This window comes from Xenia sp. Carnegie-2017, unplaced genomic scaffold (assembly GCF_021976095.1).
Source record: "Xenia sp. Carnegie-2017 unplaced genomic scaffold, XeniaSp_v1 HiC_scaffold_23, whole genome shotgun sequence".
Lineage (NCBI taxonomy): Eukaryota > Metazoa > Cnidaria > Anthozoa > Malacalcyonacea > Xeniidae > Xenia > Xenia sp. Carnegie-2017.
This window is the reverse complement of record NW_025813486.1, coordinates 9,576,559-9,844,495: the sequence shown is the minus strand read 5'-3', so window position 1 is coordinate 9,844,495 and position 267,937 is coordinate 9,576,559. Positions and strand designations below refer to the sequence as shown.

General features: G+C 35.0%; 22 protein-coding genes, 6 long non-coding RNA genes and 2 pseudogenes across 36 annotated transcripts; 10 read left to right on the top strand and 20 right to left on the bottom strand.

The window, feature by feature from the left end:
- Nucleotides 1-6,134: 6,134 nt before the first annotated feature.
- On the bottom strand, nt 6,135-30,446 carry LOC124447969 (protein DD3-3-like). 2 transcript variants are annotated; one of them, XM_046998967.1, is made up of 10 exons: nt 30,300-30,446; nt 29,766-29,840; nt 29,094-29,283; nt 10,472-10,624; nt 9,668-9,880; nt 8,814-9,231; nt 8,281-8,343; nt 7,880-8,178; nt 7,390-7,434; nt 6,135-7,280 (listed from the first exon to the last, which is right to left on the bottom strand). In XM_046998967.1, exons 1-10 carry the CDS (start codon nt 30,444-30,446, stop codon nt 6,916-6,918), a joined length of 1,968 nt encoding a protein of 655 aa, XP_046854923.1. In that variant the 3' UTR covers nt 6,135-6,915. The 2 variants fall into 2 exon arrangements, with proteins under 2 accessions (XP_046854923.1, XP_046854922.1); XM_046998966.1 differs by lacking the exons at nt 29,094-29,283; nt 29,766-29,840; nt 30,300-30,446 and adding exons at nt 11,254-11,443; nt 11,926-12,000; nt 12,452-12,677.
- Nucleotides 30,447-41,454: 11,008 nt separating this feature from the next.
- Nucleotides 41,455-42,076, top strand: LOC124447977. The gene is made up of 2 exons (XR_006948899.1): nt 41,455-41,601; nt 41,884-42,076. It is a non-coding gene; the product is annotated as an uncharacterized LOC124447977 (long non-coding RNA).
- LOC124447970 (anoctamin-4-like) lies at nt 41,689-47,606 on the bottom strand. The gene is made up of 5 exons (XM_046998968.1): nt 47,396-47,606; nt 45,139-46,237; nt 44,485-44,612; nt 43,572-43,968; nt 41,689-42,752 (listed from the first exon to the last, which is right to left on the bottom strand). The coding sequence occupies exons 2-5, from the start codon at nt 45,963-45,965 to the stop codon at nt 42,482-42,484; spliced, it is 1,623 nt and encodes a 540-aa protein (XP_046854924.1). The 5' UTR covers nt 45,966-46,237; nt 47,396-47,606; the 3' UTR covers nt 41,689-42,481.
- Nucleotides 46,001-47,764, bottom strand: LOC124449068 (anoctamin-7-like). The gene is made up of 2 exons (XM_047000010.1): nt 47,396-47,764; nt 46,001-46,237 (listed from the first exon to the last, which is right to left on the bottom strand). The coding sequence occupies exons 1-2, from the start codon at nt 47,762-47,764 to the stop codon at nt 46,001-46,003; spliced, it is 606 nt and encodes a 201-aa protein (XP_046855966.1).
- A 5,813-nt stretch (nt 47,765-53,577) lies between these two features.
- On the bottom strand, nt 53,578-58,819 carry LOC124449067 (protein DD3-3-like). Its single transcript, XM_047000009.1, has 7 exons — nt 58,592-58,819; nt 56,412-56,505; nt 55,590-55,802; nt 54,742-55,159; nt 54,203-54,265; nt 53,802-54,100; nt 53,578-53,681 (listed from the first exon to the last, which is right to left on the bottom strand). Exons 1-7 carry the CDS (start codon nt 58,817-58,819, stop codon nt 53,578-53,580), a joined length of 1,419 nt encoding a protein of 472 aa, XP_046855965.1.
- A 1,304-nt stretch (nt 58,820-60,123) lies between these two features.
- Nucleotides 60,124-78,885, bottom strand: LOC124449066 (anoctamin-4-like). Its single transcript, XM_047000008.1, has 4 exons — nt 78,875-78,885; nt 63,649-64,013; nt 62,255-62,707; nt 60,124-61,104 (listed from the first exon to the last, which is right to left on the bottom strand). The coding sequence occupies exons 2-4, from the start codon at nt 63,847-63,849 to the stop codon at nt 60,124-60,126; spliced, it is 1,635 nt and encodes a 544-aa protein (XP_046855964.1). The 5' UTR covers nt 63,850-64,013; nt 78,875-78,885.
- Nucleotides 67,501-68,637, top strand: LOC124447974. The gene is made up of 3 exons (XM_046998980.1): nt 67,501-67,919; nt 68,018-68,134; nt 68,258-68,637. The coding sequence occupies exons 1-3, from the start codon at nt 67,566-67,568 to the stop codon at nt 68,471-68,473; spliced, it is 687 nt and encodes a 228-aa protein (XP_046854936.1). The 5' UTR covers nt 67,501-67,565; the 3' UTR covers nt 68,474-68,637.
- On the bottom strand, nt 68,993-70,398 carry LOC124449064. Its single transcript, XM_047000007.1, has 2 exons — nt 70,183-70,398; nt 68,993-69,961 (listed from the first exon to the last, which is right to left on the bottom strand). Exons 1-2 carry the CDS (start codon nt 70,396-70,398, stop codon nt 68,993-68,995), a joined length of 1,185 nt encoding a protein of 394 aa, XP_046855963.1.
- On the bottom strand, nt 72,630-78,864 carry LOC124449063 (protein DD3-3-like). Its single transcript, XM_047000006.1, has 10 exons — nt 78,718-78,864; nt 78,183-78,257; nt 77,511-77,700; nt 76,552-76,704; nt 75,743-75,955; nt 74,889-75,306; nt 74,349-74,411; nt 73,948-74,246; nt 73,408-73,452; nt 72,630-73,298 (listed from the first exon to the last, which is right to left on the bottom strand). Exons 1-10 carry the CDS (start codon nt 78,862-78,864, stop codon nt 72,934-72,936), a joined length of 1,968 nt encoding a protein of 655 aa, XP_046855962.1. The 3' UTR covers nt 72,630-72,933.
- Nucleotides 78,886-92,911: 14,026 nt separating the features above from the next.
- LOC124447978 lies at nt 92,912-94,152 on the bottom strand. Its single transcript, XR_006948900.1, has 2 exons — nt 93,389-94,152; nt 92,912-93,283 (listed from the first exon to the last, which is right to left on the bottom strand). It is a non-coding gene; the product is annotated as an uncharacterized LOC124447978 (long non-coding RNA).
- Nucleotides 94,153-95,248: 1,096 nt separating this feature from the next.
- Nucleotides 95,249-106,624, bottom strand: LOC124447972 (vacuolar fusion protein CCZ1 homolog). The gene is made up of 17 exons (XM_046998976.1): nt 106,526-106,624; nt 106,217-106,314; nt 104,556-104,649; nt 103,265-103,342; nt 103,006-103,053; nt 101,691-101,774; nt 101,292-101,343; nt 101,107-101,185; nt 100,978-101,022; nt 100,368-100,446; nt 99,967-100,034; nt 99,734-99,851; nt 99,449-99,482; nt 98,969-99,086; nt 96,851-96,994; nt 96,343-96,470; nt 95,249-95,418 (listed from the first exon to the last, which is right to left on the bottom strand). The coding sequence occupies exons 1-17, from the start codon at nt 106,604-106,606 to the stop codon at nt 95,363-95,365; spliced, it is 1,404 nt and encodes a 467-aa protein (XP_046854932.1). The 5' UTR covers nt 106,607-106,624; the 3' UTR covers nt 95,249-95,362.
- An 801-nt stretch (nt 106,625-107,425) lies between these two features.
- Nucleotides 107,426-122,319, bottom strand: LOC124447966 (anoctamin-4-like). 5 transcript variants are annotated; one of them, XM_046998957.1, is made up of 7 exons: nt 122,102-122,319; nt 115,202-115,494; nt 113,863-114,312; nt 111,651-112,750; nt 111,195-111,322; nt 110,288-110,684; nt 107,426-108,252 (listed from the first exon to the last, which is right to left on the bottom strand). In XM_046998957.1, exons 1-7 carry the CDS (start codon nt 122,184-122,186, stop codon nt 107,991-107,993), a joined length of 2,715 nt encoding a protein of 904 aa, XP_046854913.1. In that variant the 5' UTR covers nt 122,187-122,319; the 3' UTR covers nt 107,426-107,990. The 5 variants fall into 5 exon arrangements, with proteins under 5 accessions (XP_046854913.1, XP_046854914.1, XP_046854916.1 ...); XM_046998958.1 differs by lacking the exon at nt 122,102-122,319 and adding an exon at nt 121,179-121,382; XM_046998960.1 differs by lacking the exon at nt 122,102-122,319 and adding an exon at nt 120,668-120,870.
- Nucleotides 122,320-123,604: 1,285 nt separating this feature from the next.
- On the bottom strand, nt 123,605-126,369 carry LOC124447975. Of its 2 annotated transcripts, none has more exons than XM_046998983.1 (2): nt 126,007-126,369; nt 123,605-124,127 (listed from the first exon to the last, which is right to left on the bottom strand). In XM_046998983.1, the coding sequence occupies exons 1-2, from the start codon at nt 126,053-126,055 to the stop codon at nt 123,778-123,780; spliced, it is 399 nt and encodes a 132-aa protein (XP_046854939.1). In that variant the 5' UTR covers nt 126,056-126,369; the 3' UTR covers nt 123,605-123,777. The 2 variants fall into 2 exon arrangements, with proteins under 2 accessions (XP_046854939.1, XP_046854937.1); XM_046998981.1 differs by having other exon boundaries at nt 123,605-124,130; nt 126,007-126,364.
- A 139-nt stretch (nt 126,370-126,508) lies between these two features.
- On the bottom strand, nt 126,509-139,489 carry LOC124447968 (src kinase-associated phosphoprotein 2-A-like). 2 transcript variants are annotated; one of them, XM_046998965.1, is made up of 11 exons: nt 134,824-134,969; nt 133,723-133,904; nt 133,447-133,501; nt 132,798-132,848; nt 132,570-132,608; nt 131,293-131,364; nt 130,677-130,769; nt 129,809-130,041; nt 129,259-129,475; nt 128,350-128,844; nt 126,509-128,027 (listed from the first exon to the last, which is right to left on the bottom strand). In XM_046998965.1, exons 1-10 carry the CDS (start codon nt 134,849-134,851, stop codon nt 128,657-128,659), a joined length of 1,158 nt encoding a protein of 385 aa, XP_046854921.1. In that variant the 5' UTR covers nt 134,852-134,969; the 3' UTR covers nt 126,509-128,027; nt 128,350-128,656. The 2 variants fall into 2 exon arrangements, with proteins under 2 accessions (XP_046854921.1, XP_046854919.1); XM_046998963.1 differs by lacking the exons at nt 126,509-128,027; nt 128,350-128,844; nt 129,259-129,475; ... (4 more) ...; nt 132,798-132,848; nt 134,824-134,969 and adding exons at nt 135,506-135,895; nt 135,971-136,656; nt 137,148-137,681; nt 138,541-139,489.
- Nucleotides 139,490-140,610: 1,121 nt separating this feature from the next.
- On the bottom strand, nt 140,611-145,235 carry LOC124448441. The gene is made up of 3 exons (XR_006949062.1): nt 145,141-145,235; nt 144,396-144,517; nt 140,611-140,863 (listed from the first exon to the last, which is right to left on the bottom strand). It is a non-coding gene; the product is annotated as an uncharacterized LOC124448441 (long non-coding RNA).
- A 7,444-nt stretch (nt 145,236-152,679) lies between these two features.
- LOC124448775 lies at nt 152,680-153,072 on the bottom strand. Its single transcript, XR_006949245.1, has 3 exons — nt 153,000-153,072; nt 152,878-152,933; nt 152,680-152,726 (listed from the first exon to the last, which is right to left on the bottom strand). It is a non-coding gene; the product is annotated as an uncharacterized LOC124448775 (long non-coding RNA).
- A 2,345-nt stretch (nt 153,073-155,417) lies between these two features.
- LOC124448469 lies at nt 155,418-156,825 on the top strand (annotated as a pseudogene).
- A 137-nt stretch (nt 156,826-156,962) lies between these two features.
- LOC124448776 (profilin-like) lies at nt 156,963-157,840 on the bottom strand. The gene is made up of 2 exons (XM_046999745.1): nt 157,652-157,840; nt 156,963-157,585 (listed from the first exon to the last, which is right to left on the bottom strand). Exons 1-2 carry the CDS (start codon nt 157,790-157,792, stop codon nt 157,304-157,306), a joined length of 423 nt encoding a protein of 140 aa, XP_046855701.1. The 5' UTR covers nt 157,793-157,840; the 3' UTR covers nt 156,963-157,303.
- Nucleotides 157,841-172,124: 14,284 nt separating this feature from the next.
- Nucleotides 172,125-176,038, top strand: LOC124448174 (serine hydroxymethyltransferase, cytosolic-like). Its single transcript, XM_046999185.1, has 5 exons — nt 172,125-172,269; nt 172,952-173,232; nt 173,842-174,099; nt 174,588-175,162; nt 175,477-176,038. The coding sequence occupies exons 2-5, from the start codon at nt 172,967-172,969 to the stop codon at nt 175,773-175,775; spliced, it is 1,398 nt and encodes a 465-aa protein (XP_046855141.1). The 5' UTR covers nt 172,125-172,269; nt 172,952-172,966; the 3' UTR covers nt 175,776-176,038.
- Nucleotides 176,039-176,344: 306 nt separating this feature from the next.
- On the bottom strand, nt 176,345-184,056 carry LOC124448173 (rab11 family-interacting protein 4-like). Its single transcript, XM_046999184.1, is given in 13 exon segments — nt 176,345-176,764; nt 176,915-176,992; nt 177,335-177,469; nt 177,551-177,688; nt 177,770-177,851; nt 177,922-177,971; nt 179,171-179,261; nt 181,018-181,121; nt 181,548-181,662; nt 181,757-182,007; nt 182,182-182,252; nt 182,548-182,638; nt 183,808-184,056. Coding segments are annotated over 13 exon segments (1,491 nt in total). The 5' UTR covers nt 183,937-184,056; the 3' UTR covers nt 176,345-176,608.
- A 1,797-nt stretch (nt 184,057-185,853) lies between these two features.
- On the bottom strand, nt 185,854-191,012 carry LOC124449387 (dynein regulatory complex protein 10-like). The gene is made up of 4 exons (XM_047000309.1): nt 190,142-191,012; nt 189,050-189,283; nt 188,173-188,244; nt 185,854-187,018 (listed from the first exon to the last, which is right to left on the bottom strand). The coding sequence occupies exons 1-4, from the start codon at nt 190,973-190,975 to the stop codon at nt 186,734-186,736; spliced, it is 1,425 nt and encodes a 474-aa protein (XP_046856265.1). The 5' UTR covers nt 190,976-191,012; the 3' UTR covers nt 185,854-186,733.
- On the top strand, nt 187,631-188,462 carry LOC124449388. Its single transcript, XR_006949376.1, has 2 exons — nt 187,631-187,759; nt 187,828-188,462. It is a non-coding gene; the product is annotated as an uncharacterized LOC124449388 (long non-coding RNA).
- A 744-nt stretch (nt 191,013-191,756) lies between the features above and the next one.
- On the bottom strand, nt 191,757-197,059 carry LOC124448439 (GPN-loop GTPase 1-like). The gene is made up of 5 exons (XM_046999454.1): nt 196,885-197,059; nt 194,874-195,112; nt 193,973-194,192; nt 192,765-193,008; nt 191,757-192,280 (listed from the first exon to the last, which is right to left on the bottom strand). Exons 1-5 carry the CDS (start codon nt 196,984-196,986, stop codon nt 191,991-191,993), a joined length of 1,095 nt encoding a protein of 364 aa, XP_046855410.1. The 5' UTR covers nt 196,987-197,059; the 3' UTR covers nt 191,757-191,990.
- A 393-nt stretch (nt 197,060-197,452) lies between these two features.
- LOC124448438 lies at nt 197,453-200,356 on the top strand. Its single transcript, XM_046999453.1, has one exon. It carries the CDS (start codon nt 197,982-197,984, stop codon nt 199,779-199,781), a length of 1,800 nt encoding a protein of 599 aa, XP_046855409.1. The 5' UTR covers nt 197,453-197,981; the 3' UTR covers nt 199,782-200,356.
- Nucleotides 200,357-200,664: 308 nt separating this feature from the next.
- On the bottom strand, nt 200,665-206,168 carry LOC124448440 (GPN-loop GTPase 1-like). The gene is made up of 5 exons (XM_046999455.1): nt 206,018-206,168; nt 204,010-204,248; nt 203,076-203,295; nt 202,012-202,255; nt 200,665-201,696 (listed from the first exon to the last, which is right to left on the bottom strand). The coding sequence occupies exons 1-5, from the start codon at nt 206,117-206,119 to the stop codon at nt 201,407-201,409; spliced, it is 1,095 nt and encodes a 364-aa protein (XP_046855411.1). The 5' UTR covers nt 206,120-206,168; the 3' UTR covers nt 200,665-201,406.
- A 907-nt stretch (nt 206,169-207,075) lies between these two features.
- Nucleotides 207,076-209,022, top strand: LOC124448345. Its single transcript, XM_046999356.1, has one exon. It carries the CDS (start codon nt 207,145-207,147, stop codon nt 208,921-208,923), a length of 1,779 nt encoding a protein of 592 aa, XP_046855312.1. The 5' UTR covers nt 207,076-207,144; the 3' UTR covers nt 208,924-209,022.
- Nucleotides 209,023-212,426: 3,404 nt separating this feature from the next.
- On the bottom strand, nt 212,427-218,803 carry LOC124448472 (NADPH:adrenodoxin oxidoreductase, mitochondrial-like). Of its 2 annotated transcripts, XM_046999486.1 has the most exons (15): nt 218,530-218,803; nt 217,996-218,091; nt 217,429-217,551; nt 217,143-217,187; nt 217,000-217,068; nt 216,377-216,478; nt 215,869-215,958; nt 215,316-215,418; nt 215,174-215,225; nt 214,930-215,065; nt 214,577-214,639; nt 214,162-214,276; nt 213,858-213,965; nt 213,201-213,269; nt 212,427-213,114 (listed from the first exon to the last, which is right to left on the bottom strand). In XM_046999486.1, the coding sequence occupies exons 1-15, from the start codon at nt 218,719-218,721 to the stop codon at nt 212,960-212,962; spliced, it is 1,518 nt and encodes a 505-aa protein (XP_046855442.1). In that variant the 5' UTR covers nt 218,722-218,803; the 3' UTR covers nt 212,427-212,959. The 2 variants fall into 2 exon arrangements, with proteins under 2 accessions (XP_046855442.1, XP_046855443.1); XM_046999487.1 differs by lacking the exon at nt 214,577-214,639.
- Nucleotides 218,804-219,456: 653 nt separating this feature from the next.
- On the top strand, nt 219,457-226,835 carry LOC124448473 (NAD-dependent protein deacetylase sirtuin-7-like). Its single transcript, XM_046999488.1, has 10 exons — nt 219,457-219,711; nt 219,779-219,883; nt 220,199-220,221; nt 220,344-220,391; nt 221,124-221,199; nt 221,735-221,833; nt 222,363-222,599; nt 223,340-223,420; nt 223,546-223,652; nt 226,356-226,835. Exons 1-10 carry the CDS (start codon nt 219,481-219,483, stop codon nt 226,624-226,626), a joined length of 1,278 nt encoding a protein of 425 aa, XP_046855444.1. The 5' UTR covers nt 219,457-219,480; the 3' UTR covers nt 226,627-226,835.
- Nucleotides 226,836-227,419: 584 nt separating this feature from the next.
- On the top strand, nt 227,420-253,783 carry LOC124449062 (annotated as a pseudogene).
- Nucleotides 253,784-255,993: 2,210 nt separating this feature from the next.
- On the top strand, nt 255,994-256,299 carry LOC124449575. Its single transcript, XR_006949451.1, has 2 exons — nt 255,994-256,031; nt 256,106-256,299. It is a non-coding gene; the product is annotated as an uncharacterized LOC124449575 (long non-coding RNA).
- The last annotated feature ends 11,638 nt before the right edge of the window (nt 256,300-267,937 follow it).

Genomic DNA, 267,937 nt, shown 5'->3' with positions numbered 1-267,937 from the left:
AGCTCTTGGTTGATAGACGGGTAGAAGTCTACAATGTCGAAAGATATGAAGTTGAGATTTTGTTTGTGATTGATGGAGTAGAACCACTTGATCACAGATGACGAGTTTTTCCATTGGTTCAGCGAAGTGTCTTTTATGATATTGTTGTTTATTCTGCCAAGTATTTTTTTGCTAATTTTTCCAATTTCAGATTTAGTCGGGTTGATTAGTCGGCAGGTGGGTTTATTTGGGAAGTTCGGTTTGTGATCTTTGAGTGTTATGAATGCGTCTTTGTTAGCGGTGGAGTCTACTCTGTCAGATATACCCAGTTGTGATGTGATATTTTTGTCTTGGCTGTGGATGGCTTGTATTGCGTCGACGTTTATTTTCTTGTATGATTTCGTGATATTTTGTTCTAGGAGGTTGTATTGCGTCGACGTTTATTTTCTTGTATGATTTCGTGATACCTAACTTCCTCTTGTATATATAATCAAGCACATACTTTTGTATTCATTTAAGATTATCCCCTGATGAGTGAGAAATAACGAAACAGGCTTATCGGGATGAAATTGTAGTTTTTGTGTATTTTCTTCTTATTATCAATATTTTAAATTATATGTAGTGACTACATATATTTACGCTCTGCTCTCTGGCATCGAGCATTGTTTAATACGGAGAATCATCACACATAAACTTCCTATATTTTAAACTATATATTATAAGGTGCTTCGAGCCTTCATCAGAATGACAAACAATATATAAAAAATAATTACCCTAGAAACTTTATAAACAAAACTATAAACAGATTACAAAACAAAACAAAAGTAACAAGAAACCGGACGAAACAGTAAAAATCATCACATTAACGTACTTAAACGGAACATCAAAAATAACTGCCAGACTTCTTCGACCATTTAATATTAACGTCGCCCACAAACCTACACAAAAACTCAAATCATGTTTTAGCAAACATAAAGACAAAAACAACAATTCAATGATACAACCGACGCGATCTACATGATACCATGTAAAGACTGCTCGAAACAATACATAGGACAAGCATCAAAGAATATCGAAACAAGACTCACAAAACACAAAAACGCCATAAAACGACGAGATCCGAACTCATTACCGGCAGAACATACCCACGGAAATAACCATACATTCGACCGGACAGAAACTCAAGTAATCGGACGCGCACAGACTAAACACGCACGCGAATTTGAAGAAGTTTGGTACAGTAAAGACAACGACGCAATAAACAGATATATTGACATACGAATTATATATTACTTATATACAAGTTAAGAGAAAGGAAAAAACAACAAACAACACCAAAACTACAAAGTTAGACTGTAATAATACTAGGAGTTACTATCGCAAGGTAATTGCTGCCTCTCGCACCGAGTAGGCAAAAAGTGCAAATTGCTTTTGGGTGTTTTCCATCTTTTATCATCTGTTTTAAGCGACACAATACAAAATGGACAAAACCACAGTAATTTTAAAACATACAATTGATATGATGAGCAAAAAACTGCAATATCTTGTATATTTTGTCACTTAATATAGACAAAGTAATTTTATCGCATTTTATTTTCAAATTCTCATATAACTAAGTCAATTTATAGAAGAACATGCAAGAAGTAACACTGTATGTATGTATAATATGCTAATATTAAATTGGGCATAATTGACAAGCAGTATTCCAAAGTTCATTTTACAAAACGTGCATGCTAAAGGCAAGCGGCAGCAAAGCAATTGCTTCATTTAAGTTATTGATCTTTACATTTATATGTTGCAGTTGACATGAAAGTTAGAACTCAGCCAATAACCAATTAAATCATGTTAACTGGAGCTTAAAGGATGTTTTCTGTATTTTTTTCAATTTGTTGCCAGCCAGCACAAGATCAACACATCCATTAACACTAACAATTAGATGGTGTCATATATGTGTCTCTCAGTCTCCCAGTGTTTGTGTGTAAGTATATTATTTGATTTTATCTGGATTCATGTTACTCAGCTGTTTTCAGCAAGGAATCACTTTTATACACATACAAACTTGAATGGTACATTCCATGTTGCGGTCATTATTCATGGCACATTAGCATTCTATTTACAGACATTATACATACAGTGATCATGAGCATGGAATTTACTTTTTGTATAGGATTGACTATATAAGTGTAACGCGCTCGGAAAGCCGACGGCAAGCTCGAGTGAACATAAATGTATCCGCTTCTGGTGCTTTACTTTCGACGATTATAGAGACGTCCTCGCAAATTTAACATAAAATTCATTGCCATTTTGAATGAAAACCGTTGTTATTAGATAAATACTATATCATCACTTGTCATCCAAACGCTTTGTGAAGAGTAAAATCATCGTTCACAGATAAATCGAACGAAATTTTCTTCTGTAAATGAACAGAGTCAACAGAGTAATGATCAAATGAGTTTAACATGTTAAAGCAAAACTTTCCTGTTAGTTTATTAGTTGAGTTGTCCTGGTAAAATTTATAATTCTTCTAAAACTCTTGTGGACGTTATTGTCCGGTATTTATGAAGCTGAAATATTTATAGTTGTATAATTATGAAATGTGCGTGTCAGTCTATTCCAAGGTCATGTTGTGTTTATCAAATTGATAGATACTTTACCATAATAAGCTCTACTACAACTCTCAGTTCGGTATTTTTCTTGGCCATCACATTACACATACGTACATATTTTAAAACGAACATCATTTGAGATGCTCAAACAGTTATACTTCATGAAACCATTCTTAGCTCTGGAACTGTAAAGTCACTATTGAGAGCTTTTACTTATTTATTGTCTACTTGTAATAACATATTATTGTCGATTTCAGTTAACTTTTCAAATGGCGGTTGCCAAGTTACTTTCTAATGTTGCCAACTACATTTCCAAATATGGAATATTCGTTATGAACTTGTCAACTTGAGTTGACAAGTTGTGTACTTGAGTACTGAAGTTGGGAACTTGAGTACTGAAGTTGGGAACTTTAGTACTGAAGTTGTGAACTAAAGTTGCGAAGTACTAGCAAACGCGAAAGGTCTTTGTACCCTGTAGACATTTGGCAATGAATCCGTTCAGTAAGCAAGGAAAAGCTTTACCAATAGAAGTAAGAAATGAAATACTTGAAAGGTGGTTAAATAACCAGCGTTTGACAAACATTTTGATACAACTAAATCTACCGTATAAGACTATATCAAATGCAATAGATCTATGGGTAGACACTGGTTCTATTGCACCTCGCCAGGGCGAACGTGATGTTCGAACCACGCGTACAGATGACGTTATTGCATACGCTGAATATCTAAAAATTAATAAACCATCTATTTACGCAAAAAAAATTCAGCAACACCTAAAAAATATCAAAGTTTGCCTTCCAGCAAACATACCTAGCAGGTCATCCATCAGTAGAATTTTGAATAAAGATCTTGGTTACTCTTACAAGACAATAAGTCAAATTCCTCGAGAGACAGAGCGGCCGGACGTTATGGAGAAGTTAGAAGCTTACGTAGCAAATATTTCATTGATTGATTGCAACCGTATGCATTTCTTTGATGAGTCGCCTGTAGTTGTTACGAGTGGCAACAGACGTCGAAGGCACAGTATGCAGGGTACTCTGCATTTAAAATCAAACGATACTCTTCTAGTGCCACATTTACTGTAAATTTTTTACATAATGTGAACGTCGTATCGCATTATAACACTCTAAGAGGGCCGTCAAACGGATTAGAATTGCTAAAGCTTTTCCTTGCTTACTGAACGGATTCATTGCCAAATGTCTACAGGGTACAAAGACCTTTCGTGTTTGCTAGTACTTCGCAACTTTAGTTCACAACTTCAGTACTAAAGTTCCCAACTTCAGTATTCAAGTTCCCAACTTCAGTATTCAAGTTCCCAACTTCAGTACTCAAGTACACAACTTGTCAACTCAAGTTGACAAGTTCATAACGAATATTCCATATTTGGAAATGTAGTTGGCAACATTAGAAAGTAACCCTGCAACCGCCATTTGAAAAGTTAACTGAAATCGACAATAAATGTACTCTTGTCCACAATGCGGTCAATAAAATATTCGTGCCGTTAAAAGTTCCGATGATAACATGAAAGCACATTGCTTTTCTAAACAAGTCATTCGCCTTGATGCAAATCAGTAACCTTTGATAAAGCCATATTATTCCTATTATTATAAAATGAACTTTTGTCCACCATGTGTGATGATGCAGTCAATGAAATATTCGTGCCATTAAAACAGCCGATAATAACATGAAAGCACATTGCTTTTCGAACCGAGTGAATCGCCTTATCGCAAATCAGCAGCCGTAAATAAAACATACTAATGCTAGTATTAGGTATTCTTCGCAAATTGTCTTTCTGTTGGTTACAAATGTTTATCAACAAAAAAACATGCGTGCACAACTTAACATTTTTTTATCAACTCCCCACATTAAAAAAATCTTCTAAATTGTGACGTCATGCACTGGAAAATTCTCAGACACACGCCAAATCGAGATTTCACCAATACATAGGTCGCGGAAAAGGACTGGGTCGAGTGAATTAACTGTCAAGAATAGTGAGCTGTTAACACCAATCATATTCAAATTACACCAAAACACATGACAACGCATTCCGAGCCATACAATCATATTAATCCACTCACTAATCCAATTAGACGCTCTAAACATCTACAAATTAAAAATAGTTGCAAATAACTTCTTATATCATTCTGATGAAGGCTCGAAGCACAGAGTCCAAAGCCCAATAAAAATACTTTTATGCAATACTTCCATATATTTTCAACAATAATGCCAGGAAAAAATACGTGATCCGATATCAGGATTATACATAATGCACTCAAACATTCACTGCTATAAAATACTTTTTTATTGAAGAAGCTGTTGGCTGTCTGTCGAGAGGATACCTAAATACCGAGCTAGGGACTCGAGCTTGGACTCGAGCTATGATTCGATCTTAGACTCAGGTATGGACTTGATTTAGACTCTAACTCGGACTTGAACTAAATTAACGTAGTGCGTTGCGATAAAAAGTTAACAGCAAAAAGAATGCTCTGCGTAATAAGATCACAATGAGAACTAACAAATCAGAATTTATGCAATAAAGACAACGAAACACTTGCATGATTTCCGTTTGAGAGACAATTGTTTAAGGTAATTGCCATCGGCACATAATCGTTGAAACACAACCCTACACAAAAATATGAACTGCAAAACATCACGGCCCAAACGTACTCTTGTATGATAATGATATTGCCAATGCCTGGTGTCATATAATATACGAAAAATGAAACAGTAATGAAACTGGTCTTTTCGCACCAAAGTGTCCATTCTCGCAAATTCCTGTGCGAAATTTGCTAAATTGACATCATAACGAATATAAATGTCAAATGGAACCAGTAAATGGTGAATGCTACTCATTCTAAACATGGCAACAGAAATTACTATCAGCTTAGCGACTCCGTATTACTTATGACGTCACACACAAAGACGAATTTTGGAACTCTTCAACAAAAAATGGACATAAATAAATATGTCAATATGCTTGCAAACATTTAAATATTTCTTTCAGCCAATGAAAATGTACACGAAAATCTCACTTCAAAAACACATTAACATTTTACCACTTGACAGACAACTATACAATTTACAACCATTAGCAAATAGTTTTCCAGGCTGTAGTCTCTAGTTATCCACATCATAACTTCATAAATACTTTTTGATTTATGTTTGAAGTACTTGAGAATTTCACTTTTAAGTTGATGATTAATGCGTTTGTTTATATAGAGATTGTGTGGCAGGATATTACACAATTTTTTGACCTGTTGCCTGACATATTTTAAGGATTTTTGAAGAGTTGATGTTTTACAAAATGTTCTTTTTTATTTGTCACGGAATGGATTTAAGGATCTGGTGAGTTTATTATGAAACTTCGAGTTCTGCAAGTTCATTCAAGTTAGAAACTGACTTGAAATTGCCAGGAGCAAAACACATATTTGACGGCAATTCATTGGAAGTCACACTTAAGCAATATTTTTTCTTAATACTTCTGTCGTATTTATCAAAACTAATGAATGAATTCATTTTAAAAGCAAGAAAAAGAACAATCGAATCGGATTCTCTTCTATAAAATTTTATTGCATGAAGCAGACGTGTTCTTATAATGTTAGCAAATTGTAACTAAGTTTTGAGGCAAATATTAAACTCATACTTACATTTTACTTCTTTTATGGTCATCTAACGCTGTTTTGTTAAATTTATCTGTGCTGTACCTTTTTACTCTAATTTGAATTTCTAGATTTATTTGATTACTTCGAGCGATTCAGCACCGAAACAAATATAAAATAGTTACTTGGAAAAACAGCATATTAAAGTGTTAACAACAAAATTTTCGTTTCCTGTTTTTGTACCATGTATAGCTGGAAGTCTTCCTATAAATAAACATGTCTTTTTCTTCCACAATTTTTACATGTATTGTAGCAAAAGGTCTGTCGTAATGACTCTCTTTGACCCGTTCTTGAAAAAAATTGAGGCTCAGCCACACAGGTTGAATTCGACTTAACATTTTGGTGGGAGATAGACATCCAGTTACAAACTTACAATCAGGTCAACGGTAGTATTATTTGCGCTATCATTGTGGAAAAAATAGCTATTTACAATGCCACCGGCCACCTAGTGTGATTATTTATAATACGAAAAAAGACGTGAGTTTTTTTGAAACATTACGAAACTATTCAGTTTGTGCTTGACTCAATATGTGAGAAACATTAAAAAATATACCGTCACTCAGTGGCACCAGCAGGGATGGCAACAGCAACCCCCAATGGCAACCCTAAACAGCCCCAATTTAAGTCCTGCCTACGACACTACCCTCCTATCCTAACTGCACAATCACAGTTTATATCACAGTTAGTCTTCCCTTTTGATTGCGGTTGCTGAAATTATTATTTCTAGTGCACATGTAGTAATATTTTCCTGGTGCAAATCTGAGTAACATGCCACGATATGATGCCGGAGCATTATTAAGTAATACATTAAGCTGAGCACGATTATTACGATCGGTTGTTGATGGATAACAAAGTGCCATACTGTTGTAGTAACCAGACGACGCCATACTTATAATGAGATCCTCTTTTGATTTGGTCTCTATATCGCTGGACCAGACGATTTCAGCATTCTCGAACATCGTTAATGTTTTTTCAGAAGTGAGGGGGTAATTCACCGAAGGATCTTGCATTTCAACCATATTGTTTCGATCAGTACCTTAAAAACCAATATTAAATTTGCAAAGACTTACGAGTATACTTATTTAGGGTTGTATATTCCTTTCACACCTCATTAGCAGCAGCATCAACTTTAACATAAATCTTACCTGCAGTACCCTGTCCGTCATTGTTTGATGGATTTCTATTCGAACCTGTAGAAGATTGCCAGTTGTTAGATAGCAAATAACCTTCTCTTTACATAAGGAGTGTTTTGCAAAGTACATTTGGAGAGTAGTTTAGTAATGCAGCTAAACGAAAAGCATTTTTTTATTCACATGCGCGCGCACCGTTTTTATGTTTAATTTGTTTGTCGAAGGTGAAAGGTCACGTGTGTATTGTTTTTATTTTTCAACCGCTCGACAGATATCATACAAGGAAAAGTTTTCCTGTAGAAATCGATGAGCATTTTCAATTAGCGCGTAAATAATTTTAAATTCCCCCATATACACAAATAGAGTCGAAAATTCGAAATTTCCTTAAAGATTTACAAAGCATTTATATACAACTAACCGGCAAAGGCAGATATTTTTATCTAAAATAACTGGTCAAAAGATAAAAAGGATAAATTGCAGTAGTTTGTACGATAGATTACTTTACCTGTCCACTGGATGTGAACGAGACTGGTGTTTGTGATTTTAAGTCGTTTGGGAATGAAGTCATACTCCACAGCTGGATAGACTTGTACTATATTACCACGTTTACCACGGACGTTCAGATTATAAATGACGTCATTATTTGTAATGCCCGTACGTCTTGGCATGAGTTTGAATAAATGGGATCGGTCTTGAAAAGTGCGTCCAAATTGCGCCGTGTTAATTGCAAGTCTTAATTGTAATTGTGTTCGGCCAATGTCAACCGTTGGATTGTTTTGCACAGGAGAGTACACACCTTCATTCCTTAATGTGGAAATTGTTACATTCAGTAAAACAAATATATTTTCTTATTCCAATTGTTGAGCGTAAAATGAATTGTAAAAATAAGATAGCTGCGATACTTACTGGGCATGGTTTTGGTCACTGAAAGTGTTGAATGGAGGATAATCACCGGTGGAAATGTTATACCTAGTGGTAAAATGTTATGGAATTTAATGATCAGAAGATATTTCAATGAAAAACTGTGGCTCGTTAGCACGATCCGATTTGTCGTATCCGATTTTGTGATATCCAAAAAAACGGGTCGTGTGAACACATATAAAGCGAGCCTACGACAGTCAGATCTGTCTGTCTAAAAAGTTGGATGGAAATAGAAATTGCTATCAGACAAGATTAAAGGAAGCCGACTAGCCCCAGACTTCGCACTTTCAATACTTCTCAAAGTTGATTCGGCGCAAGAAAAAATTGGAAACGAGAACAAAAATACACACATAATATATCGATAAATGTACTAGATAATACGAAAAGAAATATCTAAAAAAATATCAACATCAACATATTATCGGACAGTCTGAACAAGCAATGAAAAGTCGGAGCCGAAACAATGGGATTGACAAATCGGATAGTGTGAACGGACCATTAGGCAAACATAAATTTACCTTATCCTGAAAACACATCTCTGAGCACGACGCGAAGGAAAATATGGAAGAACCCAAGTGTAGTTGAGAGGAACAACATTGTGCGCATTTCCCAAATGATTACTTCTCGTGTAAGGAGCTTTATAACATTCTGGAGGATCTAAAGCCACCAAACACCGTCTTAAAGATTCAATGCTGTGTCCGCTCATTCTCAAGTCATCAATATCTTCAGAACGATAGGGAATGGCCCAGATAAGACGTACATCATTTGTGCTTGCCGCCAAACAATCTGTTTTTCTGTCAAACTCTTCCTTTTTTTCAAGATAGTTGATGAATTGAACCCAAAAACCACCCTTCTTTTCACAGTCAAGTTTATTGTTATACATGGAATCGTGGCGAAAGCCGTCAGAAATTGTATTGTAGTACTGAAGACATTCTCCTGTTGAAGACAAAATAAATGAATGTACGAGAGAAGAATAAATCACAGTAATCCTGATTATGTTATACCGTCAAAATATCGAGAGGATAACGTGCAAACATATTATAAATGTATCACCAGTTTTGAGTATTACAAGTATACAACCAGCGTATCATTCAGGAGTGAACAGAATGGCTTTCAGTCGGGATATCGAGCAAGATGAAAAGTCCTACCACTTTTTAATAAACTCTATCCTCAGTGAATAACTGAAATTTTATTTTTAATTCATGATTTAAAAAAGGTGACAAATATAGCTAGTAATGTTGTAATCTTTGGTGTGTAGCCACGACAGGTGTGAAAAGAAGCGACTAAGGCGGAGTGGAGTAGAGGGCAACAAAAGGTGCAAAAATAAATAAGAAAAGAGGATGAAAGAACTGAGCCTTATAAATAAGCAAACCTTTTTCTTTAACGTTGAAGCTCTCATTTCGATAATATTCACACATAGATTGATTATGGGCAAGAACAGCAATATCAATCCAGTCTGTAGGATGCCAATATGGGTAATAATCACGTTCTTCGGGACATTCGTAACCATAACGATTGCCGTTTGGATTTTGACGGGTGTAGATGCTTTGATCACCATTGAGATGTTGATCAGCTGTGAATAGACCTGTCAAACATAGTTTTTCAAAATGTAGCAGGAGTTGAGTGTGTGCAATAAAAATGCTCAGAAATCGTCAAAAAGTTGTATTTTTTTAAATTATCTGTTCATTTTATTGCAATTTTATACATTTGTAAGGTTGTATGAAAAAGTTTGTGAAAGTTTGCAAAAACCTTTACTAGAAGTATTTGAATTACACTATTATTTGTTTCTTTAGGAATCTATTGAATTCAGTAAACACAGAAATATTTACATATCAAATACTTCACTGCATGGTAGTAGGACGTTCAATGGTTCATCTGACAGTAATTTTTTATTAACTATTTATTTAAACACTACATTAGTTATTTTTAATGCGAAGACTTTTTTACCCTGAATTGCCACAAATAAACGCAATTTGAACACACATCGTTAAAAATATGAGAAAGTATGCCATTCAAGCATATCAATAATTATTAATTTGGTCAATGTCTACTCGGACGCTCAGCTTACATATCGCGGAGTCTATTTGCGTTGTTCGATTTCAATGGTCGTTTTTAAAACCCATACACTATCCATGCATATACATATTTTGCTCATACGATCTAAAACCTTTAATACCTTTATTTCGATATCTTTTCTTGCATTTATCGTACCATTCCCAAGGTTCGTGGAGACCATAGGTAGTCTGTGAATCAGATTGCTTTCTATTATTCTTAGATGATCGAGAGGTATGTTGTTGGTGGTGGTACTGAGAAGTACTTGTTGTGCCCCCTAAAATAAAATAATTGATCCTTATGTAAGTGTGAGGAAACATAGAACGCAATAGCATCCAAAATTTTATTGAAAACAAAGAGCAGAATTGCCAAAAGGACTTTCAACCTTCTTAAACAAAATAAAAGGATGCAAAGTCTTAACAAAAAAATTGTACGCAGTACCCATCTCACAGTCACAGAAGCCAAAATTAGATAACAATATCCCCAAACAGTGGCATAAACATCACACAAGTTTGATCGTGATTTATAATTATTTGGTGTTCCCTCACTGCAAGAAAAATGGCAACAATACTAATTATTTACAAACATGTAATACTAATTATCTTAAATTTACATAACATGACCAATCTTGCCCATTGGCTATGCCACTGTTCTCACAACAAACCAAAAATAGTTTAATTATTAGGCTTATGATTAGGGTTAGGTGGGATAGACTGTTCTGTAAATTTATAAATACCTAGCAATATTTTTTTGATTTTAAATCCGCAGATTAATCTCTATTTTTGCTTGAAGCAGTTTTAGATCGTGGTAGGTCACTATTCAATCGGCTAAACACACAAACCTACTTCGAGTCGATGTGTTATTTCATTGTTTATTGGATTTAATATTTAAGTTGTATTATTGTACCATTTCTCAGAGAATCATAATTTAGTGTTCTGTGTGCGAAATCATCTTGACATTTGTATTGAAGAACGATGTTGCAGTTCAAATCTCTGTCACCACAGCCATGTTGATTGGTCCATTCAATTGTGAGAAGTGATTTGCCATCAAGACCAGGCGACGAACTTTTATGGGATTCACTACTTTGAAAATAGTGCTGGATCGAAAAAAAAAATTCGTATCTTTTAACATGTTTCTTGGTTATGCAAATTCTACTTCAATGTCGCAAGCGCGCATGTATGTGATTCGGTTTCATGGCTTATTAACAATCGTAAATATTTTTATTGTGATTCACAGCAAAGAATCTTTTTAAGGCTGCCAACTGCGGGAATTCTTTGCCGCAATTCTCGGCTATAGCCAGTGGCGAATCTACGTAGGGTACGTCAAATAAATTAGCTACTACAGCTTATTTTTCATTTCCAAATACCTTAGAGGCATTGGATTGGTACATTCTATTCTTTAGAGATTCATGACCAATATATTTGTTCTAAAGTTATTTTGTGAATTTGAAATCAAGCATCTATCATTTATTTTGACGAACGCTGGATCCGATGATCTGCTACTGGCAATGGCAATGGCTGTCATCATTTTGGAAGATTAGAACATAAAATATTGAACGCATATCACAGAATAAATTACCATATTAAATTGATCGTTTTCGGAGTGCGATGCTTGATCTTTATCACCGACGTTGTAGCCCCCATTGTTGTTGTTCTGAAGAAATAAAATTTCTATATTTGATGGTAAATGCTAACTTTACTTGCGATGTATAGCTATGTTGTCTTCACTTTTTTTGCTAAAAAACTGAAGTATTTCGCTATGAAGTGAAACAGAGAAAACGAAATGTAAAATTTCCGTGAACCTTCAAGGGTTGATGTTTCTTGGACCTTCCCTTTGGACAGACTTAACTAACTGATTCAAGTTTTTATCTGATTAGTTAAGTAAGTTAGTGTTTCTTTTGATGCAAAAATATATTTGCCATTAAACGCTAAAAAACCAATCACTTTGAGTCATAAGCTAAATTTTAAGCATATATTAAAAAATCAAAGGAAAAATCATTTCCTCTTTCACATTGTAACCAGTACATTTTATGAGCCCGGTCTCAAACAAAACATTTCATATTTAGAGAATATTACTTTTCTCTATGGGAGAAAATATATTTCACCTGAGAGTCAAACATTCTGTTAGCATTCGCTCGCGCGGTACTTGCTTCATTTAGGCGGTTATTTGAACCCCTAGGATTGTGAAGGTACACATCAGCATTGCTCCAACACAATAGAAGACCAACCAATGTAAAAATACACAACTTCATGATGTATCACAACTCTGCTTTCTTCGCGCACACAAAGGTTTCTGTTCTCAAATCAGCCGAATGTCGTTCTTATAATTAATTAATAAGGTGTGGCTAACGTATGTTGCCGACCCTCACCGAAGTTATTGTCAGTAAGTTTCTTGGGAATTCAGAATATTAATTCACAAAACAAATTGCTTATCGAAAGACAACAGATGTTGAAAAAATGTGAATTGCGACAAATGAAACCTAAGCTTAAATCTTTCTGTCATACATACAACAGCATTAGAGTGCATTCAATGCATTTCATTTACTGTGAATATTAATCACATACGAAGAACGTGTTGGAAAATACCCTCCAGCTTGAAAAGTCCATGCTAATGTGTGGGCGCAAATAAATTACTAAATTACAAAATTACCTTTAAGTAAATACGATAAAAAACATTTAAGGAGTAAATAGTTATAAAAAGCTCTTGTACCAATCGTCTATCTTAACAGCACTAAACAACAATTTTGCAATAAGCATGCATCGTTTTGCATTAAAAACCAATGGTCAAAAACTTTTCCTTTGCTGAATATGGAATTGTAGACAAAAGCCATTAATAATGTCATCCTAAAATGTCATGGTTTTTCTTGAAAAATGCTTGTATTTTAGATAAAGTTTTAACAATTCTGTAAACTAATTAAAAAATGACTTCAAAGTAAATCACACTTCAAAGTAAAATAACTAAAAGGTCCTGACAATAAATGATTTTTCGCAATTGCACTTTAAAATGTCAAATATGTTTATAAAAATAAATTCTTTGTCCTGTAATTGCCTGCTTTCGTCAAAATAGGCTAAATGCTGTGTTGATCAAATAGAGATAAGCCAAATTACATTTTTACTAGCGCCGTAGCGTTCAAAATGGATCACGTATTTTGATGAAAACAAAGAACTTTTTATTTATTGATCTTTTGAAAATAATGCATGCAGGAACGCAAACGTTTCTTACACGAAGGAAATCGGAAAGCTGACTTAAAAAATGTAAAGCTTGTTTGTTATATACGATTGTTACTCATCAGATAAGATTAATAATGAATTCTTCAAACATCGACTTTACAAGCGTTTATACTTTTTAAAATCAGTAATTGGACCAGCTAGATACCGTCCATTTTTCAGAAATCTTCGGGAAAAAGAGAACGTCAGACTTAGAGTTTCGCTATATTTCTTTAATCACAGATTGCTCATGATTTGCCTTCCCTCCCATATCTACGTCAATCCACTTACATTTTGTGGATGCCACGATTGGCAAGTTTGTAGCTACTAGCGCCTCATTTTAATCAATTAATTGTTCTGCTGACCTAAATATCACTCGTATATATAGTTTGGCTGTTTTTCACAACACAATTCATTTATTTTCGAAATTTTAGCCACTTACTTAAAAAAATTCTTTACAAAAATGAATAACAATTTCTTACAACTTTTTAGACAGCAATTCATAATTTCTTAAAGAAAAATTGTGCGTGTATGTGATGAAAATTAAAATTATTTCCGTATGCTAGCTATATAATGCATTTAAATGGTCTTCTTTTGAAATAGCAATAATGCATAATACAAAGAGCCTTAATACTTCAAGTATTATAATGATAAGCAAAATTCCGACGAAGATTGGAAAACAATGCAGAGAAATAAAGGATCTCTTTTTTTCTTCAAAATACGTGATGTACTTCTAGCCGCTGAATGCGGCAATAGCTTATTTCATGTTTATCAATACAGCAAAGAACAAAGAAATTGATTTTTTATAACCATATTTGGCATCTCGATTGTCTTCAGGCAATCTACGAGTCGATAAGCATCAACCTTTATAGATAAGCATTATTCAGCAATATTCGATTCTCACCCAAATTAAAGGATTTTCATGCTCGTCATTTGCAATTTGTTGTCACCATCATTCGTACGTTGTGTAAACGGTTTGGCACTTCTTTATAACTTTGCGTTTGCGCGTACTTAGCACAAGAAATTTTCTTTCAGTTGAGCTATTCTTAATGGAAGTGGTTATTACTACGTAATGGAATGAGCACTGCTTTCAGGAAGGCGGGAAATTGATAATTGAGTAGCTCTATATTTATATATTTATACCGTGGCGATCTAGGGTAAGTATAAAGATAAATTATAGAGGCTCATTTTAAATCCAAACTAATTTTTGACGATATTCTTGGCTGGATAACTTTGTAACTTTCAAGGTAAAAATACCCCCGATAAGATTAGGTCTAAAGATTTTAAAATGAAAATATATTTTTATTATATGTATAAGTGGTGTGCAACCATTCCACTGCATGTGAGAATGATGTTTCACAACTCTGCTTTATTCGCGCACACAAAGGTTTCTGTTTTCAAATCAGCTGAATGTCGTTCTTATAACTAATTAATAAGGTGTGGCTAACGTATGTTGCCGACCCTCACCGAAGTTATTGTCAGTAAGTTGCTTGGGAATTCAGAATATTAATTCACAAAACAAATTGCTTATCGAAAGACAACAGATGTTGAAAAAATGTGAATTGCGACAAATGAAACCTAAGCTTAAATCTTTCTGTCATACATGCAACAGCATTAGAGTGCATTCAATGCATTTCATTTACTGTGAACATTAATTATATAAGAACGTGTTGGAAAATACCCTCCAGCTTAAAACGTCCATGCTAATGTGGGGGCGCAAATAAATTACTAAATTACAAAATTATCTTTAAGTAAATACGATAAAAATATTTAAGGAGTAAATAGTTATAAAAAGCTCTTGTACCAATCGTCTATCTTAACAGCATTAAACAACAATTTTGCAATAAGCATGCCTCGTTTTGCTTTAAAAACCAATGTCAAAAACTTTTCCTTTGCTGAATATGGAATTGCAGACAAAAGCCATTATTAATGTCATCCTAAAATTTCATGGTTTTTTCTTGAAAAATGCTTGTATTTTAGATAAAGTTTTAACAATTCTGTCAATTGTTTCAAAAATGACTTCAAAGTAAATCACACTTCAAAGTAAAACAACTAAAAAGGTCCTGACACTTCATGATATTTCGCAATTGCACCTTAAAATGTCAAATATTTTTATACAAATAAATTCTTTGTCCGGTAAGTTCCTGCTTTCGTCAAGATAGGCTAAATGCTGTGTTGATCAAATAGAGATAAGCCAAATTACTAGCGCTGTAGCGTTCAAAATAGATCAAGTATTTTGAAGAAAACAAAGACCTTTTATTTATTGATCTTTTGAAAATAATGATGCAGGAACGCAAACATTTCTTACACGGAGGAAATCGGAAAGCTGACTTAAAAAATGTAAAGCTTGCTTGTTATATACGATTGCTACTCATCAGATAAGGTTAATAATGAATTCTTATAACATCGACTTTACAAGCGGTTATGCTTTTTAAAAGCAGTAATTGGACCAGCTAGATACCGTCCATTTTGCAGAAGTCTTCGGGAAAAAGAGAACGTCAGACTTAGAGTTTCGCTATATTTTTTTAATCACAGATTGCTCATGATTTGCTCCCCAATATCTACGTCAATCCACTTATATCTTGTGGAGGCCACGATTGGCAAGTTTGTAGCTACTAGCGCCTCATTTTAATCAATTAATTGTTCTGCTGACCTAAACATCACTCGTATATATAGTTTGGCTGTTTTTCACAACACAATTCATTTATTTTCGAAACTTTAGCGACTTACCTAAAAAAAATTCTTTACAAAAAAGAATAACAATTTGTCACAACTTTTAAGACAGCAATTCACAATTTCTTAACGAAAAATTGTGCGTGAATGTGATGAAAATTAAAAATATTTCCGTATGCTAGCTATATAATGCATTTAAATGGTCTTCTTTTGAAATAGCAATAATGCATAATACAAAGAGCCTTAATACTTCAAGTATTATAATGATAAGCAAAATGCCGACGAAGATTGGAAAACAATGCAGAGAAATAAAGGATCTCTTTCTTTCTTCAAAATACGTGATGTACTTCTAGCCGCTGAATGCGGCAATAGCTTATTTCATGTTTGTCAATACAGCAAAGAACAAAGAAATTGATTTTTTATAACCATATTTGGCATTTCAATTGTCGTCAGGCAATCTACGAGTCGGAGCCTTTAACTATGTCGGGTGTAAGAAAAAGCCCCATTAGTTTGAAATTACCCAAGATTTATAGATATGCATTAATCAGCAATATTCGATTCCCACGCAAATTAAACGAATTTCATGCTCGTCATTTGCAATTTGTTGTCGCCATCATTAGTACGTTGTGTAAACGGTTTGGCACTGTTTTAGAGCTTTGCGTTTGCGCGTAATTAGGACAAGAAATTTTCTTTCAGTTGAACTATTCTTAATGGAAGTGGTTATTACTACGTAATGGAATGAGCACTGCTTCCAGGAAAGGCGGGAAATTGATAATTGAGTAGCTCTATATTTGTACATTTATACCGTGGCGATCTAGGGTAAGTATAAAGATAAATTATAGAGGCTCATTTTAAAATCCAAACTAATTTTTGACGATATTCTTGGCTAGATAATTTTGTAACTTTCAAGGTAAAAATAACCCCGATAGGATTAGATCTAAAGATTTTAAAATGAAAATATATTTTTATTATATGTATCAAGTGGTGTGCAACCATTCCACTGCAAGTGAGAGACCAATGGAATGTTCGCCATGATGGATGACATTGCATTGTAATTAAGGAAGATCCTTTGTTAAAATCATCCAACATGGCGGCTATGACGTAGCTTGTACACCAAGATATCTTACCTACCCTGTTCCGCTCCCGCATTTAAATGTTATAATCCTAAATGAAAATGAAACAACATGTATAAAATAAACAAAATAAAACGCATGCGCTGATTGGCAAATAGCTGTGGTTGCATCAGCCTGTGCAAAACGCATCTGAGCTCAAGCCATCAAATCATTAAATCAATTAAAGAGAATTTGCGAATCAATCATGAATACATTTTAGAGGAAAAATTAACACGTTGATTTAAACTTGCTTCTTTCGCATAGATGTTATTTTATAAAAGAAATAAAGATGTTTTTCGTGTTAGCACAGGCTTATGCAAACCTCGGAGACGTTTGTGAAAACCCTCGAGCAGGTGCAACCCTCGACCTTCGGACTCAGGCTTGCATTTATCAGCTATCGAGTTCTCCCAAAATTCTCCTCGGTTTGCATAAGCCTGAGCAAACATAGTAAGCATCTTTTATTTCTTAAATATTAGCCACTTCCCCAATTATCAGTCTGCCACCATGCCTGGCATTTTATCTAATTTGCTAACCATACGAATAAGTATGCACTATGAAGTGGCCAGTCTGCTTATTTAGGGGCTTTTTATATTATCCCTGCTAACTGGGATTTAGTGAGGCGTGAGAGGATTTCAAAGCATCAAAACTTCCAGCTGAAAACTCACAACTGTTGTTAAGCACCACAAGTCATTTCGGTTGTAATTCTCAAATTATAGGCCACGTCAATTGTTTTCATTTTAAATGTTTTGTGTATTTATAAAGTCAGAATATTGCGAAATTGCTCAAGAAGATTTATCTTATGATAAGTATTATATCGTTTCCATTTGCCCAAGTCCTTTAATGATTTGCTGAATCCCGGCTACCCGGGCTCATGTAATCAGCTCCTTAGTTCTGCTATGTTATTTTTTTGCGATCCTTCACTGCAAAAACACAAAAATCTCAGGAATAAAGAAACTGTAGGTTTTTAGTTTTTTCTACATCCTGTATGACTGTGGGAAGCGAAGGCATCATCGTGAAGAGTTGGAGACACAGTTCTGCGAGGATATTGCAATATTCCATAATCCTACGTTACATGCAATATTGAAGAAAAGCTTGCCCCGCATACGTCAACATAAACTTTTAAATAATTTAACTGCAATAAACAAAATTTATTCATTTTTCTAATTTCATAATGGTCAACATAAGGAGTTTGTGACGATTATTAAATTATACATAGCAAGGCCCGCTTGCTAATTTCTGCATATTGAAAGGGTTTGCGCCTTTTTATCCCTCTGAAAAAGTAAGTCAAGACAATTGTTTGTACAGGTTATACAATAGTGAATACACACACTTACGCCCGTTTTCTAAACACTTACTCACTGTCACTGAGTAGGGGTTTAATATCACTTTATAATTGTTCTAAGACCGCAATTTTACTCCACTGATTGCTTGATTTAAAATATCAAGAAGTAAATATTGACATATATGGAGAAATGACTTTGCAAATGATTAGATAAAGTGTGATTTTTGTGGCGTACTCACTGAGTGTGTGAGTGTGCATGAGTAAGCTTTAAGAATATGGGCATCAGTTCTCAATGCTTTGGAATTTTTGAGATCAGCAGCGAGATAACCAGTATATACAGTTTCCTAAACACTTTTTTGGAGAAACGAAAAATCGTAAAACTTCTAACTTGCAGGAATTAGCAAGCTTTCATAATTTCTTCTTTATCTCTCATTTCACTCAACATCACACTCTAATGTTAGCCATTTTGAAATTACTAAACGAATTGAAATTTTGTATTACACAGTGACTTTATGCAGAAGCTAACACAGATGATGTGACGTATGCGAGGGCTGACGTGTCTTCACTATTGCATGTATTTTACTATTGCTTTTATTATAGTATTACATAAAAAATGAAACAAATGCATTCCTTACAATGATTAAATTAGTAAATTCATGGCAATAGAGCATCGAAAGACATTTGTGCTAAGATAATTCAGAGAATTAACATAGATAGCACGTTGCAAGTTCATTGGTTACACGAACGTTAACTTATAAAGAACTACCAAAGATAGCAGAGCTTCGCCATATTATCCCTTTTGCAACGCATACACAATATACCTTATACTATTCACAAAAACTTCATGTTCACTTTCACGAGGCAATAACTTCACGATGAAAAGATTCGAAGAACGTGAAACCTCATCTATAAATAGGTTTCTGGAAACGTTTGGTGGGCGTTAATAAAACTTCTGACATTAAAACTCAAATACAAGTGTATGCAAAATAAACAATATTGTTTAATTAATAGAATTATTTATTCCTATTCACAACAAAAAGTCCCGATGTACAAACGCATGGGAAAAGGGCTATTGAATGAAAAAACCTAAGTCGAAGCATAAAGCTCAGTTTTTTCTGGAAAAATGCATGTACTTGCAGGAAGATAAATACCTTTATCAAACGTCACCTTCTAATAGAAACGTTTTTCATCAATTTCTATCTAAACAACACTGGCGAAATGAACTTGCATCTTTTTACTTTACCCACAAGATCACGCGACAGCGAGTAGACGGCGCTCCCTTCCACACCATTTAATGGATCGCGGAGCATCAGCAAATAATGAAGCAGGTGATTTAGATGGAATAGTTTTCTATAAAAAAATTAATAAGAGACATTTTCTTGAGGAAATGGCACTTGATGCTGTATCAGTGTGATCATACGTGAAACTTTTTTACTGATGAGCTTAGACTCTTCCACCTGATTTGTATAGTTGTAAAGTTCAGAACAGGGGGGTGTTTAAGCTTTTCCGACCGTATCTGGTAAAAAATTTGCATATATCGTCACACTGTGGTGTGTATATGGCACATGAAAGTGGCATTCGAGCTTACCACAGCACAAGTAATAAACAATCAAAACAATGAGGATAGATGATTTTGTAGTGACGTACATAACGTACGTATAATATTTAGTCGAGAATAATTTACTGACATCAAAGGAAATAGCCTATCCTAGTTTCACTTAAACACATAATTTAAACTCACGACTGTTGTAAATAACTTCTTCGCTAGTGAATAAAATAATCACAAAAATTTAATAGCGTTCTAGTACATTGAACTCACGCTCGGAGCTCATACGAAAGACTTATATAACGCTAAAATTCCATCATGCAACTCCATAGAAAACGCAGTTTCGAAAACAAATAGGTTCAGCGCATAATACAAAATCAATCCTGATACTACACAAAATGTAGAAATAATGTTGCAGGCTTCAACATTAATCGCGATGAAAACACAAGACTGGAGTATATAAGAACTCATGTTTCAAAATCCGATCATTCCTGACGAAGACTCTAGACTGGAGTATATAAGAGCTCTATTTTCAACATTAGATCACTCCCAACGAAGACTCTAGACTGGAGTATTGAATCAAGTTTTAACAACAGATCACTCTTGATCAAGACAGTAGACTGGAGTATGTAAGGACTTAAGTCTTAACATCAGATCACTTCTGATGAAGACACCAGACAATAGGGGAAAAAGACTCGAGTTTTAACATCAGAATGAAGACACTAGACTAGAGGAAAGATTTCTTGTGATGAATGCATCACACTAAAGTAAATAAAAATGAGAATTTCAACGTTATAATACTCAGGATGAAGACAATGTGACGTACACAAAACACTGGAGTTTCAACTGAATTAAGCTCTATAACATTGCTGATGTCCTAACCAAAAAAGTTCAAAGGTCGTCAAAAAAGTCGATAAAAGAAAAGTTGAGAATAAAAGAGAAACTATTACAATATTTCTCCCGAATCTCAGGCATAATATAATGGAGTTGGCATACGAGGGGGAATTCACAGAAAAATGATTTAGATAGTGGTTTTTCGAATCCAACACACTCCTCTTTCGGCCCCAATTATGATTTAAATCATTTGTGTACACACAATACAATGACGTAAGAGCCAGATAACAAATACGGCTAACCTGACGTTTACTCCTCATTTGACTCTGAAGATGACTACCGCTAAGGTTGTCGAAACGTCAGTCAAAAACAACAAAAACAGTCCTTCTCAGGACTATACTAACCTGGACGATTTACATTTGCAAACATGTAACGATACTCCCGGGTTCAAACCATTTACTTTATAATTATTTATGAAACTCTGTATCCGATAGCGGAATTTTACTAACAGAAGTAAACACAAGCGCGCAAAGCATTACCGTGAGACTCATTCTTTAAGTCAAAGTTGAAGTATTTTATCAATTACAAACTGGTTGATTAGTTCTCCCAAAGGTCTCATCGGTTTGCATAAGCCTGTGCCAAAACAGTAAACATCTTTTACTTAAATGAAGCCAAAAACATCTATTTTGGGGTTGAGGTACATTCTCACGGCCCTTTAAGACAGGCCTATGACAGAACAGTAAGTCGACTTAAGCCATCAAAATTCAGGTAGAATGGAACATTATTTTATTTTAAAGACACGAATAAAAATCTATGTCTAATATACAATATATTTATAAGTACTGTAGGTCTAATCCCACCTTTGGAGATAAAGAAATTTTGTTCAATCCAGAAAGAATATTTGATTGAAGTGCATCGCAGTCATTCTCTTCACTTCCTCTACATTAAAAGAGAATATGATGTTTTAAGAAGAAGTAAAAATTTGGCATTTGAAATTCACTCTGAACACCCCTGATCCATTTCTGAAAGGAGAGTGAAGTTTTTAACATTCCAGCCCATTTAATTTCATATATTTTATTCTTGAAAACATTGTTTATTCAAATTGTATTAAGCATGTATGAACAAGTGCAGCTCAAAAACATTAGAATAATGCCGAAAACGCAGGAATTGTACAGCTATATATGTTAAGGATTCGTATTTTTCAAAAAAATGCCTTTTGAATTGAAATTTGAATCAAGCATGAACACATTCTATACATTTCTCCATAAACTCTGATTCAGTTTAAACCATTGAACTAAAATACATGGAACGCTATCAGTAATACAAAACCCTAATAAACTTTTTTGAAGCTGTGATTTTACCCCAGACACGCGTGTGTGCTCAATCAATTATTACTCCGCAAGAGAATCTCGAAACACTACACACGCGTGTCTGATGTAAACTCTCGCGTGTCTGATGTAAGATTCGGCTTCAATTATTTGCTTCAGGTAGCGTTCAATGTATTTTAGTTCAATGATTTAGACTCATGAGGAGAGCATTTGTTAACTTCAAATAAAGTAATAACACCATCATCGGTAACTAGTTCAATAGCTTCTAAATAACCATTTGTCTAAATATGGGTGGTCGTTTTGTTGACCACGGTTTAAGTGTCCATTTGACAAAAGAAAAAGTGCCCAATAATCGTTATCACTGCAGAAAATAATCCTAATCTTATAAGTTGAATCTTTTAATGTGTATACTAAACATCCCAAGTAACTTTACATGTATATTCCTCTCGTTTTCTAATGGCGTAATACACGATTTTCTTTACAAAACGGAGGCTAATCGTGTAATAAGTATCGAAAACGGCCAATATTTACCATTAACATCAATCAAGTTGGCATTTTTTTGATTAATTATGACGTAGAGTTCTCGTTGATCCGACTTTCGACCAACAACCCAACAATCCGTGAGAGTTTTCATATACACTTCACCATCATCGTTTGCCCTTGTGAAAACAAGCAGGTTTTTTAAATCATTGTTTCTACGAATTACAGTAAATTGTACAAAGGCGCATGCGATATAACGTAAATAGAATAATCGTACGTGATAATTAATATTCGTACAAAAAATGGAAAAGAGAAAAAAAAACAGTAGCTAAAATGAAATGTAAAAAAAGACTATAGATCCAAGGATAGAGCAATGTTTCAGAAAAATCACTGCCAATAGACTTGTATTTTCAGTCAGCGAAAATAAATATGTTTCATACATTTATTTTCTCTCATATATTAAGAGCAAAACATATAGACACAAAGATTGCCGCACTTTTCACACTAAAGCTCCTCCCTTAAAGTGGTTATATCACGAATTTTAGCCCCCCCTTTTTTATGAGCTTAATTGAAAATTTGGATTATTTGATGAACTATGACATGTCGCTGGACTTAAACAGATAAATATAAGTTGCTTAATTTTGCCTCCAAAGTCGGGTACTATTTGCGAATTTTTACGACGCCATTTGATACTTGTGACGTAGATAGTTGAACACGTCTGTTTCCGTCAATATAATATTATATTATAGAAGGTGATTTTGTTGTCGTTTTCTTGTCTTAAAACAAATAATGACAGTATTTTCAATAAAATATTAAAAAACAAGTTGTCCGGAAAGTATGGCCTCAAATCAGTGCTCAGATAATTCGAATTCGATGTCTGAATGCGTATCTGATTCGAGCTCGGAATCCGTGGGTTATGTCGAGCATTTAAATGACTTCGCATATGACGATGAACCGCTAGCAGGAGAGATGAAGTGCATACTCAGATGATCCCGATGGAATTCTCCTGCGACATTAGAACAACGAAGTGATGGCGTAATTCCACTCGGTGAATGGTAAGTTGTTGTTTTCTCCTGTTTGTAATATACATAAAGTTACTTTATAAACCACAATGCTCCCACGTTTCAGGTGTAATTGTCAATGCTGTCATACCGATTTGTTAGAAGGCACATTAGAGTACAGATACTGTAAGGAAATTGGACCAGCTTTGCAGAAAATGACATTCGATGGCAGCATTGAGAAAATATCATGCATAACACAGCGTGCCAAATTTGGGCCTTAAGTTCATGAGGCTGTCCTTGAAAACGTCGGGCCACTATTGAGAGATAGGAATGGACGTGCTTATCGCCATCAAGCATCACAATCATTAAATATGTAAGATTGTAAATTGTATGAGAAACAATGTTATCATCAACATTGTTTCATCAACAATAATTAGTCCAACCTTTTTATTTACTTCCGGTACTTGAGAGCTGTGGCATACAGATGGTTGATGCGATGGTTTTGTGGGTCTATGGGATGGGAGAATACTCGGCCTTTACCTGCTTGTGTTTACCACTTTATTCGGAAAGCATATTCAAGTGGTCAACACAAAGGTTACATACCATCAGAGGGGCGATGATGGAAGGTCTTTAACTTGTGCACTGTAGTACTGTTGGCCTTCTTTGCTGAGTTTAGAATGGTCAGGAAATATGCCTAGATGAAAACCAAATAGGAGATACATGGATGCACTATATGGTGAAAATCTTTTCTTCAATGTCAGTCTGGGAAAAAGACAAAAGAAAATTATATGGAATTAATAGCATAAATGCAAAATGGAAAATGGCAACCCACATGAACTTATCTTATAAGGTCTTCACACTTGTGCACTGCACCGCAAAGGGCATATGACATTAAACTTCAATAAAAATTATTCATGAAAATTAATTAGTTGCACATCGAGTAAGATTTTCATCTTCAAATCACAGTATACATACCATTGATGTTATATTAATAAGTAATCATTCAGGAAAGGTGTGTATATCAGTGCCCAGATAGGGAGGCTAGAGGGTACTATCACTTGCCTAAGGTGAACCCTCAGGCTGGTGGTGGGAAGGAGGTGCCTTACTTCTCCATTCTCAGACAGGCTCCAAGCAATGTCTGACCACTGAGGGGTAATTCACCGAAGGATCTTGCATTTCAACCATATTGTTTCGATCAGTACCTTAAAACCATTAAATTTGCAAAGACTTACGAGTATACTTATTTAGGGTTGTATATTCCTTTCACACCTCATTAGCAGCAGCATCAACTTTAACATAAATCTTACCTGCAGTACCCTGTCCGTCATTGTTTGATGGATTTCTATTCGAACCTGTAGAAGATTGCCAGTTGTTAGATAGCAAATAACCTTCTCTTTACATAAGGAGTGTTTTGCAAAGTACATACATTTTGAGAGTAGTTTAGTAATGCAGCAAAACGAAAAGTATTTTTTATTCACATGCGCGCGCACCGTTTTTATGTTTAATTTGTTTGTCAAAGGTGGAGTTCACATGCACATCGTTTAAATTTTTAATTTGTTTGTCGAAGGTGAAAGGTCACGTGTGCATTGTTTTTATTTTTCAACCGCTCGGCAGATATCATACAAGGAAAAGTTTTCCTGTAGAAATCAATGAGCATTTTCAATTAGCGTGTAAATAATTTTAAATTCCCCATATACACAAATAGGTTGAAAATTCGAAATTTCCTCAAAGATTTACAAAGCATTTATATACAACTAACTGGCAAAGGCAGATATTTTGATCTAAAATAACTGGTCAAAGATAAAAAGGATAAATTGTAGTAGTTTGAACGATTGATTACTTTACCTGTCCACTGGATGTGAACGAGACTAGTGTTTGTGATTTTAAGTCGTTTGGGAATGAAGTCATACTCCACAGCTGGATAGACTTGAACTATATTACCACGTTTACCACGGACGTTCAGATTATAAATGACGTCATTATTTGTAATGCCCTTAAGTCTTGGCATGAGTTTGAATAAATGGGATCGGTCTTGAAAAGTGCGTCCAAATTGAGCCGTGTTAATTGCAAGTCGCAATGGTAATTGTGTTTGGCCAATGCGAACCGTTGGATTGTTTTGCACAGGAGAGTACACACCTTCATTCCTTAATGTGGAAATTGTTACATTCAGTAAAACAAGTATATTTTCTTATTTTAATTGTTGAGTGTAAAATGAATTGCAAAAATAAGATAGCTGCGATACTTACTGGGCATGGTTTTGGTCACTGAAAGTGTTGAATGGAGGATAATCACCGGTGGAAATGTTATACCTAGTAGTAAAATGTTATGGAATTTAATGGTCAGAAGATATTTCAATGAAAAATTGAGGCTCGTAAACACGATCCGATTTGTCGGATCTGATTTTATGATATCCTAAAAAACGGGTCGTATGAACACATATCAAGCGTGCCTACGACTGTCAGATCCGTCCGTCTAAAAAGTTGGATGGAAATAGAAATTGCTATATTCTACCAGACAAGATTAAAGAAAGCCGACTAGCCCAGACTTCGCATTCTCAATAATTCCCAAAGTTGATTCGGCGCAAGAAAAAATTGGAAACAAGAACAAAAATATATACATAACATATCGATAAATGTACTAGATAATACGAAAAGAAATATCTAAAAAAACATCAACATCAACATATTATCGGACAGTCTGAACAAGCAATGAAATGTCAGAGCCGAAACAATGGGATTGACAAATCGGATCGTGTGAACGGACCATTAGGCAAACATAAATTTACCTTATCCTAAAAACACATCTCTGAGCACGACGCGAAGGAAAATATGGAAGAACCCAAGTGTAGTTGAGAGGAACAACATTATGCGCATTTCCCAAATGATTACTTCTCGTGTAAGGAGCTTTATAACATTCTGGAGGATCTAAAGCCACCAAACACCGTCTTAAAGATTCAATGCTGTGTCCGCTCATTCTCAAGTCATCAATATCTTCAGAACGATAGGAATGGCCCAGATAAGACGTACATCATTTGTGCTTGCCGCCAAACAATCTGTTTTTCTGTCAAGGTCTTTCCTTTCTTCAAGTAGTTGATGAATGGAACCCAAAAACCATGATTATTTTCACAGTCAAGTTTATTGTTATACATGGAATCGTGGCGAAAGCCGTCAGAAATTGTATTGTAGTACTGAAGACATTCTCCTGTTGAAGACAATATAAATGAATGTATGAGAGAAGAATAAATCACAGTAATCCTGATTATGTTATACCGTCAAAATATCGATAGGATGACGTGCAAACATATTATAAATGTATCACCAGTTTTGAGTATTACAAGTATACAACCAGCGTATCATTCAGGAGTGAACAGAATGGCTTTCAGTCGGGATATCGAGCAAGATGAAAAGTCATACCACTTTTTAATAAACTCTATGCTCAGTGAATAACTGAAATTTTATTTTTAATTCGTGATTTGAAAAAGGTGACAAATATAGCTAGTAATGTTGTAATCTTTGGTGTGTAGCCACGACAGGTGTGAAAAGAAGCGACTAAGGCGGAGTGGAGTAGAGGGCAACAAAAGGTGCAGTAATAAATAAGAAAACAGGATGAAAGAACTGAGCCTTATAAATAAGCAAACCTTTTTCTTTAACGTTGAAGCTCTCATTTCGATAATATTCACACATTGATTGATTATGGGCAAGAACAGCAATATCAATCCAGTCTGTAGGATGCCAATATGGGTAATAATCACGTTCTTCGGGACATTCGTAACCATGACGATTGCCGTTTGGATTTTGACGGGTGTAGATGCTTTGATCACCATTGAGATGTTGATCAGCTGTGAACAGACCTGTCAAACATAGTTTTTCAAAATGTAGCAGGAGTTGAGTGTGTGCAATAAAATGCTCAGAAATCGTCAAAAGTTGTATTTTTGAAATTATCGGTTCATTTTATTGTAATTTTATACATTTGTAAGGTTGTATGAAAAAGTTTGTGAAAGTTGATATGCGGAGAAGGTTTGCAAAAACCTTTACTAGAAGTAGTTGAATTACACCATTATTTGTTTCTTTAGGAATCTATCGAATTCAGTAAACACAGAAATATTTACATATCAAATACTTCACTGCATGGTAGTCGGACGTTCAATGGTTCTTCTGACAGTAATTTTTTATTAACTATTTATTTAAACACTACATTAGTTATTTTTAATGTGAGGACTTTGTTACCTTGAATTGCCACAAATAACGCACATAGTTAAAAATATGATAAAGTATGCCATTCAAGCACATCAATAATTGTTAATTTGGTCAATGTCTACTTGGACGCTCAGCTTACATATCGCGGAGTCTATTTTGCGTTGCTCGATTTCAATGGTCGTTTTTAAAACTGATACACTATCCGTGCATATACATATTTCGCTCATACGATCTACAACCTTTAATACCTTTATTTCGATATCTTTTCCTGCATTTATCGTACCATTCCCAAGGTTCGTGGAGACCATAGGTAGTCTGTGAATCATATCGCTTTCTATAATTCTTAGATGATCGAGAGGTATGTTGTTGTTGGTGGTAGAGAGAAGTACTTGTTGTGCCCCCTAAAATAAAATAATTGATCATTATTTAAGTGTGAGGAAACATAGAACGCAATAGCATCCAAAATTTTATTGAAAACAAAGAGCAGAATTGCCAAAGGACTTTCAACAGTGCTAAACAAAATAAAAGGATGCAAAGTCTTAACAAAAATTGTACGCAGTACCCATCTCACAGTCACAGAAGCCAAAATTAGATAACAATATCCCCAAACAGTGGCATAGACATCATACAAGTTTGATCGTGATTTATAATTATTTGGTGTTCCCCACTGCAAGAAAATCAATACCTTAAATTTACATAACATGCATGAATCAAACAAGTACTGTAAATTACTTTACAGAATGAGGATGACTTTGAAATAAAGTCGAAAATTTACTAATTATGAAGATTCTTCATAATATGACCAATCTTGCCCATTGGCTATGCCACTGTTCCCACAACAAACCAAAAATAGTTTAATTATTAGGCTTATGATTAGGGTTAGGTGGGATAGACTGTTCAGTAAATCTATAAATACCTAGCAATATTTTTTTGATTTTGAATCCGCAGATTATAATCTCTATTTTTGCTTGAAGCAGTTTTAGATCGTGGTAGGTCACTATTCAATCGGCTAAACACACAAACCTACTTCGAGTCGATGTGTTATTTCATTGTTTATTGGATTTAATATTTAAGTTGTATTATTGTACCATTCCTCAGAGAATCATAATTTAGTGTTCCGTGTGCGGAATCATCTTGACATTTGTATTGAAGAACGATGTTGCAGTTCAAATCTCTGTCACCACAGCCATGTTGATTGGTCCATTCAATTGTGAGAAGTGATTTGCCATCAAGACCAGGCGACGAACTTTTATGGGATTCACTACTTTGAAAATAGTGCTGGATCGAAAAAAAAAATTCATATCCTTTTAACATGTTTCTTGGTTATGCAAATTCTACTTCAATGTCGCAAGCGCGCATGTTGTGATTTGGTTTCATAGCTTATTAACAATCGTAAATATTTTTATTGTGATTCACAGCAAAGAATCTTTTTAAGGCTGCCAACTGTGGGAATTCTTTGCCGCAATTCTCGGCTATAGCCAGTGGCGAATCTACGTAAGGTACGTCAAATAAATTAGCTACTACGGCTTATTTTTCATTTCCAAATACCTTAGAGGCATTGGATTGGTACATTCTATTCTTTAGAGATTCATGACCAATATATTTGTTCTAAAGTTATTTTGTGAATTTGAAATCAAGCATCTATCATTTATTTTGACGAACGCTGGATCCGATGATCTGCTACTGGCAATGGCAATGGCTGTCATCATTTTGGAAGATTAGAACATAAAATATTGAACGCATATCACAGAATAAATTACCATATTAAATTGATCGTTTTCGGAGTGCGATGCTTGATCTTTATCGCCGACGTTGTAGCCCCCATTGTTGTTGTTCTGAAGAAATAACATTTATATATTTGATGGTAAATGCTAACTTTACTTATATATATTGCGATGTATAGCTATGTTGTCTTCACTTTTTTTGCTAAAAAACTGAAGTATTTCGCTATGAAGTGAAACAGAGAAAACGAAATGTAGAATTTCCGTGAACCTTCAAGGGTCGATGTTTCTTGGACCTTCCCTTTGGACAGACTTAACTAACTGATTCAAGTTTTAATCTAATTAGTTAAGTAAGTTAGTGTTTCTTTTGATGCAAAAAATATTTGCCATTAAACGCTAAAAATCCAATCACTTTGAGTCATAAGCTAATTTTTAAGCACATATTAAAATATCAGAGGAAAAATCATTTCCTCTTTCACATTGTAACCAGTACATTTTATGAGCCCGGTCTCAAACAAAACATTTGATATTTAGAGAACATAACTTTTCTCTATGGGAGAAAATATATTTCACCTGAGAGTCAAACATTCTGTTAGCACTCGCTCGCGCGGTACTTGCTTCATTTAGGCGGTTATTTGAACCCCTAGGATTGTGAAGGTACACATCAGCACTGCTCCAACACAATAGAAGACCAACCAATGTAAAAATACACAACTTCATGATGTATCACTACTCTGCTTTCTTCGCGCACACAAAGGTTTCTGTTCTCAAATCAGCCGAATGTCGTTTTTATAATTAATTAATAAGGTGTGGCTAACGTATGTTGCCGACCCTCACCGAAGTTATTGTCAGTAAATTGCTTAGGAATTCAGAATATTAATTCACAAAACAAGTTGCTTATCGAAAGACAACATATGTTGAAAAAATGTAAATTGCGACAAATGAAACCTAAGCTTAAATCTTTCTGTCATACATACAACAGCATTAGAGTGCATTCAATGCATTTCATTTACTGTGAATATTAATTATATACGAAGAACGTGTTGGAAAATACCCTCCAGCTTGAAAAGTCCATGCTAATGTGGGGGCGCAAATAAATTACTAAATTATCTTTAAGTGAATATGATAAAAATACTTAAGGAGTAAATAGTTATAAAAAGCTCTTGTACCAATCGTCTATCTTAACAGCATTAAACAACAATTTTGCGATAAATATGCCTCGTTTTGATTTATAAACCAATGGTCAAAAACTTTTCCTTTGCTGAATATTGAATTGTAGACAAAAGCAGTTATTAATGTCATCCTAAAATGTCATGATTTTTTCTTGAAAAATATTTGTATTTTAGATAAAGTTTTAACAATTCTGTAAATTGTTTCAAAAATGACTTCAAAGTAAATCGCACTTCAAAGTAAAACAACTAAAAAGGTCCTCACACTTAATGATTTTTCGAAATTGCACCTAAAAATGTCAAATATGGTTATTAAAATAAATTCTTTGTCCGGTAAGTTCCTGCTTTCGTCAGGATAGGCTAAATGCTGTGTTGATCAAATAGAGATAAGCCAAATTACATTTTTACTAGCGCTGTAGCGTTCAAAATAGATCAAGTATTTTGAAGAAAACAAAGACTTTTATTTATTGATCTTTTGAAAATAATGATGCAGGAACGCAAACATTTCTTACACGAAGGAAATCGGAAAGCTGACTTAAAAAATGTAAAGCTTGCTTGTTATATACGATTACTACTCATCAGATAAGATTAATAATGAATTCTTCTAACATCGACTTTACAATCGTTTATGCTTTTTAAAAGCAGTAATTGGACCAGCTAGATACCGTCCATTTTGCAGAAATCTTCGAGAAAAAGAGAACGTCAGACTTAGAGTTTCGCTATATTTCTTTAATCACAGATTGCTCATGATTTGCCCCCAATATCTACGTCAATCCACTTACATCTTGTGGAGGCCACGATTGGCAAGTTTTTAGCTACTAGCGCCTCATTTTAATCAATTAATTGTTCTGCTGACCTTAATATCACTCGTATATATAGTTTGGCTGTTTTTCACAACACAATTCATTTATTTTCGAAACTTTAGCGACTAACCTAAAAAAATTCTTTACAAAGAAGAATAACAATTTCTCACAACTTTTTAGACAGCAATTCACAATTTATTAACGAAAAATTGTGCGTGTATGTGATGAAAATTAAAAATATTTCCATATGCTAGCTATATAATGCATTTAAATGATCTTCTTTTGAAATAGCAAAAATGCATTATACAAAGAGCCTTAATACTTCAAGTATTATAATGATAAGCAAAATTCCGACGAAGATTGGAAAACAATGCAGAGAAATAAAGGATCTCTTTTTTTTTCAAAATACATGATGTACTTCTAGCCGCTGAATGCGGCAATAGCTTATTTCATGTTTATCAATACAGCAAAGAACAAAGAAATTGATTTTTTATAACCATATTTGGCATCTCGATTGTCTTCAGGCAATCTACAAGTCGAAGATTTTAACTATGTCGGGTGTAAGAAAAGCCCCATTAGTTTGAAATTACCAAGATTTATAGATGTGCATTATTCAGCAATATTCGATTCCCACGCAAATTAAAGGATTTTCATCTCATCATTTGCAATTTGTTGTCACCATCATTCGTACGTTGTGTAAACGGTTTGACACTTCTTTAGAACTTTGCGTTTGCCCGTAATTAGGACAAGAAATTTTCTTTCAGTTGAGCTATTCTTAATGGAAGTGGTTATTACTACGTAATGGAATGAGCACTGCTTCCAGGAAAGGCGGGAAATTGAAAAATGAGTAGCTCTATATTTATATATTTATACCGTGGCGATCTAGGGTAAGTATAAATATAACTTATAGAGGCTCATTTTAAATCCAAACTAATTTTTGTGGATATTCTTGGCTGGATAATTTTGTAACTTTCAAGGTAAAAATACCCCCGATAAGATTAGGTCTAAAGATTTTAAAATGAAAATATATTTTTATTATATGTATAAGTGGTGTGCAACCATTCCACTGCAAGTGAGAATGATGTTTCACAACTCTTCTTTCTTCGCGCACACAAAGGTTTCTGTTTTCAAATCAGCCGAATGTCGTTTTTATAATTAATTAATAAGGTGTGGCTAACGTATGTTGCCGACCCTCACCGAAGTTATTGTCAGTAAGTTGCTTGGGAAATCAGAATATTAATTCACAAAACAAATTGCTTATCGAAAGACAACAGATGTTGAAAAAATGTGAATTGCGACAAATGAAACCTAAGCTTAAATATTTCTGTCATACATACAACAGCATTAGAGTGCATTTAATGCATTTCATTTACTGTGAATATTAATTATATACGAAGAACGTGTTGGAAAATACTCTCCAGCTTGAAAAGTCCATGCTAATGTGGGGGCGAAAATAAATTACTAAATTACAAAATTATCTTTAAGTAAATACGATAAAAATATTTAAGGAGTAAATAGTTATAAAAAGCTCTTGTACCAATCGTCTATCTTAACAGCATTAAACAACAATTTTGCGATAAATATGCCTCGTTTTGCTTTAAAAACCAATGGTCAAAAACGTTTCCTTTGCTGAATATGGAATTGTAGACAAAAGCCATTATTAATGTCATCCTAAAATGTCATGGTTTTTTCTTGAAAAATGCTTGTATTTTAGATAAAGTTTTAACAATTCTGTCAATTGTTTCAAAAATGACTTCAAAGTAAATCACACTTCAAAGTAAAACAACTAAAAAGGTCCTGACACTTAATGATTTTTCGCAATTGCACCTTAAAATGTCAAATATGTTTATGAAAATAAATTCTTTGTCCGGTAAGTTCCTGCTTTCGTTAAGATAGGCAAAATGCTGTGTTGATCAAATAGAGATAAGCCAAATTACATTTTTACTAGCGCTGTAGCGTTCAAAATAGATCAAGTATTTTGAAAAAAACAAAGACTTTTATTTATTAATCTTTTGAAAATAATGGATGCTGGAACGCAAACATTTCTTACACGAAGGAAATCGGAAAGCTGACTTAAAAAATGTAAAGCTTGCTTGTTATATACGATTGCTACTCATCAGATAAGGTTAATATTGAATTCTTCAAACATCGACTTTACAAGCGTTTATACTTTTTAAAAGCAGTAATTGGACCAGCTAGATACCGTCCATTTTGCAGAAATCTTCGGGAAAAAGAGAACCTCAGACTTAGAGTTTCGTTATATTTCTTTAATTACAGATTGCTCATGATTTGCCCCCCTCCCAATATCTACGTCAATCCACTTATATCTTGCGGAGGCCACGATTGGCAAGTTTGTAGCTACTAGCGCCTCATTATAATAAATTAATTGTTCTGCTGACCTAAATATCACTCGTATGTATAGTTTGGCTGTTTTTCACAACACAATTCATTTATTTTCGAAACTTTAGCGACTTACCTAAAAAAATTCTTTACGAAAAAGAATAACAATTTCTCACAACTTTTTAGACAGCAATTCACAATTTCTTAACGAAAAATTGTGCGTGTATGTGATGAAAATTAAAATATTTCCGTATGCTAGCTATATAATGCATTTAAATGGTCTTCTTTTGAAATAGCAATAATACATAATACAAAAAGCCTTAATACTTCAAGTATTATAATGATAAGCAAAATTCCGACGAAGATTGGAAAACAATGCAGAGAATAAAGGATCTCTTTTTTTCTTCAAAATACTTGATGTACTTCTAGCCGCTGAATGCGGCAATAGCTTATTTCATGTTTATCAATACAGCAAAGAACAAAGAAATTGATTTTTATAACCATATTTGGCATCTCGATTGTCTTCAGGCAATCTACGAGTCGAAACCTTTATAGATAAGCATTATTCAGCAATATTCGATTCCCACCCAAATTGAAGGATTTTCATGCTCGTCATTTGCAATTTGTTGTCACCATCATTCGTAGGTTGTGTAAACGGTTTGGCACTTCTTTAGAACTTTGCGTTTGCGCGTAATTAGGACAAGAAATTTTCTTTCAGTTGAGCTATTCTTAATGGAAGTGGTTATTACTACGTAATGGAATGAGCACTGCTTTCAGGAAAGGCGGGAAATTGAAAATTGAGTAGCTCTATATTTATATATTTATACCGTGGCGATCTAGGGTAAGTATAAAGATAAATTATAGAGGCTCATTTTAAATCCAAACTAATTTTTGACGATATTCTTGGCTGGATAATTTTGTAACTTTCAAGGTAAAAATACCCCCGATAAGATTAGGTCTAAAGATTTTAAAATAAAAATATATTTTTATTATATGTATAAGTGGTGTGCAACCATTCCACTGCAAGTGAGAATGATGTTTCACAACTCTTCTTTCTTCGCGCACACAAAGGTTTCTGTTTTCAAATCAGCCGAATGTCGTTTTTATAATAAATTAATAAGGTGTGGCTAAGGTATGTTGTCCACCCTAACCAAAGTTATTGCCAGTAAGTTGCTTGGGAATTCAGAATATTAATTCACAAAACAAATTGCTTATCGAAAGACAACAGATGTTGAAAAAATGTGAATTGCGACAAATGAAACCTAAGCTTAAGTATTTCTGTCATACATACAACAGCATTAGAGTGCATTTAATGCATTTCATTTACTGTGAACATTAATTATATAAGAACGTGTTGGAAAATACCCTCCTGCTTGAAAAGTCCATGCTAATGTGGGGGCGCAAATAAATTACTAAATTACAAAATTATCTTTAAGTAAATACGATTAAAATATTTAAGGAGTAAATAGTTATAAAAAGCATCGAAATTATATTAGCATATGCCTCGCGCTTTGTCGTTCCTTATTTTCTGTAGAACGTTGGCTATGATACTGAAAGGTGGAAAAGCATAAAATGAATGTTCTGACAAGTCATGCTAAAAGCATCTACAAATAAAGCTTCCGGATCTGGTCTGTAAAAACATATTTGTTGAATTGTTTGTTGATTCTTGATGCAAATAAATCAATGTCGAGCTGTTTACAAGCATCATGCAGATATTTTTATCAAACATCCATTCAGAGGCATGTTCATTCGTCTAGATGCAAAATCAGCAATTGAGTTATTTTTCCCCGGATTGTGTGCCGCACTGACCCATAGTTCCGGGCAATACACCATTCTCATTATTGTTTAGTCAGATTGTTGCAAAGTTCAGAGTGGCTAGTTCCCATATTGTTTATGATGCCAACTGCTGAAGTATTGTCAATCATAAGACGGATGTGTGCATTGCGTTGGGAATGGGCAAATGTTTAAAGTCTTAGGTAGGAGGCAAACAACTCTAAGTAATTTATGTGTTCTTTTGTCTCTAGATGTGACCATAGGCCTCCTGTGCTAATGCCTTGCGATTCTGTCCCCCAATCTTTGTTTGAAGCGTTTGTCGTAATAGTAAGCGACGGTTCCCCATGAGAAATGGGTTTAATGGCATTCATCACATTATTCGACCACCAATGTAGATCGGCAAAGGCTTCAGCAGAAACCATCATATATGTGTCGAAGTTTCCCTTACTTAGAGTTAGTGCAGATGTTTTGTCCCTATCTAAATTTCTGTAGTTTAAGGGTCCATGTAACACACCAGGAAAGCTTGATACTAGTTTAACTACTATTTTAGCCGTGTCTCTAATTTTTACTCCCCATTTCACTTTCTCAATAAATTTTATACAATCTGTTTTTATTGCCGAGGCCTTTTCTTTTGTTAATTTCACAATCATTGTGACGGAGTTAATTTCAAATCTAGTGTTATTAATTTCCGGAAAGGGATAAATATCGATTTATCTGGATGCACTAGGAACACTAATTGGGTAAATAATGTCACTGTATCTATCACATTGTTCTGACATGCATCGTAAGTTTTTCATTGTAAATAGAAATCATCCAGATGTTCCGAGATGATGTGCCCTTTTGAGTGTAATGTAGCTAAGGGGTTTTAGAGTTTTTGTGAACTTCCGTGGTCCACCGTTGGGCAAGCACGCAAATTGATATAAAACACCCTTCCAATGGAATCTCCGGTATTTCCTGTCAGTGTATTTTATGGGGATTGAATACTAGGCGTCTTTGACATCAATACAACACATGTGGCAGTTTTGTTCTACAAGCTTAGTGATCGTAGTTAGTGAGTCCATTTTTAACTGGAAATAAGACACAAAAGTATTAAAAACTTTAAGATCTAGTATGACCATCTCGTGTGCGTCTTTTTTTACTTTAGTGAAAATATTTCAGAGAATTTCATCTGGTTCGTGTTGTACAGTTTTTATTATATATTTTAGCAATCATTCTATCAATCTCAGTTTTTATTTGTAACAATTCAATTTCATTGAAGTTTGTTGGGCGAAAGTGATGTTGGTAAGGCGTTTCCGACAGATCGATTGGCATCCTTTTACATAAGATAAGATCTCTTTGTCGGATGTAATATCGGTCCATGCGGAAAAGGGATTTGTTATTCTGCCCGCTTTGTAGCTGTCACATAAAGTAATTAAGAGGTTTTTTAACTTTGGAACAAAATTTTCCCATTTGCTTACCGATATATTTTTCATATGTTGTAATTGGTGAATTATTTCTTGAGTGTTTGTCGTTTCACATTTTTCTTTGGAAAGTATGACTTCCCGCGCTTGTGAAAATCCGAATTCGCTCCACCTTCATAATTTGATCCATATTGGCGACAATGTCGTTTATCATAACTTTTTGAATTATATGAGCGAGATGGGGTTGATCAAGGTTGATTGTATTTGACTACCTGACTTACATTGCTCGTTTCTTTTGATTCTTTCAATCTTTTCGGTAAGTCATCCCCAAAGAGAAATTTTCTGCGTTCGCCGTTATCTGAGATGGGAGCATATTCTGGTTTCAGAACACATTTTATTTTATTCCTGCGAACACTTGCCAGCTCATGGCTGATGTGTCCCAGCATTGCTATTAAGTTGACTTGTTGACTTAACAGTTCTTTAATGCCAACGTCGTTTGCCTTTGTTGTACTCAGAGCGTGCGCTGTTAGAATTGCAATAAGATTTGTTTTTCGTACTGCTTCTTGTATGTTTGATATGTTTTGGTCTGCTCTTTGTTGGTAGAATGGCAGTTTGGCCCATATTTCGGGGTTGACTGTGATGGAGCATACGGAAGGGAAATATGCAGGTTCTTTGGATTTGTCTTGGATTGACCTTAGTTTGTCAAGAGCAAGTTTTTTCTGCCTCCTTTTCTCGACAATGGTTTGCAAAATGTGGTTTGATATCATTTCGTGTGGACTCCGAGTCGTCAAATATTTCAGCTAGCTGTTGAAGTGTATCATTGGTTGAACTCGCATTTGTTTCTGTTTTATCATTGTCAATAAGCTCAGAGATATTACCATCGCCAAGTTCATCAGCGCAAACGCTTATTTTGTCATTTTCATTCGAGTTGTTTTCATGTGTAGTATCATTAACTGATTTGTAAGATTTTGATTTTCTGTTTTTCTTCTGACGGATATCATCTTCACTGTCCGTCGAAGAAGAGTTTGATCGGCTCCATTTTTGTCGCCTATTATGGTTTTCCTCAACGTCGGGTTTTTGAGTTGAGTTTGCATCATTCCTTGTTTGAAGATGCTGCTACATGATACGTATCATTGATTTCAGTTCAGCTAGCTTTTCAGTAATAGTTTGAGTATCAGGCTGTTGTTTGCCCGCTGATATGTCTTCTATGTAATTAGATGTTTCTTCAATGTTAGTCATACCTGCTAGATGGCAAATGTTGAAATATGGAGAATTTTAAAATATGGTTATACTCACGGTTCGTTACCTGTCGTCTTGTTCCTCTCTGATCAACGAGCACGCAGTGCACTGATCGACAAGCGACGCGCACGCGCTTCTCATGTGACTCCGTAGTGACGTGACTGATGAAGTTTTATAATTGTATTTCCTGCTCATAGTTTGACTTCGTTTGACATGTATTTTGAGTTAATGTTTATAGTAATTTCGGTATGTTTTAAATCCACATAGGTAATGTCAGATATCATATGTTATTATGTATCAAAAGAGAGAAAGATGAAATAGCTTTTTGTCTTTAAATTAACACAAAAACACAGAGAACAGTGACCAGAGTGAAACGAGCAATTGATAAACAATGCGTCGCACTTTTAATTGATTGACTTCATGTGAAACTATAACTTTAAGATTAGCTACTGCATTTAAGACTCGTATGACACATTTATTTGCTTTCTCCTCTACATTTTATTCACCAAAAATGTGAAAGCACCATGACCAGAGTCACAGAGTGTACATACCTAAACCAAATTCAAATACGTTGCTTCAAGCTCACGGATTTTCGACCAAGCAAAATGCACTTCATGTTTGCGATGGTTAGCAATTCTTTTAAATTTTCATTCCTGTCAGTATAAAAAAGGGACATTACTGCACCATTATAGCGTAAACGAAACAAATTTTGGAAATCATCGTTTTTATGCTACATCCAGTTCAGTCATAAAAGTCAATGAGTTGAAAATCGGTCGATGTTCTTCTACTTTTTGCAGTATAACATAACATGCACGCGTTCGTGGCAACCCACAAAAAAGTACTTGTTCTTAAAATTATTTTTATGCAAAGTCTTTAATTGGCTGAAGGTTCGAAAAACATGTGTTTCCATAACGTCTACAGAAACACAGGAATTTAAAAGCTATTTAAAAATATAAACAATGTGTCATTGAACTCGAAAAATTTATTTATTTGATATTGTTTTGAAAAGACTATTTTTTATAAAGGAAATAGAATATATTTTTACTTGCATAAAGAGCAGAGACTTTGTCCATTAAACATCCATATTTCACTTGCAACTAAATCACTTTCAATCCCCCCAACCCAAACACTATCCCTAGTTCTCACTCTAACCAAATTTTAACCATATACCCAAAAATATGTTGAATTTATCATGCAGTTATCTAGCTTAGATCACTGTAAGTTTCAATAACATTATAACTATACCTTATTTAATAAAAACGACAAGTTTTTTAAAAATAAACATGTTTCAACATCTTATGATGCCATTTTCAGTATTATAAGGAATACTATGTATGTGATGAATATATATAAGAGTAATATGATACTGTGATACAATTTATAAACTTATTAATAGATTATTATATTACAATGAATTTTGGTTAGAATTAATCATGAAAGTATTTACAGACTGAATATAGTGTTAAAACGAAAAACTTGAGCGTTGAGATTAGGGTTAATTTTGTTAATATGAAGTGCTTCTTTGATTTTGAGTGTGAATGTAATATCTGCAGTGTTGATGATTTTAAAGCAAGAGGGTGAATAGTTAGTTTTGCATGAAGGTGATTTTAAAAAGTGTCGAAAGACATGTGAGTTTTTGTCAGTTGTGGTATGTTCCCTGATCTGGTGGATAAGTGATGGGAAGTTTCGCCAATGTATGGGAATTACATCACGCACAATTGAATTGATATATCACCATAGATTTAATAGAATCAGCGATAGGACCTTTGAATGACATGTTTATTTTAAAAAAACTTGTCGTTTTTATTAAATGCTCAATATCAATAGTGCTTTTACGCAGTTACGGTAACTATACCTTAATTATAATGTTACATTAAAACAATATCAACATTCTCACCATGATCATCCAGAAATCTGTTTCTGGTTCATAGAAAACCTGTCTCGTTTTCTGTGTATGAAGTGATTCACAAGGCTTGTCAAGAGTAAACTGCCTACCAAATTTCATATTACAAAAGTTTTGAACAACATTTAAAAAACATGTTGTGAAAACCCTCTTTCAACCGTTTTATTTATATGAAAAGCCACATTTTGAGGGGAGGTGCAAGTACATGTACAAGTTATAAAATTGCTTTGAAAACCCCCTAAAGGTTTTTGCATTTCCCTTAAAAATCAATGCGCTTCCTTTGAATTGAAAATAAATTTGATCCATGGCCCAACAACATGCAGCAAAATCCAAATCTAAATTATAATTTACTACTGAAATAAAGGTATATCTGTGATGGGGCAAATGAGATTAAAAAAACAATAAAATTCATGCTTTGAAAACATCTTAACATTTATTGCATCTCTCTTACGCGTAAGGGAGCTATCATTTCTGCGGGGGCAGTAAATATTTTCCACAACTCACAAAAAGTTCCCCCCATTTTTGCCCAACTATCATTTAAAATTTGCGCAACTCTTCAATCTTCAAATATTCTTGTGCGGAAGCTGCCCCACTGGCCCCTTGTCCTGTATGCTTATGGAAGGAGGGCTAAAGTATGAGGAAGTGTGGCCAAATTTTTTTACTACATTGGTTCTGACAAGCTTAGACTGTCCAACCTGTTATTTATAGTTTCAAAGTTCAAAACAGAGCAAAGTTCTAAACTCATTTACCAAACCATGAATTCGGAATGAAGTTAATTTAATTTCACAATCAAAAGTACAGGTTTTTAACAAAAACCGGTGGTAACTCCAAGTTTTCAAGGATAATCTAATTTGGATCATGGTAATCCCCACAGTTTACTGTTAAATGAAGTATCACACACGAGAACACATAAACAATTACATACTGTGTAAATTTTACAATGGCTTCGCATAGTCCAACATTGCGAATCTGCTTTTCAATATCCATCTTTATTATCTAGTTCTAGTCCATGATCAGGCACCACGGACTACATTTTTCCTGGGGACTTACCCCGAAGTTTAGCCCTGGTCGGGAGTCTTGGACTAATTTCAAGAATTCAAAAATGGCTAAAAAATTATCGAAGGAGGTGGAGCCTACCCAGCTCCGTTCCACCCTGAACGTTGACCCTAATAATTTGCTGTTTCGAAGTATTAAAAATCAACGTTTCGTCTTGTGCGGTCCTATTTCATCCTTTGCAAAGATAGCTGCGTAAGATTTTTAGTTTTCTGTTTTTCCTTTTCTTCGAGTGAAAAGTGATTTTTTACCTAGATCTCTTTACCAAATTATGCATTTTTATAGAAATTGTTTAGGATTATATATTTAGATTATTTTCCACTGAGCCCTTTGTATTCAAGATTCGGAATGATATTTTGTCTGAAATTTTAATTAAAGTCGATCCTCACTTTGATTTTCACTTACGATATAAGCATAAGCAAAAGATTATCAAGACATGCCATACTTGTTTATTTATACTTACGCTTGTTTTTGTAGAACGTTGACCTTACTCTGGAAAATATATCTGCAAATGCCAAATAACACGCGAATTTGGGGGTTTATTGCTTAAAGCTATTCTTAAACTACAGAACTATCTAAATTAAATACATTCAAGAATGTGCAGTTATCTTCTTTGTGTAAATATCCTTATATTCAAATTGCTCTTTCAAGTACAAATGTGAAAAATGTCCAAATGATATGAGTTTAGCAGAAGCACCGGGGGATAGTTGAAATTTAATTTTTGGGTTTTGGAGGGGACTTCAGAAAAGAACTACTATATTTTTTAATTGTAAAAAAAATATTCTTGAAAATATTGCCTCTTGCCGGTGCAACCGCTTTTAGCATTTAAGAGAATCTCTAACTATATTCTTAATACAAGTCTTTGTAGATTGGATTTTTTCAGTTTTCTTACATGAATGAATGTGCTATATATTCCAGTGCAAGATCAGAATACTAGAAATTTCTACGGCAATATGAGCATGCAACTTCTAATAGCCTCATGCTATTCCTGCTACAAGTCTATGTAGATTGAATGCGCTTAAGTATACAGTTTTCAATGAATAAATGTCATTACATCCGAGTACCATGCATCAAATTAAATGTTTACATGTATGTTTTGTTCTCGTGCACCCTTTCTGCCACGTCTATCCTTGGGTTTGTCGAGTTTTTCTTTAGCAATTTGCTCCTCGCGTTTTTTCTTGCGGAGAAGGTCGCTAGGCATGTTGGGAATGGCGTATGCAAGAAGACCTTTGAACACCGACATCGTAAACTGAAAGAAGAATATGAATACGAAGCGACCGGCCATTACTTTCCAATGTTGTGCTGTGTAGTTCTCCGCAGAGCCAAAAGTTCTGTAACCAGTGTATCTGCAATGTTTAAAATAGATACCAAATAATTATTACCTATAAAAATCAACAAAATTTGCATAGTCAAACTGTATAAAAGCCAAAATCAGAACTATGTCTCTCAGGCAATGGGGAACTCGTTAAAGTAATTCATAACCCAAAAAGGAACTAGAACCTTGAGTACTAGATATATTATGACTTTGCCAAAATTCTATAGTTACGAATGAGGCAAGCCGCCTTCTTAAAAGGTGGCCAACTGACGATATTTACGACTAATATCTGCTTTTCAAGATTTTATATAAAATTACAAAGTCCATGGTCTAGGTTTGTTTTTTAAAATGTTCGATAAGACTAGTTTTTTAAACTTTCTTTCAACTTGTTTTTTATTTTGTGTTTCGCTTTTTGCTTTCTTTGAAAATGGTGTCCTTGCCTTACCTTGACAGATTAGTTAGACGTCTAGAGGGTTGGGTTCTAAATCATTGTTTACCAAGGTGTTGTGAAAACTGAGAGGCAAAAATTCTGATAGAATAACAGCTGAACTGCATGGAGACGCACGCATTTAAGGAACGCGAATCCCATTAAACATTTTTGTTAAGACATTGCATTTTTCCGAATGGACTGTTTTGAACATTAGACATCATTTTCACTTTATAATTTTACTTTTCATGTTTTTTGGTCGTTTAAGTTTCGAATTGTTTACTTTAATATTGCCATACTGCAACGCTAGGATACAAAAGGTTAAAAAATGCCAATGTGCTTTCATTCAGCCGACAAAACCCATAAAAACACGAGAACAATTTTTGAAGAGTGCTTTGGTCTTACAATAATGAGAATACTGACCTACAGTAAGGCGGACGGTTGACACCTTCAACTTTATACTTCTCATCAGGTCTCGACTCATTGTTCCACAAGGTGGTGTCGTAATATGACAGACTGTTGTTCAAATAGCCGTCGAGTGATTCGTCAGGACTGTAACTGTATTTATAAACCATCTTTGGGATAAAGTCGGAGGTAAACGCCATTACAAATGCATTTACGAGAACAGAGAATGCAGAAAAGGCTTCGAGGATCGGGTACCATGCGCCAATATCCTCAGCCATCTTCGGAAAGGGTCGTTGCTGGTTTCGAATGAATTTGATGGCGTCAAAACGGATTTTCATAATGCCATTTATAAATGCAAAAAACGGAGCCAATGGGAATGCAGCAACAAACATCATAACAAAACCGAGCTGTAAGACTACAAAGGAAGGTGACAAGATGGTGTCAAATTAGGATTGTACACTAAACTGAATTTATAACCGGAACAATATCTTTTGGTAATGCCTGCCTGTACTTGAACGAAGCCAAATTTTACCTGGAAGTAATTCCCCTGTTTATGCATTGTAGTAAAGTCCCGTATTTTACCTAACTGTTCCAATTGCCGGGAGTGGGAAGATATGAACTGGTTAAATGGCTGCTTTCAAATTTGAAGGAGAGAGTCTTCAAGTTATGTCGAGTCCATGATATTATATATAATGAAAATGCTCTTTCAGGCATACTTGCCTTGGTCGAGCGAATATTCGGATTTAGCCAGTTTTTTTATGATAAAAATTCAATACAGTATAAAATATCTAGTGGGGATATTGGAAAAATTTAAAAAGATTAAAACATGACAATATCAAATAATATATTGGACAAAACCTTTGAACGACAAAAGAAAAATTTTCACTGCTGTAACATAGTAGCAATGTAAGTGAGATCTTTTGATACCTACCAACTTGCAAGTACTCCTTGAACAATGTTCCGTCCGAAACAGAAAGAAAATAATCTTGTTCCCATTGTGGTAATTGTGGTATGCTTCCTTTCTGCGTGTTACGTTCATTCCACAACTTCTTCAAATACCTAGAACAAAGCCAAAAGTTTTATTTTAACATGTTTTATACAATATAGGTTTAATGAAGTGTAGATTGATGCAGGGGCGGACCTAGGGTAGGTCAAAATAAATTACTGCACTTATATTTCTAAGTACCTTGGAGGCAAATCAACTTATAAAATAACATTCTTTAGAAATTCAAAACCAGTAGTGTTTTTCTGAAAGTACTTTCAATTTAAAAGTGAGCAGCAATAATTGATTTTGACAAACGCTAGATCTGCTACGGGATTGACGTAAATATAAGCCATTAGCAAAATAGAGCTGCATGTAACAAATAAATTTCACAGTTATCAAGAGCAAATCACCAGAAAAATGTGGGCAGCAGAGAACTGTTATTTTATTGACTGAAACCTCGGGAAATGGAGAGTATTATTGTTCTTCGACCGGCATTGTTTCAAACTGTTTACCTCGCAATCTGGGTATCACTCAATAAGTAATAAATGTATGTATGCATGTGTGTAAAAATGGCTTCAATGACTTTAATGAAACACTTACAGTATTATTACTTCAGTAACGTTGCTGATGATTTGCTGCCCCACCATAATTATAACCAATTGTATGCATAACTCTACCAAGCATCCTTGTGGTCCGCACGTGTCTAGACGCCAGTCCTTCACACCAAAAGGTCGGAGGTAATGTCCGGGAGTGCCCACAAACAGGTTGATCTTGAAGAAAGCAATGTAGAACAGGGAAGAGTACATGTTCACAAATTGATAGATGTACATTTTCACCGTGTAGCTGTCATCCCAGTCCGTCTGAGTACGCGGATTCTGCCAGTTTGTAAGCCAATATGCAACGTACTGATACACAAACTTGAGGATATAAATGAAGATGAGATTAAGGACAGCCGCCGTCATGGACGTGAGGACTTTGGCGTTTTTGCGAATACTTTCATCTGAATTCCTTGCAGCAGCCGCAAAAACAGCCGTTCGATATAGAGCAACACCGATCACAACAGATATAGCTAGAGTAATCATGAAAGTAACGATGCTGAAAACACCTGCATACTTCCTGAAGATGGTCATCCTCGGTATGTACGTCCCCATACGATTAGTGACCGGGTTTTCAGGAAGTGTTGTGACGACTGCAGCATACTCTGGTCTGATATGCTCCTCTACCTCTTCAAAACCAGATGTATGCCATTTATAAGAAAGAGTCGCCTGTAGACGTTTCCAAAGCTTCAGGATGAGCATTGACCATATAGACATAATACAGGCAAAAGCAATGGTGAAGTTGTTGTCGAAGAAATGAGCCCCGCGCATATACGTACAATAATCTTTCAAATACCAATACCAGCATTGTTTATCGCAAAGTGGACACATTACGTAATCGGTCTTGTTACTGCCACAAACATCCTTCACAGGAGGGAGCTGTAAGAGTCGCCAACTCCGTAAAGGAACGCTATGAAGCCAAGGAAAGCAACAGGTGCTAACATTGTGCAATAGAAACCATGCCAAGCAAAATACATTGCAATAGATGTTCCAAGATAATCTTTAATCGAGTCAAGTGGCTGATACTTGTACCATTTTCTAAAGCGTGCCCACTCCCATCGCAATCGCTGGCGTTGATTTTCTGGCTCACCACCCTCTGGGACCTAAAATAAAGCAAGGAGAAATGTTGGAACTTTGGATAACATGTATAAGCATCGTCAAAATCAATGAAAAGTGAACAGTTTGCTTTTTTTCTTACAAAAGCAAAATAATGTTTATATAATGTTTTATTTTGATTTCTCAAATTCACAAACGCGTGCGATGCACAAACACAGCAATAGTAATTGAAAAAAAGACAAAAGTTTTCAATAGCAGTTTTAAGAAATAAATCAGAGATTTACATTTTCAACGATTTCATTCATGTCAATAGGAAATAGTTTCTTTATCATTAAGCATGTGGATTTTAATTTTTTGTTGTTTTCTTAGGGCGATGGACCTGGTGACGAGAATCTCTGCTTAACATACAACTTCAAGCGAACACTAATCCGCTCCCTGACAGTGTTTGATCAATACAGGTTTGATTGCATAAAAAGCATTGGTTAAAATACGATTTACTTAAAGGGCAGGATAATGAAAGACGGCAAATATTTGAATTCTTTGCCATGGCATCATTTGTTTTCTTTTCTAATATATCAAATACGCACAATCCATTCATGTAAATGACTTACTGTCGGTGGATGCAGTTTATTAAACTATTAAAGCATGACGAGAAATGACCATTAAAAAAACTTTTCGAATTATTTCTACAGAAAAAGTGCACACGATCTTTAAGCAACAATCTCTTTTCACAATTTTCAATAATAGGAGTACAACACTATTACAGCTTGTTCATAACTTGTTTCATATCTGGTATTTTTACCCAATGGGTGAAGCGGCAAGGAGAAGCGTGCCGAAGAAAAAACGAAGTTTTAGTTGTTAAACATTTTCGTTCATTATTCGTTCTAAAGATCTCATCAAACAATACACCTACGCGGAATCTTAAATTTGTAGGGCATATTTGAAGAAGATTTACTATAACAGTGTTTTTCTGTATAATAAAAGCTACATAATCCATGCATGAGTTTTCCTATGTGCGTCACTTCCGGTGCAGAGTCAACTACTTCTAGGCCAAAAAGCACATGAAAATAAATTTCAATCCATCAAGTTTATTGCAAATGTTCTTAAAATCAAGTTATCTAACTAAAGAAGTTATTTCCCTGAACCTCGTTTAGGCATTTAAAAAAATTGCAATAAAGACTGTAAACAATGAATACAACGCTAACCTCACACGGTCCGTCGTGCAATGGATAAATTCCCTTGAACGCGTTGGTGAACTTCAAATTAGCAATACCGACAACCTTGTTCAAGTCGTTCGAGGGCTGGAATGGCGTCTGTTCCATGATTCTCTCGACCATGCGCACACGGTCGGTGGGAGTAAAAAATGTATCATGGTTATCAATGCCCGCAAACTCGGCCTCATGCTCCTTTGTAAAGTACGCAGTGAAATACATAACGTCGTCTGGTGTAATATGTCTATCGTATTCTAAAGGATTTGCATTGTTGAATTTTGCCACAAACTGCTCGCCAAACACGGTTTCAAGTGTCGATGGAATTTTTATGTCCGATTTTTGCAAGGGCATGCGCAGAAACATCTATTCGGCCATTTTGGTCAATACGTCCCAAGGTGCATGAATCTTGACAAAAAACGTCTTTGGCTTCTTGTCGTTGTCATTAGTGTCCTGTTAACGGGAAAAATTTGCTAATCATAGGCCTGGATAATAAAAATACATAAATACTTTTAAAAAAAATACTTGAATTTTCTAAAGAAGTGCAGGTAATAGTTTAAATAAATAATGCTAATGATCTAAAATTTACATAGCGCGAACAAACATGCGGGCTGGCTAGCCCACTGTGTTCTGGAGGTGATTATACTTTCTTCAAACATATGAAAATTTAATTTAATATCATTGAAATAATATAAAATGAAAAATATACTTAATAAAATACAAAACAACAGTGACTTCAATTTGTAATTTTATTGCTAATTATATAATTTTGTAATTTTTGTCGTTTAGTAAATTTTGTAATTTAGTAATTTTTGTACTTTAGTAATTTTGAAAATTGGTAAATGTAAAACGACGACATTTCAGTAGCTATTTACAATTTAGTTGATAGCTTTCTGCTCTGAAGAATTTTTTTTTCAATCTTATATATCTTGACAAGAATGCAAATTTCAGGCAAGTGAAGCACGGGATGAAAGCACTGGTTTGGGCGTGCATAAGACGTCATGTAAGCATATGGTTTTGGGCAATCTTGACGTAAGTTTTTACCACGCATTGCAGACACTTTTAAACATTTATTAACTTATTATATTTATCTTTCCCCTTAAACAGGGGAAAGGTCAAAGTCGTTGTTTAAGACCTTATTTACATTACTATCGTTTATACATATAATAAGTACAACAAACTGTCATACAATTAACAAGCAACTTTAAAAGATTGACTTAGAAGACTCTACAGAAGACTGTTTTAGAAGACTGAATATTCCTTTAAATTTTAGTAAATAGAAGAATCAAACTAATTACAACTTTTCTTTTCAGTTTTGATATCAAGACATCGAGCAAAATCATCGATCAAAATCATTCATGCAATTAAAGAGATTTCAATATTGAATTGGCAGCAAACCTCAGCGTTTTTCTCTTTTTGTAATTGGTCAATCTCTATAAGAAGACCTTTAGCCTTCAAACCGTCGATGTAGAATTCGCGGATTTTGTTTTTTTTATCTTCTTCTTCTATTTCATCATCATCTTTCAGAGTGGATGGGGCTGGAATCTCGTATACCATAATCAAATCGACCATACTGTGTCCATCTCGCATTTTGTTCATTGATACTCGTTGTTCACAGAAGTATACAAACACAAATATAATATATATTGTTTCCTCTTTTGGTCATAGATTCAAAACATCCCTGTGTAATTCGTAACTATACACTTTAATTAATACGCTAACTTCCGTCATCTAATTTGTAACTATATACCTTAATTAATATGCTAACTTCCGTCATCTTTGTATATATATTTTAAACTATAGGAAGTTTTGTTTATTTGATTCTTCGTAAGTACAGTGCTCGATGCGTAAGAGCAGAGCATAAATATTGATGATAAGAAGAAAATACACAAAAACTACAATTTCAGCCTGTTTCGTGATTTCTCACTCTTCAGGGGATAATTTTAAATGAACACAAAAGCATGTGCTTGATTATATATGCAAGAGGAAGTTAGGGTAAAAATTAAGATAGAAATACATAATAAGTTAGGTGTACGAGTACAAATTGGATAAAAGTGTTTTGTCTCTATGGCGACAAGAGGAGATAAGTTCGTTACGTTTGTTGAGTGATGATAGTTGTGGTTGGTAGGTGATGAAGAATTTTTCTTTCAGGCATCAGTTGCATCTTTTGTTGGCGCTGTTGTACAGTTTGCTGTGAGTAATGATGTTCCATGAGATATCGTGAGCGATGTTGTTGTCTTTTAGTGTCCATATGTGTTTACTGAGTTTGGTAGAGTTTCTTATGGAGTTGAACAACTTGATGGTTGAGATTACTTTGCGTTACTATCTCAAGGTAATTGCTGCCTCTCGCACCGAGTAGGCAAAAAGTGCAAATTGCTTTTGGGTGTTTTCCATCATTTATCATCTGTTTTAAGTGACACAATACAAAATGGACAAAAGAACGGTAATTTTTAAAACATAAAATTGATATGATGAGCAAAAAACTGCAATATCTTGTAAATTTTGTCACTTAATATAGACAAAGTAATTTTATCGCCTTTTATTTTCAAAATTCTCATATAACTAAGTCAATTTATAGAAGAACATGCAAGAAGTAACACTGTATGTATGTATAATATGCTAATATTAAATTGGGCATAATTGACAAGCAGTATTCCAAAGTTCATTTTACAAAATTTGCATGCTAAAGGTTAGCGCTAGCAAAGCAATTGCTTCATTTAAATTATTGATCTTTACATTTATATGTTGCAGTTGACATGAAAGTTAGAACTCAGCCAATAACCAATTAAGTCATGTTAACTGGAGCTTAAAGGATTTTTTCTGTATTTTACTCAATTTGTTGCCAGCCAGCACAAGATCAATACATCCATTAACACTATCAATTATATGGTGTCATATATGTATCTCTCAGTCTCCCAGTGTTTGTGTGTAAGTATATTATTTGATTTTATCTGGATTCATGTTACTCAGCTGTTTTCAGCCATGTTGCGGTCATTATTCATGGCACATTAGCATTCTATTTACAGACATTATACATACAGTGATCATGAGCATGGAATTGACTTTTTGTATAGGATTGACTATATAAGTGTAACGCGCTCGGAAAGCAGACGGCAAGCTCGAGCGAGCATAAGTATACCTGCGTCCGGTGCTTTACTTGCGACGTTTATCGAGACGTCCTCGCAAATTTAACATAAAATTCATTGCTATTTTGAATGAAAACCGTTTTTATTAGATAAATACAATATCAACACTTGCCGTCCAAACGCTTTGTGAAGAATAAAAATTATCGTTAACAGATAAATCGAACGAAATTTTCTTCTGTAAATGAACAGAGTCAACAGAGTGATGATCAAATGAGTTTAAAATGTCAAAGCAAAACTTTCCTGTTAGTTTATTAGTTGAGTTGTACTGGTGAAATTTATAATTCGTCTAAAACTCTTGTGGACGTTGTGGTCCAGTATCTATGAAGCTGAAGTATTTATAGTTGTATAATTATGAAATGTGCGTGTCAGTCTATTCCAAGGTCATGTTGTGGTTATCAAATTGATAGATACTCTTCCATAATAGGTTGTACTACAAATTTATGCAATAAAGACAACGAAACACTTGCGTGATTTTCGTTTGAGAGACAATTGTTTAAGGTAATTGCCATCGGCACATAATCGTTGAAACACAACCCTAGACAAAAATATGAACTGCAAAACATCACGCCCAAACGTACTCTTGTATGATAATGATATTGCCAATGCCTGGTGTCATATAATATACGAAAAATGAAACAGTAATGAAACTGGTCTTTTCGCATCAAAGTGTCTATTCTCGCAAATTCCTGTGCGAAATTTGCTAAATTGACATCATAACGAATATAAACGTCAAATGAAACCAGTAAATGGTGAATGCTACTCATTCTGAACATGGCAACAGAAATTACTATCAGCTTAGCGACTCCGTATTACTTATGACGTCACACACAAAGACGAATTTTGGAACTCTTCAACAAAAAATGGACATAAATAAATATGTCAATATGCTTGCAAACATTTAAATATTTCTTTCAGCCAATGAAAATGTACACGAAAATCTCACTTAAAGAACACTTCAACATTTTACCACTTGACAGACAACTATACAATTTACAACCATTAGCAAATAGTTTTCCAGGCTGTAGTCTCTAGTTATCCACATCATAACTTCATAAATACTTTGTGATTCATGTTTGAAGTACTTGAGAATTTCACTTTTAAGTTGATGATGAATGCGTTTGTTTATATAGAGATTGTGTGGCAGGATGTTACACAATTTATTTGACCTGTTGCCTGACATATTTTAAGGATTTTTGAAGAGTTGATGTTTTACAAAATGTTCTTTTTTATTTGTCACGAAATGGATTTGAGGATCTGGTGAGTTTATTATGAAACTTCGAGTTCTGCAAGTTCATTCAAGTTAAAAACTGACTTGAAATTGCCTTGAGCAAAGCACATATTTGACGGCAATTGATTGGAAGTCACACTTAAGCAATACTTTTTCTTAATACTTCTGTCGTATTTATCAAAACTAATGAATGAATTCATTTTAAAGCAAGAAAAAGAACAATCGAATCGGATTCTCTTGTATAAAATTTTATTGCATGAAGCAGACATGTTCGTATAATGTCAGCAAATTGTAACTAAGTTTTGAGGCAAACATTAAACTCATACTTAGATTTTACTTCTTTTATAAGCATCTAACGCTGTTTTGTTAAATTTATCTATGCTGTACCTTTTTACTCCAATTTGAATTTCTAGATTTATTTGATTACTTCAAGCGATTCAGCACCGAAACAAATATAAAATAGTCACGTGGAAAAACAGCATATTAAAGTGTTAACAACAAAATTTTCGTTTCCTGTTTTTGTACCATGTATAGCTGGAAGTCTTCCTATAAATAAACATGCTTTTTTCTTCCACAATTTTTACATGTATTGTAGCAAAAGGTCTGTCGTAATGACTCTCTTTGACCCGTTCTTGAAAAAAATCGAGGCTCAGCCACACAGGTTGAATTCGACTTAACATTTTGGTGGGAGATAGACATCCAGTTACAAACTTACAATCAGGTCAACGGTAGTATTATTTGCGCTATCATTTTGGAAAAATAGCTATTTACAATGCCACCGGCCACCCAGTGTGATTAGCTTTAATACGAAAATAGACATGAGTTTTTTTGAAAACATTACGAAACTTATTTAGTTTGTGCTTGACTCAATATGTGAGAAACATTATAAAAATATACCGTCACCCAGTGGCACCAGCAGGGATGGCAACAGCAGCCCCCAATGGCAACCCTAAACAGCCCCAATTTAAGTCCTACCTACGGCCCTACCCTCTTGTCCTAACTGCACCATCACAGTTTATATCACAGTTAGTCTTCCCTTTTGATTGCGGTTGCTGAAATAATTATTTCTAGTGCACATGTAGTAATATTTTCCCGGTGCAAATCTGAGTAACATGCCACGATATGATGCCGGAGCGTTATTAAGTAATTCATTAAGCTGAGCACGATGATTATGATCAGTTGGTGATGCATGACAAAGTGCCATACTGTTGTAGTAACCAGACGACGCCATACTTAAAATGAGATCTTCTTTTGATTTGGTCTCTATATCGCTGGACCAGACGATTTCAGCATTCTCGAACATCGTTAATGTTTTTTCAGAAGTGAGGGGGTAATTCACCGAAGGATCTTGCATTTCAACCATATTGTTTCGATCAGTACCTTAAAAACCAATATTAAATTTGCAACGACTTACGAGTATACTTATTTAGGGTTGTATATTCCTTTCATACTTCATTAGCAGCAGCATCAAATTTAACATAAATCTTACCTGCAGTACCCTGTCCGTCATTGTTCGATGGATTTGTATTCGACCCTGTAGAAGATTTCCAGTTGTTAGATAGCATATAACCTTCTCTTTACATAATGAGTGTTTTGCAAAGTACATACTTTTGGAGAGTAGTTTAGTAATGCAGCAAAACGAAAAGTATTTTTTTATTCACATGCGCGCGCACCGTTTTTATGTTTAATTTGTTTGTCAAAGGTGGAGTTCACATGCACATCGTTTAAATTTTTAATTTGTTTGTCGAAGGTGAAAGGTCACGTGTGCATTGTTTTTATTTTTCAACCGCTCGGCAGATATCATACTAGGAAAAGTTTTCCTGTAGAAATCGATGAGCATTTTCAATTAGCGTGTAAATAATTTTAAATTCCCTCATATACACAAATAGGGTCGAAAATTCAAAATTTCCTAAAAGATTTACAAAGCATTTATAGACAACTAACCGGCAAAGGCAGATATTTTGATCTAAAATAACTGGTCAAGACAAAAAGGATAAATTGCAGTAGTTTGTACGATAGATTACTTTACCTGTCCACTGGATGTGAACGAGACTAGTGTTTGTGATTTTAAGTCGTTTGGGAATGAAGTCATACTCCACAGCTGGATAGACTTGTACTATATTACCACGTTTACCACGGACGTTCAGATTATAAATGACGTCATTATTTGTAATGCCCGTAAGTCTTGGCATGAGTTTGAATAAATGGGATCGGTCTTGAAAAGTGCGTCCAAATTGAGCCGTGTTAATTGCAAGTCGCAATGGTAATTGTGTTCGGCCAATGTGAACCGTTGGATTGTTTTGCACAGGAGAGTACACGCCTTCATTCCTTAATGTGGAAATTGTTACATTCAGTAAAACGAATATATTTTCTTATTCCAATTGTTGAGCGTAAAATGAATTGTAAAAATAAGATAGCTGCAATACTTACTGGGCATGGTTTTGGTCACTGAAAGTGTTGAATGGAGGATAATCACCAGTGGAAATGTTATACCTAGTGATAAAATGTTATGGAATTTGATGGTCAGAAGATATTTCAATGAAAAACTAAGGCTCGTAAACACGATCCGATTTGTCGGAACCGATTTTGTGATATCCAAAAAAACGGGTAGTGTGAACACATATAAAGCGAGCCTACGACAGTCAAAGCCGTCTGTCTAAAAGTTGGATGGAAATAGAAATTGCTATATTCTATCAGACAAGATTAAAGGAAGCCGACTAGCCCCAGACTTCGCATTTTGAATACTTCTCAAAGTTGATTCCGCGCAAGAAAAAATTGGAAACGAGAACAAAAATACACACATAATATATCGATAAATGTACTAGATAATACGAAAAGAAATATCTAAAAAAATATCAACACCAACATATTATCGGACAGTCTGAACAAGCAATGAAATGTCAGAGCCGAAACAATGGGATTGACAAATCGGATCGTGTGAACGGACTATTAGGCAAACATAAATTTACCTTATCCTGAAAACACATCTCTGAGCACGACGCGAAGGAAAATATGGAAGAACCCAAGTGTAGTTGAGAGGAACAACATTATGCGCATTTCCCAAATGATTACTTCTCGTGTAAGGAGCTTTATAACATTCTGGAGGATCTAAAGCCACCAAACACCGTCTTAAAGATTCAATGCTGTGTCCACTCATTTCCAAGTCATCAATATCTTCAGAACAATAGGGAATGGCCCAGATAAGACGTACATCATTTGTGCTTGCCGCCAAACAATCTGTTCTTCTGTCAAGGTCTTTCCTTTCTTCAAGATAGTTGATGAATGGAACCCAAAAACCATGATTATTTTCACAGTCAAGTTTATTGTTATACATGGAATCGTGGCGAAATCTGTCAGAAATTGTATTGTAGTACTGAAGACATTCTCCTGTTGAAGACAATATAAATAAATGTATGAGAGAAGAATAAATCACAGTAATCCTAATTATGTTATACCGTAAAAATATCGAGAGGATGACGTGGAAACATATTATAAATGTATCACCAGTTTTGAGTATTACAAGTATACAACCAGCGTATCATTCAGGAGTGAACAGAATGGCTTTCAGTCGGGATATCGAGCAAGATGAAAAGTCATACCACTTTTTAATAAACTCTATGCTCAGCGAATAACTAAAATTTTATTTTTAATTCGTGATTTAAAAAAGGTGACAATTAGTAATGTTGTAATGTTTGGTGTGTAGCCACGACAGGTGTGAAAAGAAGCGACTAAGGCGGAGTGGAGTAGAGGGCAACAAAAGGTGCTATAATAAATAAGAAAAGAGGATGAAAGAACTGAGCCTTAAAAATAAGCAAACCTTTTTCTTTAACGTTGAAGCTCTCATTTCGATAATATTCACACATAGATTGATTATGGGCAAGAACAGCAATATCAATCCAGTCTGTAGGATGCCAATACGGGTAATAATCACGTTCTTCGGGACATTCGTAACCATAACGATTGCCGTTTGGATTTTGACGGGTGTAGATGCTTTGATCACCATTGAGATGTTGATCAGCTGTGAACAGACCTGTCAAACATAGTTTTTCAAAATGTAGCAGGAGTTGAGTGTGTGCAATAAAAATGCTCAGAAATCGTCAAAAAGTTGTATTTTTTGAAATTATCTGTTCATTTTATTGCAATTTTATACATTTGTAAGGTTGTTTGAAAAAATTTGTGAAAGTAGATCTGCGGAGAAGGTTTGCAAAAACCTTTACTAGAAGTATTTGAATTACACCATTATTTGTTTCTTTAGGAATCTATTGAATTCAGTAAACACAGAAATATTTACATATTAAATACTTCAAAGCATGGTAGTAGGACGTTCAATGGTTCATCTGACAGTAATTTTTTTATTAACTATTTATTTAAACATTACATTAGTTATTTTTAATGTGAGGACTTTGTTACCCTGAATTGCCACAAATAAACGCAATTTGAACACACATGGTTAAAAATATGATAAAGTATGCCATTCAAGCATATCAATAATTGTCAATTTGGTCAATGTCTACTCGGATGCTCAGCTTACATATCGCGAAGTCTATTTGCGTTGTTCGATTTCAATGGTCGTTTTAAAAACCGATACACTATCCATGCATATACATATTTTGCTCATACGATCTACAACCTTTAATACCTTTATTTCGATATCTTTTCTTGCATTTATCGTACCATTCCCAAGGTTCGTGGAGACCATAGGTAGTCTGTGAATCAGATTGCTTTCTAGAATCCTTAGATGATCGAGAGGTATGTTGTTAGTGGTGGTACGAAGAAGTACTTGTTTTGCCCCCTAAAATAAAATAATTGATCATTATTTAAGTGTGAGGAAACAATGAACGCAATAGCATCCAAAATTTTATTGAAAACAAAGAGCAGAATTGCCAAAGGGACTTTCAACAGTGCTAAACAAAATAAAAGGATGCAAAGTCTTAACAAAAAATTGTACGCAGTACCCATCTCACAGTCACAGAAGCCAAAATTAGATAACAATATCCCCAAACAGTGGCATAGACATCACACAAGTTTGATCGTGATTTATAATTATTTGGTGTTCTCTCACTGCAAGAAAAATGGCAACAATACTAATTATTCACAAATATGTAATACTAATTATCTTAAATTTACATAACATGACCAATCTTGCCCATTGGCTATGCCACTGTTCCCACAGCAAACCAAAAATAGTTTAATTATTAGGCTTATGATTAGGGTTAGGTGGGATAGACTGTTCTGCAAATTTATAAGTACCTAGCAATATTTTCTTGATTTTAAATCCGCAGATTAATCTCTATTTTTGCTTAAAGCAATTTTAGATCGTGGTAGGTCACTATTCAATCGGCTAAATACACAAACCTACTTCGAGTCGATGTGTTATTTCATTGTTTATTGGATTTAATATTTAAGTTGTATTATTGTACCATTTCTCAGAGAATCATAATTTAGTGTTCTGTGTGCGAAATCATCTTGACATTTGTATTGAAGAACGATGTTGCAGTTCAAATCTCTGTCACCACAGCCATGTTGATTGGTCCATTCAATTGTGAGAAGTGATTTGCCATCAAGACCAGGCGACGAACTTTATGGGATTCACTACTTTGAAAATAGTGCTGGATCGAAAAAAATTCGTATCTTTTAACATGTTTCTTGGTTATGCAAATTCTACTTCAATGTCGCAAATGCATTACATTTGGTTTCATGGCTTATTAACAATTAAATGTTTAATTGTATCTTTTAAGGCTGCCAACTGTTTCTGCCGCATCTCCTTGGGTTGCTCGACGGGTTCGTCAAATAAATTAGCTACGCGCTTATTTTTCATTTCCAAATACCTTAGGCATTGATTGGTACATTCTATTCTTTAGAGATTTGACCAATATATTTGTAAAGTTAAAGTGAATTTGAATCAAGCTATCATTTATTACCCCGATGTTGTGCTGGCAATGGCAATGGCTGCCATCATTTTGGAAGATTAGAACTAAAATATTGAACGCAATCACAGAATAAATTACCATATTAAATTGATCGTTTTGCATATGCTTGATCTTTATGAAAGCCAAGCCCCAATGTTGTGTCTCTGAAGAAATCATTTATATATTTGTTAAAGCTAATTTTACCCATAAACTAGCTTTGTACTAGATATATTATGACTTCACCAAAATTCTATATTTACGAATGGGTTAAGCCACCTTCTTGAACGGTGGCAAACTGACGATATTTACGACTAATATCTGCTTTTCCAAAGTTAATATAAAGTTACAAAGTCCATAGTCTAGATTTGTTTTTTAAAAAGTTTGATAGGACTAGTTTTTTAAACTTCCTTTGAACTTGTTTTTTATTTTGTGTTTTGCTTTTTGCTTCCTTTGAAAATGGTGTCCTTGCCTCACCTTGACAGATTAGTTAGACTTCTAGAGGGTTGGGTTCTAAGTCATTGATAACCAAGAAGTTGTGAGAAATGAGAAGCAAAAATTCTGATAGAATAATTGCTGAACTGCCTAGAGACGCACGCATTTAAGGAACGCAAATCCCATTAAACATTTTTGTTACGACATTGCATTTGTCCGAATGGACTGTTTTGAACATTAGACATCATTTTCACTTTAACCTTTTACTTCTCAAGTATTTTGGTCCTTTAAGTTTCGAATTGTTTACTTAATATTGCCATACGGCAACGCTGGGTGACAAAGGGCTAAAAAATGCCAATGAGCTTTCATTCAGCCGACAAAAGGTATAAAAACACATGAACAATTCTTGAAGAGTGCTTTGGTCTGACGATAATGAGAATACTGACCTACAGTAAACCGGAATAGAGATATTTCCAACTGTATACTTCTCATCCGGTCTCGACTCATTGTTCCATAAGGTGGTGTTGTAATATGACAGACTGTTGTTCAAATAGCCGTCGAGTGATTCGTCAGGACTGTAACTGTATTTATATACCATCTTTGGGATGAAGTCGGAGGTAAACGCTATTACAAATGCATTTACAAGAACAAAGAATGCAGAAAGGGCTTCGAGGATCGGGTACCAGGCGCCAATATCCTCAGCCATCTTCGGAAATGGTCGTTGCTGGTTGCGAATGAATTTGATGACGTCAAAACGGATTTTCATAATGCCATTTATGAATGCAAAAAACGGAGCCAGTGGGAATGCAGCAACAAACATCATAACAAAACCGAGCTGTAAGACTACAAAGGAAGGTGAGAAGATGCTGTCAAATTAGGATTGTGTACTGAACTGAATTTATAACCGGAAAGATATCTTCTGGTAATGCCTGCCTGTACTTGAACGAAGCCAAATTTTACCTAGTAGGAATTCCCCTATTTATGCATTGTAGTAAAGTCCCGTATTATACCTGACTGCCCCAATTGCCGGGAATGGGAAGATATGAGCTGGTTAAATGGCTGCTTTCAAATTTGAAGGAGAGAGTCTTCAAGTTATGTCGAGTCCATGATATTATATATAATGAAAATGCTCTTCCAGGCATACTTGCCTTGGTTGAGCGAATATTTTAGCCAGTTTTTATGATGAAAGTCACTACAGTCTAGTGGGATATTGGAAAATTTATAGAGATTAAAACATGACACCATCAAATAAATATCTTTGGACACCTAACACAGTAGCAATGTAAGCGAGATCTTTGATACCTACCAACTTGCAAGTACTCCCAGAACAATGTTCCTTCCGAAGCAGTAAGAAAATAATCTTGTTCCCATTGTGGTAAATGTGGTATGCTTTCTTTTGCGTGTTACGTTCACTCCACAACTTCCTCAAATAGCTAGAACAAAGCCAAAAGTTTTATTTTAACATTTTTATATAATATAAGTTTAATGAAGTGTAAATTGATGCAGTGGCGGACCTAAGGTAGGTCAAAATGAGTTACTGCACTTATATTTCTAAGTACCTTGGAAGCAAATCAACTGATAAAATAACATTCTTTAGAAATTCAAAACCAATAGTGTTTTTCTGAAAGTACTTTGAATTTAAAAGTGAGCAGCAATATATATATTTTGACAAACGCTAGATCTGCTACTGGATTGATGTAAATATAAGCCATTAGCAAAATAGAGCTGCATGTGAAAATAAATTTCACAGTTATCAAGAGCAAATCACCTGAAAATGTGGAACAGCAGGAACTGTTGTTTTATACCTCGCAATCTGGGTCTCAGTCAATAAGTAATTAATATATGTGTTATGTGTGTAAAAATGGCTTCAATGACTTTAATGAAACACTTACAGTATTATTACTTCAGTAACGTTGCTAATGATTTGCTGTCCCACCATAATTATAAACAATTGTATGCATAACTCTACCAAGCATCCTTGTGGTCCGCACGTGTCTAGACGCCAGTCTTTCACACCAAAAGGTCGGAAGTAATGTCCGGAGTGCCCACAAACAGGTTGATCTTGAAGAAAGCAATGTAGAACAGAGAAGAGTACACGTTCACAAATTGGTAGATGTACATTTTCACCGTGTAGCTGTCGTCCCAGTCCGTCTGAGTACGCGGATTCTGCCAGTTTGTAAGCCAATATGCAACGTACTGATACAAAAACTTGAGGATATTAATGAAGATGAGATTAAGGACAGCCGCCGTCATGGACGTGAGGACTTTGGCGTTTTTGCGAATACTTTCATCTGAATTCTTTGCAGCAGACGCATAAACAGCCGTTCGATATAGAACAACACCGATCACAACAGATATAACTAGAGTAATCATGAAAGCAACGATGCTGATAACACCTGCGTACTTCCTGAAGATGGTCGTCCTCGGTGTGTACGGCTCCATACGATTAGTGACCGGGTTTTCACGAAGTGTTGTAACGACCGCCGCATACTCTGGTCTGACTTGTTCCTCCACCTCTTCAAAATCAGGCGTATGCCATTTATAAGAAAGGGTCGCCTGTAGACGTTTCCAAAGCTCTAGAAAGAGCGTTGACCATATAGACATAATAAAGGCAAAGGCAATGGTGAAGTTGTTGTCGAAGAAATGAGCCACGCGCATGTACGTACAGGAATCTTTTAGATACCAGTACCAACATTGTTTATCGCAAAGTGGACACATTACGTAATCGGTCTTGATACTGTCACAAACATCCTTCACCGGAGGGGAGCTGTAAGAGTCGTCAACACCGTAAAGGAACGCTATGAAGCCAAGACAGGCAACAGGTGCTAACATTGTGCAATAGAAACCATGCCAGGCAAAGTACAGTGCAATAGATGTTCCAAGGTAATCTTTAATCGAGTCAAGCGGCTGATACTTGTACCATTTTCTAAAGCGAGCCCACTCCCACCGCAATCGCTGGCGTTGATTTTCTGGCTTACCACCCTCTGAGACCTAAAATTAAGCAAGGAGAAATGTTAAAAGAAATTGGAACTTTGGATAACATGCATAAGCATCGTCAAAATAAATGAAAAGTAAACAGTTTGCTATTTTTCTTGCAAAAGCAAAATAGTGTTTTTATAATGTTTTATTTTGATTTCTCAAATTCACAAACGCGTGCGACGCTCAAACACAGCAAAATTAATTGAAAAAAGACAGAAGTTTTCATTAGCAGTTTTAAGAAATAAATAAGAGATTTAGATTTTCAACGATTTCATTCATGTCAATAGGAAATAGTTTCTTCATCATTAAGCATATGGATTTTTATTTTTTGTTGTTTTCTTAGGGGATGGGCCTGGTGACGAGAATCTCTGCTTAACATACAAATCCAAGCGAACACTAAACCGCTTCCTGACGGTGTTTGATTAATACAGGTTTGATTGCATAAAAAACATCGGTTAAAATACGATTTACTTTAAGGGCAGGATCACGAAAGACGGCAAATATTTGAATTCTGTGCCATGGTATCATTTGTTTTCTTTGCTAATATATCAAATACGCCACAATCCATTCATGTAAATGATGTAGTTTATTAAACTATTAAAGCATGACGAGAAATGACCATTAAAAAAACTTTTCGAATTATTTCTACAGAAAAAGTGCACACGATCTTTAAGCAACAATCTCTTTTCACAATTTTCAATAATAGGAATACAACACTATTACAGCTTGTTCATAACTTGTTTCACATCTGGTATTTTTACCTAATGGCTGAAGCGGCAAGGAGAAGCGTGCCGAAGAAAAAACGAAGTTTTAGTTGTTAAACATTTTCGTTCATTATTCGTTCTAAAGATCTCATCAAACAATACACCTACGCGGAATCTTAAATTTGTAGGGCATATTTGAAGAAGATTTACTATAACAGTGTTTTTCTGTATAATAAAAGCTACATAATCAATGCATGAGTTTTCCTATGTGCGTCACTTCCGGTGCAGAGTCAACTACTTCTAGGCCAAAAGCCCATGAAAATAAATTTCAATCCATCAAGTTTATTGCAAATGTTCTTAAAATCAAGTTATCTATTTAAAGAAGTTATTTCCCTGAACCTCGTTTAGGCATTTGAAAAATTGCAATAAAGACTGTAAACAATGAATACAACGCTAACCTCACACGGTCCGTCGTGCAATGGATAAATTCCCTTGAACGCGTTGGTGAACTTCAAATTAGCAATACCGACAACCTTGTTCAAGTCCTCGAGGGCTCGAATGGCGTCTGTCCCATGATTCTTTCGACCATGCGACACGGTCGGTGGGAGTAAAAATGTATCATGGTTATCAATGCCCACAAACTCGGCCTCATGCTCCTTTGTAAAGTACGCCGTGAAATACATAATGTCGTCTGGTGTAATATGTCTATCGTATTCTAAAGGATTTGCATTGTTGAATTTTGCCACAAACTGCTCGCCAAACACGGTTTCAAGTGTCGATGGAATTTTTATGTCCGATTTTTGCAAGGGCATGCGCAGAAACATCTCTTCGGCCATTTTGGTCAATACGTCCCAAGGTGCATGAATTTTGACAAAAAACGTCTTTGGCTTCTTGTCGTTGTCATTTGTGTCCTGTTAACGGGAAAAATTTGCTAATCATAAGCCTAGATAATAAAAATACATAAATACTTTTAAAAAAATACTTTAAATTTCTAAAGAAGTGCAGGTAATAATTTAAATAAATAATGCCAATGATCTAAAATTTACATAGCACGAACAAACATGCGGGCTTGCTAGCCCACTGGGTCTGGAGGTGATTATACTTTCTTTAAACTTATGAAAATTTAATTTAATATCATTGAAATAATATAAAATAAAAAATATACTTTATAAAATACAAAACAACAGTGACTTCAATTTATAATTTTATTGCTAATTATATAATTTTGTAATTCTTGTCGTTTAGTAAATTTTATAATTTAGTAATTTTTGTACTTTAGTAATTTTTAAAATTGGTAAATGTAAAACGACGACATTTCAGTAGCTATTTACAATTTAGTTGATAGCTTTCTGCTCTGAAGAATTTTTTTCAATCTTATATATCTTGACAAGAATGCAAATTTCAGGCAAGTGAAGCACATAATGAAAGCACTGGTTTGGGCGTGCGCAAGACGTCATGTAAGCATATGGTTTTGGGCAATCTTGACGTAAGTTTTTACCACGCATTGCAGACACTTTTAAACATTTATTAACTTATTATATTTATCTTTCCCCTTAAACAGGGGAAAGGTCAAAGTCGTTGTTTAAGACCTTATTTACATTACTATCGTTTATAGATATAATAAGTACAACAAACTGTCATACAATTAACAAGCAACTTTAAAAGATTGACTTAGAAGACTCTACAGAAGACTGTTTTAGAAGACTGAATATTCCTTTAAATTTCAGTAAATAGAAGGATCAAACTAATCATAAATTTTCTTTTCAGTTTTGATATCAAGACATCGAGCAAAATCATCGATCAAAATCATTCATGCAATTAAAGAGATTTCAATATTGAATTGGCAGCAAACCTCAGCGTTTTTCTCTTTTTGTAATTGGTCAATCTCTATAAGAAGACCTTTAGCCTTCAAACCGTCGATGTAGAACTCGCGGATTTTGTTTTTTTTATCTTCTTCTTCTATTTCATCATCATCTTTCAGAGTGGATGGGTCTGGAATCTCGTATACCATAATCATATCGACCATACTGTGTCCATCTCGCATTTTGTTCATTGATACTCGTTGTTCACAGAAGTATACAAACACAAATATAATATATATTGTTTCCTCTTTTGGTCATAGATTCAAAACATCCCTGTGTAATTCGTAACTATACACCTTAATTAATACGCTAACTTCCGTCATCTAATTTGTAACTATATACCTTAATTAATATGCTAACTTCCGTCATCTTTGTATATATATTTTAAACTATAGGAAGTTTTGTTTATTTGATTCTTCGTAAGTACAGTGCTCGATGCGTAAGAGCAGAGCATAAATATTGATAATAAGAAGAAAATACACAAAAACTACAATTTCATCCCGACAAGCCTGTTTCGTGATTTCTCACTCTTCAGGGGATAATTTTAAATGAACACAAAAGCATGTGCTTGATTATATATACAAGAGGAAGTTAGGGTAAAATTAAGATAGAAATACATAATAAGTTAGGTGTACGAGTACAAATTGGATAAAAGTGCTTTGTCTCTATGGCGACAAGAGGAGATAAGTTCGTTACGTTTGTTGAGTGGTGATAGTTGTGGTTGGTAGGTGATGAAGAATTTTTCTTTCAGGCATCAGTTGCATCTTTTGTTGGCGCTGTTGTACAGTTTGCTGTGAGTAATGATGTTCCATGAGATATCGTGAGCGATGTTGTTGTCTTTTAGTGTCCATATGTGTTTACTGAGTTTGGTAGAGTTTCTTATGGAGTTGAACCACTTGATGGTTGAGATTACCTTGCGTTACTATCGCAAGGTAATTGCTGCCTCTCGCACCGAGTAGGCAAAAAGTGCAAATTGCTTTTGGGTGTTTTCCATCATTTATCATCTGTTTTAAGTGACACAATACAAAATGGACAAAAGAACGGTAATTTTTAAAACATAAAATTGATATGATGAGCAAAAAACTGCAGTATCTTGTATATTTTGTCACTTAATATAGACAAAGTAATTTTATCGCCTTTTATTTTCAAATTCTCATATAACTAAGTCAATTTATTGAAGAACATGCAAGAAGTAACACTGTATGTATGTATAATATGCTAATATTAAATTGGGCACAATTGATAAGCAGTATTCCAAAGTTCATTTTACAAAATTTGCATGCTAAAGGTTAGCGCTAGCAAAGCAATTACCTTATTTAAATTATTGATCTTTACATTTATATGTTGCAGTTGACATGAAAGTTAGAACTCAGCCAATAACCAATTAAGTCATGTTAACTGGAGCTTAAAGGATTTTTTCTGTATTTTACTCAATTTGTTGCCAGCCAGCACAAGATCAATACATCCATTAACACTATCAATTATATGGTGTCATATATGTATCTCTCAGTCTCCCAGTGTTTGTGTGTAAGTATATTATTTGATTTTATCTGGATTCATGTTACTCAGCTGTTTTCAGCCATGTTGCGGTCATTATTCATGGCACATTAGCATTCTATTTACAGACATTATACATACAGTGATCATGAGCATGGAATTGACTTTTTGTATAGGATTGACTATATAAGTGTAACGCGCTCGGAAAGCCGACGGCAAGCTCGAGTGAGCATAAATATATCCGCTTCTGGTGCTTTACTTTCGACGATTATAGAGACGTCCTCGCAAATTTAACATAAAATTCATTGCTATTTTGAATGAAAACCGTTGTTATTAGATAAATACTATATCAACACTTGCCGTCCAAACGCTTTGTGAAGAATAAAAATTATCGTTAACAGATAAATCGAACGAAATTTTCTTCTGTAAATGAGTCAACAGAGTGATGATCAAATGAGTTTAAAATGTCAAAGCAAAACTTTCCTGTTAGTTTATTAGTTGAGTTGTACTGGTAAAATTTATAATTCGTCTAAAACTCTTGTGGACGTTGTGGTCCAGTATCTATGAAGCTGAAATATTTATAGTTGTATAATTATGATATGTGCATGTCAGTCTATTCCAAGGTCATGTTGTGGTTATCAAATTAATACATACCCTTCCATAATAAGCTATACTACAACTCTCAGTTCGATATTTTTCTTGGCCTTTACATTACACATACGTACATATTTTAAAACGAAAATCATTTGAGATGCTCAAACAGTTATACTTCATGAAACCATTCTTAGCTCTGGGACTGTAAAGTCACTATTGAGAGCTTTTACTTATTTATTGTCTACTTGTAATAACATATTAAATGTACTCTTGTCCACCATGCGATCAATAAAATATTCGTGTCGTTAAAAGTTCCGATGATAACATGAAAGCACATTGCTTTTCTAACCAAGTGAATCGCCTTGATGCAAATCAGCAGCCGTTAAAAAACATGTTAATGCTAGTATTAGGTATTCTTCGCAAATTGTCTTTCTGTTGGTTACAAATGTTTATCAACAAAAAAACATGCGTGCATAACTTAACATTTTTTTATCAACTCCCCACATTAAAAAAATCTTCTAAATTGTGACGTCATGCACTTGAAAATTCTCAGACACACGCCAAATCGAGATTTCACCTATAGACCCATTGCATTGACGTCACATTTTTGCGACGTCCCGCCTGAAGTTATGTTCTGGGGGTCAATGGCATTGTATTCTCTATTCAATGTATTCTCTATTCTATGATTGTGGCAAGCCAATGATTTATTCTATAAGCAATACAGTGTGAAAGGTCCAATTTAGTAAAATGCCTCCAAAAAAACCAACTCATACAGGTTTCCTGCGCGGTTACTACGCTAGTATAAGGTCAAAAGAATGTAGGGAGAGATATGAGGCAAAAATTTCATTGATACATTCTGTTGACCTATACGAGATACCAAAAAACGACTGGGAAGATTGTGTGGAATTATGGCCGAATGTTTCTTACATAAACGTGGGCATGTATTTATTGTTTTCGGTAAGCTCATACACACAGGACGAGCTTATGAACTACAAAAGTCTTTCGTGCTACCAGAACTTCGCGAATGGCTGGGTTCAAGAAGTTTTGGTAAAAGAATTTGGCGATAATCGGCTGATGATTGCGAAGGTATGTGTGTTCATTAATTATCTTCACTTTCATAAGCGATATCTGCTTCTATTTCTAATAGATATATGTGAAACGCTAAATTTATTACATTTAAAAATTAGCAATGATTTGTTCAAACACCCTCCATATTTCTTATCAATCATTTGTTGCTATCTAGGTAAATCACTCGCAAAAAATGTCTGAGAAGCCACTGACTCCATGGGTTATCTGTGAGAAGGAAGGGAAGATTTTATCTGGTCACTGTGATTGTATGGCTGGTTTAGGGGAAAGCTGCTCCCATGTAGCATCATTGCTATGGGCTTTAGAGGCTGGTGTCAGAAAAAGGGACTCTCTTACTGTCACTGACAAAAAAGCCTACTGGGTCCTTCCCTCAGCTGTGAAGAAAGTGCCATATGCAAGAGTAAGACACATCTGCTTCTCAAAAAATGGAGCTTCAACATCTCCCACAGCCATTTCCAAAACAATTCCTCCGCCTCCACCTACAGAAAGTGAACTGTCAAAGTTTTATGCAGAATTACAAGCTACTGAGTCAAAACCTGTCATACTTTCCGTAGTTAAGGAATTCTCTGACCCATTTGTTCCAAAGTCCTGTTACCCTGATTTGCCAATTGTGATGTCTAATATTTATGACAAAAGCTTGTTAGGTGCTGACCTTGCTACCTTGAGGGTTGCTCCCCACAAGCTACTACTCTATACAGTCCTTCCAGAGCAGCAAAGAATTGTCGAAGAGATGACCAGACAGCAGTCTGAATCCAGACTTTGGTTCAGAATGAGGACTGGCCTGGTGACTGCCTCAAGATTCAAAGCTGCCTCACGGACATGCCCAGATAGCCCATCAAAATCTTTAATTTTGAGCATTTGTCATCCTGAGCTAGGAAAGTTTAGCACTGCTGCTACACGATGGGGGTGTCACCATGAAAAGCAAGCTAGGGATGCATATGAAAGCTTTCAAAGAACTAAACATGAGGCCTTCAAAGTAGAAGAATCTGGCTTCTTCATTAATGTTGATCATGGCTTCATTGGTGCAAGTCCAGATGGGCTGGTCAATTGCAAGTGCTGTGGCAATGGTGTCTGTGAGATTAAGGTATTTGATCATGATATATCTAAGCATATAACATAATGGAGTATTAATTATATCAATAATTAGAGCCTTAGCAATTTTTTGTTATTGTATGTGTTTAGTGTCCCTATTGCCATAAAGATGACACATTAGACACATCACTAGCTGACAAGGACTTTTGTCTGGAAGAAACACCAGTTGGAAAACGGCTTAAAAGGAAGCATTGTTATTATTATCAGGTACATTTTCAGATAGGTGCGAAAATGTGTGGTTAATTGTAATCAGTATCAGCTGAGTCAACACACAAATATATATTGCATACATGTACTAAACAGTAATGTTAGAATGTCATTTTCTTTCAGGTCCAAGCTCAATTGTTTTGCAGTGCACGCAGCTATTGTGATTTTGTTGTGTGGAGTGAGAAAATGCTCTACATAGAAAGAATTTTGCCAGATGAGAAGTTTTGGAAAGAAAATATATCTCGAGTAGAGAAATTTATTATCAAAGGGATCCTTCCCGAGCTGCTTGGGAAATTTTACTCGCACACATCAGGAAAAAGAATACGACTCAATGTATAAAGCTACATACATTAGCAGATCCAGGGTAGGTCAGAATACATTATAGTAGCTAATTTTAAATTCAAAATAATTTAACAGCAATGTTGCTGGTTAGAAATTTCAAAAAAAATATTTAAGAACCAGAACATCATCAATAATGTTAGTTGTAAAGTATTTTAAATGGGAAATATATTTATATCAACGTATTATGACCTACGCTAGATCCACTATTGCCTCTAAATAATAAACATTCATTCAAATGGGACTACTGAATCACACATGTTATTCAATGCACAGCTGACTGTTACTATTTTGTCAAGTGTGGTCTTTCCTCCTTTTGAAACAACAAAGTCTATTGGTTGAGTTGCAGAAAGGATTCCATATTTTTTTCGAATATTGCCAATTACACGTTACACATGGATTCTTACATTAGCAATCTTCCTAGTTTGTTCCACCTCAATCCCGCTTAATTGCTTTTTTCCTTTTGTAAAAGCTGGTATCTTTACACGAGCACAATACAATCCAACAGATTCTTGTATGTCAAACCCTCTGTCTGCTAGAATTACAACCCCCTGGGGTAAGCTTTTCTAGAAGATCACATTCTTCTGTTAAGTGTTTGTCACTGACACGACCACCCCGTCCATCAGATATGAAGCTTACACTACCTTGGGGAGTAATTCCTATCAAATACTTGACAGTGTTATGGTGTTTGTATGATGAGTATGTCTGTGCCCTGGCTAAAGGATTAGATGCACGGTCGATGAAAATCTCAAAACAATCAATTATCACAGCACATGCTGGGCAGTTCTTGCAAAAATCCATGGGCATTGTTTTTAATAAGGCTTCTCGTTCAGGCCAATGGATAAGTGGACAAAGCCTGCTATGTAGAATATCCATCATTTGAATAAAAACTCTGGAAACAGTTGCCTCATGAATTCCACCAAACCTATAGGCTAAGTCTTTACCAGAAAGATTGAGTCTCATTCTCATTAATGTAAGAATGAGTCTCTGGAAAGGGCTAAGCATACACCTGGATGATTGTGACAAGAAGCCAGACACAAAGTTGTAAAGGCACAAAAGAAGCTTCCAGGTAGGTAAACCTGTATAGAAAAGTACCTTTTCATCATCATCTTTAAATGCATCCTCATTTAGTTCCTTTTGCAATAATTTTTTCTTTAAATCAGAATTTTCCTTCCTTAGAAAATCTACCTCATCTTCAAGTAACCTCAGCTCATTAACAGTTTTATCAGTCTGTGTTGACATTTCATTTGCCTTTGGTTCAGAGGTGTCCATTTTATCAACAACCTCATTGGGCTGCTCGCTTGACATTGCTATAAGGGCATTAGCAGTTTCAGATCTTCTCTTCTTTTCAATTATCCCTTGGTAGCGAGACGATCGTTCTGTGTTTCTCTTTTTCACATTGTTGTGGCCAAGATTTTGACTTGGTGCCCAGTCTGGGTCATCTTTCTTTTGTAGGTCTGCTGGTTTGCCAGTAGGAATTAATTCATTCTATTTTATGACATTTACAAGAAAGGATGATCGAAACTTAAGGCAAAATCCCATTTGCTGACTGCTTCCTTGCATGGAATACAAAATGCCATACAAAAATATAATACAAAATATATGCAGATAATACAAAGATATTTATCACAAATAACACATCACTTATTTAGCTAACCATTTAGCTGAACACTAGTATCTTGGTACTGATAAAGACAAGTGTTTTTAACCTGATATGAAGTCGGTACACACACGAGCATTCGCAAACTTTTCTGGCGTAAGATCTTCCCTGCGAATTCTTCGAAGCCATTCCTTTTGCCTTCAAGTTGAAGTTGCTTCTTGTTCACATTCACATTACTTTTGACAGCAGGTAGGCGAAAAAACCGCCTATTCTTTTCTCTATTAGATCGATTCGAGCATGCAAAAACAGCGCAAAAGTGAACCATGATGACCGAAAGTTTTACTTCCTATTACTTATTTATAAATGGCAGCACCTTACTTGACCCCCAGAAGAAGCTGAACATCAGCTGTGACGTCATGTGCAAAGGGTCTATACATAGCTCGCGGATAAGGACTGGGTCGAGTGAATTGACTGTCAAGAATAGTGAGCTGTTAACACCAATCATATTCAAATTACACCAAAACACATGACAACGCATTCCGAGCCATACAATCATATTAATCCACCCGCTAATCCAATTAGACGCTCTAAACATCTACAAATTAAAAATAGTTGCAAATAACTTCTTATATCATTCTGATGAAGGCTCGAAGCACAGAGTCCAAAGCTCAATAAAAATACTTTTATAAAATACTTCCATATATTTTCAACAATAATGCCAGGAAAAAATACGTGATCCGATATCAGGATTATACATAATGCACTCAAACATTCACTGCTATAAAATACTTTTTTTATTGAAGAAGCTGTTGGCTGTCTGTCGAGAGGATACCTAAATACCGAGCTAGGGACTCGAGCTCGACTCGAGCTTCGACTCGTGCTAAAACTTGAGCTTGGACTCGAGCTATGATTCGATCTTAGACTCAGGTATGGACTTGATTTAGACTCTAACTCGGACTTGAACTAAATTAACGTAGTGCGTTGCGATAAAAGTTAACAGCAAAAAGAATGCTCTGCGTAATAAGATCACAATGAGAACTAACAAATCAGAATTTATGCAATAAAGACAACAAAACACTTGCATGATTTCCGTTTGAGAGACAATTGTTTAAGGTAATTGCCATCGGCACATAATCGTTGAAACACAACCCTACACGAAAATATGAACTGCAAAACATCACGGCCCAAACGTACTCTTGTATGATAATGATATTGCCAATGCCTAGTGTCATATAATATACGAAAAATGAAACAGTAATGAAACTGGTCTTTTCGCACCAAAGTGTCCATTCTCGCAAATTCCTGTGCGAAATTTGCTAAATTGACATCATAACGGATATAAATGTCAAGTGGAACCAGTAAATGGTGAATGCTACTCATTCTGAACATGGCAACAGAAATTACTATCAGCTTGGCCACCCCGTATTACTTATGACGTCACACACAAAGACGAATTTTGGAACTCTTCAACAAAAAATGGACATAAATAAATATGTCAATATGCTTGCAAACATTTAAATATTTCTTTCAGCCAATGAAAATGTACACGAAAATCTCACTTCAAAAACACTTCAACATTTTACCACTTGACAGACAACTATACAATTTACAACCATTAGCAAATAGTTTTCCAGGCTGTAGTCTCTAGTTATCCACATCATAACTTCATAAATATTTTGTGATTCATGTTTGAAGTACATGAGAGTTTCACTTTTAAGTTGATGATGAATGCGTTCGTTTATATAGAGATTGTGTGGCAGGATATCACACAATTTATTTGACCTGTTGCCTGACGTATTTTAAAGATTTTTGAAGAGTTGATGTTTTACAAAATGTTCTTTTTTATTTGTCACGGAATGGATTTGAGGATCTGGTGAGTTTATTATGAAACTTCGAGTTCTGCAAGTTCATTCAAGTTAAAAACTGACTTGAAATTGCCAGGAGCCAAACACATATTAGACGGCAATTCATTGGAAGTCACACTTAAGCAATACTTTTTCTTAATACTTCTGTCGTATTTGTCAAAACTAATGAATGAATTCATTTTAAAAGCAAGAAAAAGAACAATCGAATCGGATTCTCTTGTATAAAAGTTTATTGCATGAAGCAGACGTGTTCGTATAATGTTAGCAAATTGTAACTAGGTTTTGAGGCAAAATTTAAACTCATACTTACATTTTACTTCTTTTATAGGCATCTAACGCTGTTTTGTTAAATTTATCTGTGCTGTAGCTTTTTACTCTAATTTGAATTTCTAGATTTATTTGATTACTTCGAGCGATTCAGGACCGAAACAAATATAAATTAGTTACTTGGAAAAACAGCATATTAAAGTGTTAACAACAAAATTTTCGTTTCCTGTTTTTGTACCATGTATAGCTGGAAGTCTTGCTATAAATAAACATGTCTTTTTCTTCCACAATTTTTACATGTATTGTAGCAAAAGGTCTGTCGTAATGACTCTCTTTGACCCGTTCTTGAAAAAAATCGAGGCTCAGCCACACAGGTTGAATTCGACTTAACATTTTGGTGGGAGATAGACTTTCTGTTACAAACTTACAATCAGGTCAACGGTAGTATTATTTGCGTTATCATTGTGGAAAAAATAGCTATTTACAATGCCACCGGCCACCTAGTGTGATTATTTATATTACGAAAAATGACGTGAATTTTTTTGAAAACATTACGAAACTATTCAGTTTGTGCTTGACTCAATATGTAAGAAACATTATAAAAATATACCGTCACTCAGTGGCACCAGCAGGGATGGCAAGAGCAACCCCCAATGGCAACCCTAAACCATCCCAATTTAAGTCCTACCTACGGCCCTACCCTCTTGTCCTAACTGCACCATCACAGTTTATATCACAGTTAGTCTTCCGTTTTGATTGCGGTTGCTGAAATTATTATTTCTAGTGCACATGTAGTAATATTTTCCAGGTGCAAATCTGAGTAACATGCCACGATATGATGCCGGAGCGTTATTAAGTAATTCATTAAGCTGAGCACGATGATTACGATCGGTTGGTGATGCATGACAAAGTGCCATACTGTTGTAGTAACCAGACGACGCCATACTTATAATGAGATCCTCTTTTGATTTGGTCTCTATATCGCTGGACCAGACGATTTCAGCATTCTCGAACATCGTTAATGTTTTTTCAGAAGTGAGGGGGTAATTCACCGAAGGATCTTGCATTTCAACCATATTGTTTCGATCAGTACCTTAAAAACCAATATTAAATTTGCAAAGACTTACGAGTATACTTATTTAGGGTTGTATATTCCTTTCACACCTCATTAGCAGGAGCATCAACTTTAATATAAATCTTACCTGCAGTACCCTGTCCGTCATTGTTTGATGGATTTGTATTCGAGCCTGTAGAGGATTGCCAGTTGTTAGATAGCATATAACCTTCTCTTTACATAAGGAGTTTTTTGCAAAGTACATACTTTTGGAGAGTACTTTAATAATGCAGCAAAACGAAAAGTATTTTTTATTCACATGCGCGCGCACCGTTTTTATGTTTAATTTGTTTGTCAAAGGTGGAGTTCACATGCACATCGTTTAAATTTTTAATTTGTTTGTCGAAGGTGAAAGGTCACGTGTGCATTGTTTTTATTTTTCAACCGCTCGGCAGATATCATACAAGGAAAAGTTTTCCTGTAGAAATCAATGAGCATTTTCAATTAGCGTGTAAATAATTTTAAATTCCCCCATATACACAAATAGGGTTGAAAATTCGAAATTTCCTCAAAGATTTACAAAGCATTTATATACAACTAACCGGCAAAGGCAGATATTTTGATCTAAAATAACTGGTCAAAGATAAAAAGGATAAATTGTAGTAGTTTGAACGATTGATTACTTTACCTGTCCACTGGATGTGAACGAGACTAGTGTTTGTGATTTTAAGTCGTTTGGGAATGAAGTCATACTCCACAGCTGGATAGACTTGAACTATATTACCACGTTTACCACGGACGTTCAGATTATAAATGACGTCATTATTTGTAATGCCCTTAAGTCTTGGCATGAGTTTGAATAAATGGGATCGGTCTTGAAAAGTGCGTCCAAATTGAGCCGTGTTAATTGCAAGTCGCAATGGTAATTGTGTTTGGCCAATGTGAACCGTTGGATTGTTTTGCACAGGAGAGTACACACCTTCATTCCTTAATGTGGAAATTGTTACATTCAGTAAAACAAGTATATTTTCTTATTTTAATTGTTGAGTGTAAAATGAATTGCAAAAATAAGATAGCTGCGATACTTACTGGGCATGGTTTTGGTCACTGAAAGTGTTGAATGGAGGATAATCACCGGTGGAAATGTTATACCTAGTAGTAAAATGTTATGGAATTTAATGGTCAGAAGATATTTCAATGAAAAATTGAGGCTCGTAAACACGATCCGATTTGTCGGATCTGATTTTATGATATCCTAAAAAACGGGTCGTATGAACACATATCAAGCGAGCCTACGACTGTCAGATCCGTCCGTCTAAAAAGTTGGATGGAAATAGAAATTGCTATATTCTACCAGACAAGATTAAAGGAAGCCGACTAGCCCCAGACTTCGCACTCTCAATACTTCCCAAAGTTGATTCGGCGCAAGAAAAAATTGGAAACAAGAACAAAAATATATACATAACATATCGATAAATGTACTAGATAATACGAAAAGAAATATCTAAAAAAACATCAACATCAACATATTATCGGACAGTCTGAACAAGCAATGAAATGTCAGAGCCGAAACAATGGGATTGACAAATCGGATCGTGTGAACGGACCATTAGGCAAACATAAATTTACCTTATCCTAAAAACACATCTCTGAGCACGACGCGAAGGAAAATATGGAAGAACCCAAGTGTAGTTGAGAGGAACAACATTATGCGCATTTCCCAAATGATTACTTCTCGTGTAAGGAGCTTTATAACATTCTGGAGGATCTAAAGCCACCAAACACCGTCTTAAAGATTCAATGCTGTGTCCGCTCATTCTCAAGTCATCAATATCTTCAGAACGATAGGGAATGGCCCAGATAAGACGTACATCATTTGTGCTTGCCGCCAAACAATCTGTTTTTCTGTCAAGGTCTTTCCTTTCTTCAAGGTAGTTGATGAATGGAACCCAAAAACCATGATTATTTTCACAGTCAAGTTTATTGTTATACATGGAATCGTGGCGAAAGCCGTCAGAAATTGTATTGTAGTACTGAAGACATTCTCCTGTTGAAGACAATATAAATGAATGTATGAGAGAAGAATAAATCACAGTAATCCTGATTATGTTATACCGTCAAAATATCGAGAGGATGACGTGCAAACATATTATAAATGTATCACCAGTTTTGAGTATTACAAGTATACAACAAGCGTATCATTCAGGAGTGAACAGAATGGCTTTCAGTCGGGATATCGAGCAAGATGAAAAGTCATACCACTATTTAATAAACTCTATGCTCAGTGAATAACTGAAATTTTATTTTTAATTCATGATTTAAAAAAGGTGACAAATATAGGTAGTAATGTTGTAATCTTTGGTGTGTAGCCACGACAGGTGCGAAAAGAAGCGACTAAGGCGGAGGGGAGTAGAGAACAACAAAAGGTGCAATAATAAATAAGAAAAGAGGATGAAAGAACTGAGCCTTATAAATAAACAAACCTTTTTCTTTAACGTTGAAGCTCTCATTTCGATAATATTCACACATTGATTGATTATGGGCAAGAACAGCAATATCAATCCAGTCTGTAGGATGCCAATATGGGTAATAATCACGTTCTTCGGGACATTCGTAACCATGACGATTGCCGTTTGGATTTTGACGGGTGTAGATGCTTTGATCACCATTGAGATGTTGATCAGCTGTGAACAGACCTGTCAAACATAGTTTTTCAAAATGTAGCAGGAGTTCAGTGTGTGCAATAAAAATGCTCAAAAATCGTCAAAAAGTTGTATTTTTTGAAATTATCTGCTCATTTAATTGCAATTTTATACATTTGTAAGGTTGTATGAAAAAGTTTGTGAAAGTTGATATGCGGAGAAGGTTTGCAAAAACCTTTACTAGAAGTAGTTGAATTACACCATTATTTGTTTCTTTAGGAATCTATCGAATTCAGTAAACACAGAAATATTTACATATCAAATACTTCACTGCATGGTAGTCGGACGTTCAATGGTTCTTCTGACAGTAATTTTTTATTAACTATTTATTTAAACACTACATTAGTTATTTTTAATGTGAGGACTTTGTTACCTTGAATTGCCACAAATAACGCACATAGTTAAAAATATGATAAAGTATGCCATTCAAGCATATCAATAATTGTTAATTTGGTCAATGTCTACTCGGACGCTCAGCTTACATATCGCGAAGTCTATTTGCGTTGTTCGATTTCAATGGTCGTTTTTAAAACTGATACACTATTCATGCATATACAAATTTTGCTCATACGATCTACAACCTTTAATACCTTTATTTCGATATCTTTTCCTGCATTTATCGTACCATTCCCAAGGTTCGTGGAGACCATAGGTAGTCTGTGAATCATATCGCTTTCTATAATTCTTAGATGATCGAGAGGTATGTTGTTGTTGGTGGTAGAGAGAAGTACTTGTTGTGCCCCCTAAAATAAAATAATTGATCATTATTTAAGTGTGAGGAAACATAGAACGCAATAGCATCCAAAATTTTATTGAAAACAAAGAGCGAATTGCCAAAGGGACTTTCAACAGTGCTAAACAAAATAAAAGGATGCAAAGTCTTAACAAAAAATTGTACGCAGTACCCATCTCACAGTCACAGAAGCCAAAATTAGATAACATTATCCCCAAACAGTGGCATAAACATCATACAAGTTTGATCGTGATTTATAATTATTTGGTGTTCCCCCACTGCAAGAAAAATGGCAACAATACTAATTATCTTAAATTTACATAACATGACTAATCTTGAAGAAGCAAGAGATCTTGAGATTGCAAAATATGAATCAAAACAAGACGAGAAGTAAACTGTAAATTTTCGACTTTAGACAGAATGAGGATGACTTTGAAATAAAGTCGAAAATTTACAGTTTACTTCTCGTGTTGTTTTGATTCATATTTTGCAATCTCAAGATGTCTTGCTTCTTCGGAATTTGTTTTATATGACCAATCTTGCCCATTGGCTATGCCACTGTTCCCACAACAAACCAAAAATAGTTTAATTATTAGGCTTATGATTAGGGTTAGGTGGGATAGACTGTTCTGTAAATTTATAAATACCTAGCAATATTTTTTTGATTTTAAATCCGCAGATTATAATCTCTATTTTTGCTTGAAACAGTTTTAGATCGTGGTAGGTCACTATTCAATCGGCTAAACACACAAACCTACTTCGAGTCGATGTGCTATTTCATTTATTGGTTTTAATATTTAAGTTGTATTATTGTACCATTTCTCAGAGAATCATAATTTAGTGTTCTGTGTGCGAAATCATCTTGACATTTGTATTGAAGAACGATGTTGCAGTTCAAATCTCTGTCACCACAGCCATGTTGATTGGTCCATTCAATTGTGAGAAGTGATTTGCCATCAAGACCAGGCGACGAACTTTTATGGGATTCACTACTTTGAAAATAGTGCTGGATCGAAAAAAAAAATTCATATCCTTTTAACATGTTTCTTGGTTATGCAAATTCTACTTCAATGTCGCAAGCGCGCATGTTGTGATTTGGTTTCATAGCTTATTAACAATCGTAAATATTTTTATTGTGATTCACAGCAAAGAATCTTTTTAAGGCTGCCAACTGTGGGAATTCTTTGCCGCAATTCTCGGCTATAGCCAGTGGCGAATCTACGTAGGGTACGTCAAATAAATTAGCTACTACAGCTTATTTTTCATTTCCAAATACCTTAGAGGCATTGGATTGGTACATTCTATTCTTTAGAGATTCATGACCAATATATTTGTTCTAAAGTTATTTTGTGAATTTGACATCAAGCATCTATCATTTATTTTGACGAACACTGGATCCCATGTTCTGCTACTGGCAATGGCAATGGCTTTCATCATTTTGGAAGATTAGAACATAAAATATTGAACGCATATCACAGAATAAATTACCATATTAAACTGATCGTTTTCGGAGTTCGATGCTTGATCTTTATCACCGACGTTGTATCCCCCATTGTTGTTGTTCTGAAGAAATAACATTTATATATTTGATGGTAAATGCTAACTTTACTTATATATATTGCGATGTATAGCTATGTTGTCTTCACTTTTTTTGCTAAAAAACTGAAGCATTTCTCTATGAAGTGAAACAGAGAAAACGGAATGTAGAATTTCCGTGAACCTTCAAGGGTTGATGTTTCTTGGACCTTCCCTTTGGACAGACTTAACTAACTGATTCAAGTTTTTATCTAATTAGTTAAGTAAGTTAGTGTTTCTTTTGATGCAAAAAAATATTTGCCATTAAACGCTAAAAAACCAATCACTTTGAGTCATAAGCTAATTTTTAGACATATATTAAAAAATCAGAGCAAAAATCATTTCCTCTCTCACATTGTAGCCAATACATTTTATGAGCCTGGTCTCAAACAAAACATTTAATATTTAGAGAATATTACTTTTCTCTATGGGAGAAAATATATTTCACCTGAGAGTCAAACATTCTGTTAGCACTCGCTCGCGCGGTACTTGCTTCATTTAGGCGGTTATTTGAACCCCTAGGATTGTGAAGGTACACATCAGCACTGCTCCAACACAATAGAAGACCAACCAATGTAAAAATACACAACTTCATGATGTATCACTACTCTGCTTTCTTCGCGCACACAAAGGTTTCTGCTCTCAAATCAGCCGAATGTCGTTTTTATAATTAATGAACAAGGTGTGGCTAACGTATGTTGCCGACCCTCACCGAAGTTATTGTCAGTAAATTGCTTAGGAATTCAGAATATTAATTCACAAAACAAATTGCTTATCGAAAGACAACAGATGTTGAAAAAATGTGAATTGCGACAAATGAGACCTAAGCTTAAATATTTCTGTCATACATACAACAGCATTAGAGTGCATTCAATGCATTTCATTTACTATGAATATTAATTAAATAAGAACGTGTTGCAAAAATACCCTCCAGCTTGAAAAGTCCATGCTAATGTGGGGGCGCAAATAAATTACTAAATTACAAAATTATCTTTAAGTAAATACGATAAAAATATTTAAGGAGTAAATAGTTATAAAAAGCTCTTGTGCCAATCGTCTATCTTAACAGCATTAAACAACAATTTTGCGATAAATATGCCTCGTTTTGATTTATAAACCAATGGTCAAAAACTTTTCCTTTGCTGAATATGGAATTGTAGACAAAAGCAGTTATTAATGTCATCCTAAAATGTCATGGTTTTTTCTTGAAAAATGCTTGTATTTTAGATAAAGTTTTAACAATTCTGTAAATTGTTTCAAAAATGACTTCAAAGTAAATCACACTTCAAAGTGAAACAACTAAAAAGGTCCTGACACTTAATGATTTTTCGCAATTGCACCTAAAAATGTCATATATGGTTATTAAAATAAATTCTTTGTCGGGCAAGTTCCTACTTTCGTCAAGATAGGCTAAATGCTGTGTTGATCAAATAGAGATAAGCCAAATTACATTTTCACTAGCGCTGTAGTGTTCAAAATAGATCAAGTATTTTGAAGAAAACAAAGACCTTTTATTTATTGATCTTTTGAAAATAATGGTGCAGGAACGCAAACGTTTCTTACAAGAAGGAAACCGGAAAGCTGACTTAAAAAATGTAAAGCTTGCTTGTTATATACGATTGCTACTAATCAGATAAGGTTAATAATGAAATTTTCTAACATCAACTTTACAAGCGTTTATACTTTTTAAAAGCAGTAATTGGACCAGCTAGATACCGTCCATTTTGCAGAAATCTTCGGGAAAAAGAGAACCTCAAACTTAGAGTTTCGTTATATTTCTTTAATCACAGATTGCTCATGATTTGCTCCTCCCCCCCTCCCCATATTTACGTCAATCCACTTATATCTTGTGGAGGCTACGATTGGCCAGTTTGTAGCTACTAGCGCCTCATTTTAATCAATTAATTGTTCTGCTGACCTTAATATCAGTCGTATATATAGTTTGGCTGTTTTTCACAACACAATTCATTTATTTTCAAAACTTTAGCGACTTACCTAAAAAAATTCTTTACAAAAAAGAATAACAATTTCTCACAACTTTTTAGACGGCAATTCACAATTTCTTAACGAAAAATTGTGCGTGTATGTGATGAAAATTAAAAATATTTCCGTATGCTAGCTATATAATGCATTTAAATGGTCTTCTTTTGAAATAGCAATAATGCATAATACAAAGAGCCTTAATACTTCAAGTATTATAATGATAAGCAAAATTCCGACGAAGATTGGAAAACAATGCAGAGAAATAAAGGATCTCTTTTTTTTCAAAATACATGATGTACTTCTAGCCGCTGAATGCGGCAATAGCTTATTTCATGTTTATCAATACAGCAAAGAACAAAGAAATTGATTTTTTATAACCATATTTGGCATCTCGATTGTCTTCAGGCAATCTACAAGTCGAAGATTTTAACTATGTCGGGTGTAAAAAAAGCCCCATTAGTTTGAAATTACCAAGATTTATAGATGTGCATTATTCAGCAATATTCGATTCCCACACAAATTAAAGGATTTTCATGCTCGTCATTTGCAATTTGTTGTCGCCATCATTCGTACGTTGTGTAAACGGTTTGGCACTTCTTTAGAACTTTGCGTTTGCGCGTAATTAGCACAAGAAATTTTCTTTCAGTTGAGCTATTCTTAATGGAAGTGGTTATTACTACGTAATGGAATGAGCACTGCTTCCAGGAAAGGCGGGAAATTGAAAATTGAGTAGCTTTATATTTATATATTTATACCGTGGCGATCTAGGGTAAGTATAAAGATAAATTATAGAGGCTCATTTTAAATCCAAACTAATTTTTGAGGATATTCTTGGCTGGATAATTTTGTAACTTTCAAGGTAAAAATACCCCCGATAAGATTAGGTCTAAAGATTTTAAAATGAAAATATATTTTTATTATATGTATAAGTGGTGTGCAACCATTCCACTGCAAGTGAGAATGATGTATCACAACTCTGCTTTCTACGCGCACACAAAGGTTTCTGTTCTCAAATCAGCCGAATGTCGTTTTTATAATTAATTAATAAGGTGTGGCTAACGTATGTTGCCGACCCTCACCGAAGTTATTGTCAGTAAGTTGCTTGGGAATTCAGAATATTAATTCACAAAACAAATTGCTTATCGAAAGACAACAGATGTTGAAAAAATGTGAATTGCGACAAATGAAACCTAAGCTTAAATCTTTCTGTCATACATACAACAGCATTAGAGTGCATTCAATGCATTTCATTTACTGTGAATATTAATTATATACGAAGAACGTGTTGGAAAATACCCTCCAGCTTGAAAAGTCCATGCTAATGTGGGGGCGCAAATAAATTACTAAATTACAAAATTATCTTTAAGTAAATACGATAAAAATATTTAAGGAGTAAATAGTTATAAAAAGCTCTTGTGCTAATCGTCTATCTTAACAGCATTAAACAACAATTTTGCGATAAATATGCCTCGTTTTGCTTTATAAACCAATGGTCAAAAACGTTTCCTTTTCTAAATATGGAATTGTAGACAAAAGCCATTATTAATGTCATCCTAAAATGTCATGGTTTTTTTCTTGAAAAATGCTTGTATTTTAGATAAAGTTTTAACAATTCTGTAAATTGTTTCAAAAATGACTTCAAAGTAAATCACACTTCAAAGTAAAACAACTAAAAAGGTCCTGACACTTCATGATTTTTCGCAATTGCACCTTAAAATGTCAAATATGTTTATAAAAATAAATTCTTTGTCCGGTAAGTTCCTGCTTTCGTCAAGATAGGCTAAATGCTGTGTTGATCAAATAGAGATAAGCCAAATTACATTTTTACTAGCGCTGTAGCGTTCAAAATAGATCAAGTATTTTGAAGAAAACAAAGACTTTTATTTATTGATCTTTTGAAAATAATGATGCAGGAACGCAAACATTTCTTACACGAAGGAAATCGGAAAGCTGACTTAAAAAATGTAAAGCTTGATTGTTATATACGATTGTTACTCATCAGATAAGATTAATAATGAATTCTTCTAACATCGACTTTACAAGCGTTTATACTTTTTAAAATCAGTAATTGGACCAGCTAGATACCGTCCATTTTGCAGAAATCTTCGGGAAAAAGAGAACGTTAGACTTAGAGTTTCGCTATATTGATTTAATCACAGATTGCTCATGATTTGCCTCCACTTCCATAACTACGTCGATCCACTTCTTGTGGAGGCCACGATTGGCAAGTTTGTAGCTACTAACGTCTCATTTTAATCAATTAATTGTTCTGCTGACCTTATATATAGTATGTATAAGTTTATATATATAGCTTGGCTGTTTTTCACAACACAATTCATTTATTTTCGAAACTTTAGCGACTTACCTAAAAAAATTCTTCACAAAAAAGAATAACAATTTCTCACAACTTTTTAGACAGCAATTCATAATTTCTTAACGAAAAATTGTGCGTGTATGTGATGAAAATTAAAAATATTTCCGTATGCTAGCTATATAATGCATTTAAATGGTCTTCTTTTGAAATAGCAATAATGCATAATACAAAGAGCCTTAATACTTCAGGTATTATAATAAGCAAAATTCCGACGAAGATTGGAAGATAATGCAAAGAAATAAAGGAACTCTTTTTTTCTTCAAAATACGTGATCTTCTTCTAGCCGCTGAATGCGGCAATAGCTTATTTCATGTTTATCAATACAGCAAAGAACAAAGAAATTGATTTTTTATAACCATATTTGGCATTTCGATTGTCGTCAGGCAATCTACGAGTCGAAACCTTTAACTATGTCGGGTGTAAGAAAAAGCCTCATTAGTTTGAAATTACCCAAGATTTGTAGATGTGCATTATTCAGCAATATTCGATTCCTACCCAAATTAAAGGAGTTTAATGCTCGTCATTTGCAATTTGTTGTCGCCATCATTCCTACGTTGTGTAAACGGTTTGACACTTTAGAACTTTGCGTTTGCGCGTAATTAGGACAAGAAATTTTCTTTCAGTTGAGCTATTCTTAATGGAAGTGGTTATTACTACGTAATGGAATGAGCAGTGCTTTCAGGAAAGGAGGGAAATTGAAAATTGAGTAGCTGTATATTTATATATTTATACCGTGGCGATCTAGGGTAAGTATAAAGATAAATTATAGAGGCTCATTTTAAATCCAAACTAATTTTTGAGGATATTTGTTGGTTATTTTTTTAACTTTCAAGGTAAAAATACCCCCGATAAGATTAGGTCTAAAGATTTTAAAATGAAAATATATTTTTATTATATGTATAAGTGGTGTGCAACCATTCCACTGCAAGTGAGAGACAAATAGAATGTTCGCCATGATGGATGACATTGCATTGTAATTAAGGAAAATCCTTCGTTAAAATCATCCAACATGGCGGCTATGACGTAGCTTGTACACCAAGATATTTTACCTACCCTGTTCCCGCTCCCGCATTTAAATGTTATAATCCTAAATGAAAATTAAACAACATGTATAAAATAAACAAAATAAAACGCATGCGCTGATTGGTCAATAGCTGTGTTTGCATCAGCCTGTGTAAAACGCATCTGAGCTCAAGCCATCAAATCATTAAATCAATTAAAGAGAATTTGCGAATCAATCATGAATACATTTTAGAGGAAAAATTAACACGTTGATTTAAATTTGTTTCTTTCGCATAGATGTTATTTTATAAAAGAAATAAAGATGTTTTTCGTGTTAGCACAGGCTTATGCAAACCTCGGAGACGTTTGTGAAAACCCTCAAGCAGGTGCAACCAGGGGCGGATCTAGGATTTTTCAAACATCAGTCATAAAACGTCGAAGGCGCTCCCCACCTGGGGGGGTCTGAGGAATTCTCCCTGAGAAATTTTGAATTTCAGAGCCTTGAAAATGCCATTTTCGGCGTTTTAGAGCAATACAAAATGTATTTGTGGGCATCGTTTTTGCGTAAAAACAACACATTTTGCTTACGTTTTTTCAAAAAAAAATGAAGTGAACAATACTTGAATGTTTTGCCAAATATTTAGGCTCCTTTATCATGCCAAATATATGGCTCATTAGCATGTCTAGGAACGTAAAATTTATTTTACAATAATGCTATTCAAAAACAGATATAGTCTTTAAAATTTCTACCAAGTTGTCAGGCATAGACCCCCTAGAGACCCCATTAAAACCTCTATGTAATGAGTTTAGTTGTTAGAAATTTGGTACTTACAAGTGACAGTTCATAGATATAGAAAAGCTCAGACTTCAAACCATGCAAGTTTATTGTAACCCTTTACCCATCTCTACATCAATGCCAGCAAATTCACCTTTTGAGAAAAAACTCAAAATTTTTTTCTGCCAAAGGTTAAGCAAAAATTATCAGAGTGAAAATTTGCAGTTAAGGACAGCTTAATGCCATAAATGTTTATTAGGCATTTCACTAGACTATTATCTCCTGTAAGTATATGCAAGGTGTGCTATATAGCAATCACTAGTAGCATTGTATTTGCAAATACAAACAGAATGTAACCAACATGTCTTTATTTATATAATTACATGAATGTTAAAATTGGTTCATGTGTCATGCTTACTGGTTATGATAAATATCTTTTCATATGATCAAAGCTTGTTTAAATGTAAATCAGAAATAATTTAGTTTAGAAATTATAATGATCATCAGAAAATTACCTAGTGATCATGAAAATACTTTGCTGTTTTGCCAAATTTCAAGGTTTATCTGCATACATAGAAAGACATTTTTACTTTATAGAAAATGCTTTTCATACATCAATAGCCCTTTGGAATTTATGGCAAACAATCTGGTATGAGCCGAGATTAACACACCTTTACATCTCTACATGAGGTGTTCAGTTAGAAAAGGGACAATATGTGACATGGGACAACATTCCATGTATGTGAAATACTCAGGTTTAATACCATTCCAGTCAAATTGTCAAAATAAAAGCTTCATGGATCAGAAGACTCAAAATCACAGGTTATAGTAAACAGCTTCTCATGTAATCAATGTTAGTTTTCTCAAATCTTAAACAATATGTAGTACAACTGTCCAATGATTGAATGATCAATGATCATAAACTGAAAAACCCAAAACATTTGTTTATGATAAAGTAAATAATAGTATGGCGCCTTATGGCTACAGATTTTTTGTCCATTGAAATATATTTGCAGGAATGTAGGATTTCGCTGCCATATAACGGCCACGATTCCCCAGGCATTAAAGAAATCATAGCTAAAAGTCCTTTGGCAACAACAATTTTAGAAGCATCAATCTGCTTACCATACGCCATATTAACATAAATCGCATCACACACTCGCATAAATTGACTTCATTCATGCATACACTTCACCTGTCCTTTACTTACGATTTTCGATGTAAATTTCTGCTGATAAAACTCAAAACAATGTTGGCTTGCTTTTGAACATCAATGACTGAAATGTCGCTCGCGAGATCGTCTTTGCCAAGCATTTACAATTCATCCATAAATTTTTCGCCCTCTTGAAAAAATTCCCAGTTTAGAAAGCAGCATTCATGTCAATATATGAATTTGTAAAAGATTTCCATAAATTCCATCTGATTGTAGTTTCTATCATGCTTATAAAAATTACTATAAAACGATCAAACATTCAATTCAGACAGTGAGCTTGACTATGTTAGTTCAGTTGGCTATCAGTCGAAATCCGTCAAACCAATCACAATAAAGCAAAAATTCAAATGAACCAATTGTAAGATAGCAATTGGACTCCCTTATACGTCCGGCCACCCTTATTATCAGTCGAGAACATTCCAGACTGTCCACTGATCTGGCTATTGACCAATAAAATAAGCGTTTTTGACGTTCATAGACTCCTTTATAAGTCGAACCAGTCAAGCCACCCCGCTTATCAGTCGGTTATTCCAGGTCAATTAAAATTCAACTGATCTGGTTACCAACGAGATATTCATTGGATTAGTCATTAGTTTTCAATAATAAATAAAGCTGGATTTTTATCATGAAGTAAATGCGATAAGAAAATAAGAATAATTAATGAATTTTTAATTAATATGAATAGGTAATTTTTGAATTTCAAACATCAGTCGCGCGACGGATTTGACATACTCTAGATCCGCCCCTGGGTGCAACCCTCAACCTTCGGTCTCAGGCTTGCACTGATCAGCTATCGAGTTCTCCCAAAGTTCTCCCCGGTTTGCGTAAACCTGAGTAAACATAGTAAGCATCTTTTATCCAATTATCAGTCCCCAATTATCAGTCTGCCACCATGCCTGGCATTTATCTAATTTACTAAACATACAAATAAGTATGCACTATGGAGTGGCCACTCTGCTTATTTAGGGGCTTTTTATATGATCCCTGCTAACCGGGATTTAGTGAGGCATGAGAGGATTTCAAAGCATCAAAACTTCCAGCTGAAAACTCACAACTGTTGTTAAGCACCACAAGTCATTTCGGTTGTAATTCTCAAATTATAGGCCACGTCAATTGTTTTCATTTTAAATGTTTTGCGTATTTATAAAGTCAGAATATTGCGAAATTGCTCAAGAAGATTTATCTTATGATAAGTATTATATCGTTTCCATTTGCCCAAGTCCTTTAATGATTTGCTGAATCCCGGCTACCCGGGCTCATGTAATCAGCTCCTTAGTTCTGCTATGTTATTATTTTGCGATCCTTCACTGCAAGAACACAAAAATCTCAGGAATAAAAGAACTATAGGTTTTTAGTTTTTTCTACATCCTGTATGACTGTGGGAAGCGAAGGCATCGTGAAGAGTTGGAGGCACAGTTCAGCGAGGATATTGCAATATTCTATTATCCTACGTTACATGCAATATTGAAGAAAAGCTTGTCCCGCATACTTAAACATAAACTTTTAAATAATTTAACTGCAATAAACAAAATTTATTCATTTTTCTAATTTCATAATGGTCAGCATAAGGAGTTTGTGACGATTATTATATTATCCATAACAAGGCCCGCTTGCTAATTTCTGCGTATTGAAAGGTTTGTGCCTTTTCATCCCTCTGAAAAAGTAAGTCAAGACAATTGTTTGTACAGGTTATACAATAGTGAATACACACACTTACGCTCGTATTCTAAACACTTACTGTCACTGAGTGGGGCTTTAATATCACTTTATAATTATTCTAAGACCGCAATTTTACTCCACTGATTGCTTGATTTAAAATATCAAGGAGTAAATATTGCCATATATGGAGAAATGACTTTGCAAATGATTAGATAAAGTGTGATTTTTGTGGCGTACTCAATGAGTGTGTGAGTGTGCATGAGTAAGGTGGTCATCACCTCTTGAAACAATTTTTTTTATTTTCAAGTAAATTTAGGCAAAAACATCATTTTCTGAAAGGCATGGGTGATAGAAAATGACAAAAAGAAAATTTTTTTCACAAACTCGTTAATTAGCCTAATTATCCAAGATGGCGGCTGCTAATTAAGACTTAATTGTTTCGCATTGTAAACATGATAACTCAAGAACCAGTGGTTAAAACAAAATAAAACATATATTTTTGAAAAGCTTAGAGCCTGCTCTATTATGTGACACTCTTTAATTTTCATTTAATATCTTAAATAAAATTTTAGAGTGAAATTTAGAACTTTTTCAATTTTTGCACATTTCTATTGCAAACATTTGAACGAAATTTGGCTTTAATTCATTAAATATAAACAGCATTAAAAATTCAAGAGTGTCACATAATAGAGGATAATATAGTTAGTAAGTATGCCAAATATCAAGCCTCTGCATCAAATATTTACAAATTTATAGTGTCACAAAAATCACTGACTATTGCAAAAATGCGAAAATGAGAAAATCCAATGTAAAGTTTCATTCCAGTTCATCTACAACTTTGAAGGCTTAGAAGCTACCTGCTTCATAAGTTACCCCTTCCAAGTCTTCAGCATTTTCCAGAAACTTCTTTCTGAGATGCCTAAGTGACTTCCTCCCAAGGTCCGAATTAGCGCTTCGCAAATCGCAAATTGCGAAGTGATTTCGATTTTGGCGAAATATTGCGAAGCAAATTTCGTAAAATTGCGAAGCTCATTTCGCATTTCTTGTTATTTAATGTAAATTTGCTTACTGAAAGCACTCTTTTTATATTGCTGTGATGGATGTGTTTTTATTATGCTTTGCGACCACTCCCTAAGTTTTAAATTACGTCAAAAGAAATATCAAATGATCAAATTTCTTGCACTATTTGCATAATTTCAAAGCGTTGCTATTACATCATGCCTCAGGAATGTGACTAACAGGAATTTATCCTAAAATGGTCGCAACTTTTTAAAAAACGTCGCTATCAATTGTATATGAAACGTAACATTTTCAATATGATCTGAAACGCGAAGTGACAAAGTCACAAACTAATACACACTGCATACGTTAACGATGGCGAAGCAAAGACTGTAGAAAATTGGCAGCGAGATTTAAACGTTAAATTGATCAAAAGTCTTAGTACAGTACAGATAAGTAGAAGCGTTAAAATGTTCTGTCTGTGTGGAATTCTCCTCAACAATTTCTTCAATAGCTGGTTTTTCGCAAGCATGGATAGATGGGACAACATCTGTCAAATTAGATAGCTTGAAAAAACATGTCCAAGGTAAAGTACATCAACATGCAAAACGTCTTTTTGATCAGAAGTCCTTGGGCGAAACTTTTGGCGCACAAGTTGTTGAACGATCTCCAATTGGAAAAGGTTTGATGAAAATGGCAGAGATTGACAGGAAAGTAATGATTACTCGTTACAACACTGCCTACTAAAGTCGGCAAAGCGCTATCGCGAATTGAAGGGATTCAGCGAGATTTTCGAAAAGAGCATAGCAAAGCCAGCCAAAGCCTTTGGAACGAGATGGATCACCCAACAATTGAAAGCCATGGAGACCTTTGTTGCCAATTATGGCGCATACATGCTACACATTGAGTCATTGTCCCAAACAGATTCGGTGCCAGCAAAAAGAGAAGAATTGCAGGGTTTTTTGTCAAAATGGACGTATGCAAAGTATCCTATGCTGATGACAGTATACATTGACAGTTTGACGCCTTTGAAGGTAATTAGTATGACGGTTCAATGTTCAGATTTGCTGTCTAATCACAACTTATATAATCTGGTGCAAAATTAAGAGTTGTGACTTTTATTTTTAGGTTCTTTGCCTGGGATTCCAAAAAGAAGTTCACGACCCTGTTAAAGCGGTGAAGCGCATTAATGAATTTGAGTGGACTATGGTCAAACTAAAAGAATTCATCAATAAATGCGTTCAGGACGACTCCGAAAAACTTATTAATTTTACACGGTTTTTGAAGGAGTGCGAAGCCACAACGTCCGACGACGGTAAGTAATTGATGAATGAGTCCCTGACTTTACGTACGCTTGAAATGTTTTTACACAGTAGAACTCACCAACCTTTGACAAAACGTCAAAAATTACCAGGCATCAAGTGGAAGAACTTGAAGACGATGAAGATGAAGCAGGTACTTTTAAATGTTATAATTAGTGTTTTGTAAATGTAATACTTTATGTCGTAACATTGCCTTTCTGTTTCTGAAGATGTTTCTTACCAAAAATAAAGCTAAAAGGGTTTAATGCGTCCCGGAGGAAAGTAACGAAAACTTGAAAAAAATGATTAATGCAGTGTCGAGGGTGTGCAAGGAAGACTTGAAGAGTTCCGAGAAAGTGGTGTTTAAAATCTGCCAGTCATATTGGACTTTGCAATGTGGCCCAAGGACGACGAAGCACTTAAGCGGTATGGCGACAAGGCAATTTTAGAACTGAAAGAGTTTTAACAGGCTATACTTGTTCAGAATGGATGCAACAATGACAAAGTCGTCTCAGAATGGAATCGTTTGAAGGTTTGAATAGTAAATGCATCGTTTTCCTTTCGTATTATACAGTTGGATAACTGAATATTTCTTCTGCTAGTGCCACGTCAAAAGCTACATAGTTGGAGCAGAAAAAAGGAAAAATATGTAAATGTATGGCAAAGCATCTGGGAAAATGTTATAAATTATAACTTATAACTTATATTGTTATTGCATTATAACTTATAATGCAAAAAGAGTGCAAAAATGTACTGCATATAATTGAATTGTTGCTCATAACACCATTCACGAATGCCAAGGTGGAGCGTTTATTTAGCCGAATGAACAGAATTAAGACAACTCTGCGAAATCGTTTGAGTACACAACGACTCGACGCTCAGCTAAGAATTGGTGAAGAAGGATGCCCGTTAGCTGAATTCAATGCGGAGGAAGCTCTCCAATATTGGCTAGAGCAAAAGATTAGACGCCCAAATGGTGCAAAACCACGAAAGTATCCAGCAGAAAGGCAATCAAAGTCAACGTCATCTACAAACGTTGTTGATATTGCAGCAGTTACGCTTTCCGATTTGGAAGAGAACGAATGCGAGGATTTTAGTTTATAGTTTTTAAAATTAATAAAAAATATTGGCGTAATCATGTGCATTGTAAAAATTGCGAGAGGAAAGTAAATCGGGGGGGGTTGATCGGAACGGGGGGGTCGGTAGGAACTTATTCGAAAAAAGTTGCGAAGCAATTTTTTTGCGATAATTCGGACCTTGCCTCCTACTTTTCACTTGCTTGGAATTCTTTTGGACTGATAACTTTATCCTGGCTTTGTCGGAGTCTTGCGCACCTTTGGTCATAAATACCCCAAGCATTATGTCTAAATCATGAAAAATGTTAATATAGGAGATGTCTCCATCATTAAACTTCAACACTGCCAAATATGTTGCTAAAGAGACAGTTCCTTGGGAGATCTGTCCCAAATGAGTCCATTCAAACACTCGTTCGGATTCTGTGTCAATCCATGTGTACATTTCTTCAACAAATCTGGGTCAGTTAGATCATTGAATATTGGCTCAATCAGTTCTACTATGGGCCCAGGAATACCAGTCTTGTGTTGGTAGGTGGTGTGATCTCTTAGGTAGCCACACCAACTATCTTTTCCTTTTGGACACAGGTGATGCTGAGGATTCTTCTCTGAGGAGGCAACATGGAAAAAGATGCCCTAGCAGCTTTGGCCATTTCTTCAACACTATTAAGGTTTCCCCTTATTGCCAAACCATAATAGTTTCGAAGAATGTCCATCTTTTGCGTAGTTAGCCGACCTTTTCCAGACAAACCTTTACCATCCGAGAGGTTTCTCCCTTTGTTCGAGGTTTTTAGTTTCCGCAGTCTGCTTCCGAATGTGAGTTCATTGCTTTCCCACCGTTCGGACATTTCAGAATCTCATTTAAGACTATAAATAAAACTGATAAGTCCAGAAATATAGTATCTTCTGTTATAATGTTGGAATGGACAGCAAAATTTGCTGTCTGATTACCAATTTTCGCACCGGAAGATCCAACCTCTTTGTCACAAGGTTCGCCATTTTTGCATTTCTTTGCCATTTTTTCACACCCGTTTTCTACCTCTATTTTGAGGATTTCCCATCATTTAACTTCAAATCCCCCAACAAAATAACAAAAACAATAGTTGGGAAATAAAAGCAGCAAATTTAGCACTTGAAATGTTACAAAAAACTAAGAAATTTGTAGACAACTTCGCCAGAAATGCAAACGCATCGCTCTCGAGACAGACAAGACTTTCATTGCCATGGCTCCCCAAAGGAACCAATTAGAATACAATTATGTCAAAAGACTCTGAATTCAATGCACCAAAAGGAGAAACAAAAATGACAATTTTTTGACCAGTATTTCGACCAAATTTTGAGGAAATCTCAACCTAAATGCGTTGCTAGGCCGTTGCTATGGAGTAAATTTTTAAACAACATAGCTTTGAAAGCTTTTTGGCCGTAATTTATAATGTTTTTCAAAATATAAACGACAACGTCTTAAAATTAAATAGTTAAGGCTCCCAAAAAATTAATAATTTTTTTTTGGAAAATTTGGTCAAAATACAGTTTATAAGAGGTGATGAATATGGGCATCAGTTCTCAATGTTTTGGAATTTTTCAGATCAGCAGCGAGATAACCAGTATATACAGTTTTCCTAAACACTTTTTTGGAGAAACGAAAAATCGTAAAACTTTTAACTTGCAGGAATTAGCAAGCTTTCATAATTTCTTCTTTATCTTTCATTTCATTCGACATCACACTCTAATGTTAGCCATTTTGAAATTACTAAACGAATTGAAATTTTGTATTACACAGTGAATTTATCCAGAAGCTAACACAGATGATGTGACGTATGCGAGGGCTGGCGTGTCTTCACTATTGCATGTATTTTACTATTGCTTTTATTATAGTATTACATAAAAATGAAACAAATACATTCCATATATACCATCCTTACAATGATTAAATTAGTAAATTTATGGCAATAGAGCATCAAAAGGCATTTGTGCTAAGATAATTCAGAGAATTAACATAGATAGCAGGTTGCAGCTTCATTGGTTTCACGAACTTTACCTTATAAAGAACTACCTAAGATAGCAGAGCTTCGCCGTATTATCCCTTTTGCAACGCATACCCAATATACCTTATACTATTCACAAAAATTTCATGTTAACTTTCACGAGGCAGTAACTTCAAGATGAAAAGATTCGGAGAACGTGAAACCTCATCTAAATAGGTTTCTGGAAAAGTTTGGCGGGCGTTAATAAAACTTCTGACATTAAAATTCAAATACAAGTGTATGCAAAACAAACAATATTGTTTAATTAACAGAATTATTTATTCCTATTCACAACAAAAAGTCCCGATGTACAAACGCATGGGAAAAGGGCTATTGAATGAAAAAACCTAAGTCGAAGCATAAAGCTCAGTTTTTTCTGGAAAAATGCATGTACTTGCAGGAAGATAAATACCTTTATCAAACGTCACCTTCTAATAGAAAAGTTTTTAATCAATTTCTATCTAAACAACACTGGCGAAATGAGCTTGCATCTTTTTACTTTACCCACAAGATCACGCGACAGCGAGTAGACGGCGCTCCCTTCCACACCATTTAATGGACCGAGGAGCATCAGCAGATGATGAAGCAGATGATTTAGATGGAATAGTTTTCTATAAAAAATTAGTAAGAGACATTTTCTTGAGGAAACGGCACTTGATGTTGTATCAGTGTGATCATACGTGCAATTTTTTACTGATGAGCTTAGACTCTTCCACCTGATTTGTATAGTTGTAAAGTTCAGAACAGGGGGGTGTTTAATCTCTTCCGACCGTATCTGGTAAAAATTTGCATATATCGTCAAACTGTGGTGTGTATATGGCACATGAAAGTGGCATTCGAGCTTACCACAGCATAAGTAATAAACAATCAAAACAATGAGGATAGATTATTTTGTAGTGACGTACATAACGTATGTATAATATTCTGTCGAGAATAATGTACTGCCATCAAAGAAATTAGCCTATCCTAGTTTCACTTAAACACATAATTTAAGCTCACGACTGTTGTAAGTAACTTCTTCGCTAGTGAATAAAATAATCACAAAAATTTAATAGCGTTCTAGTGCATTGAACTCACGCTCGGAGCTCATACGAAAGACTTATATAACGTTAAAATTTCATCATGCAACTTCATAAAAACGTAGTTTCGAGAACAAATAGGTTCAGCACATAATATGAAATCAATCCTGATACTACACAGAATGTAGTAATAATGTTGCAGGCTTCAACATTAATTGCGATGAAAACACAAGGCTGGAGTATATAAGAACTCATGTTTCAAAATCCGATCATTCCTGATGAAGACACTAGACTGGAGTATATAAGAGCTCTATTTTCAACATTAGATCATTCCTGACGAAGACTCTAGACTGGAGTATTGACTCAAGTTTTAACAACAGATCCCTCTTGATGAAGATAGTAGACTGGAGTATGTAAGGACTTAAGTTTTAACATCAGATCACTTCTGATGAAGACACCAGACAATAGGGGAAAAAGACTCAAGTTTTAACATCAGAATGAAGACACTAGACTTGAGGAAAGATTTCTTGTGATGAATGCATCACACTAAAGTAAATAAAAATTTCAACGTCTTAATACTCAAGATGAAGACAAATGTGAAGTACACAAAACACTGGAGTTTCAACTGAATTAAGCGCGATAACATTGCTGATGTCCTAACCAAAAAAGTTCAAAGGTCGTCAAAAAAGTCGATAAAAGAAAAGTTGAAAATACAAGAGAAACTATCACAATATTTCTCCCGAATCTCAGGCATAATATAATGTAGTTGGCATACGAGGGGGAATTCACAGAAAAATGATTTAGATAGTGGTTTTTCGAATCCAACACACTCCTCTTTCTACCCCAATTATGATTTAAAGAACGAGTCTGACGATAATGCTTTGCGCGCTTAGTCATGCACAGGCAGCCACGTTTGGGGCACCGTAAAATGGCAGCAAATTAGGTTGTTAAGGCAGCGATATGTCTACTTCGATTTTTAAGTCTGGTAAATTGACGGCAAAGCGCATTCGGCCATTAAATAAAAAAGAAGTAACAAGGATTAATTTAAATAAAGATGTATTCGTATTTGATTAGCCAGAAAACAATCCTGGAGATCGTTTGTCGATCGATGTATAAAGGCTTGCACATGGGTCGAGTTGGTTTGTACCAGTTTGCACTACAGCCTTTTCTTCAAGATCAGGTTGTCAAACTGGTGATATGTAATAGTTTGAATCGTTCTCCTCTTTCTAACTCTCAAAAATTTTTTTGAAATATAATTATTTATGAAACTCTGCATCCGATAGCGGAATTTTATTAACAGAAGTAAACACAAACGCGCAAAGCATTACCGTGAAATATCATTCTTTAAGTCAAAGTTCAAGTATTTTATCAATTACAAACTGGTTGATTAGTTCTCCCAAGTCTCCTCGGTTTGCATAACCCTGTGCCAAAACAGTAAACATCTTTTATTTCTTAAATAAAGCCAAAAACTATTTTGGGGTTGAGGTACATTCTCACGGCCCTTTAAGACAGGCCTATGACAGAACAGTAAGTCGACTTAAGCCATCAAACATCAGGTAGAATGGAACAGTATTTTATTTTAAAGACACGAATAAAAATCTATGTCTCATATACAATATATTTATAAGTACTGTAGGTCTAATCCCACCTTTGAAGATAAAGAAATTTTGTTCAATCCAGAAAGAATATTTGATTGAAGTGCATCGCAGTCATTCTCTTCACTTCCTCTACATTAAAAGAGAATATGATGTTTTAAGAAGAAGTAAAAACTTGGCATTTGAAATTCACTCTGAACACCCCAGATCCATTTCTGAAAGGAGAGTGAAGTTTTTAACATTCCAGCCCATTTAATTTCATAAATTTAATTCTTAAAAACATTGCCTATTCAAATTATGTTAAGCATGTATGAACAAGTGCAGATCAAAACAATTAGAATAATGCCAAAACGCAGGAATTGTAGCTATAAATGTGAAGGATTCATATTATTCAAAGAAACTCTGCCTTTTGAATTGAAATTTGAAACAAGCATGAACACATTCTATACATTTCTCCATAAACTCTGATTCAATTTAGGCCATTGAACTAAAATACATGGAACGCTATCAGTAATACAAAACCCTAATAAATTTTTTTGAAGCTGTGATTTTACCCCAGACACGCGAGATTTTACCTCAGACACGCGTGTGCGCTCAATCAATTATTACTCCGCAAGAGAATATCGAAACACTACACACGCGTGTCTGATGCAAGAATCGGCTTCAACTATTTGCTTCAGGTAGCGTTCAATGTATTTTAGTTCAATGATTTAGACTCATGAGGAGAGCATTTGTTAACTTTAAATAAAGTAATAACACCATCATCTGTAACTAGTTCAATAGCTTCTAAATAACCATTTTATAAATATGGGTGGTCGTTTTGTTGACCACGGTTTAAGTGTCCATTTGACGAAAGAAAAAGTGCCCAATAATCGTTATCACTGCTGAAAATAATCCTAATCTTATAAGTTGAACCTTTTAATGTGTATACTAAACATCCCAAGTAACTTTACATGTATATTCCTCTCGTTTTCTAATGGCGTAATACACGATTTTCTTTACAAAACGGAGGCTAATCGAGTAATAAGTATCAAAAACGGGCACTCAAATATTTACCATTAACATCAATCAAATTGGCATTTTTTTGATTAATTATGACGTAGAGTTCTCGTTGATCCGACTTTCGACCAACAACCCAACAATCCGTGAGAGTTTTCATATACACTTCACCATCATCGTTTGCCCTTGTGAAAACAAGCAGGTTTTTTAAATCATTGTTTTTACGAATTACAGTAAATTGTACAAAGGCGCATGCGATATATCGTAAATAGAATAATCGCACGTGATAATTAATATTCGTACAAAAAATGGAAAAGAGAAAAAAAAACAGTAGCTAAAATGAAATGTAAAAAAAAAGGACTATAGATCCAAGGATAGAGCAATGTTTCAAAAAAATCACTGCCAATGGACTTGTATTTTCATTCAGCGAAAATAAATTTGTTTCGTACATTTATTTTCTCTCATATATTAAGAGCAAAACATATAGACACAAAGATTGCCGCACTTTTCACACTAAAGCTCCTTCCTTAAAATATTTCATAACTGTCAAATTTGAAGATTTTACCTTGCAAAGTCCGCATTTATGTTACAAATTATTTTGATGATTTCAGGGGGGACAAACGTCGAATTCTGTTTTTTGTTGTGGATTGTTGTCTTCTGAGCTAGGTTCATGTGATTGAAGTAAACATAACGGTATTCCTGTTCCACACTAAAATAGGAGGGATAAAAAACTAGTGATTTTAGTGGGAATCAAAAAAAAACTAGGAAGCTTATCCAAATGAAAGGACAGAATGAGCGAGAGAGGAGGGGTGGGGATGAGAATCAACTGGTACCAATCATTCTAACACCCATTCCACACCTAAAAATAGATACAACCAACTCTCGACTTTCACAGTTAGAAAAATGTGCAAAATTTCCGCTTTATTCGATCATTTTAATTTACTATGTCATCGTATCAAGAGCACAAATCAAACACCAACAAATGCCAAATAACTGAACTAAAACAACTCAAATTACCCAAAGACAGACAACGAACATCGCTGCTTCGTATACGCAAGCATAGTTAACTTTAAGAGACAGTTTGAGGGACATACTTCACAAGTCATACACACGTAAGCACTTACACTTTCAGTTACATACTATTTCACAAATAGAAGCTAGGAAAAGAACGTAAAAGACAGTTTTCTGGGTGAAAAACGATGAAATTTCATGCATGGCCGAATCGTAGCCAGCTTGACCATTTATGAGTGGGGGCATAATGAATAGCCTAACATACTACATAACTAGGGAAACTCATATAGGTTCTGTCTTATCAAGTTTGTACGAAATCAATTGTTTTTTTTCAGATTATAGCATATATCACTACGGTCCAACCTAAATATCAAGGCTTTCTACTTCACTTGGAATATTGACACGTTCAACTCCATAAGCGGAGGCATCGGAAAGAAATAAAAAAATGATCGGTCCGTCGTAAAAATATATGTTGACGCAATGATAATGTGATGCCTGAAAAGTTGATGAAAAATGCAGAAAAACGTTGCCAGCTCGACTTTGTTTACTTAATCAATCTCTAAAATACACAATCGTGGAGAGATTCTCATGTAGCAATCGAAGGTTGCATAAATAATGCACGAATTGATTAACTTCCAACAGAGCAAATGATGAAGTTTACGATGATGCAAGTAGAATCTCAAGTACTTCGGTTGCTTTGAAAATTTAATATAAAAGAAAATTAATAATAGAAAAATGATTTTCTTTGAAATACAAACAATGTCTTCTTGATGATAGATAAATACGAAATAAGCAGAGAAAAAATAGACAGCACAAGAAAGACAATTTTTATCATTGAAATGAATCACAATTAATTCTTCGTAATGCCATAAAAACACTGATACCGTCTCCTTTTTTAAAACGACGGCAAGATAAGAAAATCCTAACTCGTGATTGGTCAGGTAAGAAAATCCTAACTCGTGATTGGTCAGGTAAGAAAATCCTAACTCGTGATTGGTCAGGTAAGACTTATATTTGAAACTCGGAATTGAGTGTGATTATTACGTCGTTGATATTTTGACAGGTAATTCTTATCAATGGAAAACTTTTCTTTGCAGTTTTGGGTGATAACCTATTGGTTAGTTCGCAAAATAAAGTATTGCCATAACAGACATAATATCTGAAATTTTCATAAGCCACAGCTTCTGAAATTAATGATTCTAAGTTTTATTTTAGTATGTTTGAATATGATGACTTTGTCGTCGAGTCTAAATCTATAGACAAATTGGCTAACTCATTCAATTCAAATTTTGAATAAAGTTATCAAGATTTTTTTCGCCATGTCAGTCATTAAGATTTTTACTTTTTTAATCTTAACGTTATAAATACAAGTTTACATGTTTTGACAAATAAAAAGGTTTTTCATTAATAAATATTCAGTAAATGATTTAAAAACAAGATAGAACAATATGTTTACATGCTTGGAAAAATGACAAGGTGTTTCCATTTTAATAAATATTCGAAAGGTGCAAAAACTTAATCAAAAATATATGTTTACATGTTTGGCAAGATGAAAAAGTTTTTTCGTTTTAATCAATTTTTTAGTAGTACTTTTATGTATCCTAACATATCACCATAAAATAAACTAAACACAAATTTATAAAGTAAAAACAAGAAGAAAAAAATAACTTACGTTAAATTGGCTTTCTTTGTTTTGACATGCTCGCTAATAACATTTGCCAAATTTGTCAATCTGTGTCCAACAAAACCACTCAGCTGTTTACAAATTTCTTTATCGGGCGGTTCATTTACTAAAAACAAGTAAAGCCAAATTCGAATTAATGAACATGCTTGCTTTTGTTTATTGTTCGCTACAAAATGTCTATCGTTTTCTTAAAGCATGCAGTAAAACAAAAACAATTCGTTGCTTCGTGATGCACACTGATTATAAATAACTATTTCACACATTTTTTAAAAACACTGAAATTGACCAATGTTGTTTAGCTTTCGGAGATAATGAGTTTCAAATTTGCATATTTACACAACATAATATTTAAATCTACACAATTCTAATAATTAAAAAGCTTGTCGAAAACGATTCAACATTGACAATGGGGAAGACAATACATAAGTTCACGCGTAAAGGAAATTCTGCGTTTGAAGTTCGTCTTACCTGCAACTAACATACTAACAACAGCATCTACAGCCTAATGTTAAAATAAAATCATAGAGTAAAAACAGCGCTACTTGTTAGGGATAAAAAATTACTCACAGGGAATAGTAGTCAACGAGCCACAACAATCGAAGACTATATTTATTTGCAAAAATAGTTTACTCACAGAACACATAACAACTGTCTTACGGTGAGGGGGGGAGGAGGGAGGTTTATTATGTTTAGTTCAAAAACTGCAGTCGTTTGACGATGGGAAGGGGGAGGGTTGAGGTAAGAAGAACCAACCTGATAAACCACCAAGAAGAACTCTTTCAAGCCATCTTCTTCCTCAATAAATATCCGCGGTAACTTACGCGGAGGCCCTCGAACATCCTCCATCAAGTCTGGTGGACACGTGACAAACCTGTAATACATCATTGGAAGGATTAACGTGACGTATCACTCTCTTCATTTGCAGAAGCATTCTTCTGTTCTGACTATAAAACGCTCAGTTGTACACAAATGCGTGTATAATATACCTTCCACGATGATTTCGCGAGGACGTGTTTTCTCCACGCGCGATCATTTGTTTCTCATACGCAGCCCACTACAAAATTTTAGGAAGCTTTCACAACTAAACGAGGAATTTTATTGTTGTCAAAACTTATCATAAATATTTTGTCACCAAACTTCTAAGTTGAAACAAACGTATGAGGTTCTAGCAGTTTTGTGATTAGGATTCCTATTGTTGGTGATTTAGCTCAAAATGCTCTGGTTGCTACGTAAAGGATTCTGGTAATCGAGAGGAAACTGTACTCAAATAACACAAATAACAGCGAAAAGAAATAGAAAGAATAGCCATAAATGAGTGATATTAACAGTAAAGATATTAACAGAGTTTATGTTTTTTATGAATTTATTAAAGTTATCACTTTTGTACCTCTTCATTCGCGACAGGAATCAAACTTGTCGTTAGATATCTATACAGCACTCTCATATCTTCTTGCTCAAGACCACTCCTAAAAAAACAAATATGACACATTGGGTGTTGGCCGTTGGGAATACTTCCCCTTGGCGTTTTACAGCGGATCCGAGGGATTTGGGAAAATTCATCAATTTAACAGAAGCAAAGTAATAAATGAATATGTTTTATGAGACTGAAACCTATTAAATAATTGAATCAGCTGATAATCTAAATGTATTCAACCAAAAGCATGCCTAGCCCTTTGCGATGAATGAACTATACCCCTTTGTCATTCACACATCCCTTCTCAACACTGACCATAGTTACTGAAGAACTAAAACACCAATAACTGTGGCAAACACACTCCCATCTCCACAGATATGACTAACTCACCAACATTACAAGCTACACTATTGTGATATATCTATGCCTGAAACACCTCCATCACTCCAGCACACACCTAACCTTTGAGTAATGCACCAACATCACCGGCTGTATTATTGTAACTGAAGCACCTATAACAAGTTTGTTAAAAACACAAATATATATATATATATATCGCACATTAAAAACCAGTAAAGCTTACCAAACAATTTGATCGTCGTACATGAACACCGTGTACTTTATGGAACTAAAATAATACATAGAACGTTTAAATGAATAACCACAAGAGGTTTTCTAAAGAATTTTTAAGAATTTTTCACTTTGTATCAACCTAAATTTATGTTCAATCAAATTCATGAAACAGCTGATTTTTAGAAACGTTGTTTTGTCCAGCGGTAGGAATTGTATTCCTTAAAAGATAAACAAAATTGGATTTTTAATTCACACAAAATTTCCCTAACTTAGGAGTCACTTGATTAAAGGAAATTAAACATTACAATTTTGAAATGCTGCTACCTGAAAAAACGCTCAATATATCCACTTTCGAGAAGTCAATCGTTCCTAAATACTAAAAGTAAAAAGAAAAGGTAAAGACGAACTAAATACAAAATAAATATTCCTGTTGTTAATTAATAAACACATACATCCTTTTGGGTGATGTTATCACCTACAAAACTGTTGAATTAAGAAATCAAAAGCCGACATATTCTTTCTTTCTAATTACAACCATAAAGAAATTAAACTTAATAAAAATCACGAATTAATGTACTTTATCCACATATATCAGCTAACATATTTTACACCACCCAATTCCTGTTTTCATATTGTCACTCACTTCACAGGATAATGTTGTTCTTTTAACACCCTCCTACTATCCCCCATATACAATCACACCTACAGAAAATGTTTACTCACCCTAGCAAAGAAGTATCCCAATCGTCTTCGTAGCTCATTTAGATCACAAAAAGCATTAATGTCCCGAAAAGAGCCATTAAACAACTAAAGTTAATGGAAATAAATGTAATGAGTGCAAGCTCCGGTCTCATTTACAATAAATTGTTGTGAACTATCAATGGTCAGACATTTCTTATTCTTTCAACATTTTTTACCAAAATTATCTAAAACATTGATAATTTCTCCAACATCTACACTTTTTAACAAAATCCATACTTTCTACATCTAAATTTTCTACATGCAACATCCATATTTTCTAAATGTAAATTTGCTATAAAATTCATATTTTCTAACATCCATATTTGATCTACAATAACTAAATTTTCTAAAAGATACGTATTTTCGATAACATCCATGTTTTCTAAAACATCTAAATTTTCTATACTGTTGATACTTTCCATAACATCTATATTTTCCATAACATTCAAATTTTCCATACAACCATACTTTATATTTCCATACATCCATATTTCCTATAACATCCATATAACATCCATAGTTTCTATAACATCTATATTTTCTAAAACATCCATACTTCAAATAACATCCACTATTTTTCTATACATTATCTTTTTGATTGCTTTTCAGTTTGAAAACTGTAAAGTAATATTGCACAATTGTTTTTGTTTATGCATTTATGAGAGAAACGATTGGTCTCTTTTTGCTAATCATTGTTTTTTGTATTGCCGCTCATTCTGTTCTTCGTGCCATTGTTTTTTTGTCAAAGAAAAACAATACCACTCGTTTTATGAAATAAAATTTATTGAACGTACAGAGTCTGGCAAAAAACAAAACAAAATGACGAACAAACAAAATATTTCATTAATTATGAAATAAATTATTCAGCCCCATTAATCCGGCGATTTCATGTCTTCCTCTAAAGCTTTTTTCCCACAAACTCACAAAGAATATGACAAGCTTCGCCGTTCATTTGTTCAGTTGCTTATTGTGATTGTAATGCCAATGCAGAAAGGAAACTTAGATATTCTTCAGTAATTAATGCTTCAAAAATAGATCTAGCACAGTACATAATAACAACAAAAAAAGATTAAAGTCGTGTTAGCTGTACTCGTACCACTCTCGCACTCGTACCACTCTCGTACTCGTCGCTCATCATATTAAATTCTCTTCACTACGAGTACAACTTGTTTATCAAACCCAGATGCCTCACGGTCAAATCACGTAGCAGAAGTCATACTCGTAGTCGAATCTGAAATTCCCAAATAGCTATCACTGCACCATCACAAAACACCGCATCACTGACCGCATTAAATACCTTAAACATTTGATATGTTTGTTTTAATACGGCAATAAGAACGTTGTCCTAAAAAAGAATTAACACAGAACGCTCTCATATAATTTCATCGAAAAAATTGTAGCAATAAAATCTTGATTAGACAAAGCAACTGGTTGTAAAATTTATGGGATGTTTTGCAGGGTGAAGTTTACAAGATGGTGTTTTTTGGAATGTGTTCTCGCATTTATTTTTAGAAATTGTCGGTTGGAAAAAGATTGTAAAACATGATATCACTTACGTGAACATCTTCGTGATGATAATGTCTTTCCGCTTGATTACTATCCGCCATCTTTTCGCTAAATGGTATCGTCACTGTCTGTTGGCAGTAAACAATACAATGATGATAGATAAAAGTCTATGATTGAAACTGAGTGGCGTGCTAGCTTCTAACATTTGATTAACTACAGCAGCAACGAAAACTACACAGCAAATAATTTTACATAACATAAATGAATATTATTATATCACCCCAAAAGATTGAATTAAACACTTTTAAATGATGCATTAATGGCGTGCTAGGCTGCTAGCTTTAATTAACAAGTGATGCATTAGTAAGTGTGCTATCGTTTAATAACCCAGAACCGATGTTCTGCTGAGAATTCTATCTTTTAATGGTCTATTTTAAGATAAAGACATTTTCCGTGCTTCTCTACAGTAATACACTAAAGTAGAAAAGTTTAAAGTAAATGGTTTGAACCCGGGAGTATCGTTACATGTTTGTAAATGTAGATTGTCCAGGTTGGTATAGTATACTATAAAGGAATTCAAAACCGGGTTCAAACCATTTACTATAGTAGAAAAGTTTGACAGAAATCAGAAATAAAGGAATTGCGTAGCAACAGAACTGGCAAGCACAAGCACGAAGTACTAGTGTTTCCAAGCAATTTTGAGTTTCTACCAAACTTTCACAAGTGTTTCTGCAACTCAATTGAAACAAGTAAATATATTTTTATTTCCTTTATAAATAGCTTTTTAGACACAGTCTTAAGAAGATAAATTATTGATTTTAATGACATGTTTATATTTTTGTTTTCAACATTTCCCCGCAAACACGCAACCTAAGAGACTTTAGCGAGACTGAACATCCCGTGTTTCTATAAATTAGCATTTCAAAAACACGGACACTGATTGGCTGAACGTTCGAAAACTTGTGTTTCCATAACGTCTACAGAAAGTACGTCTCGCAGTTTCCGGTTTGCACGGGAAATGTAAAAGCTATTTAAAAATATAAACTATGTCTCATTGAACTCGGTAAATTTATTTATTTGATATTGTTTATTCTTTATAAAGGAAATAGAAAATATTTTTCTTGCATAAAGAGCAGAGACTGCTTTTTGTCATTAAAGATCCATATTTCACTTGCAAACTAATCACTTTCGGTAAACCCTATCCCTAATTCTCACTTTGACCAAATTTTAACTATACACCTAAATATATGTTGAATTTATCATACAGTTTTCTAAGTTTCATTAACATTATAACAATACCTTAATTATGATGTTAGATTAAAACAATATCAACATTCTCACCATGATCATCCAGAAATCTGTTTCTGGTTCATAGAAAACCTGTCTCGTTTTCTGTGTATGAAGTGATTCACAAGGCTTGTCAGGAGTAAACTGCCTACCAAATTTCATATTGCATTAAAATATGAACAAAATAGACAACACAAAAGTTTTGAACAACATTTAAAAAACATGTTGTGAAAACCCTCTTTCAACCGTTTTATTTATATGACACTAAACCATATTTTGAGGGGAGGTGCAAGTACATGTACAAGTTATAAAATTGCTTTGAAAACCCCCTAAAGGTTTTTGCATTTCCCTTGAAAATCAATGCGCTTCCTTTGAATTGAAAATAAATTTGATCCAAGGCCCAACAACATGCAACAAAATCCAAATCTAAATTATAATTTACTACTGAAATAAAGATCTGTGATGGGGCAAATGAGATATAAAAAACAATAAAATTCTTACTCGCTTAATGATTTTTGCGGTACATGAAATACATTCCTCTGGTTGAATATCAACAAGCAAAATTTAGAAAAAGAATGTGATTTCATGACACTAGATTTCTATAAAGTCAATCATAAAAAAAACACTAAAGGCTAAGAATCATTCAGCCTGCATGCACCTACCCACCCACAAATTTATGACCCCACCCAAGATGTCTACAAAAATCTCGCCTTTGTACAGTGCTTAGTGACTATATGGTTATTAGATTGGTTTTCAACATACAATGTAAATGACTTGCTAAATTTGAAGGTTTTTTAGGTTGTATTGTGCATTGTCCACCATTGGGTTTAATCTATTTTGCTACCTTTCAATGGGGAGTGTTAAATGGAAGATGAAAATTTGGATGGGAGTGGAAAAATTTTCTCTCAACACATGCTTTAATACAAACTTCCATTTAATAAAATACCCAACATAGTATGGGTAAAAGGGTAGAAAAAAGAAAAACTCTTGATTACTGTAATTTTTTCTGAATTTTTGACAAAAAGCAATTAGTGAATATTTTGATTTTTGCATTTGTAAATTTCAAACAAGCAAGCACTTCTAGCAATGAATAAAGCACAATTTGCATTTGTATTTTGCAAGGATTTCATTGTAAGATTGACTTCCCCAGTGACTTCATTATTAATTGAGAGTGGGAGATGAATAGATTGTGAAGACCTTTTGTTTATTTTGCTACCTTTGCTATCTATTGACAATATAAGAAGGGGGCATAGGCATACGAGAGCTATCAATTCTGAGAGGGGTGCAGAAAATATAACTCACAAAGAGTTCCCCCAGATTTTTGCCTAACATTTGAAATTTGCCCAACTCTTCAATTTTCAAATACTCTTAGAAGGCAGCTGCCCTCCTGCCCTTTGTCCTGCATGCCTAAGGGAGGCTAAAGTATGAGGAAGTGTGGCCAAATTTTTTTACTACATTGGTTCTGACAAGCTTAGATTGTCCAAACTGTTATTTATAGTTTCAAAGTTCAAAACAGAGCAAAGTTCTTAACTCATCTACCAAATCATGAATTCATAATGAAATTCATTTAATTTCACAATCAAAAGTACAAGTTTTTAACAAAAACCAGTGGTAACTCCAAGTTGTCAAGAATAATCTAATTTTGGTCATGGTAATCCCCACAGTTTACTGTTAAATGAAGTATCACACACGAAAACAAATAAACAATTACATACTGTGTAAATTTCACAATGGCTTCGCATAGTCCAACATTGCGAATCTGCTTTTCAATATCCTCCTCTGGAGGAAGGTAAAGAAGAATCTTCTCTTTTTCCTAAGTAAATATTTTTGTATAACTGTCTTATTTTGAGATGAAACTGCAGAGTAATAGTGTTAGGTATCAAGTAATTTACGCAATATACAGTCAATTAATATCAAATGTATTATAGTGAAAGAGACATTTGAACGATATATTTTCATGTTTAAAGGAAGCAATCATGATTCATAAACATAAAAGAAATTGATAAACCATATATTACTCATACCATGCCTTCTTTTGGTCCAAAGGTCGAGTTGTAAATGAAAAAATTTCGAAATTCAGGCGAAGTCTTGCTTAACAACGCCATCTTTATTATCTAGTTCCAGTCCCTGATAAGGCACCACGGACTACATTTTTCCTGGGGATGCACCGAAGTTATATAATAAAGATATATCTGTGATGGGGCGAATGAGATTTAAAAAACAATAAAATTCTTACTCGCTTAATATTTGCGGTACATGAAACAGATTCCTCTGGTTGAATATCAACAAGCAAAATTCAGAAAAAGAATGTGATTTCATGACACTAGATTTCTATAAAGTCAATCATAAAATAAAAACACCAAAGGCTAAGAATCATTCAGCCTCTATGCACCCCTAGGTGCATAGATGGTGGGTAGTGCTGGTCGGGAGTCTAGAACTAATTTCAAGAATTCAAAAATGGCTACAAAATTATTGAAGGTGATGGAGCCTACCCGGCTCTGTTCCACCCTGAACGTTGACCCTCATAACTTCTGTTTCGAAGCTTTAAAAATCAACGTTTCGTCTTGTGCGGTCCTATTTCATCCTTTGCAAAGATATCTGCGTAAGGTTTTAGTTTTCGGTTTTTCCTTTTCTTCGAGTGAAAGGCAATTTTTTACCTAGATCTCATTACCAAATTATGCATTTTTGTAGAAATTGTTTAGGATTATATATTTAGATTATTTCCCACTGAGCCCTTTGTATTCAAGACTCGGAATGCTATTTAGTCTGAAATTTGAATTAAAGTCGATCCTCACTTTGATTTTCACTTACGACGTAAGCATAAGCAAAAGATTATCAAAACATGCCATACTTGTTTATTTATACTTACGCTTGTTTTTATAGAACGTTGACCTTACTTTGGAAAATATATCTGCAAATGTAAATTAACACGCGAATTGGGGGGTTTTATTTCTTAAAGCTATTCTTAAACTACAGAAATATCTAAATTAAATACATTCAAGAATGTGCAGTTATCTTTTTTTGTGTAAATATCCTTATATTCAAATTGCTCCTCAAGTACAAATGTGAAAAATGTACAAAAGATATGAGTTTGGCAGAAGCACCGGGGATAGTTGAAAATTAATTTTTTGCGTTTTTTGGGGACTTCAGAAAATGACTAATATATTTTTTAGTTGTAAAAAAAATATTCTTGAAAATATTGCCTCTTGCCGGTGCAACCGCTTTTAGTATTTAAGTGAATCTCTACGTATATTCTTAATACAAGTCTTTGTAGATTGGATTTTTTCAGTTTTCTTATATGAATGAATGTGCTATATATTCCAGTGCAAGATCAGAATACTAGAAATGTCTACGGCAATATGAGTATGCAACTTCTAATAGTCTCATGCTATTCCTGCTACAAGTCTATGTAGATTGAATGCGCTTAACAATACAGTTTTCAATGAATAAATGTCATTACATCCAAGTACCATGCATCAAATTAAATGTTTAAATGTATGTTTTTTCTCGTGCACCCTTTTTGCCTCGTCTATCCTTGGGTTGGTCGAGTTTTTCTTCAGCAATATGCTCCTCGCGTTTCTTCTTGAGGAGAAGGTTGCTAGGCATGTCGGGAATGGCGTATGCAAGAAGACGTTTGAACACCGACATCGTGAACTGAAAGACAAATATGAAAACGAAGCGACCGGCCATTACTTCCCAATGTTGTGCTGTGTAGTGGTCCGCGTTGCCAAAAGTTCTGTAACCAGTGTATCTGCAATGTTTAAAATAGATACCAATTAATTATTAGCAATAAAAGATCAACAGAATTTGCGTATTCCAACTGTATGAAAGCCAAAATCAAATCTGTGTCTCTCAGGCAAGGGGAACTCGTTAAAGCAATTCATAACCCAAATATGAACTAGAACCTTGTGTACTAGATATATTTTGACTTCGCCAAAATTCTATAGTTACGAATGAGTCAAGCCCACTGATATGTATATCAGACTGGATAACGCATCTCTAGCGAAAATTGAAGCCGGGAGATCGATCATTTGCGACTGGCTTCTTAGGGGGTATCCGTCCCACTTTATTATACTTTTGTATTACAAAATCACAGTTTTCGCGTTTTTATTCCTTTTACAAACTTCTGATTAAGGCAAAATTTTTATGACATGTCGAGGAAAACCGGTAGAAAGTTTTAACCCTGAAGCTCTGTTTTCTTGGCTTTGTAACGACTGAAAAATAAGATGGCAAGTTTTATTGAAATTTGAAAGTTGAAGGTGACGAGAACAATTTCAGCCGTACGAGGAATTTTTAGAAGATGAATACTTAAACTACAAATTTACAACAAAGTAAGAACAAAGGTATTCATATGTTCAACATATTCATCGATATTGAAGTTGTTCACATAGGAACTGGTTGAAAACTTTGCTTCGCTTAATGACAACATTTACTTCGCATATTTTGATGATGTACATCTCGTAGAGTTTGATGATACCGTTTTCAAATTACTATTGTTCATCCAAATGTCTTTCAGATTATTTTTCAATGTTGATTTGTTTTGTTTCTTCACTGATATAATAAAGACGTGATTTGAAATTATTATGATATTAGCGATGTGAATAACAAAGTGTTGTTAAATAAGTAAATTTGTAGCAATCTTCCATAAACGTCATTGCAGATGAAATTTTGATAGCAGTAGTAGGATTCTGTAATATTTCTACATTTTTTAAGAAGCAGAGCATCATATAATCTCCAGTTTGTTTCAAAACAATGCAAGACAAAAAAGTTTGTCTTCTTGGCTTTATAATGGCAGAAAATTGAGATGCCTTGTGCCACCTCAATTTTCTGCCATTATAAAGCCAAGAAGACAAACTTTTTAGGATTAAATATCTTTGCCGGTTGTTCTGTCCCTTTCACAAAATTTTTGAATCAAAAGTTTGTAGAACGAATAAAAACGCAAAAACTGTGATTTTGTGTTACAAAAGTATAGTAAAGTGGGACCGATACCCCACACGAAGGTCATAATCAGATGAGTCAACTTCCGGCTTCAATTATCTTACTATATTTTATACATGGATGCGTTATCTAGTGTAATATACATATCAGTGGTCAAGCCGCCATCTTGAAAGGTTGCAAAACTGACGATATTTACGACTAATATCTGCTTTTTCAGAGTTTATATAAAGTTTCAAAATCCATAGTCTAGGTTTGTTTTTTAAAATGTTCGATAGAACTTGTTTTTTAAACTTTCTTTCAACTTGTTTTTTATTTTGTGTTTTGCTTTTTGCTTCCTTTGAAAACGGTGTCCTTGCCTCACCTTGACAGAGTAGTTAGACGACTAGAGGGTTGGGTTCTAAATCATTGTTTACCAAGGTGTTGTGAGAACTGAGAAGAAGCAATTCTGCTTGAATAACTGCTGAACTGCCTAGAGACGCACGCATTTAAGGAACGCAAACTTTTTGAAATCATGTTTCAACATCTCATGACGGCATTATCAAAGATAGAGGAAAAGTTCGTTTGTTATATAAAATATACGTGGTGTAACAGAAAAAGTTGACATGTAGAAAAGTTCTGTAAATAGACTGTTTAGAACATTAGACATCATTTTCACATAAACATGTTACTTTTCAAGTTTTTTGGTCGTTCAAGTTTCGAATTGGTTACTTTAATATTGCCATACTGCAACGCTAGGATACAAAAGGCTAAAAAATGCCAATGTGCTTTCATTCAGCCGACAAAACGCATAAAAACACGAGCACAATTTTTGAAGAGTGCTTTGGTCTTACAATAATGAGAATACTGACCTACAGTAAAGCGGACGTTTGACACCTTCAACTTTATACTTCTCATCAGGTCTCGACTCATTGTTCCACAAGGTGGTGTCGTAATATGACAGACTGTTGTTCAAATAGCCGTCGAGTGATTCGTCAGGGCTGTAACTGTATTTATATACCATCTTTGGGATGAAGTCGGAGGTAAACGCTATTACAAATGCATTTACGAGAACAGAGAATGCAGAAAGGGCTTCGAGGATCGGGTACCAGGCGCCAATATCCTCAGCCATCTTCGGAAATGGTCGTTGCTGGTCGCGAATGAAATTGACGGCGTCAACACGGATTTCCAGAATGCCATTTATGAATGCAAAAAACGGAGCCAATGGGAATGCAGCAACAAACATCATAACAAAACCGAGCTGTAAGACTACAAAGGAAAAGAGAAGATGGTGTCAAATTAGGATTGTACACTGAACTGAATTTATAACCGAAAGGATATCTTCTGGTAATGCCTGCATGTACTTAAACAAAGCCAAATTTTACCTGGAAGTAATTCCCCTATTTATGCATTGAAGTAAAGTCCCGTATTATACCTGACTGTCCCAATTGCCGGGAGTGGGAAGATATGAACTGGTTAAATGGCTGCTTTCAAATTTGCAGAAGAGAGTCTTCAAGTTAGTTAAGTCCATGATAATATATATAATGAAAATGCTCAATGCATATTTGCCTTGGTTGAGCGAATATTTGGATTTAGCCTGTTTTTTTATGATGAAAGTCAATACAGTATAAAATATCTAGTGGGGATATTGGAGAAATTTAAGAAAATCAAAACATGACAATATCAAATAATACATTGGACAAAACCTTTGAACGACAAAAGAAAAATTTTCACGGTTGTAACACAGTAGCAATGTAAGCGAGATCTTTTGATACCTACCAACTTCCAAGTACTCCCAGAACAACGTTCCTTCCGAAGCAGGAAGAAAATAATCTTGTTCCCATTGTGGTAAATGTGTTAGGCTTTCTTTCTGCGTGTTACGTTCATTCCACAACTTCGTCAAATAGCTAAAATAAAGCAAAGGGTTTTAATTTAACACGATTTATATAATATAAGCGAAGTAAATTGTAGATTGATGTCAATGTAGGCCGTCAGTAAAACACAATTGTGAGAAATAAATTTTACAGTTATCAATAGCAAATCACCTGAAAATGTGGAACAGCAGGGAACTGTTGTTTTATTGAATGAAACTACTGGAAACATAGAGTATTGTTGTCTTTGACCGGCATTGTTTCAAACTGTTTACTTCGTTCTCAGTTCAAGTCATAAATGTAGCTTGGTGTGTACGTGTTATGTGTGTATAAATGGCTTCAATGTCTTTAATGAAACACTTACGGTATCATTACTTCAGTAACGTTGCTGATGATTTGCTGCCCCACCATAATTATAACCAATTGTATGCACAACTCTACCAAGCATCCTTGTGGTCCGCACGTGTCTAGTCGCCAGTCCTTCACCCCAAAAGGTCGGAGGTAATGTCCGGGAGTACCCACAAACAGGTTGATCTTGAAAAAAGCAATGTAGAACAGGGAAGAGTACATGTTCACAAATTGGTAGATGTACATTTTCACCGTGTAGCTGTCCTCCCAGTCCGTCTGAGTACGCGGATTCTGCCAGTTTGTAAGCCAATATGCAACGTACTGATACACAAACTTGAGGATATTAATGAAGATGAGATTAAGGACAGCCGCCGACATGGACGTGAGGACTTTGGCGTTCTTGCGAACACTCGCATCACCACTCTTTGCAGCAGCCGCATAAACAGCCGTTCGATATAGAACAACACCGATCACAACAGATATAACTAGAGTAATCATGAAAGTAACGATGCTGATAACACCTGCGTACTTCCTGAAGATGGTCGTCCTCGGTGTGTACGGCTCCATACGATTAGTGACCGGGTTTTCACGAAGTGTTGTAACGACCGCCGCATACTCTGGTCTGACTTGTTCCTCCACCTCTTCAAAATCAGACGTATGCCATTTATAAGAAAGGGTCGCCTGTAGACGTTTCCAAAGCTCTAGGAAGAGCGTTGACCATATAGACATAATACAGGCAAAGGCAATGGTGAAGTTGTTGTCGAAGAAATGAGCCACGCGCATGTACGTACAGGAATCTTTTAGATACCAGTACCAACATTGTTTATCGCAAAGTGGACACATTACGTAAGCGGTCTGGTTACTGTCACAAACATCCTTCACAGGAGGGAAGCTGTAAGAGTCGCCAACTCCGTAAAGGAACGCTATGAAGCCAAGGAAGGCAACAGGTGCTAACATTGTGCAATAGAAACCAAGCCAGGCAAAGTACAGTGCAATAGATGTTCCAAGGTAATCTTTAATCGAGTCAAGCGGCTGATACTTGTACCATTTTCTAAAGCGCGCCCACTCCCATCGCAATCGCTGGCGTTGATTTTCTGGCTCACCACCCTCTGGGACCTAAAATAAAGCCAAGTGCCTCTATCAGCAAAAACTTCTGTTAGCAAAATAAAAACTTGGTGTAATATTTAACGTTTCGGTAAAAAAGTTTTCAATTCAGTCAAATTGTATTGCTTTTTGTTGTGGAGGGTTAAAGTTGCCTTTCAATGGACCTTGTCCATCGTGGGATAAAGTCTGGTCTAGCCAACTTCTGACGTCATCCAAGGTAGTCAGTATATATATCCTGCATGACGTCACAAAGGTAAGTCGTTCCAAACTTTTCGAACGACGGACAAGGTCCATCAAAAGGAGCATTTTTTCTAACTTTAAATAGCGATAAAAATAGAAAGATCTGACAAACTTAAAAACTTTTTTCACTGATATGTTGAAAATCACACCTAAATTTACTATCGCTATTGCAAATTTTTGCCAAAAGGGGCACTTTAAAAGAAATTGGAACTTTGGACAACATGTATAAGCATCGTCGAAATCAATGAAAAGTGAACAGTTTGCTAATTTTCTTTCAAAAGCAAAATAATTGTTGGGATAATGAGAAATGGCCCATGAAAAAACTTTTCGAATTATTTAAACTCTAGAGAAAATGTGCACACGGTCTACAAGCAACAATTTCTTTTCACAAATTTTAATAGGAGAAATATAACACCATAACAGCTTGTTCACAACTTGTTTCATTTCTGGTATTTTTGCCCTATGGGTGAAGCGGCAAGGAGATGCGTGCCAAAGAGAAAACGAAGTTTTAGTTGTTAAAAATTTTCGCTCATTATTTGTTCAAACTATCTCATCTATCTCATCAAAGAAAACTATCTCATCACCCATGCAGAGTCTTAAATTTTAGTGCATATTTTGAATAAGATTTACTATAACAGTGTTTTTCTGTATGATAAAAGCTACATAATCAATGCATGAGTTGTCCTTTGTGCGTCACTTCCGGTGCAGAGTCAACTACTTCTAGGCCCAAAAAGCCCATGAAAATAAATTTTAATCCACCAAGTCTATTGCAAATATTCTTAAAATCAAGTTATCTATTTAAAGAAGTTATTTCCCTGAACCTCGTTTAGGCATTTGAAAAAATTGAAGCAATAAAGACTGTAAAGAATGAATACAACACTAACCTCACACGGTCCGTCGTGCAATGGATAAATTCCCTTGAACGCGTTGGTGAACTTCAAATTAGCAATACCAACAACCTTGTTCAAATCCTCCGAGTCCTCGAATGGCGTCTGTCCCATGATTCTTTCGACCATGCGTACACGGTCGGTGGGAGTAAAGAATGTATCATGGTTATCAATGCCCACAAACTCGGCCTCATGCTCCTTTGTAAAGTACGCCGTGAAATACATAACGTCGTCTGGTGTAATACGTCTTTCGTATTCTAAAGGATTTGCATTGTTGAATTTTGCCACCAACTGCTCGCCAAACACGGTTTCAAGTGTCGATGGAATTTTTATGTCCGATTTTTGCAAGGGCATGCGCAGAAACATCTCTTCGGCCATTTTTGTCAGTACTTCCCAAGGTGCATGAATCTTGACAAAACACGTCGTTGGCTTCTTGTCGTTTGTGTCCTGCAAACGGGAAAAATTTTCTGATCATAAGCTTAGATAATAAAAATACTTTTACATGAATACTTTTAATATAAATACTTTAGATTTCTAGAAAAATCTAAAGAAAATAATTCAAATAAATAATGGCAATGATCTAAAATTTACATAGCACGGAAAAACATGTGGGCTTGCTAGGCACTGGGTCTGGAGTTGATTGTACTTTCTTCAAACATATGAAAATTTAATTTAATTTCATTGAAATAGTCAGGTGCCTTTTACAATTTTACATTAAACACTGAGCATCTTTATAAAATACAAAAGAACAGAAAGTTCAAATAACAATTTGTAATTTTGTAGCTAATTATTTAATTTTTTATATTTGTCATTTAGTAATTTATGTAATTTAGTATCTTTTGTAATTTAGTAATTTTAAAAATTGGTAAATTTAAAAGGACTAAGTTTCAGTAGCTATTTACAATTTAATTCATAGCTTTCTGCTTTGAAGCGTTTTTTCTGTTTTTCTGATACACCAAAGCAATGGTTTGGGCTGGTGCAAGACGTCATGTAGGCGTCATGACATAAGTTTTAACCATGAAGACACGTTTAAACATTTAATAACTTATTGTATTTAATTTTCCCTTTAAACAGAGAAAAGGACAAAGTTGTTGTTTAAGACCTTATTTACACTACTAACGTTAATTAGAACTAATAAGTACAACAAACTGGAATATGACTAACAACCAACTTTTAAAGATTGTTTTAAAAGTCTCTCTAGCTGAATATTCGTTTAAATTTTAATAAATAGAAGGATTAAGCTAGACATAAATATTGTTTTGAATTTTGATATCAAAACATCGAGCAAAATCATTCATGCAATTAAAGAGATTTCAATATTGAATTGGCAGCAAACCTCAGCGTTTTTCTTTATTTTTAATTGGTCAATCTCAATGAGAAGACCTTTAGCCTTCAAACCGTCGATGTAGAATTCGCGGATTTTGTTTTTCTTATCTTCTTCTTTTATTTCATCCTCATCATTCAGAGTGGATGGGTCTGGAATCTCGTATACCATAATCATATCGACCATACTGTGTCCATCTCGCATTTTGTTCTTCGATACCTCGTTGTTCACAGAAGGCGATGCCATATTTTCTTCTCCTGCTTCAGGGGAGCTGACCTGATTATCCAACAATATAGCGCCTTCGTCTGAGAAAGAAGAGTTCTGAACGTCACAACTAGATTCAATGTTCAAAATAGGGTTTGGCAACCCTGTAGACATATTTCTCAATATATAGTAAGTGCGAGAACATTAACGATGCGCGACGCCCCGCCTTTCAAAACATTCATTCCTACTCAAATACGATGCTATTTGCTTAACTAGGTCAAAAGAAACATTCAAATCCTTTGACACGTCAATTATTCTAACACATTCAACGGGATGTGCGAATTCTTAGGTAATAAATATCTACAATTCGCTTACATGCAATTGCATTTTACAGTTGCGAAATGTAAAATATGCAAAAATGCACATTGACAACATTCCCACAACTTCATATCAAAGATTTTGCGATTTGTCGATCTCATTTTGATTTACATTTGACAAACTTGAATCATTATGTATCACAAACAAAACCTTCGCACGTTTTATACATTGCAATTCAGAACATTTTTTGTTTTGTAGTAAAAGGATGTGATGATAAGCTTATACACAGACATTCGCTGACATGGCAACATTCAGCTTATCAGGGAATGTTGCAACGCTGTTTATGCCACTCTTAGGTCCTGATTTTGCATAAACAGAGATAGTGCAGAGGGCTCAACTCAACGATTATTTCATTTGAGGCATTTAGGTATTCCTTAAAGCAAAAATTTGTGACATATGCCACAATTCAAAATGTGATTCTGAATATAGAATATAAATACAACAAGCGCTCGAACGTATATTGGCTTTAGAATGATTTATGACCCACAATAAACATTTCGGGTGACCCCTAAAGAAAGTGAATATGTATACCAACTTTTCACGCCAACCGCGGCTTCGTTTGACTGCAGTTCCATTTCTCAAATCAATATATTTTGAGAAAAATCAACACATTTAAATAAAGTTGTCGAACACCTCGATAGCAAGTCTTTCAGAATAAGAAATTTTTAAACATTGAATTCTTTGATATTATTCGACTGCAAAATTTGCGGTCAACTACATATATAAGTGTCTTATGACCTTTATGTTGTTGTGAAACATGATGTTTTGGTATGCTAATTGCCATAATAGAATCTTTAGGGGCCGATTACATGGACCGAGTTGTCCCGTTAAGGTGAGTTGTCTCGGGAATCCGGGTTAGCTTTTTTCAAGCGATTACATGGACCGAGTTGTCCCGGCAGGGTTAGTTCTCTAGGGTACTCGGGCTCCTGGCTCCGGGAGAGACTTTGAATTTCTTGCGGGAAAATATGGCGAACATTTTGTAAACAATGAATTTTTCGCATCACTCCATTCTTGTTTACTGTCTACTTTTTCAATTTTATTGTTTCATTTACTTACGGGCAGCACACAAGCAATACGTTCACAGAGTTTTTTATAGTTACTATGCCACAAAAAAATCAGTAGCTGAGAAAAAAGCACGATACATAAGAGCTAGGAAACTTAGTCGGAAAAAGCGAGCTATATGGACCAAAAAAGGAAGAACTGACTTATGGTGGAAGAATATGCTTGATGGAGTTACCCCAGATGATGAGTGGAAGCGAAACTTTAGAATGTCGAAAGAGGGATTTTTTCAATTGTGCGAGGAGTTGCGACCTTACATTTCTGAAGGAATAAACACTCCAAATTACAGGTCACTCTCTCGTGAAAAAAAACTCGCTATCACTTTATATTACCTAAAAGACACTGGTTCTATTTGGATGACGGCAAATGCCTTTGGTGTTCATCAATGTACAGTTTCTAAAATCGTTTTAGCTGTTTGCAATGCAATTTGTATACATCTTTGTCCAATATATCTGCACCTTCCACAAACGGTAGTGGAAATGAGGAAAAAAGTGGCTGAGTTTGAAACAAGGTTTGGCATGACTCAGGCATTTGGCTGCATTGATGGTACTCACATTCCCATTCAAAGACCGTTGGTTGATTCTCAAGATTACTTCAATTATAAACAGTTTTTCTCCATTAATGTTCAAGCTGTTTGTGATTCAAATGGCTTATTCATGGATGTTGACTGCAGGTGGCCTGGCAGCGTCCATGATGCGAAAGTATTTTCAAACTCATTCATAAATAATGAACTAAAATTGGGAAGATTACCACAAACCTTCACTCATGTTTTACCTGGTCATGACAAGATACCTAACTACCTCATAGGTGACCCAGCATATCCTTTAACACCCAACTGCATTAAAGAATACCAATCATGCTTAAGCAATGATGAGGTAGTTTTTAACAACATGCTAAGAGCCGCAAGAAACCCAGTAGAATGTGCATTTGGCCGCCTAAAAGCTAGATGGTCAATTTTGACAAGAAAAATGAACCTTAAACTGGATGCAGTACCAAAAGTTATTTTAGCTTGTTTTGTTCTCCATAATTTTTGTGAGATGCATAATAGAGACATGGATGAGGAGATTGTCCAAAATCAAATAGCTAGGAACAGAGATGAAGAAATAGCCCACAAAAACAGCCCAGATCCAGTGTACTCAAGTACCACCAGGGAAGGAGAACTAGTCAGAGACACACTAAAACAATATGTTAATGCACATTTGCTTTACTAGTCTTTTTAATATTCTCAAAACAACAGTTTTTTTCTTCAAATACATGTTTATTTCATAAACAAAGAACATTTGTTCCACTCTAACAAGAACAATGTAACATAAAGAATTACTCAGTAAGAATTCAACATAAAAAATAAAACAAGCATGATGTTTTTAACAAATAAAATGTTAAAAGTCAATATTGATGTTGATGTGGTTGCAAGGGTTCTCCATTGCTTTCTACATGGGGAATATAGAAAGACTGGCCAGACATATCAGGTGGAAATATGTAATTAGAGGTATTAATACCTTGGTGAAACTGTGGCATAAGATTTGTGGACTGCATTCGATCTGATGGGTATGGTGGCCTGATGTGCTGTGACGATTCACATGATTTTTGAATTGAAGAAGCAAGAGCAGTCATTGAAGCACTAATTGCCTTCAAAGACTCTGCAAATAATAAATTGGATTCTTTCAAGGAATTTGATATCTCTTTACGAAATTGTTGTTCATCTTTTGATTCTTGCATCAAGATTTTGTCGCGTTGGGAAGCTGATAACTGACGTTCCATGTGCCTACGTTTGTTATCAATCAATGTGGGTACCACATTCATTTTCCGCTTGCTTCCTATTGCTTCATGCTTTTCTTTCTCACTAAAAGTATTCTCGCATTCTGCTATGGATTCATGATGAGAACTATCAGATATGCGACAAGATTCTTCAATTTCATCAGACAAAGTTGTATTAAAGTCATTAATTTCCAAGCCTTCCTCATCTTCTTTTTCTGCTGATTGTACACCAAATTGCAATGGTTCTGTTGCAGGTGATCCTCCCCATATTTTGACCATAACATCATAAAACTCCATAACCATTTTTCCTGAGCCTGATCTTGTACCTGAGGTAACAGCATTACTGAATTTCTGTCGCAGATGTTTTATTTTTTCTTGAACTCGAGTATATCCTCGTCGAATTTGGGCTTTGAATTTTTCACATGACCTTGTATAATCCTCCTTATTGTCTTCTTCAGTATATGCAGGAATCTCTGTCGGCCCAAACAATGAACCGTCACGATATTTGTTGGCCAAAATAATTCTAACTGCTTCATATTGTTTAACTTTGTCTGCATTGAAGTCTGAGTTTCTATACTCCATTTGAGATTTGTACTCAAGCAACCCTTCCAGTAAATCCTTAACCATTTCTAACGTCCATTGAAAGCGATTATCTATGTCGATCGTGGCAGATTTTCTAGATTTTTTACTTTTCTTTGCATTATCGTTTATAGAGCTTTCCGCCATTTTGCAAATTTAAACTAAGTGCGCATGCTTCACACAATAGCTTTCAACTCGCTTACCCGGGGCAACTCGGGAAAAAGTGATTACATGAGCGAACGAGACAATTTTCATCCCGGATAACCGAGTTGTCCCGGCTTTCAACAGCCGATATCCCAGCAAAGCGAGTTGACTCGTTTCCCATGTAATCACAGTGCTGTTTTTAATAGTAATTATAAAAGAGGCCGCGGTATCGGTAAAATTGTCTCACCTCGGCTAACCGGGACAACTCGGTCCATGTAATCGGCCCCTTAGAATGATCCGAAGTGATGACTAGAATTTTCTGAGTACTGAAAATGGGAAGACTTATAATTAGTAATGACATCTGCAAGGCCTGTTTAATTTGAAGCGAAAATCGTCATTGAAACTTGATGTCATGTGTTATGAGGAGATGACGATAAATATAAAATGAACACAATCAACTTCGTAGCATGCGGCTAATATATTTAAAACGCACGAAGTTTATTTTCTTTCAAAATGGCTTGGAACAAAAACAGTGATTTGAAATACTGCCCTGCAAAAATTAGTACTACCATTAACCTTCGAGCAAGTTGACATGTGGAAGATTTCGATTACTTTTACAGCACAATGCCCACAATAGTTTTTGGTTGTGAGTCAAATTAAAGATATAAATATGATTGGCAAAAGAATGCACTCCAGTGAGGTTTACATTGTCTCGCTTGTATAATTTAGTTGAAAAATAAATCAATTCAACATTGCGTATGTTAGTCGTAAATTATCGCAAGGGCAGGGTTAACGCTCTCACTTCGTATGTTTAAACCAAAATTACAAATCAATCAAAAAATTATAAGGCTTAATGAGAAATGCACCAACATTACAGGGATGAGGTAATAGTCTTTAGGTATTTACCGGGTTGAATGTCCTGGGTTGGGGGGATTGAATGCCGTGGATCAAGGGTTGAACGTCGTGTGTCAACAACTCACGAGTGAACAATTGCAAGTGTAAAGCTTACACAAAAAGTTAAACAATACAGGCTGTTTCAAGCGTTCTATACATATATACATTTTACATACATCCAAAAATGACAAAAATTTTCAAAATGCACGTTTAATTTGACGAGAAGTGAACGTGTACAAGCTATATTGTATGCAGCGTTTACTGGAATATCATATATACGCATGATGTCAGTGATGCTTTGGAATTCTTCACTCACTAACTTCTATCGAAAGCTTTTTAATTGTACTTACAAATACACAAAAACATCGATTTGAGCTTCAAGTAAATACAATCATGTAAATATGTTTATTCAATGCACGCTAAATCAGCCAACAACAATCGCTAAATGTAGGTCACAAGTACCTTTCTTTTTCGAGTTATCCATTTCCATTTCGAAAGAGCTTTAATCGGATTCACAGACGAATGGCAAAGACGTAAAATATTAAATCATAGATCATCTGTACTACATTTAGACGAACCTGGCCATCGAAAAACCTCAGTTCAACGATATGGTCATATGTGGGAGTTGGTCATTTTGATACTCTATACTTCCTTAATGTATCTATACAAGCGCAGACGCAATATGCATTGTTTAATCTATGAATAATTATGAAAGAAGCTTGATGCCTGTGTTGATGATGCTAATCACACACAGCCAGATTTTAGACATTACACTTCTATGTATGAACAATAGAGTAATAATATCCGTAGGTAAACGAACACAATGACAATCGAAAACTAGATGGTGAAACTGGTCTTGGAAGTTTCTAAACACATTATAACCAGTGTTCCGTGAATTGCAATCATCGCACATATACCAGTAATTACACTAATGTATTTTAAAGATAACAAAGCAGCCACACTTAAATACTACCTTTTTCAAAGTTAATAGGCGAGTACTTTACGTCGCGGCGATCAACAGGACTTTTCTGTGCGGTATTTCCCATACTCTATCTGCTAAACATGCTTATAAAAACACCAGCTATTGAAGTGTGTGCAATGAAACGAAGTGAAACAGTTCGTCGATTTTTCAATTATGCGTATAGTGCGCATGTGATTTATGTACTAGATGGTAAACACCTTTCCAAATCACAGAAAGATGTATATACTTCTAAAGATGGCTTAGCGAAAAGACATGTACAGCGCAAATTAACTAGTTCATAAATCTCGGCTATAAGTGTAATTTCGAGCAATCCTCCAAGAAGTGTGCTTAAATGTACCCCCCTGATTAGATTAAAACTCTACAGTTCCCGGGAATGAGCCTCTTGTGCATTCACTTTCAAGTCCATTCTATTTACCAGTTGAAAGAATAGCGATTAAATTTCACGTGCTTTTTATCAGCACAGCGTGATAGTCAATACCAATACATTAAGGTCATGAATAGTTGAAAAAGGATGGACGAAAGAAAATTTACGTAGCTAGGAAACAATAGGCGCACTTAATCCCGTTTCAAACGTCGAACTTTACATGAGCCGAATGCATTTGAAACAAAAGATAATAGGAGTTCTATCTCGTGTTATTTAATGCATTCGGCTCACGTAAAGTTCGACGTTTGAAACAGGCCTCCATGTCTGTATGAAGAAAGTACAAGTGTCTCTCGTGCATTTCCTTTTGGTCGCAAAACGTAAAACAAACATATAACAAACAAATATTTGGCTTAGCTGGTTACATAAGAAGGTCTAATTTGTAGTCCATTCGCCAATGAAATAGTCTTCACAAATTATAAGCCTTTACCGAACAAGGACTCGTGCATCAAACGACAAGTCAAAGTGTATGTAAATCAAAGTGAAAACCTACCACTGTCCGGTTCTTTAAACGATTCATAGTTGGTCGGGTTGTTGTTTAACTGCGTACTTTCGTTGTGGGCATTTAAGCTGGCCATAATTTCAGTAGAAAACGTGCTATGTACGTAAGAAATACATCAACAGGCAAACCTAGGCATTTTCTGTTGTAAATTATCCTTAATATTATTTGACCTTAATCTTATTGAACTTATACCCTTTGTATAATAATTATTTTGCATACATAATTATATGCATAGCCAGTCACGCGCGTCTCCTTCTGGTATATTTCTCTTGGATGGGTTTGCGTTGTCTGGTTTGCCTGTACAGGCCCGTTTCCACCAAAGAAAATTTTCCGCGGAAAGCAGAATTTTCCAGGTTGCACGTGTCTTAAGTAATGGAAGAGTGCGATAAAATTTTTCCAAAGGAAAGAAATTGAATGTTTATTCCTGTAGCGGATCCAGAGTTAGTCAAAATAAATTAAAGCTCCTTAATTCTTGACCTGCAATTCAGCAAATCATGCCTGTTGGTGGTATGATACAAAAGAATATTTTATCAGTGCTATTGTTGGCACCAGCCGACGTGGGCGAGCAACATTGTTTGATAAATCTCAAGAGAAAGGTTGATAGTCAATAATTTTAAATTCAAAGTACTTTCTGAAAAACACTTTTTGTTTTGAATTTCTAAAGAATATAATTTCACCAATTGAGATGCCTCTGAGGGGCTTAAAAATGTAAATATACGGCAAAATGTGCTGCAGTAATTTATTTTGACTAACACTAGATCCGCCTCTGGTTTATTTAAGTAGAAATTTTTCAACTTTTTGTAATTAGTCCGATGGAAAATTAGCAGTCAGCAATCAGGGCACATCTGTTAGAAAAAATTAGCATAAAGTAATATGAATTGTTTAAAAAGTATTCGTGATCTACAATTCTTATTTCCCGAATTAAAGTGACAAATTCGCCGTTAGTCGTTGTTTCAACATATATTCGTCTTACAACATGTTTTCTTGTATTTATTTTGTGTGTCCAACCTTGTGTAGTAGCAGTTTCTTATCAGTAAAAGAAGTAATATACGTTTATTTAAGGCCGCAATATCTATATCCACACTGGCATGAATGAAAAATGGAAATGATTGCTGGAAAAACAGATGTCCCGAAAATTTTTCTTTCCAAGCAAAATTTTCGTAAGTGGAACGGGCCTCACCATTAGCGTCTGTTCTCAATGGTTATGCGCATGGTCCTTGCTTTGGTAACTGTCATATGCAACAAATGTAAAAAAAACCTTCATGGTCACTGCATTTCAATTCGGAAAATTTACTAATCCATTTTGAAAGCCTCTTTCTGACAAAAATACTCTTTGTAATACTCTTTGAAATACTCTTATTCTCAAAATAATGTACTGTGCTTGACTAAAGTGTTGAAAAAAATGGCATGGAGTTTTTTTTTTGTATGTTTGTTTGTTTTTGCTTTGCTATTCTTCTACTGCTGTTTGCCCATCGTGGATTATGTTGACCGTTATAGCGAATTTAATTTAATCGACATTTTATACAAATTTTGTATTCACACGAAGTCAAAACAGGTCTCTCTATGGAGAAACAAACAAAACCTATAAAATAGATTGCAATTTATGGTGCCTTTCTTTCCCAGGTGGCAGATTAAAAAAGCACCACACAAAGACCATCAGGTAAATGTTACAAAGTCAAAGGAAACGTAGATGAACGTGGTCGATGATTGTTTGGGGAGTTTAAATCAAATTTCCCACTCTTCATCGTGGATTTCGGCGAACCCAATTCGTCTTCTTCTGGTACATCCGGGAGACAAGAAGTCAGCAAATCGGGTGATGTCAACGAGCGAGGTCGCTTTGCTTCGAGATCTTTCGGAAATGAATCAAAACCCAGTCTCAACGATGACAACGGCAATCTATTCATGTGCAGATGATACCTTGCACGAAGTAATTTAACTTTCGATTCTAGTTTTTGTCGTTTGATTTTTTTTTCAACAGGAAGTTCTACGCCTGAAAGGTCGTGAAGAAAGCCCTCCACTTCTGAAATAAAATTGACGCTTTCAAAAGTTAAGAAAACATAAACTTTTAATTACTGTCAATGGCGTAGCCAGCCTGCAACAGGAAAAACAGGACAAACAGGGTGAGTTCTTTAACTTTTAACACTGCTCTAAAAACTTGGAGGTTTTATCCTTTATAAAGGATTTACAAATAATAATAACAAAGTTTCGTTGTGATATGTGAATTTCATATTATTAGCGCTATTCATTTCTTTAGAAATCTGATCTTTTTCAGTAAGGAACACCTAAATATTTACATAGCACGACGTACGACCAAACTTGCCGCGCTCACTACACCACTGTGTGGATACAGTAATATAATATACGAAATATGTTCAAGTCAATGGCTTACAGAATAATGTTGATTGTAAGGGTGTGTTCCTTCAAAATTATGCAATACTTGTGCCTCCAAAACGCTAAATCCTGGACCAGCCTAAAAACTTTGTACGGTGTTCGGATTCGGAGGTTCTCAAGAAAGATGTTTTAAAATTACGTGCATGTTTGGAAAATATGAGGTGGTGTTTAAAGCGACAAAACGACTTTTTCAAAAAAAATTCCTAAAGAAACAAAACCTCCAACAGGACAACCTTTTAAATTTCGGAACCATATTGCAGGGGGGACCGTGGAGCCGGAGAGATGATGGGGAGTATGCCCCACTCACTTTTTCAAAGGATAAGCAATTTATTGCGTTGTAAAATTTATCGTCTCCGAATGCTAGATTGTTAAATGCAGAGTGCCATTATGTCTTCTCCCTCCCCCCCCTTACACACACTTTACAAAAGGCTGCGAGAACATTGCATTGAGCAGATGTTTTGATTCAAGGCACAGAAGCTTCAATTCTAAAAGCGGAAAATTCAATAGTAATGTTTCCTTTGTTGGGTGAGAACCACAGTCCACACGGCTTTTGTCAATTCATTAGTTTCATGATGGATCTAGTTCATTATGGATTAAGAAATGCTGAGAATCTTTTAGAGGAATGTCAACTTCTCTGTTATCGTCATTCATGTATGTATAAACGAGTGCATAAACGCGATTGCTACGTGTCACACAGCGCCCGTCCATTATCAAATGCAATGAGTTTAAATGCAAGTCCAAAAACACGGGCACCCAAGTCGTTAGCACTAGGTGTTATTCAGGTTTTCCAATTGGCGAGAGAGAGTGCAATACATTTCGAAAAAAGTCAAACGTGACAAATGTCATGTTGCTCCCAAGTATCAAGCAGAAATAAATGTAAACAAACATTGTTATGCGCTGTACGTGTGCGCATAAGCACATGATATTTGATTTTAAAGCTTTTATTTAATGTTTCAATTAATTCTTTCACTTTAGTGCCGGGCAAACGTCAACTTTAGAAATACCTACGTTGACATGAAACGAGGAGACAGCACGAGAAGGCGTTCTTAGTTTACTACATACGGAATCCTTTGGCATAAATATAAAGCGGCATACCTCAAAGCTATACACAAACATGACTCTAATGGTATTATCAAAATATCATAAATTTTCATCGTAAGGCAGACCATACATGAAATATACATCCAAATGATACAAAACACACTTGCTGTAATTCCGCCAAATATTCCTTTAATATTGCACCTTTATTTGCAAGTTTAGGCATCACTTAGTTCAAAAACGAATTTATCACACGCCATCGCGATGTAGATTGTGAAATACATAGGAAGCAGTTTTCTTTAACAAAAGGACATATGTCATAGAAAGACGAAGCACAATTGAAAGAACAGGTTAAAAATTCAACAAACATCACAATTGTAAGCGTATAATTGTTTTCTTGATTATTTTTTGAACTTAACTGTATAATTTACTTGCATATAAGTTTAATAATGAGTGGAGTGCCTAACCTGCAAGGGTCAAATCGATTTCGTGTTGCAATCTTTCGGAATTCTTCATAATTTCAAAATACGATGGCGTTGATGTACGTAACTCCCATCAAAAACATGTCTTCCTGTCCCGATCGATTCCTATTAAGTTTGTTTGTTTTTCCCGCAAGTACTCTTTTACAGACAGCCAATTCCTATACACACCACTCACACGCCACTAACAAGAATTATGTTTGTTCTGCCTCCGCGGCAAAAATTTCACAAACGTGCACCACAGGAGTGCCAACGGCAACGTTGATCTACCCAATCCATAATTGCATTCCCCGAGTTCAAGTGCGTCGAAACAAACAACTATCAATGTGTATCTGCGATTTCCATATGTATTTTTGACATCCTATCATGTCTGTGATGTGTCAGCTGTATGTTCAACATGTTGCCATGACTACACGAATTAGCGTCCTTGCTACGTGTGAAAAAGATGTTATGATAATTGCAAAATCCAGTAAATAACAATGCTCGAATGTTTTTGATTGGGTATGAATATTTAATTTCACACGCATTTTTTTTGTTGTCGATTTAATTTGAGATTTTATCGATATGCATAAAGTAATAATAATGATAAAGTTCATTTTTCCATCAGGAATTTTCACAAAATGACTCATGTGGATTAAGCGAGAAATATGTTTCGCCTTCTTGTTCACTTTGGGAAGAAAAGCAAATGATGTCGCAAATTTAAAACCAATTAATATTTGACAATATATGAAATAATTTTTCGCACATATGCAGTCAATTTTATAGTAGGTTCAAAACAGTTGTTTCCACCTGCAGAACGCGGCGATGTTGCACCCAAAAACTAATATCAAGATGAAAAATGCAGCTAAAACTTCGAAGGACGCGCCTACTGAACATTGAAATTTCAACTTTAAGAAGTTCGTCATTTCATGCACTGCCTCTCAAAAGTTTTGGCAATGCTATCGTTCTGATTAGAAAATGCTCGTTAGTATGTCAGGCGTGTCGGCGATCTCTACGTGGCGAAAACGTAGACTGGCAGATTGTCTTTTGGCTATCCGCTTTCAGATTACAATATGATAAAACTTGTGATGTGATAAAACTTTAGCAGGAATTAGTTACATATGGGACAATATGCACATTGAATGATAAGCAAATGACACATGATCTAAATATAGGATGCTATGAATTGAAATATTTCTTTTCCGTGTTGCTTATAGGTAATGCTGAAATTACATTTTCCCAAAGAGCAACAACAAATATACTTTTTAACTACTTTTTAATTTTTGCTTCGTAAATTGAGGAATTGTTGTACCGGAATTAATTTGAAAATTTACAAAATTATCCTTTTTCCCAATTTAAGATATTATTGGAAAACGTAACAAGATCATTTCGAACTTCGTTAAATTTAAACAAAGCAAAGAATACAACACTGTATCATCTGCTTTATTCACTTATTTCGAAATAAATTGCTATTACAGTTTAAAACTGAATTTTTCATATAGGTGCTGTGTATGTTTCATAATAATATCATAACAAATAAAACAGCTCGGGAATTGTGACCTCGAGTGGGAGAAAAAATAGTTTACATCCACTCTACTCAAACATTATCGAAACTGCTTACGTCAACTATCACAACTTGCAACGTGCCACGTTCTGCAGTGATGTGCTTAATATAACAAGGCATTTATTAAAAACTTGAAATCTTGGTTGTTTTTAAATCTTGTTTTTCTTAAAGTAATAAATTATCGCCAAGATTGGACACGTTTATTTTTTGTAAGAGATGATGTGTCAACTGATTTTCTCAAAAAAAATAGTTATGATATTTAACCCATAACCAACTTTTACATGTCATACGCGGGCATTATGTAGTTCCTGGGAACCAGTCCAACGCGAATATCCGGAATATCCATAAGGGAGGCAACCCACCAATCACTGTTCGGTATCTTTTCCCGGATGTAAAGATAGTTTCCGCGGGAAAATGCCAAATCATCTTCATCGTCCGCAATGCAGTTCCACATTGCAACATATACCTAGCGTATGAAATATAATCAAATAATTTATTTATAATAACAGTATTTTCCGGGAAAATAAACGAGTACAACTGTAATATTTAGTTTTAAGTAACAATACTTCAAGATATGACATCAGACTTATAATAAATTCACTCACTGTTGTTGCCATCACTAGGTGAATTAAATATTCTTGTATTTCGGGGAATACTTTGTGGGGACTTTTATTCTTTCAAGCACAAAATTCGAGATTGTTTGTTAATATTAATACTACATGTAAAGACGCCATGCAAGGTCTTATTAGTAATAATTACGTTCAAGTTGCACGCTGCACAATACTTACTCGACTGTATTCAAATATTTCACCCTTTAAAAGAGGCTTTTTGATTGCAGGAGGCTTCATTACCGGAGGTTTCATTACCGGAAGTTTCATTACCGGAGGTTTCATTACCGGAGGTTTCATTACAGGAGGTTTTGACGCTGGTTCTTCAGCCTTTGCCACTTTTGTTTCTGGCTTCTTTGGCAATGCTGGCGGTCGAGTAGAGACAGAGCTTTGCGTTGAAAGATTGGAGGGTTTCTTTGGAGGAGGAGGAGGAGGAGGAAGCTCTGCATGTGGTTTCGCCGTCTTTGATGGTGCACGATGAGGGACTTCAGGAGCTGTGAAATGCGTCAGAAGTTTGACGAGTTTCTTTATCGTCAATCTCCTCGAATTCTTCTTCTTCGCGAGTCTGTTTCTCCAAAGGTGCTTGTACGCGGGAAGGTAATGTCGGTGGATCACCGGAAGATGCCGAGCTTTCGCTGACTTGTGAGGAAAATCGGTCTGTGAGCTCGTACATTTCTGGAGGAGGGAAAGAGGACATAATTAATATAAAATTCAATGTTCCTTTGAACTTTTTCAAGGCAGTTATGCCTTTAAATGCAAAACTGAAAATCCTCGATGGAAATGCTCGGAGCGCAGTTCATTTTTTCGAGCATCACAAACATAAACATAAAATAATATGGCACCGAATAACTAGAAATGTTAAATATTTTCCTCATTTTACGAAGTATGATATTGGCATTGAAAACTGATCAAAACAGCGATAAAACTTGTAGAAAAATCTCGTACTAGAGACAATCGATGTCAAATAAAAAACGTTGGCATATATGATGACTAATGACGTATAATCATATCTCTACTCTTGTTTATGGCTATATACGGGGTACAAATGCAATTAAACCTTATGTATTCAACAGCAAACTATGGACGAACCTTCAGTTTCCGAAGAGTTAGCCAATCTCTTCTGCTGCATCTGGTCAATGCACTCGTACAAATCTTCGCCACCCTCTGCGTCATCATCATCATCATCACGACGTCCAACACTAAACAGCCTCATCAACTTGCTTTGTTCTTCCGAAAGGTCTGCATGCAGAACAGACGTAAGATGGTTTGTCCATGCATCATAATCGGATTCTTTAATTGCTTTAAACTAAATGCACATAACACACTCTTATGTTGGAGTCAACCATGGTCATACGACAGTGGTGATGGTGATTGTAATAGTAATGATAATGGTAATGGTAATGGTAGTGGTAATGGTAGTGGTAATGGTAGTGGTAGTGGTAATGGTTATGGTAATGGTAATGGTAGTGGTAATGGTAATGGTAGTGGTAATGGTAATCGTATGGTTGTTTAGAGTAGAAACCACTTTAAATATGGATCAATAATTGCAAAGTATCAATTAGGATCAATGATGATACGTCAAATTCTAAAAGTATGGAACTTGTAAGGTGATTCATTTCAGCTTAAAAATAAAACGTACCAAATAACATCTCTCATCAGTGACCAATTCGAAACATGTCTTTTTATCCTTTACTTCAGAATAACTGTGGCAACCAGGACGAAGTATGGTCTCGCCACATGGAAGCATGATTTGGCCTTTTTGTTTTTGATCTTTTTTATTCTCGTAATAATAAAGAGCTTTCGGCGTTAATACGCAGTAACGACGCTGCCATTTCTTAAAAGGTCTTTTGCCTTTGTACTTGTCAAGCTCGCCTGTATTGTAAATTATAAAAATATGAAACACTTTCCGCGTTTAGCTAAAGTATATACTGTACATAAAATCTTGAAAGGAAAATAGAAAAAGATAAATATTGTGGAAGAGTAACTTGATACTTCTTTATTTTACATATATTCTTACGGACGGAAACATCAAGCAAATTGCAAAAATAAAATATATACACTTTCTTTTTGCTGAAAAAAAGCTTGGTAGACTAACAAGTTTTTCACAATATCAGCTTTTCAAGTACATCATAAGCTCAATGGTTACTGGTTGGCACTGGTAATAAACTCATGAGATTAAGAAAATACCAAACTCACACAATACCAACAGAGTTTTGAAAAGGTACTAAACAACATCGGTTTTCGATCGTGTTCACTAAATGTCGGTTGACATAACGGAGTAAAAAAGTGGAACATAGTGAAGATAAACTTGTGTCTGGCATGGGAAACGGGAAAACTTCAAAACCAAGAAACTGGAAACGGAAATAGATTAAGCGTAATTGAAAATTAAGAAAATCTAAATGGCACCAAGTGAACATTATAAAACCGGTACGAGACTGTATCGGTGTGGATGGGGTCTCAACCATTTGGTTAAAAAAGCAGCTCAAAGGGTTGCACTCGTAACATACCTTCGAAAATTTTATCAAGGATATCACTAGCTTTAATAGGCTCGCCAATTTCTTTAGCATCCAAAGAATCGGAATTGTTTGATTTACTTGACACTACAATAATAACAGAACAAAACAGCTGATTTTGACGATTTCAATGGTTTATGTAGCAAAAGAAACGTTTCAGGGACTGGAAACTAATTCACACCGACCTGTCGAATTAGGACAACTAGGGAGCGTCGACTTTTACTTTAAGTTTACAGAATATCTTTCGTCAACATGACTTAATTAAATAAATCTTTCTGATTGTCATTTGGTAAATGAAACTATGGTGACCAAGGTCTAATAGTAAATAAAAGTATGATACTAAGGTTTGGTAATTAATCAAAGTGTGGTGACTATAATTTAATGATCTATCTCTGTGTGGTGACTATGGTTTGTTGGTCAATCACTGTATATTGACCATGGTTGACGGTCAATCACTGCATGGTTAATATAGTTTGATGCTCAGTCACTGTATGAAGACTATGGTTTAATGGTCAATCACTGTATGATGGTCACAAGGCGAAAGACTTATGGCCACAGTTGACAAAAAATGCTGAAAATAACCTTCAAATATGAACACTCTCATACTCACGTGATTTATTTTGAGTACCATTTACGTCATCGTAAAATTCTTCCGATGTTTGAGATTCTGCTTTTTCCTCAACTAAAACACAGAATAAAACAAGGTTAAAAACTTCCAGTGCCGGAGACTGTGTTCAGTGACAAGATATTAGTTTTAAACCAATTGTTGACCAAGGTGATCTTATAGCGAATGATTTCATCCAATCATCGCGAAAAGAAATTTTTGAAATACAAATCCATACCAAGAGGCAGCGCGCGCCTATGTTTGTTTACAAATATAGCCAAAAGATTAATATCTAAAGTTAGCGTGTGTTTGGTGTTCTAAACATTTAGCTACTTATTAAGTTTCTCTCTTTGTTCTAGATTTTGGGAGAGTTCACTAACTTTTTAACAATTCGCAATGTTCCCTTTCTCCAGCACTTCTGCAGCCAAAAAAAAACAATTCAGTTTTATTTCTACGGTTGGTGTTGGCTATTGACTTTATAATGGCAATATAAATCATCGCACAAATTTTATTGCATTCATCGTTTTCACAACGAAATTAAAGTTTTTTGAGAATGCGTTCAAAATCACTTTCCTCCTATCACAGCAAGCGTTTTATCAATATCGTCAAAAGGAGACATTTCATTGGCTAAGTAAACACTATATTCTACAAAGAGAAAATACTTTCGCACTTTGTCTCGGATATATTACATTAAATGATCTCAAAGAAAAATATAGTTTTTCCCTGCGCTGCAGCGTTTTTGAGATTGAATTGCTCTTAAACGAATAAATCGGATGCGAGTAAAACAAGTGGAGTGTCACAAAGTTCAGAACTAACAATCATCAGAAACGTATATTTACGAATAAAAAATTTGCCATGGTTCTTTGACGAATTGTTTGTCTGGTGGTGTGTAGTCAAAAATGAAGAAATTTGCTTTTTAAGTCTGGCATTTTCGATAGATATTGTCTTTCACATAGATCAATGGTTTCGCTCATTTGTACGACATTTATATTCTTAGATGTTTGTAAATGTAGATCGTCCAGGTTGGTATAGTCCTGAGAAGGACTGTTTTTGTTGTTGTTGACTGACGTTTCGATAAACTTAGCGGTAGTCATCTACAGAGTCAAAAAGATGAAGATGACTACCGCTAAGGTTGTCGAAACGTCAGTCAACAACAACAAAAACAGTCCTTCTCAGGACTATACCAACCTGGACGATCTACATTTACAAACATGTAACGATACTCCCGGGTTCAAACCATTTATATTCTTAACGAAAACAATTTTCAGACATTATAAGCTAACCTTGTTTTTTGATAGCTACCACATCATCATAGTTTTCCTCTGACAATTAAAAAAAAAAATTATTAAAAATAACGCAAATGGTTTTTGAAAAAATACAGAACATCAAATTAGAAATCACCAAATCAGAAACAAAAATTTGACAATTAATACAGCTTTGTACACTGCTGTGAAAATAAAACTAATATGAAATGAAAATTCTAAAATAAGTAAAGTCTGCTTTTCATTAACCTTGTAATTCTTTTTCTTGTGTAGCAACATCATCATACATCTCTTCCTCTACTAAAGTTAAAATAAAAATTCAATTTTAGATTTCAACAGCAGATAGACTTTCATAAAAACTGCTTCTTGTGATGACATATAAATGCATAATTGTACCAAATAGCTTTGAAATTCATTATTAGAATAGCTGATGTACATTGACATGCTTCAAGGATAATTGCACTGCACGAGACAACAAAGATGTGATCCATTGAATTTGTTTAATGTCATATTTATAAATCAAAGGCTAATAGTATTGTAAAAAAATAATGCCTCTCAAGCAAGCAAAAAGTGCGTACAAGAACAACATGACTTTCACATAACTGAAAGTCAATGATGTCCAAGCAAATCATATCCATACATTTTTCCAGAATCCTGCTTTGAACTCAAAAATATCAGTTTCTGAACTTATGTCTATTGTTTTGGAACATGTAGCTTCATTAATGCTATCTATATACAGTTATTTTTGCAGGATTATTGACAAACCAATCTCTCATTACGCATAAGATCATAGGGTTCCATAAACATGTTGATCTTAAGTAAAGTTATGTTCATGTTGACAAACCAAAAAATGGCAAAGATAGTTTTGTTGGAAATAATTTAGAAAATAATTTCTTACTTTTGGTTTGGGGTGTTTGAGGTGCAGCTACATCACCATATTCACCAACATCATCCTAAAATAATCCCAATGCAGTTGGAATAAAATAAATGGAAATTCAACTGTATTAAATCAGGCTGGCTACCCTGATTTACAGAATCATCACCGGACTCCATGATATCTTCTTTAACCCATTTACAGAAGTCAGCAGTCCAAACAAATAACTGTTTTTCCTTAGTTATACAAAAAGTTCTCAACCATGCTTGCCCATATAAAATAATTTCACTTTTTACATACCTCACCATCTGCCTCATTTGAAGCTTGTTGTGGTATAGGAACTGGAAGTTTCTTCTTAAAACCAATTCCAGGCTTGTTTAAGTGCCTTTGAAGGCGTTGCACAAGATCTAATCTTTCTCTGTTCACATCAGCTGGAAGATTGCTAAGCTTTCCCAAAACTTGTGTGAGAAATCTCTCCACATCTAAAATTGTCATACAATTTATTCACTTAAATATTCACAGGTTTGTGAGACCACTGGTATTTTCCACTGCTCTAGAGCTGAGTAAGTAAAAGCTGCATATTTCTAGAACTATTAAAATGATGGAGCAGGAAGTTGAATTTAGTTTATGGTCCTGAACATTTCAAATTTTGAGTACTCTTCTGGTATAAGGCTTTTCTTCAAGAACTTCTTGAAAAATAGAGATGAGAGCAAAAATATTGATACAACTACGAAAGGTTGTTAACCTCGACAAGAAAATATAGATGGTATGATGCAATGTTGTCTACTTTCACATCATTGTCTTTGATGTTAGCAAGTCGAAAAAGCAATAAAACAATGTTATTCACTTCAATAGTAGCAATGAAATGCTTTCTATGTATGTTGTGCGACTGAAGACATTGCCATTTAATCGTTTGATTTGACGACTTCCTGATTACAGAGTTGATAGGGGTTGAAAAGTTTTATGTTTGATATTAAAATTCCTAAGTTTTTTTTACGTATATATGAATACTATATGTTTACTTCAAATTACGTTTAGCGTTATTCAGGATAATTGTGAGCTTTTATGGTAAATTCTGATGACAAATTCCATAAGGAGCTTGAACTTAATCGAGTATACATTCAAAGACTTTTCACTGTGTAATTAATTTTGGCGATCGAGATGAAAATGTGTAATCACTGTGATGTTTTGGTCTCAAGTTAGCCTTGTGATAATTACATATTTTCTTTCAAAGTGGCTTCGCAAATCTTTTAAATGTAAAATGTTTGGCTTCGGTGTGAATTTTTAGAATTCGGCTTCCGCTCGCCATGTCTCTCACTTTCATATTTTTCGTACAAAAAAACATCCGCGTGGTTTTAACGGTAAATAAACTGTCTTTCTTACCTTTGATAATAATCTTACCTCTAATAATAACCTGAATGTCTTCCATTCGTAATTTGCAACAATTTCACTTAAATACCGCAAAGAACGCAAAGAATCGTTTGTTATGACATTTTTAATTCCGTGTGGTTGTTGCGGAAACGACGGCTGGTGATGGGATGTATAATTGGGATGTATAGGTACAGGTATGAACATAGATGTTAATTAGGTTGAGATTTTTTGAGCAATAAATTGTTAGAACTATTTGTTACGGGATTTCTAGATAAAATATTACTGAAACAACTCGTGAACGTGAGTAAAATTGATCCACTACAATGTTGTATTATGTTGTCTTGAGCACACAATGCTTGATTTCAATATGCATTTAATTGGAATAAGATTTGAAAACATTAAGAAATTAGTGAATCATTGCGAAAGGTTTGCAGATGCAATCACATGTCGATTTCCGATATAGTAGTTGGCGAAAGGTATGCAGATGCAATCACATGTCGATTTCCGATATAGTAGTTGGCGAAAGGTTTGCAGATGCAATCACATGTCGATTTCGGATATAGTAGTTGGCGAAAGGTATGCAGATGCAATCACATGTGTCGATTTCGGACATTATAGTAAAGAAGTTTGTGAGTTACGCTCTGAAATTCGGAGCGTGCTGCTTAAATAATGAATGCGAAAATATAACGCAATGAATTTGGAAAAGGCTTACCTTGCGCTAGTTCTAAAATTACTTTATTCACGCTGTCCCTATTTGAACTAAGGATCTATGATTCTTCACTTTCGACTCTGTTTCACTTCCTCCTTCACAAGTTTTCAAGACCGGTATATGCGCAGAATAATCTAGACTTTTAATGTGATCTTCAAAATTCCATGATGATTCCAAATCCTTGTGGAGGTCATTGACTTCACCATCACCACCATCAGTAGTGCAGGTAAGTGATGATTGTGTGGAAGAACTGCCACTAATTTGTTTAGATTTACGAGGATTCATCAACTCATAAACATCGCTTTCCTGGTGTCCCATGTGTACATATATGTTGTCTTTTATCTCACCACTAACATTCATGAGCTCTGGAACGTGCTCTTGAAGTTGTTCACCCTGCGTTAGAGGAGGATATTTTGGATGTGACAGGAGCAATGAACCTTGAGAATTCATATCATTGTTAATGCTCACCTTATCTTCATTTTCTCGCTTTTTTTCTTTTTGTTGATTAAGTGTTTTTTTGTGCTGTTCTTGTTTCTGTGAAGAAGGAATTTGTATTTCACTTGTATTTACACCTGTCGACATAATTTCGTAAGCATTGCTATCTTTATAAGCTTGTTGTTGATGAAGGGACAATGTTTCAGTTCCAGATGACAAAATTTCTCTGTTTTCTTTTTCGATGTGCACTACATCGCCCAACTTTTCATTTCGTTGCTGTTTTTGTTGCTGCTGTTCTTGTTGAGTTTTTTTCAATTTGGTCTTGCTCTCCCTTATCTTCGAGACGACTTGTGGTATTCTTGAACCGATGCTTGACGTTTTTTGAAAATCTCCAGTTGTTCTATTCAATCCATTAATCCACTCCCTCCGGTCATACGCAGACGTGCATTTAAAGTCGTAGAACTCGGTTGCATTTGCTGTTAGGGTAAATCGAAAATCGTGCAAGCTTCGTTTTGCCATTTTACACCGGGCGTTTTGTGAGAGTAGAATAGTTTTGAGATAATCCCTATTATTTTCGCTTGAATGAAGAATTAGTTGTTTCTCTTCGACTTCAGCCCAATATTGGTCCCAGTTATTATCAATGGCGTTTGTTTTTATGTAGCCCATAACCATTGGTCCATTTGATTGTTTTCTACCTTCTGTTTCGTTTATAATAGTATCTAAATCATAAAATGCGATTGCATTTCTAATTTTCGGGTTAAAGCCCGTCTTGTTATAAAGAATGAGTCTCCGGGTCGTGATTTGCGCTCTTAATTATTTATTATTCTTTAATGCGAGAACTTACAGATGTTTAATTACTCAATATTCCAAATGATTGAAAAATGAAACATCTGTGTGTTAAAAATTTTACAAAATAATAAGAATACGATTGAATATATAAATTCAAAATAAAATGTTTTAAGTTTTAGCTCTAACATGAATTCAGATGATAGTTTGCAAATTCTCTTTAATTGAGCTTAGATCGGTTTCCAACAGGCTGATGCAAACTCAGCTAAAGACCAATCAGCCCACTTGTTGTACTATTGTTATTTTTTAAATGATCCTTAAACTTTCGTGATTGGAATAGGGAGCCTTTTTACGCGTGACTTGGGTTTCGTTGAAACCATATATATATATATAAACATGCAGTAGCCAACTATTGTGTGCTTACCGAATTTCGGAAGTTCTTCTGGACTGCTAACAGACGCGCTTGCAATATTTGGGGAAGAAACGTTCTTAGATACCAATCCTCCTTCATCGGTTGTCATTCCATCATAGAATACATCATCATCTTCTGGCAGGTCAATGCTTTCGTCATAGATCTCCGATTGCTTTTTATCGTCATTACGAGGAGATGCGTTTTGAAGAACGGAATACCTTGCTTCCGTGAGTGTTTTCATCCACAAATCTCGATTGCTAGGGCTTGCCGTTTTGAAAAAGTACTCTGTAGTTCCAGTAGTCATTTTGAAGCGGTAATCATGACCTCGTCTAGGTAGTTGTGTGATTTTCATTTTCGGCTTCATTTCGATTTGAATAACACTGTCTGATTTGGGATCACTGCTTTCTGACTCACGTAAAAACAAAATGTTTTTTTCACACGTGGCGTAAAATTTTTTCCACTTCTTTTTGTCCGTACGAACTTTAAGGTAGTTGCATCCAGGATTTGCTTTCGACAGAGATGGTACATCATAATCGAGAGGAGCGTCTTGAAAAGTTATATATAAACATTGAATATTGAAGTGATTTTCTAATAAGTATTTAATGCAATGCAGAAACGAGTTAGGATTAGATATTATAAGTCACTTGCAGTTTAACCCTTTTGAGACGGATCATGCCGTGCGGCACGAATTGCCAAACGAAATGTGTACAAACTTTTGAAAAGTACGTCTCAAAAGGGTTAACATAAAAATGAATGTACTTGATTTAATGTAAAACTAAACGTTTGCTAGAATTTTCTCTATTGTATTGCAGCAGCCAAGAAAATGTAAATTTAAACCAAATAAAAGCAGTATACGATCTGCTCACAAAGTTGTGTAAATTTACAGTCATACGATGTTTCCTGTAATTTTTGAATTTTAGGTTCTCTATCAGAAAATGGTTAAATATTTAAATGTTTTTATTGTAAATGATACTTTTCCTTTCAACAGCTCACTTTTTGTTTCAATTCATTTTTATTATGTAATTAACTTTTCACATACCTCTTAAAATATGAAATGTTTTTAACAATAACTTTACTTTTCGCTGCAAAATGTACGCGCAATTCGTCCATTATACATGTTTCTGCAGTGTAATTTAGTAATACGTACTATCTTAGTTTGCACTGAAATTTGATCTGCTTAAAAGAAAAAAAGGCAGGTCTAGATTGGTAGAATTCAGTTGCCTATAGAAACCAATTATGTCAGAAATAGAAGACGTTACTTTCATTTTCAAATAGTGAAATACCAATACGCGCATTTGAAATAGCGAGAATGGAAAATATTTAGTTTTTGGATGACCACAATTGGCATTGGAATTCGTTCGGTACAAAACCATACGCTTAGCAACGGGATGAAAAACTTAGCTACCTTTACTTTTTGAAACTTCCGTTTGAATTTGGGTCAGTTCTTCAAACGATAACGAGAAATCTTCTTCATCCAATGAAAAAGTTGGATTGACGAACTGACTCAGTGGACGGTTGCATTTCTGGCTGCTTTTCTTACCAAATGTAGAAAATGTTTTGCTTTCGGTTTTGAAAAGCGTACATGACGATTTCTGAGTAATATCCGTCGTACTAATTGTTTCCAAAGCACAGTCGAAGTTTTCTGGCGGCTTCTCCTGTTCAGCCTTAACTTGTTCCATTGAAGAAACACTTTGAAAGCCCCTTACAACAACCTTATTTCCCTCTGGCGACTCATTGTGGAAGGTTCTGCTTTTGGTCAACAAGAGTTGATCTATGTCGTTGGTTTCTTTGGGGGAATTTTGTAATGAAATCCGATCTGAGCTTCTCGTGTTGACAAAATTGTCAGCAGATGTAGATTGTAAATGCTCTATCATTTCCCCATTCTTTTCTCTTTCACAATTTTTTAAGCTCCTTCCTCTTTCACAATCTTTTTCGCAATGAAAAAAATTGTTACGACGATAAGTAGCAAAAATTTCATCCAAGCAATCCAACCATTGTTGTCTTGATGATTTTGACTTGCATTTGAATAGAAACGTTTCATTGTTATTCTTAAGTTTAAATTGAAACCTTGGACGGTTCTCAACAATGTAACAAAAAGTTTCAGTGGTAAAAGGGATTTGTTTAGTTTCCTTTGCGCCGTTGGAGTATGATTCGTTAGTGGAATACAAGCGAAGTGCGTCGATTGAAACGACTGCCCATAGCTCCAGCCACGAGCGTTGCGATTTTCTAAGCTTGCACAAAGACAAAATTCCAAAATAGAAAACATTGCCACGCTTGTCAAGAGTCATGTTTGTATTTGCCAATCAAACCCTGTATGATTTACGACTGTATATATTGTTTTATTCCAAACCGGCAAAGATGTTCTTTCTACTTCCGCATTCTACTGGTCACCTATTAGTCATATTGTTCTTATCGAGGTCAACGTAGAATTTGGCTTGAATTTTTTATTCCATACCACTAAAAAGTCGAATAATTTTATGATTTATGGGAGGTAGAGTATGGAAAGATGAGCACAAGTTCTACATATTGGAAGTTATATCGGCATTCGGCAATCAAGAGAAATATCTAATAAGATTAGATAATAAAGTTTTGGACACTGTTTCAGCATGTCATCCAAGGACAACCAGATGTTTGAAAATGCCTCCATTACCCTATTCAATGGCGACAGTTACATGAAAAGATCAAGTTGTCATTCTTGAAGGTTGTAATGAACAAGAAAAGTTAAACAGCGTTGAAATGTATGATTCTAATCAAATTAGTGGAGTACTTTAAAATGGGAAGTAGTTTTTCATGGGATTATCTACGTGCATTCTATGAATGAACGTAAATTTATTTTATTTTAATTTTCATTTTAGAAATAATCCCTGGAAAAACTTTTTACAAATGATACAAAAATGAAAACTTTTAAGGTTCAGCAGTTGAGCGAATTTTAATTGTTGCAAAACTATGGAAATCAGCGGGAGATCTCCAATTGCATTCAGTACGTATTTTTCTTCATTGATGAATGAGAAAATGAGAAATTGCTGTTTCAACAGCAAGCTAATAAACTGTTTTAACAGCAAGCTAACAAGGTCAGATTTGAAGTTTTTTTTCCAAAACAACATACAAGATAACTTTGTAGGAACATTATAAATATATATTTATGACATACAATGGGAAACGATAACTGCAGCTTGTTTTTCATAAATCCTACATTGTTTCAGAATGAAAGAATGGGTACTAAATTGCATTGTCATGACTCAGGACCTTATGAAAAAGTTCTGAATGTCTTAACAGCAATTGGGACTTTGGTCCCTGACTGGTTCCTTTAATTGACGCCATTCATATCCGTAATAAATTATTATTCTCCCACAAAAGATGAGGGAAAAGCCTCAATGTTGTTCATTTAGATTGCTCTGAAGTTGCTTACGATGTGCAGACTTCATCAAGTCCAGACTGCTCCTTAGTTTAAGGTTTCAGTCATTAAAAGATCAAGTGGAAAAGAAAGACTTTTATTCATTTAGGTTATTGCTCATCTTACAAACAAGCCTACACTCACTAGGGCTTATGCATATCGAGAAAAGTAAACACCACGTAAATTATTGCAACATACGCCATTGAGCGCAGGGCAACAATAGTAAGCAACCAACTTTCCTCTGTCATTGCGATCGTGACAGCAAGTCTCCTCCTCCTCGCAATAAAATGGTCTTCCACCGGAAAGAACTCCACATGGTATTTTCACTCACACTCTAAAATAAATTTGATCTATTACAAACACAAAAAATTGTATACTCTGAGTCTCTATGGTCGTATTAGTAAAAGTCACATTTTTTATACAAATTCTTTACAGAGCTGATGAATCCTCAAGATTTTTTTGACAATTTTAGGTCAGAATTTTTGATAGTATTGATAGTGGAATTTCAAAAAATTTTCGCCTGTCATTAAAAGTGTCGAAATTTAATTTGTTGTCATAAGAAGAAGTTTTGAAGTCCAAATTACAAAATGTTATAGTTGTGTTAAAGCGGTAAATTAAAGTATTTTTTTAACGTATTTTGGTCTGACATTTTTCTTTTCGAAATTGCATTTCTGCAATTATGACTCAAATTTAATTTGCGTGCAATGACTTTATGAATGTAAGATTTCAACTGCAGGTTTTTGTGATTTTCTTATGATTAGTATGTTTGTGGGTTGGAACGTAGATAATTGAAGCAAAGAGCACTGTTGGTGCTAAGAAAAACAGGAATGTAGCAATATCCTAAGATATACAACTCATTTGAATGAAGATATGATCTTCGCACTTTGCTGGACAATTTAAGCAATTGTCTCAAAAACCTGAAAAATTCAGGTGACTCAACAGGATTCAAACCCATGACTTCTGCGGTGCCGGTGCAGGGCTCTAACCAACTGAGCTATGAAGTCACACAGTGGAGAGCAAGTCAATATGTTGGGCTAATGTTTTCCCGTGAAAGGAATGTAATATGAAAGATTATTATATGCAGTGCGGTGTTTGAAATTGAATGAAGATATGATCTTCGCACTTTGCTGGACAATTTAAGCAATTGTCTCATGAACCTGAAAAATTCAGGTGATTCAACGGGATTGGGCTGTTGTTGGTCATTTGTTGGGCTACATGAGCCCAACAAAATTCACCTGCCGTCCACTGTGTGATTTCATAGCTCAGTTGGTCAGAGCACTGCACTGGCACTGCAGAGGTCATGGGTACGAGTCCCGTTGAGTGTACAACTCAAGGGCCTTTAAACTGTGGTAGTAATTTTTGATAGTCGAACATGCTCAGGTTCGAAAGAATATCTATTGCGATGATAAATTTATCTTTTCTTCATTTGTTTCTTGTAAATATTTCATTTTCCCTGATTTGTGAAAAATCAGCACCAGTAATGAAATGTAGAAAAATTTCATGACTAAAACGATATGTTTAAATAAATTAGTTTCTTTACCTATTAGGTCAAATATTGATGCCCAAATCTTTCTTAAATGCATATTCAGAAAAATTAATTGCTCGTGTTTTTGAATGTCCAAATGAAGCTAAGGGTTTCACGTCGATTGGGTAATAGCTAAGTAAGTCAAATACCAAATCGCAGGATTTGTTTATCTATAATCATTGAGTTCTATAAGACCTGGAGAGGAAAAGGGACCTGGACCCGGTTGTCAAACACATGGCAGAAATGGAAGATTTTGGTGGCTAAAACTTCCACTTTAAACTTTTCTTTCCATATTCACTCCCTCCTGATTTATCATACTGTTTATACAACGATAACAAGTGAAAAAAAACAATTATGATAACGACAGCATATGTGAAAATAATGCTTCAGCATTGTGTGAAAAACACAGTACACACACACATCAAAATAAAGAAATTCGAAGGTAGAGAAACGCATATTTTGGCTTTAACATTCAAGTTATTTTATGACATTTTAACCTTTTAAAAGTGAAAATCAAACGGCATTCTTTAGTAGACCTGTCAATCTTGTCAAACTTATACATTATTTCATGCTTCTGTGTGTTTGACTGTTTGTAATCAGTTTGGTGCAACTATTTTTCTTGCTCAAATGGATAAATCTGTGTAAAAATGCTCCTAAGGAAGCGAGAAAATGTTTACTTCTGTCCTACGACATAAGTCAACTGAAAACTTACTATGGATAAGTATCATAAGTGTATTGTAATGACCTGATAAAACTACTGAAAACTCATAAAGAAGTATGTTGAACTAGAAGAGCTACAAAAAGTAAAAAAATTCAAAACACCATGATAATACCGTTGGTTGGAAATTTGTATTTTGTAAACTGCATGGCAGAACCATGGATCTATTACTGAACAGAACTACATTAATTTCCATTGAAATTACAAACTTCGAAACTAAAGTGCATTGGTTTCGCTGACAAAAACACATGAAGGCAAAATAGCTACATTAAGGCAAAATAGTTAATTGACAGTGTAAGTGAAGAAACTAAACATAGTTGGAAAGGTCACATGCTGAAGACAGATTTTGCTTCTTTCACTAGGCTGCTTGACCATGAGCAACTTGACCATGAACAAATTTGTTTACAATTTGTTTAAAGAATTGCTTTTATTGATTTCTACTAAATCTTCATAAGACACAAAAAAGTTCTTTGCCATCTATTTTTGCTTCTTCTACATTCAACTTTATTGTAACCAATGCATCCGATGTGAATTGTTGATCACCTGGAATCATACCAAGTATGGATTTGGTGCAATGGGAAAATAATATGTTTAAATATTTATGCATATTAATGATATAATCACAAGCTACTGTTGAACGTAGATTTTAAGTAAAAATGTTAAGCGCAAAACGTACAACATTTTTTTAAGCGTCATAAGTCGTTTTAGTTGTGATTGTCAAATCTGGTTAAATTATTTGTTTTCATTTTAGAGGTTTTACGAATTTGCAAAGTCAGAGCAGATAGAAATTGCTCAAATAAGTTTTTCATTGAGAAATATCTAATCTTTTCCATTGACCAAGATGATTTAACGCTTCGCTGAATCCCGGCTACCGTGCTCACCTGAACAAACCCCTAAATGGCAATATTTGTGAGAAAAACGTCATTGAAGCGATTACGCAATGCTTATGGTCAATTAAATTTAAAAAGAAAGACAGTAAAAAAAATTGGCAATATTGATCAGAACAGGTTTGGAATAGAAACCTAAGTAACGCAGCAGTATTTGCTAATTGAATCGTGATTATCGACAGCATTACTTTGTTTTTATAAAGAATACATCTATTTTGTAAAACATCCAAAGGTATTCAGTTGGAGAGGTCAAAATTTTTATCGGGATTAGTAATCGATGTGTAAAATGACGTCAAAGAAAAAATATGGATAATATAAACTATTACACAGTGAAACTCGATAAATAAGCAGTGGGCATTTGAAAATGGCCTCATTAAAAATTATTGAAAACTTTAAACCAAATAAACTAATATGATCTTAATTTTTTTATGACATTGGCAACGAAACTTTTTATTGCATATTTTAAAAGCGTTGTGTTCTCTAACGATGATAGTAGCACTAATGTATTTTAAAAAATTAATTGCTGAGATGTTTGCAGGGAAGGTTATTCAAATCCTGCCATTATGGATAAAATCTTGAAAAAATTTTCTCTAACGGTAGTGACGTCATTTGCACAATTTGTGCAAAGGAAAACAGGAGTACTGCAATATCCTATGATGTGACCTATAAACTGCAGCCAGTACAATTTTCGATTGTTAAACATGCTCAGGTTGGAAAGAATATCTAGTTGATTCACCTGTTTTTCTGCTATTTGCGATGATAAATTTATCTTTCCTTCATTTCTTTCTTCCAAATATTTCATTTTCACTGATTTTTGAAAAATCAGCACCAGTAATGAAATGTAGAAAAATTTCATGACTAAAACGAAATGTATATCAATGAATTAATTTTTTCACATATTATAAGTCAAGTATTATTGCCCAAATCCTTTTTAATGTATATTCTGAAAAAATCATTGGTCGTGGTGACATAAATACAGCTAAGAAATAATGATTTACATTGGAAATTTTCGCTTTATTAAGTATAGAACAAGGTGTGATATTTTCATTCAAGTCCATTTGATATTTTGCATAAAATCTTAGTAAAAATTCATTTTAAAAAATATAGCTAGCGAATAATGCCATTTACTGCTATTTTAAGTTCATCTTTTGTTTGAAAGGCATTAGCTAACTGTGAGTCAAGCCAGTAAGATAATCTTCACAAGTAACAGATATCTTTCTTTTGTATAGTCACATGCATATAAGTCTTTACATATGTACTTGATAAATTTTAAGAAACGCAAGCACTTGATGTTTCCATTTGTTACCCGGAAAAATTTATATCATGAGAAAGAAACTGTTAAATACATGTCACTTGAGTAATAAGTAAGTCAATTCTCAAATCCCAGAATATATTTACCCATAATATATTTTATGGCTAAATGCCGTGGATCTCATTTTATTCTTTTCCAGCCGTGTCACTTTTCTTTTGAATAGACTCACCTGACAATTCTATAATTTATGTCCCTTTTCTTCTTTTTTGTTCTGATATGTTCTCTCAACCTCAAATTCTCGGTGTAATAAAGCTTATTGTAAGATCATATGTAAATATAAAGATTGATCATATGAAACTCAATCGACTTGCATGTGATGTGAATGGCGGTAAATGATGAATAAATTATTTTTGCACTTTGCTCTTTATATTAATTTTAACATCTATAAATTTTTGCTACAAGAAAACGCTTATGCAAACCCAGGAGACCTTTGGGAGAACTCGACAGCAGATCAGTGCAAGCCCGAGACAAAAGGTCAAGGGTTGCACATGTTCGAGAGTTCTTGCAAACGTCTCCGCGGTTTGCATAAGCCAGGGCAAACACAGTAAACACCTTTTATTTCTTAAATCTATAAATGAAACCACTAAGCCCGTAGCTCTTTGAAAGCCGTAGAGTATAAAACAAAAATAAAATTTTTAAAAACTGTCCTCTCATGCACTGTATATGGTGACATAACGAGTACAAAGTGCGATAAAAAAATTAATTCATCACACATCAGCGTTCACATGCAGTGACACAGGAACATCGCTAATTGGGGTGTGCTAATATTTATACATTCATATGTTATAATCCCTCATCACAATTCATTTCAATAGAAAGAATTAAAGTATAACGTGCATATATGAATATTAGTCATCCAATTGGCGTTGTCAGAGCGTCATGACATGCATAAGCTATTTCAGGTTCATATGATCAACTCGCATTCACCTAAGATCTCAGTGAGCACATCAAAGACACTAAAGCTTTTAAGAAAATATAGAACCAAAGAAAACCGCAACATCATATCATTGAATTATTACAGAAAAAAGAACAGAGTTACAAGTTCATAGTTCTGCCCGAAAAATTTTAATATTTTTGTGAAGAAAGACATTTATAAACTCCTGATATTCGAAGTGTGATGAATTTTATGAAGCTATAAGCTACGATACATTTCCTCAATTAATTGTTTTCATAACTTAAATTTGCAAATAGGTTTTGCAAATTGAGGCTTGCTAATACCACACCTTGTGCGAGAGAATTATGCGTGATGCCGCAACCTCGACAAAATCATGGTTGTGTGGTTTTGGAAGATAGAGTTTTGATCATTGGTGGACAAGCAATAGACATCGTCAATAAACTTTGACAGTGTTTTGCCATTGATCTAAAGACAAGTAGATTTACAAAAATGTTACCAATACCTTATCTTCTTTGCCTCATCTTTACCTTTTCTTTAATACTTTTACCTTTTCTTTAAGACCTCATCTTTAATGGCCACAGTTAAACGAGAAGATCAAATTATCCTCATTGGATGTATATCATGCAATAGGTCGATACCTTTGAACAATGTTACAATGTATGATTCTATTTCTAAGACAGACGAGACCAGTGGGCGAGCCCACCAAATTGCCATCTGTGTTGAACAAAAGAACTTCTTGCTGTGCAGTCATTGCGAGAGATATGATTGTTGTTATGGGAGGATGATCTTATTCATGGTATAATCAATACAGCAGAGTATATCAAAATAGGAAGTAGTTCTTCATGGGTTTGACTTCCATCAATTAATGAATGCAGAACAAATTTGCTGCAGTGGTTTTGCCTTATAGGAGAAAGTACATAGACAAATAATGGAACTTTATTGGACACTGAACAGACCAGTGACAGACCAATTATAAACCAAACAAAAAGATACGGGAAACACATTCTAGAGTTTGTATACTTAATCTATATTCTATAATAAACGTTCAAGCTTTGGAAGAGTCATTTCTTTGAGAAACAACAAGGTCAAGCCTGTCAGGTAGAGTTACAAATTCCTGTTCGATAACAGTAAGTAACAAGTTTGCGTAATCTAATCTGTAAGATTACTGGGATTAGGGTTATTGATGAACTTCGAGCACTTGTAGATTACGGAATTATAAATAAATTGCAGACCACGTGCAAATGCGATGTAATCTTATATTGAAATTCTGGGTTTATTTTAGTAATTGTACATCATATTTTGATTGCATGTAAACCCTTTGAACTCAACATATTCACTGCGTGAATAATTGACTATTGCTTATTAATTGTTTGAAATCGGAGAAGCAAAATGGAGTTTTACATTAGGCTGACATGCTGACATGGCTGTATTTTGACATTTTTGCTTTTTTAAACGAGCTTTATATATTCTGCAATTGATTTTTGAGGTTTTGTAAAAATAATTTGGTCTGCTGGATGGAAAGTTTCTTACTATCAATTTTGTATAATATTATTATCTGGTAATTCTTGTTTTACCAGAAAACATGCTGGTATTGCATTAAGTCATAAAATCTAGCTTAAATTGTAGACTTGCTTTTGTAATTTATAATAGGTTGCTATAAGGAATTGATGATATCATAATTCTTTAAAAAATCATGCATTGTCTATGATACCAAAGGGCAAACCCTTAACCTAGTGGGTATTAGGTATTTTCCTTGCCTAGAAAAGAATGATTTAGAACTTTTGATATAAGGATTTAACATTTCAAGGTTTAGGTGACAAATTCCTTGATATCATGCGTAACACACTCAAATTTTCTATCCATATTAAGCATTATTTTTCATATACATGGTTTCTAATATGATTTCTCTTTCAGTCTCTTCCTCTGTGTATGCATACCCGTCCTGTTGCTTACTATCATGCACCCAATGGCCGTATGTGAGTCTTAATGCGCAAAGTGAACTGGAAACATTAGAATACTTTCATCGAGTTATTTTAGGCTAAATGGCAATGTTGGGTTGTGTGCAAGCTGGCTGAACTCATTGCAGCCTATTTGTTTAGTGAAATGAAATAAATATCAATGTTGGGTTGTGTGTATATGTAACGGATTAAGCATTAAAAAAGTAATTCAAATGTAAAAGTTCTCAAAATGTTATAGAATGCAAATTATTTCTCATTTTCATGTTGATAAATGATTTTCAATTTCGGTTCAAAATCTAAAATTAAAAAATGAAGTGTGTTCAACTTCACGTTTTGAGCATTAAACTTTCAGAATGTTGTCTCCAGCTATGCTAAAGTTTTGTTCTATTTTGTTTAGTGAAAAGCCTTTAATATCTAGTTATTAGCTGAAAGAATGACCCTGTGGTCTTCAATATCATGAAGAAGGAGAAAACACGACAAGTTCGTGGACTTGAGTTGATTGCATCAGAGAACTTTACCAGCAAGGCTGATCTGGAGGCCATGGGCTCTTGCATGCGCAGTAAAAATTCCGAGGGTGAGATAGGAAAACGTTATCATGGAGAAAACCAGTTAGAAGAAAATTTTGCTGTAATGGCAATGGTTTGTGGAAAGCATAAGAACGCAATAAATGTGATTTTGTATTTGTGACCCCTCCCCGAAAGTTGTGCTCAGGCTTGGACTGGGTATGTAGCCCTTGTTACGCACAACTATATTTTATCAATGTGACTGAAATTCAACGAGTTGTTCGATTCCTGTTCTTGTCAATTGTCAAAGTGTGATAATTAATTGACGAAAACAGTCAAAGATGTTTAAAGCATGCCATAAAGTGTGCAATGGAAAAACAATGTCTAAAAGAAACAAAAAGTCCTGGAGCGTCTTAATACTATAGACCAGCGTCGAATACTTCGGAGGTTACCTTTTTTATAGCACCAAACTAGTTTTACTTACAACGGCAGTGAAATCTGAATTTATTCAGAAATACAAAACAATCTAGATTACAATAAAATCATCATTAAATTGCATGAAATGCATTTCGAAATCTAATTTCCAAATTTTTGCGGGGATAGATTTTACGGGCCCATATTACAGTTGAAAATGCAAGGCCCTAAACTTGGCCAGTTCGAGCACTGGTTATGCCAGTGAGTGAGAGACAGTCAGTGGGAGTATCTAAGTAATCACCATTTGCGAATCAGGCTGCCAGTGTGTATATTATATTACACTTTCAGAGTTCACTGATTCACTTCTTCATTGGTGTAGATTAGTGGTGTAGATACGGATAGTTAAGTTTCTCGTTCTTTTCCATATTATATAATTTCATAGAATTATAAAATGGCTTATTACGTAAACGACGAAAATCGCGGCTACGAAAGGTCTCAATTTGAGAACTTTGTTCGATTTGTACATGTCTAAATGTTGTTAAAGATGCAAGAACTTGTAGCAATAATGATCATATATTTTGATGTTACTGCATCGAGGAACATTTACGTGTAAATTCACCAAACTGTCCTGAATGTCAAGAAGAGTTGACCCAAGCTACACTACGGCAGGCGAGAATTAAAACAACTTTTTGGCGAAGTTCAAGATCAATTGCGACTACGTTAGTCGAGGTTGTGTTGAATTTATAAACGTTGAAAGTCTTCAAAGACATGTGGAGAACTGTGACTTGACTCCAGAGATTTGCTCCAATGAAGGATGTGGCCTAGAGATAAATAAAAGGGACAAGATTTATCATGAAACTGAGGTGCGTCAATACAGGAATGCTGGTTGTGGCGACCATTATTATGTTGTTGCCTTGTTGAAACATGTTTGTACAGACGTCATCGTTTTATTAACTGATGAAGTACATCGAAATATTGACGATAAATTTGAAACAATGAACGAAAACTTTGAAGCGACAACTAAGAAAATTGCGGAAATACAGAAAGAATAATGGAATCCATGAAGGAAACTAAAGACTTTCAACAGAATCTTGCTATTATGGTAAAAAAACTCTCACAAAGAAATGGATGACAAAATACAAAAGTTGGAACAAATGATTTCAGCACATCAATATTGTGTAGCATCACCAACTTAAAGAATAATGAACTTAACAACTGAGGATATTTTAGTTGCTGGTGGTCGAACACATGGGAATGTTTTATATACCTTTGGCCTTATCTAATGTTCTAGTGCTGAAATATTCTCATGGCAAGAAAAGGATTGTTTGAGGTGCCATCAATGAATGAAACTCACCAGGGTGCTTCATCATTTATTCAGAATGATCATTTGTTTGTCATTGGAGGGGTGATGTTGGTATGTTTAGTAAGTTTACTTCAAATGAAAGATTGAATACAACAGAAAAATGGAATCTTAATAGGCTGCCTTTAAATTGGGTAAAATTATCTGTGATTCCTTATCGTTGCATTGGGCATAAAACTGTTGTTTGTCGGCAGCAAGTTCTGCATACTGAAGGTTGTGTTCAACGTAGGGCCTCTTCTGATAAAAAAATCAAAGGAGATTTGTAAATTAAACCCTTCTGCTGACACATCAGATGTTTTGAAAGTGCTAAGTTTCATGCCTCATTTTCGACAATATCATTGTCGTGAGGTTTTTGAAGATAGAGTTTTGATTATTGGTGGGGAAGTAGATGGTAAATTATCAGAAAGTGTGTTGGGTCTTAATTCAAAGACAAGCATGTTTACAGAAATGACTCCATTACCTTATCCACTGACTCAAATGGCAACAGTTTCATGGAGAGATCAAGTTGGTCTTCTTGGTGGTTATGATGGAAATGAATTGTTAAACAGTGTGATTATGTACATATAATTCGAACACAGGCAAGATCACTGAAACATCTTCTTGCTGTGCAGTCATTACAGGAGATATTATTGTTGTCATGGGGGATGGTCTGATGGTCATATTATCAATTCCGTAGAGTATTTTAAAAAGGGTAGTAGTTCATCTTTGGATTATTTTTCTCCCATGAATGAAGGCAGATCAATATTTGTAGCAGAGGTTTTACCTTATAGGAGAAAAGTATAGTAAGAAGTGATGTGACTTGTGCAAACTAAAGAATAAATTGAATAAAAAAAAGCAAGTGAAAATCCCATTTTAGGGCTTTTCTTCCTTACTCCAGAGTTCTTAAGTTCGAAGTACAAAACTTTTAGTAGTTTCTGAAATGAGCATGTAAAAATTATTTTTGAAAGGACGATAAAAAATTCCTTGTCAAAAGCACTTAATAAATGTAAGAGAGGATTAGAACGTTTCTATCTAAGGCCCTTTTTATAATTATGCTGCTTGCCCTAACTTTGCATCCTGTCATCTGCACGATTTTGATATTTCTTTAAGCGGCCGTTTTGCTGAACATGATCGACACAGCCTCCTAAAAGATGATGTGTGTGTAGAAGAAGAATTAAGTTTATTACAACAATGATATCGCTTTTGAAGGAAAAAATTATTAATTAATGAATGAAGTGTGCTCAAAACCTGGGCTGGTTGCACGAAGCCTGAATAGCGTTATCAATTGGGTTGCAAAACTTTTAATGTGTAGCAACAGGTGTTCATATTTTATTAACGACAAAGAAATTTTGTATTCTCTGAACTAATATATTATTACAGTTGAAATATTGTATTGCAGTTATGAGTTAAACTTTCAAAAAATTTTGCTCTGCATTGGATAGCGCTATTCGGCCTTCGTGAAATCGAGCCCTAGCTGGTAATAACCAGTGAACTCCATATAAATATATATATACATATTGGTTTCAAGTTATCATTCCAGTTATTATGAGTTCACTGGTAATAACTGGTCTTACTTTGTGAAAACTACTGACGACTGTCTTATTCCGTGCACGATGTCGTCATTTTTTCTTGAGCAATATTTCTAAATACAAACTTGTGAGATGGGTTGACAGACGAAACAAGCGAAATTTACAGACGATTAAAATGAGGTGGCGCACAAGAACGCAATTTATTGTGAAGCCTGAATTTAGGGCAAATGCTAAACTAAGCTTTAAATTTTGTGTATGCTAATGCAAGTTTTTGATTTTGATTGAAAATTTTCGAGCTATTTGATAAATGATTGATGGATCTATATATATATACATCAGTATTTGCCGAATTTTTGTGGGGGGGTAGCTGCCAGCGTCATGGTTAAGAATGTTAACCCTTTCATTCCCAAATTATTAGCCGTGGCCAAAAAATTTTTTCTGCGCTACATACGCATGAAAAAACAATGTTAAATATGTCATGAATTTCATTGCTAGTCTAAAAATTTATATTTTCATGGAATTAAAATTTTGTTGCCAAATGGCAACATTGGGAGTATAGTGACATAGCTCTATACTTAATACTCATTTTTATTGATTGACATTGAAGGGTTATAATTATTTTACCCGTATTAAAATCCATAAAATTAACTAAAAATACAATTGATCAGTGATGCTCCCATTTACTCCAAGTAAAAGAAAAAAATATGTACAAAATAGCAATACTACAAGTAAGAAATATTTACAACTATAACAATTTTACTTTTTGTGATACTTCAAAAAGCAATTATTGTTGTTATTCAAACACAAAGGCACTTCACATTTGATGCATTTTATTCTGGTATAGCCTTTAATGCAGTTTTTGCAGCACATTTTATTTTGAATTGGTATGGGCCAATGGGCAAAACTGTCATATCGTACATCATTGGTTGGGTTTGGTGTAGATGCTTTTCGTTTCTTGTTTTGAATTGGCTGGCTGGGAGAGTTAGATGGTCGACCACGCTTCGTTTGTACTTCTTTTCCTGTTTTTGTCATGGAAGTAGCAATCTGTGCTTGAAATTCTCTCAAGAATTTCAATTGAGACGAAGCGACTCCTTTTCAGCATTTAGAAACAACCTAGCTAAAAACATTGAACAAGACACAAGCAATGAGAAGAATTTTTCATGCGAAATTCTGTAGCAACTTCAGGCCTTGGATAAAACTCAAGCAATGTATTGAGAAATTGTAATTTGCACATATCCTCAAAAGACAATTTTTCAAAAATATTATACCAGCTTGGGTTAGAGTTTCAACTTCCCCACATGAATTACCAAGGGTATTTTCACATCTAAACATACATAAAAAATTAAGTCAAATCAAAGAGATGACGGAAGAGTCAATAATTAATTCTTACCTAGCTTTTGCCAAGCAACAAAATCCTGCATATTGAAGACAATCCTGCTGTTGTAATGCTTTGGAAAGATGGTCTAAATAATATAGCATTAAAAACTTCAACAAGGAATCAGAGTAGCAAGGATTACATAAAGAAATTACACGAAGATTACAAAAACAATAACAAATGTTTAGCAGGGCTCAAAATTTACAGTATCCCAATATCCACAGGATAGTTGATTTTAATTTTGGATACTACATATCACTGGGTTTGTATCCATATGGGATACTAAAAAACTGAAGCAAATGGCAGAATGCTGTTGTAAGGTGTTAGCTGGTGAAAAACGTATTAGTATAAAAACATGTGAAACTGTTGAGAAGTCAGAGCTGCATGACGTCTTAGCAATGTTTGATTCTGAGTCTGAAGAATCTGACTCTCATTGGTTTTACCATCATAAATTATCATTTTAAATGCACTTTTTAAAGTTCATTCATCAAGAATATATGAAGTTCTTCTATTTTACCCTACTTAAACAATCCATAGTTGCTGCATAGTTTAAGTGTACAGTGTGTCTGAAAATCATACGTGTCCTGTGACGATTTTCATTGCATAGATATTGCCCATAAAATGTACACTATGATATCAAAATTTCCGATGCAAAATTTTAATTTTGGATACTAAATTTTGACACCTTAATATTCATTTGGATACCGGTTGAAACTATTAATTTTGGCCTTGTTTAGTGAGTGATGTTCACTCGAAGAATGTTGTCTTAACCACTTAACCAATGAAAAACTGACAAAATGTCACAATATGTTGCTAAGAAACATTGTACCAACATAGGTATAGTATAACCAGAATTTTGGGCCAATTACGTTTGAATAAATAGGAATAAAGAATTTGTTCAGCTATTTCACAAAATGAGTAAAGACCGCACAGGGCTAGCAGCAATTTTTTTCCAGTACTACCAGCAAAGTTAACAAATAGTAAAGGTATGATGCATGGTCTAAAAAAATTTCAGAATATGAAATTCTGCACAATTTTGTAAACATGATGTACACATCTAAGAGCATCAAGGATATTTATTGATATTTCTAGGTACTAACGTCCAATTTTTTTTGATTTTACTGTGCTATTTTTACAGTTTTTTAGAGAAATTCACAAGTGAAAACATACATACAATAAAGTTAGGAATTGATAAGATCAGACATTATCTCACCAAATTGTTGGCTGGCTTCAGCTACATTTGGCTTTCGAAGAAATCGTCTAAATATTAAAGAAAGTAAAAAGAAGCTGACCATAAACTTTCACTATTTCACATCAGCAGACAGAGTACCTTCAGTTCTCAATTTACCACTGATGGATTTATATTTTCCTATAACATCAAAATCGCGGCCATTTAAAACAAAATTTGACAATTTCAATGCAAGAGAGACATGTTTTAATAGTTCCCTTTGAACGACACAGTTCCCTTTTGAACGACCTTTCGTCAACTTTCGTCATTTTCGTATTTTGCATGTCTGTAAAAATGGGAATCTTCGCTGACCATAAATGTGCAGACTGCAATCAATTGTCTTTTCGATTTATTCGGAATTATTGAAGTTGAAACTTGAAACTATCCATTTTTGGTGCTAGCCTGCCCGAAAATATGGCTCGAATCTTTAGAAATTGAAAAACAAATTTTTTACGAAAAATATTTCTGAAGAAAGTTAGCTATCCCCAGTCCTTTTTATCAGGTAAGGCGCGTGTAAAATTGAAACAAAAATTTAAAAGCTGGCAAATAGTTAAGACAAAATATCATCTTCAATCTTAAAAAGCATTTAAAAGCATTTGTCATTAAACATCAAATATGTTACCATTAAATTTCTTTGCTTCACTTTCAAAGTATTCTTCTTGATTTTCCGGTGACCAAAAACACAGAATGAAAGCAAAATCAGATCTGACGAGATCTGCAATCAGGTTTTCTGAATCAAATGACGATTTGCAATTGTTACAAAAATGGTAATGACGTACAGGCCTTGCGTTAATATGATTGGAGTTACTATGGATATTAACGGTCAAAAGCATCCAAAACTGTCAAACTGGTTTTTGGTGACGAAAGGTTATCCTTTTGTGACTTCACTACAGCACCACTTTTGCAAATCGCGACGGTTCACGTTACTTTCAAACCAGTAATTTGTGTTTTTTTCATACTTTTAATACTTTTCTAGCTTTATTGTAGCTTTGAAATAGTTAAAAATGGTAAGTATCAAACTCTTGATATACAAAGATACAATTTAAATGAACGTTTCAGTTTTTCTCAAGAGTTTTTCCATGTTAAAATTGCGATAGATAACGACAGCAAAACAACTTGAAATTTTTAAAAACGATTTGAGATAGACTGAAACTCTCTTTTTTCGAATAATTTTAGCAATTTTTTGCTCTTTCTTATCAATTTACGGCGCGAATGTATTTCAGTACACGTTGGTCAAGCTGGAGTCCAAATAGGCAACGCATGTTGGGAACTGTACTGCCTTGAGCATGGTATTCAACCTGATGGCCAAATGCCAAGTGACAAGACTATTGGTGGAGGTGACGACTCCTTCAACACCTTCTTCAGTGAGACAGGAGCAGGAAAGCATGTTTCAAGAGCTGTTTTTGTAGATTTGGAGCCAACTGTAGTAGGTATGTCTAAACAATAATTGCTTTTCACCATCAACACAAAAGCGCCATTTTTTGACTTATAATATTTCCCTATTTGTCTAGATGAAGTTCGTACAGGAACGTACGGACAATAATTTCATCCTGAACAGCTCATCACCGGTAAAGAAGATGCTGCTAATAACTACGCTCGCGGCCATTACACCATCGGTTAATATATTGTCGATCTTGTTCTTGATCGCATCCGAAAGCTGGCTGATCAATGTACAGGTCTTCAGGGATTCCTGATATTTCATTCCTTTGGCGTGGAACAGGTTCAGGATTCAGCTCACTGTTGATGGAACGACTTTCTGTTGACTATGGCAAGAAATCAAAACTGGAGTTCGCGATCTACCCAGCCCCACAGATTTCAACTGCTGTAGTTGAACCATACAACTCCATTCTTACAACACATACTACCTTGGAGCACTCCGACTGTTGTTTTATGGTTGACAACGAAGCAATATACGACATCTGTCGACGTAATCTTGATATCGAACGACCAACATATACTTAATCGTCTCATTGGTCAAATCGTGTCTTCAATCACAGCATCCTTGCGTTTTGATGGTGCTTTGAATGTTGATCTTACCGAGTTCCAAACCAACCTGGTACCCTATCCACGTATTCATTTTCCATTGGCTACCTACGCGCCAGTCATCTCTGCTGAAAAAGCCTACCATGAGCAGTTGAGTGTAGCGGAAATCACCAACGCTTGCTTTGAACCCGCCAATCAAATGGTAAATATATGGCATGTTGTCTTCTATACAGAGGTGATGTTGTACCTAAGGATGTGAATGCTGCTATCGCTACCATCATGACAAAGCGCACAATCCAGTTTGTTGACTGGTGTCCAACAGGTTTTAAAGTTGGTATCAACTACCAATCACAGACTGTGGTACCAGGTGGTGATCTTGCTAAAGTCCAGCGAGCTGTTTGTATGTTGAGCAACACAACAGCAATTGCTGAAGCCTGGGCTCGTCTCGACCACAAGTTTGACCTGATGTATGCCAAAAGAGCATTTGTTCACTGGTATGTAGGTGAAGGCATGGAGGAAGGCGAGTTCTCTGAAGCTCGAGAAGATTTGGCAGCGTTGGAAAAAGATTACGAAGAAGTTGGTGTTGACAGTGTTGAGGCCGAGGGTGAAGAAGAGGGAGACGAGTACTAGACTCATAAACAATGATCAGTTTTGTTATTTGCAGAGTTTACGAGAGAATTAAAAATTTAAAGTTGCATTAAACTTCGTGTGTTTTTCTACAACACATTTTTTCATTGATTCACAGTAATAGAGATAAACACCAAAAATTTCAAAAGTATTTTTATTTTACCAAAATTACATTCTTCAGTTTTGAACCATTCGTGACCAAATTATAAGAGTAAAACAGAATCATTTAACATTTGAACAAGAGAATAGAACTAAGCTTCCTGCATCGCTCGTGATAAATGAAGCTGTGTGGTACTGTCAAAATGATAAGACACTTGAGTTGTGCTACCAATTTGAATTGATCTAGTTCAATTTTATACATTTACAAATCAAAATAAGGAGAAAAATCCAATGAGCAAAGTTCACCATAAGAAATGGGAAATATGTCTTCAATGCAAATAATCAAATTTTTAACAAAGCTATGTTCAAAGGTTTTGTATCATCACATTCCTAAGCTTTCTAGATACTCAGCAATCACACGCACGCCTTTATTTGTATTTCCTTGTTGACATCCTTCAGGTGTGTGAGCAATAACAATGGCTGTTTTGCTAGATTGAAGAGTTAAGGCACCTTGATCTTTCTTTTTAGCAACGACAAGTTTACCATCTTCTTCTCGCAAAAATTGATATTTTACTCCTTCAGCATAAACTCCACCAGCCTGAAATGAAGTGAAATCTCCGGCCTTAAATGCTTTGGCAATATTTGCACCCTCGGATCCTTGAAGCTAAAGAAAAACAAAATGTTAAAATGGCAAATTCCACCATTGAATTTTAAAATATAGTCAAAAAACCTTTAATGCATTTGCATGACCAGCTGTTGTCCAGGCTGCACCACCAGCTAACCCAATAATACATGCCTTATCAGCATGTGCTGTACCACTAGCATCTTTGGTCTGGGCGATAAGATTATCAATATAGCTATCCCAACTCATTTTTTTCTGTAGACTTGCTTAAATGAAATAATATTTGACAAAACTTAAACACTTGTTGCATATAATCAGCAACACAATTGAAAATGTCTTAACGCCATAATGAAATCTGTCGTCTTAAAAACGTTATACAAATCTCTGGTCAATTTGAAAACAATATTGTACGGAAACGTTGTTTCATTTTTGTGCTCATGTACATTCCGATGAATCTATTAACGGCGACATCTTAAAAATTTTTGTCTGGCGAGACGATGAAACAAGAAGGGCGGACTGTTTAGCCATAATTCTATACACATGAATTCTCAGTTCAAATAAGGAAATATCAATATTTAAAAACAAAATCCACCCACATCAAGTCAAGCAGCGTAAGATAATGCAAAGGACAAAGTTGTCGCTGGGAATAAGGAAAGGTAGCCAGGAAGCAGTTTTGAAAATGACACAAACACGAAATTCCAGCAGTGTACACGATTAAAATACCAACGATCCACCCAATTATTTTCAACTTTGAAGGCATTTATTGGGCAAGTTGTACAAATTTTAAAAACTTTACGAACGTTATTACAATATTTATACAATACAACATTGCCAGGTACATTGGTTATCAGCAGATGCTGTCAAACGAGACCGAAATAAGAACTTTGGCCGGTGTAACGAGCTGCGCATCCATGTTCACAAAATTCATCCGTTATAAACACGAAATGCAATTCATAAAACATGTACAAACCTTATTTGTACTGTAAATTACCAAATTTACCAAATTTACTTTGTAAGGACTGTTAAATAAATATTTTATGGCTCAATGACGCAGTTACGGTTTAAATTTTTTTGCAAATGTCAAATTTTCCTTCAAAACATTCAGAATCCAAGCACAACCACCTCGGAGATTATCATATAAAAGGACAAAGAAATTTTTATCCGAACGTTGTTGGTTGGAAGAACATTTAATTTAATTTGACAAAAATGTCTTTCTTAAAAAAGAATCATTTTCGCACGATATTGATAGCTAGCTAATAATCAATAATAGAAAATAAATTTTTGCTTACTTTCTCTTGCACTCAATGCATCAGCAGGTGATGTCTATAAAATGTATAATATTTATTAATTTATTTTTTGCATAACTGTAGGAATAACTTCTAAACAAGACGCTTGCACAAGCTTTTACCACGTCTTTATTAAATCAAACCAAGCAGAACTTAATAATGGGCTTGAAGCCAGAAAAGAACAGTCACTATTTGATTTCATAGCCTCACATCACCTAACCCTCCCATCCAATTCACACTTTCCCACTTCCTTCGAATTGATGTAGCGCACATATAAGTAGAGCGTCAGTTGGTCTGTAATTATATAGTCTGATGAAGAATTTGTAACAACTTCAAAATATAACTTTTCCAATAAGAAAAATTTTTTTTTCTTTCTCAAATAATGAGTTAAACATGAATCTTATAATCGGAGTATACTTCATATTATATCACCATAACAACACTATCGTTACTTTATAAGAACGTTAATTTCAGTTATCACCATTTTTAATGTAAATAGTTTATTCATAACGTATCTTTGTATATAATGTATCATATTTTGTAAGATTAGTCATTTCACATGGAGGATGGCATTTTTAAAGTCGAAACATTGATGTTCGCTTTCTAAAAAATTAATCATTTTTGTTGAATGCTTTTTATCAGTATATCTTGTATTACATATCATATATCGTTATTTTTTGTGATTTTGTCTTCTTTGAATCTCACTATTTTTTTTTTTGAAGAAGTTCCACATCACAAACAGTTTTACATACAATGCAACATGATGAGACACAAGTTTGGTAAAAAGTCCACTATCTACAGATATTTTCATGCCTCTCCTTGCTATGAAAAAAAAACATTTCAACTTCTAGCTTTAAAATCATCGATAACGATTAATCAATTTTTGCTTTCATAATTAAAGAAGCTATTCACATCAATAAAACTCGTCCTTATTTAAATGTTCAAATTCCCCATTAGAAAACTATCTTCACTTTATAAGACGGTTAATTTCAGTTTTCACATTTTTAATGTAAATAGTTTATTCATAACGTATCTTTGTATATAATGTTTTGTAAGACTAATCATTTCGCATGGAAGGTGGCACATTTTTAACTTCGAAGCATGTTTGCATTTAAAAAATCACGGTTTTTTAAACGTCGTGTTAAACGTCGTGTTAAACGTTATCAAATGATTTTCAACCCCGCTTCTACTCAAAAATTAAATATTGATAAACTAGAGAAATCTCTGTTATAAAACATGTTTGCTTCTTACCATCAGGACCAGAACTAGTACCACAATACACGTACTCAACTTCATCATGTTCATTCAGTTAAGAAATATGTCGTGAGATTGATAAGTCGCCAAACTACACAACTACTCAAGTGAGTCTAAAGTGACTTGTTGTAATATATCGCTCACGTTTTATAGTAGCGATTTAACACCTCACAATAAGGCGCATTAACGTAATTACGCGTAATTAATGTTTTGGTTTCTAAACCATAACATTACGTCAATTAGTTTGCATCACTTAAGGTTGTTGTCGATATAGGTATCTTTGTTTTTATCTTACTTTTTCTGAAAGAAATGCAAAATAAATCTAGAATTGCAATTCAGCCATGTCGGTAGTCTGATATAAAAAATATTTATTGGTGTTTTTGTTGGAACTACCGAATGTAGGCGTACAACATTAATTCGCAAATATCGGAAAAAATGTGCAAGTCAAGAAATACACCATAATTCGGATATGACAAATACAATTTCGACAAGCAAAAATTTTCGGTCTTAAAAAATCTCAAATTAAAAAATCTTTCAACTATAATAGTTAATATTTAATAAAACATATAACGTCACAAGGAGTGGCAGTCAATTCATTGTGAAAAGCCTCGCCATATCGAGCATTTACAAAGCAGCAAGCTCACCATAACACAGTCATAAGATTTTAGAAGCCATCACGTTAGAATTATTTTAGTTCCTCGTGAACAAACAAAAAATCAGGTGTAATTTCTTTTAAACACTTGCATATCGTTGTCATGGAGTAAATTTACAAAGAATTTCTTTCATTAGTCTTTATTGCTTTCCAATCATTTTTTGTTGCGTTTGGCATAAAAATATTTATTAGAAGATATGGAATAACCATTGGCAACTAAAGCGCTTTAAGCAATGCGAACTTTAGCTTGTGTACTTATAGTGGAAACGCAGTGTAGCTACAAGTAAAAACTCTTTCCTTTACTAAAAGCAAACACTTTTGCAACATTAAAGCAAACACAGATTAGATAGTGTTTTTCAAACGTAAATTTATTCAGCAATGATGAGTCAACGGATCGATGCCTTTATATATTATTCTTTAAAAATATTGAAGAAAAATTTAATCAACATAGTTAATCATTGCAAATACATATCACAGTATAAGAAACAATCGGCGTAAGTCAAACTCAATGTGCATTTTGGTGATGTAAATTTTGCTATAAATTTTGGCTGCTGTTAGTCAATTCAGCGTTGTCCAACAGAGAACGTTCGATGGACTGCCAGCCATGCACTATAACAATAAAATTCTATGGTTTTTATACTGTTTACATGTTCAGCTAATATAATACAATAATTTTGTTATAAAATGCTTTCCAAAATTTCTAAAGACAGCAGAAAGTAAATTCCGAGGAAGGAAAAACGGTAAAGGTTATTATTTCTACTTGTAAATGGATCTAATCGAACACTTACGCCTGTAGTTAGTTGCTAATAAAAAGGAGAGCACAGAGAGCAAATGTATTTTCAGGAACAGTGCAAAAAAGCATAAAATGTATGTTGTGTCATTTGTAACCAACAATAAACACTTTGTCAGTATCTTGTAAAAGGAAACGTAAAATTGTGGTAAAAAAAAAATCTTGACGAGCGATGTAATTCCACTATTTTTTAACATGTTTGTTTATTTTGAATCGATAGCAGCGAAGCCAAGTGAAGCAATTAAGAAAATGAAAAATTGCTCTTTGTATATTTATGCAATAAGTAGCATTCATCCATTACTTTCTTCATTTAGGAAGCGAATGTGGACATTTAGCAAAGGCAATGCGATTTAATTGATCATCCCTTACTTCAATTGAATTATAAACTAGCTAGAACAGTGCTGGGATAATGTTCTTGACCACCATGAAAAACTTCCTTAAATTATATTTTCTCGTGAAACATATAAACGTTTGAGAATCTCTTGTTGTAATCTGTGAGAAATTCAAAAAATGAAAAGCAAGCTGTGAATTTTGAAATCATGCTATAAGATTATCAGCTTACGAAGACCATATGCAAGCGCATTCAAAAGGTTTGGATGAATTTGAATGTGACACAGAGCGCTTCTTCTGTTTCAAAATGTAATTTGCGTAGTTTAGTTAACAAAATCTACGGCTGCACCAATTTAGTTTCAGCCAAAAAATCGCATTTCCTGACCAAGAGGCATGCTGAGATGTCTAACTGCTGACAGAAACTTATAAATTGGCCTTTTCTGCATGCACTATTATATCAATGATGTGTAAAATCACAATTGTTCTGTACAACTTCATCCAATATGCCTTTGATCTTTTATTGCTACAAGTTTTTCTAGAGTGTCTAAGGAAAGAGTCCACAACTAATTTCCAAGTAAATACTGATTACTTCAGCTCTGCCCTCTCAACTGCGATATTGAGAACATTCATTATAGTGCTTTTGTACGTCCATCACCTAGCAACAGCTTGCACTGGGAGCAACATAAATGAATATAAAGAACGTGAGATCCACACATATATATATATATATATTTATAAACCGTACATCCTGTGTCCCAAGTACAAGAGTCTCCATTTTACTATGGTGATAGCCGGGAGGGCACATTGTTATACACTTTGTATATATATATACATATGCCATTATATTACAAACGAAAAAGGATCAATGCACTTGCATCAGAAATGGCAAAATGATATAAGCAGCGAGCATCATCACCCGTATCATATGGAATTATTACATCTTATGACATCAGACTTGAGTGTAGTAAAGTGCAAAAAGCTAATTGCATGCTGCACACTTGTCAGTAAGATTTACTTGTCGTCAAAATGTATTTTGTGCATGGGGTTGTATCTCAAAAAGAGTTTGACAATTATTAAATTTAATGGACCTTGTATACAAGAGCGTAGCAAAGTGATGAAATTTGTCGACAAATTAAGAGTGGCATATGCATAATTGTGGTCTGGGCGAAGTGACTAACATTGTGTTCAAATTTCGTTAAAAGTTACTGATATAGGAAGACTTTTTGACGACAGAACGAAGATATATGTGTCTGGTATCTTAGAGGCGGATCAAGTTATAGGCAAAATGAAATTTTGTATTTTATTCATGTTTCTCCGCATTAAGTGCTTTTGAATCAATTGTTTCCTAGGGATTAAAACAAGAATATATGAATATTTCCCACCTATTGCTCACTTATCGAGCTGACGACGCCACCGGCTCTTCAAAATAAAATGCGCACTTAACTACAGTAGTAGATCTAGGGTTCTCTTGACTCAAACGAATTCCCTTACACCAAACTTAGAGATATAATTAAAAGTATTTCTACTTCTAGTTGAAGATGTGTTCTCCAATATAATCACAGAATATGCGTGCTTCGCTACAGTCATGCGCAGTATGTATAGGTAACCTTTCTTCATATGATGTACCTTTAGCTTGTGATCTGTATCATCAACTAATAAAACAATTCTTTTTGAATTTCATTCAGGTACGGACTAAATATGAATGAAAATACATGGATAAACATGAAAATATACAGTGTGTATGTAAAAAAGACGACTTTTGGAAGTTACGTAAGTTATACTGACAGTCACTGGTACATTACTGCGCATGTTTCGCTGAGAAATATTGTATCAAGAAACAGGAAAACTTTTGTGCTAGCAAAAATAATACGTAATAGTACATGCACATACATGTTTGTAAATGTAGATCGTCCAGGTTGGTATATAAAAAAAAAATGAAAATTTTTTTTTTGACTCTGAAGATGACTACCGCTAAGGTTGTCGAAACGTCAGTCAACAACAACAAAAACAGTCCTTCTCAGGACTATACTAACCTGGACAATCTACATCTACAAACATGTAACGATACTCCCGGGTTCAAACATTTACTTTAAAACATGGCCATAGTTGAAAAAACTTTATGTACCAATGAATTTAGTAGCTACAGTGATAGGAATTGAAATTATCGAAATACGTTAATTTCCAAACGTCTGTGATATATTTAGAGGTCTATTACACGAACCCTGATAGCCGGGATTCATCGAAGCGTTAAATGATTTCGGTGAATGGAAACGATTTAATTTTTATCGTGGGATAAATCTTCTTGAGTAATTTCACAATATTCTGATTTCATAAGTACCGAAAACGTTTAAAATGAAAACAACTAACTTGGCCTAGTTTGAGAATTAAAAATCCTCGAAATCATATTACGTCTCACTGAATCCCTGTAAGCCGAGGTCACGTTGATGGCGCCTTGGGGGCTGTTCACATGAGCCCGCGATAGCCGAGATTCAGTGAGGCGTGAAATGATTTCGAGGGATTGAAAGGGACCAAAACTTTGAGGTTAAAAATTACAACTGTTTGTTAAGCGCCACAAGTCATTCCAGTTGTAATTCTCAAACTAGACCAACTTGGTTGTTTTAATTTTAAATGTATCGCTTCGTTATTAAACCCGAATATTATAAAATGGCTCGAGAATATTTACTTGAAGTTAAGTATCGAATCATTCCCATTTGCCAAAATCATTTAAGGCTTCGCTGAATCCCGGCTACGCGGGCTCATGTAATCAGCACCACAGACTTAGTCATAGACATTGTATAATATTATTCTGAAAAAACTCACTGAAATTGTTAAGCTGTGACATAATTATTCAATTTAAGGCCTTATTTTCATCGTTTTCATTTTACCTAATGTCTTTCTCCAATTCTTGTAAAGCATTGCAATCTTTTTCTTGACATGACATCTAACAAAAACAAAGTTATTTTCCATATCGTAAATGATCTAATAAAAAACATATCTCTATTAAACGCCCAGACGTGAGTCGTGACGTCACTGCCATGCATACGTACTATCTTGGTGATCTGATTGGCTGAAGCTTGCTACATCCCTAATAGGACAGCGTGGAGGCCAAAATCTCCCACCGGAACGTATACATGCAACGCTCCAGTGCTCAACAGTTCAGGGGAGGCATGGAACGAACACGGGATTTTTTTATTTTAATTTTTATAGTAAAGTTTTTCTCATAAAATACGTAAAGTTTAATATCCAAGGATATTGCAATGTTTCAAAAAGCTTCTTCCTTTATTTGACTTATATTAAAGCCAATCTTAAACATGTTTTATACACGTAGATTGGTTTATATGTTTCATGAATTTACTCTTTCATATATCGTGAGCGAACCATCTTTGGTATCATTGCAAACAAGGATTATCTACTTCCCTTGTCTCACTTAATGTCCAAATAAATAATTGAGTACAAGAGTTAAAAGTTTTTTAATTCATCAAAATAGTTAATATCGAGTTTAAAGTTAACATCGTTAAAAATTCACAGAGTTTCAATATCGAATTTATCAAGTTTAAAAGTTTAAGTAAACCGTAAAATATCGACAAAAAGCTAATGTACTCTGACATGTATTCTTCCCAAATAAAGGAAAGTTGATAAAAAGTACTTACCTCCAAAGATTGTAAAAGAAGAAACAACTCTTCATTGAGATAGTCCACTGTAAATGATAACATACTTTTCAGAAGGTGCTTTCAAAATCAACGTACATAATATTGTAGATGGTTTGACCCGGGAGTATCGTTACATTTCTGTAGATGTAGATCGTCAAGGTTAGCACAGTCCTGAGAAGGACTGTTGGTGTTGATGTTGACTGACGTTTCGACAATCTTAGCAGTAGTCATCTTCATCTTGACTGTACTAACCTTGACGATCTACATCCACAAACATGTACATAATATTATGAACCTGGTGGATTTGTTGAACTCAATTCCAAGCATATTTTTCCAACATTTGCGCGTGTTCTGGACGAATCTTCTGAGCTGTTGGTTTGAAAACAAAACAAAATTTTATAGGTGAGAATGTCTTATATCATTAAGAGAATTATGGAGTGTGTATATGTAGCAAGTAGACGGATAGATAGCAAAGGATGGCGGTTTGATAGACAACTAAGGGTGCAGGGGGTGAGATTAGGATGCAGAAGTGTGGGTGAGGTACATATAAGTATATGGTATGGCAAAGATGCTAGGGTATAGTAAAGGGATAATGTATGATATACATTTAACCTTTAATAGTAGGCAAGGTATACAGAGAATGACAACAAAGAGATATAATACATCTGTTTAGGGTATAAAACATAGTAAACAGGTAGGGAGGGGTATGGTAGGGTAGAATAGGGATAAATATGTACCACATTTGTTACCTGTAATAGGAGCAATATAAGAACCATTGTGATATCACATCTAGCCATAATATTTCTATATCCATCAGTAGCTAAAGAAATAAGAAACATCAAACAAAATGTGCACATGTCATAATCTGTGATGACCAAATTCCTTTAGTAGTGACCTCCTCCAGACTCGATCTTCAATAAACAAATGAAACAACGGACAAATGTCAACCACGACAAAAATGTAAACAACATCACCTCTTCGAATCAAATGAACCATTTCTGTCAGCAATGCAAGAACACCATCGTAGTCACCTACATAAAAATATCATGGCTCTTGAATTTTACAATACTACACTGATTTTTATCACAACTAGTCTGCTACTGAACTAAAACATCACCGACCGATCTTTAACTTGCATCTGGCGGCTTGTTTTATGGATTGTAATGAAATTAATGGTGTCTAAGAAATTATAAGTTAACTGAAAGGTTAGCAAAAATTAATGCAAAGATCTCAATCAATTTGCTCTTACACCTCCAGCGACAGGAATAACATATTTCTTCCCACAAACCTTTGTGCTGAAGTTCTGAGGTCGAAAATAGCCAACTACTTGAAAACCTTTTATATTCTATAAATGAAATAAATATATAAATTACTTTCCCTCGAGTGATGAACAAAAAAAAGAAAATGTTTTTTGGACACTCCTCAAAGCCTGTTTTGTGAATCATTGTAAGAGTTCGTGTGGCTTACAAAAGCACATTTTATTGTTCTATAAGAGTGGAACCTACTTGTATGGTTATTACGATATTACGTTAATTATTATATAGCGCTAATTGTTGTTTTTAAACTTGAACAAATTCATATGATTTATGACAGTATTTTTCGTTACAACCGCTGATCCAGTTACAAATGTATGAGAAAAATTTTTTGCGCATGTTATTCTCTCCTCTTTTTTGTGCAAACTTTACAGCGCAATAAATTCACCGAATGGTCATCATCCTAGTACTCAAACGAGTCAGCATTTAATGTTTCCATCCATTTTTTTACTGTATTAACTTTACTGGTAGGTGCAACCTTTCGACGAAAATGGCAAGAAAGACAAAAGTGAAAAGAGAATAACCGAATATACTTTTGCTTTCTGATTATTAACAGTAACATCCTTAATGTTTGCTTACGATAAAAAACATCATATTTATGTCATATTACAAGCAATATGTAAAGCAAAAATTATGGCTGATCATGGTTGCCAGTTTGGCTTAATATTTTGAGCCAAATTTCGCTTCTTTTTCTCACGTTAGGCTCAAGGTCCGAATTAGCGCTTCGCAAATCGCAAATTGCGAAGTGATTTCGATTTTGGCGAAATATTGCGAAGCAAATTTCGTAAAATTGCGAAGCTCATTTCGCATTTCTTGTTATTTAATGTAAATTTGCTTACTGAAAGCACTCTTTTTATATTGCTGTGATGGATGTGTTTTTATTATGCTTTGCGACCACTCCCTAGTTTTAAAATACGTCAAAAGAAATATCAAATGATCAAATTTCTTGCACTATTTGCATAATTTCAAAGCGTTGCTATTACATCATGCCTCAGGAATGTGACTAACAGGAATTTATCCAAAAATGGTCGCAACTTTTTAAAAAACGTCGCTATCAATTGTAATATGAAACTTAACATTTTCAATATTATCTGAAAACGCGAAGTGACAAAGTCACAAACTAATACACACTGCATACGTTAACGATGGCGAAGCAAAAGACTGTAGAAAATTGGGAGCGAGATTTAAACGTTAAATTGATCAAAAGTCTTAGTACAGATAAGAAAAAAGTAGAAGCGTTAAAATGTTCTGTCTGTGTGGAATTCTCCTCAACAATTTCTTCAATAGCTGGTTTTTCGCAAGCATGGATAGATGGGACAACATCTGTCAAATTAGATAGCTTGAAAAAACATGTCCAAGGTAAAGCACATCAACATGCAAAACGTCTTTTTGATCAGAAGTCCTTGGGCGAAACTTTTGGCGCACAAGTTGTTGAACGATCTCCAATTGGAAGAGGTTTGATGAAAATGGCAGAGATTGACAGGAAAGTAATGATTACTCGTTTCAACACTGCCTACTATTTAGCCACTTCAGAAAGACCCTATAGCGATAGTGAGAGCATCATTACGTTAAACGAAATGAACGGAATGATTCGCAGTTTCAAATTCCAAAACGAGCGTGCTATGGCAAACATCACTGATTCAATTGCTGACAAACTCAAGCAGAAGCTGATGTCTGAATTGAAGAAAACGCGCTATTTTTCTTTGTTGACCGACGGCAGCACTGACAAAGGCGTTTCTGAACAGGAAGTTTTGTATCTCCTTTTTATAAGCAGTGAAGGTAAATGCAATACACTGAACTGAATTATTTCGATTCTTGTCTTTAGATGCGTTATTTCTATTCCTTCAATGGACAGGTATCCCTCAAAAAAGGTTTTTAGCAATTGAATCACCTACATCAACAAGTGCAGATGGCCTTAAGAAGATGATACAGGATTGCTTTTCCCGGTTTCACATGAACAATTTCCCAAGACAACTGGCAGCGCTAAAAGTGGATGGAGCTTCGGTAAATTTGGGTAGCATAAACGTACTTGCAGCCAAACTTCGCAAAGACTCACCATGGCTGCTTACTATTCATTGCTTCAACCATCGCCTTGAACTGGCTGTTAAAGACACATTTAAAAGAACAGGTATGGTGTCACAACAGTTAGACACTTCTTTTGTTTAAGATGTTGAATTTCAGAATAATGTGTTCATAATATATACATTACTCATTTAATCAGAACTTGACGAAGTGGATGAGCTCCTGACTAAATTGTATTACTTGTACCAAAAGTCGGCAAAGCGCTATCGCGAATTGAAGGTATTCAGCGAGATTTTCGAAAAGAGCATAGCAAAGCCAGCCAAAGCCTTTGGAACGAGATGGATCACCCACAACTTGAAAGCCATGGAGACCTTTGTTGCCAATTATGGCGCATACATGCTACACATTGAGTCATTGTCCCAAACAGATTCGGTGCCAGCAAAAAGAGAAGAATTGAAGGGGTTTTTTGTCAAAATGGACGTATGCAAAGTATCCTATGCTGATGACAGTATACATTTACATTTTGACACCTTTGAAGGTAATTAGTATAACGCTTCAATGTTCAGATTTGCTGTCTCATCACAACATATATAATCTGGTGCAAAATTAAGAGTTGTGACTTTTATTTTTAGGTTCTTAGCCTGGGATTCCAAAAGGAAGTTCACGACCCTGTTAAAGCGGTGAAGCGCATTAATGAATTTGAGTGGACCATGGTCAAACTAAAAGAATTGATCAATAAATGCGTTCAGGACGACTCCGAAAAACTTATTAATTTTACACGGTTTTTGAAGGAGTGCGAAGCCACAACGTCCGACGACGGTAAGTAATTGATGAATGAGTCCCTGACTTTACGTACGCTTGAAATGTTTTTTTACACAGTAGAACCTCACCAACCTTTGACAAAACGTCAAAAAATTACCAGGCATCAAGTGGAAGAACTTGAAGACGATGAAGATGAAGCAGATACTTTTAAATGTTATAATTAGTGTTTTGTAAATGTAATACTTTATGCCGTAGCATTGCCTTTTCTGTTTCTGAAGATGTTTCTTACCAAAAAATAAAGCTAAAAGGGTTTAATGCGTCCCGGAGGAAAGTAACGAAAACTTATGAAAAAATTATTAATGCAGTGTCTAGGAGTGTGCAAGGAAGATTTGAAGAGTTCCGAGAAAGTGCGAAAGAGTTTCGACGCTCAGCTAAGAATTGGTGAAGAAGGATGCCCGCTAGCTGAATTCAATGCGGAAGAAGCTCTCCAATATTGGCTAGAGCAAAAGATAGACGCCCAAATGGTACAAAACTACAAAAGTATCCAGCAGAAAAGCAATCAAAGTCAGCGTCATCTACAAACGTTGTTGATATTGCAGCAGCTACGCTTTCCGATTTGGAAGAGAACGAATGCGAGGATTTTAGTTTATAGTTTTTAAAATTAATAAAAAATATTGGCGTAATCATGTGCATTGTAAAAATTGCAAGAGGAAAGTAAATCGGTGGGGGTCGATCGGAACGGGGGGGTCGGTAGGAACTTATTCGAAAAAAGTTGCGAAGCAATTTTTTTGCGATAATTCGGACCTTGAGGCTTATTTAAAATCAAAATTCCATTTGGTTTATTTTTCAAATTTGGCTTATTTAAGTTTTTTTTGTCGTCTTTTAAGAATCAAAATCAAAATGTTTCCTGATTTTACTGAAAATACTTAAAATAGCTATGATGCCAATTGCCAAAAACAGTACGTAACGGTTTACAAAACAACGCAAATGCAAAAATTGACATTAATAATGTATTACACCCCTATTGTCATAAGCATATAAGCACCATGTATGTAGACTGTTGACAGACTTCCCAGTCTCAGTGACAACGTCTTTAAATTTGATGACATTGTGCCAACATGGATCTTAATGTCGCAGCGCACTCGTTTATAAAGTAAAGATCAGTAAAGACTAAGCTTGAAAACTTTCTTCAATTTATGTGGTAGTAATCAATAAAGAAGTTTTTTGCATATCATTAGAAAAAGTGATGTGCAATTGTTTTCATTTTAGCTAAAACGATGTGCAAATTGCACATTGCACGCCGTTAATTCGCACACTGGTTGTTTGCAAGAATGGATATTTTATTTCTTTGTTTAAACGAAAAGAGCAAAGACTTACAGCAAGGTTTTGCCCCAACTCTAAACACAAACTTGCCGCTAGGTTCAGGTTGCCTTGGTTACAATGTAATCATAAAATATCAAAATAGATGTGAAAATAAAACTGAATCTCACTTCACTATCTTCATGAACTGCATGAATTTCAATGTTGTCTGGAAGAGCAACAAAATATTGATCCTCAGCATGGGAAATATCTTCCACGTCATCATCACCATCATCAATGTCGCTTACATCTGATATTTCACCATTAGGACAAAAAATGAGCTCTACTGCTTCAGTCAAATCCATAACTCTCTTAAAAAAGAATAAAAACATCAGTTATAGAAAGAAAATGCTTAGTTTATATTCAATTAACACTATTTCTACAGTGACATCTTCCAGAGATTGATCTGCCCATTGTTGCCATATGGCAACAACATCATACATTAGAAAATCTATGTGGGCCGATCGCGCAATAAAATAATTGCTTGAATATGACGAGGACCAATAATTTAATCAATTAATATTTTTATATATCTCAAAACTAAACAAATTATAATTAAACTTACCTTTGAAAATGCGCAAAAATTTGCTCTCACTAACTTCCGTAGGACACCATGTGAAATAATCAATTAAACTAATATAAAAACAAATTTACGAAGATTTGCCTCACATATCACATCACCCACATCAAAACCTAAAAACGCTTGCCTGATTTTTGTTTTTGAGCTTACTTCATGTAAGCTATGTAGCATAAAAGACAATGTTGCCATATGGCATCATTGGGAATGAAAGGGTTAAATAGTGGTTTGACTTAAATAGTTTGTAGATTTGGGGGACATTTGTTAATAAATCGATTAAATAAAAAACTTTAACAGATTTTGGGCCGCCTTTGGTTAAAGCTGGTTTTTGGGGAGATGAAGGGAGGTGTGTAGCGCGTTGAAATAAACGTGTAATATACATTGTTCTATCCCAGGAACATTGTTTGAGCCTTCAATAGTGAAACACACAAGTGACAAACAATAGTTTTATCTAATTTTTAACAAAAACAGAAAATCACAAATGTAGGCTTTTTGTAGCGTAATATAATGAGTCAACGATGATAGAAATGCACCCCCCTTTTTGCGTATGTGCTAAATAGTCGCCCCCACAACTGTATAAACAATGTGCAACCACGTGCGTTTGTAATCTAATCTTCGATGAAATACCGGGTTTATTTGAGTAATTGTACTTTATGTTTTAATTGCATGTCATTACTTTGATCTTTACTTCGCGAGGGAAATTCATTTCGATTTATCTGAAGCATTATAATGTAAGTAGTCAAAGACGTTGCGAACTTCATATGCTGTGATAAAATTTATTTCTTCAATTTATTTCTTGTTTGTTTCAACTTATAGCGTTGTATGATTTTATCATTACATAACATGCGCTGTGTTTATCCTTGCTTCGCACCAATTTTTGTAAAGTATTTGTGCGAGCAAGTTGTATTTCAAAACTCCAAATCTGCGCACCTTTTCCAAAAAATTTTCATAAATTTTAAATAATGTACTGCGAACAGTAGCGAAATACGAAATGACGGTTGAGATTTTGTATTGTCCGGAAGTGTTAATGTTAGGTATTTTGGGACATCCTTGCTAGTGTGAATGAACTTTATATCATCTGATTTTTCTGTCTCAAAATGTTCATTTAAAATATCATTCGATCAGGAGAGTGGAATGTTTGTACTCATCCTCCTTTCTTAATTCTTTGAAATATTTGTTCATTGTTGATCAAAAACATACCCTGGGCCTTAGGTATATCAGCAGGCATGATACCTGAAATATTTTAAAATCAGGATATTTAAAAAGAATGATTTTCCAATTTGGAGGTGTTGATGATCAATTCTGCCTTATCATAACACTTTCAGACTGTCTATTTGCTTTCATTATCTTGAAATATGTTTCCTCTTATTATTTATTATGGATCAATATAACAAAAAATATTTAAATACCCAGTTATTCAAGGGAAAAATGGAGCAAGCATATCTTCAAGAACCACTGGCAACTAATGACCCTGAGGTGTATGACATCATTAAGAAGGAGAAAACACGTCAAGTTCGTGGTCTTGAACTCATTGCATCAGAGAACTTTACGAGCAAGGCTGTTCTAGAGGCCATGGGCTCTTGCATGCACAATAAATATTCTGAGGGTGAGCCAGGAAAACGTTATTATGGAGGAAACCAGTTTATAGATGAAATGGAGATTTTGTGCCAAAATCGAGCTTTGGAAGTTTATGGGTATGTGCATGGCTATGAAGCCATATATATGTTAGTGGTTTGATCAGGAATAGGTCCTTGATGATTTTACCACATGGTATTCTAGGTTGACGTAGATTTAATGACAACTTAAAGGATATTACCATGCCATTTAGAGATATTTTTTGAAAGTGTGATCCCAATTACTTTTCCTTCATTGCTCATTATATTATTATTTTGTAGGGCGATTTGCACTCCTCTTGCACCCCCTCAAACCAAGACTAAGAATAGTGCAAATGTCTTTCTACCCCCCTGTAAATCTCCCCTGTGTTTGATTGAAGTTTGTCTCTGTACCTTGTGTTTATCATAATGCTGTTTTTAGTTGTTGATAATTGAGAAACAATCAGAAATGATAGCTGAGCAGCAAAAGCAAATGATTGAGGGGGGAGGGGTGTATTTGAACTGTAGGTGCTGTTACAGGAGCATTATTTTTTTGTGGAATTTATTTTAAATGGTAAATCATAAATTACCACCGCAAATTATGATAAATATTTGATGATGCAGTCTGGTCCCCTAACCAACACAACATACTTCTATGGCCCTGACAGTCATAGCATTCCTTCTATTCAATCATTTCCACCAAATTTTTAGATTGGATGCCGAGAAATGGGGTGTAAATGTTCAACCATACTCTGGCTCGCCTGCAAATTTTGAGGTGTACACAGCATTGTTGCAACCTCATGACAGAATCATGGGTCTCGACCTGCCTGATGGTGGGCATCTCACCCATGGATTTATGACGGACAAAAAGAGGATATCTGCCACATCGATATATTTTGAGTCAATGCCTTACAAACTGAATCCAGAAACAGGATATATTGATTATGATAAATTGGAGGAAAGTGCAAAGTAAGTAAAAACGTTTAACATTGCAGATGGCAACTGAGTAATTTTTGCACGTTATTGCGTCACATTACGTCGCTTGTGACATCATGCATAACCAGATTCATAAGACCTTGGAAGTTATGAAACTGGACTCTTTTTCAGTTTTTGTTATAAACAATCAATGATAAAAATGTACTCCTTTTTTCAATGTCAAAGCCCATCAGCATGCTTCTGCAGTCTTAATAAAACGTTAATCGGGATTGTAAATCATCAATTCTGCAACTCCTAAAAGGAATCATTCACCTATATGGTGTTTGTGACCCAAAGTCTGATTTGGTCATGAAGTGAAATCTGTTTGCGTTTTTGGCGATGGTAATCTTTTTTTTCTAGTGAACTAATGGTGGTTTTGCTTCATGTCAACTAATGCTGGTTTTACTCTAGGTCAACTATTGGTGGTTTCTTTTAATGCGATGCATTACGATTTAATCGTTCTAATCAATTCATTTTCTTAGATTGTTTCGTCCTAAAATCATCATCGCTGGCTACAGTGCCTATCCACGTGATTTGGATTACAAACGATTTCGTGCTATATGTGACAGCGTCGGTGCCATGTTGCTAGTTGACATGGCTCATTTCAGCGGTCTGGCTGCAGGTCGAGTTGTCACCAGTCCTTTCGAGCTTGCTGACATTGTCTCCACTACCACACATAAATCTTTGCGTGGTCCGCGAGCTGGTATGATCTTCTACCGGAAGGGAGTTAAGGGTCATACGAAGACCGGTCAGCCGATCATGTACGACTACGGTCCGAAAATCAACGCTGCAGTGTTTCCTGCCCTTCAAGGTGGACCACACAATCACGCAATTGCCGCTTTGTGTGTTGCCCTCAAGCAAGCTCTTCGGCCCGATTTTAAAGAGTATGCCAAGCAGATTGTCTCTAATTGTCAAGCCATGGCCAAGGTTTTGGTTTCGAAAGGTTACTCCTTGGTCTCTGGTGGCAGCGAGAATCATTTAGTGTTATGGGATGTTAGACCACTGGGCACCGACGGAGCCAAAATGGAGAAGATATTGGAAGCAGTTTCTATCACAGGTGAGCTGAAGTTTTCTTACTATTTTGTACTCTGAATCAATTCATGGTTGTAACTTTACAAGGTTGAGATTTTCGCCTAGGTAATTTACAAAAGTGAAGGATAGTAGAGCCAACCAGATCTTATTTTGGTTGTGCAAAGTTATTATGTTGGTTCACGTGAAAGACAATTAATGGAGTTGATTTATTTATAAATAAATGATAACTTTTCTGAAAAAAACAGTATAGCAAAGATAGAGAATAGCAGAAATGGAGTGCAGTGCAGTGCAGTGCTTACAAATAACCACATATTTAAAGATTTTTTTGTTTATTTATAGTCAACAAGAATTCTTGCCCGGGGGATAAAAGTGCTCTGCGACCGGGTGGTCTGCGGGTTGGTACGCCTGCGTTGACTTCGCGAAATTTCAAAGAAGCAGATTTCGAAAAAGTTGCGGAATATTTACACCAAGGAGTTCAACTTGGGTTGGAAATAGCCAAGGCTAGTGGCGGGAATTCTCTTAAAGAGTTTACAGCTACCATGGCAAAAGAGGAATTTGACGGCAAAATTAAGGCATTGCGCGAGGAAATTGAGGAATATAGCGCTAAGTATCCAATGCCAGGGCATGAACTTGTATGATTTTGATGAGCAGGAGTGGATTTTACCAACTACATTACAACAAATAGCATTATATCCAAATATACATTTATCGCTTACCGTTATATTAATCCAAATAGTAGTCTTGTTCAATTCTCTTTCTTATTAATATCACGAGAACCATTATTACAATCATTAGAACTATAAATTAGAAAACTACCGTTTCATTCTTTCTTAATGGTGTCTTAAAAACTATAAATTCTGTTTTTAATTTAATCACAATCTGTATCAACTTCCCTACTAAAGTTGTTTTAAAGGTACAAATTTAAAAAAATGAAAGATGTTTACTGTGTTTGCCCAGGCTTATGCAAACCGAGGAGACCTTCGGAAGAACTCAAGAGCAGATCAGTGCAAGCCCGAGACCGAATGTCGAGGGTTGTACCTGCTCGAGAGTTCTCACAAATGTCTCAGAAGTTTGAATAAGCCAAGAGCAAACACGAAAAACTTCTTATTTCTTTTATAAAATGATAATGCGAAACCAATAAAATTAAAACAAATGTTTTAATTTTGCTACCAATGCAAACTCAGCTTAAGACAAATCAGCGCACTCGTTTTGTTGTTTTTATTTTATAATATTAAATGAACAGATATAGAAATTTCTTCTTGAATTGGTTGCATGATTAATTCAATATTGTACAGTTACCATTCATTTTAATTCAATACGCGAGCCATTCATTATTAGTCTTTATCTTTTCTAAAATCTCGAAAATGTCAGCTACATTGTGTTAAAAAATCGTATCGCTATATACAGAGTATAAAATTAAATGTTATCTAGACTATAACTTGAAAAAACTTTATAATTTCATCATCACGAATTACTTTTCCAGTAACTCGGGGTGATACTCCATGATCATCATCAGGATACTGTCTGTATACGCTCTAAGTCTGTGATTCAATGTCTCTTGATCCCTGAGAGCCTTCAGTACATCCTCCTTGTCAGCGGAGAATAACTCATCAGCCAAAGATGTGTTCTAAAAGTGTAATTCAGTCGTGAAATTGTGATTGAAAATAGTGAAATGTATATATCTAGCTATTGCTAAACTTTACTGAACAATATAGCTATTTTGAAATGACAAACACATTAATTCTTCATAATTGGTTAAGTTATTTGGTTCCATTACCTTCTCGAGAAGACATTTTCCTTGCTGGATTAACTGAACTTTTAACTCCTCCCTGCTTTGTAACAAATTGGCGTTTTCCTACACACACAAACGATGAAATGTTTTAAAAATGTGTTCAACAAAACGACAAATGCGTTCGAAATATTTTGTAAAAAGTGCCCAGTAAGTGAATCAAAAGCAGTTTAATCAACAACAAGCACAGTAACAAGTTCTGTAAGACTGTAACACAAACAGCTACAAGCACAGTAACAAGTTATTTGACACAAACAGCTTCAAGCACAGTAATAACAAGTTAGGTAACAATCAGCTACAAACATAGCAACAAGTTCAGTAAAAAATACATATACATATATTTTTTCCACATGAGAAACCACAAGAAGCAAAGTGAACTACAGCAAAAACAACAAAAGCAGCTAAAACCTTTTGAAGGGCTCTAAGTTGATCTTCAAGGTCGCCTTTTTCAGCTGCAACGTTTACAAAATCAGGTAATCTTGATTCGGCGTCTTTTTTGAAACTTTTCAATTCATCGATGCGGCTCTGTAACTCTACGACCACCTACGTGTGAAGAAATGATGCGTCATGTATGCAATGTATCCCTTGTACCAAGTTCTGAATGAAATCTCCTTTAGCACCTACCTGTGTATGTTGTTTACGTTCCTGTTGAAATTTCGATTTTTCCGATCGATTTCTTTCATCGAGTTCTTCAATAGTTCGTTCCTTTTCTTGTAATTTAAACTCAAGGGTTTCTATTTTCTCTTCTAGCAGGCGTTTTTCCTAAATCAACAATTTCCGTTCGTTCATCTTAACAATTCTCTAACATTTGTACGAGGAAAATGGTTTGTCGGAGACACTTACCTCAAGACATGCTTCCAGTTCGCGTTTTATCATCGGATCAACTTGTTTTAACTGAGTAATTTCCTCTTCAGCTTCATTCAGTCTGAAATCACAAGTACAATCTTCATAATAAACAAGTCAAAATCATGGCAAACAGCGCATTATTATCTTACTTGTGTTGAAGTCTTTCCAATTTTTCTTCGTTTTCACGCTCTAATCGCGCCTACAAGTAAAAGATTGCTATAATATCCGAAGAAAAACTGGCATTCGTTACATTATTTTACTATGTGCAACGAACCATGACACAATCCTTACACAGCGTTTGTTTACACTTGAAAAGCTGTAGTTATTAGTTAGGAGCGTAAAACATAGTTAAAACTAAGAAACGATAGCTTCAGATATTATAGTTCGCCCCTCTATTTTCGCCAACAATACGTTCATTATTTCCGTTCACATGGATAGATTTCTCCAAATGTTTTATTTTTGGTCTTATGCTAACACTCATCGATAAATGCTAAGGAAGTTTCTTCGAAATTGAAACTATACATATCAAATTAAACATGTTTAAACTTGCAAGTTTCCGGATACAAAGTCAAACATGTCATTTTCACGATGAAAACCTACACTGTTCTAGGCTTCTAGCGTAGAAACAATTGTTTGGTCGTCTAATTTAATGCTACATATGTAAACAAACGCGTTTTGAAGTTGCCGTTCGCTTTAATTATTTGCAATATTAACGGTAGCGAAAGGTAGTATCTTTTACAGTCAAGACCAAATTTTCTTTTATCAAAGTCAAAATTGCCAAATGTCTTGAGATAGCGAAACTATTAAAAATATTTGGTTGTGTAAATGGGGCTTAAGCTACGTGTTGTCAAAAAAGCTGCTGACTTACACAAATAAAAAGCAGCTGGTTAACATAAATCAAAAAGGCAGCTACATAGCCTATAGGAATAATCCTATTTTTGGCGCTGCACCCCGTGATTGGCTTACGAGAAATTGCAAATACCCAATTAAAACTGGTTGTTTGCTTTTACGTCAAAAGAGGCTTTAAAAGCTGGACACTAGACATAACGCGAACATGAATGTAAAAATCACAGAATATGATGATACAAAAAGGTTAAACGGGAGTGCAACACGTCCTCTCGATGGCCTTTACTCAAAACAGTTGATCGGAGCTCGTCAATTGTTTCCTAACAACGACATGACGTCATTTTTGAAGACCAATGGCAGCCGAAATTATTTTACTTTAAAAATGAAGTCACGTCCTGATTTTAGTAACAATAATTCCTATTTATTGCCATCGTCGACGTTTCCTAACAACTAACGATGTATAAAAATTTTCCTTGATTCTGGCTCAAATGTCAGTGATATTACCTCGCCAATGGTCACTGACAAGAAAACAAAGATAAATTTTGTACTTACCAAGGCATTTGAATATTTCCGCGATTCCTCGCTGACTTTTTCATCCGTAGTGATTTTTTGCTGTTCGAGTAGCTCGTCAAGGGCGTTGACTCTATATAAGTAAATTAAAATAGTAAAAACGACACGACAAAATAAAGAACAACATCATATCCTTTACATTTTTAAAATACGTTTGCATTGAAATGTTGAGAAATAACAGAATCCGACACACACCTACCATCGATAAAGACTATTGTTTGAATAATTTATAACAGAACACAGAGACAAAAACGATACATAAGCAAACTATTTTGTAGACATTGGACGCTTATTGAATTTCTTTTCTATAAAGATACACCCCTTATGACTTGTAAATTTGTTGGAAATTTTCCCAGAAAGTTTGGAAACAGTTTTACATAGGTTCTACAATATACTCGAATATTGTCTTTGTGACAACGATATTATACGAAGTCACACATCAAAGAAGCTTTAACTCGTTGTAGCAATATGACGTTATTGTCAATTCATTTATATCGGATGATCCAATATCGGTTGTTCTACTTTTTTTAAAGTGTATTTCAAAGAAATTTTACAATAAAGAAAAATTTGTTATTGAGGCAGTTCTATACTGTATAATTTCGCCGATTAAAGACGCAATTTTTCCCCAGAGAACATAATTCAAAATTAGTTAATACTCTTTTGAATGAGTTTACAAAGACTTCTTCTACGCTGAAGTTCATAAATGTTCAAGCCTTCTTAATTTGGGGGTTTAATCTCATTATTTACTAAAGAAATCATAAAAGCAAAACATTTTGTCGACAGAAATTGTTCAATACAGGCATGAGTAATGTAAAATGAAATCGTGTAATTTGCAAGACACGTCACACAATGATTCAACAAAATCACCGACTTCCCACCTTTTCAAACAGAAATCAAAACCTTGAAGATATACGATAGTTTCACATCCACCGTGGAGCTTTAGATATTTTGTAAATTAAAGCTTGTAGGTTTTCAAACTAGTTGTTTTGAAATCCACCCGCAGGTGTGCACTTCAAATGCAAATTATCATCGATTGACAAAGGCACTTTAAAAGCGGAAATGAAAACGTCCATATTTTAAGAGTATAAAAATCCACTTGAAGTATTTAAATGTAATATTTTTTCTAATCAAAATATTTATAGGTAATCAAAACGAAACATTTTACCGATATGTTTTTCATTCCATAACTCTGCTATTCGTTCTTCATACTAAAAAATCAACACCCCTCCTCTTTCCTATCAATTGTTTTGACTGTTTGCTAATATTATGATTGTTGCGTAGATACATGAACTATATGCTCGATGGCTTTAATTCTATTACATGCTGTGGGTGTGGGCACTAAACTTTTCTTTTCAAATTTTTTTTAATCATTTCTTTTATATTTATGTTACGTATTGACGACAAAATCCTTCTGGACGTGTTTGTTACACTCCAGTGCTAACAATTTTTCTTAGAGATCAGGGCGGCGGGAGAAATGGCGGGAAATATGAAATTTTGTACATTCATTTTGTTCGCGGAAGTTCGTGGAATTGTGAAATTATTGAAACATATATTTTCACATTATTGGAGAAGATCACATCATCCATGAAGCAACCTCTATAATGTGACCAAGGCAGTAATTTTTCGCCAAACAAACACTCTACTTGAAAAATAGAAATTCTTCACGCTGAATGAGAAAAATATGAACAGCTCTTCATGACTCAAATTAATCCATAAAACATCTTCAAGCAGCTCAAGAAACAACTTCAACGGTGTGCCAATTGTGAGGAAAAAACAAACAAGTCTTGGTGAGCATATTTGTTAGGATTTTATAAGAATTTAACACTGACCTTTCGGTTAATTTTTTATTTTCCTCCTTCATCTTGTTGTGCTTATTTAGATTGATTAAATTCTCTTCTTGTAAGTTGGACATTTCTATTGTAAGACAGGACAGCTAAAATAAAAAAATCGAAACTAAAACTATGTAAACTTTCTTGTTTTCTTTTACTGCCTTTAGAATATTTTGTAAAATAAATAATTAAAAAACCAAAACTGAGGTTTAAACGCTTGGATATTTCCACATGGCCATGATATTTTCATCAGTTAAATGATAAAGTTGATTTTTCTATAATTATTTACAATTTTTAGACATATGTTTGTAAAAATTAGTGCAAATGAAAAATTTCAGAATACCATGGTTTTACATGCAAAATAAGTACATTTCCCAACAGCTGAGCATTATAAACAGCTAAAGCAAAACTTAAAGTGGGCATCTCCTTTACAAATATTCTTAGATTTGTCCAGAAGTTTATATGTGAATGAATGCTGAAATAAAAGAGCAATGTGTGATATACATTTCCCCTCCTCTATCCCCAATTACCTTTTCAGATAGCTTTGTCAAATTTTGATCATTATCAGACACAGCATTCTCAAGATCTTCATAACTTCTATACGGTCTTGTGCCATTAGTCAGTGAAGGTGACACTAATCTATTCCTAAAACCAATAGTATAACTGTAGTGGGTGTTTTTAAAGAAATAATCAAGCATTCATGAAAAAGTCTAGAAAACCTAGCTTGAATACTGTATACCTCATACTTCCAAATTTCCTCTTCATTTTGGGTGTGCTTGTAACTTGCCGGTACTCACATCACTGTACTCGCTATGATCCAATTGTAGTCACTTTCAACAATTTGTGGAGATAATGGAGGATCTCTTTCTTTAAGTTGCCTATTGGTGGGTAGGTGGAATACAATAGATTTCGTTGAAAGGGATTGGTGTTTTCATCAGCCATACTGTCATCAGTAAGATAACCATTTTGATCGTTTAAAAGGAATTCTTCCTGGAAATGAATTTTCAAATCAATACATGATGTGGAAAATTTTGATCTTTTAAACATGGAGGTGAAACTTTAGTGGTCTAACAAACAAGCCTATGAAAATTATCTGTTCTTTTGATCAATTTTTAGTTATCATCAGATTTATTTAATAAATTTTACTAAAATACATTCCCTTGCCTTTTCATCTAAATTACCAATAGTCGAATTATTATTATCTGTGGGAACATCCTCTTGCACACCTTGGGCAGCTATAAAATAATCAGAATCAAGAATATAAAATTGATGTTTTGGGTTAGTAGTTCAATTCATTGTTTCCACTTGAAAAATGAGTGCTAGAATATGTTCACATTTTCTTTATGTTTTGCTCAGTCGGTGCTGCCATAAGCCATGCCTAATAAATCAAATTTTAATCAGGACAATCTAAATCAAGTAATTATCAAGCTAACTGTCTTATTATGTTTCAAATGTCTTCATTTACAAAAAATTATGTAATAGAGGGAAAATAAGCTCAGCAGTAGGCAGTGCTACAAATTACATAATTACCCATAAACTCTTTGACTCCTTTGCAAAAGTGACTGAATGATATTGAGCCTTTATCATATGGGTCCAGAAATCTAGTCATGCTAGTCATGTCCTAAAAACAAGTTCAAACAAAACGCGAAAGTATTTCAGTAGAGTCTTTGACCACTTTAGCCATTTCTAATGTAATAATAGTAAATTAACTTGAATAAAAACAAGCGAATGTACATTAAATAATCATAATTGAATTGATTCAAAAAAAGTTCGTTTCATCTTTACGTCAATCGAAACTTAAATTACAAAACAAATAAATTTATTGCTTTGCATTTCGGTTTCGTGACAAATAAATAGTTGTGGGCATCGCAATCAACTGCCAACTGGGCAATGCTTCTGAAACTGAATACAAAGCAAAAGAGCAGGAGCGAGAGAAACAAGGTCGGTGGGGTCAGATGTACGTTGGTAAAACAACAAAAATATTGCGCTTGGAATCAGTTTTTTCTTGACAACGAACATGAATAGTCGCAAACCCGGCGTATTTCCTTTTTTAATACACAATGCTGGCCAAAGGTTTTGTCTTTTATGACAACCAAACAATAGCAGACCATCAGCTTTAAAAGCGACTTGAATTTCGGCAGAAAGTTAAAACGCCCCGGCAAGAAACCAGTTGCTATAATATATTTTAGGAGAAAATATTTGTTGAGATATATAGTATGAAAAGCACCTCAGGCACGAAAATAAGCCTTCGCATGACTCGTCACATGAAGTTAACGCGGAAACTGTTTAAGAGCTAGTTTCTGATCATCTAACCTTTACTCATGGAAATACGAGAAACTTGATTTAACTTCGTAATGCGATACGATAAAGCAAAAATAATTGTAAAAGATTACAAGAAGTTGAGATGTATTTCAATTTCTTTATAGAATTGAAGCAATTATCTAAATAACTCAGTCTGTAAGGATTGAATTTCGGTGGAAATCTACTGATGGTCAAATCGCAGAGTATCAATTTTGATATTAATTTTGCTCTTATGTAGACTTTAAGATGAATAAAATATTCAAAAAGCAATATTTCCCAAGGTACAAATCTAGATCCTAACATAATACAATCATAAAGTTTAGCCACAAAACAATATCCCAATTGTGGCTTTTTATCAACAGGCAAGCCATACAAATCCCACCGCTTTAACCAAGTAATAAAGTAGTTTCAGATTGCAAATTTAGAACGTAAGCGCCGTGACACTATCAAAGATCGTTATAATTTTTCAACTAGAATGCTTTTGTTTACCTCTTCACTACCGGTATGATTCTTTAGCAAAAGCACAAGATCTTTAGTTTTCACAAAACCGTCCCCATTTTGGTCACAGGCATCAAACACTGGCTTCAACGGGCCCATGATATCACTTATAACGTCCATGTTTTGTTTTTCGGGAGCATTTCACTTTCTCATTCTGTAGAGAGCGTCAGAAAATTTAGGTACATTATAAACAATATTTTACTTCTAACTTCACTTATGTCAATCGGAATGACAATCCTACATCCGAGGGTACTAACATCGTATACCTGCTGACGCATGTAAAGAGGGAACGACGCGTACTTGTTGCCATGCAACGTCAATAAAATAATGAAGAATTCCGCAATATTGGTTTGCAACAGAAAAATGCGGCATTCTGTCATTCGAAAATTGCTGTAAATTGGAGGCTAATTTTTTTTATTATTCTTAATGTTTTCATGTCTACCTTCTTATGAATAATTGCGTGAATAAGGGCGTTCTTTATCAGACAGGCGTAGACTTGTAAACACTTGAAAGTACTTCAGCTATAGTACGAAATATGTAAATATAAAGAACTTTTTGAATGAACTACGAATAAGGCAGTAAATTATTACACATAAGTTACACCCAAAATCAAGTCAGCAACGTTGCACGCACTTTATGCGTGTAATATGTGTGGGCAATAATCTGGGTCTGATCGGATGAAAACTTCAGTCACAAGATCTGTGCTCAGATCTTGTGACTAATGTGATTGAGGCCCTATTTTTGCTATGCTCTTATTTATGCTGAATCACCGAAGGAGTTAACTTGCATGGTTTTAAAAACTTTGTGAGGATGTTCAATGATAACGAGACTAAAGATTATTCTAACTCTGAATGACAAATAGAGCAGTAGGAACACTTGATAAATTTTCTTACATAAGGGGCAACTATTATGCTGTGTCTAACATAAGGTCACCGACATGTGATAACTACGTATGTTTACATATGACATTTTATAGATTTTAATGTTCAGAGCACATTAAAGACTATATGAAGCTTTAATAAACAGAAATATTTTGAAGTAGTTTTTATCGCGTACTGCATGCAGGCCACCAGAATAATATGTCAATATAAGAATATAATTATAGTATAAAATAAATTCTGAAAAAAACAAGACATCTTGAGATTGCAAAATATGAATCAAAACAAGACGAGAAGTGAACTGTAAATTTTCGACTTTATTTCAAAGTCATCCTTAAACAGAATGACATTTAAAACCATACATACACATATATATTTACAACGCATGAATTAAATAAATAAGAATATTCTGTCTGAGGATGACTTTGAAATAAACACGAAAATTTACAGTTCGCTTCTCGTCTTGTTTTGATACATATTTTACAATCTCAAGATGTTTTGTTTTTTCCGGAATTTGTTTTATACTATATTTTCTTAAATTCTCGGCTGGTCATGGTTTTAAGAACATAATTGTACCATTCAACCTAGGAGAGAGGGAGGGGGAGAGAACAGGTGCACAGTTTCAATACAAAACTTCTGGCATCGCGTTGTATTTTATCATTCTAAAATCCTTATCTCGTCAAAATCTATTAAGTGTTTGACGTATTCAGTGTGATTTAGTTTCCATGTAAAAGCATGACTTCCTCGTAACAATAGCAGAGGACTTATGAGAATATCTCAAATTAGGTTGTAAAATGTTATAGCACTGTATTGCTCGCTGGGGATGCTTATCTAAGACTCTTTAATTTATTTCAAGTCTTTAAGGTCACAATTACAGTAAAATATGTTACCTTATAACATGTAAGTCGTTGAAAAACGCGTCAGGTTGTCTGTCATTGTAACAAGAGATGTTTGAGAGATATGAAGTGTTTAATATATTTTTTAGTAGTTTCAGCCAGGTTTCAGCTGGTGACAATGATTTGAGTGTTCATCAACTTCTACTTAGATATGTAAATCATATTCTCGGATTGGCTTTTTCTGCCGAAAAGACTAGTTACTGCCCCATTCCCTTAATGCTCCTATCGCAAACAACGCGTGCGATCGCAAACAACGCGTAAAATACGTAGTGAAAAATTATTTTAATGTTTGATTCTTACTCTTGTTTACAAAATGTAGGTAAACGAACATAAAATTGTAAATCTTTTCAAACACACTTATTAAATCATAAAGGTGATTGGTCAGCAAGATAACACTGTTTTGAAATGTTTTAGTTGCGGCATTGTTCATAAATATTTTATGAAGACGCCAATTTCAAAAACATTTAATTACTTACAATATTTACATGTAAAAAACATGACAGCTGGGGCCGGTTGTATAAATACTTTAACTGCAGTTAGCGGTAACTACTTTTTTATACAACCGACTTACATAACTGCGTGGTTTTTAACTGCAAAAATGGTATTTAAAAAGTAGCTAAGAGCTTTATACTACCGGCCCCTGAATTCAGCCCTAAGAGACACTAAGTTAATCTTCGTATTTCATCTCTTCAACCGCGGACGGTTTATTTACACAAGACAGCTGACTTGTCTCGGAAAGGAATCGATTTCTTACCTTTAATTCTTTCCATCGACGTTTCTGCCCCCTAGAGAAGTTTCAAGATTTCGTTATACATACGTCAGCGAATCACAACCCAACTACGTTTTAAGGTCTTTGTTTAGACAAAACTTTCCAGTTATGTATAGCACGTCATTTTCACTTATGTCAAATCAATTCTTCACTTTTTATTCAGCAGCTTTCGTTTTCTTCTCAGCGAACCTTTCTGTCTTTTCGTGTATAGATTCGTCGATTTTCTGTTTTCTCATTAACGATGACAAATAGCAAAGTGATCGTGTTCAACAATCGTTGCTAATTAAGGGTTACTTTCAGTCATTGAGTTACTGAAGTGAAGTGAAAAAATACGAGCAGTATAAGTGGAAAAACACCAACAAAAACATATTTCTTCATTTTCGTCTCTTTTTTGCTCCCTTCTTTCCTTTTTTGCCTTTTTTCTTTTTTCTCTTTAGTTGCTTTCGTGCTTTGAACGCGCGCCAAAATGATTGAATCAAAGTAGCTGCCTTTGTCATAGCCTGGAGCTCCCTGTTTGCCTCCTCAGCTTTCTCACGAGCAATCCTCCTCGACTCCATGATGTCCTTGTATTCCGTCTCCATAGCCTTGAAGCGTTCTTCGAGCTCGTTCAACTGCTTCTTCTCTTTCGTGTAAATTTCGTCTAACTGATCAAGCTCGTCCTAAAGATTAGTTAATTATTGTTAAATGCGGGCTTGGAAAATTACGGTACCATTGATCATGCTTGTGATAAACAGTGAGTATTTTACAAGAGAAATATCAAAAATGGCTATGCGAATTGAAACTATGCAAACAGCCAACCATGACATACCCATGCGAAACAGTCAGAAGAGTAACGAATCCCTACACTGAGAAGATGGGCTAAGGAGAAGAACAAAGCCGCAATTACTTTCCTATTATTAAGCTTTTTGTTCAAGAGTTGTGTGAGCAACACTGGATGATTTTACCATTGACGAACCAACTGTGTCTATTCTAAGTAGGAATTGGGAGCGGTATAGAAGCTAAGTCGATAGCCAACACACTCATAAGTTTTATATATATTTTATTAATCACTGTTTCACAAATAGATAATCGTACTCGACAAAAAAACAGTAATTACAGTCCATACTTATTGAATCTAAATACCCCCTTTTCACGTGATTTTAACTTACTAATTATTAACTCTATGATTACGTTAATCAAATCATCCCAGTTCCCTTTACTACGATCACAGAATAGACTGCTAACAGAAGGCCCACTCGACTAAAATCGTGGCGTTTTTCACTACGCATGCGTGACTGCCCAGCAAGATACTCTCACGAAATAAATATGGAATAGTAATGTATTTTTACTAATAATTCACGTTTAAAGAAAAAGTTTGCCGAAATTTTTAACAGGAGTTATCATCTTGGAAAAGAGATAAGGTACCAAGCTTTTTTAGTGCAAAATAATATATTTTTTTAAACAACCATATATATTTTCTATCGCTTAGAATTTGCTTCAGAAAAGTGGGGAACAAAACATGAAAGGTTCTTACACAAGTGAACCTTCTGTTAAGAAACATATTCAGTGGTACGAAGCTGTTTCATCTTTATGCATCTAAAATACATTTCACCGTTCGCACATATACTTACAATTAATTAAAAAGCATGGAAACAAAAAACGGCAAGTGATGACTCTCTGCACTTGCTTATTTCCTTTTTTCCCTTTCAACTTCCCCCTAAGCCTTGCAAACCCACTGGGCGAAGTTCTGATGTCATTAGACGAATAGAAGAAAAGCGCGGGAAACCATTCTTTAAACTTATTCTTGATGTACTTGTTGTAACATGCATCCTACCTGTCGTTCATCCATGTCAGTATCATACTTTTGTATCCAATTTTCTACTTCTGTTTCAACCTTGAACCTTTTCTGGAAAATACAGCAAGACCAAAGACAAACAAGTTAATACACAAAACCGTTTGTGGAAATAAATAGAGATGAAAGAATCAGTTTAAGGTAGAAAGCTTGTGATCTATAATGAATTATTCACAGTGATAGACGTATAGTCATCATGAAATTTCTACAAATTTCCAATTTCCCTAGGAAATGTCAATACACTGAGTGATGAATCACCTTTCGAAAAATAACTTCTCTTGTGTAAACAATAAAATAGCTACGTAATACAGCTACTAACACATCACTTAAAAAGGCCTTTCATCTTCATTTCAGCCTAGATGGAACAGTCTTGAATACTAAATTTCGTACATATGGTTGATTGTTAATAATGATTCATCTGGGCAAAAGGGTGTTTGGGACTTTTGTCAAGTTGTGCTGATGCAACAACAAAATGTGGTAGTATAACCTGCATCACCCACTATACAACCAGGAGCAGTGTGGCCATAAATGATCAATTTTTTTACAAGATTTGGTCTGATAAGCTTAGACTCTCCCACCTTCTTTATATATTGGCAAAGTTCAGAGTAGGGGGGAGTGTTTATAATCATCTGACTAGATCTGGTAAGAAAAAATTGCATTTATGAACACAATGCCCTAGAGTGTATGAAAAAAAAACACTTTCTGTTCTTTTTCTATCCATAGTTGGGAAAAACAATACACACATATAGCATGTCAACACAAACAAAGTGGGCACCAGACTATAGCACACCACACACCTCCAAAAAAATCATCAAAGATGCATCCTTGTATGTATGACAACACTCCAGTCATATTATACCTTACGAAGAGCCAGTTCACTTTCTCTATGCTTAGTGACTGATACATCAATACGTTTCTTCTGTTCAATTATTTCTTGTTGCAAATTCAAATTTTTTAAATTAGAGTTTTTCTGCTGGGCAAGTTGTTCCTTTGACGACTCATTCATTGCCCTTTCATTGCTTTCCCTTGACTTTTTCTCCACATTGAAAATGTTTAATCTTAGTTTGCGAATTGTTTCATTGTGTTTTTCCAGCTGAAAATATAAATAGCAGCTTAATACACATGTGAGCTTTCCTCCAACAACAAAATTCTAACTATGTAAACGATAACCAGAAGTAGCCCAGATTAAGCAACTTGACATTATCTCATCGTAAGAATCTGTAAGGTCTTGTGAGATCTTGCTTCAGCTTTAGTAACAATACATCTTGGCAAGTTCTTAGACAGTTCTTGCCAAGATATAGCCTAGACAATGTCTTCACAATGCCAATCTTCAGCAAAGATATTTTTGCCAAGTTTTTTCAATATCTTTCCATTATCTTCCAAGATCATGGCACAAAATGTTGACAAGATCATTTTAAGCACATGTCAAGATCATGCTAAGATCTTGCAAGATCTTATTAAGTCAGATGAGTTGCAAAATTGATGGTGTTAATGGAGTCTTGGATTTGCTAAATAGTTGAGCATGGCATGGGCGTGGTTTGGGTGTAGTCAGTAGTAATGTATTCAAATTTCATTAAAAATTACTGATAGAAGAACAATTTGTAGTTCACACTGACACAAATCATCAAAACAATTCATCAGCATTTTCCTCATCATGTGACCAATATCGAAACAGTCAATACTCAAAAATAGTTTTGATACCTGGTGCTAAATTTAATTATCAGAAGTATTGATATTTTTTAGAAATATTGCCTACCACTAGAGTCTAGCACCCCTGCATCCTCTTGATTGCAATGCCAATATAGGATGTTTTCAAGATATTCTTAGCTTAGTGCTATCTTGGAAAGATTTTATGTAAAATTGTATGGACCCCCCATTATTGTTCAATAAAATAATCACATGATATTAGATCAACTTGTATGCAGGGGGAGATTATGAATTATCTACTTGCCTCGTTTTCCATATCTTCCGTGGCAATTCTCAGCTCTTCTTGCAATTTTGCTTCATGCTTACGCACTTTTACTTCGCGTTGGTGGATAAATTTCAAATATCTTTCCCTTTCCTTTAATTCGGACGGAGTTCGAAGCAAGCGTTCAAACAAAGCATTCTTTAATGCACACAACTGTCGGAGCATCTCGTTAGCAACTTCAGAGCGCTCCTTGGTTTGGTTGCGAAACGTGTCTGTAGGACCTCGAACAAAGTGTCGAAGAATAATACGAACAGAAAGTTGAAGTTTTTCCTTCAATTCGTTCACTTGTTTCAACTCTGCTTTCATCTTTCCTTCTGCTAAATTTATGTCGAAATAACTTACGTCGTTTGGCAATTTCTTTGTATTAAAAGAAATACGTCTTTTACTTGATGAAACGAATTCTGTTTCTTGTCTCTTCTTTTGTTCTGTGAATTTCTCATGCAAATTTTCTAGATGTTTTTGCTGCAAATGCAACAGCGATACGGCTTTTTGATACTGTTCTCGAAGACCATTGTGCTCCTTTAAAAAGTTTGTCAAATCTGCGCCTAAACGCACTGAAAACCGGTCGAGATTTTCCACTACAAAAGGAAGAATTGTAGATAGTTCAAGTCGCTTTATAGTGTCCTCAATTACACCCATTACACGTTGCGATTCAATGGATGTCAACTTCTTTCGTTCGGGATCCAAGATTTTCAAAGGATCGCCAGCTTCTCTCAACTTAAAGTTAGGAAGTTTTTCGTTTCTTCTCAGCGGAGTTTGCGAAGCACTCGAAGTGATTTTTGATGTTAAAACAGGTTTCAAAGTCGACGCAGCCATCGTTTGTCCAACTTTGTTTACTCGCAACTATTTCTATAGCGACAAGACGGTCCACCCTGTCCACCTTTTTGATAAAACTGCAGGGGGGTATTCCTTAAATTTTGCAATTGCTTTTGACATTCGCAGTGAAAAAATAAAATAATTGAAATTTTACTATTTGCAATAAATTAGGCCAAAGCTGTGATATACGGTAGGTTGAAATTACTCAAATATTGTGAAATTCTCATGAACATTCGTAATTATCCAAAATTAAGACACAGAAAAGTCAGAATAGCGTGAGTCGGTCTAGTATTTAAGGGTTGTAGTAATGTTATTTTCAGGTCCAAATGATGGTACTCGATCTTGGGTCTTGGACTTTCACTGATTTGTTGTCGAACTCTCCCAAAGGTCTCCTCGGTTTGCATAAGCCTGTGAAAACAGCCAAACACAGTAATTAAGGAAACACCTTTCATTTCTTGCGTTATTCCAAATACATATTTTGGTGTTTGTTAAACAAAAATATCAACAAAAATAAATAACTTGTGAACAATGAATGTGCGGAAAGTCGAACATCTTAACCCTTTCTGTAGCAGCGTAGCAGATATGCAACAATCAGTGAACGGAACCGTTAACTACTTTTGAAAAATTTGCCATCTAAAGCGTTAACACTTACAATACAACTCTATCAGACTCTTAATTCGGTATGAAATTTGCACTCGGTCCAACATTAAAGACGAGTAAAGACGATGAGATAATCTCATCTTGCTTAATAGGCTAAAATCACGACGAACCAAAATCAAAGTTCAAATCTCCGAAAATCTCTTTGTTTTACATCAATATCAATGACTATAATTTTACACTATTCAACCCTTGTTTGACATCTCTATGACGTAAACAATCAACGATGGTCATGTCTAGGTTTTACTTCATTTCTTAATAAGAAATCAGTTGATGATCAGACCATAACTTGTTGCACGGATTGGAGAAACTTTGTCTTCCCATGTGATGTGGTATCTTTGCATGTATCAAATGTAAATTACGTTTTGGTCGATTTTTCATGTTCTCGGCTAAGGAAACGTTTAAATGATTCTTGGTCTAAAAGATCGTCGGAAGTTTCTTCCTCCTCAGCCATGTTTTCATCCCGGTCGTCACACGCGCCAAGGCTGATTTCAGGATTCTTCTTCGTTGGCAACTGCTTCTCTGTGGGCATCCAGGTTTCCATGGGAACCGAATCACCACGCCCTATATCATTGCGCAATTTTTCAAGTTGTTCATTCTTTGACTTTTCCATCGAGTCTTTTTTTTCTTTTTTTAGTCTCTCATACTCTAAAACATTTACAAAAAATGGCATGGTTTAGAGCACCTTAGAACGAGATAAGCTTTACACTGCATAAACGTATAAGATATTGGATAATGTGTGTTAGTTTAGGTAGTGATGAACGAACAAACAGAGAACAAGAACAGTCTTTACACAAACTAAATATATAAGAAATAAGATAACGTGTGTCAGTGTAGGTAGTGATGAATGAACAACAGAGAACGAGAACAGTCTTTACACTAACTAAAATATATAAGAAATAAGATAACGTGTGTCAGTGTAGGTAGTGATGAATGAACAACAGAGAACGAGAACAGTCTTTACACTAACTAAAATATATAAGAAATAAGATAACGTGTGTCAGTGTAGGAAATGATGAATGAACAATAGAGAACAAGAACAGTCTTTATAGTTTGAAATATAGAAGAAATAAAATAAAATCAGTTAATGAAGATTTGTAAGGTCTGAAAAAGTCTTATCTTGTTAAATTACCAGGTTTATAATCTGTTTTGTATTCAACAACAGCTTCGCGAACAGCTTTGAAAAAATCATCAACACCAGCACCGGTCATTGACGAGACACCAACACTTCGTAATCCTACGTAGAACTCGTCCAAAACAAGACTGAGCGAACTGGATAAACTGGAAATGTACGAAGTCTCTTGGGAAAGGGCTTCTTGAAATGCAGTGAAATCACTCATCCATTCCTGAGCAAATTTATGATCAACGATATCTGTCTAGAAATTTAAAAACGGCCAGTTTGTTTGGTAATAAACAAGGAAATGTGACCGGGGGTGTAGGAAAAAACATAAAAGTGTTTGTGTGTGTGTGTGTGCGTGTGGGGGTATGTTAGAAATTATGAGTACCAATGTAGAACATTATTAAACGCAATATTGAATTTTAGCAACGATACTTGACCAATCGCGCATATAACAAACTAATGAAATAAAAGAATTGTAAAAGGTTCCTGCGTGATTCTTTAGAAATCAACTCAGCTGCATTGTAGATACACATGTTTTATAGTCAAAATAGACTATTAGTAAACATTCTCTTTACAATTTTGCTATTTTAATGCTAAGTGGGGAGGGTGAACTGACCCTTCTAAGAAAAGTGGAGAGAGGCTTAGCCCCCTCCTGCACCCTCGCTTCCGACGCTCTTGAATGTGACAACCTCCTATGAGCAAGGGCCGAGACAAAAAATAGCGCTGTAACATGAGTTAGCGACTTCTTTAAGATTAATAAAAATGTGGGAACATTTTTGTCCAGAAAATGAAATTACGTTGTCTTTCATAATAAACTTTTTTTCAACCAGTTTGAATTAATCCCTTTTGCCTTAAAGAAAATTTTAAAATAGTCGAAAAAAATTCCACCGAGGGGCTTTGTGCAACAGGCGTGGCTGTGTAACCAATTATACAGCTGCCAAAAAGCAACTTTGACACGTGAAAAAAGACAAAAATTTTACAGGCAACAGTGCAACTCTGCAGACATTTACAATAACCGCCAAACGCTATAAGTCGAGACAAATACATACAACAAATCCTAGCAAGAACATACGACGATTTTGAATGAACCAATCAACGAACATTGTAAAAAAAGCCTGTGACAATTTTGCCTAACTCACAATTCAATTTTTCTGTTAAATCACATTTCAATGAAGCTAGAGAGTAGATCCGTTACTTACATTTTAATATATTTTGGTTACCTTATTCAAGACAACAATAAAAGGAAGTTTTGTGCGATACATGATGCTACAGGCATAAAGCATGTTGGACATGAAGGTCACGGGATTTACACATCGTGACGTATCCATGACGTAAGCAACCACAGTGGGGAATGACGAGGCGAGGGACTCAGTGATGATAGCTCCAGATGCTGACCACGTAAAAACTTCGATTTGACCAGGAGTATCAAATAAGACATGTCTGAATATTAAAAAATTGAAGCCAGTCAGTGAAGATGTCCAAAGTTATTCAGTGGCTACAATAGACAGGGGTGACAAAAGAACTCCTTAACATAAGGGCTAAGGACATTGATAGGGATTATCTGCTGACGTAGTCAGCCAGAAAATTTAGTCCTGATATGCTAAATTCTCTGTGTCCAACTCTAATCAATGTAAAAACAAAAGATTTCTAAAGAAATAATTTCAATGTTCTGAAATTCACATACTTAGCACGCCCAAAACTTACCGGCTGGCTACGTTACAGTGCACTACGTTTTCGTGGCCTAACCCTAACCCTAACCAATCAACAGTAGAGACGCAAGCCAGAGCTGCACTAGTAAATACGCACTTTGAATAAATAAAGTTGATGAAAACGATTTTTATCCAAAGTTTAGAAAACGAAAAAGATAATCTGTTTGCTGGAATGTAGACATTTGAATACCGTAAAGTTCCATATTATTTCTCTCGTTCATTTCCCAACGACTTACGTACTAAACTTTCTTCAACTTTGGGGAGGAAAAAGAGTTTCCTCAGTTGCGGCTTTGCCTAGTATGTGATCTAATTGGTATTTTACGGTCTTACCTGAACTTGGATTTCAACCAATCAGAATACTTGCTACATGCATGCTACTTTACAAAATGAAATACATAAAAATGTATCTCACTTGAACTCCGAAGACCTTTTCTCAATATAATCAATTACTTGTCCAAATCGTGTGGCAAACATATTCAATGACGTCATTATCCCACCATTAGGACCCATTCTATACTGCTTCATCACTTCTTTGTATTTTATTGTGTCACGAATATCAATATTGGTGGGATATGAAACTTCATAGACAGCTGGATCAAGATTCACAACATATGGTGGTTCTTTTCTTGCATGAAGGTGAGCGTTGATTCTCTGTCAAATGGAAATCATATAAAACATCTTTATGTAAAAATAAACACAAAAAGATCCTTTGTGTGGAGCATTTTAAGACTTTTAAATGCAATTCTAAGCTCTAACCTAATAACATATCCTGTTATTACAAACAAGAAGCTTGGGTACTCAGTGGTTTACATTAGGGGTAAGGGAGAGAGAGGGGGGTAAGACAGCTTTGGTTAATATGTATGAAAGATAAGTTGAGAAACGGATAGAAGACTACAAAACTTGCTCCTAAAATTTAGAACACTCCCCAGCATTTTTTAAGACTTGTGCCTGAGCTTGTGCTGTACAAGTCTTGCTATGAATATAATTGATGACTGCCTGGGATTAACATATCAGCATTAACATTTCAGCATTAACATGTGCCCATTAAAATGTCATTAACATTAACATGTCAGCATTAATTTCTGTCTTTTCCAGATTCTCTACAAGTATGAAATCAACTAAAACATCTTTGACAAATTTCCCTTTGTTTGGAACACTTGAAGAATTTTAAATGGCTTTGCAAGCCCAATTATCCTCTACTGACTAAGCAACCTGGTACATTTGCTCTACAATGGAGAAGCCAGGTTACAGTTAATGTGCACTATTTATGTGCAGCCCAGTACTATATGTTTAATTAGATTTCTCAATGGCCTGTGTTACCCAACTCAAGATTGCTATTGGTCAGAAAATGTTATTGACAACAAGCCACAGTAATAATTACATGTGTAGTTGTGGCCTTACAGTTTGTTCTCAACTCTATGGAATGAGACACATGGACATAGGATACCTGTTGCAAAATTATTACATTCATTTTATTAAATATTTAGCTTCCAATATCTGTACATGCTTAAGCATTAGCTAGTTGACCATGAGAAACTTTACATTAAAATTGTCCAGTTAACAAGTAAATTCAACATACAGGTCCACTAGGTAATGGCCAAGAAGTGAATTCTTGAAAATTAATGTATCTAAAGTCATGCGTCTGACTTATGTTATCATTACACCATATGAAATTAGAACATTAAGTGAGGGGGTGAATATTTGTATAATCAACTCTGCTTGAATGATATGGTTTGTTAGTGATTATAATTTCAAAAGAAATTTGCGGGGTACAGCTGAATATATAAATATTCATCTCCCTCCCTCCCACTTAACATTCTAGTTTCACCATGCATTATACATGCACCTATAAATTGTTCGTGAGACAAAAATTTAAAGACAATTTTCTATTTTTGTAATAAAGAACATTTATAATTGCTGTAAATAAGATCTTCAGTTGAATTGAGTTTACTCCTTTCTACTCAACAGAAAACTTTGTATATAATGTAATTATCATAACTATAATATCACAATGCATAATAGCTGCTAAGGCACAATGGAGCAGCATTCCCCATTATCAAGTAAAAGTTGGACAGAAATAAGAGAAAGTTGGAAAATTCAGGCCAGAAATTGCCAAATGTATGCAAAAGCTAGGTAGGGTAGTTTAAAGCTTTTTGGATTTGAGTTTAACTCACAAATTTTTGTTTTCCTATGCACCTATGCCCAGTACAGTGTAGACAGGACCTAGTTGATAGCCATATTGACAACCTACACTGGCTACGCGCACTACCTGGATCGCTACACGGCTACACATAACACATGTATGCAACGGCAAGTAAATGCAACAAATATGCAATGCAAACAAGTGCAATATGCAACAAAGTATTTTTCTAAACTACATTACGTATTCTTCAAATAAATAAGCATTTTTTTCACAAACTAACCTGTACAAATGTACTTTTACCAGAGCCAGCCATTCCTAGCGTAATAATGCAAACAGGTTTTTCACTTGGTTCTTTGACGTTTGGACATTCACATTCTGCCATATTGTTTATTGAACAACCGCGCGCTTGCAGACGGCAGAAGATTGGTGAAGAGATCGAAAATATTGAATGACTATTTGTGTATTTATTTATTTATATATATCAAATAACCAGAAGAACTTGAGCAATTTCATTGGTCGAGAGCTATGATCTATAAGTGGGCAGACGCACGCAAACAACGTCACAGAAAATTTCTTGTTTTTAAATGACAAACGAGCGGCGAATTTATTTGAATATTTACCTGAATTTATCTCTGAATAGGGAAATAGTGAAATTAAGATTGCCATGTTGAAGCAGTGGACGTATTTGAGCTAAAAGAAAAGAAAAAACCCGGTTTTGAAGTATTGCTTTGTACTTCGTCTTCGATTACAAATTTCAACATTAATCAGCTTTTTGCTTGTTTATTTTGTTTGCCAACCACTTTTTATCACATGATTTAGCTAGCCAATAGCATTTCTTTAATCCTATAGACACGTAAGCGTGTATTAGCAAACAAGACCACAGAATAGATACAGTTGTATCTATTCTGTGACAAGACTTTTCAAATTTCAGTGTTCAAAGCAAGTGTTGAGAGACAAAGAAAATTTTTTTGATTTTATTATATAGATCACATTTAACCGTTGTCTAAACATTATAAGTACAAAAGAACATAGCTAATTACTAACTGGCAGAGTTCATGCAACGGCTTTCGAACATTACAAACAAAAAAACCCACACTGTATGTATGTATTTATGTATTTATTGATATTATTATTTTTGTACTGTTATAAATTTGAATTTTACTCTATCCATAAAGATATTGAGCACCATTTATCTTATGTACTTTTTATTTAATTTTATGTTTTATATGTATTAATGTAGATATATTCCTCATAATTCATAAATAAAAAATCGTTAGACCGGTAGGAGTGGCGGACGGTACGTACAGTCGCTCGCGCTTAACAACACCTTTGTATAAAGATTTTTGTTTTCATCCTAACTCACAATATTTTTGCTGCATGGCTTATTACGTAAACGATGACAATCGTGGCTACGAAAGGTCAAGATTTGAGACTTCTGTAGACGAAAACTTTCTTTGTTCCATTTGTCTAAATGTTGTAAAAGATGCAAGAATTTGTCGCAATAATGATCATATATTTTGCTGTTACTGTATCGAAGAACATTTAAGAGTAAATTCACCTAACTGTCCTGAATGTCAAGAAGAATTAACCCAAGCTACACTACGGCAGGCGAGAATTATAAATAATTTTTTGTCGAAGTTGAAGATCAATTGCAACTACGTTAGTCGAGGTTGTCTTGAATTTATTAACGTTGAAGATCTTCAAAGACATGTGGAGAACTGTGGCTTTGCCCCAACGTTTTGTTCCAATGAAGGATGTGGTCTGGAGATAAATAAACGGGACAAGATTTATCATGAAATTGAAGTTTGTGAAAAGAGAAAAGTTGGTAATTGTGATGAACGTATAGATGTCGCTATTTTACAACAAAGTGTAAAAGATCTTGACAGTAAAGTTGAAAAATGTCTTCATAAAATGCAAGCACATATTGAAATTAATAAAACATTAACTGAGGTACATCGAAAAATCGATGAAAAATTGACCATTCAATTTGCAAAAATCCAGAAGGAAATCATGGAATCAATAAAGGAAATGAGAGACTATCAACAGAATCTTGCTTCAATGGCTCAAAACTCTGACAAAGTAAACGATGACAAAGCACAGATAGTGGAGGAGATGAATTCAGCACACCAAACTTCTGTAACATTAACATCACCAACTCAAGGTATAATGACATCTCCTACTGCTCAGAATATTTTGGTTGCAGGTGGTCATTCGAGTGGTGGTATAGGTATTTCAAGTGCAAGTGTGGAAATATTTTCATGGGAAGAAGAGGATTGGTTTAAAATATCATTGTTGAATAAATTTCATGCAATTCCTTCATCATTTATTCAGAAAGATCAGTTGTTCATTATTGGAGGATATGATCCCTGTAAAAAATGTCCACAGACAGGTCGTAATTGTCCTTCTTCCAAACTAAATCCTGGTCCTTACATAGTAAGTGTTCTGAATTTAAACAAGTTGCCTATGACATGGGAAGAATTGTCTGTGTTTCCTTATCAATGCATGGGGCATAAAAATATTGTTTGTCAACAACAAGTTCTAAGTATTGGCGGTGCTAATTTTTATATCGCAGGCAATCATCTTGAGAACAAAATATCAAATAAGATTTGTAAATTACAGTTTAACACTAGCAATAAATCTTGTGTTGTAAGAGAGTTATGTTTCATGCCTGAGCCTCGAGAATCTCATGGTTGTGAGGTTTTTGATGATATAGTTCTGATTATTGGTGGAAAAACAGTGGATGATAAATTATTGGACAGTGTGTTGGCATTTGATTCACAGACAAACAGTTGCAAGGAAATGCCTCCATTACCCCATCCACTGACACAAATGGCTACAGTTAAATGGAGAGATCAAGTCGTAATTCTTGGTGGTGTATCCACCTACCCTAACAAAATGTTGAACACTATGAGAAGTGTTATTTTGTATGATTCTAAGACAGGCAAGATCACTAAATTACCATCCATGTTGAACAAGAGGTCTTCTTGCTGTGCAGTCATTACCGAAGATATTATAGTTGTCATGGGAGGACGGTCTGATCATGGTACCCTTCATTCTGTGGAGTATTTTAAAATGGGAAGTAGTTCTGCATGGAATTACTTTCCTTCCATGAATCAACTTAGACAAGATTTTGTAGCAGAGGTTTTACCATTTAGGGGAATGCATGTCGAAAAATAATGTAACTTAGTGAAAAAAACTTACAATTGATGCCAATGTGCATGGATGCAATCATCCAAGGTGGACAAAAACAAACAGTCTCCTGTAAAATGTGCATGTTCACTTAATGATATTGATCAGTTTACATGTTTTTGGCCAGCACTGGTCTGCTTTCAAGTTCTCCCAAAGGTATCCTTGGCTTCTATAAGCCTGTATAGTAAATATCTTTTATAAATAGTCTTTCAAAAACACCAGTGTTGATTAATGTACGTAATGCTCGAAAAAAAACGTGGTTTTACTACTTTATGATGCTAGAGAAATCAATCGGAAAAAGATAGACAATAACCATGTTATTTTAAGTTTTTAAAACGCCATTATTTAAGCATCAAGTCACAGTTACCCATATGTTCGCACTACGTACCTATTTTGGCCCATGAAAATGTTTTTATGGGTAGCCTCTGCGCATGCGTGGCTAACCACTATGTGAGAGTCGAAAAGTGTCCGCACCACTGATATGTATATTACACCACTGATATGTATATTACACTGGATAACGCATCCTCATGTGTAAAATTTAGTAAGATAATTGAAGCCGGGTATCGGTCCCACTGATTATGACCTTCGTGGGGGGTATCGGTCCCACTTTATTATACTTTTGTATTATAAAATCACAGTTTTTGCGTTTTTATTCGTTTTACAAACTTTTGATTCGAGCAAAATTTTTGTTAAAGAGACCTGCAAAGATTTTTATTCCTAAAAAGTTTGTTTTCTTGGTTTATAATGGCAGAAAATTGAGATGATACAGGTCGACCTGCATTGTTTTGAAACAAACTGAAGATTATATGATGCTGCTGCTTCTTAAAAAATGTAGAAATATTACAGAATCCTACTACTGCTACCAAAATTTCATTTGCAATGACGTTTATGGTAGATTGCGACAAATTTACTTATTTAACAACACTTTGTTATTCACATCGCTGATATAATAATTTCAAATTACGTCTTTATTATATCAGTGAAGAAACAAAACAAATCGGCATAGAAATAATTTTGATGAACAATAGTAAATTGAAAACGGTATCATCAAACTCTACGAGATGTACATCATCAATATATGCGAATTAAAGTACCTCTGTTGTCATTAAGCGAAGCGAAGTTTTCAACCAGTTCCTACGTGAACAACTTCACTATCGATGAATATGTTGAGGACATGAATACCTTTGTTCTCACTTTGTTGTAAAGTTGTAATTTAAGTATTTATCTTCTAAAAATGCCTCGCACGGCTGAAATTGTCCTCGTCATCTTCAACTTTCAAATTTCAATACAACTTGCAGAGGCATAGCTAGAGGGGGGCGCCGGTGTACATATGTCCCCGGGCGCCAAAATGAAGCTTACAAAATTTTTACAACAAGGGTAAAAAACCGGTCACAAGCAAGATCGCAACAGCGGCTGTGGCAGACGCAGTGAACTCGACATTTAAATTACTGGAATGATAACCGAAGCCAAAAATTGAAGCCAAAAAAATATTTGTCGTCATCATTCGTTAATAAGAAATCAGTTGATGATCAGACCATAACTTGTTGCACGGATTGGAGAAACTTTGTCTTCCCATGTGATGTGGTATCTTTGCATTTATCAAATGTAAATTACGTTTTGGTCGATTTTTCATGTTCTCTGCTAAGGAAACGTTTAAATGACACTTGATCTAAAAGATCGTCCGAAGTTTCTTCCTCCTCAGCCATGTTTTCATCCAGCTCATCACACGCGCCAAGGCTGATTTCAGGATTCCTCTTCGTTGGCAACTGCTTCTCTGTGGACATCCAGGTTTCCATGGGAACCGAATCACCACGCCCTATATCATTGCGCAATTTTTCAAGTTGTTCATTCTTTGACTTTTCCATCGAGTCTTTTTTTTCTTTTTTTAGTCTCTCATACTCTAAAATATTTACAAAAAAATGGCGTGGTTTAGAGCACCTTAGAACGAGATAGGTCTTTACACTGCATAAACGTATAAGATATTGGATAATGTGTGTTATTTTAGGTAGTGATGAACGAACAAACAGAGAACAAGAACAGTCTTTAGCCTATCTAAAATATATAAAAAATAAAATAACGTGTGTCAGTGTAGGTAGTTATGAATGAACAACAGAGAACAAGAACAGTCTTAACACTCTGAAATATACAAGAAATAAGATAAAATCAGTTAATAAAGATTTGTAAGGTCTGAGAAAGTCTTGTCATGTCAAATTACCAAGTTTATAATCTGTTTTGTATTCAACAACAGCTTCGCGAACAGCTTTGAAAAAATCATCAACACCAGCACCGGTCATTGACGAGACACCAACACTTCGTAATCCTACGTAGAACTCGTCCAAAACAAGACTGAGTGAACTGGATAAACTGGAAATGTACGAAGTCTCTTGGGAAAGGGCTTCTTGAAACGCAGTGAAATCACTCATCCATTCTTGAGCAAATTTATGATCAACGATATCTGTCTAGAAATTTAAAAACGGCCATTTTGTTTGGTAATAAACAAGCAAATGTGACCGGGGGTGTAGGAAAAAACATAAAAGTGTTTGTGTGTGTGTGTGCGTGTGGGGGTATGTTAGAAATTATGAGTACCAATGTAGAACATTATTAAACGCAATATTGAATTTTAGCAACGATACTTGACCAATCGCGCATATAACAAACTAATGAAATAAAAGAATTGTAAAAGGTTCCTGCGTGATTCTTTAGAAATCAACTCGGCTGCATTGTAGATACACATGTTTTATGGTCAAAATAGACTATTAGTAAACACTCTCTTTATAATTTTGCTATTTTAATGCTAAATGGGGAGGGGGGACTGACTCTTCTAAGAAAAGTGGAGGGAGGCTTAGCCTCCTCCTGCACCCTCGCTTCCGACGCCCTTGAATGTGACAACCTCCTATGAGCAAGGGCCAGGACAAAGAATAGCGCTGTAACATGAGTTAGTGACTTCTTTAAGATTAATAAAAAATGTGGGAACATTTTTGTCTAGAAAATGAAACTACGTTGTCTTTCATAATAAACTTTTTTTAACCAGTTTGAATTAATCCCTTTTGCCTTAAAGAAAATTTTAAAATAATCGCCAAACGCTATAAGTCGAGACAAATGCACACAACAAATCCTAGCAAGAACATACGACGATTTTGAATGAAGCAATCAAAGGACATGATAAGAAAACACCTGTAACAATTTTGCCTAACCCACAATTCGATTTTTCTGTTAAATCGCATCTCAATGAAGCTAGAGAGTAGATCCGTTACTTACATTTTAAGAAATTTTTTTTACCTTATTCAAGACAACAATAAAAGGAAGTTTAGTGCGATACATGATGCTACAAGCATAAAGCATGTTGGACATGAAGGTAACGGGGTTTACACATCGTGACGTATCCATGACGTAGGCAACCACAGTGGGGAATGACGAGGCGAGGGACTCAGTGATGATAGCTCCAGATGCTGACCACGTAAAAACCTCGATTTGACCAGGAGTATCGAAGAAGACATGTCTGAATATTAAAAAATTAAAGCCAGTCAGTGAAAATGTCCAAAGTTATTCAGTGGCTACAATAGACAGGGGTGACCAAAGAACTCCTTAACATACGGGCTAAGGTCATTAATAGGGAGGATGTGTGGGTGTAATTATCTACTGGCGTAGTCAGGCAGAAAATTAAGTCCTGCTATGCTAAATTCTATGTGTCCATCTCTAATCACTGTAAAAACAAAAGATTTCTCAACAAATAATAACACGTAGCACGCCCAAAACTTGCCGGCTGGCTACGTTACTGTGCACTACGTTTTCGTGGCCTAACCCTAACCCTAACCCTAATCCTAACCCTAATCCTAACCCTAATCCTAACTAATCAACAGTAGAGACGCAAGCCAGAGCTGCACTAGTATATACGTACTTTGAATCAATAAAGTTGATGAAAACGATTTTTATCCAATGTTTAGAAAATGAAAAAGATAATCTGTTTGCTGGAATGTAGACATTTGAATACCGTAAAGTTCCATATTATTTTTCTCTTTCATTTCCCAAAGACTTATGCAGTAAACTTTCTTCAACTTTGGGGAGGGACAAGAGATTCTTCAGTTGCGGCTTTGCCTAGTATGTGATCTATTTGGTATTTTACGGTCTTACCTGAACTTGGATTTCAACCAATCAGAATAGTTACTACATGCATGCTACTTTACAATATGAAATGCATAAAAATGTATCTCACTTGAACTCCGAAGATCTTTTCTCAATATAATCAATTACTTGTCCAAATCGTATGGCAAACATATTCAATGACGTCATTATCCCACCATTAGGACCCATTCCATACTGCTTCATCACTTCTTTGTATTTTATTGTATCACGAATATCAATATTGGTGGGATATGAAACTTCATAGACAGCTGGATCAAGATTCACAACATATGGTGGTTCTTTTCTTGCGTGAAGGTGAGCGTTGATTCTCTGTCAATTGGAAATCATATAAAACATATTTATATGAAAATAAACACAAAAAGATCCTTTGTGTGGAGCATTTTAAGACTTTTAAATGCATTTCTAAGCCCTAACCTAAACACATATCCTGTTATTACAAAACAAGAAGCTTGGGTACTCAGTGGTTTACATTAGGGGTAAGGGAGAGATGGGGGTGGTTAGACAGCTTTGGTTAATATGTATGAAAGATAAGTTGAGAAACTGATAGAAGACTACAAAACTTGCTCCTAAAATTTAGAACACTCCCCACCATTTTTAAGACCTGTGCCTGGGCTTGCGCTATACAAGTCTTGCTATGAATATAATTGATGACTGCCTGGGATTAACATGTCAGCATTAACATTTCAGCATTAACATGTGCCCATTAAAATGTCATTAACATTAAGATGTCAGCATTAATTTCTGTCTGTCCCAGATTCTCTACAAGTATGAAATCAACTAAAACATCTTTGACAAATTTCCCTTTGTTTGGAACACTTGAAGAATTTTAAATGGCTTTGCATGCCCAATATCCTCTACTGACTAAGCAACCTGGTACATTTGCTCTACAATGGAAAAGCCAGGTTACAATAAGATTATTTATGTGCAGCCCAGTACTATATGTTTAATTAGATTTCTCAATGGCCTGTGTTACCCAAGTCAACATTGCTATTGGTCAGAAAATGCTATTGACTACAAGCTACTGTAATAATTACAAGTGTAGTTGTGGCCTTACAGTTTGTTCTCTACTCTATGGAGTGAGACACATGGACATAGGATACCTGTTGCACAATTATTACATTCATTTTATCAAATAATTAGCTTCCAATATCTGTACATGCTTAAGCATTAGCTAATTGACCATGAGAAACTTTACGTTAAAATTGTCCAGATAACAGGTAAATTCAACATACAGGTTCACTAGGTAATGGCCAAGAAGTGAATTCTTGAAAATTATTGTATCTAAACTCACACGTCTGACTTATGTTATCATTATACCTTATGAAATTAGAACATTAAGTGAGGGGGTGAATATTCGTATAATCAACTCTGCTTGACTGATATGGTTTGTTAGTGATTATAATTTCAAAAGAAATTTGCAGAGTACAGCTGAATATATAAATATTCACCTCCCTCCCTCCCACTTAACATTCTAGTTTCACCCATGCATTATAAATGCACCTGTAAATTGTTCGTGAGACATAAATTTATGAGACAATTTTCTGATTGTGTAATAAAGAACATTTAAAAGTGCTGTAAATAAGATCTTCAGTTGAATTGAGTTTACTCCTTTCTACTCAACTGAAAACTTTGCATATAATGTAATTATCATAACTATAATATCACAATGCATAATAGCTGCTAAGGCAGAGTGGAGCAGCATTCCCCATCATGAAGTAAAAGTTGGACAGAAATAATAGAAAGTTGGAAAATTCAGGCCAGAAATTGCCAAACGTACGTAAAAGCTAGGTGGGTAATTTAAAGCTTTTTGGCTATGAGTTTAACTGACAAATTTTTGTTTTTCTGTGCACTTATGCCCAGCACAGTGTAGAAAGGACCAAGTTGATAGCCATATTGACAACCTACGCTGGCTACGCGCACTACCTGGACCGCTACACGGCTACACATAACACATGTATGCAACGGCAAGTAAATGCAACAAATATGCAATGCAAACAAGTGTAAACATGCAAACAAGTATCTTTCTCAACTACATTACGTATTCTTCAAATAAATAAGAACTTTTTTAAAAAATTAACCTGTACAAATGTACTTTTACCAGAGCCAGCCATTCCTAGCGTAATAATGCAAACAGGTTTTTCACTTGGTTCTTTGACGTTTGGATATTCACATTCTGCCATCTTGTTTATAGAACAACCGCGCGCTTGCAGACGGCAGAAGATTGGTGAAGAGATCGAAAATATTGTATGACTATTTGTGTATTTGTTTATTTTTATATTTAATAACCAGAAGAACTTGAGAAATTTCATTGGTCGAGAGCTATGATCTATAAGTAGACAGACGCACGCAAAAACGTCACAGAAAATTTCTTGTTTTTAAATGACAAACGAGCGGCGAATTTATTTGAATATTTACCTGAATTTATCCCTGAATGGGCAAATAGTGAAATTAAGATTGCCTAGTTGAGTGGAAGGACAGTGAGTGGAACGTTTACAAATAGATTTATATGATATGCTTATTAAGATGAGAAATTAAAAACAGGATTAAAGTGTTTCACTGCAAACATTACTCGCAATAAGCTCAGCCAAGTTGCTGTTAACATGTCTAATTGTATGTTGAAATAAGTGAGTTCTTCAATGAGACAGTTAAGTTGTGGAAGAGGAAAATTGTTATTGCAATTTGGTGTTGCCATAAAAAGTGATAAATCTGAGGGTCGATTGTAGATATTGAAACATGGCATGAAGAACGCATATTATGTTAACCAACAGTGCAACAGTTCGGAGTGAAAGGTCAACAAATACAAACGAGATGTCTGGGTCTTGGATAGTGATATCGTTCTATGTCTTTAACCTTTGTGGAATTCTTATTTATACCAGTAGATTACTAAATTAATGTACGATTGATAATGATTAGCAAATAGCAATATACTTCATTACTTCTTAAAAGACCATCATTACGTATGGTAGTTGAATATTGTTATCAAAAATCTAGCAAATTTGGTCATAATATTGCCAAGAAAATTCTTTCTTGCGGTGAAATGGATACCTAAATAGCGAAATTTAATCACCAGAGAAGTGAAATTGGAGTGACAAAACTATTCTATTTTACGCTCGCTCACCCTTTACTATCCAGCTAATGTAACTTTTATGATAAATATCTGTTTATAAGGTTCTTCTTTTTTTCCACATTACATTACTTTCACTGCATGGCTTACTGCGTGAAAGATAATAATCGTGGCTACGAAAGGTCAAGATTTGAGAGCAGTGTGGACGAAAATTTTCTTTGTTCCATTTGTCTAAATGTTGTAAAAGATGGACGAATTTGTCGGAACAATGATCATATATTTTGCTGTTACTGTATCGAAGAGCATTTACGAATAAATTCACCTAACTGTCCTGAATGTCAAGAAGAATTAACCCAAGCTACACTACGGCAGGCGAGAATTATAAATAATTTTTTGTCGAAGTTGAAGATCAATTGCGACTACGTTAGTCGAGGTTGTGTTGAATTTATAAACGTTGAAAATCTTCAAAAGCATGTGGAGAATTGTGGCTTTGCTCCTGTTTTTTGCTCCAATGAAGGTTGTGGTCAAGAGATAAATAAACAAGACAAGATTATTCATGAAACTGAGATATGCAAATACAGAAAAAATTGTTTTAATGAGCGTAAAGATGTCGCTATACTACAACAAAGTATAAAAGATCTTGACAGTAAAGTTGAAAAATGTCTTCGAAAAATGCAAACACAAATGAACGAAGCATTAACAGAGATACATCGAAAAATTGATGAAAAATTGACCAGTCAATTTGTAAAAATCCAGAAAGAAATGATGGTATCAATGAAGGAAATAAAAGATTTTCAACAAAATCTTGCTACAATGGTTGAAAACTCTGAAAAAATAAATGATGACAAAGCACAGATGTTGGAGGAGATGAATTCAACACATCAATCTGCTGTAGCAGTAACATCACCAACTAAAGAAATAGTTAGCACACCTACTACTCACGATATTTTAGTTGCTGGTGGTAACCACAGGTGTAATCAATATTTTGGCTCAATCGAAAAGGTGGAAATATTTTCATGGGAAGAAGAGGATTGGTTTAACGTATCACCAATGAAAATAGTTCGTGCAAATGCTTCATCATGTATTCAGAAAGATCAGTTGTTCATTATTGGAGGAGATGATCCTTTACAAAAAAGATTTGGGCGCTCTGATTCCAAATTAGATCGGGCTCCTCACTTTGTAAGTATATTGAATTTAAACGAGTTGCCTCTGACTTGGGCAGGATTGTCTTTGTTTCCTTATCGATGCACAGGGCATAAAAATATTGTCTGTCGGCAGCAAGTTCTACATATTGGAGGTGTTCAATTTCCTAATACTGATAATCACAATGAGAAAGAAATATCAGATAAGATTTGTAAATTACAGCTTAACCCCAGCACATCTCGCGTTGTAAGAGAGTTATGTTTCATGCCCGAGCCTCGAGAATCTCATGGTTGTGAGGTTTTCGAGGATATAGTTTTGATAATTGGTGGGAAAACAGATGGCGATAAATTATTGGACAGTGTGTTGGCATTTGATTCACAGACAAACAGATGCAAGGAAATGCCTCCATTACCCCATCCGCTTACACAAATGGCTACAGTTAAATGGAGAGATCAAGTTGTTATTCTTGGTGGTGTATCCACCTACCCTAACAAAAAGTTGAACACTATGAGAAGTGTTATTATGTATGACTCTAAAACAGGCAAGATCACCAAATTACCATCTATGTTAAACAAGAGATCTTCTTGCTGTGCAGTCATCACAGGAGATATAATTGTTGTTATGGGAGGACGGTCTGATAATGGCATCCTCCATTCGGCAGAGCATTTTAAAATGGGAAGTAGTTCTTCATGGGATTATTTTCCTTCCATGAATTTTTGTAGATCAGAATTTGTAGCTGAAGTTTTGCCATTCAAGGGAATGCATATTGAACAGTAATGTAACTTGGACAATATCATAAACGAACTTTACAATTCATGCCAATGTGCAGGCAGAAATATAAACATTAATTATGTTAATTTAAAAATGACGAATTTATCTTTGAATATTGTTTTTAAAAAGGCCATTACATAAAGCATCTAAACTGCGTAAGTCATGGCTACCCACATGTACGCATTTGTGCCTATTTTGACAAAATTTTAAGATGTTTTACAATTAATATTTGTTTTGTCAACCACTGGAATAAACATTGCATTGACGCAAAAGGAGTCTCATTTGCGTCATGGAAAGTTAATTGTAGGGAGCAGAGTAATGGAGATATCAAAATGTTTACGGAAGTAATATCATAATCGAATACTTTTTGAGCTTTATGGACTGCGTGTATCGTAAAAAATGTACCGTACTTTTCAAAATAACAAAAGATGTTTCGCTTGCGCGTAAAATTCTCAATAAATACTTCGAGATTCACGAATTAAAGCCTCCTAAGCCACATCTGTAAATTTGCTTGTTTTTTTTATAACTTTCAAATAGAAATAATTTGCATTTGCAATTTCATTTGACTGTAAAAAATTTTGTGAAAATATCTACTTAAAATTTGGTATGCAAGTACGTCATGGCCGCCATGTTGGATATTTTAACAAAGGATTTTCTTTATTTACAATGCAAATGTCATCCAACATGGCTAAACTTCCATTGTTCTCTCACTCCCAAGAGAATGGTTGTACACCACCTATATGAATTTGCTTTCTTCAAATTGGGCTAATTAAACAATTTTTCTCGCTCTTTAGATTTATCGTTTTTGTAGTGTACTGTTTTTCATAGCACTTTGAAGTTTGAACCAATCATATACTCTGATCATGTAGGTGGATAAGGATTAAATTTTTATAAACAACTAGCAGTGCAACTGGTCTGCCTGCTATTTTCTCATTGATATTTCTCGAGTAAGGATGTCTAGCTGTTGAAGTCAAGGTTTTCGTTGGGTTGGTGAAAAGTTTGGGAAAGGTCTTGTTAGGACGTTCGGGCAGATGATACAACCTCGGTGTCTTTTGAAGAAATTGGTATTGATGAAATTATTCTATAGACAAAATGGATAACGATAATTTTGGTGAATAACGATAATTGATGAATCGTTCGGAAGATCATTCTGTTGGAGCATGGATTCTTGGCGGTAGCTAATACCTAAATTACGAATATGAAGATATCGTTGTACGATTTTCGTTGTAGTTAAATGGAAGAATTTGAATCGTTTTAATGAATGTAGGTATTTGTAAGGTAATCGCGATTCTCATGTCTAATGGTCTGCAGTTAAACATTGCGTCATCATGCCCGGTATCTTCTAGAATAAAAACAAGCATGAGCAAGAAACGTTAATTTTTTGTCCTAGTGAGATTTAAAAAACAAAAACGGCGTTTTGTTTTGTTCGTCATTCGGTTTGTGCTTAGTCATGCTTATGCTTATGCTTGTGCTTACGTCTAATCTCTCAGGTTTTGCTTTTATTGTCTTTGCTAAATACTTTGTCGTCACTTGGCTTTTTATGCTTTTGGTATTTTATTGTGGTATTACAATGTGAGTGTTTGCAAGACATCATTGGGTAACTTTGGCATTGAATGAAAAAAATTCTATGACGTCAAAATCGTACCCCGAGTGTCCATGCTTAATTTCAAATACAGTCATCAGTTCGGAAATTCAGTTTTAAATCAAATAATTTAAAAAGTGCTTGCCATAATGAACTGTTGATAATCGCAGAACATAAAGATGAAAGATGGCAGCGATGTGAGTGATATCATAATAACTCTTAAAATAAGAATGGATAAACAAAACAAAAAGTATGATGTTTAACATACGTACTAAAATATTTGATCAAAATTCCATTTAAACTACCAAGAGTATCTGTAGGAAAGATACAGACGGTTAATGGAAAAATATTTAAATGTTAATACGATATCTCCATATTATTATATGTTTCTAGAACACCAAGTCTTCGTCAAGATGTTGCAAAAAAGGGAAATAAATTATCCATGGACACAATATGTTCTTTCTTACCTTGATGTCCATTCTTCAAGACTGACCAGAAGAGAGTTGTACCTCTAGTAGTCTACGAAATAGTGCTTTTACTTGTTAGCAATAATTGGGAGATTTGGGATTAAAGGGATGTGTTGCCGGCATGTTAACTGACTGCATGTTAACTGACTGCATGGCATTTCTATACCATTGAGGAATGTTACAGAAGTTAGCACAAATCAGTTAACATATGCTTGTTGACATGTCAATGTGGATTATGGAGGCTCTTCTTGTGAAAGTTCAAATACTTGGTCCTTGCATGTGAAATTAAAACGAAATTTAATTTACAAGTGATTTCTAAATGTTGCAAAAAGAAATTGCAATACGCTGGCAGAGTATTGCAAAATCTTTAAATGACATTTGGTCTCCGTGAACTTGAAGTGATTATCAGGCAAGCTATCGACGTTAAATATTTACTCGTTTTATTTACCTATAACTAGCATTATTATAACATTGAGGGATGTTATGACAATGAAATAGTGAACACAAACATTTTCTGATAAAGTTATTTGAAATATCCGACAGCAATTTCATGTAAACATCGAAGTAAGCCTTCCGTTCGCAGTTTACAGCTCTCTTCTGATAATCATTGTAAAGTGCGAGTCTCTACAGGAATTTTAAAAGATCTTCTGCAAACACTGGTGTTACAAAATACATGTGAACCTCAAGAGTTTGTCACGATTGTAGTTTTAATTGTTATTCTTACAGATGTTCCGACATGGCAACGGTGGCAAATTAAAACTGCGGTATGTGTTTGTTTTTAATTTGCTAGTTTGTTTGTTTTATCATATCTCTAACTTGTTGCTTACTATTTTTCAGATGCGGAGGACAAGAAGATAAAGAAGAAGAAGTCAGGAGTGTAAGTGTGTTTTTGTTCATCAAATCTAAAAATTTGTTGCTTGTGTCTCTTTTAGAGCCATGTAGCCTACCATGGACACAACGTAGCCATTCATATGGTGAACGTTCCTTACGGTAAGAATAACCAGTTATTTTTAAATCGTTTTTAGACTAAGTAGTGTCATTTAAAAAAGCAATTTTTTGGAAAGACAAAATCTTTGACTTCAATTCTTCGATCGGTGTTTGCAGATGATCTATTAGAGATTTTCAATATGTCAAAAGTTTATAAATATCTAGAGCAAAATCAAATTTTAACACACCAAAACAAAAATATGGACATGAATGAGTGTTTGCAAAATTCTTACTTAATTAGAGAGTTCCCTCGCTCTCTAATTCAGAAAAGAAGTTCTGCATAAAGTCAATGTGTTCCAAAACAGACTTCTGCCATCTATTTTGGAATACTTTTGCACAATAACTACTGGTTTAATAGTACCCATGCAAGGCAACTTTAGAAAACATATCGTATAGACCGTTATACAAACATTGTAAAAACTCATGAGAAAAACTATGAGCAAACAACAATAAATAAACAAAAACTAGAGCAGTTTCAGCACGGATAATTTATTACATTTTTATCAATTATAAAACAATTTCAAGCAATTTGAGGCAAAAACTGGCCTTCACGAGATCTTTAAAACTTGTATTATTTCGCGTTTTGTGCATTTCACATCACGTTTTATTACAATATTTGTACCTTTTGGAATTAGCTTGCTCACTTCATATTGTAGCTATTTCATGCATATTTCCGAAATGCTTGTAATTATTATCAAAATGATGTAATAAAACTTGGTTTTAAAAGGTACAAACACAAAAATCCAAGTTTTAGAGATCGCACAGTCCATATTTTGACTCTGGGTGATTAAACTGGATTACTTTGTTTATGAGTACGTTTGTTGCGTAAGGCCTATTTTGAAGGACTATTAATAAAGGTTCATTCACTGGTTAAAGATCTTGCATTTTTAAAAAAATTATTATCAGCTGTACCAGAGAACGTTTAATAGAAGTTTTTCGAAGTGTCTAAATTTTTTTGATTAACTCTGTGTATTTATCACAAATAAAAATGAAATAATCGACATTTTCATTTATCATTTGTGCATTCTTTAACACCATGAGCTAATTCCAAAAGGTATTCGGTATCTGTGATTTTTTCTCTTGGTTTGCCTCTGCCGCTGCCCAACAGTTGTTCGCAGGCGTCGATACGTTCCCACTGCTCAAAAAATACAGGTTTTATTCCTGAAACGAGAGGGCAGCATTACTCATTGTCCAAGAGAGAAAAGCAAATTTATTTTATGAAATAATTTAACGATTTAGCGACTAACCTCGAGATTCCAGAATTGCTGAGATGGCTAAAAAGCCTTTGTTCTCTGTCCTGATGTCTGGCACATTTCCTAGAAGTTTTGAATAAATATAAGACGCATATTCAGGCCAAGTACTATTTTAGTTCTTAAAACATATGAGCGTAGAGTAACTATAACGAGCATGCGCATAGAAATATTAGATAAAGCACAATTCAAAAACAGAAAAGTAAACACGAAATTCGAGTTGTATGTTTTAGCAAGAGACAAGAAATAAAACTTTGGCCAAACCACTTGGTTTGATAATGACTTTAAAATCAAGTCGAACTATTGTTTTAAATCTTGCTTATTGCAATTACAACTGAAATATTGAGTTTACAAGATGATCTTTTTTGGAGTGTGTTTTATCATATAATTCTTCAAATTGTCGGCTGGAAACGGTTATTTGGACAAGTCAATCACATATAAGGGTTCCAGTTTTCGTATGATCATATGCCAAAACTTTCTACGTGGGATGTACGTATGTCAAAATTTATAGTTTTCAGAAGTAAGAGATGGTATGAACAAACACATGGACTTACATTAATACGGAGTTTGATATGATCGACAAACATTGTGAACCTTTGGAAACAGCAAATTCATAAAAGCATAAATTTCTCAGTTTATTCATAATAAAATTACCTTTATTGATGTCGTCGACTACAATTTTCGCAGTTTCCCTTCCTTCGTTTAAGGTTGCCAAGATGACACCACTCGGCCCAGTCCGCGCCCAACCACAACAATAAATACCTAATATAAAAATAGAGAAATTTAGGAAAAAAGACGTCGTGCCGTGCCAGGACTATACCACGCCCTTTTTAAGTAATTTTCATGAAGTGTTAGACGGCAAAATGGTAGCTAAAAGTCGCTTTGGACGACGTTACGAACAAAAGAAAATGGGCCCATTCCCACCCCCACCCCAAGCACAATGATCTTAGATATATACCTGGCATTCCAGTAACGTGGCCGTTGTTAGTTTCACATGAGATAACACCACGTTCATTATCAAAAGGTAGATCGTCATCTATAGTTGTACTACGATAGCCGATACTTCGGAATATCTAGAAAAATCAAAGATCTCTGCCAAAATGACCTTGCATGTTTGTAGATATTGATTGTATGAGGTTACTTCAGCACAAGTTCATAACATTGGGAATAAAATTTCAATACAATGCAATACTTATTGAACTCTCCCAAAAGACGCTTTTCAGAGCCAGTTACAAACCAAGCAACAAGACTGTAATTACTTTGTTTAGTAGAATATTAATTTTTGTATTAGATAACCCCCCTCTTCTAAATTATTGTAAAAACAAGCCCTCTCATTATATGTAGTTATAATAAAACACTTCCTAAATGCTTACAAGACCACAATTTAATATTTCAATTTTGCCACTGCCTTCAGCTCTCACAGAACCATGGGGATCCTAATGAACAAAATCGAATGAGGTCACAAACAAACGCTAAAACAAAGGGGGTGATCAAACTGGCTTTACAAACGGAACGAAAAATTTATTTATACAACCTTAAAGTAGTTTGTAAAAGCTAAAAATTACAAAATAAACATTCTGACTGAGTAAAAAACGGAAGTTACAAGTTTGTAGATGTAGATCGTTCAGGTTAGTAAAGTCTTGAGAACTGTTGCTGGTTTGTTCACTGATGTTCATAGTCAAACCAGGACCACCTTCATCTACAAACATGCAACGAAACTTCCAACCTCGATCAGATTGTTGACTTCAAACTTTATGCCCGAGACATTTCCCATTTCAGAGCGGAGTATTTCGACAGGACTACGACAGAACTTCAGTTTAAATTCTTTCGTGAAAGAGCACGTTTCGTGTTCGGGAGGGTTTCTGAAAGAAAACGTAATGAGACACGTGTTAAAGAAGAACAAGGCTTTATTATTTTCCATTGCATTTGAGAAATCTTGAACGAACAAAATGCAATACATAAAAACTTACAAAGCAGTTTTACAAAGTAGCTCAAGCAATCGACGCTTTTGCCTAGGGACTTCTAGCAACAAAAAATAAAAGTTGAGCAGATAAAAAAGATTAAGCAGAGGAATGCTATAAAGAAACTTGGCCTCTTGTCATAAAATATCACCTGACAATCGCTCGTTCAAAGGTAGAAAATCTTCTCTTTCGAAAACTGACCGACACCCTGGGAGTTTTAACATCTCGCGAAGCTCTTTGATCGTAAATGAAGTCTGGAAACAAAGACAATCATTGCTTTGTAAAACAAAAACTAAATAATGGTACCCTTTATACGTACATTCTCCAACAAGCTTAGTGACTGAGCTTCTATAGCTAGATTTAATCTGAACATTCATTACGACTTATGACAAATAAAAACATTTTGGAAACTTTGTAATAAGAATTATTATAAAATAAACACAACAAAACGCGTGCACTGATTGGTCTATAGCTAGGTTTGCATTAGCCTGTGCAAAACGATCTGAGCTCAACCAATCAAATCGATCAATCAATGAAACTCGAGCTTCGGTCTCGGGCTTGCACTGATCTGCTCTCGCGTTCTCCCAAAGGTCTCTTCGGTTTGCATAAATCTTTGCAAACACGAAAAACATCTTTTATTTCTTAACTGAAAACCAATTATGCAAACCTTAGCACACTCTAAGCTGAGAAACAAGGAAACAAACCTGACGTGGACCTCTACGACCAACAACATAAACCTTTCTCACTTTGCTTTCACGTAAAGCTTTCAAAGCGTACTCACTTATGTCGGTTTGCTAAACATAAAGGAAATATGTGTGTTACTGAAAATGAAAAAAAATAACTTCTTGTGAGTATTATACTGTACGTGACCACATCAACTCAACAAAAGTTGGGTTCTTGATACACATGCGGTGGTCACATAACTCTGAAGACAACAATCGCTTATGTCCTTAGAATGTCAAAATGTCAGTCAAATATGAACAACAACAGTTCTTCTAAAGACTGCACTAACTTACATTATCTTCATCCACTAAATTAAAATCAAAAGATTCAGTGGAGCTTTACAAAGTGCTTTTACTCTTTCGCCCTGGGTTAGCCCAGAGTATGTAACACTGCGTTGGATGATTCCTCCAAATCATATTTGTTGTTCACAATTATCTTTACCTACCTAAACATGCAATTAAACCCCTCGTGACGTTTATCTTTCCTTACCTCGAGCATACTGACAGGTTTGAGTAATATTCTTGAAACATCTAGTGCAACATTTCCTTGACCAAGGATAACAGCTGTTTCTGAACTCAAATCTGGCATCAACTGAAAATGAACACGAATGCTAACTGAACTACGCTATTCAAGAAACATTTAATAAAAGTGACGATTTTTTTAAAAGCAAACATGTTTCGACGTTAACAAAATGCCATCTTCAGTGCAAAATAATTAGTGCTATGAAATAAGATTCATTTTTGGAAGAAAGGATATCAAATGAGCTTTTCATAGATTCGGCGGAAGTCCGGTAAAGAAACCTTTCCTTCATACGTTTGTGCTAGGTCGTAGATAATGATACCATAATTTCTGAGTAGCAGCAAATTCAAAAAACATTTAATGAAAACGACGATCTTTTTAAGAGCAAACATATTTGGACATTAACAAAATGCAATCTTCCGAATCTATGAAGAGCTCATTCATATCGTTCAGAAATTATGGTTCTATTCAAAAACATCAATGAACTGCAGTTGCCAAGTATTTACATTATCTCCTTGCCAATGACAATAAATTTGTTAAACGAAAAACAGCAGAGTTTTGTGAATCTCTGCAGCAAAAATTTCAACACTTACTTCCCTACTTGCTGGTAAACCATTGTACCATTCCACAAAACTTCTGGCAGAATAAACACCATGAGTATCCTGGCAGGGGAGATGCAATAATTTAAACACAATGACAATGATGAGGAAAACACTAAGAATTGGAATTTTCAAACCTCTCCCGGTATTTCTAGCTTTCGGTCATTTTGAGCACCATAACACTGGAGTAGAGTAAAAAATAAGAGAAAGATAAACATTGAAATAGACTTGAGATGGTGAAAGTGAATTGGAAGGATTTAGTAACTAAGATGGTATCTTTAGTGCAAGTGCATGCTAAAACATATGCACAACATAAATACAACATGGTACAACATGATAGTACATGTACATGGTACAACATTGTAAAACTTGGTACAACATAGTACAACATGGGTTACAACATGGCACAACAACATTAATTACCAAAATCACTGCATCATAACAGGATTTGAGTTCCTTTAACAATATATCCTTGCCAATATTGACATTGCCAAAGAACTGACATCGTTCGTTTTTAACTGTTGCAGTAAACTGGTTTATACAATTCTAACAAAGAAAATAAAATAAAGTTTGTGTATTTAAATACACTGCAAGTTCAAAGAAATTCAAAGGTACGTATAATTCCTTCACTTTAAAAATCATGATTGTGAAATGTTATATACATACACACTTCCAAACTAATCATTTTACACAAATAAATCATCAATACGTTTTATAAACCTTCATCAATGCAATGAATTACTCCAATAAATACTAAGAGTCATATGAAAGAATGTTTCATGCAGTGGGTGTTTGAAATTAAATGTAGATATGATCTTCGCACTTTGTTGGACAATTTAAGCAATTGTCTCATGAACCTGAAAAATTCAATAACCACTAACCACTACATTTAATTTAAATACTAAGAGTTTTAAATACTATTTGTGAGCAGTGAAAAGCAGCACCTAAATACTTGGAAAGACTACAAACACAAAAAGAGTGTTTATTAACCTTTGTCTCTGGATGATCAGGGGCCACACCATATCTTACCAACCCAAATGGTACAGGGAGCTTCTCATAAATATCAACATGTATACTTTGGTGAAACTTAAAGAAAAAAAGTATTAGGAGTTATTAAAGATTGAATATTCACCTCAGTATTGTAAATTGTAAATTTTTATATATTTATTAAAGAAAGTAATTCTACTCCTCGTTTTTCAAAGGAAAAGCAACATTATTGCATCATAAAAGAAGAAATGGTGTAGCTTTGATAGAGATTCAGCTGTGGTATCGTTAAAAACTAAAAAATTGAAGATTTTGGCATAGCATCCCCTCCTTAAAGCCAGATTTTTTATCTGTTAGGAATCTTTTCTTCCGTATCAAGGCAATGATCAGATTCACCATGGCAGTATCATGCAATATATATATGTAAAGTTAGAGCTGACTTATTCGCTCTTGGGTTCTACTGTCACCCCAGTATCACCAAAATCTTTGGTGGATAATGGAAGTCCACAAGAATTAAAATTATAATGGTTCAAACCAGACCTTCAATAAATACTGTGCAGTATAGAAACCTGCAGGACCACTTCCAACGATGCAAACTGCAGTTTCCCCATTTCTTAGCGTAGAAAGGTTTTTCCAACATCGACGTACAAAATTGCCTGCATTAGGAACATCTATGAATGCAAGTCTCTTGAAAATATAATTGTGCGCATTTAAATAGTTCATAAATATCATGAACGCTCATATAAACTCGAGCATTCATAAATACTTGTTTCAAAATAATATTTTAATATTATAATTATGCTTTCTCTCCCACTTAAGATTGCATCATTGTGCAATTGTGCTTTCATTTTGTAAATCCATTAATCCAAATACAACACTAATCCAAGGTAGGCAAGCGGACTAAACTAAAATCCAGATAGGTCTAAGTGGATTTCAACAAAAATTGATCTGTTGGAAAGTGTAAAATGAGAAAAACGAAAAATGATTCATTGAAAATGATTTACATCCAAATAAAGCATTGTTTATTTTTGGTTCGATATCATTTTGCATAAGTTGTTTCTGCATTTTATTAAACCAATCCAGACATCTAATACATTATTTTCTATATTATTTTATAGCCTAATTTACATTTTTGTGTGGCTTAGAGACTTACTCTACATTTCAGAAGTCAGTCTAAGCCTTTGAAGTATACGTATTAGTTAATTTCAAAAGAAATATTATCGTATCTTCTTAGTGTTGTGTCTTAGTCATTGAGTTACTCTTTCATATTCAAAGAGATCTCGTTAAATTTTATCGTTTTTGAGCGGCTAAATATTGTTTTTATACCATAGCCATTATAAAACCAAAGCAAACCAGACATTGATGACATTGCCCCTTAGGTGGATTGCCTATATAACCAGTTAATCCAAAACTAAAGTCCGATCAACAAATTATGAGTCTGATCTAATCTAATCACTGTTATTATTTAACTTTGACAAATTAAAAATTAAGATGGCGAGCGGCCGTGAACGTTTGGCGAGGAAGTGCTCCGTCAAACGTGGCCGTTCTCTCATCAACGACGAGCTTCAGGCACGTTTCAAACAAATCAAGACAATCTTACAGAAACGTCCTGAAGACTACAGTCAGGAAGAGTTAAACGCATTGGGTGAATCGCCAGAAATGGTTGTCGAAGTGAAGAAGAGAGCCTTGCGCCGGGATAATGTGAAAGCTAGGATGGCCGAAGTATGAACTGTTTCATTTGTAATATACGAAGGAATACCTCTTGTAAAGTGTTTCTTGATTTTCCTAGATATGTGATTCACCCAGCGAAATATTAGATAAGGCAGCAAAGTTGGCAGTTGCCATCAAAAACGCCAAGTTCCTAGTTGTTTATACGGGGGCTGGTGTAAGCACGGTAAGTTGCAGTTAGAAAACTCAAGTTTACAACATCGATAATGAACAATTGTATGCTATTGAAGTATAGCACTATTGATATATATATTTTTTATGAATATTAAGCTATATGTTATTGCTATTTTAGCACTTTGTTCAAGTTTCTGGTCAATTACGTCAAGCTATTTTTTAAAGGTCATGTCAAGAGCAATTTAAGGCACCAGTTGGCAGACCAGTTATAGCGACGCAATCTCTTTGATTCTTACTGTGCATGTCATATTTATAAAAATATTTCTTTGTGCAATCGGTAAATGATTTCTTTGCGTTTCTCACTTAGGCTGCGTCCATACCAGATTACAGGTAAACTTCAAAGAATTGTGTTGTATTCGAAGATTTTCAATGACATCAAATACTCGTTATTATGTAGTGTACATTTCAACTGCGTAAGGGTCAAATTGTTGTTATTTTTTTAACCTTTGCAGAGGACCTAATGGCATTTGGACTAAATTATCTAAAGGGGAATCAATCCAGTAAGTTTATAGCTAAAATACGTAAATCAGGGCTCAAAATAACGGCCAGTCAAAGGACAAAAACCGCTCAAAAATGCTTGTTAACCGGCCAATTTTTTACCTCGCCGTTAATTTTAACCGACCACAATTTTACCTCTTTCCCTAAATTACCAAACTATAGTCGTGCGGTGCATGGTAACATTTCGAGAGCTTAAAACGTCAAACGCGAGAATTTGTTTTCTCAAAATCTTTTAACGTTCTTCGGTGCAACTTATCCATGAATTGAAGGGCTGTTTAATGATTGTAGCCTTGGAGTATTCTTACATATGTGCCTTTTTGTAAATGTAGACCGTCCAGGTTAGTGGAGTCCTGAGAAGGACTGTTGTTCTTGGTGTTGAAAAATGTTTCCACGACCTTAGCAGTATAGTAATCTTCAGAGTCAAGCAAGAACTACAAGTACAAGCTTCTTCACTCTCTTTACTCTGAAGATGACTACCTTCAGGTTGTAGAAACATCAGTCAACACCAACAATAATAGTCTCAAGACACTACTAAACAGGACGGTGTACAACTGCAAATATTCACACCATTTATGTGTATGTAATTTGGTGCAATCTCTCAACAAATCCTAATCAAACCATGAATCACAGAACAAAATACCTAAGCCCAATTTTACTTGTAACCATTTAATATATCGTTTTAAGACCAAACATTTTTTTGAACTTGTGTAGTATTTCACAAATTTTTTTTTCAGAAGCTGTGCAAACCTTTCTGATGCAGAACCAACATTGACACATATGAGTTTGTTGAAGTTGTATGAAGAGGGACATGTAAGAAAATATGTTTTTAATGTTTTTAAAAACTTAAATTTATCAATGAATGATGTCTTGGGTTTTCTATAGAGTTTGACCTGACATCTTGTATTAAGTAAATAAGGCTTATTTCACCAATCACATCTATCAACTTCTGTAATGTCATACATGTAATAGTGATGAGCCAACAAGTATGTTTCAATACATGCATGAATACATCCGAGTTTTAATGACTTTGTTAAAGATAGTCATAGGTATGAGACAAATGATTTGTGTTTTGGGGTAAGGTCTACATTCCTAGACTGAGTATTTTTGTACTCATGTGTAAAAGTGTTAGAAATGTTTTTTTTCCAATTTTAAAATTTTCCTATTAGCAACAATATAATCTGCTCATTATGGATTATTTCAAAAATGGTCAAATAGTCAGCCTTAATGACAGCTAATTGGCTCATCTGTAGTTCAGTAATCAGTATATAGCTACTGTAGATGCTTGAGCTTCTGTACTAAGCACCATATAGTACTTGAAACAAATGCTGAAGTAAATTTTTCTCAGGTGAAACATGTTGTGTCTCAGAACTGTGATGGCCTTCATTTACGCAGTGGATTGCCTGTTGAGGCTTTATCAGAAGTACACGGAAACATGTATATGGAAGTAAGGGATTGTTGTTGATTTGACATAACAAAACAAGTATGCATGCTAATACTTCATATAAATCGTGGGATTACCATTGACTTGTTATGGCTACACAAACATGGTCATACTTCATATATTAAGTACATGATTACCATTGATTTCTTAAGACAACACAAGTATGCTCATTCTTCATATAAAGCACCATTGATTTGTTATGGCTACCCAAACATAGTCATACTTCATATAAAGTATAGTATTACCATTGATTCGTTAGTGCTACACATTAAATTACTATAGCTACACTAACATGGTCATACTTCACCCAGGGTAAGGTATCACCATAATTGACAATAGCATGTTTCCCCTAAATATTGTCCAACTTTTGGACCTTTGCAGGCTATCACAGACATATCGGTAGGGACAGAAGTGTGCCATAGTTTCTTATGTATAAATAATATTTTAGAACAACGTTTAAATCCTATATGACCACGTGATATAAACAATGTAGAATGTTTATCAAATAAACGCCATTCTTTCTTTACTTAAGGTATGTACTGAATGTGATCCGGAGCGTACTTACATTCGTACATTTGACGTAACAGAGAGGACAGCATTACGTCGACATAACACGGGAAGGAACTGTCATGTCTGCGGGGCGAAACTTCGTGACACTATAGTTCATTTTGGGGAGAAAGGATGCCTTGAATGGCCTTTAAATTGGCAGGGTGCTATTGATGCGGGTAAAGCAACAGACTGTATTCTTTGCTTGGGTTCTAGTCTTAAAGTAAGTGATGCTTAAGTACTGATAATTTTCCCACTTGACACAAGGATACAAAAAATGGTTTAAGATTATAACTTAGCTATCAAAATATATCTTCGTCAGCAGTTCGTTCGGTATATTTCAGTTTGGCTCATAATTGTTTAGAACTTAATGGAAGAGTAGAAATCCACATTGCTGGCAACCTGAACATACACTATTTGCATTGTTTCATTTTAAACGGTACTTGTAATGTACTGTAGTGTACTTTTAGTTTACTTTCAATGTTCTGCAGTGTACTTTTAGTGTAATTTTGTGTACTTTCAGTTTACTGTAGTGTACTTTTAGTGTACTTATAGTGTACTTTAGTTAGTGTACTTTTAATGTACTTTTGTGTACTTCCAGTTTACGTTTGTGTACTTTTAGTTTCAAGTTTTTAAGACCAAAGAGTTACTAGTCGTGATTTCTTAGTGCATCCCCCGAACCCTCTTTTCCTCTCCCTGTATACAGAATGTTACCAAATATAATCTTTATCTGACGAAAAGAACCGAAATAGCTCCCGAAAAAACAAACAAGGGTGTACGTTCCAAAAAGCTTCCAAGATCTTTTGCAAACATATAGTTTGAAGTGTCATTAAATCAGACATCAAAAGTGTTCATCATTTGATCTTTTGTACTTTCTACTATTCATGATTTAAATGTAGAACGGTGTAACGGAATGAAACATATGTATACGGACATTTCTTACTGTGGCTAAATTTTTTATAGGTGTTAAAAAGATACAGCTCATTGTGGGGGATGACTCGTACGAAAGCAAGAAGACCTCAGTTATACATTGTAAATTTACAAGTACGCGATTTAATCCTCGATTATACTTTAAAAGAGCGTGTTGTCTGTGTGTTGTTTTTATTTGCATACAATTTTATATCAAGTTATCCCTTCAAAGGGTCCCTTAAACATTTTTCATGTTTTAGTGGACACCTAAAGATACATCGGCAACCTTAAAAATTCATGGTCGATGTGATGAAATAATGCAAATTGTCATGGATCGTCTTGGCTTGTCAATACCTGAATATAAAAGGTAAAATGTTTGAACTTTTCAGTTTTTAACAATGCACCTTTCCGACGGTTTGGGGCATTTGTGAATCTGATTCTAGTTATTCAGAACGATTTTTTATATAGGCAGAAGGCATAACAGTAATGTATTAACCATTTTGGGTGAGAAAAAAGCATAACAATCGAAGAAAAGCATGAATACTGGCATGTTGTTGCGCTAACGGCTTTTTTGCAAGGATTTTTACGGGCTTTTACCGCATGACGGAATATTCAGGACGGATTCCAGCTGCATAAAGCGCAAAAAAGCAAGCCATACCAATTTTTTTTCTGTTATTTTAATTACATGTTGGTTTTGCTGCCTTATAATCACTAATCACTATTATTTTTGTTGATGGATGAAATCTCCCTAAAACTGGCTTTTCATATTCATTTACAAGTTATATACGTAAAAATGGAATAAAAATGGAATATAAATTTAAATGTATAAAATTACGATGACGCTAAATGATAACATAAAACATTGCTTTATTATAAATATGTGTTAATTCAAAGGCAATAACGAATCTCTTCTAGAATTTCATGATACACATGGAATCATAAATATTTTAAAAATAGCAGTTAAAAGAATTCTGTGACTTGCAGTTTTCTTCACTCAATGTAGCTAAAATGTGAACGAGATATTCTTTGGTTAGGTGGTTTCATGTAACGAAATGCATACTACTTAAATGCATCTACGTAATAAATTGGACGGCTTTCTCCATGCGATCAAAAAAAGTCCTTTGAATCCGAAAAGTGTATTGTTTAATCTCAAAATTACTCGAGAAGTGAAGTTTCTTGAATTAGTGAAGTTAGATTGAATGAGAAGTGAAGTTAGATTGAATCATGAAAATATTGTAAGCTAAAAAAAAATTATACTATCCAAAATGAATTAAAATTTTATGACATAAGGGTTCAATTTAGACGATACAAATGGCTTTGCTTGTTAAGTGTTATCTTTGTAAAAACTATTATTAAAAAAGTATATAATCCCTTTTTTCCATGAAGCCCATGGGCACTTTTGTTCATGTTGAGAGAGTTGCATTGTTTAAGGAGGTTCTCGTTCATCACAAGAGAGTTATGAGAAAGTTACATTGTAAAAGGGAACCAGTAAAAAACGTTTAAACATGCTTAGACTTGGTTTAAATTATAAGTCAAAAAGCAGAAGTTGTTTGAACCTTTGAAACATCCTTGAATGTTCTACTCTCATTTATGAAAAGAATTTTTGTAAAGAAAAACGACAAATTTTGAAAACAAAAAATCCCAATTTCGGTACATGCCTCCGATACCCCGAGATAGTTGAGCACTAGAGCTTTGCATGTCAATAAAGGGAACCAGATAATTCTTGTTTGCCATGATGCCCATGGATGGTTTTCTCGTTTGCTCGTGATACATAAGAAACAGTAAATGAGAGAGTTAAACAAAATAGATGTAAACCAATAAAAATTGTATTAAACATGTTTAAGGTTGTCTTAAATTAAAAGAAGTTAATTGAAACATTACTTGGTTTATTTTATGAGAAGAAATCTTGTAAACAAAAAGATTCGAAAGCAAAAAACCACGTTTTCGGTTTATGCTTCCCGATACCCTCTAAAGCGTAAGGCACTAGAACGCCGCATGTTAACGTTTCGGTGGAAGATTTCGGCCCCTCCACGCTATCCTACTTGGGGATGCCAATACGTAGCAAGCTTCCGCCCATCAGACCCCGAGATCACCTGCGATAGGCTTTGCTCGGAGTACGCAGGGAGAGTACGGTCGCGACCAAGGTCTGGGCCCCTAAGCCACTGCATACACATAAATTCAAAGGCGTACGAAAGTTGTGGTGTGATTGACATCGTTTACACGCATGCCCAGATGATTTCTTTGATAATTTGCGACCAACCGAGCTAATTGCCACAAATGTAGTGCAAATACATCTAGTAAGTCGTTGCCATGACTATGAACAATTAGTCAAGTGGGCATGCGCAGATGGTTTCTCCATTATATTGTTAAAAGCATGCTATTTACTTCAAAATCAGTGCTATTAGATGCAGTTGATTGTTGTCATGACCATGAACCTAAGCAGCTGGTCAAGTCGACTGCGCATGCTCGGATTAATTATCAATTAATTTGTGAAAGAGCTCTAAAATTGGTGCGTGTAGATGCGCAGAGCAAGTTTTCAGTCATATATTTTTGGCATGCTCTTTGTCTTCTTTAGCTTGTTTTGACAAATGCATATTAATCTCATCAACACTGTGTCCGACCATTTGATTGTCCGAATTTTGTAATTTGATCTCGTATTTTTGACACGTGTGTTTACCGTCAGAAAGGTGGATTGGTCTTTATGATCGTATTTGTTCCTACTAGGCTGACAGTAGCTGAGGGTTGACTTCTTTATAAGTACCAGGCATGGTAATTTAGTTCAGCCGCTACTCCCGCGCGATTATTGACCAGTGTATTTATGAAATATCTATGAAATATGAATATTATGTTGCTCTTAGACCGCCATATTTACATATGCAGCAAGAACGAACTTGTGTGGTATGTATGCCACTGACTGGGGATGTACCACAGTCTTTTGCCTTGGTCGAGACCTCTGTTCTACTTGTCCTACGTAGCTATGCCTAGCCAACGTTTATTGCGAATGTGCCTTAGCTTGATAACGTTAGAGTCATAACAGCTTAGATTATAAGATTTTTCCTTTTTTGTTCAGGCAAAAGGATCCAGTGTTTCACTTGTCTACTCCATTGCGAAAACACGAAATACACACAAAAAGCACCAAAAATCTTGAGCTTGAAGCAGCTCTGCTTGTCAAACAAATTGAGTCGAAGGAAGAAAAAGAAAAACTTTGTTTGGAAAACAACACCGAGGGCGACGTCGATGAGATGGAAGGGTGGGTTGACAATGGACTTTTGGGAGCAGGATGGTACGGAAAGGGTTGTGCAAAGTTAAAGAAAACGAAAAAGCGGAGAAAATTGAAATGAGATTTGGGGGGGCGTGTCATTGGAGTAAAATATGGTCAAGCTGTATCAGCGATTTTTTAATGCTTGCTTTTAAACTTGTACATAATTTTGATCTGCCTTTCTTGAAAGGAACGTTTGAATTGTTTGCGTAAATTACATACGTATGACTAGGACAGTTTTTATCATGCATTTAAATGTCATCAATAAAAATTTCGGTTTTTGAACGTCAAGAGATTTTGTTACAGTAGTTTTTTGATATATTACCGCTGACATATATGACAAGAAGTATGAAATGTATGATTACCACCAATTAGAATTAGCAGTTAGCGCCCTTTTTTACCAGGAAAATGAATGTCATCATTGTCATTGGTGGATCTAGAGTACGTGAAAATAATTTACTGCTCCTCGTTCGTGGATTTATATACATGCAAACACCTTATAGACAACTCTATTGGTAAGATGTTATTCTTTAGAAAATCATTTCCCGTAATTTTCATCTTAAAGTACTTTGAATTTGAAATTAGCGATTAGAATTTCTTTTGACTAACACTGGATCAAACCACTGAACAATAGAAGCGCATTGGACAGAGGACACAGGAGTCGCGATGGTATTTTGAATTTTTTTGACTGATGATAAAGTAATTCAGATATTACACGAGTTGAAAGCTCTTGCATGCCACAAGTTTTTCTTGTGCGTAGCATCGTGATTCGTGAAAGAATTGTTCAGATAAAATATATTTCTATTGCTCTGTTTGGGTGTGCTGTGTTGAGTAGTCAAGTCATGCGCAGTAAGTTTCAAAGACCAAAAAGTCAACTATAAAGAATTCAAAAAAATGGCGGCAGAAAATATTGCAAAAATGTACTGCATGAACGTGAACAGATCATAGATGAGAGGAAGACATCAACTGTAAATTCTAGGGTCTAGGTTGTAATGAAAAATGTCCAAACGTAAGTGACATTACAAAGTAAAATCCTTTCATTCGTTCTGATGTTTATATTTCGTTACTATGATAATATTATTTCATTATTTGCTTGGGCAAATGCAATAAGCATTATATATGTACATGAACAAAACAGCTGGTACAATATCATCAATGATGACCTTTAATCATATTTAAACACCCACAGTGTGGCAGAAACCTTATGTGAATCTTTTCAAACACTATAACACTTCAGAATGGAAGAAATGTGCAAAAGAAGGCGATGTTACAGCAATTATGGTAAAATATATGATTGTAAATTGTCTAATGTTTTAAAAGTGACTAGACTTGAGGTCAAAAATTTTCTAGGAAAAATATTTTCGATACAGGCGTCGTTTATGGCAAAACCAGGGGGCTGTACATGAGCTGCCCCACTCCAAAAATCATCAATCAAGGGTTGGCCATCTGGCCAGCCCCCCCTAATTCCTCCCCCGCCAGTAATTTTATGCATCATACAAATTACTTTGAACTTAACACTGTTTCATATGGAGAAATAATGAAAATTTTAGTTTAATTTGTAAATTTAAACTTGTCAACTGTCTCACAGAAGCAGTGACAAAGCCAGCCTATTTTTCACCCCAATATTGGAAATATTTTTGTGTCCAATCACCGGAAACATAACAAATGGAATTAATTTTCAAAAGTAATACATAATATAATTCTGCTGAAAAATTTGTAGAAATAAAAGTTTCAGCTGGCTTTTCCACTACAGACCAGTACCAAGTCTGTGTACATGCCAAGCTCTACATCTGATGAATAGGCTAAATCAAATTTATTCAATGATCTTTAGGTTCTTGATTTGACCTTACTATCTAATCAAGTATCTGAAATGAACTTATTTAAACAAATTATTCTTATTCTTACAGGACAAACAGCTGAAATGTACCGTGTATCGCATTGCAGGCTCAATTCCTGCAGGCAACTACATTCAGTTTCCTCGAACATCTACACAATTACTGGGGCTGGTTGGCCGATATCTCTACATCTTGTTTAAACCAATATCAAGCAAATTTTTTGTCGCACACATTGATGTGGCAACTGAAGATGGTCTTGCAATACGTATCTCGTTTTCAAACCTTTTTAAAGAATTCAAGTCCACATCAACATGGTTGCAATTTCCATTTGTACCTCGACCACCCCCCAATTCTTTGGATGAGGCAATATTGGCGAGCTCTACAAATCATGGTACCTACATATGCTTTTTTGAGCCAACATCATTTTTTCTACTTTTTAAAGTGCTTATGAAACCAAGTTTCAACACACAATTTCATATTTGCATTACAAGGACCATTTAAAATGACTTAATGACTTCTTGATTAGAATTCGTTTGTTTTTACCTCTTGCTTGGGGTATTGAACTAATTTATCGATTAGAAGGCTCTCATGAATGAAGAGTTCATAGAAATCGTTATGATCGTCCAGGTTGGGGGTGTGTCCAGTTGCGTTAATGTGATAACGCAGAGTTGGAAACTTGGTTGCCTGTTAGGGGGGTATTCCCAAATGCTGAAAATTGACTATTCAATGCAACCGGTCCCAGGTACGCACATATAACACTGTAAAGTAAACAATGAAGAAGTTCACAGGCTATAATCATTGAATGCGATTGTGAATTATCGTTTTCAATGGTCATCAAAGTCAGGAGCGCAGCTCGAACGTTAATGGGAGGTATGTTCATGTAATAAGTTTTGCTGACTGATTTCTTTAGAAAGCCTTTTTCAAAATAAGTCAGTCAGAGACAACTAAATACATGAATACCCTCCAATGATTGTTCTAGCTACGGCCCTGATCAAAGTAAAATTTCACCAAGCGTATTTTATGTTTGAAATTTGCTTCCAGGAAATAAAATGCTTCACCACGCTTGTCCTTTTTCTCAGAAAATGTTGGTGATGTATCATTATCGACACGTTATACATTCCTAATGCTGGACCTTCGTCACATCATCTCGTTTTTCCTCAATCAGCAATACGCCTATTTGAAAAATATTCGTTTATGCGCGAACATGCTCGTGAAAGGACTGTACACGAGCGACACTGAATACGAACCAGGACTCACAATCAACGAAGCCAGAAGACTGGGGCTAATGACGACTGGCTACGTACCAGTACCACGTGACATGGCATTCCACGTGCCCAAAGGTATGGACTGGCACGAGTTGTATGACGTCATAAAATTTCCCGGGAAGAGCAAACCTATGAAGAAGGGGATCATTCGTAATGACGGAATGGATTTAAAAGTAGTGACCGACGACTACAAGAAACAAGAACAAACGGTAATTCAATAGAATTATGTGAAGCTTATTGTCGGTTTCCCCAAACAACAAGCATTAAGTCCAAGCATCACCATGGAGATTGATGTGATTATTTTCAAATGAGTAGTCGCGAAAGCAGCCCGTTTTTTAGTCCTACAATGCAAATATTTTTATACTCAATCACTGCGAAGGCAATGAATGGAATTGATTTTCTAAAGAGATGAATAATAATTTTGGTGAGAAATCTGTATTGTAGGAGTAAAAAATCGGTTGGCTTTGCAACTGAGTGCAAGCTTTGAGATTGTTTGATGTCGTCATTCGAGCCACGTGATGTCCCTAAGAGTTGCATTTTGACGTGACTTGGTAATGTGTGTGAGAAATGCGATCATTTTGGGTGTTTTTTTTTGTCAGCAACAGGATGCATTGTCTTCAAGGCTTGCATTGGTGGAAAAGCTGGCCTCTAATCAATCTTCTGCAAAGGTATGAGAAATATGTGAAGCAAACTTTTATCAATATTTTAGAAACTTTTATGAAGCCATAAGGCTCGTTCACACGATCCGATTTGTCGGATCCGATTGTTTCGGTTCCGACTTTTGGTTGCTTGTTCAGATGGTCCGATAAATTTGTTGATAATTATATTTGTTTGGATAGTTAAAGTCGTGTGAACAGCTTGTTCTATATCCAGTACATTTATCGAGATAGTTTTGTTATTTTTGTTCTTGTTTCCAAGACTTTTTCTAATCTATGTAATTTTGCTAGTCGGCTTCCTTTGATCTTCTCGGATGAAAATAGAGCAGTTCTATTTCTATCCGATTTTTTAGACTGACGGATCGGACTATCGGAAGCTCACTTTAGCTATATGAATTCTCACGATGAGTTTTTGAGATCCGAAAAAATTGGATCTTGTTAACAAGTCTATAGAAGTAGCCATGATCCAATGTTTCAACTAATTTTCGCTATGTATCTAATCGTCTTTTCCAGCGACGTCAAGTAGTAGCAACGCACGTGCCACCTGTGGGTCTGAACATCCCTGTTGGTCTCCAAGCTCAAGATCACCTTGACACGCAAGTGTACGCTTACAAATCGAGGAAAAATATCGATACTTTATCATCAAGTAATAATCAAAAGGATAAAGAAAACAGAGTTAAGGTGTGATATAGAAGATGTGTTTTATTATTAGCTATTGTCAATTTTATTTTTCTTAGAAACTAACGAGAATGTGCTGTATTTGCAGCTCATATATTTATTATTAGTGCAAAGTTATGATGGAAACGTTGCGGTTTTGTATCGAGTTACCATAGATATAAAATGATTATCATACTCATAGGAAGATACGTACCAGAATCTACTCAAATTATATTTTTTACAGAGACATTCGACAAGGAAAGAGGGAGAGATTCTTAGAAGTCGGCGTTCAATAAAGGTGAGATTTTCTTCCATCATTTATTCTACAGTCGCATATCTAGAAGATCTTGGAACAAGATTGACATCTGGAAGTATTTTCCATCTGTTAAAATAAGACGCACAGCACAACTGTTAAAGGAATGAACTTTTACCATCATCTTAATTAAACATAAGCACCGTTTACACGAATCCGGGTTGATATGCCAACCTGGGTCAACCCGTCTACTAATAAATACCCGCCTATTAACGTTCACACGATAGCCGGGTCAATTAACCAACCCGTGGCACCCTTCTCAAGAACTGGGTGGACCCGGGTTAGGTAGGTGTTAGAGCGTCAAGTTTAGCTCATTTCTTCATGAAAACCCGGGTTGGCTTGTCTTTGGCTTTATGTTCGAGCTAACCCTGGCTGAGAATTGCTGAATTGGGCTTAAAAATCATTTCTAATCATGGTTTGTGTAAGCATAACCACCTATTGCAGTCTGACCCGGCTTAAATATCAACCCAGACTAGTGGCTAAGGCAGCCTCATTATTTAGTTCATTTATATAATTTTTCCTCTAAGGAAATGAATAATGATAGTGTTATGAAATAGTCCAGGCTTACCAAAGGACTGAGACTTGCGGTTTAGCTGCGTCTCTGAGTAAACTCACTATTGCAACGTAGTTTATTTTCATCTTTATATTCTTGGGATTTACGACTTGTTGGCATTTTTAGAGTTTGAAACCAGATCCGATTTTGAAATTGAAACATATTGTTGGCTACGGTGGAGCGAATTTCAAGGAATTGTTTTGGACAAAGGATGGCGCATGCGTCGTGTATCCATGTCATGCCGTGATTGTTTCCATGGAGATATCTACGGGGCATCAACGATTCTTCATTGGACACACCGACAAGGTCAATTTTGCTTCTTATTATTGGGCAATCATGCAGATGTACTTGGGATCTGCTATTATGTTCGCAATCTGTTCGCTTAAATGAAGTAGTTTAATGTAAAACAACGTATTTGGAGATTTTTGTTTTATATTATTAACTGAAATCATTTGCTAAAAAAGCTAGTGAAATCTCACTGTGCTCAATATAATGTACTCATTATGTTCGAGGTAGAATGTCAGCGAGTAGTTAGTTCCACTTATCAAGGAGAATCATCCACTCGTTAAACTTCAATGAGCTCTTAGAATGCAGGCGTAAAGATCTGTTAATCCTTAATCTTATCGTACTTGACATTGGATTGGGAATCTGTTTTGGGTGTTTTAGAATACGGAATTACTGCAATCTCTTGTATTCACGTGGATTCCTTCTCATTAGCGCTCATTTTATTGCAGGTTTCTGCCCTTACCTTTAACGGAAACTCTTCGATACTAGCTTCAGGGCAACTTGGACAGTCAACTGTAATTCGTGTGTGGCGATATCAATCCGGTGATTGTATTGCGATCTTTAACTCTCAAGTGAGAGAACTTTATTGTTTAAGGTGAGAAATATGATTTTGATTTGTTTCCAAGTAATTATTTTTTCGTCTTATGGACTCAAACTTAAAAGTCTCCTAGGTTTTCATATGCCTGTGCAAACACACTGAACATCTTTTCTTTCTTAAATGATCAAAATCGGTAAAAGGGAGTTCAGCTGAATAAATTAACTCGTCATTCAAAGCTGAAAATTCAGATTCTTCAGATTTTTACTTTATTTTTAGAACTGCTTGTCTTTAGAGCCGCATGTTTAATGAATCTGTTTTCAAAGCTGGTTTACTGTTCTAAAGAGGCAATGAAGAGTACAGCTGCTCACAATTTATGCATTATCTCACTGGGTTGAAACACCATGGCGAAATCTCCATTTTTGGGTGTTTGCCCTAGAGCCCTCTATTCGTAATTACACATAGAGCGCTCTGGTTTGCCCTTATCTCCATTTTTCGTAAATCTACTGTACTCAATTTTACTGGAACATTACCTCTCATCTAAATTTTTAAATGCAACAATTCAACTAGTATCAATCTTATTAGGTAAAGAAAGTTCATTACGACCGTTAGCTAAATTAGGAGACATGCAGACATATTTCAGACATGCTTGTTTACGAGTAAAATATTGCTTCACTAAAGTATACCTAATGTTTACCTAAAAACTGTCTTAGCTTATATGTTCACTTGGACCCAGTTTTTTTCTGCTCACAATTTCCCGCCATTTTTATTTCAACAGTTTCTCAAATAGTGGTAGGGTTTTGTGCGGTTGTGGAAAAGACAATCACGGTAAACAGGTAAAGTCAAAATGTTGGTCTTTCTTTTGAAAAATTCTAATTGAAAAATTGAAAAATGTGTCTATCGTGATTTTGTATGTGGTGCCGGTTGCAAAGAAAGAACTGGCTTCTTTCAAAGCTAAAATGTTTTCTGTCTAATTCCAATTGAGCTTTAATGGTTTTATCTTAACTTTCATCATGTGTGAGAAATATTTACTTTGCTTTACTTTTTTGCGTATAATTTTTTCGTTTAAATTTTTGTTTAAATTTTTGTGTAAACTGTGTTTGAAAACGGTAGCTAACATAAGCAGTGATCTAAGATGCTCACAGAAGAACAGGATACGCTTAATGATATTTAACCAAGAACGTTTTTATTTGTAATTTGTTCTTACAATTTAAAAATTCGATTACGAGCTCGAGATTTCTATGATGTGAAATTTGATAAAAGCAAAGCCCAAATCAACTATCATATCATAGATATAGAGAGGGAATAATCTAATTGGTTCAGTAGAGTATACCAGTATTCATATAAAAAAAAACTGCAGCTGTAGTTTTCCTTTATTTTTTATGCATTTGTTGTTGTTGGCATTGTTTGTATTAAAAAGCGAACGACTCTTGTTCAATGCATGTTTAGTTATTGTAATGGGAATTTTTGTTTATTTAAATATGTTAATGTTGTGTTTAGTGGAAACTCATTGAAATTCTCTGATGTAAACAATAAAGTTTATCACCTGAAGCCTCAGGAAAGACATGGTCGACAGCCATGTTTGTTTTTGCTTCCCGGCTTGAGCAACTAGCATTTAAAAATAGATGATGGCGAGTAGAATAGCAATCGAATCAAAGCATACACCTAGAATGCTTTTATGTTTCTACTAACTGTGGATACAATTGTGTATAGATGGTGGTAGTTTGGGATACATCACGTTGTGGAAGGACTGGAGAAATTGCTGTGGTTGCCAAGGCACATACTGACGTTGACATTACGCGAATCAAAATTGTTCCTTTCGATGACACAAGGTGAGTGTATTGCTATGAATTTGTATTTTTATGTTGTTTACCTACTGCCAAACGTTTGCAATCACCATTTTTCATATTCAGGAAACAATACTATTAATATATTATTTTAGTTAACACTTGACATTTTTTGCGCATAAAATACGCTACACATCAGAAGCGGGAAACGCCGTTTTTCTTCAGTGCATTGCTGTCTGCTTAGATTAAAAGTGTTACGGGCATTTTTGACTGAGTTGGTTGAAATTTTTCTTGCCGCACTGTTATTATTATACTTGAAATTTCTAAAAGAACTGAAGAGTGTATGTCCGAGTCTAAACTTTTCTTGATTTTTGTTGGTTTTTTTTGGGGATGTTTTGAAAGAAGATTGGTTCTTTCCAGTTCATAAGCTTTCTTACTATTGCAAATTGATGTGAATTTTGAAGGATGATATCGTGTGGACTTGATAATATACGAATGTGGAGGGTTCATCACGGCTCCGTACGTTCATCTGCCCTGGATCTTGGTAGTCATCATTCAACCCAGTTTACCGATATTGCTTTTGGCTACGAACTTGTGAATGGAAACAACAAGAAATATCGAATGATGTAAGACTTTGTATTGTTGGCGTTGAAATATTGTTGCACGGGGGGGGGGGCATTACTAAGGCTGTCGGTTGATTTTGAACGGCTAAAACTAGATTATTCAGTTTCTAATTTTTGAAATGGCGAAACATGAACGTTCAGTTTAAGTTAACTAAAATTTTTGCTTTCCCAACAACCATAAAAGGTACTTTTCTTTTCCCTAGTCCACGCTCAGTGACCACAACTTTTTACTCTGAACATTTGATTTTTGTAATACACCGCGATAGTAACTCAATTTACTCAATGTATTGTATGTTGTCAAATGGGAGAACTGACTCCTGTTTAATATATAGGTCAGTGTCACGTTATTCTCTATTGAGAAATTAGCTAACGGGAAAATAATTTTTGCTTGTTATTCAATTTGTTTATCAGGAAATCGGTGCAAATTTCGACAATGTCCTCATTGAAATTCAGCCCATTTCCAAATGCTTTTATCGTTCAAATAATTTAGCGTTTTTCCCTTCATTCACAAGTGAACACTTAGCTATGTTATAAACATCTACATGATTGAGAAAGATAACTTCAAAGCTGATTTTTCAAATGTTGTTTCTTAATTTTCAGATATGTTTCTTCGAACCGTGGAATAATTTTTGAAGTCAACTACGAACTGATGGTGATTCGTAAGGTGCGACGACTACTTCCGACCGGAAGCCGAGAGGATCTTGTTCACGTGAACCCGGGTGAATTCGGAATTGGTATCAACTGCATCTCTGTCACAGATGCTTTCTGTATGACAGGCTCTGACGATGGCTATCTCAGGTTGTGGCCCTTGGATTTCTCGGGTGTAATATTAGAGGCAGGTATGTGTGTCTGTTACTTTGGCAAAGGTTGGGATATCTTGATATTGAGCAAAACAGCCACCAAGTAAGTATGAACAACACAACCTACTCTTTTGAAGAAAACCCCTTGAACCCCCTTTCCAATTTTTGAATATTTAAGTATTGACGTAAGTCCAAAAAAGCCCTAATGTGCGCATGGGTAATGCCATACATTGTAGTTAAGTAATTTCTAAGTGATAAAGAATGCTTATATATAAGCGTTCGACACCGCATAAAGAAGTTTTCGTCGTTTATAAAGCATATTTCGAGTCACTTAAGTCGCGCCTTATGCCAACTAGTCTATATTTAATTTGGCTGTACGGAACTGTTGACGATAAAACGGTGTGTATCGCTAAAGCATTTTCACTACTACTACTTCATGTTACTGCATTTGTTGACGGTGTGTTACTACGGCTACTTCATCTTACTGCATTTGTTGACGGTGTGTTACTACTGCTACTTCATGTTACTGCATTTGTTTACGGTGTGTTACTACTACTACTTCATGTTACTGCATTTGTTGATGGTGTGTTACTACTGCTACTTCATGTAACTGCATTTGTTGACGGTGTGTTACTACTGCTACTTCATGTTACTGCATTTGTTGACGGTGTGTTACTACTGCTACTTCATATTACTGCATTTGTTGACGGTGTGTTACTATGCTACTTCATGTAACTGCATTTGTTGACGGTGTGTTACTACTACTACTTCATGTTACTGCATTTGTTGACGGTGTGTTACTACTACTACTTCATGTTACTGCATTTGTTGACGGTGTGTTACTACTGCTTCATATTACTGCATTTGTTGGTGTGTTACTATGCTACTTCATGTAACTGCATTTGTTGACGGTGTGTTACTACTGCTACTTCATGTTACTGCATTCATTGACGGTGTGTTACTACTACTACTTCATGTTACTGCATTTGTTGACGGTGTGTTACTACTGCTACTTCATGTTACTGCATTTGTTGACAGTGTGTTACTACTGCTACTTCATATTACTGCATTGGTTGATGGTGTGTTGCAACTGCTACTTCATGTTACTGCATTTGTTGACGGTGTGTTACTACTGCTACTTCATGTAACTGCATTTGTTGACGGTGTGTTACTACTGCTACTTCATGTAACTGCATTTATTGACGGTGTGTTACTACTACTACTTCATTTTACTGCATTCATTGACGGTGTGTTACTACTGCTACTTCATATTACTGCATTGGTTGATGGTGTGTTACTACTGCTACTTCATGTTACTGCATTTGTTGATTTGTTCCTTTCCTTTACAGAACACGATGGTGCTGTCTCGTCTATCGACATCAATCCGAATTGTTTATCTGTTCTTGCCAGTACAGTAACGGTACGTATGTTGTCAATATTGTCATTTGTAAGGTTTTTTCTGTATCAATTCTTTGAATGATGATGAAAAACTATGGTGGCAAGGACATTAGTTACAAAGCAAGGAGTGTTTATTATATTTATACAATATATACGTATTTTCTGATAATTCAAATTCTCATTGTGCAATGTGACGTCACTTTCTTTATAAATCGGACAATCACAGTATTCAATATGTCTTGAATGAAAAGTGATGTGAATAAACTGTTTTAGAAAGTCCACTGTCATTTTGAGAATTATCTTCAATGAAAACTTAATTTAACTGAACAAAATTTTGGTTCTACTCATTCAACTAAAATACATGGAACGCTACCTGAAGCAAATAATTGAAGCTAAATTTTACACCCACACACGCGAGATTACACCTAGACACGCGTGTGTAGTGTTTCGAGATTCTCTCGCGGAGGGAAAATTGATTGATTACCACGCGTGTCTAGGTGTAATCTCGCGTGTCTTCGTAAAATTTGGATTCAGAAAATTATCAGGCTTTTCTATTACATGTAGCTTTCCATGTATTTTAGTTCAATGGTTCTACTAGTCATTCAGTAGTGAGCCATAAATTATTTTTGACTGTGTATGACATTTTTGTGTTTTTCAATCCTCCTTTAGGGTAGCATTGGAATTCTCGACATCTCCACACGTTCTTACAAAACACTGATGAGATCACATACCAAACAAATACTCGATTGCTCCTTTGATCCATCACGTGGTTCTCTCGTGACCGTGTCCGATGATGAAACTATTCGTGTATGGGACCTGGACACGTTCAATCAATTGTATGATTTTAGAGCAGCCAATGAGAATCCCTGTACTGTGACGTTTCATCCTCATCAATCACTCTTTGTCTGTGGCTTTCGGAATGGGGCAGTTCGCGTTTTTGATATAGGTATACTCGAAGGGATATATTGGTACATATAGGGATAGTTCATCTAAGGATTATTTGATACAGGTATACTCGAAGGGATGTAATGTTATATATTAGGGATGGTTCAACTGAGGGTTATTTGTATATAGGTATACTTGGAGGTATATATTGGTACATATTAGGGATAGTTCATCTAAGGGTTGTTTCATATAGACATACTCAATGAGATGTAATGCTATGTATTAGGGGTGGTTCAACTATGGATTATATGATATAGGTATACTCAAAGGGATGTTATGGTACATGTTAGGGATAGTTCATCTAAGGGTTAGTTGATATGCCTATGACACGAATTTTTTATTGTCTTGAATAAAACATCTCCTAAAATTTTTAAGGATTTTCTTGTAACACCTTTACAACCTTACTTCTGAAACCATTAACGTTTTTGTGACATGTAAGTTCGAAAATTCATATTCGGTCGTTTTATTCACTACAAACCTGCTTGTGTTTTGTCAAAACTATTTTATTGTTTTAAAAATTCAAATACCATGTTTACTTTTTGTATACATCCATAAGTAAACATGCAAAAAATTATGTTAAACAGAAAATCCATTAAAGTTTTTAGAACTCTTTTATTTAGGACAACAAGAAATTTTGTGTCATATACGCTTTAATCAATAAAATATAGATGTCTGCATAATCTAATGAAAACCACATCTTTGTTTTAGCAAGTTCTTCAATGCTAGCAGAGCATAAGGAACACAAAGGGATGATTACAGGACTGGCTTTTTCACCGAACGGTGAACACATGTACAGTGCTGGATCGCAAGGAATTTTAGTGCTATACCAAGGTTCCACAGAGGAGTTCAATGTACAAAGAATTCTTATCAATACAGTGGCACCTGGGGAGCATTTCGCTCCCGATGTGTTGTCTGTCAGTGATGATGGTCAGCGGCTTGCTGTTATTGGTCCATTCGAATACGTGATTACTGTAATGGACTGCCGCACTTTGGACGAGGTTAGGAAAGAATAGGTAGCTACTTCATTACACATTTACTGGACTATGTACGTATATTATACTCGTGTCACGGCATTCACGTTTATTGTAGGTGACGTTCTTATCTAATCTTAAACTGTCTTTAAGTGAAGGTTATTTAATCTTCAACATGTGAAGTTATCATTATTGAATCTCAAACATTCTTTAAATTTTGATTATCAATGGAGATTTCTTAATCTTCAATATGTTTAAGGCTTTAGAGCGAGATTTTCTAATGTTGCACAGTCTTCAAATGGTGGTTATATCATTTTCCGCATGTTCAAGCTGAGGTTATTGACGTTGAACAGTCTTTAAGTAAAGTTTATATAATTTTCAACACGTGTTAGCTGAGATTATATGGTGTTAAACAGTTTTTTAAGTAGGGATTATGTAATCTCCAACATATTTAAGCTTAGGTTATCTTATGTTAAACAGTCTATAGGTACAGATTATCTATAAGTCTTGAACATGCTAAAGCTGAGATTAATTGATCTTAAACAATGTTTATCTTATCTAGGTTCTACGTATAGATATAACAACAATACATGCAGGAAATGTTTCCACTCCTGACGATACTGCCCTCAGATTGTGCTACTCTCCTATGGCGTTAAATCAACTTTTGGTGGTTACTGCTGGTTGTAGGCTGTTGAAATTTGATGCACATAGTGGGCAGTTATTGAGCGAGGTAGATAATAATGATGGAGGGGATGGATTTATGATACCTAGAACGAGTCTGTTGATAGTTACTAATGGATGTAGGCTGTTAAAACTTGATGTAACTTAATGGACAATTATTGAGCGAAGTAAATAATAATAATTAAGAGGGAGGGGGGGGGGGATTTTCATGATACATTTAAAGAATTTGTTTGCAGTTACTGCTTGATGTAGGTTGTTAAAACTTTATGTACGTATTGGACAGTTATTGAGCGAAGTAGATAATTAAGATTGAGAGGAGGGAGGGCGTTGATGCGACATATAGAGAGCTTGTTATGATGAAAATTTCACACCGACAGGAATTATATGAAGTTTTATGTAGAAGTATGTTTTATTGCTTAGGTTTCCAACGTTCATCGATCTAGCTGTTCGAGTCTTGATCCTTTCCAAACTGGGCATTTTCTTGCAACTGCTGGTGATAAACTTATCAAGATATGGGACTATCACATGAAAATGGACTTGAATTTCCAGGTACGATAACCTTCATAATGAGAACATTTACTAAGTTCCAACTTCTTCAACATCTAACAACGAGCGTTGTAAATATTTTTATAATTTTTATTTATACTTATGTCGGAAACACCACGAATACTTTTCATGACTGACTTTACTATCAATGATACATATATAATGCTAATGTTAGTTAATTAGAAATACTCTTTATTTCTTATGAAAAACTGCCTTATCAATGAATTATTCTGTATAGTTATGCAGAAGGCTTATCTGAAATTCCTAAAGTATACAAAACCTTTCATATCTTACATTACATTTACATTTAGGAAGAGTTGAGATCTAAAAATTACATTTACTTATCCTTTATTAAATAAGAAAGGAAATATGTTTACAGGCTAATGCAAGCACAACTCTACACCAATCAGCGCACGCAAACACAACTCTACACCAATCAGCGCACGCAAGCACAACTCTACACCAATCAGCGCACGCGTTGTATTGTTTTATTTTATGATACATCTTAACCGTTTCTATACAGGTGTTTATTGGCCATTCAAATAATGTCTCCAAAGTTCGTTTTACCCCAGACCTCCAAGCTTTGGTCAGTATTGGAGAGGCGATATTTATTTGGGATTTTCTTGCAGATGGCCGCGTTCCTTTGGAGCCTGGGTACGTAAACACACTTTTTTTATATTGTTTGTTTTTTTATTTACTGACATTCGCAACAGAGATTTCACGATATTTATGCACTACCAAAACTGCTGGTATAAACATTTTTTATGTAGGATAACATTTTTTGACTGATGTTATTCAGTGAGTGTGATTATGGCATAGATCATTGAAGTCGTAGATCACATAGATCATTGAAGTCATAGATCACATAGATCATTGAAGTCATAGATCACATAGATCATTGAAGTCATAGATCACATAGATCATTGAAGTCATAGATCACATAGATCATTGAAGTCATAGATCACATAGATCATTGAAGTCATAGATCACATAGATCATTGAAGTCATAGATCACATAGATCATTGAAGTCATAGATCACATAGATCATTGAAGTCATAGATCACATAGATCATTGAAGTCATAGATCACATAGATCATTGAAGTCATAGATCACATAGATCATTGAAGTCATAGATCACATAGATCATTGAAGTCATAGATCACATAGATCATTGAAGTCATAGATCACATAGATCATTGAAGTCATAGATCACATAGATCATTGAAGTCATAGATCACATAGATCATTGAAGTCATAGATCACATAGATCATTGAAGTCATAGATCACATAGATCATTGAAGTCATAGATCACATAGATCATTGAAGTCATAGATCACATAGATCATTGAAGTCATAGATCACATAGATCATTGAAGACATAGATCACATAGATCATTGAAGTCATAGATCACATAGATCATTGATGTCATAGATCACTTTACTTTGAAGATGACTACCGCTAAGGAAGTCAAAACGTCAGTCAACATCAACAACAATAGTTCTTCTCAGAACTCTACTAATCTGGACCATCAACATCCACAAACATGACATGAATATTACCGAAACGCTCCCTTAAAATTTGAAGCCTACGATTTAACTGCTTACTTAAATGGTATAACCAGTTATTTGGCCTTCGGTAATCTCGGAATTTCATCCAATCACCACTCGTCTCCAGATTGTAAAAACGTTCATTACGACCATATTACGACCATTGATCTCGAAAAAAGACTGGATCAAGCAAATCTATATTTGTAGTAAACAAATTTTGAAGCCACCGTCGCCATTACTAAGGGACCGACACATCGAAAGATTTTTAACAAAACTGTGGAAAACATAGCAACACATAGCCAAATTATACTTTAAAATAACGCAGAAGATGAAAACAACCTTTATGGCGATAGTAAAGCGAGTCAGAAAGAATAATCGGCCGTATAAAACAAAACGCATACACGTTTCACTCCGAATCACTCGCAAAAGGCTATTTTAAGGATTGATCAGTTTATGATAGTAAATTACATTATTTAATCACTTTGTACTTCTGAACTACGATTCCAACAATTTTAGGTATTTCCATGCAGTTGTGGGCTATTTCCCATTGTTTTTCCATACCACAGTAGAGTTACCGATGACAAAAATCGCTGCATTTTGATCATATTTCATCGTATTTTTAGCTTATCTATAAACTGATTTAACTCTTAGTTATGTTCATGTTGTTACATGTTGAAAATTATTGATTATTCTCGTATAAATCCACAATACATTTGCTCCTTATTTTCGAAAGTTGGCTCCTTAGTAATGGCGGCACTCCTTATTTTTTGTCTTCAACTTTTGTGCTAGATGCTGGATCTAGTCTTATTTCGAGATCAGTGATTACGACTCGCTATAATTTTTCTTCATTTCTTCGCCATTTTTCTTAGTGGAAGAGAAGAAGCGATTGATTACAACAAAGATGAATCGGGTGTGTTTTATGCTTTCATATATATAAAATTATATGTTAAATATTTTAATAAACTTTCACAATCTTACATCTAACTGTAACCAACAGTCTTTATGTCACGAAAGCTCGTGATTCCACATTATGCCTTAAGTTTACTGCGTCTTGTAGAACTTTCTATAACGATTTTAAGTTTGCCTGTGAGAAATTCTCTTTCCAGCTCAGCTTGTACTACTTCCATGCCCTATTCCATGGCGTTCTTGCTGAAAAATTCTTTCCTCTATTTTCACTATTCATCCAGCGGATCTTTAAGGATATCAAGTTGCAACATTTCAAATAAATTTTGCGTTTTTAATTCAGATAAAACTGCACATGTGTTTGACGGAGCTGGTTCACCAACACAAGATGACATTGGAGAATGTGATCTCAAACCCAAACCTCCAATTATGGCGACCGAATTACCTCTGCAGCCTCTCCCCAGTTCTCCCGGCAGACAGGACGAGATTGTCGTAAACTCTCCGTCTAAGAAAGATGTGAAAGTCATCGATAGTTTCAATCCTATTGTGACTAGAAATTTAAAAGTTCCGAACAACACTCCAGAGATATCGAAGTCGGTGGGTCTCGTTTAAAGATGATGTAATCTTTTTATTTCATTGAAGATATTTTGCTCAGTCTATCGGGAAGCGATTTCTCGGAATGAATATTTGTGTTCGATAAACTGTTTTTATACGTCCCTTGTACTTTAGGAATAGGATATTTGTTTTAAAGATCGTGACGTTTCGTTTTCATTCATTCGAAAAGGATTATGTCCAAACGATTTATACGTGTCATCATGTTTTTTAAAAATATGATGTGTAACTATTAATATGCCTGTCGAAAAATGAATTTTCAGTGTTACTTTAATTTCCCAACAAATAACTTTTTATCTAGCCATCGATGAAATATCTGTTGATTATAGCATTTCATCTTTAACTTAAGACATCAGGCTAGTTATGAATTATATAGGAAGTTTAAAAACACAAACATTAATTGTAAGACATTAACAGTGTGTTAGATTACAAAATGTGATGATAACAATGTGGTGGAGTTGTGTGCATTAGGTGATAAAGTGGGATCGAGTGGAAGTAGATTTAGTGGGATGGAACTGCCCTGGATGTTAAGATTGGGGTTAAGGCTAGAGATGAGAAGATTTTCGTGGATAGACTGTTCATATTTGTCAGAAAAGGATGACAAAATTTTGAAGGCGTCAAACAGTATAAAATAGATAGTTACATGTTTGCAGATGTAGATCGTCCAGGTTTGTTGAGTCCTGAGAAGGACGTTTGACGTTGTATGGATTGATGTTTCGTCAACCTTAGCGGTAGTCATCTTCAGAGACAAGATTGTCGAAACATCAGTCAACATCAACAACAACAACAACAGCAGTCCTTCTCAAGACTTTGCCAACCAGGACGATCTACATCTACAAACATGTAACGATACTCCCGGGCTCGAAATAGATAATATTTTTGAGAATATATAGAAAGACATAAAAGAGTGAAATGTTTGAACACGGTAGTATTGCGAATAGTACTCTTTAACGAATCGATCGGTTTTTTCACGCGTCTTTTAGTTCTGGTATCCTGTCTGTCACCCTCTAAATAACATTTTGAAAATTTTCAGGTCAAGACCCAGACCCCAATCCGCATTTCGCTTCCCTCAGATACAGGTCACCCATTCCCTGGTGTGCTAAAACATTACAAGAAACGTAAGAGTTCCACTGCGCTGCCTGAAAGAAAATACACGGCACCCAGAAGTCAGGCTGGACTTGCTTTGCTGGCTATTCTTGATTACAACGGAGATGGCCGGAACAATATGTGTTGGCATCCTGAAACAGGTTAGCGGGCTCAATCTGCATTCTGATTTGTTACTTTAGATAGTAAGAAACATCACCGGTCCTCTTCATATTCCTTTAAACTTTGGTGGGAAAAGATTTTTTTCTACATAAAATGAAATACTCAGGATCTCTTATGTATTTTTTACTTAGTAAAAAGTGGAAGTACGATGCACTTTGTTGAAATACGGATTCAAACAATGGCTTTGCTTAGTAGAAGAGGGGTTGGTTTCACGTCTTCCCATTTGTTTGAATTTTGAACGTACTGGCTTTAAAATGCGAAATCCTCACGTTTCATAAAAAAATGGGCTTGGTGGAAAGCTCTCCTCTTCCCAAATTGAATTTTGAAGGGATTGGCTTTCAAACGCAAAATCCTGGCGAATACACTAGTTTCAATCAGTGTTCGATTCAGGAATACAGAAAATGCGTTTATGAATAGATGCTCCCCTACTATCGAGTTTAATACGCTTCTGTATTAAACAACAAACCAGAATGTTAATATATTGAGATCAGTTACAATTGCCCCTATTCAGGTTTGTTCGTTTACACCAGTGGCTGCATCGTTATCATCGAAGATCTTCATGATGGAAAACAAAAACATCTCATGCGACATTTTGAAGAGATTTCCACAATAGCTCTTCAACACGATGTTCAGGTTCTTGCCTCGGCATCCGGGTCTTCGAAGACGGTGGCGTCATGCATTTGTATCTGGGATATTGCAACTGGTGATTGTAAAAAGGTAAAGGCAGTGGCGCAGACAGCTCGCAAGCTTGTTCATGCTATGTAATTATTTAGGTGTAGAGGTAGGGGCGTAGCCAGCTCGCAAGACATAAATTAGAGCATTTATATTTGTATTCAGATGCTGACATATCACTCCCATGAGATTGTTGGCCTTCATTTCTCAAGAGACGATCGTTTTCTGATGACATGCTATGTAATTATTTAGGTGTAGAGACAGTGGCGTATCGAGCCCGCAAGCTTGTTCATGCTATGTAATTATTTAGGTGTAGAGTCAGTGATGTAGCCAGCCCGCAAGCTTGTTCATGCTATGTAATTATTTAGGTGTAGAGGCAGTGGTGTAGCCAGCCCGCAAGCTTGTTCATTCTATGTAATTATTTAGGTGTAGAGGCAGTGATGTAGCCAGCCCGCAAGCTTGTTCATGCTATGTAATTATTTAGGTGTAGAGGCAGTGGTGTAGCCAGCCCGCAAGCTTGTTCATGCTATGTAATTATTTAGGTGTAGAGGCAGTGGTGTAGCCAGCCCGCAAGCTTGTTCATGCTATGTAATTATTTAGTTGTTCACTCGCTGTAAAAACAATAATGCCAATGATCTGAAATTTTATAGCTCGACCTAAATTCCTGGTCTGTCTTCCTAATGGGTAGATGGATATTTTCGTTTTATGGTGTCTATGACACATATTTTTTACTGCCGTAGATAAAAGATCTTGTGAATCTGTAATATTTGAGTTTTTCTTGATTTATCGAAAATTTTTATTATATGTTAATCTGAGCATGAATATTGTTGCCAGCAGTGTGCCAGGCGGGAATCCTATTCTCAAGATAAAGATCAGAGCTCAACAGTACGTTTTCAAAAAAGCCATTAGCGGTTTGTTTTTTTAATGCTCATTAAAGAAACCTTTCGTCTTGACTCAACACATAATCTGAGTTCAGACTAATTGCAGACATTAACGAAATCAAACACATCTTCAGATTTCTTCGGACTATCATAAATCAAACCACTTATGTCTTTCTTTTAAACGATCTGTTGGTCTCTAATCTTTACATTGAGACATAAATTAGAGCATTTATATTCATATTCAGATGCTGACATATCACTCCCATGAGATTGTTGGCCTTCATTTCTCAAGAGACGATCGTTTTCTGATCTCAGTCGGAGATTACAGGGAGTGTTCCGTGGTAATATGGGGTACTAAGGACTACAATGTACTCACATCGTCCTATACTAAAACTCCAATCCATGACATCGCATGGGATCCTTATACGATGAACGAGTTTGTGTCGGTCGGACAAGATGGTCACGTGCTGTTTTGGTTACTGGAAGAATCTCGTGGATCTTTCAACTTGAATGTAAGTACTCATGAGGTAACATAGGGTGGATAGTGTATGTCTTGGTGCGTATATTGATATATATTTTATGAATTGGCGTTTCAATTTATAAAAGTTTGAATGATTATAATTTTTGATATGCGTTTTCTACATTCCAGTTTTAAGATTTAGGATTTTAGTTCTAAATTCCAAGATTCCAGATTTTTGAAAATACTTTTATGATTTCATAATTTGATCTCCAGATTTAGGACTCTACATTTTTTATTCAGATTTATGAAGGACGACCCTTCGTTTTTTAGGTTTGCGAAGGGAAAGTTCCCGATGATTTGTTATACACTTCAAAGCAGGTTTTCTTCGCTTTTTATCTAAAAGTTGCTTCGTTATAATTTCTCTGTCTTTGTGATATTTTGCTTTTTTTCGTCGACAGAATGACTCCATGGTACATTTTACAAGTGTCCGCTATGCTGGTGATAATGTGCTATATATAGGCAATAATGCTGGTATGTTTGAAACAATAAAACTTTGGTTTATTGCACATTTCCAGTCCACTTCATCTTCTATGAACCCAATAGATTTGTTTTCAAGCGTGAAAGATCAATGGCTTAACCTTAGGTTTTGATGTTTTGTTCTTAAGGAGACTATAAAAGACTGTAGCTACCAAAGATTTTCCTTGCTCTTTTAGCTTGACTTAAATGTTAATACAAAGTCACAGGAGGTTTTGTTTCTTTTTGATTGTGTATTGTGTGGCAACTCGCACCAGTCCTTGTCAAAACTCACGCCTAATTCTACTCACATCTCATTAATATTACATGAAGTAAACAATCATGTTTGTAATGATTGAAAATATTTGTTGACTTTACGTGTCTCTTTCTTGAAAATCATTTTTCTTTTTTCTGATTTTTTTTTGATTTTCTAGGAATTATATCCGCTTGGGATACAAGACAAAACAAGTGTTTTATGCACTGGCTTTCTGACGATTCTGAAATCGGTAAGAAAATGTATTTATATTATCTGTTTTCTTTGTCATATTATTCATGGTTTCAACTCAGTTTGTCATGCTGACATAAATTTTATGAAATTCATTTTGAATTTATGTTCTACAGTCGTTATTTGCTTTCTTCGTAGATGTAATTGTTTGTCATCTTGGCTCGCTGATTACCGGAAGCTCATCGGGGCATCTTCGTCTTTGGTCTGTTGTAGGCGTTGGAGAGATGAGATTGCCCGGACAGAATGATATGTATATTTCGTTTCAGTTTTTTTTTTCATGATGATTATCACCTAGACACTAAGGGGAAAGTTTTCAACTTAAGATTGCCGAAATAGTTCAATTGTGTTGTGATAACTTTGCGTTAGCGGGGTTGATGAAGTTTTTGATCTCACGATAAAGCGCGTTCTAGATTTCATTTTTTGCGAAAGCTGATCCCATATTTTATCAGATTGAATCAAAATGGTTTGGTTATCGAAGACGAAATGTCTTTGGACGCCGGAGTGATATCTGCTTCATTCGACACATCCTTGGAAATGGTAAGACTTTCGTCAGTGGGAAGATTAAAGAATGGTGAATAAAAGGGAAGAAATTGAAGAATCTGTTTTCCTTTTGAAAACTAGGTTTTCGATATTTTCTAAAATATGTTTTCCATGTGGATTGCTTGCCTCGAGGTGTGTGGTGTGTACTTTAGGGTATTGTTGGTACAGTTGGAGGTACGTTATGGTACATTAACTGGACAGAGAGGACGTCTATTCGTCTTGTCAGCAGTCATACAGAGAAGTAACTCACTGTGTTAATCTCCCTGTGAAAATATTGGGATTTAAACCATCTTAAACCACGTGATTGTTTTAGATAAATTCACTGGTGGCCAGCGGTCCTGATGACAAATTCTTTGCGACTTGCTCCGATGATGGTAGCTTGAGAGTCTGGACTTCTGATGACCTCGAACAAACGCTGCAATTTCAAGTTGTTGATCAGGTGAATTGAAGCATGTTTCTCGTCGTCATTCAAAATTAAATATGCTATTTATATAAAACTATTGTCGGGAAATACGAGCTCTTAAATCGCTCTGTTTTACAAAATAAATTCTGATATTTTTATGTTAGTGTAAGCCTTACACTGTAAGGTCTTAAGCATAGTTGAGAATTCAAGGCGAGCTTCCGCCAGTAATTAATAAGATGAGAGTTAACACAACTTTCAAAACTGGGGCCGGTTGTACGAAGCCCGTATAGCGTAATCCATTGGATAGTAAATTTTGTAATCTTGGAAGCAATATTTTATTTCAGTGATTGCTCACTACAAATCTTATATTCTTCTCTTTCAAGAGATTTTTAAACAGTCAGGAAAAATTTTAAACAGTTTTACTTTTCGTGCAAATGACCCATAATAAAGCTTCATTGACAAGGTCTTTACTCAGAAAGAGTGGACGTAGTTTTTTGTAGTTAAAGGTTTACATATGTCAATTTTATCTATCACAAGGACACACAACACTACTAGTTAGTGCTTTTGAGTTATATAGGTTGAATATATTATCATTGTTATTATTAATGTTATTGGTAAGTTAGAAACAATATTACGGCTTAAAAGATGCAAACTAAAATGGACGTCTTGAAATGCAACTATCCATAAACGCTTAGCTAAATCATGATATTTTGCTATGATCTCAAGGCTTTGAAATAATATAATTTACAGAGTTGTGTTCACCACCAAACTATCATTTTGAGCGTCTCTTTGAACCTGCTCAGGCTCTTCATATGTCACAGATAAAGGCATCTCTCTAAACCTCCTCAGTCTCTTCATATGTCACAGATAAAGAGACCTCTCTGAACCTCCTCAGGCTCTTCATGCGTCACAAATAAAGAGATCTCTTTAAACCTGCTCAGGTTCTTCATACGTCACAAATAAAGAGATCTTTTTTGAACCTGCTCAGGCTCTATATGTCATATAGAGAGACCTCTCTGAACCTCCTCAGGTTCTTCATATGTCACAAATAAAGAGATCTCTTTGAACCTGCACAGGCTCTTTATACGTCACAGATAAAGAGATCTCTCTAAACCTGCTCACGTTTTTCATATGTCACAGATAAAGAGATCTCTTTGAACCTACTCAGGATCTTCATACGTCCCAATAATAAGATCTCTTTGAACCTCCTCAAGCTCTTCATATGTCACAGATAAAGATATCTCTTTGAACCTGCTCAGGCTCTTTATACATCACAGATAAAGAGATCTCTTTAAACCAACTCAGGATCTTCATATGTCACAGATAAAGAGATTTCTTTGAACCTGCTCAGGTTCTTCATATGTCACAGATAAAGATATCTCTTAGGACCTCCTCAAGCTCTTCATATGTCACATATATAGAGATCTCTTTGAACCCGCTCAGGCTCTTCATATGTCACAAATAAAGATTTCTCTTTGAAACTGCTCAGGCTCTTCATATGTCACAGATAAAGAGATCGTTTGCCCGCTTGTATATGTTATAAATAAAAGCTTTCACTTACACGGGACCAAAACGTAACTCATCTCTAAAAATTTCGTCGATGTTGACTATCAGTTGTTTAAAAATTCTTTTCCTCCATAGCGCTGTAATTGTGTTTCATTCTGTCCAACTCCTCCACGTGAACCAACACATAATGTCTTACAAGATGGTGAAGTGATAGCCACAGTACTTCCTAACATGGAACCAGTGGAGAAAGCATTAAGACCATCACATTGCGTGGCTGGTTTTGATGATGGAACCGTAAGACTCTTTGATCTTGGAAGAGTTGAAATGATTATGAAAATACATCCTCATTCTGGGGGCGTTACTGTTATCAATTTTTCTTCCTGTGGTAAGGACCAGTCGCTGCTTGATACACGCAAAATCTACCTATAGTATGTAGTAATTCATGTGGTATCTACCTATAATATGCAGTAGTATATGTTGTATCTACTTATAGTATACAGTGATTTATGTGGTATCTATCTATAGTATACAGTGATATGTGTGGTATCTATCTGTAGTATTCAGTGATATATGTTGTATCTATATGTAATATACAGTGATATATGTGATATCTATCTATAGTATACAGTTATATTTTTTGTATCTACCTATAGTATACAGTGCTATATGTTGTATCTACCTATAGTATACAGTGCTATATGCGGTATCTACCTATATATGTGATATCTACCTATAGTATACAATGGTATATGTGGTATCCACCTGTATATGTGATATCTATCTATGGTATACAGTGATATAAGTGGTATAGTATACAGTGGTATATGTGGTATCCAGCTATAATATACAGTGATATTTCTAGTATCTAACTATAGTATACTCTGATGTATGCGATATCTACCTGTAGAGCACAGTGTTATAAGAGGTATAGTATACAGTGGTATGTGTGGTATCTACCTTATGGTTGGTTCTTCATCTTCCCCCTGTTGTCCTCTTGTTAAGGATAACTTTGGAGCTTATGAATAACTTGGGATTTTTAAGTATAAAATGTTATGGCTGAGGATGACTTGGTGTGGTTAAGAATATTGGAATGTTTGAGGATAAGATGGGTTTGTGGATGTTGACTTGTGTTGTTTTTATAACTTGGGTTTGTTAAGTATAACTGAGGATGGTAGATTATTTGATTATTTGGTTATTAAAATCATCGAGTCAAAGATCGTCATGAAAATCATCGAGTCAATTGTAGTTCAACTCTAATGGTCAAACTGAGCATTGACAATTTGGACGTACCTTAGAAATAAATTTGTTGTATAGGTCGTGTTTTTATGAGTGGTAGTACAGATGGTGTGGTAGCCATAAGTAGTCCTGCTACTGGCCTCACTGTCCGTTTGATCCAAGATCATAGGGAGCACCAATCACTGATATGGACATTGCTTCACATAAGGTACAATGAAAACACTCTGCAACAAATAGAACTGAGTAAGAAATAAAAGATTTTCACTGTGTTTGTACGGGCTTATATGCAAGCGGAAGAGTCCTTTGGGAGAACTTGAGAGCAGATTAGTGCACCTGTTTGAGAGTTCTCATGAGCCTCTCCAAGGTTTGCATAAGCCTGTGCCAACACAAAAACATCTTTTATTTCTTATCTAAAATAGCAATAATGCGAAAGTTTCAGAGAATTGTTTTTATTTTTCCTTTAACATGTATTCATGATTGATATGCAAATTCTCTTTGATTGATTAATTAATTGAGCTCAGATCAGTTCACACAAACTAATACAAACTCAGCTATGGACCAATCAGTGCAAACGTTTATTGATATTGTTTTATGAATAAAAAGTCTTAACCTACTTCAAAATATTTTTTAAGCACTTTCGCAATATTTACCAAACTTAACATCTTACTGGTTATTTTGATGATGATTATTATATGGCAAGTGTCACTTCCGGCTAAAAGTGAAAATCAACTCGTAAAAACCGCAAGGACGAGAAGGCAAGCTTCGTTTCAGGTCAAATAATGCCATCTAATAATCTATTTAATAACCTCGCTTTCTCGGTCTTTACTGAGAAATATCAGACCTCTGTCTTTTTTGTACAACCTCGCCCTACGGGATCGGTCTGTACAAAAAAAACTTCGGTCCATTGTTTCTCTGTAAACACGTCGCGCTCGGTCATTAAGGGCTTTTTAATAATCAAAACCTTGTTTTTAGAACGATCATCCATCATTCAATTCGCCCAGATTGTGGCTTATTGCGAGCGCTGATCGTAGGGTTAGCGTATGGAAGGCCGATTGGTCGAAGGATTTCTGCGAGCTTGTTGATTGGTTAACTTTTCCCGCTCCAAATATAACACCTGAAGGAATTGCTTTGAAAAAAGACGATGCGGTGAGAAATTGTAGTTTGTTTCTTGTCTTGATTGTAGTTGCTCAAGATAATGAAAGATAAATAAATTATTATGGAAAACTGTTTTAATAAGTTTGAAATAAGCATGTTTTCTCCCTTTGAAGTCTGCGTATTTGCATCTACCGCCAAGTTTGGCAAGATTCTCGCCAACAGAGCCCGATGTTATTGTGTACAGTGGTTATGGTCTGAGAAAACTGATACAATTCTACAGCTTGTCCCAGAGAAAGGTCAGTATTTGTAAGAGGTCTGTGCTTGGAGCAGACAAAATGTCCATCATTGATGGAAATGTGTTCATTGTCAGGTTTTTCGAACTATTTTGTTGACACAATGGGCTTCTTGCTTGGAAATATCGCCTAAGGGTCATTTAATTGCTGTTGGAACCAAAGGTATAAATTAAGAAGTTTTTACAACGTTCTGCAAAACAACACTGAATGATTTGAAAATCCTTTCTATATCTTGAAAGATAATAGTTTGAAATCGTTAAAGTTTTTTATCTACTCCAACTTATGTCAATTTTTCTCATCTAGTTTTCTTCCATTAGTAAAACTGGATTATCGATGGTTTTCTGAGAAGAAAATTAAGATCACAATTTAGGGTTACGTATCCCACATAGTTTAAGTCTAAAAACGTCCCAAATCGACGTAGCTACGTCGGAAATATGAATCAAAAAAGCACTAGGTGAAATTCTCATTAAAAGTTTTTATTTCTTTTCAGCGCTTCTTTTATTTCCTCGAGAATTAATGACACCGAATGCTTTAGTTTACAATCACTTAATTAGGTATTTTTGCTGTCTGTAATTTTCTTTTTGTTTTAGATCGACTAGTGAAAGTAATTGATTATGATAAAGGTAGCTTTCAAGATTTCGATATGCATTGTGACTCTATTAGCCATGTGACATTTTCTCCCACCGGAGATAAACTGTTTTCCGTTGGTTTTTCGGATGTTGCTTTGTGGAAGGTGTTGATATAGAGATACGTCCTTATTACACAATCTTGGCAAAACTATATAAAGTCGAAGGCTGGTGCGCTATAGTCTATGACCCGTCAATTTAAAAACTCGACATTTTATCGGCTTATTGAGAGCAATAGAGAGATATGCGTAAAATGTATAATACATTCTTATTTATGAAAGGAAAGTAAAACCAGCAAAATTTTGTTTTGTTTGTTAAAGAGCAAAAGATTCTTGTTGCAAGAAAGAAGCATGGAATTCATGCTTTGAGAGAGACAGCAATATAATGGATGATTTTTGCCAATATAAAAAGCTTCCATACAAACAATGTTTTTAAATGAAAGAGAACTATTTCAGTGCAGCCCTTGAAAAATACTTTAATTGCTGAGGGGTGGGAGGCTAGTGCTAATCTGACTTAGCCCAAGTTGATAACAAGATTTATGATCGAGAACATGGACGCAGAATTGTGATAAGGAAATGAATTTGGTCCTTACTTGGCATATAATGGTAATACCCATCATTACGCAATACGCGAATATAAAACGACGACATTTTTCCATGTTTTTTTAACACGTCTTCATTAAGGCTCCGTTTACAATATACCGGATTGCTATCGCAGCAGGTTGAATATTCTTTATATTAAAAGGCAGTAAAATTGTTCAGCGTCAGAAACACGATCAAATAGACTAAATCTATCCGCTTAATAAGCTTTTACTCCGAACAGTTACCCTTTTAAAGCAAATGAAGACGTCGTGATGAGCAAATCCGGTATAGTGTAAACGCAGCCAAAACGTTATTTTTTAAGGAGTAATAAATTTAAATACTCCGGTATACGAACAATGAATTCATATTAACCTCGTCTACGCTGTTTTAACCTCAGAAGAACTTTTATAACGGTTCTCCTGAACGCCATACTTTCTGTAAATATCAACCCTTTTACAAAATTTCCTAGAGGCAGAAAACTGGAGCAGCCGGAGAAAAAATGCAAGCAAAAGCTCACAAACTCATCTGACATTCGCAAGCTAATTTTATTTTGACCAGGGAACGAACTCGCAAAACAGCTGTAGAATGCATTGAGTTTGACTTAGTGCCACTGTAGATGAAGTTGAGATAGATTCAGTTTAATGTTTTGTCAATCTTTACTGCTGACAAGGTCATATAATTGTTTAATTAGGCGTAGAAAGTGTGTAATTCAGATGATATATTAATTGATAAGAATGAATGCACGCAAGGCACAGAACATGAATGGACCAGAAATTGACTAGAAGCACAAATATCAATGCAGTTAGATATAGTTATAAGACCGTCAACGAGCAGATATAAGCTAAGATCGAGACTTAACTACGGATTTTACAATAATTATCAAAGTTTGCCAATATCAAATTTTTTATACCCTTAAGTGCTAATGACATCGGCCTATACGGAAAGTCCATTGTCCCCAATAATCCGTTTCTACAGCAATGGACTTGGGTTTACATTAATGAAGTTTCACTTAACTTCGTTTTTGACCGTGATATAGAGTGGTTTTTGTATAAAATATAATAAACTAAAATCTTACTGCATATTTCAACGATATATAAGGGGATACTAAAACTTATATCAGGAAGTATATGGGTATTTTCCATAATCACACTGGTAATTGAATTTTAAATATTAATGCTGACTTCTGGGATACATGTTAGTGGAAAGAATAGATTCAGACGTCAGACCTTTTCTACCTCGTGGTCGTTAAATTCATTTAGTTTCATGTCGTCTTCATTGAAACGTGCTCTGACAATATTTATTCTGGTAAGTGTGAATTTTAGCTGTTTTCATCGTGTTAAAGGGAAGTATAGCAAAGCTAAAACAATCAATACAACACAACAGCCTATTTTATTTTCGAGATAACTTAAAATGACGCTTGTTCGTTGACAAATTTCTAGAGAATATTTTACCAATTGGATTTTAAACTATTCACCATTTCAAATGCTTTTATTTTAATGTGGAATGGGTGACTTGCGTAACGTTGAACGGGGGAATATTTTGCACTAAAAGTTTCCGCTTATTGACTTGTTTTATCTCCAAAACTCTGGAAAATTAGCTTCAGTTAAATAGTTGAGGGTAAAACGTCGAGCGCCAGGTATCTAAGAACGTAGCTTGACGATTTTCCGATTTTAAAGTAAACCATATCGCTGTCTATTCGTGAATAAGAAAACAAAACGGAAAATTTGTCTTTTCACCATTCAATTCTCTATATTTGCCAGATATTTGCTTATTTTTAAAACAAAAATGGCGGACACCAGGAAATTTTACTTCCTGTGTCCAAACTCTTTCGCAAAATCATTCTTCCGAGAGGAGAATAGCAGCGATTTCGAAATAAAATCGATTTTTTCTAGGTTTTGAAAAAGAGTTGCGCGATGTCTTCCAATTCATCTGATGAAGAATCTGAACGTTCGTCCTCTTCCAGCTTTCCTGAATATGAGATATGTATGAGCGAGGTATAAATAATAAAAAATTTAAAGTGTTGATCTTCTGGTGAGTTTTCACATTAAAACATCTCTTTTTCATTTAGAAATTAGACGGTATTCCACCATCGCATGTTGTCAACATTGAAACAAATATGGCGATACGTTGTTTGTGTTATTTATCATCAATGAAAAGTTTCTTGTACAGCTACAAGAGCGATACACTAGGACTTATAAGTGAAGATTTTAAATCTGATGTCAAGAAATTCATTGATATAAAATTTGAAAACAGCTCGAAAAATATGTGTTAAGTCTTAACCCTCATACAAAATGGGCCGTCTCTTGGGACGGTTCTTTAATAGCTGCAAGTGCAGCGTTCTTTGTCGTCCGTCACACAATATTATCAATTTTGCTTTGATTGTTTTTGCCTTACCTGAGCATCAGGTCGGAAAGTTACCTAAACCGGTATATTGCATAAACTGTCTTCATGCTCGCACTTCTCAACTTAAGTTCTTCCCAGATGGAAAGAGAATTGCCGTAACTATTTGTTTGGATCCTGATTTTCCCATGACTTGGATCGTTTTGGTGTCGTGTGTATAAACTACCAGACGGTTTGTGGAACGTAGAAGAATCTATAAAGACGGACCCGACCAATGGATTGATCTTAAAGTTGAATTTAGGGAGTTGATTGCATTCAGTTAGGTTGTCCTTTTCTTAAAACGGATCTTGAGGCAAATGAGCGTGACGAGCAAGTGTTAAAAGAAAGACGTGAAAGTGGGAATGAAAGTGATGTTGAAGATTATTTAAATTTGCGGGCGGAGTATCGTGCTGATGGCTTTAGTTGTTTGGCTCTATCTCCTGATGCCAGCCGTCTTTGGCAGGAAGCACTGATGGCGAACTGTTCAATTTTGATGCTGACAGTTTAAAACTACTACAACGCGTTCGTGTTTACGATTATTATACAGCAGTTGAAAATGCTGCTATAATCCTGCATTTGGCCGTTGGGAATTTGCAATATGTGATCGTTACGGGCTGTTTTGTGTGTGGCGCGTTTTAAATCTTTCTGACAATTCTGAAAATTTCCAACTAGCCCATCTAACAAGATTGGCTGTTCACCCAAAACATCACAATTACTTTTTTTTGCATAATGATATCTGTTACTCTCCTGATGGAAAACTTATTGCTGTTACCATAGCTTGTCCGTTTGATTACATTGCTAAGACGTTTATTATTGGCTCGCGTTCTGGTGAAATTTGTTATACGTTGGATTGCGTTGATGATCCTGATCGACAGTGTCCGAAATCTGATTGTCTGACCTCGTTTTTTGGTAATTTGTGTCAAGTGGCTTCAGTCACTGGTGTTCATTCTCGCGTTTTTTTCTGGAAGTTACCTGTTGTCTACGATTTACAGACATTGTGTTTACTCACAATCAAAGCACTTATCTCTTATAATAATGTTGAAAAACTCAACATACCTTTTTGTTTAAAAAAAGAGTTGAAGTATATTTATTCTTACTGTACTTGAGAATGTCATTTAATAACTATCGTCCGTTGGGCGTTCTATCACAACAATGATGCTTAAAACCTGGACTTCTATTGGTTATAACTTGTAAACATGTGCATTTGAATCTATATTGGCTAATTCATAACACGTGAGTGTATTCGAAAACTGGACTTCTTTTGTTAAAATTATGCAAATTTGGATAGATAAATGAAATATTTATTCAAACACGTTTAGCTACCTCATCAAATTACGTTAATTTCCACCAGGGGCATATGAAGTAGAAATTTTCAAAATGATATAAAGTACATAAAAGTGCTTTATAAAACACTTAAATACGTAAACACTTAATAACTAATATTTTAAGCACTTAATATCAGAATGCGAGGTCTTTACAGAGAAATATCGGACCGAGGTCTTTTGTGTCAGGTCTGATATTTCTCAGTAAAGTCCGAGAAAGTGAGGCTATTAAAAGATTTATTATATGGCATTTATTTACTTGAAACGAAGCTTGCATTTTTTCTCGTCTTTTCTTTATTTTACCGGTTGGCTTTCATTTTCATGTTTTGTCCATAAAAATAAATCGTTTCAAATTGTATCGTCTGATATTTAGTTAAACAGTTTTTAAGTGTTTTTCTTCGACTCACATTCGTAAATAGTTTTTATTTGCGTTTGGTTTGCGTTTTGCTGTTTTCATTACAAAGTTTGTTCACATTTGAGTGTAAATTCTGCGTTTTGGACCGAGGTCTATTACAGGAGTATAATGGATCTCCAAAATGTTTCTAAGCTTATCAAATCGTACCATTTAGCCGGAAGTCACGCTTGCCATGAAGTGACAAATATTTATATATTAAAATTAAATATTTTTGATAAACAAAAGCACTAAAATACAAATGAAAGATACTCTTTATGACTAGACATAGTGTATAAGTTTAATTCATTAACAGAAATGTAATATTCCTTTACTAATGTTTAATTTTCTTTATCAATCATTTTAAGCTGCATTTCTTGTTTTAAAGGAAGAAAAGGGATTTGCTCTCTCTAACATTAGTTCGAAAGGAATGCTTCATTATAAGACTTTTAGAACGTGAGTCTAGTAGACAAAGATAACTTTCAATATTTCGTAGATTTTAGGTAATTTTTAATATGAACATAATAGCCCAACATAAAACTTTTAAAAAGCCATCACAATAATAAAATAGAGAAGGATTTATTAATAACGTTTCGTCTTTAACTTAAATAAGACATCTTCAGATTATTTGAGTTAATTTATATACACGAGGTTTTAAATACAAGCATATATTAAAGGGTGTTAAATTACATGTGAGGGGAGTAGGAAGTTTAGATGACGGAATTAAGTGAGAATGGCGGTGTATTAAAGAAGGTGAAGGGGGATCGAGTTGCCTTGGGTGTTAAGAGAGGGTTTAAGTTTGGATATAAGAAGGCTTTCATGAATCATAAGGTCGTAATTATCGGAGGAGGAAGGGAGAATTGAGAAATCATTAAAATCGGCAGAGTGAGATATATTTCTTATATGAGAAAGAACTGCAGAAGGTGGTGGACATAAGGAAGGCTTCCCTGTTAAGGGAGAGATTCCCAAGTGCTCTGATATTCTGGTGAGTAAGTGACGCGTGGTTTGGCCCACATACAATGCTGAGCAGCATCGACACTTAAATGAGTATACAACACCTGATCTCAGGAGCTTAGGAACCCTATCTTTAAAAGGAAAGAATGAGGAGAGACGCCTGAAAGAAAGAAAAACAAAGCGAACGTTGATATGAGGAAAGGCAGCATTGCAGAGTCGAGTGATTTGAGTGCGAATCTGAAGACAGTGTAGGCCAGTGAAAGGGAGACAGAAGTACATGATTTCCTTAATAGCAGTGTAAATAAGATCTTTGGGTTCAAATGTAATGTTGAGGAAGCGGTGAACATAATTGTTAAATAAGTCTGAAGGGAAGTTGTTTAAGGTGAACAATTTTCTAAAAACTTCTAGTTCGGTATAAAAGTGTTCATAGCTGGAACAGAGGTTGAAAATTGTGTGAAGTAAAGAGGAGATCAAGGAGCGTTTGTATTGAATGGGAATGAAACTATGGAAATTGGTGAAGAGACCAGTAAAAGTGGGTTTACGACACACGGAGGTGGAAAACTTGCCGTTTGAGCGAGTTATTTTTACGTCAAAAAGGGGAGCGTGTTGTCTTTTTCCAGTTCAGATGTAAAGGAGATATTAGGATGTTGGTGGTTCAGATAGGTAAGGAAAAGAGGTATGTGATCCAATGATCGGAAGAGTAGAAAGCAATCGTCAACGTAACGTTGGTAAAGAAGGTGTTTAAAGGTGGAGGGACAAATGTGAAGCCATGAATTCTCATTGAAGGCCATAAATATGTTCGCAAATACTGGGCCTAGGGGGCTTCCCATAGCCACACCATCAATCTGTTGATAAACTTGTCCGTTAAGGAAGAAATGACAGTTTTTGACGGAGAGGGAGAGAAGTTGAGTGAATTGTGAACAGTCAAGGCCTTGAAAGGACGTGTTATTGGAGAAGACGTGATTAGTTATTATGGCGATTGTTTTATCAACTGGGATGTTGGTGAACAATGATTTAACATCAAAGCTCGCCATCACAACGTTTTTGGCGTTAATGTCACTTTGTAAAAGATCTTGGACAAAAGAGAAAGAGTCCTTGATAACATGGGAGCTGGCGGAGATTGGTGTAAGGAAAGGAATAAAGAATTTGGCTAGCTTGTAGGAGTAGTGGTCAATACTAGATAAGATTGGTCTTAGAGGGATGGAGGAATTATGAATTTTATGGGAGTCCATATAGTATGCCGATACTTGTACCAGTGAGATAAAGTTCGTTGTATGTTTTTTCATTTATGCATTTTTCTGCCTTTAGTTTTCTCAGCGACGTCTTTACTTGATTCTCGCGTTTCATTGTAATTTTGATGGCATCATCATTTAGAAGTTCGTATTTCGATGTGTCCGCTAGAATTCCCATCATCTTTTATTCAGAATAACAACTCCGTTACGTTTATAAGGCTTTTTTTAAAAGTCTTATGTTGGGCTATTATGTTCATATTGAAAATTCGCTTTCCGCCTGACAAATCTCTGGCCACGATTTTAAATAAACGCTACAAAAACGGAGCACTCGAAGCGTTCAGGAAATTCCAGCGTCTTGAACTCAAGCATGGAAAAGCCAAACTCGACCTAGAGTTCCTTATTACGTGTAAAAAGCCCTCGATAATACCAAGATTCCTATGGTTTAAGGTTGCTAATCGCAGATTGCCATCCTCTAGCGCCTATCGACAATGTCAACACAAATTGTTACAAGAAGAAATAAACACAAAGCACGCTCAGATACGAGTACTGTCATCACAAGCTACGACCGCACATTCAAGACTGGTATCTTTGGTTTCAAATCTTGACTTCATTCACCTAAAACATGTTTCTGATCGTGAGAACTCAAAAAAACTAAGCCATCAACAACGCACCCAAGACCGCAAGATATTTCGCCTTAGCACTGGACAGATTAAATCAAACCCAATCAACCCTGACGACGTGGTTTTCAATTTCTCAAATCGTTTCATCACCCAAAAAGAAAAAGAAATCCTTTCGAAGGGCCTCAACTTTGCTGTTCCACCTGGCAAACTAAACTCGTGCACTTTCCTCACACCATTTGAGAAGTTTTACAATCGCCTTCAACAAGAACCTGTCCACACACCCTCTGGCTTTTTTCCTGACTCAATTAAAGCTAAACTAAAGGACATAGCTTACTCGGGTTTTCGCAGTTACAGCCGACCGAATGCCTTATACACGGAGAATGAACTAAAAGCGTTAAATGATCTGAGAAATGACAACAACATAGTCATCCTGAAACCGGATAAAGGCAACGGAGTTGTTATTCTGAATAAAAACGACTACCCCAATAAGATGATGGAAATTCTAGCGGACACATCGAAATTCGAACTTCTAAATGATGATGCCATCAAAATTACACTGAAACGCGAGAATCAAGTAATGACATTGCTGAGAAAACTAAAGGCAGAAAAATGCATAAATGAAAAAACATAGAACGAACTTTATCCCACTGGTACACGTATCGGCATACTATATGGACTCCCATAAATCCTCCATCCCTCTAAGGCCAATCTTATCTAGTATTGACCACCACTCCTACAAGCTAGCCAAATTCTTTATTCCTTTCCTTACACCAATCTCCGCCAGCTCCCATGTTATCAAGGACTCTTTCTCTTTTGTCCAAGATCTTTTACAAAGTGACATTAACGCCAATAACGTTGTGATGGCGAGCTTTGATGTTAAATCATTGTTCACCAACATCCCAGTTGATGAAACAATCGTCATAATAACTCTTCACATCTTCTCCACTAACACGTCCTTTCAAGGCCTTGACCGTTCACAATTCACTCAACTTCTCTCTCTCTCCGTCAAAAACTGTCATTTCTTCTTTAACGGCCAAGTTTTTCAACAGATCGATGGTGTGGCTATGGGCAGCCCCCTAGGCCCAGTATTTGCGAACATATTTATGGCCTTCAATGTGTTGTGGTATCGACTTAAACTCTTTAATGAATTCTTTTACATACCACGAGGTAATTTACATATCACGTGATTCTATAACAATTTGCATATGAATGTAAACAAATCTAACATGAGTATATCATAACATTCCCCTTTCTCTAAAATATCAAAGTAGCTACATATTAATAAGTCTCTGTGGGGGTTTGCTAATTCTTCCTGATCTGGTTATGACAATATTATCTTGTGGTACTGCGCGACAAGAGGATGAAGTTGTCCTTGCTGGATCGTCTGGCAGCGGTTCAGTTTCTGAGTAAGTTGTAAGGTCTTCTGTATCTGTGTTGGTGAAGTCTTCATTTGTGGTGTTGATATGCCTTCTGTTGCGGCGATAGGTGGCTCCATTGCTGGCTTTGATTTCATATGATCTTGGTTCTACTAGTTTCTGTGTAACAATAGCAGGATCCCAGAGTTTGGTGGTTGGATTCTGTATCCGTACACTCTGGCCAATAGAAAGATCTGGTCGATCGCGGGCTCTTTTGTCGTATCGCTGGACATGGCTTTGTCTGTGCTGAGAAATGTCTTGTTGAGCGGTCTGGTGAAAGGAACTCTTGAACGAAAGTCCATCGTCGATTTTACGTTGGAACATAAGTTCCGCTGGTGAAGGTACTGTAGAGGAAATTGGTGTGTTTCGTACAGCCAAAAGAGCTAATGCTGGGTCTTGATGCGTTTCTTTGCATTTTTGTAAGGTATTATTCACAGTAGCGACGAAGCGTTCAACCTTCCCGTTAGCTTGATGGTAGTGTGGACTACTGGTTGAGTGTTCGAATCCATATTCCTTGGTGAAATTCTCGAAGTCTTGTGATGCATACTGAGGGCCATTGTCACTCACTAATTTTCGGGGTATGCCAAATTCAGCGAAAATGGCCTTAAGTTTCTGATGATGTCTGAAGATCTGGTTGATGATAGTTTCCTCACAACAAGGTATGAGGAATAGTAGTCGACAAGTAACAGGTAGTTAGCATTGTTCCAGTGATACAAGTCTGATGACACGTTTTCCCAAGGTTTCAGTGCTTCTTGTTGAATTATCGTTTCTTTAGGATTTGAAGTTTGGTGTTGCTGGCAGGAAGCACATCTTTTTTACCATGTCCTTGATGTCTTTGTCAATGCCATACCAGTAGACAGCTTGTCTAGCACGAAGTCGACATTTCTCGATTCCTTGATGTCCTGTGTGTATCTGGTGAAGTATCTCGGCTTGGCATGTCTTTGGGATGATTACACGATCACCTTTCATGAGAATACCATCATGTACAGCTATCTCGTCACGGAAATTCCAGAACTGGTGAAGGTCGATGGGGCAGTTTTGGCGATGCTCAGGCCATCCTACCATGACTTGGTGTGTAAGTTTCTGAAGTAACGGATCAAGATGTGTTGCAATCTTGACTTTTTTCGAGCCGGCTCGTAGTCATGTGTGCAAGAGATCCGATGCTGACGTCTAGTTGAGGTATCTCTGGTCCAGGAAGTGGTGATCTTGAAAGCATGTCGGGAACTGGCAATTGTTTTCCAGAAACATATTTCACAGTGTAGTCATATGGTTGGATCTTGAGTAGCATTCGCTTAATCCGGGGACTTGCAGTTGAGACTGGTTTCTTAGTAATTGATTCCAAGGGTTTGTGATCTGATTCCACTAATACGTGGCGTCCATACGTGTAGTGATGAAATCTTGTCAAAGCGAAGACTATGGCAAGCATCTCTCGCTCGATATTGCTATAGTTCTATTCTGTGTTCGTTAGGGTCTTGCTGGCAACTGTTACTGGCTTGTTGTCTTGATAGAGTATGGCTCCGAGTCCTTCCGTTGATGCGTCACACTGGATTGTCACAGGCCTTGTCGGGTCGAAATAAGCTAGGACTCCAACATTTGCGATGTTGTCTTTGATTCGCTCGAAAGCTTCCTGATGTTCAGGTCCCCACTGGAAATCAACATCTTTTCGAGTGAGTTTGTTGAGTGGTGCGCAGAGATCAGATAGTTCTGGGGTGAATGGAGCGAGGTATTTGGCTGATGACAGGAATGATAGCAACTGGCTCACATTCTGAGGTTGCTTCATATCTTTGATGGCAGATACCTTGGATGGGTCGGGTTTGATTCCTTCGCTGGTCAAGATGTGTCCGTAGAAGCCAATGCTGCTCTGCTTGATGTGGCATTTGTCATAATTGAGAGACAGGTCACGTTCTTTGGTTCTCTCCATCACTCGAAAAAGATTTTCGTCATGTGTCCTGTCGTCTTTGCCGTAAACTACGATGTCGTCGGCGATGCAGATGATTCCTAGCAATCCGTCGTATGTTTCGTCAATCTTTCTCTGGAAGATATCCTGTGCAGATACCAAACCAAATGGGAGGCATTTGAAACAATAGCGACCCATGGGAGTGTTGAAGTTTGTCAAGAGCTTTGATTCTTCGTCAAGGACCACGAGAAGATCTCGATAAGAGTCAATCTGAAAAGTGTTGGCTTCAAAGGATAAAGCCCTTCTCAAATATAATGTTTTTACGGATTTTAACAAGAACATGTCAATCAGGGGCTTAGAAGACATAGGCGTATGGGTCTACAGACACCCACAGAATGTGCAAGTATTTGCTTGAACACTTATGTTATGAAGTCCAGGTTTTTACAGGATTAACCAAATTTTCAACTTAATAAATGGACCTTTCACCCTGACATGATGCAGTTTAAGAAAATACCACTGCTAAAATCCGTAATTTAACAGCTTCTTTTAACTACAATTATGTTTTGCAGCCAGCCAAAACTTCTTTGAATGTGAAGTTGGAAGGTTCAATCAAAAATTGGGATGAAGTTGTCTTAAAGTAATCTCGAAGATTGTAAATCTAATACTGACAATGGGAGTTATCTTCCTGCCTTTCATAGTACCTAATCGCATGTAGATTGTGCCATTTACAATTTGCAATCAGTTTCCAGCAAGATCGGTCATAGAAGGCTGAGTTCTGGCAACCAGCCATAAAATTGCTAAAGGGGGATGTTTCCAGCTTCTTTCTATATCCTACCATGTTCAGCCTCACAAATTACCGATTTTGTAAAGGTTTCATGGTGGTATCATATTTTGTGTAATCTTGCAACAGGCTTCATTATGTGAGTATGGTGCTGATTAATGTATTGTTTTCCGTTAAAAAATTTTCATTTTGATCTCTAAATATAAACTCTTTAAATCTTGCAACATTACACATAACTAGTTTATAAAAAGGAGGTTATAAGTTTTTTTAGTCATTTTATAAGCCATTATTAAAATATCTGCACACAACAGTGAAAGTTATAATAGGGTTTCATCATTTGGCAATGTCGATATGCAGTAACACTTTCATTAACAAGCTATCAAATTGTATGAACTCAGACTTAGATATGCCACTGGAAAGTAGGTATTTCGTTCAATTTCTGAGTTAAATGCGTTGGTCAAGTGCCTAACTAAGTTTATTCACAAAGACAATAGGCTGCTTTAAACACATCACCCCACCACCACCCCCACAGTAGTCTTGGGTGGTGTAAAATGGGTCGATTTTCAGTTAATTGGCCATCATTCATCAACAATACAGAGGATTGAACAAAAACAAGAAATAAAAGGTATCTAAGAGCAAGAAATCATTAAGTTTTTTTCACATTGTTTATTATCGTTCTAGTCGTTCGTAGTTAAATACTACCAAAACAACCTTAACATTCCTAACATTCCACTTTACCACAACCATCAATTTTCAACACCACCCCATTAAGAACTACTTTCAGATATAACATATATAGTAGGTATTTTAGATACACATTGAATAGTCAACAAATAATCTTGAATCGCTCACTGGTGCTTTCTCCATGACGAAATCAGAAAATCTGACTTCCATCTACAATAAAGATTCATGGGAACCAGCAGAGAAAAATAGACCCATTTTTTCATTGCTCCGTCTTTTTATGATTTCATGGTCGTATATCCCACCTCATTAGCTCTTCAAAAGATTGTTTTCTTCACAATTGCTCCTGTGAGACCAGCTTTTATATCACCTTAATATTTCTCAGAAATCATGTACCTCAACTTTTCAAAGGCCTAAAGCTCCGTTCACTGTGCGATGCTTAATTTAAAAGTGTTTGGTATGGCTAAACTGGACATCTTTCATGTTGGTGTGCGGATTGTTTAATTGAGATCGAGTTGTCGTTGATGTTGAAAGACCTACGAGGTCTCTCGTCTCGACTGGAGCACCAATGGGAAGCATTCTCGGACTTTCCTCGTTATCCTTTCACTCATTTCTTGGCGTACTTAGAAACTGAAACCACTTGTATGTCTAGGACATTTCCTCCTCATCACCTTTTTCAATGAACCTTTATCTCTTAAAATGTCTTTGCCAAGTTTAGACATCAGAAGTAATAAGGAGATCTTTGGCACCTTTATCGTCATAATTCATGTGACGTCGTTTTTTGCTATAATATTCATATTCACAGAGGCTGTTCAAAATTTTGTCTATATGGACTCAAGAGTAAGCAGATTTACAAATCGTGAGAGAGTTATACCCGTTTCAAACGTTGATCTTTCTACGAGCCGAGTGCACTTACACAAAAAATAATTAGAAATTTCATCTCATTTATTTTTGTCTTGAATGCATTCGGTTTGCGCAAAGTTTGACGTTTGAAACGGGCTTAAAGTTCAATTTTAAATTTCTTAAATGACATATTATGTTGTTTCATAAACAAAAGATAGTTTCTTTTAAAATCAGTTATAGTATATTAAAACCTTTTTTTGTATTAAACCATTTATGTTTATTACAATTAACCTTTATTTTAATAAACCATGGTATTGATCATTTGTTTGTGAGAAAAGACTACACGCAAAGAGAAATACGATCTCATTTGAAGAAGCAACTCCCGCAGCTCAAAACTGAACAAGCAAATGCAGACTACGCGAAAATCTTGTTTTTGGATGTCCTTGAGCGTGTTCCTGATTTTGTTGTTATGAATATTCTTGTGAAAATGGTATCATCTTACTAATACTACTTCCTGCTCTTAAAACAATTTTGAATATGTCTATAATTATTGTTTGTTTCAGTTTTATTACCAAGCTGCTTCGGAAGATAAAGTCTTGCCTGTAGAATGTGAGATTCTGATATCACCAAATGGCGTTAAAAAAGACGTACTTACCAGAAAGATAAGGTACGTGCCAATACACTGAATATAGGATATTCTGTAATGTGTAATTGTGTATAAGACATAATTACCATTTTTTTCACCAAAGGTGGTCTGTCAAAAAACAATTCAAATAATATAGTTGATCGATAGAAAACTTTTTGCACTTTAAGAGATGTTTGGTTCAAAGCATGCAAAATGTTGGGATTTTTTAATAATGGCCGGGAGAAAAGCGTCTGAGTACGAAAGCGCATTTTTACGTCATACAAGGCACGGAAGTTAATTGATCACCATTACTTTAGATTTGCAATGTATGCAGTTTTGATTTTTTTTAGCTTGACGAAAACGAAAAATGCCCTCAAAATGTGTTTCATACCTGCGTACCAACATATTAGATGCTGCAAATCAAATATCGCTTCAATGTTTCCGTATTATATACGAATTCAAGCCACGAAGCGGAATAACAGGAAGCATTCACTGATCTCTTTTATCGAGCATAAAAGGGTATCAAATATAATAGCATTAAAAATATGTTTGTCCATTTTCTCTGAACTCCTTAGAAAAATGTTTTTGTTTCAGTTTTGATAATTTTTTTTAATGTTATTATGTTATCTTTAGCACTGTACGAACCCTGTGAATATTGAAAGAGCAGCTACATTGTACATTGTTATTGTTAACTGTGCAATGTCTCGTTGGTGTGGTCTGTGGAGTTTATCAAGTCTTTTCTGTCGGCTCAAATTATATT

Bases quoted from the DNA above. Each gene is read 5' to 3' on its own strand.
- LOC124449068 (XM_047000010.1), bottom strand. From the start codon at position 47,764: ATGTTTCTGCGCATGCCCTTGCAAAAATCGGACATAAAAATTCCATCG. The intron at 46,238-47,395 runs GTTAGCGTTGTA...GCTTTATTTTAG, and splicing joins TGCACGACGGACCGTGTGAG to GTCCCAGAGGGTGGTGAGCC.
- LOC124449387 (XM_047000309.1), bottom strand. From the start codon at position 190,975: ATGGCTGCGTCGACTTTGAAACCTGTTTTAACATCAAAAATCACTTCG. The intron at 188,245-189,049 runs GTATAATATGAC...TGTATTTTCCAG, and splicing joins GTGAACTGGCTCTTCGTAAG to AAAAGGTTCAAGGTTGAAAC. The intron at 187,019-188,172 runs GTAGGATGCATG...ACTAATCTTTAG, and splicing joins CTGACATGGATGAACGACAG to GACGAGCTTGATCAGTTAGA.
- LOC124449066 (XM_047000008.1), bottom strand. From the start codon at position 63,849: ATGAACAAAATGCGAGATGGACACAGTATGGTCGATATGATTATGGTA. The intron at 62,708-63,648 runs GTTTGCTGCCAA...TCCCGTTAACAG, and splicing joins AAAAAGAGAAAAACGCTGAG to GACACAAATGACAACGACAA. The intron at 61,105-62,254 runs GTTAGCGTTGTA...GCTTAATTTTAG, and splicing joins TGCACGACGGACCGTGTGAG to GTCTCAGAGGGTGGTAAGCC.
- LOC124448472 (XM_046999486.1), bottom strand. From the start codon at position 218,721: ATGATATTTATGAACTATTTAAATGCGCACAATTATATTTTCAAGAGA. The intron at 218,092-218,529 runs GTCTGGTTTGAA...TTTTTCTTTAAG, and splicing joins CTGCACAGTATTTATTGAAG to TTTCACCAAAGTATACATGT. The intron at 215,226-215,315 runs GTGATATTTTAT...TTTTGTTGCTAG, and splicing joins TTTGAACGAGCGATTGTCAG to AAGTCCCTAGGCAAAAGCGT.
- LOC124448345 (XM_046999356.1), top strand. From the start codon at position 207,145: ATGGCTTACTGCGTGAAAGATAATAATCGTGGCTACGAAAGGTCAAGA.
- LOC124448438 (XM_046999453.1), top strand. From the start codon at position 197,982: ATGGCTTATTACGTAAACGATGACAATCGTGGCTACGAAAGGTCAAGA.
- LOC124449063 (XM_047000006.1), bottom strand. From the start codon at position 78,864: ATGAAGTTGTGTATTTTTACATTGGTTGGTCTTCTATTGTGTTGGAGC. The intron at 75,956-76,551 runs GTATTAAAGGTT...TATGTTTGACAG, and splicing joins GAAAAGATATCGAAATAAAG to GTCTGTTCACAGCTGATCAA. The intron at 75,307-75,742 runs GTTTGTTTATTT...TGTCTTCAACAG, and splicing joins CTTCAACGTTAAAGAAAAAG to GAGAATGTCTTCAGTACTAC.
- LOC124448440 (XM_046999455.1), bottom strand. From the start codon at position 206,119: ATGGCAGAATGTGAATATCCAAACGTCAAAGAACCAAGTGAAAAACCT. The intron at 204,249-206,017 runs GTTAATTTTTTA...TCCAATTGACAG, and splicing joins GTAAAAGTACATTTGTACAG to AGAATCAACGCTCACCTTCA. The intron at 201,697-202,011 runs GTAATTTGACAT...TAAATATTTTAG, and splicing joins CAAAACAGATTATAAACTTG to AGTATGAGAGACTAAAAAAA.
- LOC124448473 (XM_046999488.1), top strand. From the start codon at position 219,481: ATGGCGAGCGGCCGTGAACGTTTGGCGAGGAAGTGCTCCGTCAAACGT. The intron at 220,392-221,123 runs GTAAGTTTATAG...TTTTTTTTTCAG, and splicing joins TCTAAAGGGGAATCAATCCA to AAGCTGTGCAAACCTTTCTG. The intron at 222,600-223,339 runs GTAAGTGATGCT...AATTTTTTATAG, and splicing joins GCTTGGGTTCTAGTCTTAAA to GTGTTAAAAAGATACAGCTC.
- LOC124449064 (XM_047000007.1), bottom strand. From the start codon at position 70,398: ATGGTTCACTTTTGCGCTGTTTTTGCATGCTCGAATCGATCTAATAGA. The intron at 69,962-70,182 runs GTTAAAAACACT...GTCATAAAATAG, and splicing joins GTGTACCGACTTCATATCAG to AATGAATTAATTCCTACTGG.
- LOC124448174 (XM_046999185.1), top strand. From the start codon at position 172,967: ATGGAGCAAGCATATCTTCAAGAACCACTGGCAACTAATGACCCTGAG. The intron at 173,233-173,841 runs GTATGTGCATGG...CCAAATTTTTAG, and splicing joins CGAGCTTTGGAAGTTTATGG to ATTGGATGCCGAGAAATGGG. The intron at 175,163-175,476 runs GTGAGCTGAAGT...GTTTATTTATAG, and splicing joins GGAAGCAGTTTCTATCACAG to TCAACAAGAATTCTTGCCCG.
- LOC124447970 (XM_046998968.1), bottom strand. From the start codon at position 45,965: ATGTGTCCACTTTGCGATAAACAATGCTGGTATTGGTATTTGAAAGAT. The intron at 43,969-44,484 runs GTAGGTATCAAA...CTTCCTTTGTAG, and splicing joins CAAGGAGTACTTGCAAGTTG to TCTTACAGCTCGGTTTTGTT. The intron at 42,753-43,571 runs GTCAGTATTCTC...TAAACATTGCAG, and splicing joins AACCGTCCGCCTTACTGTAG to ATACACTGGTTACAGAACTT.
- LOC124447972 (XM_046998976.1), bottom strand. From the start codon at position 106,606: ATGGCGTTGTTAAGCAAGACTTCGCCTGAATTTCGAAATTTTTTCATT. The intron at 99,852-99,966 runs GTATATTATACA...GATGTATTACAG, and splicing joins TCGCGAAATCATCGTGGAAG to GTTTGTCACGTGTCCACCAG. The intron at 99,483-99,733 runs GTTGGTTCTTCT...TTTTAACATTAG, and splicing joins TCTTCTTGGTGGTTTATCAG to GCTGTAGATGCTGTTGTTAG.
- LOC124448439 (XM_046999454.1), bottom strand. From the start codon at position 196,986: ATGGCAGAATGTGAATGTCCAAACGTCAAAGAACCAAGTGAAAAACCT. The intron at 195,113-196,884 runs GTTAGTTTGTGA...TCCATTTGACAG, and splicing joins GTAAAAGTACATTTGTACAG to AGAATCAACGCTCACCTTCA. The intron at 193,009-193,972 runs GTAACCAAAATA...TTAAATTTCTAG, and splicing joins TTATTGTTGTCTTGAATAAG to ACAGATATCGTTGATCATAA.
- LOC124447974 (XM_046998980.1), top strand. From the start codon at position 67,566: ATGACCAGACAGCAGTCTGAATCCAGACTTTGGTTCAGAATGAGGACT. The intron at 67,920-68,017 runs GTATTTGATCAT...GTATGTGTTTAG, and splicing joins ATGGTGTCTGTGAGATTAAG to TGTCCCTATTGCCATAAAGA. The intron at 68,135-68,257 runs GTACATTTTCAG...ATTTTCTTTCAG, and splicing joins AGCATTGTTATTATTATCAG to GTCCAAGCTCAATTGTTTTG.
- LOC124447968 (XM_046998963.1), bottom strand. From the start codon at position 139,423: ATGACTCTTGACAAGCGTGGCAATGTTTTCTATTTTGGAATTTTGTCT. The intron at 136,657-137,147 runs GTAAGCACACAA...TTTATGATTTAG, and splicing joins AGAAGAACTTCCGAAATTCG to ATACTATTATAAACGAAACA. The intron at 135,896-135,970 runs GTGAGCATTAAC...CCTCTAACGCAG, and splicing joins AGCGAGAAAATGAAGATAAG to GGTGAACAACTTCAAGAGCA.
- LOC124449067 (XM_047000009.1), bottom strand. From the start codon at position 58,819: ATGGCTGAGGATATTGGCGCCTGGTACCCGATCCTCGAAGCCCTTTCT. The intron at 55,803-56,411 runs GTATTAAAGGTT...TATGTTTGACAG, and splicing joins GAAAAGATATCGAAATAAAG to GTCTGTTCACAGCTGATCAA. The intron at 53,682-53,801 runs GTAAAGTAATCT...TAAATCTTTTAG, and splicing joins CGTTCACATCCAGTGGACAG to GAAATTTTGAATTTTCGACC.
- LOC124448776 (XM_046999745.1), bottom strand. From the start codon at position 157,792: ATGAGTTGGGATAGCTATATTGATAATCTTATCGCCCAGACCAAAGAT. The intron at 157,586-157,651 runs GTTTTTTGACTA...GTTTTTCTTTAG, and splicing joins GTCATGCAAATGCATTAAAG to CTTCAAGGATCCGAGGGTGC.
- LOC124447969 (XM_046998967.1), bottom strand. From the start codon at position 30,446: ATGAAGTTGTGTATTTTTACATTGGTTGGTCTTCTATTGTGTTGGAGC. The intron at 8,179-8,280 runs GTAAGTATCGCA...TTCCACATTAAG, and splicing joins AGTGACCAAAACCATGCCCA to GAATGAAGGTGTGTACTCTC. The intron at 7,435-7,879 runs GTAAAGTAATCT...AATCTTCTACAG, and splicing joins CGTTCACATCCAGTGGACAG to GTTCGAATAGAAATCCATCA.
- LOC124447966 (XM_046998957.1), bottom strand. From the start codon at position 122,186: ATGGCCAGCTTAAATGCCCACAACGAAAGTACGCAGTTAAACAACAAC. The intron at 115,495-122,101 runs GTAGGTTTTCAC...CTTCTTTCTCAG, and splicing joins GTTTAAAGAACCGGACAGTG to ACGAAGGCGCTATATTGTTG. The intron at 112,751-113,862 runs GTTAGTGTTGTA...GCTTTATTTTAG, and splicing joins TGCACGACGGACCGTGTGAG to GTCCCAGAGGGTGGTGAGCC.
- LOC124447975 (XM_046998981.1), bottom strand. From the start codon at position 126,055: ATGAAGAATTCCGAAAGATTGCAACACGAAATCGATTTGACCCTTGCA. The intron at 124,131-126,006 runs GTTAGGCACTCC...ATTTTATTTCAG, and splicing joins AATCGATTTGACCCTTGCAG to AAGTGGAGGGCTTTCTTCAC.